The sequence below is a fragment of the Trichosurus vulpecula genome, chromosome 1 (assembly GCF_011100635.1).
Source record: "Trichosurus vulpecula isolate mTriVul1 chromosome 1, mTriVul1.pri, whole genome shotgun sequence".
Lineage (NCBI taxonomy): Eukaryota > Metazoa > Chordata > Mammalia > Diprotodontia > Phalangeridae > Trichosurus > Trichosurus vulpecula.
In genome coordinates this window covers 275619605-275907962 of record NC_050573.1, presented here as the reverse complement: position 1 = coordinate 275907962, position 288358 = coordinate 275619605, and the positions used below count along the sequence as shown (strand labels likewise).

The window sequence follows — 288358 nt, the reverse complement described above, 5'->3', positions numbered from 1 at the left end:
TGTTTCTCCTGTTTGGAGGAGTTAGACCAAACTTATTCATAGAAAGGTCAGTTTCAGCTCTAAGATGGGAAGTCATGAAAGCTTTCATCCTGTTATTCATTCTTACATTTTATGACATTTGTTAGGATTGTTAATTGAAGATATTATTATTCTACAGATACAGAATAATAGATTATATGACCTCAAACATCCCTTCCAACTCACAATCTATGGTTCTGATACTGTGATTCTGTAAACTAAGGATAAAAAAGTAAAATGATAATAATAATCAGTGAATTCATCATTCAGAAGATGCAAAGTCTTTGACAAAGCAAATGCTCAACAAAATTTGTTGGACTGAACTGACCTGAAATGAAGAATAGGTCTTATGAGGGAAACTTCTACATAAGCAATAGTAACAGAATAAAAATCACCAAGCTTGCAGGCTGGAAGGGATCCCATGGACAGGCTGATCTGTAACTGAATAAAAATCCATTCTCCAACATCACTGAGAAGTAGTCATGTAGTCTTTACATGAAAACCTCCAGTAAGGAAGAACTCACTACCTCCAAAGGCAGCCCAATCCAGAATGGGTGCCTTTTAGTTGAACATTTTGGTTTTTTTTTAATTTTCCCTCAAAATGACACTAAATCTGTCTCTCAGTTCCACTTACTGCTCCTAGTTCTGCCTTCTGGTTCCAAACAAAACAAGTCTGGCCCTCCCTTCCACACGAGAGTACTTTAAATACATGAAGGCTGCTATTATATGATCTCCTAATTCTTCTCCAAGCTCAACATTTCCATTACTTCAACCAATCTTTACAATACGGTCCCTTGTCTTCTCACCATCCTGGGTGCCCTCTTTTGGATATGTTCCCCAAAAGTCCATCTTTAAAATGTGGTACCTAAACATAACCCTCAAGATAGGGTCTAAACAGGATAAATAAAATCAGGACTCAACATATGCCTCATTCTGGAATCTGATTTTATTAATATAGTCCAAGGTTACATTAGCTTTTTTTTTGTCTGCCACATTATACTTAGCTTGTAGGTCACTAAAACCCCCATGTCCAGTAACTCATCCCCTATACATATTTGTGCAGCTGATTTATTGAACCCAAGTGTGAGACTTTAAGTTTACTTTTTAATTTTAATTTTAAAAATTTAATTTTAATTTTAAAAATTTAAATTCCCACTTGGAAACTTACTAACCAAGGCTCATTTCCCCCTAAAATGTGGAAACTTTCTTATTTCACAGGATTATTGTAAGGAAAGTGTTTTCTTTGTAAGCCTTAAAATGTTATTATTATAAATTTAAATTAGTATTGTTATTATTCATCGTCTTAGATTCAGTTCACCATTCTAATTTTTTTAGCTTCTCCACCCAATATCCAACACATTAATTATCCCTCCAAGCTTCATGTCATCAGAAAATTTAATAATCAAGCCACATATGCCTTCATCCAAGTCATAGATGTACATGCTTAAAAGCAGAAAGCCAAGGATAAGACAGATTCCTGGGCACTCCTACATAAGGCCTCTCTCCAAGTTGACACTAACCCAATTATGTCAACTTTGGGGAGCCAACTGTTAACTGTACTATTATCTAGCCTACTTCTCTCTATCTTGTCCATAAGGATAACATAAAAGGCTTTGTCAGATGCTTTGTATTAACAACAAGAACAACACTAACTAGCATTTATATAGTGCCTACTATGTGCCAGGCACTCTGCTAAATGTTATACAATATTATCTCATTTGATCCTTGTAACAACCCTGGGAGGGGAGTGCATATATACTCTCTCTACACCATTTCCCTGATTTACCAGACTATTAACACCATTAAAAAGGATATGAAGTTAGTCTGCCATGACCTGTTCTTGATGACACCATGCTGGCTCTCAATGAAGCTTCCCTTTCTAGACGTTTGCAAACCATTCCTTCTACAATATATTCTAGTACTTAGCCAGGAATCAAAGTCACAGAATTTTAAAAGTAGGACATTTGTCCTTCTCTAGTCCTAGAGCACCTCTCCCATTCTCCATGATTTTTCAACTCAGCTTCTCAAAAGCCTACAATTGCTCTCTAATACATTAAAGTACTATGCATTTTTGAAGTTCTTTCATACAATAAGCCCACCTTACATAGTTGACCTTCCCCCTCCTCTGCATTCTCCATCAATCGACTGACAAGCATTTAGTAGGCAACTACTATATCCAGGGGATGTGCTAGGCACTAGAAAGACATAAAGATACAAATGAAACAGCCTCTGCCATCAAGCAGCTTACACTATTGAGATAGACCACAAAGCATGGGATTCACTTTTATGAAACTATATAATAAATTGTGAAGTGCCATGCAAACATATCAGCACATGAGAGGCAGCATGCTGTATGAAAAGCTTGCATTTAAGTCCTGCCTCTGACACAGACTCGTATGCTGTACTACCTGTGGGCAAGCACTTGACCTATTAGTGCCTCAGGCAATTCTCTAAAACTATGTTATAGAAGAACCGTCAATCTGAATTGGTCAAGGAAATTGCCACATCAGGATTAATTTCCCCAAACCAATGAAATCACAGGTCCAGACTCCTTCCTCAAAAAAAAAAAAAGATTTATAAGTACTTAATACAGTGCTTTACATATAGTAAATATCCCTCTACAAATCTACATTGAATTGGATGGCATTTCACGTACACTATATTGAACAAATGCATTATGTTTACCTTTAGAGCTGAAAGACATCTTATAAATTTTGTTACCCAAATAAATGTTGTCCAAACTTCTCATTTTACAAATGAGGAAATCAAAGTCCAGAGAGATGGGAGTGACTTGCCCAAGATCATATGGGCAGTACCTGGCAAAGACAAGATTTGTGCCTGGGTCCTCCTATGCCAAGTCCAGCACTCCTTTCACAATAACATCCTGTACTTGCCTTTCCTTGGACTCTTACCTCTTAGTTTAGTTTGTGCTATGCAAACACTGTGTGCATATACAATCTTTGATTGTGACCACCTATTCTAATCTAATGGTAGGAATGTCCATTGTTCAGAACTGTCCTCAAGTTCTATTTCCTCCAGGAAATATCACTTTTGTCTTTATCAACTCCTCACATTAATCTCTCACTTCTCTATTCCTACTAAATTGAGACTAGTACGCAGTGACATACACCTCATTCTTTATAGTTTCACAAGTGTCAAGTCTTTTCTCCCCAACTGGAATGGAAATTCCAATTAGAGCAGAAAAAGTGTTATGTCATAAAATGTTGGTATCCTTCATAACAGCAAAGTTCTAGGGTTGTTCTATAAAGGACATTTAACAATCTAGAGATGTTTAAGAGTCTGACTCTATTCACCAGACCAAAAAAAACTTGTAAATTCATATCCTTAACTTGTGAGAAAAGGAGGGAGAAAATACGAGGTTTAGTAGTAGGAAGTGAAGTTTAAAAAAATTATCCTTCCAATACATCTTAAGTACATGTTTCCTTAGTTGCTTCCAAAGCATATAAATAATTTACATAGCCTTGAATGAAAAATATTTCTTCTCCAGGAGTATTAAATTAAAAAGAAATCTATTCTTCTCTTTTTAACAGTAATAACCATGTATTGATAACTAGATGTTCCTCTTTAGGATCCTTGTAGGACTTCATTTATATAACCCAGTTCCAAAAAGGCTTTTCATTACAGAAATTTAAATTTTTTGAGGGTCATCCTAAACAATTACATATAGCAATTAGCTTATAAGACAGGTTCATGCTGCCACTACTCCCTCCAAAAACCAGTTATAAAAAGATCTTGATCCTGTAGCCCCCTTCACTCTTTATGTCTTTACAAAGATTCTTCAATTAACCGGTGGATTGCGTCCCAAAATTTTGTAGGTCAGTTGTCTCAAATGTAGAATAACTTTTTGCCACAAAAGAAACGTTTGGGTTCCCAAGCCAGTCTAAAAAAAGCATAGTCTTAATCCATAAAGTACCTTAAAGCATATTATTTCAACTACAACAAACCACCATTGATTAAAATAGTGCTCTGGTGGGGGGCAGGGGGAAGAAGGTAGAAGGTGAGAACCTTCCAAGTTCCTACTAAGGATGCTCAGAATATTCCCCTCTTCCATTCCACCAAGGAGAAAAAAACTCAATGTGAGGGAAGGGAAAATAGGGCAAATATTCCTGGGTACTGCTAATTTAACTACTGGTACATAACTGAGATAGCCAATCACTCCCCAGGTTCTCTGAATTGGGGAACATGAGGCTGGAAGAAAGAACCTGCTTTTATAAGCATGCTAATCACTTACAAGTTAAGTATTCTTAAGTTATGGAATGCCTATATCTTATGCATTACATTCACTCATCTGAGTGCCTCCTATTTGCAAGTACTACACTAGATACTTTGTACAATACAGTGAATAAAATGTAGCCCCTGTCATCACGGAACTTATACTCTAGTATGGGAGGTGATATACAAACAAGTTCAGTATCTACAAACATTTTAGGGCCTACTGTATGTAAAACATTCTGGCAGAGGAAATACAAAGTTTAGATAAGACAAACTCTCACCTCATGGTGAGTCTATAAGGGAGATATGCTATACACACAAATATCTGTAACACAAAAGACATAAGTGCTTAAGAGAGGTACAAATAGAGTTATATGAGGGCCAAGAAGGAAAAGGTCATTACCAACTGGGGGAGGTTTGATGGAAATGGTAGCATTTGGATTGTTCTATAAAGGATACATAGAATCCAACTGACAAAGACGGGGATAAAGAATAATCTAGGCATACAAAAAGCATAAGTAAGATCAAAGAGGTGGGAAAACATTACAATACAAGGCAAAACGTGATGAATATTTTTAAAAGAATACAAAGAAGCAAGAGAAAGATATGACTTCTGGCTAGAAGGCTCACAGAATTCTTCAAGCATTTGAACTGAGTTATAAACGGTGGATAGAATTTCATAGGTCGCTATATAAGTTGTGGAAGAAGACGGAGCTTTACTTTCAAGATTTCAAGGGTCAGTGACAGGAAAAAATGATGGTGCCATTGACAGCAACAGGAAAGTCAGAAAGGCGATGTAGCTGAAGAACAAACAAGATGAATGTGCATTGGAATATGCTGACTTTGTGGTGTTGACAGGACACCTAAGAAGAGCTATCTAGTAATCTGATAGAAATAAGGAACTGGAATTTTAGCAGTTAGTCAAATGCAATAGTTCAAACTGGGCAGCTAAGTAGAGAGCACTAGGCCTGCAGTCAGGAAGACTTGAGTTCAAACCCAGCCCTACTTACTAGCTGTGGGATCTGGGCGAGTCACTTAACCCTGTTTGCCTCAGTTTCCTCATCTGTTAAATGAACTGGAGAGGGAAATGGCAAACCACTCTAATATCTCTGCCAAGAAAATACCAAATGGGGTCACAAAGAGTCAGACACAACTGAATGACAATTGTTAATATTATTGGAATACATGAAATTGGCCCTTTTTTCTTTCCTTTGGCAAATGGAACCTTAAGAGACACCAACATTCTTCCAGCAAGAGGAAGAAAGGCCATCGAGTGAAGAACAAGAGGGAAGAAGGAGGATACAGATCACAGAATATAGGCAAGAATCGCAAAGATCATTTAAAAACTAGAACAATGTGGTGTCATAAAAGCTAAGAAAGGTCAGAGTTTCAAGAGGGAAAACATCGCCAACAGTATTAAATGCTATAAAAATCAATTTAATTAACACTTCTTAAGCATGTGTGTGCAAGGCATCATGTTAGGCGCTGGGAACAGAGACAAAAATACAAATTTCTACTCTCAAGGAGCTTACATTTGACTAGGAGGACAGCATTCTATTTTGTATTATAAGTTCCTTAAGGCAAAAAAAAAAGTTCCTTAAGGGCAGAGAATGCTTTCTTTTATTTTTTCCTTTATATCCTTAACCCTTAGTACAATGTCTGGAACATAGTAATAAGCACTTAACAAAAAGATTGCTGATTGACTGAACTTACATTCAAGGAGTATGAAGAAAGAGAAAAGCCCTTGGTACGGTTTGGATGATCCTAAGGGTCATTCCAATTCTGACATTCACAGATTCTCAGATTCTATACATCCTTCTTTTATAACTTGCACACATATATAAATATACCATTTTAGACAGACTTATTAATGAAGCTAATAGATATTTAAGGGTGAAATTAAAACAACTGAGCCTCAAGATAAATCTTTTGAGACATGTCACTTGTTTTTAAGTGCTCTTGAAAATAAAGTTAGCTATGTAAATTGGAAGTCAGTTGCCTCAACAAAGTAATTACTTTCAAATATTAAATACATTAATTATGGTAATAGCTACTGTGGAAATAGGGAAATAGGAGCTACAAGATAAATGTAATAAGAGTTTTTCTCCTATCATATAGCATAAAACTTCACATACACTCAAAAGAAAATATTTTTACAGTTACTCCAGTAGGGCTGTATTAACATGCAGAAAATCATCAAATCTATTCTATCCCTTCTAAGACCATATGAAAAGTAGACTATGCTGCTTTCAGAGATCAAATTAATTATCCATTTTAACCTACTTGTCATACTCACAGACTACTGTGGATATCAGTTAACAGTTCCAAAGTGTTTTATACTTAACATGCTTATTTAGAGCTTTGCTTTTCAATGTATTATAATAACACTCAAAGAGAATTTTGAGCAAAATTCATAGATGATGTTAAGAATATTTACTATAGAACTTCATGAGAAACAGTTGTTTGGTACTCTCTCCACTTATGCAAATTACAATAATACCCAATGTCTACCTACCCCCACTTAAAAAAGACCAACTTCATGATTTATTCACGATCTGGTGGCCACCCTTTTAATGATGAATCCCTCTATACTTGGTTAGACTAATCCCTAAAAATCAGTGATATAGTTGGTCACCAGACCTGAACTCCAAGCGTTACAGCTTTATAGAACCTCCAAAAACTTTCACATTGCACTCCTCAGGATAAACTTCATGCCATAATGAGCAAAATTAGAACTTTATGTAATATCAAATAGAAATGTTCAAATACAATAATTCTCATTAAAGAAAAATATTATTAGGCTTTCAGAATAAAATCTCAAAAAAGAAAATAATCTATCCCACCTTTCACTACAACTGTTTTTTTATGTAACTTCCTAAAATAATCCTCAAATTTTCATTTTAACACTACGAAAAACTGTGTATTTTTAATGGTACACAAAGAATATTGTCTACCTTTGCCTCAGGTATAATACCTTCATGCCAAAGTAACTTTCCTGACAAAAGATACAGCATCTGAAGATGAATGCTAAAATGTAAAAAGAGACTTGAATTTTAAAGTGTAACTGTAAATCATCATAATTAAAATATTTAGATTTAAAATAGAATATGAAATTGTTTTTAAAAAATTAAGAATTTCCAGTCAATAATTATTACTTCTTCATTTAAACTTTTTAATAACTTCTTTGTGCAAGATGCTGAGAGGACAAGAGAGGGAGAACTTCAAAGAATAAGGTAGTCTTTTCCATCAAGGAATTTAAGTCTAATGTGGGAGATAAAACAAGAACATAAATTAATAATACATAAAATATCACAGGTGCTATAAGAGGAGCTCAGAATAATGAAAAGGTTCGCCAAAGGGAGTTAAGTTTTTGGTTTTTTGTCTTTTGTTTTATTAGGAGATGGAACAAAGGTTTATGGAGGAAAAGGGTCCCTGATCTGGACGTTCCTAAAAAGGACAGGTAGGGTTTATACAGGCAGACAAGGGGAAGGGGAAGGGAGAAGAGGCTAATCAGGTATTTCTGAGTAGAGACAACAAAATTACGAAGACAGAAAAGCCCAGATGTTCGGCATATGGCATGTATTTCAGCTTGACTGTAACATAAGATGTATGAAGGGAGATAGTAGGATATAAGGCCAGGAAGGCAGAGCACTACCAAAGAGCAAATATGCTTAACACCAAGCCAAGAAATTTGGATTTTACTTAGAAGGCAATAGAGAGCTAGTGGAGGTTTTCAATGGCAGGGTGGGGGGGGGGGGAGACGAGGAGATGGAGAAGACAACATGATCAGAGCTGTAAGAAAATTAATCTGTTAGCAGAGGGTAAGATGAAACAAAGAGGGAAGTGGAGACCAGTTGGAAGACTACTTCAGTTAATGAGATCCTAAATTTAGGTGGAACCAGTGGAAATGGAAAAGAGTGGATGGGAGAGGTGTTTTGGTTGTAGAAGCAACCAAATTTAGTAGCTTATTGGGTATAAGGCAAGGGAGAGGGAGAAAGTGAGGAAACATTTTATAGATTGCAAGAACATTGATGGCATACACAGTAATTTATTCATCTTTGCATTTTCCACAACATCCAGTAGTGAGTTCTATTTAATAGGCTTTTGAAAGTTTTTAATATGTGTATTCATATATGTATACATACATTGCTAGGAATTGTTATTATTCAGTATTTTGCTATATCTGTACTATGGTATTTTGGAGTGTGTGTGTATGTGTGGGTGTGCGTCTGTGTGTTTGTGTTGTGTGGAGGGGCTGCATGTATAGAATACTGACCTTGGAGTCAAGAAGACCTGGTTTAAAATCTGACCTTTAACACTGACCAGTCAAAGAGAACTGTCCAAGGTAATCTTTATTTGCTCTAAGAGCCACTCCTAAACAAAAAAAGAGAAAGTCTGGCCTTCATCTCTTCAGCTCCTGAAATTCTGGATAGCCACATGACCCTGGACATGTCACTTAACCTCAGTGTCCCAGGCAATTAAGACTAGAACCAGGTGCTGAATTGCATTAAAAGAAACATTTTTCATGTGGAGAGCTCCCTACATGGATGAGATCACAAGTCTAGATTTAAGTTATTTTTATGCCTTAATAACTATATTGGTTCCTTGAAAATCCCCAAACATCTGTTCTATTTTATACATAGGTCCAGAAGAAAATTGATCCAAAAGTTGGTACAGGTCCAGCTCATTGCTTCTCTCTCCCCTATAGGGTTAGGAGTAGATCATAGCACTGATGATGCATATCTTCAAAGCCTAGGAGAGACTTCGAGAAACAGAGATAAGGAAGGATGATGATACGTGGCTAGGTAGAAAATGAAAACTGACCAGTTTTCTCCCACTCCTTCCAACCTAGTCAGAGGCAAACAGTGGCTTATTTGTTTACACACTGGCAAAGCCAAATCATATGCTAAGCAATTGTTATTTCAAAAGAAAATAGTGGGGGAAGGTGTTAAGAAAAGGCATTAGGTCCTATGCAAGGAACTAATGGTAGCAGCTTGGATGGACTGAGACATTGTAAGCATTCCAATACCTACAGCAACAAACATGAGTTTAAATTCCCATGAGTTTCCATTTTAAAAAGTATGAAAATTTTGGTTAAGAGATGTTCCACTGCTAATAGCCAGTTATTATTAAGCCATATTCAACCTTTTTGATTTCTGTTTATAGAGGATGTAATCTTTTATAGGGATAAGATTTAGAAAGTCTACGTGTAGAAGACTCTTCCATTGTCCTGAATCAGTCAAAGAGAACTGTCCAAGGTAATCTTTATTTGCTCCAAGAGCCACTCCTAAACAAAAAAAGGGAAAGTCTGACCTTCATCTCTTCAGCTCCTGAAATTCTGGATAGCCACAGAATCAGAGGGAAAGTATACCATACCCTTTCTTCTCCAGTAAAAGGGAGGTTTGTTTCTATTTCTACTGACAACTCATCCTCCATTCAAAAAGAATTGATTATTGCTTATTTCCTAGAAGAACTGAAACTTTAACTCATTCAGCAGCAGCCAAACTAAAAAGGAAGGACTAAGCCAAATCTGTGAGATCTAAGACGTATAACCCAGACATGTCAGAGAAACAAACACCCTATGGCTCTTTGGTTCTTTTTTGTTGTTGTTCAGTTGTTCAGTCATGTCAGACTTTTTGTGACCCTATGGGCCACGCTGTCCACGGGGCTTTCTTGACAAAGATGTTGGAGTGATTTGCCATTTCCTTCTTCAATGGGTTAAGTCAAACAGAGATTAAGTGATTCGCTCAGAGTCACACAGGTATATAAGTGTCTGAGGCCAGATTTGAATTCAAATCTTCCTGATTCCAGGCCTAGCTCTCTACCTACTGAGCCACCTAGCTGCCACCTGGTCTCTGGTCTCCAATAGCTTAAAAACACTTTAATGCCAGTCACAGGATCATAGATTTAGAACTAGAGAGGCCCTCAGATGCCAATTAGTCCAACCCCATAATTTTATAGATGAGGAAACTGAGGACCAGAAAAATGAAGGTCACACTTGTAATAAATGTCCCAGACAGAATTTCAACCTCTGTTCTCTGACTTCAAAGCCAGTGAGTGCTTCTTCCACTGCACCGTGACGCCTGCCAGTCTTCCAGACCTGACCCAATTTAATCACTATAGCTGATCATTTGTGTTAACAGTGTTTCAGAAGAATTACAGGTTTGAAAAAAAGGCAAGAAATATAAAACAAATACAGATGTAAGCTTTAATTACAGAAATAAAAGAGCACGAGTTTGGTAACTAGTGAATATTCTAACAGACATATGCCATAAATAAATTACAAAATAGAAGAATTTTAGAATTTGAAGGGAATTCAACAGCCATCTAGCCCAACCCATGCTCCAAAATCAATTCCCACTGAAACATGGTATACCTGACAAATCATAATCCCATCTTTGCTTGTAGTCTACTACATTTATGCAGAGATAGCTCTGTTTGTCAGAAAGTTTTTCCTTTTATCAAGTCTAAATACACCTCTCTGCAGTTTCCACTCAGAACTATAGTGCAGTTCTGCCCTACAAGGCCAAATGTTACAATTAGCATAGTAAGCAAGGCAGAATTAGGAAAATCACGAGACTGAAGTTCTTGTTCAGACTTTGCCACAAATTAGCTATGCAATCTTAGTCAAGTCTCTCTACTTTTCTAAGCATCAGTTTCACTGTTTCTAAAATAAATAAGCTGGACTATATGGCTTCTAAGAACCCTAAACATCTCAGGGTTGATAGTCTATGATTATAAATGGTGACTCCATTTTAAACAGCTATGCTTCTGAATTACCTCTATGTACCCAAGCATATTAGGTAATATCATTATTTTGTAAAGCAACATAACTAGAAATGATTTACTAACATCAAAAGTACACATAAATATAAACTGCCAAGTCAGTACCTAGAGAAGAGTGAAAACAATATTAATCACCTAATCACTACTTCAAGTCATTTGTTCATTTTATGCCATTATGTTACCTTAGTAATATAGTATGCAACAATATCACGTAACATTTTAACACAGAATAGTGTGTGCTGATATGGTATACTATGATAAACTTTTGCTAAAATATTTGACTAAGGTTTTCTCTTTCCTGGATTACACATTTTAAGAACAGGTGATCTTCAAGGTACTTTCCAGCTACCTCTAAAATACTTTGATTTCAATCTAACCCAACAAGCATTTATTTTATTCCTATACAGTTTTATTTTGTTCTATTGAACATATGATAGAGGGAAACAGATATGGAAGAACAAACCATTCAAGCCATTTAAAAATAGTTCTTAACTCAAAAAGATTTTCAAATGATTAAAATATTTCAGTGAGTACTTTTATAAGATCCACAAATCTGAGGTTGGCTAAAGTGAAAATGCAATAACCAGCAAATACATATACATAAGATAGTAAAGTCATCACAATGAGGGACTTTTTAAAAGTTTAGTTACTTTAAGTTAAGGATCCCATTTCAAAGCAAGGCAAGGTATTTACTTTAATGTTATAGTCACTCTTCCATTAAATAGGGTGCAAGACACTTTACCCTTAAAAGATATTTACTTTATCATATACCTATGGTTACCTGAAAGTATATACTACATCAAAGTATGTTAAGAATTCAAAAAAAATCTGCTAGCCTGAATTATTTTCCTAGTTTAATGACAAAATATTTGCTTTGGAAATTTGATGCTACCAAGGCCTTCTAGCCATTATGTGTATATATTCTGATATGTGGGAGTCCTTTGGAGCATTGAAAACATGAATATAAAATTTTTGTTGTGCTTTCAGTGTCCACTGATTAGGTTTTTTCACTCTAATTTTCATAAGTTTTTTTTTAAGTAGTACGGGATTGGGGGTAGAGGAAAGGAAAGGATACGCAAAATTTCTCCCAAATAGCTAAAACTCCTAATAAAAAGCTCATAAACTATCCAACTATCACACATATTATATTATACAAAGATAGCCTAGGAATACACTCACACATTCATATAATGTACAAATACATATACACACCGAATAAGAGGGAGAAACAGATATATTGTTAAATCTACCATGACCATCTAATTTTCTTCATTCTTCTACATAAAACCTCACAGTCAACCCTATTCCCACTCTCCATGCTGTACATTCTCACTGAGTTTGCTAATTAATCCTACAAGAGCAATAGGAAGTATCAAGCATTCTGGCCAATAGCAAAAACATATTGATTACAGAGCCTCAGCAACAGGAGTCTCTTGTCTGATCCACAATATTGAGGAAAACAATGGCAAGAAACTCCAAACAGCCATATTACCTGTTCTACATTCTCTTCAATTACTCCATTGTTTCCCTGAAAGATAGACAACCTGTACCCTACTCAACTGACACGCACATGTATATGCAAACACCTGCACAAATGCACATGCACATACAAACACACACACACCTTCTTTACTCTTCCACTTAAAACCATATCATAGAAGTCATTTTCTACAGGGGGCTTTCCATTTGAGCACCTTTGCTCAGAGATGGAATTCGGTAAATCGCAATAACTATTATTGTGAGGATCAAATGAGACAACAGATTCCAAAGACACTGTATTTATAAATGTACAGAATTCTATTTTTAAAGTACCTTAAATCCAAGCAATCAAATCAAGGCTTTCAATCCTATTCCGCAACAGCTTCATTACTCTTAAGGTCAGTTTAGTCATAGCACTCAACTAATCCAAAAGCAAAAAAGTAACCCTTTCATACAAGGCTTCTCCTCCGAGGAACCAAAAAGGCCCAATCTGGTCCCATAGACGACTAAAATCTCTACTGCTTGGAAAGAGGAAAAAAATAAATAAAACTATTGAATGTGCAGTCAAAACAGGTACCAGAAATAATCTACAAGGAAAATGTAACCAATAACAAAAACATCCTTATAATTACTACTAGTGTAATCAATTCCACTTAAGAAAAATAGTTTTAACCTCTTTATTCATGATATTAACAAAAGTCTGGCTTTGAAAGCAAAAGTGAGTAAATCAAATTTATAAAATGGGAGGGAGTCTACTAAAAAATCACTGCAGATCAGTAATGAGGTCTCCTATGACTTAGTGTCTCGTAGAACATTTAAAATCAGAAAATTTTAGTTTTTTTTAATTAGTTCAACCTAATTTCTCTTATAATTTGCTTATGACCAAAGATAACTATGACTCAGTTTGCTATACTTTAATAATCAGTATCTCCAAGGATAACATATTCAAAAAAGAACTTACTTTCCTCAATGATTAGGATTAGGTAAGATTCTGGACATACACTGTTTTTTTTTCTAGATAATTATTCAATTTATTTCTATCACAAGAGTAATATTGCAACTCTCTCTTACAATTGCATGTAACTCCCTCAAGGAGGGATATATAGCACTGAAAACATAGGGGGCCACAATGGCAATCTACTAGGGGCCCATGGGCCTTATTGCATCATTTACATAACTGGTAACATAACGACAGCCTCTTGATTCCTTTAGTATTATTTCACCAATATAGAAGTACCAAAAAATGGAGTATGGCCAAGCGTAGCAATGGCATGGGGTTGCCGCAATTATCAAACACATTCTATCCACTGCATATGTTTACTGGTGTCATCATACTACTAGGAGAGCAAAGAAGAGTTGGCTAAGAGGAAATTGGTCTTATCATTAGTTGTATGCCCAACCACTTCAACTTCTTAGATTGAGGACCTTCCACAACCTGCCAAGGAGGAAGAAAACAACATGGTTGCAAACAATGGTATGAACTGGCGAGTAGGAACTAGTCTGGAACTGACTACCACCAGGATCATATCTGAATCTATGACAGGAGGCTGCATAACTAACTTATCAGTAAAATCTAACATTATAAGTACTTCAAGAGCCAGTAAAACACAGCATATTCCCCATTCTCTACCAATACAAGCTTTGAAATAAATCTCAATTATTAATTTTGTAGTATTATTATTCTAAAATCTATTTTCCACTTATAAACATTATATAAAAGGTTCACAAGAAAACATTTCAGTTATCACAGAATGTCAGTTAGAAGTGACCACAGAGGCCAACGAGTCCAATCCATGGCTGAATAAGAATATTCTTCTACAACCTACCCTATAAGTAGTCTTCCAGTCTCATTCTAATTTCATCTCTTCTAGTATGTTATAAAGAGGGACCCATTTTTTTTTAAATTTCAAAGGAAGGCTCAAAGTCATCTCTTTCTTTAACAAAGTATGCTAAGAAAAATCAATCACATTTGCATGCACCTTACATTACAATAAAAGAGAAGAATAGAACTAAAACATTTACTGTATGTTTTTCCATTTAAAAGTTATCAAACTTTGGAATAGTCACCAATCTTTTCTATGTGATTAATTATAGGGATTTTTTTTAAATGCCAACAATATTTCACAATGAACATGTCTATTTACAAGCACTTTTAAAAGATCTACATGATGACATATTCTCCTAAGACATTCTAAAAAAGAAGATACCTATTGAGAAGTAATTTCAGTGACAGGAGGCAATGTGGCATAGTGAAAGTCATCGTGGCATGCTCAAAAGGCCTGATTCCTAGAACTGGCTCTATGACTAAGTAGTCTTATTAGGTAGGCAAGTAGACTTACCTCTATGAACTTCAGTTTCCTCATCTGTAGAAAGAGGGGGTTGGGCCCATTCTCTAAGGTCTTTTCCAGTTCTAAAATTGCCAGTAATGCCTGTACCATCCTTCTATTGCTATTTGCTAAAATCCTGATACCCATTAAACCCCAGCTCAAATCTCACTTCCTCCCCTAAAGATTTGGCTGGTCATTCCTATCTGAGATGATCTTTCCCACCACTTAATCTAATATAGTGCTTTCTTTACTTATATACTATAGCTATTAGCAGAGGTTTATTATATCTTTTCAAATATATATTATCACTCCTCATATATTTTATAAATACCAGGAAGCAGGGACAATATCTTATTTATTAAATCTTTGTTTCAGCTCTACCACTTAGCATAGTACTTCACATATAACAGGTGCTTAACACATCTTTGTTGAGTGAATGAAATAATAATACTCAACATTTATGTAACATTTTAAAATTTGCAAAGCACTTGATTTGTTATCTCACTTGAGCTCAATCACAAGGTACAGAAAGGTTTTATAATTACCATTTTACAGATCAGAAAACAGAAGCTCAGAGATTAAATAATTTGTTGATGGTCATATAGCTAGTCAAGTAACAGAGATGTTGATTTGAACCCAGGTCTGCCTGACTCCAGGTCCAGCATTCTATCTACTCACTACTACACACTATAGGGCTTCTATTTGATAACATCATTATAGGTCTTTTTTTCTATTTGAGTACATATTTTGTATGATTTTGGTGAAAAATCTGTGGCTTGATTTAGTATTTTCAGTATCCTATTAAAAATAAAAGAATATTCATAATGGATGATTACCTAATATAATTTTCCCAGTTCATAATCATAATCCTGCCATTATAAGATTTCAAGTAATATTTGAATTAGAATAATGGAATTAAAGGCCAAGTGATCTTCCACATTTTCAGTTTAGCTATAGTATTAATCTCAGATGTCAGCATAGACATTTTATTTAGTGGTAATAGCAAATAGTGTGTTTAATAAAGTACAAGAGAAGGTAATATCTGCTAAACTAATGGAGTGATGGTAGTTTTAACAGACGGGTTGTATTTGTTAACTTTGTATCAAATCTTAGTTTACTTATATGTGTATACACACAAACACACACATACACATACACACACACACATTGCTTCTGTCATCCTAGTACTCTTATTAATCCTTGACCTATCTTATACATTTTTTAAGAATACTAAATCCTACCTTACAGATTTTTATAGCTAACTGATAAATTGAAATATCACCAAAAAAAAGTGATCATATAAAAATTGAGACAAATGCACTCATCTGGAATTACCATGCCAATCCAAAGAGTTAAATTATGTTAGAACATTCCTAGCATGATCTCATACTTAAACAAAATATTCCTTCTCTTTCCTTTTAAACAGATAGACCAATGTAAGATATGTCCTTTTTCTTTATTGTTCTTACATAAAGCTCATTTGATCTAGAGGTTAAGTCATTTCCTGCCTGAACATATCTCAAGTTTGGGGCGGAGGGGGTCATTTTTCTAGTGACACACTTGGTTGTCTTGACTAAGCATGTTTATGCTTGCATCACCTTATTCATTCATATTAACATTTATAACTGAGTGTGGCATCCTCTATCAAACACGAAGACCTACACTGGACTCCTGAGTAACAGGAGAACTATCACTACAAATCATTCATTCTTTTGACGTTTTAAATGAAAGTATTTTAAAGTTAAGCTTTTTAAATAATTAAGTTACAGTTATTTTCTTACAAAATTCTCAATAGAATACAAGAATTAAAAATTACACAGTGCTTTGTAGAAGAGCTACAATAAACTGACATGATGTCATTACTCTAACACATTACATGTGTATGCATCAGAACAATTGAACAGAGTTTTCTTGTAACAAAAACTTTTTAAATATATGTGTTCTTTTCATCTAATAAAATGTACATTATATATACGTGTGTATATATATATATATATATATATAAATGAAGAAAAGTTCTGACATTCTTAACTAGTATATTATAGTATCCCAATGTTACCAAATCAACATTCTTTAACCTGAATTCCACCTTAAAACTTTTTCACATGAATTTGAAAGCATTTAGTTTCATCACAATTACTATAAGAATATGAATATCCTCCTCCTCACTTATTCTCTCCCTTTCCTATTAAAATGAACACCTTTCAAACTTGAGTCTCCCATAATTAAATAATATTCAGCCTAATATATTAAGATTTTCAAACACTTATAGGAAATACTAATTATGGAACTGAATTTTACACTAATTAACAAACAAGAAATTATGGATGGACCTTTGAAAATGTGTTTTTTAAAGTTGAAAAGGAAAAGCTAAGTATATAAAAGTACTATTTTTAAAACTTATCTTTTACATTGTTTGCAAAACTATTTTGAAAGCTACCATTTTCCCTCAAAAGAGGTGTATGTAGCACCCCAAAACTACCTTCCTGTACTAGTTCCTCCTAATTGTCAATAATAGAGTACAGAAAAGAAAGTTAAATGTATTTTAAAATAAATGCATTTAAAATAAATGTATTTAAAATAAATTCTAAACTAGCGTAACTTTACCGTAGATTGCAAACACCATCATAAACTACTTTGCCTTAACTAAAAAGTGTTTAAAAGTGGAAAATGTGGAACTATGATAGAATTCATCATACTCTCATTCTGTATTATAAGAGGAAAAAAATACTTTAAATACTGTGAAGATATAGCTAATTGTGTATATAAAATACACCACAAAACCTCGATAGACTGCTGAATTCTGTGATTAGAATAATCACCTGTTAGAAGCCTAATTCAAATAGGTTATCTCCACCACCACCCCTCTCAGTAGGCCACCTAAAAGGGAACTATTGCAACACTCCCTGTTCCTTAATAAAACAAAATTATTTCCTGATATTTGTCTTATCAAGCTCTCCAATTCCTTTTCTAAAATGTTTTCTGCAAAGTGTCAGTTTTTAATGATTTTCAGGAAAACTTTTAGTGAACAAGCTGGAACGCTCAAAATGTCTTTTCCTTATTATCACCTAGAGATGCAGAGGAGAGTTCTTCTATATGCCCCAAGCATCTAGCTTTCAGCCTTTTTATTATCATTGTCAATGAATGGGCCCCAGTCAAATTAAAGCTGCCATTTTAGGTTAAAGACTGGAGAGCCTCTGTTGTGCAACAGCAAGACAAAAACACTCCAAGCGACAGATGCACTCTTGTGATTGGGGGTTGGGAGGGAATTATGGATTTCAACTTTATAAAAATCACTGAGTTATTTTTAATAGGGATTTTATATATATGTGTATATATATGTATCTATATACACATATATATACACATACTTACACATTACTGCAAACTAACGGGAATTATAACTGGGTTAAATCAGCTACTCATGCTGCTAAGACCATAGTCATTAAGATTTTTTGTCGTCCTTAGAATAGATCTGAGAGGAAATGAACAGAAAGATTTTTTTTCAACTGGATTGTTATGTATGATGTGTGTTTCCCCACTTACTGAGACAGAAAACAGGGCGGCGGGGGAACATCCCTTTTGGGAAGGTATTGCCCACTACAAACATTGTTTAAATCTGATTTTTTGAAAGTAATATCAGAGCATGTATATCTCCATTTAAAAAATAAGCTAATAAGAATGTTTGGTGTGATCCAGAAATCAAGCAAAGTGAAGAATAATTTTTAACGAACTATTAAAAATGTCCTTGTTAAATAATATAAAAAAGAAAACTAAAAAGTACACTTAGTCTGTGGAGAGTTGGATAGTGTACCTAATTCTAGTAATTCAAAAGGAAACTCCCCATGTGGATTGCTACTTTTCTTTTGTCCATTGTCTGTTCAGGGGGAAAAAAAACAACTACTTTAAACCGAGGCGTGAACAGTCTCTAAAAGTGACCTCTGGGAAAAAAAACGTCCGATCTATATGGCATGTGCACTATAAATACCGCTTTCCTATTAGGGAGCACTCACAAAGGCAACAGAGCAATTAGTTTTGGGGGGTATATTCCCACAGTGAGGGTGTCCTCCTCTTATGTAATACTATCAGGATAAATGAATGCAATGTAATGATGGCTGCTCGTTGCCTGCAGCTCCTTCTCCCGGAGACTCACCAACAATCCCCCCCCACACACACACACAGATACACCACCACCACACACATGTACACACACACTGTCCGCTTCTCACTTCCACCCGCCCCGCATTTAGCAGCTTTCACTGCCTCCACCGCACCACGACAAAAACCCACCCCATTCATCCGGTTCTCCCAGTGGGGCAAACACACACGCACACCGAACCTCCGGTAAAGCCCAGCTCCCAGTGTGTATCAAACAAACAACACCATCCCCCTCCCACCCTCGCTGCTTCCCCCTCCTCTTCCTCTCCCCACTGACCGCTTGGCCTCAAACCACCTTTTCCGTTCACCCTCAAAATCGTTATTTTAAAAGAAAAACCCACCCCAACCACCTCTGGGAGTCACCTGGTGACCCCCACCCACTCTCTGCCCCTAACCTCCAAGCACTGTAAGGTGGGGGGAGGAAGGGAAACAGAGTTGGGTTTCGAGGGTTAAGTCTCTATTATGCAGCAGCAGCCGCCACCGCCAACCCCAGTCCAGCTCGGCAAGGTAGTGTTATCTCTTTTCTCCTCCTCCCCTTCGAGTAACCCACCCCCCTCCTCCCCGCCCCTAGTCTCCCTTCCCTCTTTCTTTCTTCTTCGGCTGTTAGGAGCAGCAGAGGAGCCCCGGGATCCCCTGTCTCTAATGCGTGTAACTCTCCGTCGCTCCCATTCAGACCCTCCTCTCCTACACTTTCCTGCTCTCAGGACAAACACCAGCACCTCGTGTTCTCTCCCTTCCCCTCCTCCCCCCCATTTTTCCCTCCACCCCCCCCCTCAGTACTTCCTTGCCTCACAGTTGCCACAAGATTATCCTGGCCACCCACCCCCCCCACCCCCCACCCAGCAAACCTCACAGGTTATTCCTCCGTGAGAAACCTCCGAGAGGAAAATGAAATGCGCGTGGCAATGGGAAGGACTCACTTTGTTTAGCGCTTGTGCTGCCGCGGCGGTGGCGGCGGCGGCGGCTGCTGCTGCTGCTGGGAGCAGTCAGCGTGGTCAGGTCCGGGGAGGGGAGGGGAGAGGAGATGAGAGGAGAGGGAGAGAGAGAGGAGAGAAGAGGAGGGGGGGGGTGATCTCCCCGTCGTGATTCCCGGAGTCCTGTCCGTCCTTCCTCCCTCTCCCTCTCTCTCTCTTTCTCTCTCTCTCTCTCTCTCTCTCTCTCTCATATAGCCACCGCCACTTCTTTTATCTACTCCCTTCTCCTCTTTTCCATTTCTTTCTCACAGTTAGTTTTACTCTCAACTTTTTTTCACCCTCTCTTTCTCTCTATTTAAAATAAAACCCTTAGTAACTCGTGCTCTGAAAAGGAAAGGGACGAGCAGCGGTGCGAGAGGAAACGCTCACACAAACACACACACACACAACACACACTCACTTCTGTCCCCCGTCCTCCTCCCTCCTCCCCCAGCAGCACAACAAAAAGCCATTTACATCCAAGGAAGTGACCCTACACACATACTGTGCAACACTCCGCCTCCCCCCCCCCCAGCACTCCCGTATCGGAACGGACCCGTTGCTGCTCCCCCCAAACCGCGCTGTATACTCCCCCCTTTATCCCAGAGGCAAAAGTTAGAGGGGGGCGCCCGGAGAACGTTATTCTCTCCGCAAGTTAGCCACCCCCCCGAACACCCGGGGACACACGGGGTGTGTGGTGATCGTCAACCCTGGCGGCGGCTGCTGCTGCTGCTGCTGTGTCCAGGCGGCTCCTGCCGCCACCACCGGGTTATAACAGGGTAACCCGGACGAAGGAGTCGCCGTGCGGTTATTCATGAGCACGGCTGCTCCCACCGCCGCTGCCTGCCCCTGCCCTGTCCCCCTGGGGTCCCCTCCCAGCTTCTGCGCCCCCCTCCCCTCTATCGCACAGTCTCAACTGCTCACTCAGACCCAACTCCGCTCCTCTCACTCCTCCATCTCCCCCAAGTAGCAATTTCCTGCCGCCGCTGCCGCCGCTCCTCCTCCTCCTGGGAGGGAGCCCCGAGAAACTCACTCACCCAGTTGGCGGGGAGGGGGGGGGGTCTCTGCCGGTGCCCTCGGCCGGAGGGGAAAACAAAACCCAGAGCGGACCCCGGAGTTGAGCTGGGCTGCCGCTGCCAGGGGGGGTTTAATTCACAGGCAGAGTTGGCCGCGGGTGAACTGGGCTCTGGTGAGTTTCAGGGTCTCCGGGGTCCCCTAGTCCTCCTTTCTCCTCTTCTCTCCTTTGTGTAATTTCACTCGATTCAAGTTTAATCCGATAGTTCCCGAGCACGAGCGCGTCCGTCCGCAACACCAGAGCTCAACCCCCCGCGCCGCCGCCGCCGCTGCCGCCGCCGTCGCCGCCGCCGCCGCGGCTCCAGCACACCAGCGCCTGCGCGCCCCCGCGCCGCGCGCCCCCGCCACGCCACCGCCGCCGCCGCTCAGCTGCCGCCTGTTCTCCCCGGAGGCGCGCCCGCGCCGCCGACACCTGACGTCAGTCATCGCCTGGTATAATTTATGCAAGAATTCGGTCCGAGTGGCTGTGGCTGAAAAGCTGGAGAGACAGAGAATGGGGGGGAAAGGAAGGGGAGGAGGGGGAAAAAAAAGAGAGAGAGAGGTAAAGAGAATGAGAAACAGAAAAGAGAGAATAAGAATGAGAGAAGAGAGAAAAGAAGAGAGATTTAAAGAGGGGAGAATGAGAAAGAATGAAACAGAAGAGAGAGAAGAGAGAATGAGAAAGAACACAGAGTGAAAAACAAGAGAGAATATAAGAGAAAGACTGAGAGAAGAATGAGGAAAGAAGGGAGAGAGTATATGGGGGGTGGGGAATGGAAGGATGGAGAGATGGAGAGAGATGGGGAAGGGGGGAGGGGTTAGTCATTCAGGAGTTCCACTTCCCGTCACAGAACAGGGGGACTGGAGGGAGATCTGGAGAATGTTTCCCAGTACTCTGGGCTGGCCTCACTGGCCTTTCTTCAAATAATAATAAATACTCTGGTGTTTGCCGAAGGTGGTGGTGTGGGGCGGTGGTCGGGTGAAAGTGCTACTGTTGCAGCCCTGGGTAGTGCCACAAAGTTGATGACCTCCTCCTCCAATTGATACAAACTCACAAGTACTAGTTCCGTTCCGCTCCGTAAGCTGCTGAAGGGGGCGGGGGGGAGGGGGCTAAAAGAGGAGGCAGAGAGTGAATATTTTAAATGAGGAGTTGCCACGTTTTCCACCTCACATCACCTTTCCTTGTGTGTCAGGGTGCAGCACCCCCCCGGGGTAGGAAGCTGTTTATTTAGAACCCCTTCCACTCAGCCAAATGTACAAGGAGGTGTTGCCCAACGCAACACAGACAGTCGCAACTCGAGGTGTTTGGAAATCTCTTCTGCAATTATCCTTCAACTTGAAATTAAGAGGCCCTTTTATTTCTTTTCGAATTAAACCTTTTGAAATGACACTTCTTCATAAGTAAATTCGGCGCTACCTCTCAGTGCTGCTTTTCTCCCATAGTTAATACTGAAACGGCTTTCTGATTTCAAATCTAAAATTTAACTGCCTAGGCGTCCTTAGCTTAGTTGAATATGTTACCTTGCCAAAATAAATAAATAAAGCACTTGTTATGAAAGAAAGAAGTAGATTGTGTACCCGTTATTAAACGTGTCAGGGCTAGAATGCTTTAATCATTCTCCCCCCCCCCCAAAAAAAAAACCTACAGTTAAATATTGGAGGCACTTATTCTACTATGCTACTGTTTCCAACATATCTTAAACCTTAAATTTCAAGTTTTCAGCCACTAACAATTTCCCTAGAAAATGAATCAATTTGCTCAAGCTGAAAAATAGATCTAGACATATCCAATGAACTTCTACTATATGTAGGACACTTCCTTGATGAGTTTTGAAGTCCAAATGTCAGTGTTGAAATCAACAGTGGTAAAGATGACTTCAATTAGGAACTAATATAAAGAAAAGAATAGATAACTATTTTATAAAAGTTTTCATGAAGGAAGGTAAATTCTATATCTTCAGAAATTAAGAACAATGCCGGGAACTTTATCATAGGAGTCATTAAAAAGTTAGCAAAAGTATTTAGCAAAAATATCTAGGAACTAAATATTTCAAAATATGAAAACTATGCTAATATTTAGATTTAGAGATTAAGAAAATAGTTCATAGTTACTATGCTAATCATCAGTACCAGTCATAAAGCTTTTAAGTTTTAGTTACTGACAACTAGCATTTAGTTTCAATATTCATATTGTTTCAGTATTGACTAAGGGATGATCAGAATTAATGTTACTAGGTGACTAATACTTACAGTTGTTTAGAAACTAAGTGACTAATGTATTTCTTTTTCTACTATTAATACTGTAATCTTAATGGGGGGGGCTTTTATAATTTTAAGGTTTATAAAAAGTATATCAATGTTGACTTTATTGTACTCTCAATTTCTAAATATTCAATTACCGAGTACGGGTAAAGAGAGTCCATTGATTAGATCATTACTACAATCTCTCCAAACCAATAACAAAGTACCAATTAGTGTTATGGTAAGACCACTAGCCTCTTAATGAACTATAAATTCTATGGAAAGGACAATATGTAATAGGGTGAAGAAAAAGCTGACTGCATAGACAAGAGAAATTTAAACAACATCTTTTTCATCTTTTATCAAAATCATTCTTTAAATACTTAACAGGATAAAGTTTAAAAATTGGAGTTCATTTATTAGAGTAACTTTCAATAAAAACAATTTCATGGAAAAAGTTTAGCTGTGATCTTATTGAATATATATATATGTACACGTATACATACACATTTAAATATGACAGTATTTAGAAAGATAGAATTATGATTAAGACATAGAACCTCAGAGTTGAAAGGAAGAAGGAAACAAGCATTTTATTAAGCACTGTATGAAGGTACCCAGGTCTTCCTCACTCCAGGCCTACCCCTATATCCATTTCATTGCCTAGCTACCTCAGAGATCATCTAGTACAATCCATCTATACCTGAGGAGGAATCCTTTGGACATTATCATTATCAATCTCACTTTCTGAAATTTCTACATGTTGGTATTAGTTCTGGAGTCAAGCAAAACTACTTATCCCTGGCTTTCATCTGACTACCCCTTCAAGTTCTTGGAGACTATTGTATTCTTTGAGGCAGCTAAGTGGTGCCTTGCATAGATTGCCAGACCTAGAGTTCAGAAGAAGACCTAAATTCATAATCCAACCTCAAACCCTTAGTCCTTGTGTGACCCTAGGCAAGCCACTTAACCTCTCTGCCTCAGTTTCCTTGTGCTAAGTAATGTGGAATACAAAAAGAAACAAAAGATTTTCCCTTCCCTCAAGGGTCTAGCTGTCCACTAAAAATCCCAGGTGAAATTTTCTGCTCACATGAATTATTCCTCCATTATACTGTCCCAGCTACCATCTCACCTTCTATAGGAAGGCTTTCCCAATCCCTTTTGATGCTAGTGCCTTCCCTCTGTTGGTTTCTGATTTATCCTGCATATAGTTTGTTTGAGTGTTGTCTACCCCATTAGACTGTGAGCTCCTTGAGAGCTGGGGCTGTCCTTTTCCTTTCTTGTATCCACAGCACTTACAATGTATGGCACATAGTAGGTGCATTAATAAATGTTTATTAACTGACTAATTGTACAGTTAATTTTTTATCCCAATAGGAATTTACATTTATCCCTATTAAAATTCACCAGAATCACATCATAGCTAGTATTAATATAGTGCTTTGAGGTTTATAAAGCACTTTACATATGTTAACACAATTGATCATTGCAACAACTCTTTGAGGTGTTATTATTATCTGCATTTTAAAGATGAAGAAATCAAAGCTCAAAGAGATAAAAATGATTTGTCCAGGGTCGCATAGCTAGTAAATGTCTGAGACAGGATACAAACTCAGGTCTTCCTGATACTAAATCCAGCTTCTACTAGTTTTTCTTCTTCTACTACTAGTACTACTACATTCTACTACTTCTACATTCAGGACTTGCTTTTAACCTGTTAAAACCTCATTGGAGGATCACAGAACCATAGAACTTAGATCTGTACAAGACTGTAGACATTTGATCCAACTCTGTCATTTCATAGCTAAGAAGACTGCAAGTAGTAAATACCAGAGCTGGAATTCCAACCAAAGTCCCCTAACTCCAGATCTAATGTTCTTTCCATTATAACGTGATACCTTCCTTCCGTCATGGGAGAACCATTATCCAACAAGTTAGCTTTCCCTCCAAGCTTTGTGTCATCTGCAATGCAATAAGCATGCCATCTACATGTTGAAGGCAGGAACTGTTAGGTTTTTATCTTTGTATAACTATGACCTAGCACAGCACTTTTCCTATAATTTACTCTCCATCTTCTAAGTTTGCCTTATTTCCTGCCATCCTCATCTAAGTCTATAGGGATGGCATCTACTGTCAGTTCACTCTAACCCAAAAAATCAGAACATTGGTTACTTGCTGAACCACTTGATTAGACTGAACTCCTTGCTACCTCCAATCCCCTTCATGTTCCCTCACATTCTATTCTCCCCATCTCCCCCTGCCCCAGATACCCTGAAGTTGGAATGCATATCCAAGGAAGTAATTCCAGGACCCTATAGAAGGAGGTCCCAGTGAATAGGTGCCTTCCCCTGTGCCATAGCAGACAGATTCCCCAGGTAGTGAAGTAGAAAGAATACTGGATTTGGAATCAAAGGGCCTGCATTTAAATAGCAACTATACCACTTAATATCTGTAGGACTTTGGGAAAGGCACTTAACCTGTCTGGGCCTCAGTTTCCTTATCCAGAAATGATGAGAGAATGAGAATAGATAACCCCCAAGGTAACATCTAACTATAAACCTAGGATCCTATAAGCTTATGTTTACATAACTACAAGAAATCAAGAGAAGTCCAGAGAGAATGGCTTAGATTCCGTAGGGAATTCTATGGCTAGGAAGTAAAAGATGGATGATGATCCAGCAAAGAAACTGAGAAGGAGCAATAAGACAGGTAGGAACAAAATTAAAAGAGAGTTGTGTCGTTGAACCCGAAGAAAACACAGTCTGAGTTTACCCTTCTAGTCAACACCTCTAGTTGTGCTTTTAATCCTATCCCCTCCTCGTTTGTAAAATGGGGATAATAATAGTACCTAGCTCCCAGGTTGTTGTGAGGATCAAATAAGATAATAGTTGTAAAGTGCTTAGCACAATGTCTGGCACACAGTAAGAGCTATATAAATATTAGTTTCTTCATCATCATCATCTTCATCTTCTTCTTCCCCAAGAGTTTGTCCCTTTGATCATTCTCTCTCTTTTCCTTCATCTAGAATATTTCCTACCTGCTAACTCTTTCCCTACCTCCTACAGATAATACTAGGTAATCCTTTTTAAAAAATTGAATATGCTATCCCCTCAAGCTATCATCTTATATCTCCCCTCCCTTTCACAGCCAAACTCCTAGAAAGTATCAAATATGTTTATTTCCTCTGTGACCTCACCACCCATTCATTTTTTCAATCCCTTACAATCTGATTCTAATCCCATTAGTTAACTGAAAATGCATATCCCAATGTTACCAGCAGTCTCTGAATTATTAGATTCAATGACCTTATTCTTCGACCTCATTGTACTTCACCTTTCTTCAGTTTTTGCCACCGTCAACCATCCTCTCCTCATCAGCACTCTCTCCTCACCTGGTATCCATAATGCTGTTCTCTTGGTCCTCCTACCTAACTGACTACTGTTTCCCAATTTCTTTTACTGTATCATTATCCATCTCCCACCCCTCACTTAGATGTCCCCCAAGGCTCTGCATGGTGCCTATCACTTTCAGCTTCTTCCATTATCATTCTACATTCTTCTCTTGATCTCACCAGCTCCCAAGAATTGCTATGGCTATTTCGATGACTCCAAAAATCTATCTATCCAACCCTAGTCTTTCTCCTTAATACTAATGCTAGATACTACTGAGTGATGATGATGGTGATGACATTTAGAATTGTAAGGAGGATGATCAGGGGAGTCACCTACCCATTTGAAGAGTTCCTCAATTAATTTAATGAATGAGTGAAAACTCACCCTAGCTCAGTCCATGCTTCATATCCCACCTAGTCATATACTATAACACCAAGGCCTAGCCAGCAGGGCATTATGCCAAGTATTCAGCTACTATTTTCCTTCTCATCACCAGGAACAATAAACTTTTCACCCCCTGGATCTCTAGTATTGACTCTGCAGGCACTATGCCACCACCCGGGGCAGGGGAGGGGGGGAAGAGAGAGAGAGAGAGAGATAGTGAGAGAGAGAGAGAGAGAGAGAGAGAGAGAGAGAGAGAGAGAGAGAGAGAGAGAGAGATCAAAGAAAACATTTAATATGAAAGACCAAGAGATATATACTAGAGTTAAAGTATAGAGGGAGAAAAAGGAATGGGTTTCTGCTGGGTAAAGAATGGAAGAAAGTTCTCTAGATTTTGACATAAGGATGGGAACCTGGGACTAAGGTTCACACAGTGAGTTTCCAGTGACACAGCTCCTTACTGACAAAGCTAAGGCATGTCTTGCACTATGAAGCTGAATGGCTAAGACAGAGCCAGGTACTTTTAGTACTGCAATATGAAAACACTACAGTCACTGTCATTGTTTTTGCTCTGCCCTGGAGCTAAACTATCTTGATTGGTGAGTGAGTGAGTGAATGAAAACTTTCTTCTATGCTAGAAGTAGTCTAATCTAGATCATGTTTGAAACATGGTATCTGCCATGATACCAGAACCTAACTAGTATAGGCAATTTGCCAATACCCTACCACCTGAGAATTTCCATTCCCCTCCCCCTTTTGACCTCTTACCTTTTTTCTGAGAGCAATAATCAAGTTGATATTGGAAAGGGCATTTCAACCTACCACCCTAAGGCCCCACTCACAATCCCTGAGATAGTCTAGACCAAAAAAAATCCTTTTTTTTTTCAGTACTACCCCCACCTTCATTTGTGTTGTATCAACCTAATAAATGTAAACTTCTCCAAGACTCCCCTAATCTTCCCCTCCAAAACAATCCTCCCTTCCTCCACATGCCACCTTTGGTCTTCCATAGGGCCCTGCCGCAAGACCATCTACAAACACCAGACAGCCTTCAAAGATAAGATGTCTTCTACCACCTCCTGCTCTCCACCTCCCAAGAATTTCTCCAGAGTAGGCAAGGTATTGCTCTCATGCCCTAAACTGGCTCCTCTACCTATTCCTTCCTGTGATGTGGGCTTTCATGGGCCTCACAGAACACATGACCATCTGCTATGATGCTGAACCTCAAGGAAGGTCCTTGAATAGGTTAATAATATGCCTCCCTCAATGGGCCTCTCTTTACCATCTATAAGCTGCCTGAACTCACTCCTCCATGGGAATTAACATAGGTTCATTCTCTTATACTCACCCCATTCCAGTGATTTGGAACACTCAGCTACCAATGTGCACACCACTTTTCCCTTCCCCAACTAACCACTCCCTTATTCCCAACCACCTCACCCTACCTCCCTAATGTCCCACTCTGTTTGCAACTTTCACTATGCTGTTTAGAATACCTGCTCCAGGATTAAGGCAACAAATCAATTCATCAAACATTAGGTGCCTACCATGTGCCAGATACAAAGAATGAAGAAAAAAAAAGAGCTATCCCTGCTCTCAAGGAGCTCATAGTCTAAAGGAGATGACAACATGAACTGAATGAATCCAGGGAAGCCAGGAGGTGGAAATGAGGAAGGAGAACAGTATTGTAAGCATGGGGGTGGGGGTGGGGGTGGGGCAGCCAGTAAAAATGCACAGTTAGGAGATGGAGTATCATATGTGAGAGACAGCAAAGTAGGCAATGTCACTGGATCCCAGAGTATGTGGAGGGGACTAATGTGTAGGAAGACTGGAAAGGTAGAATGTGGCTACGTTATACGAGACAGAGAGAAAAGGAGGAAGGAGGAGGAGGAAGGAGAAGAGACAGAGAGAGATAGAGACACATACAGAGGGACAGAGAGGACACCAGTTTGCTTTCATATGTAGCAACGCTCTAGAGCTCTTCTCCCAACCCCCAGTTACACTGGTAAGCTGGCTCCCAAAAGAGCATCTGCCACTTCTCCCCTCGGCATTCTAGTAGACTATGAGACATTGGGGATGGAGTAAGGTGTATATCTAATGCTATAGTTTGTAAGCACATATTGCTGCTTCTTGCCGATAATTATCAATCCACATAAATTAGTCAGCCAGACATGATTAGGTTTTAGGAAAGAGCATTTTACTAAGATGGTATAGTAAGAAAAGTTGGCACAGAACATCCCCGTAAAAGCCTGTGTCACATTCTCCAACTCCCGCAAGTACATAAAAAATTGAGGGAAAAGTGGATAAAGTCTTAGAGCCTACTGTCCCAGGGAACACTACTAGGACCTCAATAAAAAGTTCAATCCCCCAATCCTCTGAAGTTCACAAAGTCTCATTCTGGTCAAGGTAGGGTGGAAGGGAGGAGACAGTAGTTAGTTCTCTCCTCTTCGCTCACCCTAAAAGATTTCTGCTCATGGACTTGGTTGAAGTTGCTTCCACCACTCACTGGCCAGCCACTGGAATCTTCCTATTCTGAACTGGCTTGCTATATCACAGAAAATATGAAGGGTGTGACTAGGTCTCCTCAGCCAATGCCAACACACCTCCTACTACTGTACATCTTTCAAATTGCCTTCCATGTACTATATACATATGTGTGTATATATGATGTATATATATATATATATATACACATGTATATATATATTGTTTGCACCTAGTTATTTACATGTTGTCTGACTCATTAAAACATGGACAGAAATTGTTTTTGTATCCCCAACACTTAGTATACTGCCTGTCACAAAATAAGCTAACTGACTGACCTATTAAGGCCTTCAAGGACTTCTCTCACCTTTGACTAATACCCTTGGCTGATTGATTAAAGTTGTTTTCACCTGGTTAAGGTACTTCCTTTAAGAGGAAGGTGGAGTGAATGATTAATTTAGTAGACCCAGAGCCTTACATAGAAATTATTAATATTAAAAGCAATTTTTATTTCCTTCGAACAAACTGAAGAGAAGGGAAGCTGACTCTCAGTCAGCCAATTAAAAGGGAATAGTCCTAGATGCCAAAATCCAATCAATATGGTTCTAGTGAGCATGTTCAAATTCCATGAAGAGTTGCCCCCAAATGATATCCCATGACCCAAGGTAACAAGTATTTCTTATGTCTGCTCTGTGACAGGTACTGTGCACAGGGAATACAAATATACATATACATATACATGTATATATACATATATAGAATGCACATATACGCATAGCATGTATACATAGAGTATACACATGTATAGTATACATCTATGCGTAGTGTGTGTATGTGTGTATGTATATGTATGTATATACTGTATACATGTGTGTGCATATACTGTATAGATATACCGTATACATATGTATACATATACTACATACATATATATTATACACCTATGCATACATGCATGTAATATGTATATGTAGACTATGTACATAGGTGTATACATATAGCATGTATACACATACTATATACATATAGCATGTATACATATACTGTATATACTATATGTTGTGTGTATACATGTATATATACATATACTATACGCATATACTATACATACCTATACACTATACGTATATATGTATATACACATATAGTATATATACATATACAATATACGTACGTATACATATAATATGTATATGTAGTATGCATACATATATAGCATACATAATATAGTATGTATACATGTATACATATACTACATACATATAGTATACATATGCATATATATTCAGGGTGTCCATAAAGTCTGTGTGTAATTTAAAATAGTTGTAACTTTGTAACTATATGCGATAGAAAGAATCTGTAACAAAGATTAGAAGGCTTGATGTATCTAGTTTATTTTTGTCTTTAGAAATTTTGTGTTTATTTTATTTTTATTTTTATTTTTAGAAATTCAACTTCAAATTACTTGTTTTTCAGGATTACTATTGGCCCATGGCTTCACTAGAAGAGAAAGTAAACTGTGTTCTTTGGTTGGCTGAACTAAAATCTACCACCGCTGTCCAAAGAAGGTTTAGAACCCAGCACAAGAAAGAAGCACCACACAGGAATTCCGTATCCAAGTGGATGAAAACATGTGATGTGATTGCTGGCATTACTGGAAATCAGCTTGAAAATGTTTTCCACAAACCACAGAATCGTATTACCCTTTGTATTAGTAATGATGGTGGACATGCTGAAAATGAACAAGAACAATAAAAAAAAATGAAGTGCTTCTTCTTTCTTTTGCTTTTTACAGATTCTCTCTATCATATATAGCTACAAAGTTACAACTATTTTAAATTGCACACAGACTTTATGGACACCCTGTATAGTTCATGGAAGACAATTTGAAAGATGTACAGTAGTAGAGGACTGGGAAAGACTTTCTGCAGAAGGTAGGAATTGAGCTGTCTTGAGTGAAGCTAAGAAAAGGAGGTGAGGAGGCAGATCATTCCAGACAGGGCAACAATGAGTGCAAAGGCAAGGAGGTGGGGAATATAGTGTTTGAGCAAGTTACTTAGCCCAAAATAGGCTGAATAATGGGGCTAAGATTATAAAGACTTTTGAATGGCAAACAGAGGAGTTTATATTTGAACCAGTAGGTAACAGGGAACCCCTCGAACTCAATTGTGGGAGGGGGTAGCAGAGGCAGTATGGAGAGATACTTTAGAAAAACCACCTTGGCAGCTGAATGAGTATGTACTGGAGAGGAGAGAAACTTGAGGAAGGAATATTAGTTAGAAGGTTGTTGCCATAGTCCAGGCAAGAGGTGACAACTGTCTCACTAGGGTGGTGGCTTTGTGAGTAGAGACAGTGGGATTCACTAAAGAAATGTTGAGAAAGTGTACATCCTCTATTTTCTCTGTCATTACCACCACCATTATGCAGGCTCTTGTCACCTTACTCCTGGACCCTTGTAATAGTCTGCTGGTTTGTCTCCCTACCTCATGTCTCCCCACTCCAGTCCATTCTCTACTCAGCTGTCAAATTAATCTTCCTAAAAGGCAGGTCAAAATATGGTCAATACTGTCCTCTACCCCATTCAGTGAATACTGTCAGCCCTGCTTAGAATTAGCTGATAATGACTTGTTGCAGAAGCAAATGGCAGTGGCAGGGGTGTGTTTGCACTTTGCTTGTGAGATTAAATCTTTTCCAGGCTTAAAAGACAGTAGCAATAAGGGCACTGAAAGGTTTCCTGCAAAAGCAAATGCAAAAACAAACGTGTGTGTAGCCACTTAGCCCCAAAGGGGAGTTCCATCTATGTGGAAATCATTTGTGAATAACTCCAACTTTGAGAGTTCTAGAGAAACAAGTTTTCCTGAAGTAGCATGCCCCTTGGAGAAAGAAGAGGAAAGTCCACATATTATTGTGCAGTTTTCTACTTAGAGAAGAAATTCTGTGAATTATTCAAATACTGCCAGTCTGACAAAAAAGGTATTACTTGTTCTGTAGTCCCCAAAGTATGTTTACCTTCCAGGGAGAGTCTAAGCCACAGGGTGGCACCATGATTCTGGAACAGATTATATAGGATGCTATGAGAGAGAAGATTTCACTGGAATGTCAGGGTTTTGCCCAGATAGCAACCCTAAGTTAATTTTCTTTCTGGGAATGAGCTAATGGGCTGTTTGAGTGCTATGTGTTTCCATATCTGTTTATAGGCTTCTGTAGACCTTTTATTCCTTTGTATTTTCTCTGGAGTTAAGATAAAGGTTGTCAGAGTTGTTTACATTTAATATCCTATATGCATGTGTGGGAGTTGGGGAGTTACTTACATGTGGGGAAACTTATTACACAAGCCATACCCTGAGTATATTTAGAAATTTTCCTGGAGTACTCTAGGTAAGAGCAATAAGCCAAGAAAGAAATAAACCCTTTCACATCAGGCTACCAGGACTAAACCTGGTCTATGTCAGCCCAAGGTCTTGGGGGCCATGTGTGACATAATATTTACAAATATCTTATGGAATTATACACATTAAAAGCACCTGCATAGGACACAGAATTTTAAACAAAGAAAATTCTGCTTATTAAAAAAGAAATTATGACAATACCATATACAAAAAGATGACAATGATTAATATTAAAGACAATTTGGATTTCCTTAAAGCAATAGTCTCCAACAGAATCCTCTCGAAGATGTACATCAAGGTACACGAAATAGAGAGCCACATATTATATATTTGCATAATGAATCATATTTTGGATATAATATATTATGACTGTCTACATAAAATGTGCATTTGACTCTTGGGAATTGTACTAATTTTACTTATACCACCATAATTCCTTGATCTTACTACCTATTCCCTCTTACTCCAACATTTTCATTAATCTAGCTCCCTTATATTGGAAATATATGGCAAATTAGGTATACAAAAAATCAGGGGAAAATCAAGGCAAGATAATGAGGACCACCATAAATATTTGTAGGGGTCACAATTCAGAGAATAGCATCTTAAAGAAATTCATGTAAACAGAAAAAAATTGTAAATTTTGGTACAAAGAATCTGCCTGGCATTCTTTAAAAGTGTACTATGAATTATCATTAAGAGCAAAATGGGGCTTTATTTTTTTAAGACACAGTCTGCCCATCTCACCTAGGCTGGAAGTGCAGGGGCTACTTCTGAGCCTACAATTATCACAGGAGTTTTGACCTGCTTTATTTCTCACTTGAGCTGGTTTGACCCTTTTTAGGCAACCTGGCAATTCTTCTGCTCTCATACTGAATTTAGTGAAGACCCCCAATCAGCATACGCCACTGCAGCTTAGAAAATTCAATCTCAAGTGATCTGCCAGCCTCAGTCTTCCTGCTAGCTGGTATATTATAGATATGTAAAGTGTAATACTATACTTGACTTTCTATTATTTCTAACTTTTTCTATTTTTTTTTCTATTTCTAATTTTTCTGACCTGGGCTGGGTCACCCCTCCTTAGGTAGCCTGCTGAGCCTCTGTTCCTGAAGGCTCACCACATTGGTGTTGGACTTGAAGTGGATACCCAATTTGCTTCCGCACTACTGGAACTCAAAACTCCCTACCAGACTCAGCCTCCCCCAGTAGCAGGGATTACAGATGTGGGCCACCACTCCCAGCTTCATAACTATGCCTTTGTAAAAGCTAATCCATGTTAAATGGTTAAATGGAACTGAAGTACTAGTCACTGGTCTCTTAACAAATGGGTTGGGTCTTGAGCCAAAGGCTTAAAAAGAAAAAGATACCTCAAACCTCTCATAGTAGCTGAGAATGCTGGGTGTGAGAGGGAAAGATGTAAAAGGCTCAGCCCTGAGAGAGTAGGGCCAGAGAGCCATGTTATAGATGTACTAGAGTAGGGAGAAAGGGGAGACAGAAAGATCTGTAAAGAGTCTATTGCAATATTCCATATGAATGCTAATGAGGGCCTACCAGTAGTGGGAATAGCTGCAGATTTGGGTGTAATCTGTATAGAGGTGGTAGTTTAAGCAGTGGGAGTAATTGAAGTTGCTGATATCATCCCAGACTTCACTGAGAATTATAGTGTCTAGAATTAGGGAGGTGATAATTTTTCTATAATTTCTCCACTCTGGTCAGATAACATCTGCAGTATAGTTTTCAGTTTTGGATGTCATATTTAGGAAGGACATAGATGAACTGAAAGATATACAGAAGAGGGAAGTCAAGATGGTGAGAAGATTGGACATTATACCTTGTGAGAATCAGCTGAAGGAACTGAAAATGTTTAGTCTGAAGCAGTGAAGATTTAGTGTGGATTTGACAGAAATCTTCAAATATTTAAGCAGGTAGGTACAGTGCTTAGAGTACTGGGCCTGATGTCAGGAAGACCTGAGTTCACATCCAACCTTGAATTCAATCAAGACTCGTATGATCCTGGACAAGTCACTTAAAAGAGTTAGTTTTCTCAACTGTACAATGGGGATAATAATAGCACCTACCTCACAGGGTTGTTGTAAGAATAAAATGATATGATATCGGTAGAATTTAGCACAGTGCCTGGAACGCAGTAGATACTTAATAAATGCTAATTCCCTTCCATTTTTTAAAATCTTTCCCTTCTCTATTTGAAAGAATATCTTATAAAAGAAGGTTTAGACTTGTGTTTGAATTTAGAGAGAAGAGTAAAAGCAATAGAGGGAAGTTGGAGAGAGACATGCTTAGTCTTGATGGAAGGAAAGGACTTCCTACCAATCAGGACCATCCAAAAGTGCAATGGGATTCCTCAGGAGGTAATAAGTTTACATAGATGGGCTAGATAAACATGAGTCATTGATATTGTACTAGATTGCACTGATAGGGGCAGTTAGGTGGCACAGTAGATTAAGCAACAGCCCTGGAGTCAGGAGGACCTGAATTCAAATATGGCCTCAGACACTTCCCAGTTGTGTGACCCTGGACAAGTCACTTTTTTGCCTCAATTTCCTCATCTGTAAAATGAGCTGGAGAAGGAAATGGCAAACTGCTCTATTATCTTTGCCAAGAAAACCCCAAATGGGGTCACGGATCGTCAGACATGAATGAAATGACTCAACAACAAGAACAAATTAGTGTATAGGGGTTGGATTAGATGGCCTGTTATATCTCTTCTAATTCTAATTTTGGGATTCTGTGACATTACAAAGTGGGAGAGTATATAGAGAGAAGTGATAGGGTCCAAATACAGAAATGTGGGAAACAGCCACCATACAGGAGGTTGGGAAAGATGAGAAAAGGAAACTTAGAAGAGGTAGAAGGAGCCCCAGGGGAGCATGGTCACTAAAGCCAGAGGGATAGAACATGTCCAGAAGGAGGAGCTCTTCAACAATATCAAATGCCTCAGAAAAGTCAGGAAGAATAAGACTTGGGGGGTAAAAAGGCCACTAGTATTGGCAAATAGGAGGGCATTGCTGAACCTTTAAGAGAACAGTTTTGGTTGAGTGAGGGAAGGGGAGAAAGTCATACTACAAGGGTATTCATACTACAAGGGTATGAGAACAGCATTGGCAGTAAAGAAGTATAGACAATGAGTATTGAAAATATTCTGGAGAAGCTTAGCTCTGACCAGGATGAAAAGCCTAAAGAAAAAGAAAGATATGATAGAAGAGTCAGTGGGAGGCTTTTTTAGGACTGCAGAGACCTAAATATATTCATAGGCAGGAAGAAAGGAATCAGGAAGACTCATCTTCCTGAGTTCAAATATGTCCTCAGATGCTAACTAGCTGTGTGACCCTGGGTAAGTCACTTAATCCTATTTGACTCAGTTTCTTCATCTGTAAAATGAACTGGAGAAGGAAATGGCATGCCACTCCAGTCTCTTTACCAAGAAAACCCCAAAATGGAGTCACTAAGAGTCATACATGACTGAAAAAAATGACTGAACAACAAAGAAAGGAACCAGTGAATTGGGCAAGATTAAAGATGGATGAGAGAAGGATTAACTACTAAAAAACAGAGAATGGGATCAAGGGCATGAGAAGAAGATATAACCTATGTGGAGAAGTTTTGAAATATGGAGGAAGAGAGTTGAGGAGGCTTAATATTTTTTTAATTTGAATTTGAAAAAAAATACATTTGAGCTGAGTCTGAAGGACAGATGAGTATTATTTCAACTGGAAGATAGAGAAGGCATCCTAGGCAACAGGAATAGCATAAGTAAAGGTACAGAATTTCTGTAAGGTATGAATTTCTTTTGGCCATTGATAGGATATGTATAGCAAAGTAGTGGGAGATAAAGCTGAAAAATCTGGTTGGGCCCAAACCCTGGAAGATCTTGAATCCACACTTAATACAGTAGACAACTGGCAGCTATTGAATGTTTTTGATCAGGGAAATAGCATGACCAAAATTGTGCTTTAGAAAAATTAATCTGATAGTGGTATATAGGATGAATTAAAGTGGGGAAAAACCTGAAGATGTTTCAGCCATTTACAGTAGGATGCTTCAATAGTTTAGTTAAGAAGTAATAAGGATGTGGAAAGGAAGTGATGTTGATGAAAATGGAAAAAGATGAAGTAAGGAAAAGTTATTTCAAAGGGAATATTGACAAGACTTGATGACTCATTGGAGAAGAGAGTCAGGAAGTCAAAAAGGAGTCCTAGGTTTTGAGCATGGGTGACTAGAAAAATGGTGGTGATGGTAATAGAAATAAGGAAGTCATGAAGGGGAACTGGCTTTGGGGAAACTGGCTAATGAGTTTGGTTCTGAACATGTTAAATTTGAGGTTCTGACAGGACTAGATGATATCTAGCAGCTGAAAATGGAGAACTGGGAACAATGTAGAAAGGTGGTAACAGGAACATTAACCTGGGAGTCATTTCATAAAAACCTTAACACTTCCTCAGCAAAATATATCTAGTGAACAAAATATAGATCTACTGCGTTCATTTATCTCAACACAAGCAACTTTTCTTCACAAAAAAATATGCTGCCTGAAATACAGTCAACAGCAAAAGAGATACCAATATACTAGAATTTTTAGGCACCTAGCTGGTATAGTGAAGAGAGTTCAAGCCTTGGAGTTCTGAAGACCGGAGTTAAAATCCACCTTCAGACATTTACCGGCAGCATGACTCTGGGCAAGGCATTTAACCTGTCTCACCTTAGTTCTCTGATCTGTAAAGTGGGAATATTTGCACTTACAATGTAGTAGTTGTGATGATTTGCAAACCTTAAAGTGCTAAATAAATTCTAGCTATTTCTATTATTTCATTTTATAGCCTGAACTCAGATAGAAGAACCTGTTATTCCTCTAGAGGTTTTCCTTGGTAATAATTCTCCTAAATAACTGATTGGTCTTGTAAAAGAGAATAAGGGCTTACACATGTAAAGTGGTACCCTCCCCTATGTGCTTCAACTCTTCCTATTAGAAAGTTGTGGGCCTCAAATATTTAGACCACAAAGAGACTCAGAATTAATCAAGGTAGCAGTCTGCTTAATCAACTCAAATTTTCTATTAGGAAGCTACTTTGTGTAGAAACCTAAGGGCAATTCAAAGATAAATAAGACTGCCCTGCCCTGAAGAGCATGCAATCTAGTGAGAGAAGATAAAATGATTAATATTCTTGATGTGCAGGCAAGACCAAAATAGAAATAACTGACATTTATCCAGTGCTCAAAGTCTCAAACAATAATTCCTTTGACCTTCATAGCAACCCACTAAGGAAGACAGTTACCTGACTTTGATTTCTCAGCCAGTGAGTATCGGAGACAGGATTTGAATTCAAGCTTGTGCTGATTCCAAGTCTAGTACTTGATTAAGCAGAATGCTAGATTTATACTATTCTATACTTTGTACTATGGCATATTACTTCCAAAGTAGCATGATCCAAAGGAAAGGTCTGTTCACAGCCCTTCAGGTCTAAGACATGCAAGTTCCTGACTCAGGTTTGGGTCCATTGGTTTGTGTCTAGTTGAGTTTCAGTAAATTGTTGCTTGACTCAGTCACAGCCTCTGTGAGGTTCTGCATGTTCAGAGGGACCAAGCTGTTGGCATTCCTTTGGTTTTCATCTTCTGACCTGGGTTTTCCACTGCAGGTTTATGTCCTGAACTAAAGGTTAGAACTGAGTCACTGCTCAGCTCTTTGGTCAGAGCCACACAGCTAAGCTTCAGGAAATCATTGTGTGTTCAATACTCAGCTAAAGCTTCATGTTTGGTTATAGCCACTCCTCTCTACCATTGATCTGTGACCCAGAACTGGGTAATGGGAGACAGAGCTGCAAGATGGCACCATTCCTGTTCCCAGCGTTCAGGAGTCTCCTAGAATCTCTTGGTTGCTTTATCAATGTTTTGTCCTGTTGCCACTGATGCTGCAGGTGCTACCAATGGGATGTGCTCCTGGCCAGCCTCCACCCACAATGTCTGCAGACTTCTCTGTCTTACTAAGCTTCTTTAAACTAGGAAAATGACTCACTGTGAGTTTTCCCAATTAGAATTCAGGATTTTCTAGGTTTCTATGGAGGAAGTATATTGGGAGAGCTATACAAAAATTCTGACTCTTACTCCACCCTTCTATGATTGCTATTGTAATGCAGAAAAGCTCAATACCATCATTCATCAATGTCCTTAGTTGATATAAATCCCCTTCATGGAAGAGGCTAGAGAGCCTGCTTCTTGGAGAGTCATGGTAATATGTAATAGAAGTATCTTGAGGGATGAGGGTGTATGAGGTATACAGGGAGGACTAGCACCTCTGGTGTGAGGGCTTGCTGAGCCTTTTCCAAGTCTGCTCATCCACCTTTGCTGTCTATCTATCACCCAACTCTCACCTGTAGCTCCAAAAAGATGTAGCACAAGTAGCAGCTACACCCTAGTTAAACCATCTTGGTCCTTATAAGTTCTGAAAGGTTAGGAGAGCAAGTCTCCAGAATTCCAGAGTTCATGAGTCCGAGCCCGTGATGGTTTTGCAGCCTGCCTAGCATCAATGCCCTAAGAAGCAACATATGACAATTTGGATCCAGCCTGATGGTAGCTGAAACAAGGACTCTTCTAGCATAGATGCTGCATCTGGATGGGAACTTGGTCGGACAAATATTATATAGTGACAGAGCTAAATTGGAGGCTACTCTCCTAAGAGATTGAGGCAGCATGAGGAGAATATGCCTCCAAGTTGTTGAAGTGAAAGACCTGAACTTTTGTTCTTGTTATAGCCCATTGTAAAAGCTAATTTATGTTAAGAGGGTTAAATGGACTCAGGGTGCTACTAACTGGCACCCAACAGTCAGGGGAACACAGCCAATGGGGGCTAGAGCTGATAGGATTAGAGAAGAGATACCTCCCCAACCCTCAGGATACACCTAGGATCCTATAAAGGAAGGTGTAGCATACCTGGCACTGACAAGAAAGATTCAGAAAGTACTCACCACACTATAATTGTCTGTGTGTTCTGTCACGTCTGACTCTTCATGACCCTATTTGGGGTTTTCTTGGCAAAGATACTAGAGTGTTTTGCCATTTCCTTCTCCAGCTCATTTTATAGATGAGGACACAGAGACAAACAGGGTTAAGTGACTTGTTCAGGGTCGCTAGGTTAATAAGTGTTTAAGGCCAGATTTTGAACTCAGGTCTTCCTGACTCTAGGCCCAGTACTCTATCCACTGTACTACCTAACTGTATAATTATCTATGCTTCTTGAAATGTTAACCATGTTTCAAGCTCTAACTTAATTTTTACATGATCCATGAAGCCTTCCCTTATTACCTCTAGATGGAAATTTTTTCTTGCCCTGATAACTCTCATAAAATATTTATTTGCATTCCTCTTATGCAGAATCACAAATTTTGAAAATTGGGGGAGATATTAGATTTTTCAATAGGAATTTCCTGTGATATCTCTTGAAAACCTTTACTAGGGCAGAACTTATTAACATGTAAGGCAGCTTGTTCATTTTTGAGATAACTCTGATTAATAGATTTACATATTTCTAATTGTACTTTTCATGGAGCCACAGAATCACAGAACCCTAAATGTAGAAGGGACCTTAGAAGTCATATAACTCAGCTTTTTTCCTGATGAACAAATCCCTGACAAATACTCGAATGCTTCTAGAGAAGAAGACCTTGTTACTATATGAAACAGCCCATTCCATTTTTTGGAAAATTCCAGTTGCTAGAGTAAAATCACAGAACTTCTGCTGGACTTCATGAGGCTGGGGTACTCACCCTCTCCCTAAAAGATAGATTTATAGTTTGATAAAGCATTTGTTGCACTATCACAGTTCCAGGTGCTATGCCAAACAAAAGGGATACATAAACAAGAAAACAAAGCAGTCTTCATTCTCAAGGATCTTACATTTTATTAGAAGATAAACCACAAAGGGAAGAGGAAGGGAGGGTATCCACATAGTGTCAATGCAGTTGCTGGAGAAGTAAAGACTAGAGAGTGAAATGGAAGTGAAGTGAGTAGTGTGCCTTGGGCTCCTTGAGATAGGGTATTCCTGGGGCAGCTAGATAGCATAGTAGATGAAGCACTAGCCCTGGAGTCAGGAGGACCTGAGTTCAAATCTGACCTCAGACACTTGCTAGTTGTGTGACCTTGGGCAAGTCACTTAACCCTGATTGCCTCCAAAAGAAAAAGAATGCTTTTTAAAAAAAAAAAGATGGTACTCTTAGGAAGGGACTCACTAATCAGTGAGCAGATCACAGGGTGAAGTTATCCTTAGGTGGGCAAAGTACCTGGTGGGGAGGGGTAGCACACTGTAGAGTGAGCTAGAAGTGAATGTTTTTCTATTCTCTTTTGGGGAAACCCTAGATATAAGCCAAAACACAACTTGGTTATTGCATTGATCAGAGTTCTTAAGTCTTTCCAAGTTATTTCTCTTAGGTTGTTCTCTTTGTTCTGCTCATTTTTCTCTGAATCTGTTCATACAAGTCTTCCCAGGTTTCTCCGAAACTACCTCTTTTGTCATTTCTTATGACACAATAGTATTCTATTACAGTCATATACCATAATTTGCACAGTCTTTCCCCAATTGATAGGGTAACCCCTTAGTTTCTAGTTTGTAATAGTCACTACAAAAAAACCTAGCTGCTTTTTTCACATGACTATCCTTCAGATACTTTGATTGCTCCCACATCTCCCTCCAGTCCTTCTCTAGATCAGACATTCCTATTTAATTTAATTTATTCTCATATAGCATAATTTCTAGTTCCCTCATAATCCTGGTCACCCTTCTTTGGTTTTCCCCCAATCTGTGAATGTCTTTTCTAAAAGGTGGTACCTAGAACTGAATACAGTAATTTCAGATGTGGGGTCTACAAAGCAGAGTTTATAGGGACTATTGCCTCCCTCTTTCTGGACAGTCTGACTTTAATACAAGGTAAAAATTACCTGGGCTTTAATGCCTTCTGTGTGAGATTGTTGATTCCAGCACTTAACACACAGTAACTGTCACATGATAGGCACTGAATAAATGCTTATTGATGGATATATTGAGGTTGAAGACACACCTCCCCATCCTGTACTTGTGCAGCAAGTTTTTTCATCCTAAATATAAATTTCATCATATCAGATTTGGCCCATCTCTCCAGCCTATCAGGATATTTTTAAATCTTGAATTTTTCATCTAACATGTTTTTTATCCCTCACAACTTTGTATTACCTGCAAATTTGATGAGCATACTTTATGTCTTTATCCACATCATTAATAAAAATGTTGAACAACAGAGGAGCAAGGATAGATCACTGGGGCATTCAATTAGTGAACTCCCTCCATGTTTATATCAATGCATTAATGACTACTCCTTGAGTTCAGTTATTCAAATAGTTCTAAATAAAAATAACTATATTATTATCTGCTCCCACCCCCACACTCTTTCTGTCTTGGTTTTTTTAATTGCATGAGGGGCTTTACAAAATGTTTCCCTCAATTTAGGTTTTCTATGTCAATGCCATTTCCTTGACCTACCTGTCTAATAACCCTGTTAAAAAAAGGAAATGCTATTAGTCCTGAGAAATCTCTGCCATGCTCCATGATTTTCTTCTTTTTTTAATTAAATTTCTTTTTTCCCAATTAACAAAAATCTAGTCTTTCTCCCTCTCCCCTCAGCCCACGGGGGAAAAAAGAAACAAAATCCCTCCAATAAATATGCATAATCAAGCAAAATAAATCCCCACATTGGCCATGTCCAAAAATATATGTTTCATTGTGTATATCTATTCCATCACTGTTCTGTCAGGAGGTGAGCAGCATTCTAAAACACTTTTCAACTAATGATCAACTTAGATCATTGCATTGATCAGAGTTCTTAAGTCTTTCAAAATTGTTCATTTTTGCAATGCTGTTTGCATAAATTGTTTTCAGGTTCCACCCACTTCACTCTATACCAATTCAAAATGAAATTTAAGTGACACCCACTCCTCCCAACCTCTTTCCTTTTACATGTAGCTCCCTGAGTATAGAGACATATGTTCCTTTATCTCCCCCATTACCCTCATTTTCTTCCTAGTGTGCCCTCCTTCCCCCGCTTTCCTTTCTTCTTTTAAGATCATCACAATATAACAAAAATCGCTCCCAGACTCTCCACTGTATTTGACTCCCTCTGTGACAACTGCTTACATTATGGATCTCAGGAGTGCTTGTATCATCTTCTCCTCCTCCTCATTAGGATCAAACACTACATCCTTACAAAAAAAAAAATCTTTTCTGATTGCTCATTTATATTTAATTCTTATGTTTCTCTTTATGCCCATGTTTGAATTTCAAAATTTTTACCCATCTCTTGTCTTTATGTCAGGAATGCTAACATAAAGGTCTATTTCCCCCATTAGGATTATACTCCATTTTGCTGAGTAATGTATTCTCAGTTATGTCTATATCTTTTGGTTTTTGAAATATGCTATCTCATTCCTCTGCTTCTTTATAGTGGTATTTGCTAAATATCATGTGATTCTGACTGCAATTCCTTGACACTTTAAACTCCTTCTTTTTGGCTGCTCACAATATTTTTTTCCTTTGACATTGAAATTCTGGATTTTGGTTATGACATGCCTATGGGTTTTCACTTGGGGATTTCTTTCTGGAGGTGACCAATAGATTTTGTCTATTTTCCCTTTGCTCTCTGATTCTTAGAGATCTAGGCAGTTTTCCTTCCTGATTCCTTGAAATCATGATGTCAATCTCTTTTTTTTTGCTTATGGTTTTCAGGTAGTCCAGTGATTCTTAAATTAGATCTCCTTGATCTGCTTTCCAATCCAATAATGAGAAATTTTTTTTTAATATGAAGTGCCTTACATTTTCTTCTATTTTTCAATATTTTGACTTTCAAAAAAATATTTCTTGTTGTCTCATGGAGTCATTTGATTCTGTTTAGTCAGTCCATTACAATTTTAAGGGAGTCTGTTACTTGGGTAAGGTATTGTACCTCTTATGATGAGCTATTAATTCTTTTTCCAAGTCTCTCCTCCAAAGTTCTCACTTCTTTTCTAATTCTTTCCTCTACCTCTCTCATTTCATTAATAATAACATTATAAACTTTTTTTCCACTTTTGCATTATTTCTTTTAGGAATTCTAATTGATCTTGTGGTCAAGCTATGTGTTTCTTCAATGATTTTTCTTGTGAGTATTTTGGAGTTATTCTCATTAATCATTCTTATACTGATTTTGCCTTTGGCTGCCATCACAAAAGTTTGTTGATTAAGGCATATCCAGGGCTCTTCTGGTGTTTTTGTTGTGGCAACAGATTGACATCAGTTAAACATAATTCCTAAGATTATTATAAGAGGTGTTTGTGTAATTTCTTAGCTATTTTCCATTTTTCTTTTTTTTTGGAATTTCTTTTTCATTTTTTTTATTTTTAATTCATTTAATATTTTTAATTTTCAGCATTGATTTTCACAAGAGTTTGAATTACAAATTTTCTCCCCATTTCCACCTCCCCACCCCACTCCAAGAAGGCATATATTCTGGTTGCCCCGTTCCCCAGTCAGCCCTCCCTTCTGTCACCCCACTCCTCCCCCACCCCCTTTTCCCTTACTTTTTTGTAGGGCAATATAAATTTCTATGCCCCATTGCCTGCATATCTTATTTCCTAGTTGCATGCAAAAACTTTTTTTTGAACATCTGTTTTTAAAAATTTGAGTTCCAAATTCTCTCCCGTCTTCCCTCCCGATCCACCCTCCCTAAGAAGGCAAGCAATTCTACATAGGCCACATGTGTATCATTACGTAAAACCCTTCCACAATACTCATGTTGTGAAAGGCTAACTATATTTTGCTCCTTCTTATCCTATCCCCCTTTATTCAGTTTTCTCCCTTGACCCTGTCCCTTTTCAAAAGTGTTCATTTTTGATTACCTCCTCCCCCTGTCTGCCCTCCCTTCTATTGTCCCCCCCTTTTTTATCTCCTTCCTCCTTCTTTCCTGTGGGGTAAGATACCCAATTGATGGTGTATGTTATTCCCTCCTCAGGTCAAATCTGACGAGAGTAAGAGTCACTCATTCCCCCTCGCCTGCCCCCTCTTCCCTTCCTACAGAACTGCTTTTTCTTGCCAATTTTATGCAAGATAATTTATCCCATTCTATCTCTCCCTTTCTCCCTCTCTCAATATATTCCTCTCTCATCCCTTAATTTGATTTTTTTTCTAGATATCATCACTTCATATTCAACTCACCCTGTGCCCTCTGTCTATATATATATATACACATATATACATGTACGTGTGTGTATATGTATGTATGTATGTATGTATGTATGTATATTCACTTTAGCTACCCTAATACTGAGGTTTCATGAATTATATACATTATCTTTCCATGTAAGAATGTAAACAAAACAGTTCAACTTTAATAAGTCCCTTATGATTTCTCTTTCTTGTTTACCTTTTCATGCTTCTCTTGATTCTTGTGTTTGAAAGTCAAATTTTCTCTTCAGCTCTGGTCTTTTCACTGAGAAAGCTTGAAAGTCCTCTATTTTATTGAAAATCCATATTTCACCTTGGAGAATGATACTCAGTTTTGCTGGGTAGGTGATTTTTGGTTTTAATCCTAGCTCCATTGACCTCTGGAAAATCCTATTCCAAGCCCTTTGATCCCTTAATGTAGAAGCTGCTAGATCTTGCATTATCCTGATTGTGTTTCCACACTATTCAAATTGTTTCTTTCTGGCTGCTTGCAGTATTTTCTCCTTGATCTGGGAGCTCTGGAATTTGGCAACAATATTCCTAGGAGTTTTCCTTTTGGGATCTTTTTCAGGAGACAATCGGTAGATTCTTTCAATTTCTATTTTATCCTCTGGCTCTAGAATATCAGGGCAGTTCTCCTTGATAATTTCTTGAAAGATGATATCTACGCTTTTTTTTCAATCATGGCTTTCAGGTAGTCCTATAATTTTAAAATTATCTCTCCTGGATCTATTTTCCAGGTCAATGGTTTTTCCAATGAGGTATTTCACATTGTCTTCCACTTTTTCATTCCTTTGGTTCTGTTTTATAATATCTTGATTTCTCATAAAGTCACTAGCTTCCACTTGCTCCAGTCTAATTTTTAAAGTAGTATTTTCTTCAGTGGTCTTTTGGACCTCCTTTTCCATTTGGCTAATTCTGCCTTTCAAGGCATTCTTCTCCTCATTGGCTTTTTGGAGCTCTTTTGCCACTTGAGTTAGTCTATTTTTTAAGGTGTTGTTTTCTTCCGTATATTTTTCAGTATTTTTTTGGGTCTCCTTTAGCAAGTCATTGACTTGTTTTTCATAGTTTTCTCACATCCTTCACATTTCTCTTCCCAATTTTTCCTCTACTTCTCTAACTTGTTTTTCCAAATCCTTTTTGAGCTCTTCCATGGCCTGAGACAAGTTCATGTTTTTCTTGGAGGCTTTTGATGTAGGCTCTTTGACTTTGTTGACTTCTTCTGGCTGTACATTTTGGTCTTCTTTGTCACCAAAGAAAGATTCCAAAGTCTGAGTCTGAATCTGATTCCATTTTCGCTGCCTGGCCATGTTCCCAGCCAATTTACTTGACCTTTGAGTTTTTCATTGGGGTATGACTGCTTGTAGAGTATAGAGTGTTTTGTCCCAATCTTGAGGGGTTGTGCTGTTGTTTTCAGAGCTATCTCTACACAGCAAGCTGTGCCACACCAGCACTACTCCTACCCCAAGAACCGCCAACCCAGACTGGACTCAGATCTAAGCTGGCTCTGTGCTCAGATCCGCCACTTAATTCCTCCCACCAGGTGGGCCTGGGGCCAGAAGCAACTGCAGTTGTAGCTCTGTAAGCAGCCTCAGAGCTGCATCACCTCCACTGCACCCGGGGAGGTGGCCGAACCGCGAACTCCTTTCACCCTGTCCCAGCAGCTTTTTCCACTAACCTTCTCTGTTGTCTTTGGTGTTTGTGGGTTGAGAATTCTGGTAAATGCCACAGCTCACTGATTCAGGGCACTAGGGCCTGTTCTGCCCGGCTCCCAGTCTGGTTGGTCCAGGCATGGCTCACGCTGGGCTCTGCTTCGCTCTGCTCCCAGTTCCATAGGATGGACCTTACCCAGTGACCATCCAGGCCATCCTGGGCCGGAGGCCTGCTTCCCTTTGCTATTCTGTGGGTTCTGCAGCTCTAGAATTTGTTCAGAGCCATTTTTATAGGTGTTTGGAGGGACCTGGGGGGGAGCTCACGCAAGTCCCTGCTTTCCAGCCCCATCTTCTATCTTCCATTTTTCATTGCTAATTAATTGTTTAAATAGTTCAGTACTGAGTCACTTGAATTGCACGCCATATATTTTTTCTTATTATTGTCCTTGCTTCTTACTAATTCTGATCTTTGCCTTGACAAGTCAGTGGTCTGACTGTACATAAAGAGTAAGAAAGGGGGAAAGAGCTGTGTTTATATGATATGGAAATTCAACAAAAGAACTGAATTGTGCAAGAAATGAAAAACAAACTCTTTAGTCTGTCAAAATCTATGCACTGTCCCAAATGACTAAGCCTATTGCTTAATTCTTGAAAATTCATGTATCAGCATGAGGAAAGAAAACACTCCATTTTACCTATGGATCTTAGAAGGACATTTCATTCAGCTAAATGGTCTATCAAGTAGCTTGACTTCCACAATACATTAAACTTTATCCAGGTATGAAATTCTTTTTTAAAAACTGGACACGCGATTTCATCAGTGTAGGAAGCTTTCCTTCCCTCTCACTCCTCTACCCACCAATGATGAACTTCTTTTGCAAATGCAGAACAGCAGCTTTTCTGCACGTTATAGTCTAAAATACTTGCTTGGGGATACTGAAGGGTTAAATTACTTGCCCAGGATCATACAATCAATATGTGTCCAAGGCAGAACTCGACTTCAGGTCTTCCTGAACCTAAGGTCAGATATCTTTTTACAATATCATTTTGCCTCTCAATGATATTCATTGTTCACATATAATAAATAACCTATATCATAATACTCAGCAAGGAGGCATACTGCAGGCTAAATATACAAGTCAATGTAATACCTAACACAGAGAGAAAAGTTATCTACTATAGACTAAATGCAGAGGTCACCTAGAATATATAAGATAGAGAATAAAGTTACTTATCATAGACCAAAGGGGCAGTTAGGTGGCACAGTGAATAGAGTACTGGGCCTGGAGTCAGGAACTCAGGAAGACCTCAGTTCAAATCTGGTCTCAGATGCTTACTAACTGGGTGACCCTGGGCAAGTCATTTAACCCAGTTCTCTTCAGTTGCTCATCTGTAAAATGAGCTGGAAAAGGAAATAGCAAACCACTCCAGTATCTTTGCGAAGAAAACCTCTAATGAGGTCACAAAGAGTCAGATGTGATTGAAATGACTGAACAACAACAAATTGCAGACCAAATACAGATGTTACATGCAATATATAATCCATAGTCACATGCAATCTGCAGCAACTTATTACTGTATGTATTGATATTACATACCAAATTACGTACATTCTATCAATGTGAGGCAGTGTGGTATAGTGGATAGAAAGCTGGCCTTATGTCAAGGAGGACTGGGTTAAAGCCTTGTCTCTGACACAAGTGGCTCTATGACTCTAAGCAACTCTGACTTTGCAGAGAAGGTGCTGACCTGCATTTGTGGAGGTACTTTCCTCACCTGGGATTTCCCCATGCCCATGTAAGCACAAGTCCACTAACCCTATTCCTATCCTCCACCAATAAGCATTGTTTTTCTACATGTATTAAATCCCTTGGCTGTTTATTGATAGTTCCAGTCATGCTTCTCAATGCACTATCAGGACTTGTACCTCTCCACCAGCTGCCTTGTCCTTATCAGGATGATTCCACCCTGAGGCCTATTCTCCTGATTGGTGGAAGTCCCTGGGGGGCCCCCACCCCTGCTTCTTATTTTACTCCCAGCTCAATTCATTCTCCAGATGGCTCTAACTCCACCAGCCTTGCCTTCTTTATGTTTTATTTTCTCCTATTATTATATAAGCAATTTGAGTATAGAGACCATCTTGTTTTCTTTTATTGATATCCCCAAAGCTTAACCCAGTGTCTGGCAACACTAAACAATAAGTGTTCTCTCTCTGTACCTGTCTCTCTCTGTCTATCTGCCTCTGTCTGTCTCTCTCTCTCTCCCCCTCTCCCACTCTCTCTCATATTCCTCCTAGAGTATTGTGTGTTGTTCTGATCCTGGATGTTCTTGACACTCCAATGGTGGTCTTCTGTCACTTTTTTCCTCTATGTCCTCAGTCCCACAGGCTGGTAGTCTCAGTCATGAGTTATGCCCAGGCTGGCTATTACTCCCAAGTCAGCCATGTGCTAAATAGATGGTTTCTGTTTCCTTAGGGCCAACACAGAGAATGAAGATGGATTCAACTGTCTTCCTTCCACTCCCAACATAGTCCAGTGTTTCAACCTAGGACAGTCTTTCTTGATCAGTAAGGGGATACCAATGTACATTTTCCTTTTCATACAAATTGTGATCTGCCTTCTCTCCATATGAGCTGTTATCTGGCTCTAATAGTCCACCTGCACCTGGTGGATTAAGCTGTTTCAGTGCCCACCTGGTAAACTCTCTATTGCCTTTCTCCTCCTCCTCATCAAGTACTACTCCCTCCCCTGTCACAAACAGAAGGCTCTCTAGGGCTATTTTGTAAATTCACAAATACCCTAATCTTTTAACTTCTTAGTATGAGTCTCTGATACAGCCTGATATCTTGTGTTTTCCCTGGACACCAAAATTTCTTGGCAGATTTTTATCTAATGAGACTATAGTTTCTGAAAACAAACTTAAGCCTCACATTATGTAAGGGCAATGCTGCTTCCAGCTACTGTGGAGGTATAAGGCCAATAACACCAGCACACAGGAGGGCTGCTAGCGCAGATTCTTTGATCTGCTTTTCTAAGGAAAGCAATTTTAAGGGGTTTACAATCACACTTTAATTAAACATACATATATCATTCACTTAGTTCAGGGAGAAAAGTCAGCATCCTGAACCTCAGAGAAAACACAGACAGAAATTACAAGCAGAAATTATATAAACAGAGCAAATAACACAAATCAGCAGACAGGGCTTCTAACTGTCTGTCCATAGCAATACATACACAGTTACCAGAGAGAGAGAAGCACCAGCATCTATGTTTTCAAAGCTGGGGGGCTCTTTAATGGTTACCCAGAGCCTTATCTGGCCAAATCACTCAAACACTCTTCCAATGAGTAAGCCCCAAAGCAAAATGCTAACCTCTTTCAGCTAATAGGCTCAGGGCCAGAAGGCATCACAACCTAACTCATCACCTAATTAGCTTGTTAACAAAAGGTGTGAAAGCCTTCCTATAAGCAAGCTTCCCTTAATGGGTTCCACATAAAGCCTATTAATGGTCAGGGAAGATCTTACCCTCCCCCATTAACATTACACACTGTCACTTGTTCCTCCATGTGTTCTTCTGGCTGAGGCCATAGGTGGATGGTGGACCTCCTTCAGCTAATTTCTCAATTGAGAAATCTATTGGTTGTAGGTCCATCTGCTTCACTCTTTTAAGACTCCAAAGCATAAATCAATAGGCAAATATGGCTCTGAAATAAATACAAGCAGAAATGGAACAAAACCTGTGACATTTAAATTTTTTTAAAAAATAAACTTGTATTGATAAATTTCAGTTTTGGATTCCCTGCATTTCCCAATATATTTCTCCCAACAAGTCATCTTGGCAAAAAAAAGTGAAAAAAAAATTGAGCAAAACCAAACATACTGAAAAAAATCTGATCAAAAAAATTTGACATGTGATTTCTGATATTTTATGAAATATTCCACACCAATAATCTTCCTACCTGAGCAAAGAAGAAAAAGATCATGTGACATGATTTTGTATAGCAATATGTGTACATACTAGAACATGATAGCTCCACTAACCCTTCTCCCTAAGTGCCAGGGTCCCCATAATGTTTAATAGAAAAAGATCAAAATTCTAAAGCTTCAGATGTCCTTGAAAAGGGTATGGTATAGTTTTAGATTTCTTGATTTCCTGAGTAGCTTGTTTTCTATGTCTTAATGTTCAGCTAAACTGATCATGTTAGGGAAACTATACACAGACAAACATTTATCCTACAACACCTTGGCAAGTGTTCTGGTTGCTGGTTGGGTATGCCTCTGCATGCTATATAAAATCAATCACTTTAAGCATGTCTTAAATGTCTCTGACTATTCTTCCTGTTTCCTTTGTTTATTCTTCTTCTTCACTTAATTATGTGCTTTTTCTAAGATTTAGTCCTTTTTTGCTGTTATTTATATACTCACTTCCTTCTTCATTTACTCACAAGTTCAATCATCACTTCTATATGGATAGCTTCCAAATGTGTGTATGTGTGTGTATATATCCAGCTCTAAACTTGTCTCCTAAACTCTAGACCTATGCCTGTGTTGTATATTTCCATTTGTTTATTCTTCCTATGCCTCAAAATCAACACATATGAAAATAAATTCATTTTACTCTCAAACCAACTCTTTCACCTTTATTTCTGTTCATCATACCAAGAATCTTCTAGTCTTCCAAGCTAGAATTCTTAAAGTTACTTTTGACTCTTCTGTTGATTCTCTGTAATATTTCTAACATACATGCTTTATTTTTCATTCTATTTGCCATCCTAGGTCAAAGTTCTATTACTTCACATCTAGCCTATTGCAATACCTCCCAAGAAAATCTTCTTATCCTGTATTCTTTTATCTATTATATTTGCCTTACATGCTGATACCATATATACATTCGTAAAATAACTTTCATCATGTCACTTCCCCTTCCCCAAAAGTAGCCCTTTGCCTATGAGATGAATTTCAGATTCCAAAGCCTTGCACTCAAGACTCATGATAATGTAGCACTAAAACATTTTCCTGAACTCATCTCTCACCATTTCATAAACCTACAACTCTAGCCAAATCAATCCATTCACAGGCAAAGATTATTCTTGTTCCTGGGGCTCCTGATTTCTATAATATTCTTTTCCTCCCTGCCTATGTAACTTCTACCTAAACTGCAAGGTCTAATTCAAATTCTAGCTTCCCTGACCATCTCAATTAGAAGTGATCTCTCTCCTCTGAGGTTCTATAGTACTTATTGAGTATATTCCTCAGTTAACAATCATTACTTTGTAAAGCAAGCTTTTCAAGTATTTAGGGGGAACAGTGACTAGAATGTAGTTGCAGGATTGCAGTACAAAATTCACCTGTTCCTATGTATTCCTCTAGTGTAGTGAAAGGAAGCTCCAGGGTATCTGCATGGTCCTGGTGCTAATGGCTGTGGACAAGATGCTAGTGAAAAGGAATTTATCTAACTCTAAATACCAAGTGGTTCTGGAAGTTTTTTTTTTTTTCCTGAGGGATAAGTAGAGTACACAAAAAGACAGATTTCACCTAAAGGATTCTCTGCTGTGCTGGCTGCATGCAGCTGTGAGGCCAACTTACAAAAAAGTTAACATAGCCCTGAAGTCAAGGGTTCTCTCTCTCTCTCTCTCTCTCTCTCTCTCTCTCTCTCTCTCTCTCTCTCTCTCTCTCTCTCTCTCTCTCTTTCTCTCTCTCTCTCTGTCACGCGCTCCCGCGCGCGCGCGCACACACACACACACACACACACACACACACACACACACACACACACACCCCTTGTAAACACTGTCTTTCAGGGAAAAAAATAGCTTCTACCAGTTTTTCACAGAAGAAATAGCTATCAATAACATCTCAGCGGAGGTGGCAATTGAAGCTGATAAAGCAGCCCAACAGAGGACATAAGCTACCCTACAAGGAAACAACCAAATGTGTTTTGAGCTTGCAAACTCTTCTAGCAGAGACATGAACTTAAGAGTATGAGTCATCCACTATAAAATATTTGGGAGTTTATCTGCCAAGACAAACTCAGGGCCTATATGAACATAATTATGAAACACTTTCCACGCAAATAAAGTCAGATCTAAATAAATGGAATAATATCAGTTGCTCATGGTTAGGCCAAGCTAATATAATAAAAATGACAATTTTACCTAAATTAATCTATCTATTCAGTGCCATACCAATTGAACTACCAAAAAATTATTTTACAGAGCTGGATAAAATAATAACAAAATTCATCTGGAAGAACAAGAGGTCTAGAATATCTAGGGTATTAATGAAAAGAAATGTTAGGGAAGGTGGCCTAGCCATATATAGCCACCTATAGAGCAGCAGTCATCAAAACTACCTGGTACTGGCTAAGAAACAGAGTTGTGGATCAGTGGAATAGGATAGGTACACAAGATGGAGAAGTCAACGACTATAGCAATCTCCTCTTTGATAAACCCAAAGAGGCCAGCTTCTGGGCTAAGCATTCACTCTTTCACAAAAACTGCTGGGAAAATTGGAAAATGGTAGGGCAGAAACTGGGCATAGACGAATATCTTATACCACATACTAAAATAAAGTCAAAATGGGTTCATGATTTAGGAATAAAGGCTGAAACTATAAGCAATTTGGGAGAGCAAGGAATAGTTTACCTATCAGATTTATGGAAAAGAAAAGAATTCATGACCCAACAAGAGATAGAGAGCATTACAAAATGCAAAATGGATAATTTTGATTATGTTAAATTGAAACGTTTTTGTACAAAAAAAGCCAATGCAACAAAGATTAGAAGGGAGGCAGAAAATTCAGAGAAAATCTTTACAACTAGTGTCACTGATAAATGCCTCATTTCTAAAATATACAGGGAACTGAACCAAATATATAGGAATAAAAGTCATTCCCCAATAGAGAAATGGTCAAAGGATATGAACAGACAGTTTTCAGAGGAAGAAATTAAAGATATCTATAGGCATATGAAAAAATGCTCGAAATCACTACTGATTAGAGAAATGCAAATTAAAACAACTCTTAGATACCATCTCTCTCCTGTCAGATTGACTAAAACAACAAAACAGGAAAATGATAAATCCTGGAGAGGATGTGGGAAAATTGGAACATTGTTACATTGCTGGTGGAGTTGTGACTGATCCAGCCATTTTGGAGAGCAATTTGGAACTATGCCCAAAGGGATATAAAAATGTTCATATCCTTTGACCCAGCAATACCACTTCTAGGGTTGTATCCCAAAGAAATCACACAAGTGGGAAAAGGACCCATATGTACAAAAATATTTATAGCGGCTCTTTTTGTGATAGCTAAGAATTGGAAATCAAATGGATGCCCATCAATTGGGGAATGGCTGAACAAGCTGTGGTATATGAAAGTAATGGAATACTATTGTGCTATAAGAAATGGGGATGATATGGACTTCATAACAACCTGGAAAAACCTACACAACATAATGCTGAGTGAGCAGAGCAGAGCAGAGCCAAGAGAACATTATACACAACCACAGATATATGGATTCTGTGAGGACTAACCCTGACAGACTTTGCTCTTCTCAGCAACACAATGTGCAGAGACAGCTCCAAAGGACTCATGATGGAGAGTGCTATCTACATCAGGAGAAAGAACTATGAAGTGTGAATGTAGATTGAGGCACACTTCATGCTCGCCTTTTTCTCCGCCCCCCCTTTTTTTCTCTCTTTTGTATTTGTTTTTGGGTTGTGGGTTTTTTTTTTTTGGTTCTGTTTCTCCTTTCTCATGATTCATTCCACTGGTCATGGTTCTTCTCCACAACTTGACTAGTGTGTAAATTAATTCAATGCGAAGTTATACATGGAAGTTATATGGGATTCCATGCCGTCTTGGGGAGGGAGGGGGCGAGAGAGGGAAGAAAACCTGGAACTCAAAATTATGTAGAACCATGTGTTGCAAACTAAAAAGAAAAAGAAAAAAGAAAAAGAAAAAAAGAGAATGAATCATCTTCTTACAAATGTTTATTCTTCCATTGGTGACAAGGTTGTCTGGGAAAGTGTGTCTTTTATATATATATTGGGGAGGGAATCTGTCATGTTCTTTACCTTTATTGTATTTTGTTGAAATGTTTTGCTTTGAGTGACTATGTCTAATGAAACAGAAAATCCAGAAGGACATTATAAGAGCTGTAGGTTTCAAATAGATGCTAACTCAAAAGATACCTTGAACTTAAGTATAGTTTTGAAAAGGGCCTGGACTTCGTGTGCATTTGTTTGATCTCCTCAAATAGAATGCATACTCCTTGAGAGCAAAGACTGTGTTTTGTATTCCTAAGAGCACCTTGTACAGTACTTACATATAGTAAATGCTAAAGAGGTATTTTTGATTGATTTATTGGTTCCTTTTACTTGTGGTCTTTGACATAAGTAATATATTTAATGATGTAATATGACTAAAATCTAATTAGTAATAATATACTAATTTTAATACTAATAAACTACAACCCCTAATAGTTGATAATATTACAACATGGTTATTATTTTATAATTATAACTATTTTGTAATATTAATACTAATGATAATTACTAATAGAATAATTAGTAATAATTATTAAAAATCCATATGGTATTATCCTATAGCAAATGTCTATTTCATTACCATGTTTAAAAAAGAGCCTTTGAGAATGGCCAAAAAAAACTGTGACATATGAATGCAACAGAATATCACTGTACCATACCATGGCAAAAGAGAAGATTTCAGAGAATCCTAGGTGGTATGAGCTGATATAAAGTAAGCAGGATCAAAAAAACTATGTATACCAGAACAGCAACATTGTAAAGAAAAATTACTTTGAAAGACTTAAGAACTCTGATCAGCGCAGTGATTAACTATGTCTCCAGGTAGCCTGTGATGAAGCATTTTATCTGCCTGCCTCCTGCTAAGAAATGACGAACACAACAAAGACATACATAATTTTTAATATGTCCATGGTACAGATTCATTTTTTGACTATGCTTATTTATTACAAGATTTTTCTTTCTTTCTTTCTGGTTTTTTTAAATTGAGGAATACATCTGGAGAATGGAAGTTTGACAATAAAGATGCCCCCCAAACAAGGCTATTCTAACATTTTTGTGTGTGTGTGCACAGAAGAGAACAGAAGGATGTTCAAAAGGAAGCACAATCAGGACAGTTTTGAAAATAAAGCGTGAAATTTAATATATATCTTTTGGAAAAAAAGAATGAAATAGAGATCCATGGTTTTTTATAGAATCCTCTTTTTGTGTTCAGTTCTACACATAGAAATGTTCTTTTTCTTGTTTTTGTTAAATTCTGAAAACTCTTTGTAATAGAAGGTCCCCTTCCAAACTCTTTCTATCATATAAATACAATCTTGATACCTAAAATAGGACAAAGCTAAAGCGGAGAAATAAAACTATAGGCCAATATCCCTAATGAACATTGATGCAAAAATATAAAACAAGGTATTAGCAAATAGGCTACAACAATACATTAGAAAGATTATGTGTAATGACCAGGTTGAGTTTAATACTAGAATTCAGGCTTCGTTCATCATAAGGAAAACTATAAATATAGTAAATTATGTGTATGATAATAATATAAAGAATAAAAACCATATGATTGTATCAATAGATGTGGAAAACAATTTTTGACAAAATTCAATATTCATTTTGATTACAAACCGTAGAAGTAATTTTTCTAAATTTTCTTAGAAAACATTTTTTATAAATCCAATATTATATGTAATGGATAAAAGTTAGAGCTTTTCCCAATAAGATCAAGGGTAAAGTGAGATAGCCTATTATCATCACTACCATTTAACATAGTTCCAGACTTCTAGCTATAGAAGTAACATAAGAAAAAGGAATGAAAGGAATAATCATAGGCAAAAATAAAAGAAAATTATTACTTTTTGCAGATATCATGATGTACTTTCAGAACCCTAGAGAGTCTGCCAAAAACTAACTAAAATAAGACCTTCAACAAAGTTATAGATTATAAGATAAATCCACATAAATCATCAGGATTTTTTTTATAAATAACAAATTTATATGGAGCTAGAAAAAGAAACTCCACTAAAAACAATTGTATATGCTATAAAATATTTGGAAGTGTGTCTACCAAGATTGATCCAGGGAATATGGAATACAACTAGAATACAGTCTTTGTAAAAATGTAGACCTAAATAATTGGAGAAACATTAATTGCTCATGGGTAGGTCAAGCCAATATGATAAAAATGACAATACTACCAAATTAATTTATTTATTCAGTACTGTATCAATCAAACTCCCAAAATAATATTTCATACAGCTAGAAACAATAACAATGAAATTCATATTTGGGATCAAAAGGCCAAGATTATTGCGGGTAATAAAAAAAGTGGAAAGGCAGAGGGTCTGTCAGTACCAGACCCCAAACTTTATTACAAAGAAGTTGTCATTAAAAGACTTTGGTACTGATTAAAAGAGATAAATCAATGGAGCTGATTAGATACACAGCATGCAAGAAACAAACAAACAATGTAGCAAGCTGTTTGAGAAACCCCAAAACCCCAATTCCTAAGGAAAGACTCACTATTTGACAAAAACCACTGGGAAAACTGGACTGTAGCTTGTCAGAAATTAGTTTTAGACTAGCACTTCACACTATACTCCAAAATAATCTCCAAATGGATATATGACCTAGATATAAAAGGTCACATCATAAACAAATTAGAAGAGTGAGGAAAAAATTATCTCTCAAATCTCTAGATAAGGGATGAGTTTGTTTTTGTTTTTGTTTTTGTTTTGTTTTTTACTAAACCAGTGACAGGATCACAAAATAAAGTGGACAATTTTGATAATATAAAATTCAAAAATTTTTGCAGCAACAAATCTAATACAGTAAAAATTAGAAGGCAAACATAATGGGGGGGAAACCTTTGCAACAACTTTCTCTGATAAAAGTCTAATTTCCGTGACACAAAAGGAACTAACAAAAATTTATAAGATGTAGCCCTTCCCCACTAGATAAAAGGTAAAATGATATTTAAAGGCAGTTTTCAATAGAAGAAATCTAAATTATCAACAATCATGAAAAAATGCTCTAAATCACTAATTAATGTCAATCAATGCATCTTTGAGGTTCCACTTTACAGCTATCAGATAAGCAAAGATAACAAAAGAGATAAATAACAAATGTAGGATGGGCTACGGGAAAACAGCTACACTAACTCACTGATGGTATAGCTATGGATTGGTTTAGCCATTCCAGAAAACTAGGAACTATGCCCAGCAAGTTACCAAATTGTACATGTCCTTTGACCTAGCTATATCATCACCAGCCCTAATCCTAAAGAAATAAAGAAAAATAAATAAAAGGATTTATATATGCGAAAATATTTGTAGCAATTCTTTCCATGGTAGCCAAAAATTGAAAATTAGGGGACTATCATTCTGTTGGGGAAGGGCTAAGCAAATTGTGGTATAGGAGCGTAATGAAATACTATTATGCCATAAGAAATTATGAAGTGGACAATTTCAGAGGAAACTAGAAAGACTTTTGAACTGATGTTGAATACAGTGAGCAGAACTAAGAGAACAATTTATACAATGATAACATTATAGAGAAAAACAATTTTGAAAGACTTCAGAACTCTGATCAGTACAATGATCAACTATGAGTCTGAAAGAATGATGATGACAGACACCACTTACTTCCTGACAGAGAGGTGATAGATGAACTTAAAACGCAGAAACAGACATACATTTTTAGATATGGTTAGTATGGTAATTTGTTTTGCCAAACTATGGAGATATATATTGAAAGATTTGTTTCGGAGGGTTTTAAAAATTTTGCTCACTGGAAGGTAGTAGGAGGAATGGAGTAAAAAAAATGTTTTTACTAGAAAATAAAAAAATAAGCCAAAAAAATTGCATTAAAAAGTATTTCTAGGGTCAGCTAGGTGGTGTAGTGAATAGAGCACTGGCCTTAGAGTCAGGAGAACCTGAGTTCAAATTCAACTTCAGGCACTTGCTAGCCATGTGACCTTGGGCAAGTCACTTAACTCCAATTGCCTACAAAAAAAAAAAACCAAAACAATAAAAAGTATTTATTGGAAAATAAATCACAAATAAATAGGTACAGTTTTTCAAAAACAAAAAACTATACTTCTCTTAAAGTTTCTACACTATTTTTTTCCTCTTAAATTAACCTTTACTTCAATTACTGCTCCATGTTTAATTCTACAGCACTGATAATTTAATAACAGGTGGCAATTTAATTATCCATTAGCAAAATATCTTACAATATATTATACAATCTTAGTACAGTTTAAAAAGGAGAGAGACTAATGGGAGTGAAATTATTCCTGAGTGATTTGTAATCCTAAAGTGGGACTCAGTATTTGGGGATGGCAACACAAGGGTAGTATTGGGAGAGTTTTTTATTCTCAACCAACAACTCCATATATATTATTCCCTACCCTATAATCCCCTGACACTCTTGATTTTCTTCAGCTCTCACCCTGCAGGAGAACCCCCAGTATTTCATTTCTCCACTGGCAATCCCTGACTATTGAAGGTACCAAAGAAAGTAAGAAAATCCAACTGATTCCCATCCCGCTATGTCAGCTACAAATTTACAATGCAAAACCTTAGCTGTGCCTTTCTTGCTGTTTGTTCTCATTCCTTCCATTTGGCTCTTGTGGATGACTTATTCACACTAGTTCTCTTTAGGAGATGTTAAGTTTGAGACACCTGGAGCATTTCCAGTTGGAGGTAGACAGCTGGTGATAGAAGGGTTGAAGCTCAGGAGAAGAAAGTTGGGCTAGAGATAGATCTCATACTCATTTGCATAGATGTGTGTAGGTGTGATAGTTGAACTCTTGAAAGATGATGAGATTACTAAGAGAGAAGATATTGATGTGAGTACACTCACCCCCACTTTGTATCTTTGGGAAAATGGAAATACAGGTCAATAGTTCAGTCAGTCAATAGGCATTTTAAACACTCAACTTGTGTGCTAGAGCTGGGATTATAAAGAAAGGCAAAAACACAGACCTTGCCCTCAAAGAACTTACATTCAAATGTAAACTACTATATTAAAATAGGGGCAGCTTAGGTGGTACAGAGGAGAAAATACTGGGCTTTGAATCAGGAACACTCATCTTCCTGAGTTCAAATCTGGCCTCAGATATTTACTAGCTGTGTGACCCTGGGCAAATCACTGTTCGCCTCAGTTTCCTCATCTGTAAAAATTAGCTGGAGAAGGAAATGGCAAACCACTCCAGTATCTCTGCTAGGAAAGACCCCCAAAAAGGGATCACAGGGAGTCAGACACCACCGAAATGACCAAACAACAATGTTGAGATAAGACAGCATACTGAGTAGGTGAAGGGCCCTTGGAGAGAGTAAAGCATAAGCATCTGGAGGGACTGGGAAAGACCCCTTTGAGTAGATGGGATTTGAGATGAATTTTGGAGGAAGCCACGGAAGTGAATATTCCAAACATGAAAGACAGCTAGTGTAAAAGCAAAGAGATGAGATTTGGAATGTCCTGTTTAGAAAACTGCAAGTGAGCCAGTGTAGCTGAGTTTGTGAAGGAAAGTCAAGTGTAAGCAGACAGGAAAGGTAGGAAGAGCCTAGTTATGAAGAGTCTTACATGCCAAACAAAGAAACAGAGTTCCTCTTTGATCCTGGAAGTCACAGGATAGAACTGGTTGGAGGGAATCTATGCTTTAGAAAATCACCTTGGTAGCTTAGTGGAGAATGGATCAGAGCAGGGAGAATCTTGAGGCAGGAAGATTAAGTAGAATTGCAGTAGTCCAAGCAAGAGATGATGAGGCTGAAGAACCTTGTAGCTGCATCATTGGAAAGAAGGGGATATACATGAGACATGCTCTGAAGATAGACAGGACAAAATTTCTTAATGGACTGCATATGTATGTTGTGGGAGGGGGAAAGGGGGCACATGTATAGCATGTGAGTGGCATTAAACACATGCATGCAGGCAGGGTAGCCCACATCCAATATAGCATCCACACCTCCCTCCCTTTTCTCTCTCTGGGCTCACTCATTCATGCCCAACCTGCACTCATGTTTTTCCCAAAATGGAGGGGGTGGGGTAGGGGGGGAGAGAAGAGAGGCGCTGGTCATTGCCATGCTCATATTGCTCACACTCCCTTTCAAGGTCCTAGAGGTAGGTCTTGGGGCTGGAGAGTGTCAGAGATGCTCCTGCCTACTGCTGCAGCTCCTGAATATCCCCACTGATGGCCTATCTATTCACACCAGTTACAGTGACACCCACCATTGACTCAAACATAAACATTTACTAAAGGATAAGGCAGAAGCAATAATAATCAAAACATTTAATCAATAGAAGGCAAAAGCAGGAATAATCAAATATGACAGTCCACCTGTAAATCTGGTCATGCTTTCCCACTGATGCATAAATGTCCATGTTGTTCCATGTTCAGTAGTGTCTAACTCTTTGTGACCCCATTTGGGGTTTTCTTGGCAAAGATACTGGAATGGTTTGCCATTTCCTTCTCCAGCTCATTCTACAGATGAGGAAACTGAGGCAAACAGAGTTAAATGACTTGCCCAGGGTCACATGGCTAGTAAGTGTCTGAGGCTGGATTTGAACTAAAATCTTCCTCACTTCAGGCCCAGTGCTCTATCCACTATGCCAGGTAGCTGTCCATGTCCATGAGGGAGAGGGAAACACACTTATAGTTGCTTAGCAAGGAGGTACAATAACCTGAAATCCCATAATTGCAGAACAACTCACAATTCTACAAGCTCTACAAGCCTTGGTGTTCTTGGTCCTTTCAAGAAAAATTTGTACCACAAAAATTCACTTAGAGCAGTTAGCCTCTGGTCCCTTACAGTTCCCATTCTTCTCCTCCTAGGCAAAGCTGCTGTTCTGCTCTTGAAACAATAAAGCAGTGGCAAGCTCCTTTAACTTACAATCACCCTTAACAGGGCTAAAAATGTGTCATACTCTCTTTGGAAAAAAATATACATATAAATGTATGTGTGTATGTGTATATTCATATACATATATAAAGAGACAGATACAGTTATTGATAGATAAACATTGTACTAATGTTAAAAGTTTTCTTAAATCAGAGAACTGCAAAGCTCTCTAGGTTAGCTCTCCAGGCAATGCATAAGCCCAGTCAGCTCAAGACTCAACAGGACCCTGTTTGCTCTAAAGAGTGCTTTGTAATGCAAAGCCTCCTTTCCAGTAAGCACAACTCCAAGCAAAACAGATGTAAGCCTAGCTTTTTCTACCTGTTTCTACCTCTCAAACCACAGAGGGCAGTAATGGGTAATTAGGCAGCCCTGATAGATTTTCTCCTCTCAGGTCACAGATGGCATTCAGACAGCTCTGGACATGGCAGCAGGATTCAACTCACTGCCAATCAGCACAGCAACTTGAGTACTTCCCTTTTTTCAGACAATCAGCATGAAGCAGATGCTGTGGAGTGTTTAGATTTTGGCCAGACATGGAAGACGCCAAGGTCATCTACTTCATCTTAGGCCATGGCCAGTGACCTGACTTTTGTCCTGCCACTGGACTTCGATGACTCAGGAAGAGAGTGAGACAGGCAACTTTGTACAACTCTGCCTCACTTAAATCTAATTCACACAAAAGTCAAGATATTACCTATGATGTCATTGGTCCTCTTTGAAGGATGAGCAACTACAATCACAGCAAAACAACACCTCTTTTCCAGTCAACGGTCTCAGCTGGAAACAGCTTCACTAGCCGCCTTGTATGCCTTCTGTCTTCTGATTCCTCCTTGGCTCAGTTTACTCTGCTTCTTCTATATAGTTCTTCCTGTTGCTTCCTCCCTCTCTTTCTATAGCTTCCATTGTCTCCAATCAGAGCCTCCTGGTGTCAGTGACTCCTCTTTACATTATGAGTTAAAGCTCAAATAATCCACTTTTCCATCAAATATGAAGTGAACAGACCTTATTTAATCTCACAAACCTCAAAGAGTTATTTGACTTAAATTTCTTTAAAACAGCTGTATGTAATTGACTAAAGGACCACAATTCCTTGCAGCTATCATTACTTCAGGCAATGGTGCACCTTCAAACAAATCCTCCCAGAACATTCTTTGAATCCTCAAAATACTCTTTGTCTCTCCTCAGTATCTTATCTGAGAGGTTGTAATTCTTCTGAAAATGATTTTTATCAGTTTTCCTTATACAAATGTTCTTTTTCTGCCCTTTTTCAGCAAATTTTTCACACAGAAAAAGGATATGGATTACCTTAGATATGGATTCCTCCTAGAAATCTCTCTTTGAACATATCCTGTCGGGTAGTCAATAAACATTTACAAAGCACCTGCTACATGCCAGGCTCTATGTTAAGCACTGGGGATACAAAAAAAGAGGCAAAAGTCAGTCCCTGTCCTCAAGGATCTCACAATCTAAGGGGGAAGACAACAAGCACATAAATATGTACAAACAAGTTATATACAAGAAAAATAGGAAATATTTCAGAAAGCACTAGATTAAAAGGGTTGAGAAGAGTTTCCTGTAGAAGATGGAATTTTAATTAGGATTTGAAAGAAGCCAGGGAAGGCAGTGAGTGGAGATGAGGAGGGAGAGCATTCCATGTCTACAGGATGGCCAGGAAAAAAAATGCTTGGAGCAGAGAAATGGAGTATCTTGTTTCCAAAACATTAAGAAGGCCAATGTCACTAGATGGAAGCCTCATAAGAGGCTGGGAGAAAGGTATAAGAAGAAAGCTTATGGGGAGGCTATGAAGGACTTTGAACACCAAATAAAGGATTTTATATTTGATCCTGGGGAGTGATTACTGAGTGGGAGGAGTGACATGGTATGCCTTCTGCTTTAGGAGAATCACTTTGGTGGCTAAGTGGAGAATGGTTTAGAATGCAGAAAGACTTGAGGCAGGGAGATCCAGCAGCAAGTTCTTGTAGTAGTCGAAGTGTGAGTTGATGAGGGCCTGCATTAGGATGGTGGTAGTAGCAGAGGACAGAAGGAAGAAAATGGAAAGATGTTGCAAAGATGAAATCAACAGGCCTTTATCAAGGGTCAGGGAAAATGTGTCAACAGAAAGGGCACAGCTCCAAGGACAACACATGTGGCACTAGAAAGGACCCCTTGAATAAAAGACATGCTCCATTGACTGTACTCTACCCAGAGTCAATCAGGGAAATTCCCCTGATTACACGCATGACATGACTATTGCTACTTGAAGTCTCGTCAGTTGGCTGCCTTACTGATCAGCTCACCATACCCTCTTACTCTCCAAACCAAAACAACCTTCACTCTTCACCATTCCCCTATATGTTATTTTCTCCTATTGAAATATAAGCTCCAGGGGGTGGAGCCAAGATGGCAGCTGGAAAGCAGGGATTTGCTTAAGCTCTCCCCCAAATCCCTCCAAACACTTGTAAAAAATGGCTCTGAACAAATTCTAGAGCTGCAGAACCCACAAAATAGGAGATGGAAACAGGTCTCTAGCCCAGGAGAGCCTGGATGGTCACCGGGAATTGCACGGTGCTAGGAGCAGAGAGCAGCCCATCGTGGAGCACACCAGGACAGACCAGATGGGGAGTCACCCAGCTGGAAAAGGCCTTAGGGCCATGAATCATTGAACTGTGGCAGTTGCCAGACTTGTCAACCCACAAACACCAAAGAGCAGGTTAGTGGGAAACTGTGGGATTGAGTTTATAGAGGTCTGGCTCCATCCCTGGGGGTGGCTGTGGTGGTGCAGCAGTGGTGGTGGCAGCAGAAGGAAGCTCCTGAGGATGCTTCCAGGGCTCCAGCGTCAGCTGCTTCCCAAGTCCCTGGCTCACACAGTGGAAGGGATCTAGCAGCCAGTCAGAGCGGGAGTTCAAGGAGCGTTTTGTGGGCACAAAGGCAAATTCTCTTGCTGTGCCCTGCTTGGATCTGTATTGTGGTCCTGGTTGGCAGTTCTTGGGGTAGGAGGAGCACTGCTGTGACAGAACTTGGGGTGACAGTGGAGTAGAAGTAGCTCTGAAAACAGCAGTGCTTGGACCCTAAAGCTTAGTACAAAGTACTCTCTGCTCTACAAGCAGTCATACACTGACAAAAAGCTCAAGGGTCAAGTAGTTGGCTGGGAAAATGAACAGGCAGTGCAAACGAACTCAGACTCAAACTCAGACTCAAACTCAAACTCTAGATTCCTTTTTTGGTGACAAAGAAGGTCAAAACATACAGTCAGAAGAAGTCAACAAAGTCAAAGAGCCTACATCAAAAGCCTCCAAGAAAAATATGAATTGATCTCAGGCCGTGGAAGAGCTCAAAAAGGATTTGGAAAAGCAAGTTAGAGAAGTAGAGGAAAAATCAGGAAGAGAAATGAGAGTGATGCAAGAAAACCATGAAAAACAAGTCAATGACTTGCTAAAGGAGACCCCCAAAAAAATATTGAAGAAAACAACACCTTAAAAAATAGACTAACCCAAATGGCAAAACAGCTCCAAAAAGCCAGTGGGGAGAGGAATGCCTTGAAAGGAAGAATTAGTCAAATGGAAAAGGAGGTCCAAAAGACCACTGAAGAAAATACCACCTTAAAAATTAGATTGGAGTAAGTGGAAGCTAGTGACTTTATGAGAAATCAAGGTATTATAAAACAGAAACAAAGGAATGAAAAAATGGAAGACAATGTGAAATATCTCTTTGGAAAAAACACCAACCTGGAAAATAGATCCAGGAGAGATAATTTTAAAATTATTGGACTACCTGAAAGCCATGATCAAAAAAAGAGCCTAGCCATCATCTTTTAAGAAATTATCAAGGAAAACTGTCCTGAAATTCTAGAACCCAAGGGTAAAATAGAAATTGAAAGAATCCACTAATTACCTCTTGAAAAAGATCCCCAAAAGAAAATTCCTACAAATTTTGTAGCCAAATTCCAGAGTTCTCAGGTCAAGGAGAAAATACTGCAAGCAGCCAGAAAGAAACAATATGAGTATTGTGGAAACACAATCATGATAATACAAGATCTAGCAGCTTCTACACTAAGGGATCGAAGGGCTTAGAATATGATATTCTGGAGGTCAAAGGAGCTAGGATTAAAACCAAGAATCACCTACCCAGCAAAACTGAGTAAAATGCTCCAAGGCAAAATATGGATTTTCAATAAAATAGAGGACATTCAGGCTTTCTCAATGAAAAGACAAGAGCTGAATAGAAAATTTCACTTTCAAATAGAAGAATCAAGAGAAACATGAAAAGGTAAACAAGAAAGAGAATTCATAAGGGACTTCCTAAAGTTGAACTGTTTTGTTTACATTCCTACACAGAAAGAGGATGTGTGTAATTCATGAGACCTTTCTCAGTATTAGGGGAGTTGAAGGGAATATACATATATATAGACAGAAGGCACAGGGTGAGTTGAATGTGAAAGAATGATATCTAAAAAAATGAAATAAATTTAAGGGGTGAGAGAGGAATATATTGTGAGAGGGAGAAAGGGAGAGACAGAATGGGGTAAATTATCTCAAATAAAAGTGGCAAGGAAAAGCAGCTCCGTTGGAAGGGAAGAGGAGGCAGATGATGGGGAATGAGTGAATCTTACTCTCATCAGATTCAACTTGAGGAGGGAATAACATACACACTCAAATGGGTATCTTACTCCACAGGAAAGTAAGGGGAAGGGGATAAAAAAGGCGGGGATGATAGAAGGGAGGACAGAGGGGGTGGAGGTAATCAAAAGCAAACACTTTTGAAAAGGGACAGGGTTAAGGGGAAAAAATTGAATAAAGGGGGACAGGATAGTATGGAAGGAAATATAGTTAGCCTTTCACAACATGGGCATTGCGGAAGTGTTTTACATAATGATACATGTGTGATCTATGTTGAATTGCTTGCCTTCCTAGGGAGGGTGGGAAGGAAGGGAAGAGGGGAAAGAATTTAGAACTCAACGTTTTAAAAGGAGATGCTCAAAAAAAAGATTTCTTTTTGCATGCAGCTGGGAAATAAGATATATAGGGAATAGGGCATAGAAATCTATCCTGCCCTACAAGAAAGTAAGGAGAAAGGGGATGGGTGGGGGGAGTGGGGTGACAGAAGGGAGGGCTGACTGGGGAATAAGGTAATCAGAATATATGCCATCTTGGAATGGGGTGGAGGGTAGAAATGGGGAGAAAATTTGTAACTCAAAATATTGTGGAAATCAATGTTGAAAACTAAAATATTAAATAAAAATGATAAAAATAAAAAAAAGAAATATAAGCTCCATGAGGATAGAAACTGTCTAAATTTTGCTTTTGTATTCCCGGGACTTAATATCTGTCATAGCAAGTGCTTAATAAATACTTTTTCGTTCATTCACTCACATAAAAAAAAAATGGAACAGTTCCTATTTTTAAGAAGTTTACATTCCACCGAGGGAAACATTTACACAGAAGAAATACAAGTATTGACAAAGTAAAACAAACTATTTTAAGAGGAAGAGTATGCTAACGACTACATGAAGTATGAAAGGCTTCATTCGTATAGGAAATGGCACCTGAGTCTCAGATACTTCCTAGCTGTGTGACCCTGAGCAAGTCACAGTCTCTGCCTCAGCTTCATTATCTGTAAAGTGGGGGTCATAATAGTACCCCCCCCCAGGGTTATTGTGAAAATCAAATAAGATAATAATTATAAAGTGCTTGGCATAGTGCTTAGAACATAGGAGGCACTGTATAAATGCTAGTTATTATTATTATAGGTCAAAATGCTTCAGATCACTAATGATTAAAGAAATTCTAATTAAAAACAATTTTGAGGTTCCCCTCATATCTGTCAGATTGACATAGATGACCCAAACAGGAAAATGGCAAATATTAGAGGAGCTGTAGGAAAACAGACACATTAATACCTTGTAGTTGGGACTGTGAATTGTTCTAGCCATTCTAGAAAGCCATTTGGAACTATGTCCCCAAAGACACTAAACTATGCCTACCCTTTGACCCAGCATTATATCTCATATCCCAAAAAGATAAAGAAAAAGAAAAGGAACATATGTAGAAAAATAATTATAGTCACTTTTTTTAATAGCAAAGACTAAAAACTAAGAAGTGGGGCCCATCACTTGAGAAATGGCTGCACATTATTATATAGGAATGAGCTAAAATACAATTATGCCATTAGAAATGGCAAAAGGAATGGTTTCAGAGAAACATGGGGATAAAGAATGAAGTGGGCAGAACCAGGAGAACAATTTATAACAATTTGACAACATTGTCAAGACAAACCACTTTGAAGACAATGACCAACCACACTTGATTTTCAGGAAGAATGAAGAAACATGCTTCCCTCCTTAGAAAGAGCTAATGGACTCAAGGTGCAGAATGAGATATACAGTACGTTTCTGAATATGGTCAAAATTTGGTTTATTTTATTTGACTATGAATATTTGTTACAAGGATTTGTCCTCTGCCCACCTCTCTTCCCCCTTCTCCCTCCCCTTCCCCTTGCCAGGGAAGAAGTAGGGAAAATGCCTGTAAATTGAAAAAAAAACTTTTTTTTGAGAGATTATGAAGAAAGCTAGAGATTCCAGAAGTGGAGGGGAATGCATGTACTCCAGACATGGAGGACAAATTGTGAAAAGCTATGGAGACAGGAGGTGGAATTCGTGTATGGAGAACAGTTAGCTGTCCTGTTTGATTGGAAGGGAGAATGTGTGAAGGAGTGTAATCATTATTATAAAATAACTGGAAAGGTAGAGGGGAGTGATACCATGAAAAGCTTTAAATGCCAAGCTGATGGTTTTGCACCATCCTAAAGGCAGTAGGGAACCATGGCAGATTTGTGAGCAGGAGAGTAAAATCATCAAATTTATATCTTGGAAATACCAATTTGGTAGCTATGTGGAGAATGGTTTAAAAATGGAAAAAGACAAAAAGCAGGGAGAATAATTAGAAGACAACTGTAGTAGTCCAGGTAATAGGTAGTTTGTATTTGAACCATGGAGTATTTGTATGAATAGAAACAAAGGAAGGAATATGAAAGATTTTGTGGGATTAAAATTTACGAAGTGTGGCAAGAATAACTTTAAGGTTATATAAATCTGGATATCTGGAAAGACAGTGGCGCCCTCAAAAAATAGTCAAGTCCAAGTTTAAGAAGAAGGGAGAGCAGAAAAGAATATAACTGAGAATGCAGTGGCCAAGAGTATCAAAAGCTGCAGAGGCCAAGAGGGATAAGGTCTTAGAAATAATAATTAGATTTGTCACTTAAGAGATTACTTAATCAAATGTAGCTGTCAAAAGCCATATTGCAAGGGACAAGAAGTAAGTTGGGGGTAAGAGAATGGCAGCTGATAAGTTTAAATGATCCTTTCTCAGAGTTTGGCTATGAAAGGGAGGAGAGATGGGAATGATAGCAGTGTCAAGTGAAGATACGTAGAATTATTAATAGAATTGATAGCTGAAGCTGTGGGAATAAATGAAATTGAGAAAGTAGAAAAGTGAATGTCAAGGTCAAACTCTTGGGGAAGGCCCACTTTAAGGGGCCAAAAAGAGGACAAACTTGTCAATGAAGAGGAATTAGAGAAATAGGGAAAACATGAGTGTGCTAACTCTAAAACTATACCTTCCAGTAAGAGGGGATATAAACAGTGTTAAATGCTTTAGAGAGGTCAGAAAGAAGGAGGATTAGAAAAAGATTCATGAGATTTAGCAGTGATGATCTGAAAGAGAGAGCTGTAGTAGAGTGGTAGGGGAAGAAACCTGGTTACAGAGACTTTAGAAGAGAGTTTGTGTTGATAATTAGTCTTCCAGAAACTTCATAGTAAAGGGTGGGGGTAATGAAATGATAACTGGATAGAGTCAAGGGAAGTATCTATTTTAGGACTTGGGGAATTTGTCATGTTTTTAGGCCTATGGGAAGGAGTCAATAGAAAAGACTGAAGATTTGTGCAAGAGAGATGATGAATGCTAGAAAAAAGTTGATGTTGAGAAATTTTGAAAAATGGAGGAGGGGAGTTGAGGCAGTTCACGTCAGATGATCTTAATCTTCTTGATTTAGAATGCAAAATTGTTTCTATAGTGTTTGGGACATGGCTAGGGACTCAAGGAAAGAGGAAAAGGTTTGGAAAGTTACTATGAAGGAATGATCTTAAGAGTTAAGAACAGAAAATAGAAAGATTGTTGAACAACAGCAAGTACATGAGGTCACGTATCAGATGAGGGCAGCTAGATGGTGCAGGGGATAGTCTTCTGGTCCTAGGGTCAGGAAGACTTATCTTCATCCATTCAAATCCAGCCTCAGACACTTATAAGCTGGGTGACCCTAGGCAAATTACTCAACCCTGTTTGCCTCAGTTTCCTCATCTGTAAATTGACCTGGAGGAGGAAATGGCAAACCACTCGAGTGTCTTGCCAAGAAAACCCCAAATGGAATCATGAAGAGTCAGATATGACTGAAAAAGACTGAATAACATCAGATGAGATTAGACTATATACCATGAAATCAGCAAGTTTCTCAGAAGAGCTAAGGAGACTGGAAGAAGCAGTGAAGAAATGTTGCCCGAGTAATATTACCACTACCAAACGATAAGGATTTGCAGCCCAGGAAGTATTATAGAAGGTTAGGAGTGATAGGAATCCTAGGAGAGTAGATACTGAAACATTAAAATAGCAAGTCATAGGGGCAGGGCTAGGTGTGGAGCCAGAGTGTTGGAAATAGGACATGTGACTGGTGGTAAGAATAAAAGGGAATGGGTGGGGGGGAGAGGAGAGAAGTAGCTGTAGTGTGAGTGAGAGTATGGTGGAAGGACAGGAAGTTATGGTGAGAAAATGGTATTTCAAGGTTTTGGATCTTGGAAGTGGTGCAATTCCAAGAGATAGTGAAATGTAACTATATCAGCATGTAGCAGAAGTGGGGGAATAGAAAGTTATTGGAGCGGGCAGCTAGGTGGTGTGGTGAGTAAAGAACTGGCCCTGGAGTCAAGAGGACCTGAGTTCATATCCGGCCTCAGACACTTGACACACTTACTAGCTGTGTGACCCTGGACAAGTCACTTAACCCCAATTGCCTTGCCTTCCCACCTCGAAAAAAAAAGTCATTGGAGTTGAGGAATCACACTTTTAGAACATCATCATGATCTCAGAGTTGGAAGGTACTCTAGAGGCCATTTACTCCAACCCATATCTTAACAAGAATGTCCTCTACAGTATCCCCTACCAGTGGTCATTTAGCCTTTTATGGAAGGTGTTCAGTGAGGGAAAATTCACTGCCTCCTTAAATAGTTCGCTTAATTTTTATGTAGTTCTAATTGTTGGGAAGTTTTTTTCTCACACTGAGCAGAAATTTGCCTTCATATTCATTCTCTCAATAGCTTCTAAATTTGCCCTCTGGACTCAAGCAAAAATCTTCTCTAGGATAAGCATTCCCAGTTCCTTCAACCTGTTCTCCTGTGGAATGCTGTCAAGACTGTCCACCATCTTGGTCACCTTCCTCTGGATCTTCCCTAGTATACCAATCACCAATCCATAAGTATTTATTGTTCACTGTTACACACTGTGCTAAACTCTGGGGGTTCAAAGAAAAACAAAAACAGTGCTTGCCCTTAAGAAGCTTACATTTGCTTTGCTTCTCTTCTTTCAGATTGTCCTTCACTACTGAGTATTTGCATTTCAAGTCTGTTATCCTCTCTTTTATTTCTTTGGTGAGATGCCATCATGAATTCAAAATTTTCTATTTTGTTAATTATTTCTTCTGGGAAGACCAAAAATTCTGCTTTCATAAATCTTATGTCTTTTTCAGGAACATTCTGCTGTCAGTCCATGCTCTCTGGGAAATTTGGCTGCTTGCAAGTATCATTATTATTACCTGAAAGCTCTAGATTTTGGCTATGATGGCCTTAGGGAGATTTCATTTTAGGATTTCTTTAATGGGTGACTGGTGTATTCTTCCTATTTCTACTTTTTCCTCTGATTCTAAAAGATATGGAAAGTTTTTATTATTTCATAAATATGATGTCTAGGCTCTTTTTTTGTCATGAGTTTCAGGTAGTTCAATGATTTTTAATTTTTTTATCCTTAATCTGTTTTCCAGGTAAGTTGTTTTTGTTATGACGTAGTTTAGTTTTCTCTTCTTAAATCTGTTGACTTTGTTTTGATATTTCTTGTGGTTTCATGGAGGCACTGGATTCTTTTTGGTTACTCTCTTCTTCTCCCTCTATACATTTTCACTTGGTCATCTTGTCATTTCCCATGGATTAAGTTATCATCTTTATGATCTCTCAAAAATTACTAATGATATTTTAAATGGAAAATAAGTTGTTTTTTTCTCAGTCCTCATCTTTCTTGACCTCTGCAGGCTTTGACACTGTTGTTCTCCTTGATATGCTTTTCCCTCCAGATTTTTAGGACATTGCTCTCGCATGGTTTTCCTTCTGCATATCTGATTGTTCCTTCTCAGTCTCCTTTGCTGGATCTTCATTTTAAGTCATGACAGCTCACCAAGGGTGTCCCACAAGGCTCTATCCTGGGCTCTCTTTTCTTCTCTCTCTCTCTCTATATATATACTGTGTTGATTGGTGATCCCCTTAGCTCCCATGGATTCAATTATCATCTCAATGGTCCTGACTCTCAAATCTCCTTATCCGGCCCTAACCCCTCTGTAGACTTCCAGTCTCACATATCTAGTTGCCTAGTATACATCTTGAACTGGATGTCCTGCAAATTTGGTGTTCAAAGCCCTTCAAAACCTTGTTCCTTCCAACCATTCTAGCTTTCTTACACCTTACACCCCACCACATACTTTTCAATCCAGTGACCCTGGTCTTGCTGTTCCTTAAACAAGACACTCCATCTCCAACTCCAGACACTTTGTCCCCCACGCCTGGAATGCTCTGCTCTCCCTCCTCAGACCTACCTCCTGGCTTCCTTTTTTATGGGGGGGGTGGGGCTTGAAGGCCCAGCTAAAATCCCACATTCTATAGGAAACCTTTACCAATCTCCCTTAATTCTAGTACTCTCCTCCGTAGATTACTTCCAATTTATCCTGTATATAGTTTGATTATACATAGTCATTTACTTGTCTCTCCTGTGAGATTCCTAAGAGCAGACACTGTCTTTTACCCTTCTTTATATCTCCAGTACTTAGCACAGTTCCTGAAACATAGTAGGTGTTTCATATTTAATGACTAACAATAAACCAATTGGGCAAAGCTTTGTACATCTTCTGCCAAGCTGTTAATCTCCTTTTCATTTCTTTTTTTTTCCAGAGCTACATTTATTTAAAGTTAAAAAAAAAATTAAACTCTTGCTTTATCTCTTCTAAGAATTCTAGTTGAATTTATGCCTAAGCTGTATTTTACTTTGAGGCTTTGCTTGTATATGTTTTAGAGTCATTCTTTCCCTCTGGGTTTGTGTATTAAGTTTCTCTGCCCCCATAATAGCTTTTTGAAATGATGGGATTCTTTGTTTGCTTGTACTTCCCAGCCTACTTTCTGATTTTTCTTGATATTAGGGGCTGTGCCTTAGAGATCAGTGCCGTGGAGATCAGATAGGCACAAGGATGGGGAGATGATTTTACAAATGGATTTCATATACGTCAGAAATGGAAAGGTGATGGGGAGGAGCAATGGCAAATGACAATCTTGAAGCAGCAATGTTTAAGTAGCATGCCCTTCCTCCTTGTTTTGCAAAGCAGAGGACATGGAATGACTGCTTTTCACTGGAAGGGGTCGCAAGGGATGTGCTATTCTCTGGAAAATTTTTGTTTTCTGTTAAAGAAAGGAAGTAGAAGAAATGTTGATAGAAAAGTTTGAGGACATAGAGAATAGATCACTTTATTCGAGCCTTACAACCCATAACCTTGCTCTTCATTCTTCCCATGACTTCCAATCCCTCCACCCTTCAGTTCTTTACCAAGTCATTGCCTTTGTACTAGTTATCTCTTCTTCCCTCTGCATCTTGAACACTTGTCATCAAGCCAGTTCGATTCTTCATTATCTTGTACTCTCCAGTCCCTTGCCCCTTTATCCTTTTGTCAGTCTTGTCCTGCCAAGCCCCTGCCTTGTATCATTCTTAATTTCATCTGCTGCCTTCATTCTTATTCATGTACTGTTGAACAAAGCTGGAGAAAATCACAAAACTGTACTGACTAGGTACACTACAAGTTTTTACATAATTTTAACTGGGCTCTTATTGTTACAAGGCAATCCTTTTTTTTTTTTCTATCTCACTAATTGATTCACTATTCCACTCACCACAGCAGTTTTTCGAAACCTTCTCATTCCTCTTCAACCTTCCCATCACTTCTACTCTCCCCACTCTCAGTTGGGAACTTTGCCTCTTATTTCACTGAAAAAAAAATTGAGGCCATTCACTGAGAGCTCCTTCTTTTCCCCTCTACCTCCTCCCCCATCGATCAGATGTCTTCCCCTATTCTCTCTTCTTTCATCTCTATCTCACGTAAATTATCACATTCCATGTTATCTTTTCCATCAGACTGCGCCCTCTATAATCCTTACTTTCTCACTAATCTTGAATTTCTTCCTGTCTATTGGCTACTTCTCTGCTGCCAACATATTTGCTCTTGTCTCTCCCATTGTTAAAAAATCCTCACTTGATCTGCCCATCCCCAATAGCTATAATCCTACATTTCTCCTCCCTTTCATAGCTAAACTCTTTGAGAAAGCCATCTACAATTAGTGTCTCCACTTTCTTTTCTTTCATTCTTTTCTAAACCCTTTGCAGTTTGATTCCTAACCTCGCCACTCAACTCAAACTGCTGTCTCCGAAATTACGAAAGATCCAATTGCCAGATCTAATGGCTTTTTTCTCAGTCCTCATCCTTCTTGACCTTTCTGTCATTGATTACCTTCTTCTCCAGGATCTACTTTTCTCTCTAGGTTTTTCCAACAATGCTCTCTCCTGTCCTCCTACCTTTCTGACCAGTTTTTTCAGTCTCCTTTGTTGAATTTTCATCCAGGTCACACCCACAGACTATGGGGGACCCCAAGGGTCCATTGCTTTCTTCTCTTCCCTTCTTCCTCTATACTATTTCACTTGATTTCAACAACTTCCATAGATCCTCAACTTTTCCCAGCCCTAACTTCTCTCCTAATCTCCAGTTCCACATTTTTAACTGACTATTGGATATCTTGAACAGGATTTCCCATAGGTATCTTAAATTCATATCTAAAACAGAGCTCATATCTCTCCCCACCCCCACCCCAAACAAAACTTCTCCTCTTCCTAACTTTCCTATTTATGTAATAGGCATTACCATCCATCCATCCAAAGAACTTCAGTGTCATACTACATTCTTTGCTTACACTAACTCCACACCATTTATTGGCAAATCCTGTAGTTTCTATCTTTGCAACATCTGTGCACATCCCTTTCTCTCCTCTGACACTGGTGAAGCACCTTACCATCTAGGCTTCTGGTTGGTCTTCCTGCCTCATCCCTTCCCATTCCAACCTGCCAAAATGATCTTCCCAAAGAGATCTGACCATGTCACCTTCCTACCCAATTAATTCCAGTAGTCCCCTATTGCCTCTAGGTTCAAATTTAAACTCCTTTGTTTTTTTTTGGGGGGGGGGTAGCTTTTAAAGCCCTTCACAACCTGGGCCTTTCATTCCTCTTATACTGACCTCCTTGCTGTTCCCCACACAAGACACTATTTCCTGTGTGACTTTATACTGGCTGTTCCACATGCCTAAAATGCTCTTCTTCCTCATTCATTCCTGTCTCCTAAAATCCTACAAGATGCCTTTCCTGGTATCCCTCCTTCTCACCCCGCCCCCCCCAACTGCTAGTGTTTTCCCTCAGAAATTACTTCCCATTGACACTGTATTTTTTGTATCAATCATTGAATGTTGTTTCTGCTACTAGGATGTGAGTTCCTTGAGGGCAGGAACTGTTTTTCCTTTTTTCGTAACCACAGTGCTTAGCCCAAAACCTAGCACAGGGAAGCACTCAATAAATGCCTGTTTACTGATTATTAAATGAGGGGGGTGGTGTTGGACTTGACCTCTTTTCAAGTCTCTCCTATAGTACTTGTAGATCTATGATCCTGTTAATCAGGGAAGGTTTCCTGCAGTGATCCAATCTGAGGTAGGCATTAACGGGAAGACTTACTGAAGAATTAACTCAAAATACTCATAAGATGTGACTCTTCAAAGGGTCTATTTGTATTCTTATGGAAGATTCCAGAGAACTATAAAACTTTTAAGACCTAAGAGAATAAAGATATAATTGAAGTTAGTCAAAATCAACAGAGCAAATGTACAGGTTGTAACAGGTCTTTCCTTAGAAATAATTCTCAGTTTTATTTCTGCAGACATCATAGTCAACATGGCATTTATAATGATTTTCTAATTTTGACATCTGTGAATATCAAAGGTAGAATATGAACAAGTACCGGAAACTTCTCTATATTTCAATTTGAACAGTGCAGTCCAAAACACAATCCAGTTGGCAGTGAAATTAATAAGCATTCCAATAAAGGGAAAGAGAAGGGGAAGAGAACAAGCACTTATTAAGCCCCTACTGTGTGCCACATAGTCGATAAGCATTTATTTAGCACTTACTACTATGTGTCAGGCATTGTGCTAACAGCTTTACAAATATTATCTCATTTGATCCTCACAAGGTAGATGCTATCATTCTTCCCATTTTACAGCTGAGAAAACAGGGCGGAGGTTAGATGACTTGCCCAGGGTCACACAGCTGAGGCTGCTTGTCACGGCTGAGGCTGGATTTGAACTCAGGTCTTTCTGACCTCAGGCCCAGCATTCTATCCTATGCTAGCCTTCTGTTGCACATTGAATGGAGAACCAGGCCTGGACTCGGGAAGATCTGAGTTTGAATAAGATACTTACTAGCTGTGTGACTCTGTAAAAGTTACTCAACCTTTGTTTGCTTCGGTTCCTGTAAAATGAGGATGACAGCACCTACCTTGAAAGGTTGTTGTAAGGATCAAATGAGATAATCGTAAAGCACCAAGAACAATTTGTGGCACATAGTGCTATATAAATGCTAACTGCTATAATTATTATCCACTGGAATGGCTGCCCCAATAAGTTTTAGGTCCCATCTTAAATTATCCTTGTAAAGGGGTGTTAATCAGAAATAGCATATTCTGACAGGCTAGAGAAAATTTAAGTGTAAATAAACTCTTCATAATTAAACTATCTAGTATTTTGCCATATTTAATACTCATTTTAGCAATATTTTTAAAATATTTGATTGCAGGATTTTAAAAATGCAATCCAATCACTATTTTACTAAATGTTTGCTAAACCCAAACTACTCCCAGCCTACATCGAAAACAGAAGGCATTTCCCCAGCATTTCCTAGCACAATGCCTTGAACACAGTAGGCACTTAAGTGGTTGTTGAATTAATTGTACACTTGTAAGCTGTCTATAATCATTAGTAATTTAACATAGCATAGGCAGATATTACAGTATATATAATTAAGGAATATTTTCTTTTAATTCTGTAAATAATTAGATCACATTTTCCTACTGATGCATCTATTTTACTCATTAAATAATACGAGCACAAATTGGAATTCCGAGAATAATTATTTTATGTAAAGTAGGACTAAACCACATAAATCTAAGTTGAAGCATTTTCCCTTAACTAAAAAATTCTACCACTTATTCTTAAAATTAAGTTTATTGGCTTTGTTAATTTTTCTGATGTTACTGAAGAACAAGCTTGTTCTACCACAACATATCTGAGTAAATTAGAATACCTTCCTCCAGTACAGTCAGTACACTATTTATATTATCATTAATAAATCAATAAAAATCTCCTTTACAGTAAGACTGAAGAATAACAATTTGCTCTAGTTAGGATTTATTCTTCTATCTTCTCCTCTTGCTTAACTTCACTGGAAAGCAGGCTGCAGGGTAATATTAGTTTACAAATTCTGCAGATCCAAATGTGTATACAGTAGAGATTCTAGCTATGAATGAACTGGAAATAAAAATGTCAATTTTCACAAACATTACCTAAAATAGAAGTAAAAGAACCCAAAACATGTACACTTTCTAGAAACAGGAGGGGAAAAAGGAGGTGTTTGAAGGTTTTTTCTGTAAACAATTTTTTTCTGTGTTAACATTCGTCCCTTCTCGCTAAGAGTTACTCATCCAAAAAAATTCAGGGAAAAACAGTCTGACAATTTTCTTTTCCATTTGTATTTCCTCCATTCATTATTTGGGATATTAATTTTGTCCCAGTTTTTAAGTCCCATATTTTGAACTTAAAATGAACCAGATACAAAACTCAATATGGCGACAGGATACTAGTTTTGAATTCAACCTAATACACCAGTGATAGTATACCTGTTGAAAGGAAAATGAACTTGAAAGGTTAATTGTATAAAAACAACAGGTTGGACTGGATAAAACACCAGACATATATTTTATTAAATACAACAAAAATCATAATGGAAATAATAAAATACGGGATGATACAAATCGAGGAAAGACAAAATTCCCAAAGGAAAAAAAAATTGACGGATGCCTCCTAATTATTAGAACAGCACAGCTTTCGTAAATACACATCCTCACAAAGTTTTTACAGCACCTTGAGAAATACATAAATCATTGATTTGCCTAACGTGAAACTGGTCAACTGATTCCTCATCTCTCCACTTCCCCCTTCAAGCTACCTTCTAATTGTTTAATGCACTCGGTCTTTATATCATATTATTCAACCGAAGCCATGCAACAGTTAGAAGCTCGCTGAAAGTCAGTCTGGTCCAGACAACAAAAAGAAAACCCAAACACTTTGCCTTAAGGGCTGCCTAGAATTTTCTGCTTCATTGTTTTCCAGATTGTTTAAAATTTCAAAATAATCTTTCAAAATTTTATTTAGCCTCTTTTTGCACAACGTTCATTTTGTGGTAGAATGGATCATCTCCATGAAAGGGAGTTTTGAAAATGTCTTTTTCTCTTTGCCTCTTTGCACAAGGTAACATGAACCAATTAGTTCTTATTCTATTTTAAGTAAGCTCAGATGCCACTGCAATACAGCTTAAGAAGAAACAAAAATACAAGCAGGGAAGGATAAATAAAAATCACAATACGCCTGCCCACCACTACTTTGCGTTCGAAGGCATACTGATAAAGATACATTACATAAACTTCTATTCATTCTTTCCTCTTGTGCTTTTTTTAAAAAAAGTTTCAGTAGTTTAAGTTCGCATGTTTCTTAGCTCATCCTTTCTTTCCTTACAATCAAGATGGTAGTAGTAAACAGAAGGCGCCGGCGCCTCCTCCTCCTCCGGGCTCAGACCTTTCTCTAATCTCGCGCTTCCCTTTCCCTCCCGCCCCCCTCTTCCTCCGCCCCCGCCCCTCCACACCACCTGCTACTCGACTCTCCCTCCTTTTTCCACGCCCGTCGCTTCCCCGCCTGGGTTCTCACGCCCAACCCCGCTCTTCCCCCACCCTCCTCCTTTCTTCTCCCCCCTCCCCCAAGTCGCCGCCGAGGCTGCCTCTAACCCCTGAGATCCTGGATCTGATCTCCCCAAATCCCAGTTTCTACGTCTCCTTTTCCTCCTATTCTGCTACTCCAGCGCTTCTCCTTCTTTTCTTCGGCCATTCTCTCCTCGGTCTCGTCTCGTCCCGTCCCGTCCCGTCCCGTCCCGTCCCAGCTGGCTTGGGCTCATCTCCTCTCCTCCCCACCCCACACGAAGTTCTCTTTTCTCTCGATTGCTCTCCGGGGGGATTACTTTTAGCAGAGAGTCCCCGGCCGCCGGGTTCTGATTGGATGTTTTACGCAAAGGCTCCGCCCATCCCCATGGCACGCGCATAGAGGGTGGGGAGGGGAAGAAGCTCAAGGAAAGTGTGTGTGCGCGCGCGCGCGCTCCCGCGGCCCCGGAGGCAGAGAGCCGCAGTCGCTTAGGTTTCTGGTTCGGGTGACCGTGGTCCCCGGGGTCCCGGAGGAGGAGGGATGGGGCGGCTACACCGAGCAAGGCTTCTGGGCTGGATAGGTGGCGGGGGCGAAGGTTCCTTTTTCTTTCTTCCCAGGCCCGTTTCTCTCGTGGCTGGTGTCCCAGGTGCCGCGGGGTGGCCCCGAGGAAGGACAGGTTTGATTTACAGCCTCCTCCAGGCGGCCCTGAGGCCAATGCCGTGTGGGCACCCGCCCCCCCCCCCCCCCAACGCGGCCCGCCCGCCCCGGTAGCCCGGATGTCTCTGCCCCCCGTGGCCGGGCTGCGGACTCGATTATCAACCCCAGTGAGGATCCTCTTAAAGAGACAGATGCATTTGCGGGCAACACGGGCCTCGTCCCCCCCTTTAGCTGTCCCGAGCTGAGAGAAACCCGAGCCGCCCCCTGCCCCAGCTGCTCCGCGAGTCCACTGCCGGGCGGGAGTACAGCCAATACGTGCGGGCTCCGGGGCGTCCCCGGTCCTAGTGGACAGCTGGGGCCGACCGAGTTTTCTTCCTTCCCCGGGCGGGCTCCCGGCCAGCGGGAGAAATGGCCAGTGCGGGGCGGGGGGGTGGCGCGGCGGTGGCCTGGGATTGGCCGAGAGTCGCGTGAATGCAGGACATTGTCTCAATTTCAGTGCGGGTCGCTGCCCCGGCTGCGCCGGCTCCGTTCTAACCCAGGAGAAAGATGGGAGAAGAGCAGAGAGCCCGGGGGGAGCCTGGCTGACATGTGTGTGCCTGTGTGTGCACGTGTCTGTGCCCATATGTGGGGGTCATTTGTTGATGACAGGAAAAAACCAGACTGACCACTCCTTGATGATAGGTGGTTAACGGTGTCGGTGTTAAGAAAAAAGTGAATAATTATAATGGTATTTTTAACAAATTAAGCACAGTAAGTTAAGAATATTTCAGCCAGCCTGTGAATATTTATTAAGCGCCTACTGTGTACCAGGCGCTGTGCTAAGGGCCAGGGGCACAAGGAAAAGTGAAAGGCCGTTTCTGCTCTCAAGACGTTTTTCGATTTAAAAGATTCAGGGGTTATGGTGTTTATTTGTTGTGCCTCTATTCAACACCTGGTGGAGGGGCAAGTTTTCGCCCACAAAATACCGGGTTTTTAACTTAAGCTTGGTGTTGGTTCCTCCAGGGGATTTTGCGCCAGATCAAGAAGCTTCTGAGTTAATCCACTTTAATAACAAAACGGATATTCCCAAGAACAGAAGAGACTTAGAAAGTCTAAATTACCCTCGTAGAGGCAAAGCCCCAAGGAATGGCCTTAACTAGAAGCAAAATCTAGTTAGCACATTTGAATGTTTGGAATTGAGAGTGTAAGCCCTTGGAGGGTAGGAACTGTTTTCTTTATTGCCTTTGCAGTGAGAAAGTGTAAGCCCCAGGACAATAGGAACTCTTTCCGTCTAGTCTTTGTTTGCAATTGAAAAAGAGTAAGCCCTCCGATGGTAGGGACTCTTATTTTTGTCTGTATCCTCAGGGCCCTGCACCGAGCCTGGATCCCGGTAGAAGCAAATGCTTGTTGATTAATTTAACAGCCCTTATTTAAATAAAAATAAAGGGAAATTCATTTAAATAGGGTACTACTTTCCATCGTATAATTTGGGAGGCAAAGAAATGGCTGAAATAGAAAAAAAAACAACCTTTTGATATTAAAAGACTATTTTTTCAGAGAGTTGGAGCAGTATGTGATTGGAAAAAACACCAGTCCCACCCAGTTTATTTTTTTCTCCAGTGACAGAGAAGAGGCTATGAACTTAGTAGCAAAGTGATGAAGTTCAGAGAAAGTTTGTATGAAATAAGAGGGAAGGAAATAGCCATGGAGTATGAAGAAAGCAAATTTGGTATGTTCTATTTAAATTTCTGTTCAATTCACCAAATGTTAGGTATCTACTATGTGCAGAATATTGTTCTGGGTACAGGACTGTATGCTTTACATAACACATTCCCTCACTGAACTATAGGTAGGATGTGAACCTGAAAAAAATATGTCTTTTGGGCATTCCAACAGCTTCATTGGCTTCAATGATATTTTTATTTTGGTGTCATGATTTCTTCACTAAAAATGATGGAAAATACAAATCGTCAAAGTTTCATAAAATCTACCAATTGAAATAGGATAAGGAACAGAGGAGGCCTAAAAGAGCTGAAGGATCCAGATAAAAAGGAAAGCAAAGCAAATGATTCATTTAAGGGCATTATCTTCTAGAAAATAATTTGGGAGCAGTGAAAAATGACAGAAAAAATTTTAAAATGACAAAAATAATAAATGACAGAAAAACAAAAAATAACAGGGGTTTCAAATGAAACAAGATTTAATATTCATTTAGGTTTTATTTTGTCCAAAAGAATATTTTTGGAGGGAAGTTGGGAGAAGAGATAGAATGAAATATTAAACATTTCAACTTGTCTTCCCTCAAGGGAATCAGCAATTGTGATTCTAGTTTTCCTTACAAGTGATTCAGGAATAGGTTGTGATGATTTATATGAAAATGCCAAACTAAGTTTTGAAGATTTAAAGGTCATTATGTTCTTTAGTTTAATGACAATTCAATTAGTTTTACCTAGGATAGATTTTTAAAAAGCTATTATAATTTAGTAATTCAGTAGAGCAAAATGAAAACAGCATAAGAAATTATAATGAAAAAAGGTAGCCAGGAAGGTGGCAACGTAGAATTTAAATGATTTGCTGCATCAATTTTGCAAAATTTCTATTGCCTATCAAAAATGGAATCTAAAGAGCTTTACCACCTTAAAGGACAAACTGCACATTCCTTCAGTTGATTACTGATCTCCAGTCATATTTGCTTTACATTGTGTAAAATAGTTATGCAACATATTCATAAACTATAATAGCAAAACTTGTTTTGGACTTTAGAAGTTAATTACCCAGTTGTTCATCAGCTCTACTTAGGCACAGCTTTGTATATAAACATTTCTGCCTTAGCATTGCCACAGATTATTAGTCTGTGTGCTTACTATAATTTACAGTTTCCACTTTAAAAAATTTTAATATCAGAAATAGGTCAAAGATTCTTGTCTTTTACTATGGAAGGGGTAAGTAACCTATGGCAAAGGTGCCATTGAGTGGCACGTGTGGCATTCTGCCACGCTCTACCATATGTATTTTTCCTCTTCTGCCATTTTCCCTCTTTGAGACTTTTTTTTCCCATCCTGTTCAGCTGTATCCTCTCGATGAGTGTCACCCCGCCCCCCGTGTGGATGCCAGTACCCTCAGTCAACCAGTCAGTTAGTATTTGTTAAGTGCCTACTATGTGCCTGCTCTTCCCAGAAGATAGAGAGGATCTGGAAATGCCAGAAGAACCAGACCAATGACATGAACCTAGAGTAAGGAGTATTGAAATGCCTTTGGGACTGTATTGTCTCATTCTTGTTTCCTGCTCCAGGCCTGCAAATGACATTTTTCTGATGGCACTAAAAGATGACCACTGAGTTACCTTAAAATCTTCATGGATGGTTTTAACTCATTTGTGGATATTTATGTTCCTTGTATTTCTTTCTAGTTACCACCCTTGGCCATTTTGCTATTCCATTAGTAACAACCAAAGAGCAGTTAGTAAATCTGTTGCTTTTTAGTAGCTACTGCATAGATTTGGGAAGCAAAAAATTAGAGCCAAAGTGAAATGTTTTGGGTCACTTACAAATTTAATTAATTTCTGATTTGTGGTTCCCATTATCACTGATAACTGAATTAGCTAAATCTATGTGACATTTATGATCAGAGGTCAAGACTGAGCCTTATAAATGAGTGTATAATGGGACCATATTCCTTAGTCTAAGTTTCCACTTAATACCACTTAAGCTAGTAACACCCAGTCACTCTTGGGAATTAGTCTGTGCAGTCCCTACAGACACTGATAGAGATAACCATATTATCTCCCTTGCTACGTAGAATTTGAACTATTAAGGAAAAAAATTTTCCATTCACAGCTTTTACTCAGCACTGCCACTCATATACTTTAAAGTTCTAACGTTAAAACATTTTTAAAAAGGAAATACTATTTCTTTGTGTGTGTGTGTGCGTATTTTTATATTAGTTAAGAGGTAGTTTTGTATGGTGGATAGGAGCTGGCTTTAGAGCCAGGAAGGACCAGAATTTATTATTCTTCATTTTACAGATGAGGAAAACTAGGGCAAACCAAGGTAAAGTGACTTGCTTAGGGTCACAAAGCTAGCAAGTATCTAAGGCTAGATTTGAACTCAGAGTTTCTATTTACTGTGCTAGGTAATGCCCCTAAAATGAAGATGTTTTGGGTAGGAAAATGTAGTCATGCAATGAAAAATAAATCTAGTGAACACAATTAATTATATGTCACACTTAGGTTTTGTATGAATCATATTGGGGAAAAAATATGGCCAATAGCTGGTATCAGTGATTTTGTTACATCTTGTGACTATACTATATGTGTGCATATGCAGATTTGTTTAGTCATTTTTCAGTTGTGTCTGACTCTATATATGACCCCACTTGGAGTTTTCTTTGCAAAGATAATGGAATGGTTTGCCATTTCCTTCTCCAGCTCATTTTACAGATGAGGAAACTGAGGCAAACAGGGTTAAAGTGACTTGCCCAGGGTCACACAGCTAGTTAAGTGTCTGAGGCTGGATTTGAACTCAGGGAGATGAATCTTTCTGACTCTGGAACCATCGCTCTATATGCTTCATTACCTAAATGCCCCTATATATGTAAATACATATCATTATTGACTACATAATTGTGCAGAAATAACTTGAGAAGGCTGATGTCTGAAATGACTTAATGGCCTTACATTAAGGCTCAGAACCATAAACACATACAGGGTTCATATCCTCTCACTCATTCTTTCCCTCATTCACTTCAAAGTGATTTCTTAATCTCACATAGAGCAACTGGACCTCATATAGTATCTTTCTGAAAAGTTACATATGTGTACATATGTTATATAACATATATGAAATTTTTAGAAATCAAATTATTTTATATATAATGGGAACTTGCTACCTAATGAACCCTGTTATAGTGGGATGTTTAATAAAGTAAATAATTATTATGTAAATTATCCTTGGTTTGGTAAATCTAGATTTTTATATATTATATTTGCTTAAAACAGTATAACCATTTGATGCTGTACTATAATAAACTAGATTTAACTGAGTATGGCACAATTTTATTTTCTTGAGTATGTTAAGTTTTGTAATAAAGAAAAGAATATGTTTTTCTCAAGGTTATTCTTCAGCCTTTATGTTTTCAGCAGTTAAAGAATGGGGAAGACAAACTTCTGCTTTGTCCCTCTCTGTGTTACTCTTAACTGTAGTAGGGAAATATGCTGTAATTGGTTTTCCACATTTGCCAAGAGTCTGTTTCCTCTTAACATTCAACATATTTAACAGAAGTCTTGTAATAGCTCCAAAAATAATAAAAATGGTCCCAAGAATAAAAATGATAAATATATAACACACTGGTTTTTGTCATAGCTTTGGTTTTGTTATGTTCCTTTAATAATTTTTAGTGCCATATTGTGTGGTAGAAATAAAAAGGTTTTCCTCACAGCAATAAAACCCAGTGAAGAAATTTAATCAGTTACTTATATAGGGGTGAAGTGTTATCTTCATAGTAGGCAATTACAAGATCCTGTTGATGCACATTAGTACTATATAGTACGGTCATTTGAATACTTAGTAGTCCTTTTTAGCTAAGTATAATGTTATGATTAAATTTCACACTGAAGAAAAAAGATGAAGCTTATTGGGCTTATATGGTATTTCTTGGGCGTGTGGTTCCTCTTACAGCATAGTGCAGTGCAAAGACTCCTGGAACTGATATTAGAGAACCTGGCATTGATTCCCAGCTTTGCTACATATTACCTTTGTAATCTTGGTCAAGTCATTTCTCTAGGCCTCGGTTCACTCATGTGTAAAATGAGTTGGTTTGACTAGACAATCTTTGAGATCCCTTGCTGTTCTAAAATCTTAAGAATCTTAAGCCTTAAGAATGAAAATTTTTGAAAATATATTTTTTTCAAAATCTCTTCCACTGACTTTTGTCAAATAGATTAAAAAAAAAAACCACCTCCATTATTAAGGATCCTAGTTCCTCCCCATTTTTCCCCTAAAAGGATTTTAAAAGCATCCCAAAAAACAAATCTTGGTTTCTGATAATTGGTTATTTGGGCATTTTTAAAAAGGGTTGCTTTAACTAGGGTGGGAAAAATTATTTTACAAAGGTTAGGGGTAATTTGGTTCGAGCAGTGCTTTGGTGCGCTACTCTGTCTAGAGAAAGACCGATGAGCTGAGAAGCAAATTGTAAGCACTCAAGGGCTACAACTTAAAATTCCTAGTTGGTCATTTACGTTCCGTGGCCGGGTCTGCAGATAGAGATTTACCATTTTAGAGAAGAATTTATGGGTTTTTCTCCGTATTATTCAGGTAATAGTACAACCCTTTATGTTAACTGCATCTATCGTACAGCAGTCTTATGCAACCAAAGTAGAAAATCAAAGAAGACTAATTGAAGTTCGTATTGAACGTTTGAGCTAACAAACTGCCCGGCTGAATTGCGGCTCCCTTATCACTGCTTGAACTTACGGATAGGAACACCGGAAATAAAAGTGTCATGTTTCCTTTTGCACACGCACGTTCTATGGAGATTTTCTTCAAGTTTCTATCAAACTAAAAGTCCATTTTCCTTCCTTACATTAGCATTATTTTCCACATTGCATGGCTACAATGGAAATTCAACAAGCATACAGCTCATACAACTGCTACGTCCAACATGAAAACCTATCCATGGGGTGATCCACAAATCCCCACAAGACCGCACTATAGTTATATGGGGATTGGGGGACCCAGCGCCTCCCTTAATCTGGAAAATCTGCGTAAAATGTTTTGGCCTTTCCTTGTACCAGAGAAGTCTGAATCGTGGTATTAAAAGATGAAATATGTTGGTATTATACAATACTATGCATGTATTTTATGCGTTTTTAAGTTTCTAAACTTTTTCTGCATCATCTGCCGGCCTTTGAATGTGGTCTGCAGCTTCTGTAAAACTCCCAGAAAATTCTCATTTAATTTCTTATGCTAATCCATGATATATTGAAACCTTGATGGGGGAAGTTTAGATATGGAAGGGATAACTGTATACCATTTCTGTGAAAGCATAAAAGGAATTCTGACAATTTTGTGGGGCAAGTAGCGTGTCAATGAAGGAGCAGATTATGATCAAGAAATCTGGCCTAAAGTAAGTTATTTTAGATTTTCTGATTTCAAAGTAACAAAAATGTAAAGTAAACTACAGTGCAGATCAGACATTAAAAATAAAAATGTGAAAGTGCTTCATGTCTATAATGTACAATCATTTTATTTGGAGTACTCAGGGCTTCAGGGTAGGTAGGTGGCACAATGAGTTCAAATCTGGCCTCAGGCTAATGATGGGACCTGGGCAAGTCACTTAACCCTGTTTGCCTCAGTTTCCTCATCTTTAAAATTAGCTGGAGAAGAGCTCCCAGATCAAGGAGAAAATACTGCAAGCAGCCCGAAAGAAACAATTTGAGTATTGTGGAAACATAATCAGAATAATCCAAGATCTAGCAGCTTCTACGTTAAGAGATCGAAGGGCTTGGAATACGATATTCCGGAGATCAATGGAGCTAGGATTAAAACAAAGAATCACCTACCCAGCAAAACTGAGTATCATGCTCCAAGGCAAAATATGGATTTTCAATAAAATAGAGGACTTTCAAGCTTTCTCAGTGAAAAGACCAGAACTGAATAGAAAATTTGACTTTCAAACACAAGAATCAAGAGAAGCATGAAAAGGTAATCAAGAAAAAGATCAAGAAAAAGAAATTGCAAGGGACTTACTAAAGTTGAACTGTTTTGTTTACATTCCTACATGGAAAGATGATGTGTATGATTCATGAGACCTCTGTATTAGTGTAGCTGAAGGGAATATGCATATATATATATGTGTGTGTGTTTATGTATATATATGTATATATATAGAGAGAGAGAGAGGGCACAGGGTGAGTTGAAGATGAAGGGAAGATATCTAAAAGAAATAAAATCAAATTAAGGGATGAGAGAGGAATATATTGAGAGAGGGAGATGGGGAGAGATAGAATGGGGTAAATTATCTTGCATAAAAGTGGCAAGAAAAAGCAGTTCTGTAGGAGGGGAAGAGAAGGCCGGTGAGGAGGAATGAGTGAATCTTGCTCTCATCAAATTTGACCTGAGGAAGGAATACCATATGTACTCATTTGGGTATCTTACCCCCAGGAAAAAAGGAGGAAGAAGATAAAAAAGGGGGGGGGGATGATAGAAGGGAGGGCAGATGGGGGTAGAGGTAATCAAAAACACTTTCGAAAGGGGACAAGGCCAAGGGAGAAAATTCAATAAAGGGGGATAGGTTAGGAAGGAGCAAAATATAGTTAGTCTTTCACAACATGAGTATTGTGGAAGGGTTATACATAATGATACACATGTGGCCTATGTTGAATTGCTTGACTTCTTAGGGAGGGTGGGTGGGAAGGGAAGAGGGGAGAGAATTTGGAACTCAAAGTTTTAAAAACAGATGTTCAAAAACAACAAAAAAAAAGTTTTTGCATGCAACTAGAAAATAAGATACACGGGCAATGGGGCGTAGAAATTTATCTTGCCCTACAAGAAAGGAAGGGAAAAGGGGATGGGAGGGGAGTGGGGTGACAGAAGGGAGGGCTGACTGGGGAACAGGGCAACCAGAATATACGCCATCTTGGAGTGGGGGGGAGGGTAGAAATGGGGAGAAAATTTATAATTCAAACTCTTGTGAAAATCAATGTTGAAAACTAAATTAAAAAATTAAAAAAAATTAGCTGGAGAAGGAAAAGGTAAACACCACTTTAGTATCTTTGCCCCCCCCCCAACCCAAATGGGGTCACAAAGAACCAAGTACTACTGAACAACAACAACTGGGGTTTTAGTAGAATAGTTTAAAGGAAATGTAGTTTTATTCCTTTGGAGACCATATACTAACAAAGTATTGCAAGTAGAGGCCTTTAGATAATTTGACTAGGTACTAGATAAAAGATTTCTAATTAGCAAATTGTTAGTATATAAAGTACATCTAAGATGCTAGAAAAAAATTCAGTTCAATTTAAACAAGTTCTCATTTGTACTAAAAGTGTGTAAACGCACAGAAATATATGGTTGATCAAGCTATTAAAAAACTTTAAAAAAAAGTATATTTTCGTGTATAAGCACACCATTATCTGAAGTTCAAATGAGTGTTCCCCCTGCCAAAGCAGATAGAGAGAAAAAACATTAAATAAGTGTTTAAGTGCTACGCACCATGCTAAGCTGCTGGAGATAGAAGATAAAAGTTGTCCTATCATACCATGTAGCGTTCTCATCTGGGATAAACATTGGTCCCTTTCCATTTGAGAATATTCCCTGGAGAGACTGATTTTTGTTGGTTATCTTACTTTTTGGATACACTGTATCTCATTGAGTGTGTTTTCTTTTAAGTTAACCTATGTACCCTAATGAGAGTTACAAAGTCCATTTTTTTAGGATACATTAGAGAAGAATTAACACTTTTTTCTTCTCTTTTATTTTTGGCTGCAATTCAATTTTTTTCCTAGTTTCCTTAAGTACATTTTTAAGGTAACTTTTATTTGTTTAAATACTTATACACTACAGTATAAAGTATTGTAGATTATATAAGAAGTATGGGTTTGTATTCTTAAAATACTAGTGTGTTGCAGTTTCCCTATAGAATACTATGGTAGCTCATAAATGTTATGATTTCCCCTCCCCCCCCCCCCACTTTTAAGCAGACCTACCTAGAATGTCTGCCTTATGGTGACTTAAGTATATACATTTTGTCTGAAATCCTTATTATCACAAAGTCAATGGATAAAATTTGCCTGCTGGCTTAGAAACCCCAAGTAACCAACATAGAGTGTTTAATCCCTTTTGGGACCACCATAGCTCTTTGAGTTTTCTTTAAGTTAACCTACTTGTTCTAGTAAGAGTTCAAAACTCACTTGTATTGCCCTTGTTGTGGCAGAGATACACTGGGAGATGTTTTGGGTGCTCTTTGGCATAGGGACCCAGAAGAAATTTTCTTCCAAGGGGATTGCTTAAGGTATAGAACCCTTAGTGTGCCCTGTGTAGAAAAGGGACACCTAAAATTGTGTCTGGACTCCACTGGGATAGCCTGATGTAATGAGAGATCATGGTGGAGTTTTCACTAAGGATGGTTTGGTTTTTTTCCTAAAGGAAGAGGGAATTGCTTCCAAATGAAGGTCCATAATTCATGGAGGGAGAGTCTTACTTGTTTTATGATTTCTGTAGGGGCTAAGCTTTCCTTCTGATATGAGGAGCTTTATTTTATTTCCCTTTTAAAGCTAGACAATGATAAAACCCGGCCATTCTCCCTTGCTTCCCACCCCCACTTAGCTGTGTTTCTGACTTTTCTATATGCTTCAGCATCATGTCTTGGCTGCAGTCTTACCCGGTACCTTCACTCCACACTTGGGGCCTCTTCATCCAGTAATATCCTTCTGCCCGGTTATCCCACAGATGAGTTCCTACTAGGGCTTCCATTTGGGGAATGTGTTCAGGCCAGCCAACCTTCATATCCCTCTAAGGCAGGATCTTTGTTTTTGTTTGAATTTGCATTCTCAGCATTTAACACAGCACCCAGAACATAGTAAGTGAACAATGCTTATTGTCTACCTACTTGTGTGTGAGTCAAGTGTAGAGGAACCCTTAGCGGGAAAGGGAGAAAGCATAGTAGCGCCGGGCCCCCCTGCCCCCGCCTCCCGCCAATAACCCCAGGACCCAGGACCAGTTTTGTTGTAGCATTTGGTATCCAACAGTAGAGCATAGAGAGGTCCTTTCTGGGAGCAGGTGCAAATCCCAGCTCCCCTGACTCCCTCTGGAAGACACTGTGATACCACTCTTCTGGGAAAATCTCAGTTGAAACCCCAGCCTTGGTACTAACTTTATTACCATTGTCAAGTTGCAACCTTTCTAAGACACAATATTCTCATTTGTAAAATGAGATAATGGGGATAATGTACCTACTAGTACCTACAGGGTTCTTGAAATTCTGATGAGATTGTGTGTGTAAAGTTCTTTTCAAACTTTAAATCACTATTTTCACTAAACCAGTTATGAATTTAAATGGATCCTCACCCGCTACACGTTATTCACTTTATAATTCCTTGATTGACTTCAATACTCCCTCCAGCACCTGTCTTTTTTCTTTAATTTCCTTCTATATCATTCTTTACTTCTTTCTTCTCAGCAGAATTCATTTCAAACTTTTCTGAGAAATTAGAGGCTGTCATATACTCCTCTCCCTTACCCCATGCTTCTGTGCCTCCACATCTCTCAATATTACCCTACTTCTCTCTTTCTTTGCTCTAGTTTCTCAGGTGGCTCTTCTCATTGCCAAAGTCAGCTCCTCTATTGTTACTGATCTTATCTTTTTTTCATTTTCACAGTCAGCTTGGCACCTCCCTCGATCAACTTGAACATTCCCTCTGTCAACTTTGAACTGTCCTCATCTACTGGCTCCTTCTATTCAATTTAAAACACACACCCCATTAACTGTTAAAAATCTTTCATTTGACTCTGCTGGCCTCTCAGGCTCTCTTTCAGTCCTCTCTGTCCCAGCCTAACTTCTAGAAGGAGTTAACTGCTGCATTGGTTGCCAACATTTCCTCACTTCTATTCACTTCTCAGTCCTTTACAATTTGGTGTCCAACCCCATCACTCAACTGTACCTTCTCTAAAGTTATCAATGATTTCTTAGCTGTTACATCTGATGGTGACACATCCTATTAAAACTCAGTGAAGCTTTTGGCACTACTGACTACTCCCTTCTGGTTGTTCTGTTTTCCACTAGCTTCCAAGAAATGACCCCCTAGCTGTCAGTTTCCTCTGATGAATCATTAGTTGCCCGCATTTAAGCCTCTGTTCTGGGTCAGCTTATCTCTATAATTTCCTTTGATGACCTAATTCAGATTTCATGGGCTCAATTATGAGCACCACACAGATGACTTCCAAATTTGTGTATCCAACCCTAATCTTCCCAGAGCTGCAGCCTCTCACATTGAGTTAGTATATGGACTTCAACCAACTACTTGCTGGGTATTTCCACCTGGATGTCCCATTGCCAACTCAAACTCATCAGGTTCAAAATAAAACTCATTATCTTTCTTCCCCTGAAATCACCCTTTCTCCAAAGTACTCGATTTCTGCTGAGGGACCATTATCTTTTTAGTCCCACAGGTTTATGACCTTGGACTCGTCCTTGACTCTTTCTTGTTCCTCAAACCTTCCTTCCTCCTGACCCCATATAGTCAGTTGCCAAATCTTATCAGTTCTCTTGCCACAGTATCTCTCATATCTGTTTCCTTCCTTCCAATTACATGGTCACTAATCTAATTTAGTTACCATGAAGTCATGTCTATTTCTATATAGCACTCTATCCTCTACAATACATAGCCTGTAGTTGGACAGACTTCCTAAATTTGTAGAAAGTTAGGGGGTAAAGAAAATAAAATTGAATGGAATATAATGATGGTAGAATGAGAGACCTTATACAAAAAGAACAGCAGGTGGCAGAACCTGACCCAGTTCTGACTGGTTGTCAAGGCAAAGGCATGGAGCAGGAAGGTAGCAGAGGATGAGAAAACAGAAAGATCCCAAAGTAGTGGAATGAGTGGTTGGGAAAGAACAAAGGAAAATGCAAAAGGTAAGGGAAAATGGAAGCTTCGAAAAGTACCAGAGTACTATTTGCTGATTTTCCTGTTTTGTTAGAGGATATAAGGTCTACAGAAAGAAAAGTCCTCTACAGAATCTGTGAAGGTGAACAGACCTTGGAACCAATCAAAGGACAATTTATCTTTAGGACAAGGTTACAAGAAGTCAACAAGAGGTCTTCTGCTGGGGTAGGGATTAATTTGTGGCAAACAAAGTCACTGTGACTTTAACAAACTATTTTTAAGTGATTGAGTTGACAGGGATGAACAATTAAGTTCAAGAGGTAGGAAATTTAGTGACAAGTCCTTTACCTTCTGTATTCTACTTTAAGGCCAAAATAAGAATGGAGCAAACTGAGGATCTTGTATTAGGTGATGTGGAAAAGAAAGTTAACACGGAGAAGGAAAAACAGGGATAAAATCTGACCAAAGTAAAAGTTAGAACCACAAAGTTTTTCCTAGATTTAAGTAAAGAAAAAAATGGATAAAAAATATTTCCTCTTAAGATACTATTAAAAACTGAATAGAGACAAAAACAATTACATACCTTATCTGTAAGGCTAAAAAGCATGTCAGATCTCCTTAAAAGGTATTCCTGAAACAAATGGCAATACCATTACTTTTTATTCTAATAATTCACTTTTAAAGGTTTTGACAGAAGTTTTAAATATAATTTTGAAGAACAAAGAAAATATCAAGTTTCTGACACAAGGTCTATTATATTTTTTGATTAAGAAAGGTTAATAGGGGAAATACAGAATTAGAGACACTTGACACTAATGAATACAACATAAAATAGTTGCAAGAATTTTATTGCAGAGACCAGTGGTAATATATGGCAAAATGTTATGTGGAGTGCCAAACTATGTTAAAAATGAAGGCAATCTTTTTGAAAATCTCAAGAGAAATAATGAAATGGGCTAGAATATTGAGAGGCATCTTATGAGCCTGAATCAAGGGAAATTTATAAGGATAAAAGAAGAGAAGGGGAATAAGTATTTATATAATGCCCATTACGTACCAGGTATTGTGGTAAGCACTTTATAAATATTATGTCATTTGATCCTTACAACAACCTAGAGAGTTAGGTACTGTTATTATCCTCATAATACAGTTGAAGAAACTGAGGCAGAGGATAAGTGACTTGCCCAGAGCCACACAGCTAAAATCTGAGACTAGATTTGAACTCAGGTCTTCTTGACTCCAGGACTATACACTGTGCCACTTAGCTAATTCTAAGACAGTGGAAAGAGTTCTGAATTTAGAGCCAGACAAGATGGAGGCTTGAATCCTGCTTCAGTAAACTACAGCTATGACAACTGGCAAGTCACTTAATGTTTTTGAGCTTCAGTTTCCTCCTTGGTAAAATGGACGTAATAATAGCCCCAAATTGATAAATACCTATTAACAGGTACCTATCATGAGCAAACCAGATAATACATTTAAACTACTCTGTACACATAAAAACACTGTAGAAATGTAAGCAGGCCAAACTATCCATGTTGTTTTCTGAATTCAACATGGGCAACAGACCTCAAGATAGGAAAATACATTCTGCATTTAAAAATCAGTATTGCTTTTGATTAAGGGATATAATGGATTTGAATGAAAATAAGGTAATAAGAAATATCTTCAGAGACTTTTCAAACTTACATTCAAATTCAATAAGTACCAAAAACAGTCTTGACAGCAGAGATTAAAAAAATGGCCCATTAATTTCCTAAATAGATCTCTTCAAAGAAAATTATTCAAATTAAAAAGAGGTGTTATGAAGAAAGGCAGCAAAAAGGAAAGATTAGAAGAAAAAGTTTCAAGATTTGTTTTTCCCACTTATAATCAAGATTTAGCTTGAGTGGGAAGGCAAAAGGGGTAGTTTTAAAAAGGCAAAAATCCTGGACTACTTTTACATTTTCTCTATCTTATCTTTCCAATTATCTAAGAGAATTATTTAAAAATATATATCTATTATCTAATTATCCTACTTCTATCTCTGACCCTTCTCCAAAGTAATACCGTATTCCTGAAAGGTTCCTTTTTCCAGTACACCAAGCAAATAATCCCTGTCTTCAAGGATCCTACCTTCTGAGCAGGGGGAAAAGGGGTGGATGGGGAGGAACACATAAGATAAATATGTAGTAGGTGGAAGGTAAATTTAGGGAAGATGGTACTTGCAGAGCGGGGCAAGGAGTTGAGGGTAGGGGAGAAACCAGGAAAGGCCTCCTAGAGCAGGCAACACTCCAGGTGAGTCCTAAAGGATGCCAGGAATTGGATTAGATGGCTACCGAGGTTGTTTCTCTCTGACATTCTGGGAATTTATGACGTCTTTCCACTGTCAGTCTGCTGTTCATGGTCTCTATTGCTATGTCTAGTTCCTGCCACTACTAATCTTCAGTGTTTTCTGCTCAGTTTTTTCTTTTCCCATGTCTTCAAAGGCTCCAGTGCCATCCTGATAAATGGCATTTTGGGACCATTACTATGGAGATGTTAGTAGGAATTTAAACTTGAGGAGTCACTGGAGGACATCTAGTCCAACTCCCTCATTTTACAAATGAGCACACTGAGGGCCACGGTGAGTAGTTAAATTGACTAACCCAAGGTCTCACAGGTACTAAATAGCAGAGCTGGGATGCTTCAGCTAACCCAACCCAAATGATTTAAGAAGACTGCTAGAGGATTCAAATTGAAAAGGAAAGAATTCATTAGGTTGTAAGGTGCTTGAGAGCAGGGACTGTTTTTTGCCTTTCTTTGTAACCATGGTGTTTAGCAGTGCCTGACAGATGTGTTCATTCATTTTTTCAGTCATGTCTGACTCTTCATGAACCCATTTGGAGTTTTCTTGGCAGATAATGGAGTAGTTTGCCATTTCCTTCTTTAGCTCATTTTACAGATGAGTAAACTAAGGCAAACAGGGTTCAGTGACTTGCCCAGGGTCACACAGCTATTAAGTTTCTGAGGCCAGATTTGAACTCAGAAAGATGTCTTCCTGACTCCAGGCCTGGCACTCTACTGCACCACCTAGCTGCTTGCCTGATCACATTGTATGCACTTAATAAATGCTAGGTACGACTGACTGATTTGATAGGCTTAGCTTGAGGACTTGTTTTTAATGCTGCAGTTTAAAATAGATAATGGATTGAAGATGAAAAAAAATGGAATTTTCACTTACTTCATGCATATGTTTCACTTTGCTTTCTGTAAGCAAGAGGTAAATGTGACACCTTATAAAATTCTAGGATGATTCAATTATGCTTAGATACCAGATTTTGTTTTATAGGAATCTGCTGCAGTCTGCCATTCTATTTAAAGATAGTAGGATTTAATTCATTGGTACCTGCTACAGTAGTAACTGGCAGGCATTGCTAAAACAGATTGGCTTCATCAGCATTGTTTATAACAGTTTACGAAGTGTTAAGATCTGTGCTAAGATCTAAGATATTAGTTCCATTTCTAAAAAATTCACAAATTCTTCTGTCATCATGATTTGTTTTTCACTATCTCTATAAAGTCATTGAATGCCATGACTAAGTAGGTAAAATGCCAAAGCCATCTTCACAAAAAAAAAATACATAGTTCAACTGTATTTACTCACAAACATCTTTTGTCTTTCTGTAAAAGAGCATTAAGCCAGTGAGCCAGTGGTAAGATGAACTTGGTTTTTTGTTTCAGAATCACTCATCTAGAGTACTATTCAGGGGCTCTCGGTACATCTTAGGGTGCTGTTGCTGCATAGCTTTAGATGTCTAAGCCAGAAGGAATGTAAACAGCTGTTCTTTCTGCACATTGCTATCAGAGGATAGATGGACCCATGTTGCCTTGGTCTACCAACATTGCCCAGGATTGCCATTTTAAAAGCATAGAGATCTACATTGTCTTTGAAGGTTCCAGCCCCTCTCACATTCTTTTATCTTCTGTTCTATGCTTTTCCCTAGAAGTGGACTGAAATTTATAAGATAGCTTCTATAGCACTATAATTTAGTAATATGGTTTAGGTTGAGACTAACTACATAAAGAAAATATAACCTTATTGTGGTACATAAAGGACATGTTTCATGGACATCTTATTGGGCCAGACAGTGGACAAGATATTGGGCTACTGCAGTAAATCACACAAGCATTTATTAAGCAACTGCAATGTGCCAAGAACTGTACTAAGCACTAAAGATACAAAGAAAGGTAAAGACAGTTCTTAGCCTCACAGAGATCAGTCTAATAGAGGAGATAACATGCAAACAAATGTGTACGAACAAGATATACTGGGGACAAATTACAGATAATCAACAGAGGGAAGGCACTAGCTTTAAGGGGGTATCAGAAAAGGCTTCTTGTAGAAGGTGGGATTTTAGTGGAAACCTTAAGAACGCCAGGAGATATATGAGGACAAAGAATACTCCACCTGAAAATGTCTGGAATTGAGAGATGGAGTATGTATCGTAAGGAACAGCAAGGAGGCAACTGTCACTGGATTGTCATTGGATCACAAAATACATGGAGGACAGAGTGAGAAAACTGGAAAGGTAGGAAGAGACCAGGTTATAGAGGGCCTTAAAAGCCAAACAGGATTTTAAAAATATATGAGACTGGAGACAACAGGGAGCTATTGGAGTTGATGGAATAAGAGGGTGATATAGTCAGATTTACTTTTGAAAAATCAATTAGACAGCTAAAAGATGGACTGGAGTGGGAAGAGACTTGGGACAAGACCAGTCAGTAGACTACTGTAATAGCCCAGGAATGAAGTGATGAGGACCTGTATTAGGGTGGCAGTATTAGAGGAGAGAAGGGGGCTATATGAAAGATACCAAGATAGGTAGAATTGATAGGAGTGAACAACAGACTGTATTTGAGAGCAAGAAGTTGAGGATGACATTTAGGTTGTGATAACTTGCTTACGGTAACTGTGATAACTCAGATAACTGGGGGGATGGTGGTACCCTCAAAAGTAATAAGGAAGTTTAGGAAGAGAGGATGGTTTGGGGGAAAATTGAGTTCAATTTTGGACATGATGAGTTTAAGGTGTCCATTAAACATCCACATCATTTGAAATGTGCCATAGGCAGTCAGAGAGGCAAGGCTGGAAGTCTTAGACAAATAAATCTGAAAATCATCCATGTAGAAGAAGAGAATAGGATGCAGGACAGAGTCCTGTTGTTGTCCCACAATAAGCAAGCATGATTTGGACAAAGATCCATAAAGGAGACAGGGCTGGCCAGATAGAACCAGGAAAGGGCAGGGTCATGAAAACTTAGAGAAAAGAGTATCAAGGATTTCTAGTACTGGCAATTAGGAATGATGGGGTCATAAGGCAGTCTAAAAAGTTAAAAAAGTAGAAAAGGAAGCTGAGGCATTGATTGTAAACAGCCTTCTCATAGAATTTAGCTACAAAAAGGAGGTGATATAAAATGAGAGCTAGTGAGAATGGATGGACCAAGTAAGGATTTGTGGGGATGGGAGAAACATGGGCATGTTTGTAGGCAACAGGGAAACTGCCCATTGACAGAAATTTAAGAGAAGTAAAAGAAGGGATAGAAAGGCCACCTCTTCATGTGAGATGGGGTGAAGGAGAAAGTAGAAGACATCCTAGTGATGTAAGGTAAGGAGGTGATTGGCCTCATATTTTTTCAAATATGAGGCAAACATTTTCAGCTGAGAGGCTGTGTATGGGAATGGGAGATAATTTCAGCCATAGGGAGGAACAGAGATGCTGTAAGAGGTTTGAAGAGAGTAAAGCCATCGTGGTGAGTGGGATAGTGAGGCAATTAGGTCAGTGTAAAAGGATTGCATTGTCACAGTCAGGGCCCACTTGACATTACATATATATGTAATGGACCCAGTCAACATGGTTTTGTGGTTAGATAGCTGGATGCCTCCCTATCCCTGTATGCTTCAGATGTCCCATGCCTTCAAAGGGTGAAATATAGTTAGTCGGCTGTTGCTGTCTCCACTACCCCTCTACTGACTCCTCTCCTTCCCCCAGCTCAGACTGCAAAGCAAGTGTTTTCCCTTGAAGAGACAGTGGGAGTAATGAAACATTCTAGTTTGCTAGCAAAATTCTTAAACATGTTACTAAAGAGATGGTTAGTGAACATCTGAAAAAAAAAAAAGGAAGCAGTGATCATAAGAAGCCTGCATAGCTTGATCAGAGACAGGTCGTGCTAGACTAACCTTGGCAGGTGAAGAGTATAGTTTACCACTATTTTAGTAAAGAATTTGAAAATTCTCTGCATGCTATTCATGCAGAGAAGAGAGGGGAGAGATGTGGGACAGATCTTTTTCTATAGAGAAATGTTTCCAGTGGAGAATACCTCAGGGAATTGTGTTTGGGCCTGTGTTAAATTTATTTTGTCATTTACTTGGGCAAAAAAGGCCTAGATGGCATGCATATCAATTTTTTGGATGCCACAAAGCTAGGAGGGAAAGCCAACTACTAGTAGTTAATGTGTAAAAAAGATTGTGACGGGTAAGAACACTGGGCCAAATGTAGTATGATTAAATTATCAAAGTCTCAGTGAAGAAAATTAATCTCACAAGTGCAAGATGCAGTAGGATAGTACTGTTGAACAACAATATCTTGGAATGTCTTGAAAAAGATCTGAGATTTTTGTGGACTTTCAAGCTGAGTATGAATGAATGAATGAATGAATGCTGGGCTTCAAGTCAGGAAGACCTGAGTTCAAATCCAGACTCAAACTTCTTGGCTGTGTGACCTTGGGCTAGTCATTTAATGTTTGCCACTGGAGAAAGAAATGGCAAAACACTCCATTATCTTTGCCAAGAAAACCCCATGGACAGAGGTCCACAGGGTCATGAAGAGCCGGACACAACGGAAATGACTGAACAACAGCAACATGGTGACATGACAGGAGAAAAAAGCTGATGGCACCTTGGGTTGCATTATTTGGTAGTTTCCAGTAATAAGACGATCACAGTGCTGTACCGAGCCTGGGGCAAGCCACTTCCTATCTCTTTTCTTCAGTTCTGGGCACCATACTCTTGGATTAGTTGGAGGGTATTCAGAGGAGGCAACTAGGTCCATGAAGGGCCTCTACTTCAAGGAAATGGTTAACTGTCCTAGAGGAAACTGGAGATGGGGCAGACACGATAGCTGTCTTCACAAATCTGAAGGACTCTTATATGGAAGACAACTCAGATTTGTTCTATTTGGACCCAGAGGGTAGAACTAGGAATCACGGTAGAAATTTTCTGGGTTTTGGTTTTTTTTTGCTTTTTTATTGCTTTTCTTACATTTCTTGCCTCTTTAATAGACCAGATGGCCTCTGAGGTTTCTTTTGGCTCTAAATCTTTGATCTTAAAAATTGTTAGGAAGTTTCTCCTTTTATCAAGTCTAAATCTGCTCCTTTGCACCTTCCCTTCCGTCTCTTTATTCCTAGATTTGGTTTCTGGGGTTGGCAGGATAAGTGTGAACCCTCTTCACGTGCCACACCTTTGAATATTTTTAGTCAAGTACCATATCATATAACTATACAGGTCTTTCTCTACTCCAAATTCAAGACCCCCTAATTCCTCTAACTGATCTTACAGGGCATGGTCTCTTGTTCTGTCACCATCCTGTCCATACTACTCTGGCCACGGTCCAGCTTATCGATGTCTTTACTGATCACATAGCTATTCTTTTTGCCCTTAAAAAGAAATTAGAGTTGCTACACTATTTCTATCAAAGGTAGAAAAACAGTCTATGAATTCTTGGAAGTTACTACAAGGCTGTGCACTTTTTTCTTCTAAATGAATTTCTGCTAAAGATTACAGAAAATGTTAAAAGTTTCTTGTGTGATTTCTAACACTTTAAAAAATAAGACAGGGTATTAAGCTATATTGCTGCTTAGTTTCACATCCATGAAAATACACAAAAGCCTATGAGTACAAGGCCTAAAAAAATGAAAAAAGTCCTACAGTCCTTGAGGAAGGGTATTTAAGTGTATTTATTTTAAGCAAACATTCATATTATTTTAATTATCGAAGACGTTTCAAGGACTATGGTATAAGTAATGGCATTAGTGAAAAAGATCAGACACCATAGTTTAAGTACACTGAAGAGAATTTTGTGGGCCTAATGGCTTTTTTTGTTTCTGAACCTGTTTATGTTTTAAGCATTTTTGGTGGTAGGGAAATATACTGTCACATACCTGATATTATGTCCTTTCCCTCATATTGTAATGAGTATCTGTTCTCTAAGGGACTATTACACACTTTCTGAGGAGACCTTAGAAATTAGCCACATTTAAGCTTTGTTTTAAACATTTACCTGGGGTTACTCTGGGGTGGGGGCAACACACCACAGAAAGACCATGAACCCTCCCATTTAAGGGTCAACCTTCCTCTCAAGTATAAACCTAGTTTATGTTGCTACCAGAGCTTGTGGTAACGGTCACACTTATATCTGTTTTGTATATAAGCATATATGTACTTGTCTCCCTGACAGAATGTAATCTTCTTGAGGGCAGAAACTTCACTTTTGTCTTTGTATCTCTAGTGCCTAAGAATATCATGGACACTTAACAAGTCCTTGTTGATTGATTTGAAACCTAACATACACAGTAATTTAAAAGTCTGTTGAAATTAGTTTTACCAAAACAAATTAATACCTGGTCAAATATGCAATGACACCAGAATAACACTAAATACTCTTCCAAAGGGTTAAACTATTTTTTTTATATAATTTCCATAATCAGGTACAATGTTACACTTTATAGACCCATAGTTCTAGAAAATTGGTAACAGATGATTTGGAGAATCCAGCCCAAGTACATGTAATAAACTTTTTCCATGAGAAATGTGGAAGTAGTGTTCCCTCCTACTCCCACCAGTGTTGAAACATTTGTTTTTATTAATATAATCAACTCTCAATATTAATGGCTTACCTAAGACTTACTTATCTGACACTCCCCTCTCCCCCCAGATCCAAAGCTGCCAAACACACACACAACTGAACTAAAAGTGGGATTGATTCTGGATTATTTGTTTTTGGGTATAATTTTCATCTTTTTTCTTTCATTAGAGCACACAAATAGAAAGACTGCATTCTCCAACTGAACAGTTAATTTCAAAATTATTCTCAAAAGCAACTATGTGTAAAAAGGCCATTTCATATTTTTCCCCTTAGTTTGTAATGCATGGATAGAAGCAGCTGCCCTTATGCAAATTAGCTTTCAGCAGTTCAGGATTTTAAATTCATAAGAACTTCCAAATTTATTAGAATAACATATAGGGAGCCGTAGAGCAAAAATTTGCGATACATCTGGTTAATATAAATTTATCAAATTGCTCTGGAACTGGTTGAGCAATTTTTCAAAAATTTTTGTAACTTTCTACCATATACTGAATAACCTGAATAATTGCACCAGAGTATAGAAGGACTAAGTGACAACTGCCATCATTACTAAAAAGTCTTCATATGAGATTGGCATAAAAGGACCAAAGGTTCTAAAAGGTTAAGAAAATAAGATTTCTTATAAATCAAAACAGTATTTAATTACATCTATTCACTTAGCTAAATAAAGGATGCTAATAATGTGCAGTATGGCTGAGACTATGCATAAAACAAGGCTTTTTGTACTAATAAACTATAAAGAGCTACGTAGCAGCAGTGATGTAGTGGAAAGACTATATGCATAAGACTCTAACACCCTGTTTGGAGTTAACAGAGACCTAGGATCAAATCCTTGTTTTGACAATTACTAGCTATACTGTCATGGGCAAGTGACCATGTTTCTGAACCTGTCATCTCATCTGTAAAATGGGAATACTTGCAGTACCTACTTCATAGGGCAATTGTATGGAAAACAATTTGTAAATGTTAAATTGCAAAATAAATGTGAGCTCTTCTTATTAGGCCTGTATTTCTAGGTACATCAGTTTTGCCACAGAATAATAAGGGAAGACTGAGGTTGACAGAGGCAGAAGATACACCTGGAATAGAATTATGAGCTCTGACTTATAAAGTGTCCCTTTACCTTTCCTTTCTCTCCTCGATTTAGAATAGAGCAAGAGGAAGCACACTGAACTCGATGCATCTAACAGCCCTGAAGCTAACGCTTCCATAGAATCTTCACTGCCTACAACAGAAAGTGGGCAGGTGATGTTCTAAGTCTTAGTGGAATATTTATAGCTATTTCATCAGGGTACTTATTAGAATCATATAATTCTAAAGTTATAAGAGACTTTAGAGATTTGTGATCTGACATCTCCATTACGCAGATGAGGAGACCGAGAGATTTGCCCATGACCACACAGCTTCTTCTCAGACCAGTATTAGGTGTAGTGATGTAGCATCAGCAGGTAATCTAGACATCTACTTTAAGTAAAAGTTCACATTAACCTGGTGACACACGAGTGAAACATATAATGACAATTTACACGAAATCACTATGCTTTGTTCTCTATTTTTAAGAGCTGGTTAATATAAAATTATGACAGATAACTTCAGGCCATTTCCCACAAGAATTATTGCCAAATCTACAATCTTTAGGCCAGATCAGTATGTGTAAGTGTCTGTGAATGCAATCAAAGTAACTTTCAGGTAAAACTACTTTGTGTCACTTTGGAACTAAAAAGCCTATACTTGCAATTAAAAAAACAACCCCATGACGTCTAATTTAAAAAGCTAAACTGTTGATAATTTATAAATGTAAAAGTTGCTCCTCAGCATCCATTCTTAAAATGCTAAAATGGGGAAAGAAGGGGGATATTAATGATTTTAGAGTCAATTTGTTAGCAGAGAACATAAATTCCATTTGGGGTTGATAAGTACTTGGATATTTTTGCATGTCAAAATATTTGTAGAAAATGGTAATGTATCTTCAAAACCACGTGCAATTTTAAAAAGATGTGGTATAATAAAAAAAGAATACTTTTATACATAGGATTTTATTTTGTACTGCTAAAACAATTTCATTATAGGTCAGGGAAAAGAGAAAGAAAAAGATAAAACCACCACATTTAGCAAATTACCAAAGCTTTTCCAGTTTTGCTTTTTTTTTTTTAATCAGGATTTTTCATCTGGTAGATTTATTGTCATATCCCCTTTGAAAACAGACAAGATGCTTACCATATACCAAAGATTACTGGCTGCCACTAAAAGAAAAACTTTACACATTCACTGTACATCTAAGCTGGAAAGCTGTCCTGCATGAAAAATATACTTAGAAATCATGTCAATAAATGAAAAACACACAAAACATTATTATGTTTAAGAAAAAGATTAAAGTCCTCATAATGTGTCACTGAATCTGGATATCAATTCTTTGTGGTGCTATTTTGACACATTAATTCCGCTTGTATTTATGTACTCATACTGTGATTTTATCTACAGTATTCATTAAGGCAAACAACTAATGCATTTCTGAAAGAGGTGTTATGGAAATTGTGTTCAAACAGCAAACATTTGGCATTAAAATAGGTTAACACATATATAGCTTCTAATAATATACATCAAGCATTCTTCTTGGACTTGGATAGTAACAAGAAAAAGATGAACATGCTAACAATGTCAAAAAGATTTAAAATTCAGTGTCCAAGCAATTCCTAACAATGCTTCTGTAGTCATTGTCTTCAAACTCTAAACAGCATAGAATTTATGCAAATGCATTAAAGAATTCTAGCTTGGCAAATATACCCAAGCAGGTTATTAAACTATATATACAGAAAGTAAATGATAAATACAGAATTAAAAGAGACCTGTTTTTCCTTATAGCCTTGAAAATTGACAAACTTTTTGAGGACAGTTCTACAATATCAAACATCAGGTAACCAGAGGTGCTTGGAAAACCTAACTACACAAACTGATTTAAAATACTCCAATGACTTCTGTAGTGTTTAATACAATTCAGTTTGTAGTCAAGGGCACAAGACAACATTTAACAAAAATAATCACATCAAGTAAACTAGAAATCAAATGCAAATATATATGAATACAATCTCCAAAATCTGTCTTTAAGTGAACATTAACCATTTATTCAAAGTTATACAAGAATTTGAAGGATAAAGTCTTCTGCGACATAAAAGCCATTTCACAATAGTTTCATGTCTCAGCTGAGCAGTGGGAGAGAGGGTGAAAGAACAAGTTAGTAGGCCCCATTCAGGCAGCTAGAAAGTAAAAATAGGCTCAACAGCAGCCTCCACCAGCTTGTTGTCCTCCCTGACTGCCAGCGTGTGTTGCATTAGTAGCGGCATGCTGAGGGCCAATTTTAATGCCATTTGCCTGAAATAATTAAAAGGAAAACAGTGAATTTCATCTCGGAAAAAAACAAATCTATAATACTTAAAATAATATTTTTCAAGTCTTTTCTTTAATTCATCTGACTTTCCACATTACAAAGTTTAGCAAGTACTCATATAGCACAGTGCCTAGTCGTAATTAGAAATGTGAAATCGCTAACAAGAACCTTTTCCTCTGAAAAACAAAACACCATGGCATTTTATTAAAAAACACCTGCTAACCAGAACAGGCATGGAGTAAACAGCTCCTCAAGATGGTGGGATGTTTTATGAGGTTCTTGTAATGTAAAATATTTTAAATATAATTTTATTTCAAATAAATTTTCAAAGAGAAAAACACTCTCAGCCCATGCTGCTATAATATAATATAAAACATCTCCTTTCTGTTCCATGTTGAATCAGCTGTACAGGCTAAGGGCATACGAGTGTTCTGTGTCATCAATAATTTCTATGATCCCCAAAGACATGGCAACTGGCCAAAAACCCACACACAGTGGATTTCTTTCATTCATCAAACTCACACTTATATCTTAACCCTCACTCCCTCAAGTGGATTTTACCTAAAAATACAGCACTTTGAGAAAAGTAATACAGTAGCTTCAGAAATTAAGCTCTTAAGGAAACTTTGCGTCACAGTAAATCTCAGATTTATAGTGCTTGGCAGTTGTTCTGCAACACTAGTAGCCTTGGGGTTTCTGGCACTAGCTCAGTATTGACAGCAGCTGATGTGGTTTCTTTTCGCTCTTTTGACTCCTCTTTAATAAAAAGCATGCCCTATGGCTCATTGGTTTTGCCCCCTCTGGGCTGGTAGCAACTTCTTGAGGAATCAAGGAGCCAGACTTGGCATTAAGCCAAATAAATAGCACAGACTGTTGGCTCTTGACAGCATATTGCAATCAAAGCTCCATAAGGCACAGTAAAGCAGTCAGTTACTATATGAAACTAGACAGAAACAATGAAGGGGCCTTTTTAAATACAGGCCCCAATTACTGTTCAATTTATATGGCATCAGTCTCTGATGGCATCTCCTTTAAACTAACAAGTCCTATGGTCACATTAATAAGTAAAAAAGGACATTATTTTTAAAACCATAAAGATTTATGAGCATGAATGCACATATCATAAAATGTAAGGAATTTACTTTGTTCTTTAGAAAAAAAGTATATAACATTATTTTCTACATACAAGTGTTGTTGAAATAATTAAAGCCTTGTTTATGCTTAGGCCAAGGGGAACAAACAGCTACAGTTTTACTCTAACTTCCCTATACAGTGTTTTCCTAACTTTTAAAATTACTGCAAAAATCTCTTTCCTTTTCTTCCTCTAACTATGCAAGCACGAAGACAGTGAACAAAAAGTAAAAAAGTTTCTACAGAACAAAATTTTTATGTAATATGAAACAAGGCCATTCAACAAATAATTAACAGTGATTATTATGTGCAAACACTGTGCTAGGCACTTGAGGGGATACAGAGGTAATTAAACTATCCAGTCCCTCTTACATGGAGCTCATTCTTGTAGGGGCTACATGACAGATCTCTTGTTAAAATTCTAAAGCATATCATATGATCAGTGCACAATGAGACTTATCTCCTTAGGTTAAATAAAACTTCATGCAAAAACTTAATTGTTTGCTTTATAATAGCTACAAATTTTACAACATACAGACTATAATCAGCTCAAGATAATCTTATTTAAACTCACAACAGTGTGCAGTAATTCAGCCCCCCGAAAAACTGATTGTGTTGTACTTGGTGTAATTTTCAAAGTGCACTGGATAGCTCAGAGAGCAGTACATCTGTTATCGTCAGTAACATGCTCTCTCTTCACCTATATACTGGAAAATTATTCCTCAAAGCAGATGACACCATATGGACAAGTGGATGAAAGTGGATTTTCTTTCCTCTTTGGGGGATTTATATTATTTTGTGTTGGTGCATGGATGGATAGGGTCACTTACATTAATCCATTTTCATCACAACTTTTAGTGACAGTCTACTATAGTGGCAAGCATAAAAATGCAAATATCATTAGATATGTCAAGATTTTAGTTTGGTTATGAAAACCTTGTGTAATGTATGTTGTCAATAAAATTTTTATAACATTAAAGACTTTTGTTATGAAATTTGTGCATTCTAGAATTAATGTTTCATACTGTTTGTGTTTTTTATCTTGAAACTAAATATTAGACAATGAAAGAAATTACCTCATTATTAATGTCAAAAACTCCTTCTTGGATTTTTTCATAAATTTCTTTCGCTGTATTAATAAATGCCTAAAAAAAAACCACAGGTAAGATTATTCTTTGAAAAAAATAAACACCTATAGTTCATAAAGATAAAAATAAGTTACAAATACAGAAGCAATACTTGAGCAAAGGGGGTAGACCATTTAACCTATGTAAACAATATCACCTCTTGCAGTATCAACTGTAATTTCTAAACTAGACAACAACTTTACTCAATAAGATGGTTTTTAAAAAAAACAAAACTGCCTTCCACTAGGATTACAGTAGTGATATTCTTTCAGCTTTACACCACAGGCCCAAAACAGGCTCAAGAAAACAAGATAACACTATTCAAATCTTATACTATTCTGAACAGTTTTAACATTTTTCTCCCACAGTATGACTAAGTTATACTTTCAATTAATCTACACTAAATTAAATCCAGAACAAGCACTATACTACCTGACATTTAAATAGAAATTAGTTACAAGTAAAAAAGGAATAAAAATGAAGTATATAAACTCAATAACAGCTAGAGGACATGGTATTTGACGAAGTGACAAACCGTTGTTAATACTATCAATAATGCATATTGAATTCCTTCAACCCAAGTTTATGAAAATTCATGCAAGGATTCTATCCCCTCAGCAGAAGCCCACTACTACTGATACAGACCTAACTCAAATATAAAAAAGTAAACAGGATTCACAGAGAGGAACAAATCATAGCCCTCGTCATTTCTACACTGGAAGCATTTGACTGCTGAACTTGCCACCAGAGCTTTGTTTCCTAATTAACAGGACTGATATGTTTTCACCTTTAAAGGCCTTACAGCTCCCCAGAGTAATCAATCTACTGCAGCTCAATTACTGCACCAAGCACACACCATAGCCAGCGAAGGAGACTTGAACGACTGCGGCAGGAAAAGAGAGATATGAATATGCATAAACTCTAAGTGGGTGATCGAATCATCACAGAGGGTCATGAGAATTTGCGGCAAAATAATGAGAAGAATTAATCATTGCAGATTCACAAGGCACTTAGGAAGTGAGTACCTTTTCAAATGTGCGCTGGAGTTGCAAAGAAAAAATTGGCTTTTATCCAACTTTGAATTGATTCACATTCCTCAAAATTGAAGTTTTCCCATATAAAAGAGGAAAAAAACACCCTTATCTTTGTTTCCAATAACATTTCAATTATTATGATGGTCTTATAAACCTGACTAATTAAAAAACTATAGTCAGAAGCTTTAAAAATTCACAAAGCTAGAATTCCTTGGAGGGAACCAACTTTTTTATATTTAACTAAAACATAAGAACCACAAAGTCCTAGAACTGGTTATAACTTCACATTAAATACAAATTTACACTTTAGCAAACATTGTTAAATGTGTCAAATTATGTAAATAAATTGCCCTCTTGCTAAGTTAGCCGAATCTATTTGAAATTAAAACAGTGCAACTGAATCTGGAGAACTGTGCTATTTAAAATTTCATGAGTCACTAATAAATTTATTATACTTACTTTATAAGATTTCATTTGGTAACAACTTTGAAGTGCCCCTATAACTAATGGACTAAAGACGTGTGTATTTTATAGTCAGAAAATGTATAACACTCATTGTACAGGACTGCTTTCATTACAAATAAAGGTATTCTAGATGCCTTTTTGTAAAGCTCCTATAACCTTAAACAACCTTTAGAAAAAGGAAAATTGACATAGCTTGACAATTATAATGAGAAAGCAAAAGAGCTGTTCCTAATCCCAACCCTAACTTCACAAGAAAATGTTAAATTCATGAAAATGGTGACATTATTCAACCATAAAATTCAACACCTCAAATTTAAAACAGGTATCTGTTTAAAAGATAACATTTATGTAGCACTTTATGTTCTACAAAACACTAAAGCTCATTGAAATGACTTGCTATATCTAGGTCAAGTGGCTATTGAAATGGGAGGAAGGATTCAAACCCAAGTTTGATGATTCAAAATCCAGTGTTCTTTCCACCACACAACAGCTATATTCTCTATATATTGAATAATGGTTTTTCTCTTTGTGATTATTTCATATTCTATGAAGACTCATAAGGAAAAAAGTATTTTTTAGAACTCTAGATGACAGACACTGTACCACTTGGCAGTAGCTTTCAAAACTATCTTTGGATAATTCTTTTAAATTATTTTCTAGAAGCATTATTTATCTATTTGAAGTGAATTATAGCTTCAAACTGAAAAGTGCACGCTTTGAGAACATGGTATTTAACAAACTGTTAATACTAAGCGAAATTAATCTGACTTACATAGTTGAATCATACTTTTAAAAATAATATTTTACTTAGCCTTGAAAAATAATTATTTGTGTCTGAATTTCACAAAACACTGACTTTTATGGGGACAGGGCATATCCTACGAAGCTTATTTACAAAAATAGTTTACTAACCGGGGAATGAGAAATAAACAGGTAATATAACATGTTCCAAAGCGTGAAGATAAATTAATATAATCATGTCAAATTGGAAACACTTCCCACTATTTAAAATAAGCAGGAATCTACATGGAGTATCAATTGTAATTACCTTGTCCCAAAATCTTATTTCCTAACAACTACAGTAACATTTTACTTATCTAGATATCATTTATACAACTTCAACGACTTGGAATATACTGGAGAACCAAAAAACAAAAGCCTTTGGGAAATCAAGGTAGATGTTAAAAGCTCATACACTTAATAGAAGAGACTCTCAGTTAGGAGTCTACTCACAAGCAGAGGCTATATTTTGCCTTTCTTTATATTCCAAGTGCTTGGCACAGTGCCTGGCTTAACCATAGAAGGAACTTAATAAATGTTTATTGACTAATTTTAGACATGACTTTTAAAAATATTGTTTATTTGACTCCCTAAATTACAAAAGATTCAAAACAGAGTGACGGTGATGAAGAAGATCTTCAAAGGGCAAGTTAACTGACACTGACTACAATAATTGGACAACTGAAGACACTGGACAAGAACTCAAAACCAAATCAAAACACAAAAACCCAGCAGTGTGGTACCATTCCTTACTAGCATCATTGTATAAGAACACTCCACAGTGATGGCTCAGCAATCAAAAAAGGTGAAATTAGATTTGGTTAAGAAGTCAGAGTAGTATTTAAGACATAGTTAGAAATATTAAATTATTAAAATGGTTAAATAAAATAAAAATGGCATTGACACCTGCCTCCTACTACTTAGGGTAACCTTGGACAGGTCTCAGTTTTCTTATCTGGTAAATGAAGGGTTGGACTAGCAGATTATTAAGCTCCTTTCCAGTCCTAAATCTATAATCACATAGTCTGTGTGAATTTTTACGTTATTACCAAGTCCAATCCTATAAGAGATTGACAGGTTTAAAATCTTTAATAAAAGCATCATAGAAACCATTAAGAATTACAAGATGGAATATGTGCTTTTATGGGAAGCTAAAACACTTGACATTTCAAACTAACAATTCACTTTTCTTTTTAAAAAAATTAATTTTTAGTTTACAACATTCAGTTCCACAAGCTTTTGAGTTCCAAATTTTCTCTCCCTCCTTCCCCTTCCCCTCCCCAAGACATTCAATCTGATATAGGCTCTACACGTATATTAAAACCAATGGAACGAACTACGAGCAAGAAGAAACGAAAGAGAGAGCAAAGAGTATGTTTTGATCTGCATTCAGACTCCGTAATTCTTACTCTGTATGTGGATAACATTTTCCATCATGAGCCTTTTGGAATTGTCTTAGAACCTTGCACTACTGAGAAGAGCCAAGTCTATCAAAGTTAGTGATCGCACAATGTGGCTGTAACCGTGTACAATGTTCTCCTGGTTGTGCTCACCTCACTCAGCATCAGTTCATATAATTCTTTCCAAGTTTTTCTGAAGTCTGCCTGCTCGTTATTTCTTATAGCACAATAGTATCCCATTACATTCATATACCACAGTGTGTTCACCCACTCCCCAAATGACAGGCATCCCTCAATTTTCAGTTCTTTGCTACCACAAAAAGAGCTGCTATAAATATTTTTGTACATGTGGATCTTTTCCCCATTTGTATGATCTCTTTGGGATACAGCCCTAGAAGTGGTATTGCTGACTCAAAGGGTATGCACATTTTTATAGCCCTTTGGGCACAGTTGCAAATTACTCTCCAAAATGGTTGGTTGAGCTCACAACTCCACCAACAATGCATTAGTTTTCTAATTTTCCCACATCTTCTCCAGCATTTATAATTTTCGCAACAGTTTACTTTTCAAAAAGGCTAATTTTGTCCTAGAAGAGTTGCCTAGTACACTACAAGGTTAAGTGACTTGCCCAGAGTCACACAATCAGTATATGTCAGAAGTGGAACTTCAACCCAGGTGTTTCTGACCTTGAGGCTGGCTCTTATCTTGCTATCTCTTTTCATATCTCTAACTGATTTTAGAGTCAACACTGAAACAACAATATCTCCAAGTATGAGATAAGTCAATGACAATGAAACCTTTGCTTCCACTGATTTTACATCAACATTTCTTCTTCCTCAATATTAAAAACATGAAGGTAAAAAATAATAGCTATCTCCAGGCCACCTTGATTAAATTCCAGGTTCTTTTCCTCTAGCCCATTAATCCTCTTACCTACTTGCTGCTCTTTCAAGTCCTGGGAACAATACCTGGGTGATACCAATAATATAAAAACTTTATCTGACTTTGCCTAGTGTATATAGTATTCTTACTTTCAAATATTTTTTACCATATAGCACAACACTTTTATAGGTATCTAGTGAAGCATTTTTTTTAAAGGGGAAAGAAAACTTGGTACTTACTCTTACTGAACTAAAAATCTGATTAAGGAATACACAGACACACAGAGACACAAGATAACAATAGATTCCGGACTAAACAAGCATAGTAAGTGAACTTTCACTCAAAGACTGCAAGTCAAGGTTGAGGTGCTAACCATAAGAAATCAAGGTAATAAGCTACTTTAAATAATTTTTTAAAAAGAGAAATAAGGTAGAAACACACAAAAACTGTGGGGTGAGATATAGATGCGCATAGTAAAAATAAAAAAGTACAAACATAAGACTTCCCCATTGTAACAGAGTAATATTTGAATTTTTTCTTTATGTAACATACTGCCATCTGGTGGCTATAATGAAGTTGCTAAAGCTCATTTGGAGCTGCCTACTACAGTATTTCACTTAAACATTTCTAAATAAACGTCAACATAGACAAGGACATATATATATTTTTCCCCCCAAGGGTCAGATAAAAGACTGAGAGACAATGGATAGGGTGCAGTTTCATGTTCCTCCCAAATCCTTCTGAACACCAGGATATAACCAAGATATCCATTGACAGATTTCATCTTTCCTGCTATCCTTCCCCTTTCCCTGTCAAGCATCAGGTAGAAATGTTGATGATCAGCTGCTTGACAAGGGGAGGAAAAACTGAACGAAACCTGTCAATTCCAATCATTTTCAGCAGTTCTAATATAAGAAATTAACTACTAGTTAAATAGAGTATATTATAGAACTTAAGATATTTGTAATTGATGAGTATTATGGATGAATACACGTTCAACTAAAACTGTCATAGTCCCAGCTCCACTCTCACAACGTTCCATGCCAACTCCAATTACTGACTTCCATTTTTATAATATGACATTACTATAAAAGAAAAGGTGTCTGAAACAAACTTATCTCACTGATATCATCTGCTTCCCTATATAATATTTTCTCCTTTATTTAATTGTGACTCCTTACTTTTGTTTCTGTAAAGCATTTCCTGTCTCTGATGGAAATATTGCCTTGGTTTCTGCCCCCACAGATTTTAATCATGTTTCCTGGTCTTCTGATTCTTGGATTTCCTCATACAGCCTAAAATTCCTCAGGACAAAGCAAAGAAGGTAAAACTGCTCAACTCTTATTGATGCTTTCTGTTATCTTTGTCAAGAAGTTTCTCTGTTAAGAGTCAAAACAGGCAAATTTGGTGTTTATGGGAAGTCTCATAAAATATGCCATGGGTAAACATGAGGAACATATTAAAAAATTTACAAATTTAGTGGGAGTAGAGGAGAAAGTTCTCCAGGTCATGAGGACCCAAATGCTAGGGAAGCTGCTGCCTGGAAGAAAAAGAAGAACAGAATACGGTAAGGCTGGGTAGGACAAGCTCACCCAGGATGTTGCCACTGGGGGAGGAAGCAATGCTATGGTAGCTTCCTACTTTAATCTTTCTTGCTATTCAAGTGGTAAACTCATTTATTTCTATGCAAGGGTCAGTGCCCTGGTCACAGTCACCATAATACATCACTGATTTCTGGACTTGAAAGGACAGAAGAAAAATTGCTAATGTGGAATCAAAAAAGATAAGAAAGGAGAGGGTAAGAGAATATATTGACTGCCCTCAAAAGTGCCTTGAAAGAGGCTCTGATGAACTGTATCCTAGCGTATGGAAGCAACAGGCACTGTCAGTACAAAAGATTTTGGAGAAAAGGGTACTTCATGATTGGAGAAGGGCAAATGCTGTCCTGGTTTTCAAAAAATGCAAGAATATTAAGTCTGTAAATTAATAGGCCAATGATTTTGACTTTGATTCCCAGCAAAATACTAGAATGTATTAATTGCTGCAGAGATTAGTGAGCAGAAGTGGTAAGAACAAAGATCAATTATGTCATTATTAAAAACAAGTGGTGCCAGACTAACCTCATTTCTGACAGGGTAATTCAAATGGAAGAGAAGAGGAATGTCATGGATGTAGTTTACCAAAATGTCAGCAAAGCAACTCACAAATTTTATTTTTGTGGTTGTTCACTCCTCAAATCTACCTTTCACTGCTGAAGTTCAATGCCTACTTGTAAAGAGGTCTCCAATGCAGTGTCCCAGGAATCTGTGCTTGGCCTAATGCTGTTCAACACTTTAATCAATGACTTGAATAAAGGTATAGATGCCATGTTTGCCAAATTTGCAGATGATAAAAAAATTGGGAGGGACAAATAATATGCTGACAACAACAACAAAAAAACCCCCAAAACATCTACAGGCTAGAGCAGGGGTCAGAAACCTGTGGCCTAGAGGCTTGTAAGTTTGGATTCAGTGAAAGGGCTCCACTTGAGAACCTAGAGGGCCACATATGACCTTGAGGCCACAGGTTCCCCACCCCTGGGCTAGAGTCTTGGGCCAAATCTAAGCAGTATTAAATTTATTAAGAGATCAATGTAAGTATAAGCATGAGTGAATTTGAAAAGGAATGAACTTACAAGTACAAAATAGTGGAAGGATGGCTATAAAGAAGTTTAGATGCAAATGGCCTGGGGATTTTAGTGTAGCTAGGAAGGAGCACTCATTCAGTAGCCAGACTTCAGAGTAGTCATTATTAATTCAACTTTAGCTTCTCAGGAGGTTTCTGTGGTTATGGAAATGCATTAAACAAAGAAAAATACAAGATAGGTTATACATCTAAAGCTGGAAAGGATCTCTGACGTCATCTAGTTCCACCCCTTCATTTTACAGATAAGGAAACTTGAGGCCCAGGAAGTTTAAATGACTAGCCCAAGGTCATATAGACAGTCAGAGATGAACTCAGGTTCTCTTACTCTAGAGCTAAATGCTAGTATTACTATCAACAATATTCCCCCAGTATTAGCAACTCCCTACCATCTCCCTAAGTGATGGTAGTAAAGGAGCAGAGATGGGGGCAGAGTGCTTATCCTTTTCAAACAAAATAGTTTTTTTTTTAAATCATATTCTTAAATACAACATTTAAATATACAAAGAAAAAAGAGAACTGTATAAGGCAAATCTATAAGATTAGTTGTTAACATTAATTCGTCAATTGGCACTCCAAATTTGAATTTTTTGTCCATTAACCAATGAGTTGATTCACTCAGGAAATGAACTATTATCAACAGTGACATTCTTCCCATATAAATGAAACCAACAGACATAAGCAAATTGCAGCTAAATGGAAGGATGACTCACAGGTTCTCATGTTTTCAAAGGTAACAAGATATTTCATGCAATTCTTGGTCATCTTATTATACAGAGCTCATTATGAGCAAAAGCAAGACACCATGAAGATGACTTCAACTTAAGCTATCCAGACCTGTTGCAAAGGATGAAGATGTAGAGAAGTTCTACCAAGAGGAGCTCGCACAAGATCTTTTAAATTTGAGAACTGTGAACTTGGTTTTGTTAAAGCTATCTTGATAACTATTTCAATATAACTGGTTTCCTTTGTAACACTATGTATTTTATTCATTTAAAAACATTATTTTGAGAAGAGGTCCATAAACTTTACCAGACTGCCAAAGGGGTGTGTGATGCCAAAAAGGTTAAGCATCTTTGCTCCAAACCAAGTCAACATACATTTTAATACTTCGTTTCTTTAATCTGAGGGTGAACAGGATAGAAGTGAAAAATGCGTTGAACAATACAGCTTGGAATTAAGAAATAAAAGAGCTGCCTAAGGCTTGTAGACTCTTTAGAGGCATCATGCATATCTCAAAAATAGTTTCTTCAAGCAGTTGGAAGGTGACAGAGCAAGCACTGAACAGTATGATAGAAAAAAAATAAAAAATGATTGATTACGGATGAGGGTGAAGGTTGGTCATATCTCAGCAGTCTGTGCACTCAGATCGTAGGTGTGTCAGAAGTCAAAATAAAAACCAAAAGATGAAGAGAAAATGAGATTGTATAATTATAATTCCAATCTAACCTATTGCACTTGAAGCTGAAAAATGGAAAGGTATAACAGTAAAAACAATGACTCCAATTACCATTTCCCACAAACTCTCAAAGAAGAGTCTGAAGCATTGCATTAACTGCTTCATTCAATCACCATCTGATCGCTTTGATAAATCGTTCCCACAGTAGCCAAAAGCAATGCTGACCAAGAATCTAGAAAGAGGATCCCAAATAAATTGGAAAATGGAACAAATATGCCAGCATTTCTATAGCAACATATTTCTATCCCTAGACAACTAGATCTTAAAATTTCAGTAGCTTATGTGCTAAATGAAATAGCTCTGGTCATAGAAAATATCCAGTGTACAATACAAACAGAAGTGAAATTCTTTACATATAAGTTCCTCTAGATGCTCCAGTTTGCATACAATGGAACACTGTGTAGGTGTCATCAAAGAGATTCACAACCACTCTAAAGAGTGGTCTAAAGAGTTCTGCTTAACCGCTTAAAATTACACAGCATTTGACAACATTAAGATACTTTCTGACAAAATTTTTGTTTAAAAGAAACACCAACAGTCTCCTGGTAATGCTATGTAGTTCTAAGTCTTGGAAATGAAAACTTGGAATACTAATACCTCTGAAATCAAAAGGCAATGTAGTTAATTCATGGTGGGAAAAGTAGGTTTTGGTGAATTACTAATAATAAAGTGCACATCAAAAGTGGCACGAAGTACTTACTGTCCAGGAAATGAAAAAGGAAGCAGGCCAGTTATACAATACAATCAAGGCATAAGATGAATAGCCAAGTGCTATGATGATACTGATGTAATGTTGAAGGAACTAGAGGAAGGCAACCAGAACGTTGGGTAGATCCTTCACGGAAGAATTAGGAGATGGATGTGGGACAGAAATTTTGTAGGAGAAGGTGCTGATGGGCTATAATCTGCAAAAAAAACCACTTTGGAGAAAGTAGTCACATCAATGAGATCAAGGATCCACTATACTACTCAATTTTTTATCTACATATTTTACTTTTTATGAAAAGATAGGATGATTATCTGAATTTGGAGAGATTGGTGTCTATCACAATTCTTGGCACAAAGTAGGTACTTAAATGCTTCTTGAATTAATTTAGGCCCTCCTCAAACTCAGTGGCTTGAAACTAGCTCCTAATGCCATCCTCTGCCCCTCATCTCAAAGCAGATAAATGATTATCCTTTACTATGATCCAGTGATTAAGTTTCTTCATTGGTAAAATAGTGATGATGATAGCACCTACTAAACTCACAGGGTGGTTATGAGAGTCAAAATAAATAATACATGTAAAGTGCTTTGCAAATCTTGGTGTTACATAAATGTTAGCTGCTCTTATTATTAAATTTATTGTACTGAAGCTTGCACCCTGTTCACTGAGAAACTGCTAGAAAGTGTCTGCCTTTCTTACATACAGCCTTCACTTTCTCCATTAGTCAGCCAATTAATTTAAGTGCTTACTATGTGCCAGAGCTTGTACTAAGTGCTGGGGATACAAAAAAGGGCAACAGTCGCTGCCCTCAAGAGGCCCACATTCTAACGGGAAGATAAAATACAAATAATCAGATATTTGAATATGGTAGATGTAATGTAATCTCAGAGAGGAAAGCAGTAACAATTGGTAGACCAGAAAAGGCCTCTTGTGGAAGCTGAGAACAGAGCTGAACCTGGAAGGAAGATAGGGAAACCAAAGGGTAAAATAGGTGAAGGCACATGAGAGAAAGGCAGTGCAGCTGGATTGCAGAATGCATTGAGGGGAGGAGAGTTTCAGAAAACTGGAATGGTAGGAAGGGAACAGGTTATAAAGGCCTTGAAAAGGCAGGCAGGGGATTTAAATTTGAGGCTGGAGGTAATAAGGAGCCACAAGATTTTACTGACTAGGAGAATCACATGGTCAGAGCCCTGCTTTAGGAAGATCACTTTGTTAGCTCAATGGAGATGGATTAGAGTAGGGAGAGACTTGACACAGGCAGATCTGCCAACAAGCTATTATAACAATCCAGGCACAAGGCATGAAGCAGGATGGTGTCTATAAAAGTGAAGGGAAGGTGATGTACATGAGAGATAATGTGAAGGTAAAAACATGATTTAGCAATAGACTGAATATATGGGGTGAAATTGAGGAACTGAAGATGATACGAAAGCTGCCTGTTTGACTGGGAGGACAGTGGTACCTTGAGGAACAGGAAGAATGTAGCAGTAGGGTTTGGAGGAAAAGATAATGAGTTCTATTTTGGGAATATTGAGTATGAGATGACTTCAGGACATCCAATTTGAGATATCTAAGAGGCAACTGGAGAGTACTAGTATAGGAGAGAGACTAGGGCTGGATAAACAGATCCAGGAAACCTCAGCATAAAGATAACTAGAGTCACAGGAGCTAATGAGATGTAGAGAGGCAAACAAAAGAGGGGCTAAGAGAGAGATGGTGCAATTCAAACATCACTACTTGCTTTGACAGCTGGTGTTGGAGGATTCCATGATGATGAAATGGATACTGTTTGACCTCTAGCAGGATGCTGTCGCTCTCTTGCCTTCACAAATTTGCAAAATAGTATGTATGTATGCAGAATGATGTGGTTGGGGTGGGGGTCTAAAGACACAACACTTTCTGTCTGCACAGCCAGCCCCTTCCCCGGGCAGCTCTACAAGTATACAGGGGTGAGGACCTTGGGGGAGGGAAAGTGGAGTAGAGGACTTTATGTGCAGCAGTACGGAAATAGGGAAAAAATGCTCTACTTGAAAGGGTGGCCTGGCTGTGTGGCTTTCTGAGGGGATCATAGGAACACAGACTCAAATGTGGAAGAAACTTCAGTAGCCACTTGGTCTAACACTTCACAGATGGGGAACCTGAGACCCAGGAAAGGTTAAGTGACTTGCCCAGAGTCACAGGTGGCATAGAGCTGAGCTAAGATCTGAATGTAGATTCTCTTGATCCAGGGCTAAAGTTGTAAAGGACCCTCTTGTTTCTGTCTCCTCAGAGCTTTGTTTAGTGCCTAGAACATAGTAAGCACTCAATAAATATTTACTGATAGTCTTGGAAGACAACAAGCTAGTGAGTGTGCCGCGGATGAAGATCCTTCGGAGTATTCAAATAGGAAAACCAGGAGAGAATACTGTCCCTAAGATCCAACGAGAACAGACTACCCAGAAGGTGATGAATAATGTCAAAGGCTGTAGAGGTTAAGAATAAGGAAGGAGAAAAGGCAATTAGATTTCTCAATTATATCACTGATAATTTTGGAGAGAGTAATTTCAATTGAATAGTGAAAGTTTGAAGCTAGACTGCAGAAGATTTAAAAAAGAGAGGAGGAAGCGGAGGTGAGTATATACATGGCTTTTGTAAGAAGTTTAACCATGAAGGGGAGGAGACAGATGACAGCAAGTGGGGACTATAAGATAAAGTGAGGGTTTTAAAGATGGAAGAGACATGGACCTTTTTTTGTATGCAGAAAAGTAGGTCTGTTTCTCCTAGATATCGCCACCTCAATGCTCTGTTGACCTTTCACGCCCAGTCTGTCCAAATCATAACAAAACTGTTCCCCCTAAACATATAACTTTTCCAACAAAAAAAAAAATCCCATTTCTTTTGAGAGTAATATTATCCTCACAGTCACCCAGGTTTGTAACCTTGTGAGTTATCCTAACCTCTACCCTCTGCATTTCAACACATGCCATTATCAGTTGCCAATCTTGTTAACTCTTGCCTTTAAAACATCTTTTGACTCGTTCTCCACTCATACAAGCACTTTTAACTGTTTTCAAGGCCTTATCACCTCTTGCCTAGTCTGATTTAATAATCACTTAATTTGTTTTACTGTCTCCAAAATTCCCATCCCTTCTCCCCACCCAATTCATCCTCCACAAAGCTGCATCTTTAGATGAACTGTAGCAAGATGGGTAACAGATAACATCTGATGACCTTTGTTCAAATCCCAGTTTTTCGACTTCCTGCCTATATGAACTTAGGAAAGTTCTCTCTCTAGGCCTCAATTTTTTCATCTTTACAATGACACCTAAATCTATGATATTATACTTCTCTCTTGCTAAAAATTTTGCAATCAAGCTCCCAAACCTACCACCTAAGTGAAACTATTCTCTCAAAGCTTGACAATGTTCTCGTAACTGCTAAATCTGATGGCATTTTTTTAGTCCCCAGTATGACAGCTCTTTATCTTCCCTGATAATAAAAGGGATTATACTCCCAGAGGTCCTACTACAATCAAGCTTTAGATTTATTTGTTTCTGAGTGAATAGGGATGAAAAATATAATAATATCATAAGAAAAGTATACTGGGAAAGCAGCATGCTATACTGGATACAGTGCTAGGCTTGAAGTTAGGAACCTGGGTTAGAAAGCTGTTTTAGATTATTATGTGTGATCAGTCATTTAACTATATATATCTAAGTTTCCTCACCAGTAAAATGAGAGCACCTACCACTCTCACTTACACAGAGGAGTGTGAAGAAAGCACTCTGAAAACCTTAGAGCACTACAGAAATGTGAATTGCTACTATTATCGACATCCGATTCACATAATGTTTTGTAAAACTGGCTAAAATATTTTATACAGCCAAAAATAGGTTTCAAAGGATACAGTTATGATGCACATAGATAATCAAGAAGTAATGAACAGCACTGAAGGCACTGGAAAACACCAAATGTTTAATGGATACCTATTATGTGCAAGACATTTAATGTCTACGTGCTCAAGTAATGATACTTTACTTTATAGCTTTCAAAATGCTTTTGAATATACTGTCTCATTTTATTTTTGCATCAATCATGGGAGATAGGCAGGAATAAAAAATTATCCCCAATTTACATTTCAGGAGACTTAGTCTAGGAAAGGTTAAATGACAGAAGTCATACTGCTAGTTAGTTCTAGATGTCACCTGCTGTTATTTTTGCCCTGCCACCCCCAATCTCTACCCCCAACTCCACATTCTTTTTTCCAAAAATAAACCAGGAAGTCAGCAATTAGAACAAATGAAACAAACTTTCTTAACTCTACTGCTTCCATTTGTATTTCTTACATATAAAGTGGAGTGTATGTACTATCTTATAAGTAAAAGGACTCCACTAGTCTTCCCTCACTGTCTCACTATGGCATGATTTGATCCTAGGCTCTATGCTAGATTATTCAAGCAAAGCTTAAGTCCTTGTGGTATTAACCCTATAACCCTGACCTTGTGAAATGCTGCCAGGCCACAGAGGTTTTAAACACAGGTCCAGTGATGTATCTGCAAATATGGATCACTCTACCTATGTACAAGGAGACATTCACTACCAGCAGTTTGGCCAGAGGAAATCATTAAAATGTCTATGAAATGTGTGGAGTACTTGTGCTCTATATCACAAGAGGGAGTTAAGATAGATGAAATTACCAAGCTTTTTGAAATACTGAAATTAAAAAAAGGACTTCACTTCTCTATTTCATCTAAAAGAATCATCCTTATCACCTTCAATACCACTCAACTATTAATGTAACATTAAGACTGCCCTTTTATATAGCAATTAATGCTTTATTCCTTGGATCTAACACTTAAGTCCTCTTTATCATTTTATTTCCTAGTAAAAATCTTTGATCAAATTGCTCAATCATACATGAAGAATGTCCCCAATAAAGCCATTGATGGTAATCTCCTCAGCTGACTCTTAACTTAAACTACTCTAAGAAAAGTTAGGAAGGAAATTTATACCATTTGTCCCCTGGCCTTTCCTTTAACCTTATTCTCTATGTGGAAAAATTTCTAACAACCTTTAATATGACTTTTCTATGAGATATAAAATTCTGTATGTTTGACTCAAGTCTTGTTGTATTGAAAGTTGTTTGGCATAACTGAATTGAGTATTCAAAAGATTTTTTTTTTTAAAAAAGTCTAATAAAGTCAACTCAGGCTACACTACACTAATCCCTTCCAAAACTCTGATAGGAGGGAGGGACAGACAGCCCTTAGACTTTTTCCCTTGATACTAAACTGCCTCATTTCATTGTTTACCCTGGGGATTCCCTCTCATTGGTGAGATGTAGATTGCTGATACCTGAAATGACTGAATTCACTTAAATTCTGATTAGGTTCTCACACTAGTATAAAAAAGGGAGATTTTACCCATAATGTAACTAAGCACTATTGGAAACAGAGTATAATAACATAGTAGTAACTATTATAGTTCAGTTACATTAAAAGGTCTTTAGCAAATTTGAGGATCTGACTATAAAAGTTATAATTTACAAAGAACCAACAAGTCACTTCCCAATCACAGACCTTCCACTAGGGTTCCCGACTTGGGTCTTGTCTGATTAGTTTTTCCCCACATTCAGCATCTCCTCTTTCCACCCTCCTGTATACTTCCCTCCCCTCTTTTCATCTCTTTCCTGCTTTCATCATCTCAGGATAACTTCTTTCCCTTCCAAAGTGTCAATTAACTAATATGATAAACTTATCTTACTAATAGGAGGTCTTCCCAATACCTCCGCCACAATTAACAAGTGCCTTCTATAGACAAGTTATTCGGTCTTTCAACTCATAAGGACACATACCTTTTTAAAAAAACTGGTATAAAACATACAAATAAAATTATTGTAAAATATCTCTGGTATTAACTGGAAAAAAAAACCATATGTAAGATAATGAAACTCTTCAAAAAGTTACATTCTATATATGACTTTATTCTATATAATTCTTATCCATGTCTGCAAATCCTATAGAGGATGGATCCACTCAATATACTACTGGCCTTCTTTGGGTACATGAAAGACCTAGCTCCATTTCCCAAATGTTCATGTCTATTCTTGTACTTAAACCTGTTATAGAATATTTACTACTACCACACGTCTTTCTATTGCTCTTCTAACTTCAATTTGGACTCTTCTGAGATTGTTTGGCTACATGATTCAGAGTCATATAGCATCGCCAACAGATTATTGATGTCAAACACATGGGCTCTGAGGAAGTGAGTTGGCTTGGGATCACAATTTTCCAAAGACAATTTAGCCAAGGCTCTTAAAAGGCAGAGAAGTAATCTGGTTTATTAGAAATAGTGCTGGAAACGTAAGGTGCAAGGACAACTCCAGGGGACTCACGATGGAGAATGCTATCTTCATTCAGAGAAAGAACTGTGAAGTTTGAATACAGACTGAGGCGCACTACATGCTCGCCTTTTTTCTTCTCTTTTGTTTTTGGGTTGTTTTTTTTTTTTTTGTTCTGTCTCTTCTTTCTCATGATTCACTCCATTGGGCATAATTCTTCTCCACAACTTGACTAGTGTATAAATTAATTCAATGCGAAGTTATACATGGTAGTTATATGAGATTCCATGCCGTCTTGGGAAGGGAGGGGGGAGGGAGGGGAGAAAATCTGGAACTCAAAATTATGTAGAACCGTGTGTGGTAAACTAAAAATAAAAAAAAAGAAATTAAAAAAAAACTTAAAAAAAAAGAAATAGTGCTGGACACATAGTATGGCCTAGTGATACTTTTTCTAAGGTGTTCTAACTAGTAATAGCTTCCTACTTCGGTCACTACTAAAATTATTATTCTAATTTTAGTCTATGGCCATTGAATTTAGGTCATGTAGAAAAACAAAATTAACAGATGAAGAAGTAAAAAGCCTAAGGTGCTTATCAGCACTGCTGCAGTGTTTTCAAATTTTGACATTTGCAAGGTTTTGAATCAGCTCATTTTTTTTTCAATTAGTTAAAAAAAAAAGATTAACTCTAACACATCAGTTTGAACATTGTATTTCAAAAATTGGGGTAAAATGTGAATTGCTTCTCCAAAATGTTCTCAGTTTTTGGTTTGCTTAAAAACAAAAACAAACACAAACCAAAACCAGTAAACCAAACCGAACGAGATATAGAAGATTATGAAATCCAAAATGGATAATTTAGATTATATTAAATTGAAAAGTTTTTTTTCTTTTAACAAACAAAGCCAATGCAACCAAGATTAGGAGGGAAGCAGAAAACTGGGAAAGAATTTTTACAACTAGTGTCTCTGATAAAGGCTTCATTTCTAAAATACATAGAGAAGTGAGTCAAATTTATATGAATGCAAGTCATTCCCGAATTAATAAATGGTCAAAGGATATGAACAGGCAGTTTTCAGAGGAAGAAATTAAAAGCTATCTATAGTCATATAAATCACTACTGATTAGAGAGATGCAAATCAAAACAACTCTGAGGTACCACCATCATACCTATCAGATTGGCTAACATGACAAAACAAGAAAATGATAAATGTTGGAACACTAATTCATTGCTGGTGGAGTTGTGAACTGATCCAACCATTTTGGAAAGCAATTTGGAACTATGCCCAAAGGGCTATAAAAATGTGCATACCCTTTGACCTAGCAATATATGTCTTCCAGGCCAATATCCCAAAGAGATCATAAAAATGAGAAAAAGACCCACATGTACAAAAATATTTGTAGCAGCTCATTTTGTGGTGGCCAAGAGCTAGAAATTGAGGGGATGCCCATCAATTGGGGAATGGCTGAACAAGTTGTGTCTATCAAACACCTATCGTACTTTCTACATTAATCTCAGGTGTTTATCTGTATAGCCTTGGGCAAGTCACTATTTGGGCCTCAATTTACTCACTGTAAAATGATGGGGGCTATAGTTACATCAGACTACTTGTACATCTCTTTCAGTTCCATAGCTATGGCAAACAGACAGTTGTTTGTGTTTGTAGCAATCTCACTTTTAGCTATTACCTTGTTGTATGACAGTATGATACATGAGAAAGAGCAACTGTATTTTCTGGACAAAGGAGTTTGTGGACTGGCTCATCAACTGCTTTCTAGGCCTTGCTTCCCTCTTCTACAACAAGAGGATAACGACCTTCATACTTGACTCACAGAATTGTGTTGAGGAAAACACTCTATCAACTCTGGAGTGCTACACAGGATATAAGCTTATTATTCTTGTTGCTGTTATTAAGAAAGTTGGAAATTAGAGGATTTATGTCACCACTGTTCCTGTAGGTCTATTTTCTCAGCTAGATCATTCAAAATGAAAAAATAAATTGGTAAAAATAATAGTTCTGATAATAGAGATAACACTTAGATTTGTTCCGGGGAAGTGCTTTGTAAGCTTTAAGGTGATATGTAAAGGTGAGTTGTGTACTCTTTGACAAATCAGCAAATAATAAGTATGGATTAGTAAGGCAAAGCACATTTGACTGAGAGTCTGAAGATCCAAATCAGCTTCACAACTGGGTAGATATATAAATGTGGACAAATCACTCAACCCGCCCCCAGGTTTGCTGTGAGAATCAAATAAAATAATGTTATGTGAAAGCATTCTATAAAGTATAAAATGCCATATATAGTGACATTATTTCACCTTATTTACATCTAGATGGCTTCATTTTTTCCAAAGTAAATTTTGTTTAGTGCATTAATTCATGTCAGCACTTTGTTGGACTGCGCTTTGATATTCTGTTCATGTTTAACCAACTTTTCACATAGTGAAGTACATTCAGGATGGTTGCTCTAGGTTTTTCTGGATCAGGAAACAGTCTTATCTAAATTTGCTGGTCATAGAATAGTTGTCAAGTTACATTGGTAAAGGTTTCATAATAAATTTAAGCTACTCATGCTTTCACTTTACATCTTCCCCAAATTAATCTAAGTACTCAATAGGATATACTTAAAAACTAGTCTTCAATTTGCATTTTGGGCAAAATTATTTCCATATGCTGCTTATTTGTGAAAATTTATAGAATTTATGTGCAAATTTAATTTTTTTAAAATCCTAAGTATTCTGGGAGTTGAAGTTTAAAAAAAAACCAAGCCCAAATATTACCCTCTCATCATTTTATATGATAAATTACTTTGTAGAGTAAATTTTCACAACTGTGTTATGCAAAACAAAATTAAAGAATAAAGAATTACTCTCATGAGTAAAAACACAAACACCAAACTCTAAGTTTAAATGGTCAGTTTAAAATATAATAAAATTTTAGCAGGAACTGGTGTGTTATTCTACTGTGGAAATGATACCAGATTCTCAAAGGCTGTGCTAGAAGAATACAAGTTCCTAGACCAAGCTGGCATAGACAACTTCAAGTAGGGGCCTAGGGAGAGGTTATTGTGTAAGGACTGGCTGAGCTGAGCTAAAAATTCTGAGGCTCATTACTAGAAGGCTGGTAATCAAATGATGAACTCATGAAGCAAGTCATAAACACTTGATACATCTTAAAGGAGATGCTCAAACTACCAAATCAAAGACCATTTAAAAAATTATTCTAACACATTTCTATGACCTCTCTATTATGTGATTGGACCTCTCAGATTTTACTGACAAGAACAGCTACTGTATAGCTAACTGTACTTTTTTTAAAAATGAACTTCTGGCTTAGATTCCAGTTTTTTAAAAAATGAACATGGTGGGCATATTATGTGTCTGACCAATGGAAACAACTCTGGAATGACAATGCAGATTTAGATAACAGTGACTTCATTTATTTAACCTTCATCTGTTCAGATCACTAAGTTACCTGAAACCATTTTTACTACATAATCTAGATAGCTCTTACATACATGCCTTTTTCTCTATCTATTTAATCAAATGAGAGCTTGACATCTCTCAACTGAACTGATATACTATATAGGTCTCAGCATATCAATTTATAGCAGGATGTCTATCATATCAAACCTATTATGTTCCAGTAAAGGGTCACAAGGAAATATATGTGTGTATGTATAGATGTGATATTTATCTATTGATCAATGGATAACTATGTGTATATATTTATATTTCTGAGATGCTCTGCCCAAACTGCAAAGTAATATGCAGGGGAAAAAAGAGGAAAGAAAGTAAAATAACCTCTTGTGTAGAGTATTTTTGTTCAATGTAGTGTTTAATGTTGAAGTCCTCTGACTTGGACCTGTGATTTCACTGCTCTAGGGAAGCTGTGGTATGGAATCTTTCTCCACTGATGCAGTAACTTGTCTGAAACTTCAAGTCTTACTGAGTTGTCTGGGGACACTAACAGACTTGCCCAAAGTCAAGTAGGCATGTGAGGTAGGACTTAAACCAAGGATTTTGTGATTACTAGGACAGCCGTTCTCTGTCCACAAGCCCATCTTGTCTCTCTTGGTGTTTACCTTGATATAATACTATTCTATAAATATGAATAACACCAATATTTTATCATGAGTTTATGCCACATAGAGGAGAGATTAACATTTTTTCCTCACTGAGAAGAAGGACAGAACCTTATAAACACATTAGAAATGCTTTAACAATATATCAGCGTTTTTTAAGTAGAAGTGTAACACCAACTGCAATTCTACCTTGGATTTACTGAACTTAACTTATGCCATGATTATGCAACAAAAAAAGATTTAATGATTACTTTTTTTCCTCAAAAAGGGGAGTTAAAATGCATCTTATCAAAATTCCATTCATTAGTTTCTTTTAATCCATAAAAGTGTAACAGAAAGGAGATTTGCTAAAATTGAATATATAAAAATTACTAGGGCAGTTGCATGAAGTGGTTAGACTAGATTAGTTCTAGGGTCCCTTTCAAATCTAAAAATTACATAATTCTAGATATCTTAAATCATCTTAACATTGCTAGAATCACAGGAACACAAATTTAGAGTTTTGTTCTCAGACTCATTTTATTAAAAAGATTTTTGAAAGTTAAGAGATTCAGGAAATCATACCTAATGTAAAATAGCTAAAGCCCCTGCATTGTGACAAAAATATGAAAGAAGAAATGTCATAGAATATAACTTATATTTCTATTACACAAAAAATTTTAAATATTTAAAAGGACAGCCCACCTACCTCTTCTACATTGGAAGCAGTCTTAGCAGAAGTTTCCATAAAGATAAGTCCATGTTCTCTGGCAAAAGCTTCACCTTCTTCTTTTTTAACTTCTCTTCTAGATTCTAAATCACTAAAGTTAAGGAAAAACAGGGTCATGTTACTAACCATTAGAGTATAAGTAGAAACATTCATGAGAAGTAGCTCATGCGATCTATATTGCTATGAAATGAATATAAAAATGAATACAACAATCAATATTAAGAGCAAGGCAGCTCATTTGGTGCTGTGAGTGACACAAAGATGTACATTCCAACCTTAAAGGAATATATAATCTTATTAATAAATTAAAAAAAAACCAGTCATTCTTTAGAGTTCTAAGGGTTTTGAGATAATTTAGTTCAATTCCTCTCTTTAACACAAGGAAACCCAGTTTCAGAAATACTAAGTGTCCTGCCCAAAGACATTCTTATTGAAGGATTTGAATTTCATCTTTTGACTCCAAATCATTAACCATCAACAAAAATATTATATGTAGCAAAAAAAAGAAAAAAAAAGAGTATTTCCCATATGTAATACAGAAAAAGCACCTATTTATCTGAGAGTGCTGGTATGAGAGATAACCTAGAAGCATCATGGCATACTGGAGAGGACACTGGACTTGGAATCAGGAAATGGATTTAAATTCTACTGTAGATTCTTATTAGTTGTTTGATCCTGGGTAGCTTAACCTTTGTGTACCTCAATTTCCTCATCTGAAAAACAAGGGGGTTAGATCTGACAGCCTCTATGTTCTCTTCAAAATCTAAATCCATGATCCTGTGAGCTTACAATTTGTACTCTCTGTAGCCTATGTTGTGGAAGTGCTAGGCAAGCAGGGCAGGGAGGATAGGATGCATGGGGACATGGGGCAGGGGCGGGGGGGTGGGGTGGTAACTGGTGAAGAAGGAAAAGTAAAGGAAGAGGAGGAAGAAACAAGGGAAAGAAGAGATGTAAGGAAGAAGGAGGGAAAAAGGAAGAGAAGATGGAGGGAAAAAGGAAGGTGAGAAATGGAAGGGGATGAGGGGAAAAGAAAAGGAAAAAAAGGGAAAGGAGGGAAAAAGAAGGGAGAGAAAAGACAGAGAGGGGAAAGAGAGGAAGAAATAACAATGGACTTAATATATAAAGTCAAAAAACTGAGACTTAATACACCTATTACAAACCTCTTAATTTCTCTGCTTCCAATCATTCACCCCTCTAGTCTTACTTTGTACCCCACTACCAGATTAATTTTCTATTTAATATTTAAAAACTTCCCCAATTATATGTAAAAACAAATGTTGGCTTCTAAAAAATTTTGAGTTCCATTATCTCTCCCCTCCTCCTTCCTTGAGAAGGCAAGTAATCTGATATAGGTTATACATGGAAAAAATCATTTCTATATTAGTCAAGTTGTGAAAGAAAACACAAACCAACAAAACAAAGGAAAAAAAATTTAAAAGTATGCTTCACTCTACATCCAGACTCCATCATTTCTTTCTAGAATGGATAGCATTGTTCATAAATCCTTCAGAATTGTCTTGGATCCCTGTAATGCTGAGAATAACTAAGTTATTTACAGATGACCATCATACAATATTGCTGTTATTATATACAAGGTTCTCATGGTTTTGCTCATTTCACTTTGCATCAATTCATGTAAGTCTTCCCAAGTTTTTCTGAGAACATCTTGCTCATCATTTCTTATAGCACAACAGTATTTCACGACAATCATATACCACAACTTCTTTAACCATTCCCCAACTGATGGGCATCCCTTAAATTTCCAATTCTTTGCCAACATTAAAGGAGCCTCATAAATATTTTAGTACATGTAGGTCATTTTCCTTTTTTTTTTTTTTAACCTCTTTGGGATACAGATCTAGTAGTTGTATTGCTGGGCCAAAGGGTATGCAGTTTTATAGCCCCTTGCAAAAATAGTTCAAACTGCTCTCCAGAATTGTTCAATCAGCTCACAATTCCACCAATATGAGTATCTCAGTTTTCCCATATCCCCTCCAACATTTGTGAGGTGGTACCCCATAACTGTTTTAATCTGCATATCCTTGATCAATAGTGATTTAGAGCATTTTTTCATGACTATAGACAGCTTTGATTACTTTGGCTGCAAACTGCCTGTTCACATCCTTTGACCATTTATCAGTTGGGGAATGACTTGAATTCTTTTTCTATATATTTGGGAAATGAGGCCTTTATCAGAGAAACTTGCTGTGAAATTTTTTTAAAGTTGTGATTACAGTGTATTTCTCTCCATCGGATTTTGCCTCATTTATCCTTCTCTCTCCCCTTGCGTTTATCCTCCAAAGTGTTTTGCTTCTGACTACTGTCTCCCCCAGTCTTCTCTCAACTCTACCCACCTCCACCCACCTTCTCCTATCCCTGTTTCCCACCCCCCACCACTTTTCTATAGGGTAAGATGTATTTCTATACCAACTGAGTGTGTATGTTATTCCTTCTTTGAGCCAATTCTGATGAGTAAGGTTCCAAGCCCTCTCACCTCCCTCATCCTCCCCTCCACTATAAAAGCTCATTTTCACCTCTTCTGTCAGATAATTTACCCCATTCTACCTCTTTCCCAACCCCTTCTTCCACTGCATACCTCTCTCACCCCTTCATTTTATTTTTGTAGACGGTATCCCTTCGTATTCAACTCACACTAGTGTCCTCTGTCTATACATACTTCCCTTTGAGAAAGTTCTGAAAGGAGTTAGTTACAAGTATCATCTTACCACATAGGAACATAAACAGTTTACCTTACTGAATCCCTTATGATTTCTCTTTTCTGTTTAGCTTTTTATGCTTCTCTTGAATCCTGTATCAGAAAGTTAAATTTTCTATTCAGCTCTGGTTTTTTCATCAGGAATGCTTAAAAGTCCTCTATTCATTGAATATCCATTTTTTCCCCCTAAAGGATTTTACTTAACTGGGTAGGTGATTCTTAGTTATAATCCTATAATCTGCCCTCTAGAATATCACATTTCAAACCCTCTGATACTTTAATGCAGAAAGTGCTAAATCTTGTGTTATCCTGACTGTAGCGCCATGATATCTGAATTCTAGCTGCTTACATTTTTTTCTCTTTGACCTGGAAGCTATATTATTACTGGGAGTTTTCTTTTTGGGATCTCTTTCAGGAAATGATTGGTGGATTTTTTCGATTTCTATTTTATCTTCTGGTTCTAGAGTATCAGGGCAGTTCCCTTTCTTGAATGATGATAGCTAGTTTTTTTTTTTTTCCTTTTTTGATCATGGCTTTCAGGTAGTCCAGTGATTTCTTAAATGATTTCTCCTTGGACTATTTTCCAGCTGAGTTGTTTTTCCAATGAGATATTCCACATTTTCTTCTATTTTTTTCATTCTTTTGACTTTGTCATCTTCCACTTGCCCAATTCTACTTCTTAAGGAGTTCTTTTCTTCAGTGTTCATCTTTTTCCATTTGGCCAATTATGCTTTTTAAGCAGTTCTTTTCTTCAGTGGATTTTTGTGCCTCTTTTACTATTTGGCCTATTCTATTTTTTAAGGTGTTATTTTCTTTGGCATTTTTTGTGCCCCCTTTACCAAGCTGTTAATTTTTTTTCCCCATGAGTTTCTTCTTGTATCACTCTCATTTCATTTCCCAATTTTTCCTTTATTTCTCTGATTTCTAAAATCCTTTTTGAGCTCTTCCAAAATGTTTTTTTTACGGGGGGCCCAAGACCAATTCATATACATATATACATATGTACACACACACATGCACACATATTTTTTGAGGCTTTTGGGTGTAGCTGTTTTGATTTTTTCTTCTAAATTTGAGTCACCATAGTAACATTCTATGGCTAGGCTTCTTTTCTGTTGTTGTCTGCTTATTTTTCCAGCCTGTTTTTGGACTTTTAACTGTTAAAATCGGGCTATACTTCCAGGACAGAGGGAGCAGTGTCCCAAGCTTCAGGCTTTTTGTGCAGCTGTTTTCAAAGCTATTTATTTCTGGAGAGTTGTTAAGTTTTTAGTTCTTCCAAGGTAGTATATTCTAGAGAGGTGTGTTTATTACTCTTTGGGCCTGTGAATGACCATAAGCACTCTTACTCCCTGCAACTGTATCCATTGTCCCTGCTCCCCTGCAGCTGGCAAGCTCTGGTATGCTAGTGCTCCCCTTTCCCTAGTGCTGCAACCTAGGACTGGGATCTGGTTCCATGTATGGGTGATCCAGAATGCTGCACCCAGTACCAGTCATGGAACCTCTGTAATGTCCTTCTGACCAGTTGTCAGACCCCTTCTCGTCTGTGGGCTGAAAGCTCTGGAGGCCAGCCACTGCTGCTGATTCAGCTGCCCCCAAAGCCTGCTACTGGTATGCCAGGGTGTTGCCTTGTGGTGGATTGCTCTTTACCCTCACCTCAGCGCAACAGACCTTTCCTGCTAACCTTGTGGGTTCTCCAGAACTCATTTTGAGGTGGTATTTTAAAGTTGTTTGGAAGGGAATTTGGGAGAGCAGAGGGGAGTCCTTTTCTCCACCATCTTGACTCAGCAGCCCCTCCCCCACTCCCCCTAATTAATTTTCTTTATCTCATTTGCCTGCTTAAAAACATCTAATGACTCCCAATGCTAGCTTCCATTGATTACAAGATAATGTTCAGTTCCTTAGCTTGACACTCTCAAAGGCTGCCCACAACATGGACCTGGTGATTCTAATTTTATATTCTATTAATCCTGAATACAGACAGTTTTGTTCCAGCAACATTGACTTATTCACTATTCCCCCACCTTCTTATGTATCCATTTTTCAAGATCCAGCTTAAGTTTAACCTTGTCCACGAAGCTTCCTTACCATAATGGCCTTCTCCCCCCACACCCCCCAATCAATTGGTATTATGACACACTATCTTATAGAGCTAGATAATACACGTAGTAGACACTCAATGTCCTATCCTGTTTCCCCTACCCAGTTTACACCTTTCCTATTTTTCTTTTTGCCTAAATATTTTATCACTAGCTCAATCTAAATGTGGTCAACAGGAGGCATTCCTCATTTCTTTTATATTACCAGTTTTTCTTTGTATCCATGATACACATCACCTAATTTTAACAGCTAGAGGATATTAGGACTACTTTCATTCCTCAACTTCAACTTATTGCTGAGTACTTCAATACTTCTTATATAATACCTAAAAACTAATCTATTTCTATAAATTTCTTTTAATATCTTAAAGCAAACTTTTTTAGTTTGTGACAACGTTAAACTTGGGACCATCATATCTTTATTCTTTCTCGGCTCATACTCTAATACCTTTCCTCTACAACTAGGCTAAAATGCTGTAGAATGGGGGAAAAAAAACTTTCTCATCTGTCACTTTGACTAGGTCACTGCTCCCTCTCAAATCCTTCATTGGCTCCCTACTGTTTTCTGTATCTAATTCAAAGTCACTCTATTTCCACACCCACCTCCAATTGACCCTTTCTAATAATCACCTAATTTATCTCCCTGTTCTTTTTCAACCAGCCTCTGCTAGAGTCATATCTCCATTCTCTCAATCCCTATATCTTTTCCATCTTTAAACTTCTTTTGGTGCTTATGCCCTCTGTATAAGTTTTATACCCTAGAGACTGAAATTTCTCATGCACTTCTGCTTACGCTTTTTTATTTCCTCATTTAGACATTAAACTTCTAAGGGGCAAATAGAACTAAGAGTTTTATTATGCAAACAGTTTTATGTACCTGTAATAAGGCAAAACATTCTTTTATGATTATACTTAGAAACAGGTATCTGAATTAAAAAAAATATCCTTTCCCTCACTTTTAACTATATTCTATAATGACTACCTTCTTTAGGGGACACTTTTCAAACTGATGGTGTGAGGGATTTCCATTCATTTTTTGATTTTTTACATATAGCTCTTTGGTTAATGGAGGAGAAAAAGAAAATAATCCAAAGTTTTCCTCCGTTAATGTTAATAACTAAAACAAACGGGGTGACTCAAAGAGTCTCTAAGGAACTCTCTAGTGGCCAACAGAGCAAAATAGCAAATGTCACAGTGACTTTAATTCCTAAGTACAGGGAGATAACTAGGAAATACATTTTATTATCTAAGCAATATCATATTATTTTTGCCTGCCAAAAACCAAACTTTAATGACAACGAAAATACTATTTTCTAAACCCTCTAACATTTATTGCTCATATTACCTATCAGGCAGGAGAAAAAGTACTGTTTACGTTTATTTTGCAATCATTTGCTAGTTGTATAGTCTGTACTACAGTTATTTATATTTGAACAAGAGCATTTTATTCAACTAAGGAAAAATCATCAAATATGGTCTCCTATTTTCAAGTGGTGTGGAAACAATTTCTAGAAATACTGTGGTTTTGTGAAACATTGCTTCAGTAAGCTTCAATTTCCTTATGCCACCCTGAGTAGATCTTCACTAAATAATGTACTATCTTAACACATGAAAATCATACAGCATGGACTTGTGGCAAAAGAAAGACAATAAGAACAAAGGACAGATATAGGTAAAGTGAACTGGGACTTGCAGGTGAAGGGCAAAAATCAACTAGGCCTTAAGAAATTAGACAGACTGAATTCCCAAGGTTTTAAGAAAAAATACCAGTTAAGCTGAACAAAAGATAATAAGACTACTAAATTCAATAAGCATAGATGAGGTTAAAATATACTTCAGAGGAACATTTAAAGCACTGAGCCAGAAAAAAATTATACAAGAAAAAAACTTTAATCCTCACATGAGTTTCCCAAAGGCATATCAATATGAAGTTTTCGAAAAATCTTCATTCATGTTTTGTTATGTTACATTTACATATGAGGAAACTAAGGCAAACAGAATTACTTGCCCAGGGTCAGAGCTACCAAGTGTCTGAGGCCAGATATGCACTCAGAAAGATGAGCCTTCCTGACTCCAGGTCTGGCTACCTAGCTGCCTCTTATAGTAGTTAATAATAAAGAAACTCATCTGAAAGTGCACACACATCCTATTTCACACCTGTAGCATATCCTGCCTCTGAAGAAAAAATGACTAGAAATCTTTTTTCTCCCTCTCACTCCCTACTCCAATAGAAAAAGGAAAAACTAAAACAGAATTTCTTATAACAAATATGTATGGTTAAACAAATTTCCTTGATGGCTATCTACAAAAATTTAAACATCTAACTCTGCATTCCAATTCTGTCATACCTCTGTTAACTGATAGTATATTTCATCATCAGGTCCTTTGGTATCATTAAAAGTCATTGTATTGTTTATAATTCTTACAGATTCCAAAGTTGTGGGTGTTTTTGTTTTTCTTTTACAGTGTTATAATTATATAAACTGTTCTCCTGTTTCTGGCCACTTCATTCTTCACTGGTTTACAGATGTCCTAAGTGTTGTTCATTTTTATCATACTGATGTTATAGTATAACTTGTTCTTCCAGATCTGTTTACTTCATTCTCATCAGTTTATTTAACTCTTTCTAAGACTTTATGGAGTCATATATTTTCTCATTGCACACACCATATTCCTAGATTTTTGGACACCCTCTTAGCCTCTAGGTTTCTGCTACTACAAAAAGATGCCATAAATATTTTTTATACATAAAAGATCTTTTTCTTTGATCTCCTTTGGGCAAAGGCAGTGGTATAGCTGGTTCAAAAGCATTAAAAACTTTTTGTATATAACTACAAATAGTTTTCCATAATGGTTGTACCCATTCACAGGTCTACCAACTGTACATCAATGTGCCTTGTTTTTCCCACAGCTCCTCCAACATCTCTCAGTTTCAACTGCTGTCATCTTTGCTACTCTGATGACTATGAGGCAGAATCTCAGAATTGCTTTAATATGTACTTCTCTAATTAGCAGTGATTTGGAGGGTTGAATTTTTTTCCCCCATGACTACAGAAAGTGTGGATTTCTTCCCTTGAAAACTATCTGTTCATATTCTTAGACCATTTATCAATAAGAGAATGGCTCTTTTTCTTATACATCTGAGTTTAATGAGACGTTTATCAGAGAAACATGATGCAAAGATTTTTTCCCAGTTAACTACTTCCCTTTTAATTTAAAAACTTTTTTAAAATTTTATGTAGCCAAAATTCTTTATTTTATCTTCTGTGATCCTCTATTCCTTTTTTGATCATAAACTTTTCTCCTATGCATACATCTGATAGGTAGTTTTTTCCCCCACATCTCTCTTAATATATTTATGATGCAATATTTTATGTTTAGGTCACGTAATTATTTGGAACTTATCTTTGTATGAGGTGAAAGGTGTTGATCTAAATCAAATTTCTTTCATATGACTATCCAATTTTACCCACAGTTTTTGTCAAATAATTCAGGGCTTACTTAGCACAATACCCAGCACACAGAAGGCAAATAATAAATTTATTAACTGATTTATAACAAATCCTTATTCTACAAGTTGAAGGTAAAGTTTGAAAAGCTATTTTTTGAAGACGTTAGACTAGCAATAAAGAAGTTATTTGCTGACTCTCCTCACTGTTAACAGTAACCTCCCTCAATTATAAGCAATGATTTGGAAATGGATTTTAGCTAAGGTAGCTTGGTAGAGATGCTAAATATAAGCTCTTCAGCAGCAGTTTCCAGTAAGATTTGTACCCACAAAAGCGATATTCAAACTAAGTGAGACAGTGACCAAGAAATTTAGCAACCAGGAGATGGAAAAATGGCCAGCTTGTCTATGGAAAGAAGGTCTGCACTGTGCAGAATGGTTATAGTGAAATGGATAAAAATCTGATGTAGTACCTTGTCATGATCAATGTTTTCAAGACTGCTTCCACCAGCAGTGTCAGAATGTTACTGCTGTTGCTGCCTGTTACTCCTATGCTAAGATAAAAGTCAAGACCCAATCCTAGTCAAGTTTGTGGCAAACACAGCTGTTTATAGCAAAGGCTGATCATTTAATCATTATGGATTTTCATACTTCTCCTTTCAGGACTTTTGGATACCCAAGAACCTAACTTGCTTTATGATCCAGCCTGTTCTTAAGTGGTTAAAGTAGAATTCACTAACTAGAAAGCCTATATTATTCTAGAACCTGATGCTGGTGAAATTGTTGACTGGCTGAATATGGACTTGGACCTGACAATGAGCTTCAATAAAACAGAGAATGGCACTGGTGAGAGATGTCAAGTACCAAAAGGACACTAACATAAACCAATACTTGTCACACTATCATACCATAAGTAGCTGGAGCCACCAAGATTTACTCCATCCTTATCCATGACATGTTTCCTTATTCAGATAGGTCTTCTATTAACAATGCCTGCTTTGAGGCCACAGTCATAGTCAAAATATACCAACTCAGGATGACAACTCAGGAAACTATCTACAAACACAGGTGACTACTATCTTCATGATTCTTTCAGAGACTATCAAGACAGAACATAATGCAGAATCTTTCTCTTATTCATTCACCTATAACAAATATAACTATTTAACATTTTAGGCTTTCTTTTTACCCTAATGTTAAACAAGCTGTGTAAAAGATACAGCTGCCTGTCCTAGAGTATCACTTTTTTTTTTTTTTTTTTGCCCAGTCACATCAGGTTTACTGGAGCTGATCTTATCTTGGATGTGGGCCAAATGTTGGCATTCCCATAAGCCCTTCCACAAAAGCACATTGAGGCTTTTAAAAATTGCTTCGGGCTTTCACTAATTTAAGTGAGCCTTGAAGCACTAATTGCAATTTTGTGGAAAGCAGACCTGGCACAGCAGCAACTGCTATAAGTGGTACAGGGTTTTTGGTTTTTTTTTTGGCAGGGGCATACAAACTGAAAATATGTACAAACTCAAGAACACCATAAAAACTCCAATAATTAACTGTTCCTCCCAAATTATAGAGAGAATCTCAAGTTACTTCAGAAATACTCTTCTTGAGTATGGAGTGCAATGAAAAGCAGGAACAGGGAGCCTTCCAACACAAGGAAGTTGTGTGCGTGTGTGTGTGCGCGCGTGTGTGTGTGTTTGTTTTTTTTAAATCTGTAAGACTATGAAGCCACTGTGCAGTATAAGAGGGTAAGCTCAGAACAAGATGCTGTGGGGGGCCTGAACTACTTTTGTTTAAGAACCATGGCTGTCTGCTTTGGTGTCGGTCTTATTTGGGACTGTGAATTCAAAGCTTTACTATTAATATAGTCACTTCTATATTTTTGGCCTATGGTCTGCCTCTCACATACAACTACTTGACTTTTCCTAATCCTGGTACTTTTCTGAGTCATTACTTAGCTGTTACTTGTACTGGTGTTGCTAAGATGGTAAGTTTGAAGTTATAGCACTGTATCCCTTGGTATGTTTAAAGTCCTTTGCAGTAACAGTCTATGTATGGGTTTAACATAGGAATACATGATAAGAATAATGGCTGATATCTTGTTAGGTTTAGTGATCCCTTGAGGTGTTCATTTAATAAAACCTTCATTTTATTAATTCTGTGGAATAAAACCAGTTGGTCATTGGTTTCAAGTATGTATATGTCCGCCTTTACAGAATGCCTGAGCAGATGCCCTCCTTTACTAAATGTTTGAGCAGATACTACTTATTGGTGGTTCTCAATTCTCTGCTACCAAACTGTCATTCGGCACTGAACAAGTGATGATTATGGCAACATTTATCTTCAACTTTCATGACTTGAATTAAGAAATTAAACTTAATTAGTGTTAAAAAAAAAACCTTTGAACTTTGATTTTTTGGGGGAACAAGTTTGTTTAATTTTAGCAGCTTCTTCTAAAACTATAGTTCATCCATAAAAGATCTGCTACACAAGTGAAGTATAAGCTTTGGAAGGCTCTCCTCAGATGAAAAACTCAAAGATGTACCTGTCGAATTGTATGTCTCTTGATCAAGGATCAGCTTATGTAAGTTTGGAAGTGATCATTAGAAGGTTGGCCATTGGTGATTAAGTATTTTTAGTCACAACTCAATTCAAACATTAGCCACCTAACATCTGCCGTGCATATGGGATACAAAGACAAACAAAACATTGGCCCCAAAAAAGCTTATATTCTACTGGGAGCGTGTAAAATATACAAAAATAAGTGAATTAAAAATAATTTGAACATGTTAAGCAAACACTAAATGAAGGAAATCAAGAATGGTTTCACATGAGTGGGGAGCTGAGTCTTGAAGAAGCTGAGGATTCAAAGAGATGGAGGTTAAGAGAGAATGCATTCTGAGCATGGGAAATGGTGAAAAAGACTTAGAGATGGGAGATGGAATACTGAATAACAAATTGGTTCATGTGGCTGGAACAACAAGTACAAGAAGAGGAGAAACATGGATCATCTGAAAAAGTAGATCAGATTATGAAGGACTTTAAATGATAGGCTGAGAAGTCTATATTTAATCCTAGCAACAGTATGGAGAGCCAATAAATGTTTTTTCAACACAGGAGTGACATGATTAGACTTATGTTTTAACAATAGCAATTTGGCCATCTTTGGAGGATGCATTGAAGAGCAAGAAGAGTAATGTGAAAGTACAGGGTAGAAATGATGAGGACATCTATATTATTGAGTCAAGAGAAGAAAAAAGAGAGATGTGGTGTCTAGAATATTAGGCAACCAATTAGATATGATAGATGATAAAAGAGTCAAGGATGTTATTGGAGACAGGGATGATTTCTACATTGTGAATCTGGATGATTGGTAGGGTAGTAGTATGAAGTCTAGAAGAGAGGACTTAGGGAGATCCGATGAATCTGAGATACTAGATGGGACAACTCAGTAAAGATGTCCAAAAGGAAGTTGTCAATGCAGGAATCTCCCACAAGCTGCTGTGCTTGGTTTAGACTGCATGAATTATGCTTCTCTCAGGACAAAACTCATTACCAAAAATCTCATCATCATGGAGCCTGCTTCAGCTTGCATAGTCCACCCCTCTTTGGGTCCCTTAATTGTCTCTCCCCTCAGCACTAGAGCACAGAACAAGAAACTCCTCCCAAAGCCTCCCTTTATAGAAGGCTTATCTCTTCATTTCTTAGCAAATGCTTAGCTAGGTTTGGACTGCATGAATATCAAGCCACCCCACTCCTCTCTTTCAACTTCCTTTTGTGTACTGTCTTCCCCTTTAGATAGTAACCTCAGCGAGGGCAGGGACTGTCTTTCTTTTTCTTATTTGTATCCTCAGGTACACAGTGCCTGGAACACAGTAGGCACTTTGTTTACCGACTGTTGACTGAAGTCAATACAGAGACTAATCAATACAAATCTGGATACAGATTTTAGCGTTATCTTCAGAGATGATAATTGATTCCATGGGAATTGATGAGATTACCTAGAGGATATGTTGTTGTTGTTCAATGGGCTCAGTCCTGTCTCACTCTTTGTGACCCCATGGACTACAGCACACCAGGGTCTTATCCTCCATTGTATCTCAAAATCTGACCAAGTTCACATTCAATGTTTCCACCTGTCCATCTCTTCCTCTGCCATTGTCTTTTCCTTTTGTCTCCAATCTTTCCCAACTTCAGAGTGTTTTCCAATAAGTGTCATTAAATGGCCAAAATATTTAAACTTCAGTTTCAGTGTTGGACTTTGAAATGAATAGCGTGAATTGAAGGACTCTCAAAAGTCTTTCCGACACCACAATTTGAACGTGTTGATTCTGTGATGCTCCGCTTTCCTTACGAATAGTAATACATTACTATTGGAAAAACCATAGCTTTGACTATAGACACCGTTGTTGGTAAGGTGATGTCTCACTTTTTAGTATGCTGTCCAGATTTAACATAACTGTCCTTCCAAGGAGCAAGTATCTTTCAGTTTCTTGGCTGTAGTCACCCTCTACAATGATTTTTGAGCCCAAAAATGTAAAATCTGACACTGCTTCTACTTCTTCTCCCTCTATTTATGGGACCAGTCACCAAGATCTGTTTGCCTCAATTTCCTCCTCTATAAAATGATCTGGAGAAAGAAATGGCAAATCACTCCAGTATCTTTGCCAAGAAAACCCAAATGAGATCATGAAGAGTTGGACAAGACTGAAAAATGATTGTATAACATGCAGAAGTAGTATTAGATGTATTATTTGGTCCCAGAAGACAAGAATATCAAATAAATGGAAGTTGCAAGGAAGAAAATTTAGGCTTCCTAATAATTAGGGGTGTCCATCGAAGATTTTCAATTAGAGCAAGGGTTTTTAACTTTTTTTTGTTTCGTGGACCCCCTCTGTAGCTCCTGAAATCTATAGATTCCCTTCTCAGAATGCTTTTGAATACATAAAATACATTGGGTTACAAAGGAAACTAATTATGTTGAAATAGTTAAAGTAAGTCCACAGCCCCCAGGTTGAGAATTCCTAAACTAGGGGATGGATGGCCATTCATGAGGTATGCTAGTTATACTTTGGATATGGGTTTGTCTAGGGAGGTCCCTTTGAACTCTAAAACTCTGTGCTTCTGGCCCAGAAGAGAACTTTTGGGGTGATACTTATACTTTACGGTTAAGTGATAGATGAAGCAACAAAAGAGGCTAAAGACAAAGGCAGAGTTGCATGCTGGACTTGGAGTCAGAAAGAAGTAGGTTCATAGTCTATCTCCAACATTTAATAGCATGGTAACTGTGTATAAATTACCAATAAAATTAGAATAATGTGCATATACATATATGTATAAATATGCACATGTATAGGTAGGTGTGTGTTATAACACAGGAGTGTTATAACATCTAAATGAAACCATAATTTTAAAGTGCTATATAAATGTCAGCTATTACTATAATAAGGAGCTGTCAGAGAGGTAGGATAAGAACCAATAAAAGATCAATGTCACCAAAGGTCAGGGAAGAAAGAACTTCTAGGAGAGCACATACAAGAGTGAGTAGCAGAGGGTCAATTAGAATGAAAATTATCTACTACTGCATGAAGAGGTTACAATATGAATTAGAAGCATGAGCTGCAATAAAATCAATTAAGAAGTAATGCAGCACATAAAAATAGTAAATAAAAAACGGTACCTGGCCTACAAGGATCAAATTTTACTTACACACGCACACACACTCCTCCCCCACACCCTGTGGAATATTAGAGATCAATTACTCAGATCTATTTATTGTACAAATGAAGAGACTGAGGTCCTAAGAGATCAAGTGATCCGCCTCATGTCATATAGCTAGTTAATGACAGAGGTAGGGCTAGAGTTCAGGTCTTCCAATCCAGCGTTCTTTCCATCATAGAATGCTGACTCCTTTTTAAAAAGATCCTACGAAAAACCTTCAACAGTACAAACCTCAGTCATTAAAATATTTGCAATTACCAACTGACCATCACCTAAGATTTCAGAAGAATTATCCACATTGAGTCTACTACATATTTATCTTTTTATTTACCTTTTAGCATTCTTAAGCCTAAATATCTTCCAGCTAATTCCTGTCTACCTCCATCATAGTACTTACACAATCTTTTTCAAAATGTGTAACAGAGCAATGGTACCAAATTTTGAGAACTGACTTCCCATAGAAAATGACTATTTAGCTTTCTGCCCCCCCAATAGCATTGTAAATAAAACAAAGATGTTCTAGAATAATAAGGTATAAAGTTGTTTCCCCTGAAATAATCCCTGATAAGTTACTTAAAACACATAACCTATAAAATTAAAATAAAATTTTAAGCTATGTTTTCAGTACCAGAAAAATTGCATTAAGCTAACATTATTGTATGCATATAATTACCAAGGTGTAATCAGGAAAAATAGGAAGACTAATTTTCTCTTTAGGAAAACTGTATATAATTACGTCTTGGTATATCCCCATGTAGGGCATTGAAGGCTTTTCTGAAAGGAATTTTCTTTCTTAATATTAAAAAGGAGATGAATGTGCAATTTTTCCCTTCTTGGAGGCTCCTAGGAATGAAGAAGAGGTCTTTATCACCTCACTTTTCAAAAGCAAATATAATCCCTTAATAGTTTTTGTTACAAAATACAAAAGAGACCAGATGGGTCCCTGGTTCTTGGCTCATATTGTATTCCCCATAGTCAGAAAGCAAAAGGGTATTTAGGAAATCTTTCCCACTGGTTGGGGAAGTGAGAAGTTGCCCAGATGTTTGCCCCTAAAGAAGGGACATTTCCTATAGATGCTAATATGTCTTTCCACTGATGACCATTATTCTTCCACAAACAGCCCAACTACTGTTAAGAGCAATTAATCTAATTGATCAAAGAATTCTAACTGATTTAACAGGGGTCCCAGTTGTAGTCAGTGTATAATGGGAAATATAATCACTCTGCTAGAATATAATAATGTATTATTCTAAATATATAAATTAGAATTTTTAAAAAGAGTTGTAGTTTACTTTGGAAAAATCTAGGTTAAGAGCCATAATCGAAGTACCACTTATTAAAAACTTATGAAGATAACACAAATAGGTCCCAATGTTTAATCTTAAAGGTTCGGTGATTTTATCCATGCAGACAATCACTCTGCTCATTCAGAAAAAAAAAATACCCCCATGAAATGATGGTTTTCCGGGGGTGTGGAGAGGGGATAGAAGAAGAGCATTTGACAGGCAATCATTTAGTGAAGAATCACTCTGAATTTAAACTGGTCAAAGAATAGATATAGTCTGTTAGTATACATTACAGTTTGCTCTCCAAGAGCATAACCTCCTTCCCTTATTCTTCCCAATTTATATCCCAAATCCCTCTGGATTCAATAGAAAAAAACAAAGCAGTCCCTGCCCTCAAGGAGCTCACATTCTATGAGAGGGAAGCAACATATACACAAAGAAGTAAATCAAAATATATATAAAAGTAGTATAAAGTGATATGGAGCAGGAGAGAAAATTAATAGTAGAAGGAGAATCAGGAGAGAACTCTTTTAGAGTTGACACTTAAGTTGATCCTTGAAGGTAGGAGTCCCAAGCTGTATGGAAGAGGTGAGAAATGGGATGATTTTTCGAAGTCAGAGGTGGAGGACAAAATATGTAGAGGATACACCAAGTAGGCCAGTTTCACTAGAACATAGAGTGTATGATAGGGAAAGACAGATTAGAAAATGATAACAACAACAAATGAAAAGGAACCTGAACTTCGAATAAATAAAAAACTAATGAAGATCTAAAAGAAAAGAGAAAAGAAACACAGCTCTCTCCTCATGGCAGAGAAGCAGAATGTTTGTATACAATCAGATACATTCACTCTATTTTAGTTTTTGCCTTTTTGTTTTTGTCATGAGAGGGTTCAATCTGGAAAGGGGGTGGGCAGAGAGTCATCCCATCCCCAGAAATGACTGTACTACCCCACCACCCCCTTAGAGGAGAGAAGGTAGACTGGATTGAGATACTTAAGGGCTTTAACTGACAGAGGAATTTATATTTTATCCTAGAGGCAAAGGTAAACTACTGAAACTTCTTGGGCAAGGGAGTGTTTTAGGATTATCAATTTTGAAGTGTAAAGTAGAGGAGTCAATATGCTGCCCCAAAACATTCCTGAGTGCCACAAGAAACAGATTAAAATGTAACTGAGAATTATTTAACAAAATAAATAAAAATACACTAAAAGAGATTATTTTAACATGTGGTTTTCTAAGTCATTATGTGGCCCTCAGGGATCCTTATACTTCTAGTATAGAGAATGAATTAGAGAAGAGAGAGACCATCTGTGGGTGAAAATAATTAGAAGACTATTTAAAAAGTCCAGATAAAATTAAGCCCATTTTATATTTTCAGGCTGGTCTTTATTATATAATAATATAATACACACACACACACACACACACACACAGCTTATAGGTCTAAAGATCTCCATCTCTATCGCCAACTTTGTTTCATGCCCTCCTGCTTCCTGAAGAATAGTGTGTGAAAAAAAGGAAGAAAATAATTAGGATATTAAATTTTTTAAAAGATGTTACATTACTCTTACTAAAAAAGTATTCTTTAAAAGTTGTATGTAGTTTATTCTATTAAATTATTATTTTTAATAATAGGTGGGAAAATGGCCTCCAGATCATATAAACAAGTCCAAATAAGAATAAATACTTTAAGACAGGGGAGGATGTATCAACACCTGATGAGGCAGACCATCTTGTGGATTCCCAAGAGAGCACAGAACCACAGTAGGATGGATGTTCCTAAATGGTTTGAGAAACAACAATAATAACATATTATTGAAGAGACCATTAAGATATTTCTTTTGAAAGCATTCAAAGGAGACAAGGATGAAGGCAGAAGTCAAATATAAGATATGATGGTGTAGGAACAGGCCCAGAACATCATGAACATTAAATCTCACAGCACCTTTCCTATAAGCGAATCAATGTTTTTTTAGTGGGATTTAGTGGGGATTTAATTACTAAATGGTAGGTCATATAAAAGGGAAGTTGGGAAGAAGATAGAAAAGAATATGTGATGTACTCTAATCAAATTAAAGTTTAACAATAAAGAGAAAAGAAGTCCTCTAGTCCAGTGGGAAGAAAAGGGCCTACAGAAGAATGGGTGAGGAGGCAAAGGGAAAGACTGAAAACAGTAGAAAAGGGGGAAATCTCTTTTCAGTGCTAAGAGGAGGTTCTCACTGAAGAATGTTCCTATGGAGGAAAAGAGCTATTTTATAATGGGATATAAGGATCATACAATGGGTATAAATTGTTATTGGGCTTTGTTGGTAATGAATTTAACCATCTCTTCTCATTTTAACAAAATATTCTTTATTCTTTTGAGAAAGCCTAATCATTTTGTAAAGCAAATACAGTACTACAACAAGTAATACAATAGCACTATATTTATTAGTTGGCCCTTGGCCTCAAAGAACAACATGAAAACAATATAATATAATCGATCTATGGATTTTTAAATGAAGATCTGCTATGCCTCCAGAACCTTCGGTGCATGTTATATTCATAAATGCTATAATATTTGGAGTATTTTAAAGTCCTTTTGCCTTTAAATACCTGGAGTGAGTGTGGGGGGAAAGGGAGGGAAAGAGGAGAGAAGGGTACTCCAAAACATCTATTCTCAAAAGAAGAAAAAAATGACAAGTGCTTTACTGACAAACAAGCTAAAGTTTTGTCAAACAGAAGAACTTCCCATCAAATAAAAACAATCCAATTTAATAATAAGCACTTACATCTATTGGATTCACACTGTCCATTCCATTTCTACAGTTTCTAACAATTTAAAACATGTTTAGTTTCCATGGAATATAAAAAGTTATGGTTAATTCAACTTAATTAAGTCAATGTTAACAGCACTGCCCACCTTAAAAAGTGTCACTAATCTATTACCTTTATGACTGAGTAATCAGATTTTAGGTTTATGGTTAATATAAGCCAATATACAGACTTTCAAAAATACATTTTGCAAAAATATGAGTTTAATAACTATCTTAACAGTGATCATATTTCATATAACCATAAATCTGAAGGCAGAAATTCAGTTTTCTCTTAATTTAGAGAAGACTAAAGATAAATGTCAAATATACTCAGGCAATAAGGGAAGAAACACAACAACTACCCAAAGGTAATTATATCAAGACATATCTCTTACAATTTTATTGCAAGTATGCATACTTTTTTACTGATACATGCTAGCTAATCCACAAAAAAGGATTTTAATTTATGAATTTTTTTTGCCAGATAGTCCTTCAAAAGTCTTAAGGCATACTTAAAACGTAAACTCCACAATGTTCACGTTAGATATGACTGAAATTAAGGAATTAAAAGGGAGCCAATCACAATGCCGCTAATGCTATGTTACCTAAGTAGCATTTGAAATCATACAATATTAATTTGGGCTTAAAATGTATCCCACTTTAGGGTCATTGTGATCTAATTGGGGAGAAAACTGCAACTTGGGGACTTGTAATCAGATACCTATCATTATTTCTTTGTCAATGGAGCAAATCCAAGACAGACTGATAACAACTGAAATTCATTACTATCACCATCTGGATAGTGTTGAGTGTTCTTTAAAAAAGGTTAAAAAAAAGGTTAAGTGGTTTTTGTTCAGTTTCTAGAAATCAGGTATAAAACCATCACTTTTGGCAAATTACAATGAGAGCAGTACAGAATAGGTGAGTAATTTTAAAAATGTGCTGATGTTCATGAGACTTATTTTTTTGTTTGTTTTGTTTTAACTAATTGGAAGGTCAATGAGAGTAAGGGTTCACAGTAGCCCAATTACTGTGCATTTATCTTACTGAAGTAGATGTTACGTATGAGGCATCTTAACAAGTGCTAATTTTACTTTTATCATTAAGGTAATGTTTTGGTGCCATTAATAAAAATTTGGAAAAACATTACTCATAATATACTCAAGAAACTATACTTCTCAAGGTGCTACTATTAAAATTGTGAGCCTATGAATTGGTGAACCAATTTTACCAGAGAAGAGCTCTAATTAAAAGCAAGAAGGTAATTAACAGTATTGAAAGTAAAACTATGATAAAAAGCTGAAAAGTACTTAAATGATACCTTCATCTACAAAAATTAAGATGCTTTGCAATAACTGAGATTTGAGTAAGAAGAGAAATGGTTAATTTTTAAACATTATTTCATACAAAGTAAAAAGTAAATCTTTAAAAGAATCAATATTTTTCTTCGTAATTTTTGCAATAAAGTTCCATATTTGTATTTTTAAAAAGTAAAAATTCAACATAATAGAAATTTTATGTCACTTTCAGAATACGGGTATCATTAGTCAACAACCATAAAATCTGATAGCCATCAAAAAGTTATACAAACTACAAAACAGTTTAATCCTAGTGGCAAAATTATATCCCTTAAAATGTCTTTTATTTTTACCTTTTATTCCCAATAAGCATAATGACCATGTTGGAATTGGAATGCTGGCGAGCATCTTCTAACCAAGTTGTCAAGTGGTTGAATGTATCTCTCCTGAATGCAAAAATGAATGAAGATTAAAATACTTTTAATCTATGTTTCCTGACAAAATACTATACAATGAACAGTCGTATGTTAAATAATTTCCTACTAATAAGGCACTATTGATATTGGTGAGCTTTTGCTTATGGAATTATCACATTTGGCACAGATTTCAATGACCTGTATTTATAGAATGCTATTTATTAAATTTTAATTTGTAAAACGTGTGTGCCGAACTTTAGAAATTCCTGACTGTAACACCTATGATAACTAAAATGACTAATTAGGAGGTCATTACTTGCATTACTCTAAGGGTTCATCACTGTGTGATAGTGTATATATAGAACATCCATACATAAAACAACATTTTAGGAATGTAGCAATTAAAAATGGTTGCCTTTTTTATTGATTGCTGTTTTTAGAATGGATCTAGTGGTATGGTGATTTCATCGGTGCTAGGAATCTACTGATAAGGATCCAGTGATTCCTATACCAATCACAGCTTTACAGAATTGCCTGGAGCACGGAGATTAAAATGACTTGCCTAGGGACACAAAGCTAGGGTCAGTGTCAGATGTAAAACTGAATTCTTCCTGAGTCCAAGGCTGGCCCTCTAATTCACAACTCACGCTGCCTCTCTTTAGTAGTACTTGGGTCATGAACAACATCTACATTTATTAAAAATATGTACATATTTCTACTGATATTAAAACTAAATAAGTAGTACTTGGGTCATGACAAACACCTACATTTATTAAGAATACATATTTCTATTGATATTAAAAACAAAATATTTCTATCCCCCTCCAAGTTCTCACCTTGTAATATCATACACTAGTAAAGCCCCTGCTGCACCTCTGTAATATGACCTTGTGATCGAACGGAAGGACTCCTGCCCTGCCTGTGAGGAAATAAAAAGGTGAGAGCTTTCCTTTAATAAATTGTTCTCTACAGCTTCATAAGAAGAATCGACAAGCATATTATTCACATGTGGAATTTGGGATGCATAGGTAAAGGGTGAATGAAATGACAACTTCCCCAGTGTTTGAAAGGGAAATCACCTAAACCACCACAGCATAAGTCGCCACCCCCCCCCCCCAACCCAGCCCCAACAAGACCTCTAACCCTTTTTTGGCAATCCCTGACAACCCAATTTACTGAATGGTTTCACAATACATGAATCATTATTAGAGCACAGAATGGACTCCTAGCAACTAAGCTCTGAAGACAAATTTGAAAGGAAGCAAATAAGCCAGAGCTTCACATTTGAATTCAATAACCCGCTCCCTGGGGCAGCTGTTGACACTAGAATAAATAAAGCCCATTGTAAATAAATGATGAATGACATCTTTACGCCCACCATCTGCTGGTGTAAAGGTTGTTGGAAGGCCAAGGATGCAGATTTTATCCGTTATATCATAAACTGCAGCCAGCTTTCAACAGTCTTCAGACTAAATTCTTTCAGTAATCATTTTATTATGAAAAACAGAAAATGGTTTTGAATTTAATTTTATATTTTTCAGTTCTTCACTTAATCAGTTTCTTCTATATTTTATAAATAATGATTGTGGACAGGTAAAAGATTGTAAAAGCCATCTTTATATCCATTTGTGAAACAGATACCAAAAATAATGCATAATTAGCTAATTTCTCCCCTTTTGGGGGGGAAGGGGAGTACTAGTATTCTATTAAAACTATGGTGATAGATGTGTCCACTGATACCAAAATTGAAGTCATAATGCTATTTAAATGTGATTTTAAAAAGGAATACTAAATTAAATAATGAATTTTCATTTAATTTTGTCTTCTCCATTTTATAAAATGATTCATAAAATGTTGTCTATGTAACATTTTATTTATAAATTATTTAATCCACTTTAAATGAAGCCAATTTAATAGTTACAGAACTAAATATGGACTAAGCTTCTGAAGAATGCTCACATGCAGAGATGTTCTGAATGACAGTCTTTCAACATCTGGTACACAGGAAGTACTGAATAATTACTTGCTAAATGAATGAATACTTAGGCAACAATTTTATTAGGGGTTCTGCAACTATGCCTTCGAATTTGGTTTAAAGTCAAGGTCATTCATCTTACCATCTTACAGATCAAAGACTATGATCTGACAGGACCACAGACTTAGAGCTGGTTTTACCAAAGAAGAAACTGAGGCCTGGGGGTTAAATGACTTTCCCAAGAAATATAAGTAGTGGAAGGCAGGATTTGAACTTAGGTCCTCTGACTCCAAAGCTTGTGGACATTCTTTCTACTTCAAAGACTCATCTTTGTAGAGTTCTAGAATAGTTCTCAAGAGAGAAAATACTCTTTATACATTGAATCTGACCAAACTATAGCATGTAGGCAGCATCATAACTAGGAACTCTAGTCCCTAGGCCAAAGTTGGGGGAGGCATGTTAGTGCAGAGGATGGTTTACCCTGGCTGTGTCCAGCCAAGCAATTATTGGGTGAAAGTAAAGGCTGAAAAGGGTAGGGGACAGGAAGAGCAGAGGAAAAGTCCCTAGTCTTGCAGGCAAAATGGGGAATTCCCAGGAGGAAACAAAGAGGTTGAGAGCTGACAGTGAGGGACAAGGTGTTGGGCTGAGTACATGGAAAGATGGTACCAAGAGAGGTAAGACCTGTTTTGTGCAGTTGCACCAGAAATCCAATTCACAAGCAAGTCGAGACAGCACCCTCATGCTGTCATCAGTCCTCTTTGAAAACTAAGGACAAACAACAGTTGCACTAGAAAACCCCTCTAGAAGAGGTAAGGAGGAGCAGAATCCTAACCTACAACCCCCTGGAGGAAGTAGCAAGCAGAAAGCAACAGTCAGGCTGTGAGGTGGTGAAGAGGTTTAATCAAAATGAATATGGTAGGGAACCACAGGTTTCTAGGGGTGCTCGAGACCCCAAAATACCGACACGCTGGGTTCTGCCGAAAGAATTCGACTCAAACCTTCTCAGCCAAGGGAAAAGACAAAGTTTATTAGGGATTCACCATAAAGGGTTGTCTTAAGAAATCCCACCCTTTGTGACACCTGTTTCCACAAGCGGGCCAGATTCAACCTACTGAATTAGACTGAATCTGAGCACCTTCATGGAGGCAAGATGGAAATTATATACACAAAGATTGTGGGAGGGATTGAGGGGTGGTCTGGGGTGACTAGAGGAGGGGTTTAGGGAGGGCCTTGAGGAGGAGTCTAAGGAGGAGCTTGATGGGACTGAGATGAGGTCAGACTCCAGGGTGGGAAATAGCTGAAGGCCAAATGGAGACATACAGACAGTAGAGGGCAGGGGTAAAAGAGCTAGGGTATAGATATTTTGATCAAGATTAAGGGTGGGAAACAGCTGGATAGAGGGCTAGGCAAGGTAGGCATTTGGGCCTAATGGTTATAGCCTCAGGCCAGATCAAGTGGGAAGATTCAAGGGGAGTTCAAGAGGTTCCCAGAGACTGTGCCCTCATCATTGGGTCACCAAGAGGGGACCTTCATGGCACCACATTACCCTGGGGAGGAATTTAAGGAAATAAAAGAGGCCTCATAAATAGAACATCATAAGGCAGAGTTGTGCTGGGCAACTGCATGTGGTGAAATGGAAATGCATGACAATGGAAGGGAGCAGGGCCCCTTCTGGCACAAAGCGGTTTCCACTGGTGGACCCTGCTAATGCCTTGAAGCTAAGGGCTCATAGCCTGGATCAAGGAAGGGGAAATTCCAGCCCCTCTCCCCTCAAGTTAGCAACCTGGGACAAAGTTCTGATCACTCCATCCTAGTTATAGCTTTACATGTAGCCTTGCTAAGACTGAATGGGAAAAATAATAACTAAAACAAGAGTTACATTCAACTAACTAGTTTCATGTGAATTCTAAGACTCTGTTAGTTTAGGGTTAAAAACCAACACTATGATCTGGTAATACTGCAATGAATAAGATCATATTTTTTTTTAAAACCCTACTATTCCAATGTGTTTATTTTAGATGCCTCCTTCTGAAAGAAGTAAAAGGTGAGAGACGGCCCATGGTGATGTTTCCTCACTATTATCTCCCTGTTACATCCTTATCTCTTTGTTCAGCTTCATTTCCTTCATGAAAGGAAACCATACTGGCAGTCTTCTGACTGGGCGCCTCCAAATTTGGTAAAAGGAAATGCCTAACGAGGTTTTGTTAAACACAGTCCTCTGATAGGGCACAGATCAGTTATGAATAATTATGGTAATGAAGGATTGAAATTGCTTTGTGCTCATTAGTCAGACATTAGTAAGAAGACTGTGATTTTCCCTCACCAGCCAATGGTGAGGTAGGACAGGAGTTAGAGGTGGGGTTAGGATTAGGACAAAGGAAGCCGGTGTGCTTCCTCATCTTGCACTCCCTGGCTGATGCTGTTTGACCAACAAGGGTTGCGCCCTTTCTCAAGAAAAAGAATAAAAACCTTTTCTGATCTCCGACTCAGACTCTGAACTTTTGATTCTGGTGGTCATCGTCCCATGTAAAAAAAATTTAAAAATAGCCATGGCAGTTTGCTTTTTAGTCACACATTCTGGGAAAGTGAAAAAGATGTTATGCAAGTACTCTTCAAAAAGTAACACTAAAAATAAAATTTCTGCTAAGTCCGAATGGAAATCAAAGGTAGACTGATAGAGAACTAATAGCTAAACAAGTTATAGCATATGAATGAAACAGAATATTACTGTGTTTTAACAATGACTATGATGAATACAGAGATGCATGAAAAGATTTACATGAATTGATAAAGTGAAGTCATATACACAATGACTACAACAATGTAAATTGAAAGAACCACAAAACAATCAAACATGAACGACAAGCACAATCCAAAGAAGAGATATGAGGAGACATCTCTATACCCACTACTTTGCAAAAGTGGAGTGGTAACCCATTTAAGGAGGGAGCTCAGCTCAGACATCTCCTCATGTCTCATGGGGATGAAGTGCTCAAGAACTTCTCTGACTTCTCCAAGTCCCCACACTGGGTTCTTCCCTCCCACTCCCCTTTTAGTCTCTTGAGTGTTGTCTTCATTCTTTACATTGCAAGTTCCTTGAGGTCAGCAGTTCTCACCCTTGATCTCTCAGTGCTTACTTAGCATAGCACCTGGCACTTAGTGAGAACTTAATGTTTATCAAATATTGGTACACTGCACAGACCTTTTCAAAGCATTATTGATCAATTCTGCTGATTTCTTCTCTTCCTTTTCAATTTTTCTTTAACGATATCATTTGTTATAATAAGATGGCTTTCTAGATGGGGTAGGGAGGATACTGGGGAAAATTTTTGTGATGTAAAAACAAAAGATATCAATAAAATTTATTTATAAAAAAATCAATGGCTGAGTATTGCCAAGATATGTTTAAAAACATAATACCAGTAAAACCACTGCAACAGACTTAATGAATGCTCTAAATTAATTTAATGGAGTTCTGTGAAAATGAATACCTTGCTATAAATCCCATTTAAGGTTCTAGAGATGAAACAGCTCTAAGGCTCAATCTCCATTTAGTAAAGAGCAAATGAAAAGATGTGTTTTAAACCCAAAAGGCAAATGAGGAAATATCATATACTCAGAATTTGGTGCACTCCTTCATTGGCTCTTAGATGTTTGGTGAGTAGCTTGGGAATTTAGGTGATTAGTGGGATGTTTGGTGTAAGGAGAGGTGAGGAAGGGTGATCAGCAAGTGATAATGCAAAGGTAGTATAAAGAACTAAGTTATTATGTTCAATTCAATTCTCCCCCAGTCACTTATAATGCAATCACCACAATAAACTGTGACTTCTACAGAAACTAAGAAACATAACTTATCTCTGGTAGAAAACTTACAAGTGAGTTGGGATTCTTTGATGTCTGCTGATGTGGGTGAGAAGTAATGTTGGTATTGTATTATGTATGTTCCTATATTTAAGACTCAGGGTAAAAATGCCAATTCCATGACAGAAAGATTACAGATATTTCTGTTCATTTAACAAATTATTAATAGTAACTTAGTAAATCAGAGTTTCTAAGGCTCAGCATATACTTAATTATTTCAATAGTATTCACTGTAATGAGACTTTGTCCTTATCTTCAAAAGCATCAAGAGAGCCCAGAATTCAGTCAAATGAAAGAGGCAAAAGCAATAAAACCTCAAGAATTCTGCACATATCCCAATAATTAATTTCTAGGCTTTTTTTTAAGACTTCCAGAGTTGAACTTTTTATTGACAAATTCTAGAAGCATCTAGAAGGATTTGCTGAATTTGGAATCAGGAAAACCTGAATTCAAATCTAGTCTTAGATAATACTAGTTGTAAGACTCTGGGCAAGACACGACCTCAGACTCAATTTGTTCACTGTAAAATGGAGATAATAGCACTGAAGTCACAAGAGTTGTTGTGAGAATCAAATCAATGCACTAAAAGCCTTAAAGTAGTGCATGCAGATGGCTATATTGTTATGCTACAGTTCATTAACCTCCTCAGATACTATCATTTGGGCTTTCATTCAATATCAACCACAAGGTAGTGATGAGTTCCTCATTCAAAAGTGCTCCATCTTCTTAATCCACAACTCTGAAATCCATTTTTCTAACCTCCTACCCTTCCAATGTCCTGTGCTTTACCACTTCTAAACCTAGTTTCTATTTTTATCAAAACTTCTAGTCACTTCACCCCTCTCTGCTTACCCCCACTCTGCAGCCTTACTTTCTACTTTTCTTATTTTAACTTTATCAATAACCAGTTCCAATTTACCCATCCTCTGTCCTTTTCCCTTTCATTTCATATTCCCTGTACGATTACAAAAACCCAACCAGGGATTATCCTATCTAAACTCTCCATCCCTTATCTCATTCATGCTACTGAAAGTCACAATTATATTGACTGGGTCCACTATTAATTTATGTTAGTATCAACTGACGCCTTAGTACTACATACCAAATCTTTTCTTCCATGGTTACTGTACTTTGGAAGCTTATATTGTTCTTTCCTCAAGTTACCTAAACAACCCTCTGTTCCCATGCTCTTAGTAAAGCATACTTTTATGGGAAAACTAAAGGTATTTGTTGCAATTTTCCTCTTCTCTCCAATTCTATACCTCAACATCATCTTCCACACTTTCCTCCTTTGCTCTACTCTCAGAGAAGAAATGGCCCTTACAAATGACCTAACGTCTCGACATATGCCTTTTATCCTATTTTGGTCTCCTCTAAAAGCCTTCCCTTCTATTATCATCTCATCCTTCCTAAATTTTAATCTCTTCATTCACTGGCTTTTCCAACTTTTAAAAATTGTCACTTTCCTCTAATGTCCTACATATCTTCTCACTTCCATAGCGAAATTCCCACTCCCTCACCCCCAACTAATTTGTAATTCTTCTAACACCACAGTGCCACGAAACTGCTTGTTCCAAGGTAACTAATAATGATCTCTTAAGTACTAATTCAATAGCCTATTCTCAGTCCTCATTCTACACATCTCTGAAGTAGTGAACCCTGTTGACTACCATCAACTTCTCCTGAATATTTTCTGTATATTCTCTCCTGGTGGTTCTTCTATCTTTCTGTATAAGCCTCAGTCTCCTCTGAAAAATCATATTTGTGTCCTGCCTATACGTGGGCTCTGCCCTGGGCCACCTTCTGCCTGGCTACTTCAGGTCCCATGAGTTCATTGATCTTTCATCAACTTACGCAATTAGCCCTCACATTTCCTTTGAGCTACAATTTACGATTATCAACTATGGCTGGACACACGTTACTTAACCTTTATGAGTCTATTTCTTCACCTCTTACAATGAGCATCACAATAATAATCACCACTTGAATAGGGGCAATTTCAACCTCAACATGCCCAAAACAGAACTGATCTGCTGTTTCCTACTAAATCTCATTTTTCTTCTTAACTGTCTTGAGGACTTAACTGTCTATATTGAGGACTAGCAGTACAAGCTTGGAGTCATCTTTGACTCTTTACTCTGCATCACCTTCATATCTAATCGTTTACCAAGACTTGTGGATTACAACTCCAGTTTGTGCAACAGATTGCCCTTCTATCATTCCCACTCCGAGTTGGGTCACCTACTCCTCCATAAGAGTGAAGGAGAAAATAGCACCTGAAAGATGTGTGAATAATGCAAACTGGAGAGGAAGGGGAGTGGGGGAGTTTGTAGTGAAAAGCATTATTTTTTTTTCAGTGAAGCATGAGAATAAGCTATATACAGGAAAGAACTAAAAGAGGGAAGGCACTAGAATTAAGAGGAGTTGGGAAAGGCTTCCCGTAGAAGGGATTTTAATTGGACTTAAAGGGAGCCAGAGAAGCTAGTTGGTAGAGATGAGGAGGGAAAGCATTCCAGGCATGGGAGAAAGCCAGAGATGGAGTATCTTGTTAGTGCAATAGCAAGGAAGTCAGTGTCACTAGATCAAAGAGAAAAGGTGTAAGAAGACTCTTTCCACTCTAGTCTACTGTCTACACAGCTGCCAAAATGAATTTCCTAAAATGCATGTATAACCAGGGTACTCACATGGGGTCTAACTATGTCACTCTCCTTTCTTAAACTCTAGTGGCTCCTTGTTGTGCATAGGATAAAATACAAACTCCTCTCTTTTGCTTTTAAAATCACTAACAATCTAGCTCGAAAGGATCCTTCCGGACTGACTTCACATTATTCATTTTCACACATGCTGTGTACAGCCATTCTGTACTACTTGTTATTCTCCATACAATGATATCCCTTTCCCCAACTCCTTGTCTTTATATAGGCTGTCCCTATGCTAGGAATGTTCTTCTCTCAGCTCCATGAATCCCTTGCTCCCTTCCAAGTGTGATATTCTACAAAGATCTTTGTGGATCACTCCAGCTGCTGGCAGGGCTCCCCACTCCAACCCAAATTACTTAATACTTACTTTGCATATGATTTTATATTAACTTATATAAGGACATCTTGTTCCCAACAATATAATGTAAGCTCCTTGAGGGTACTTAGAATGTTTTGCTTCTTATCTTTGTATCCCCAAGTGTCTAATGCAGTGCTTAGCACATAGGAGGCGCTACTTGCTGAAATGAACTCAATATGAAGGAAATCAATCCAGGAGGGACAAAAAGCTCTCAAAAATAAATTCTGAATACATAAAGAGAAACAATGCCAAGGAAGAGGAAATGTCTATAAAGAAGTCAATGTGAATACATAGGAACTCAACAACTAAACAAGATTTTTAAGACATGCACAGAAGATTAAATAAAGGGCGGATAACAAAAAATTAATACAAACATGGCATGGTCCTTTAAGACTAGTGTTAAGAAGAAATAATTAAACACAATGAAACTTTGTTAGGAAAGTTGTGAAATAAACAAGTCCACCTGGATATTTTACACATCTTTATAGATATTATGAATGAAATTTCTCTTCCTATTTCTTCTGGCAGAGATGTTGGAAATATATAGTCAGCCAGCCAACAAGCATTTATTAAGCATTTACTGTGTCAGGTACTTTGCCAAACGCTGGAGAAATAGAAAAAGGTTAAAAACACTGTTTATGTCTTCAAAGACCTCTCATTCTAATGGGGAGATATGTAAATAACTAATTATATGTAAAACACATGTGCCAGCACTTAGCAGAGTGTCTGGCACATGGTAAGTACTTAATAAATGCTTGTTGATTTGTTGATGGAAGGTAATAAAGAATATAGAAGAGATGATTGCTGAATCTCATATCTATCTGAAAATAGAGATAACCCTACCTCTTATTTGCCAGCTATACCTCCTCCTGAACTTCTTTTTCTGTTACTATTGCTATTGTTACCTGTTAGTATTACTATTGCTATTGCTGAGAAATTCTATAGCTATACAAAATAGTGATGACAACAGATATACTTACTTTACCCCTGATCATACTGAAAAGACTTCTAGTCCTTCTCCATTAGTAGAATGCAATCTACTAAAGCACTCTGTATAAACAGAAATATAACTACAAAAACTCTTTGAAGAAATCAAGGAAGATTTAAATAATTGGACATAGAAAATATTCACGGTCAGGTCTTGCCAACATAATAAAATGATACCTTCCAAATTAATTTACAGATTAAGTGTTATGCTAATTAAATACATACAGAACTAGACAAATTAATAATTCATCTGGAAAAACAAAAGGTTAAAACAAAATCAAGTGAAGTATGGAAGGGGAAAGCAAGGAATTTTGGGTCCTTAACAAAGTTTCAAATTATACTATTAAGCAGTAACATTCAAAACTATTTGGTACTTGTTTGAGCAATTAAGCAAAATCTAGAAGCAATTGAACATAACATAACATAACCCCAAGAATACCAGCCGTTGGGTTACTGACTCCTTATTGGACAAAAACTTGGAAAAACTGGAAAATTCTTGGTCTAGAGCAACATTCCACACCACATCCACAAAACAGATACGAACAAAATAATGGAGACCACGTGATAAAAAAAAAATAAATTGAGAAGGGAAGGAATTATTTACAACTATTGCAGGAGTTCCTAACTAAAAGGTTAGAGGTAATCACAGAAGACAAAATGATTAATTTTGGTTACATAAAAATATTTTGCTTATTTATCTTCTCAAATAGTCTTTCTCTTTTAATTTACCTTAAACTACCACCATATTACTTTAAGTCTTTATTGAGTGCCATTTCTTTTTTAAACACCTTTCCTCAGCCCTGAATTTCCAATGAAAACTCCTGACTTCAGGCTGAAAGTCTCTGATCTCATTCTGAAGAACTTTTGCTTCATAAATATTCATTTTTGGAATGAGAACTTGGCACTTAGAATCCATTTTTGTTAAATCTCTGGGTTAGGACCTAAGGCCAATCCCACATGCACCACAACCAATATGATCTCAAATACAATAATTTTTTTTTAAAGGTAAGAAGCAACTTGACTGTAGTAACTTTTTCTTTTAACTAATCATTATACATATACATGTACATTACACATGCATAAACACTTTTAAAAGGCTATAATTATGGTAGTTAACATTTATAAAATACTTTTAAGGTCTGCAGAGTGCTCATATATTATTTCATTTGGTCCTCACCACAACCCTATGAGTTTAAGTGCCATTATCCCCATTTTGAAGATAAGGAAACTGAGGCTCAAACAGATTAAATGATTTTCTAGGGCTACACACATAGCTGGTAAGCATCTCAGGCAGAATTCAAAATTGGGTCTTCCTGACTCCAACATGACTCTACTAAATCACGCTGTCTTCCGACCCATAATGCATTCAGAATGCCTGATTCAGAGTTCTAATTAGTATAAATGAACATCAGTTACTCTGGCTGATGCACATTGTCTGGTTCCTAGCATCAAAAACATGATCTGGAATCCAGAAGACTAAAGAAATAGGAATAGGTTTTCAGAGGTGGGTAGAAGTATGTAAGGATTCTTGCAAGGACAGCTACCTTCCTCAATTCAGAGTGCCCTGAGTCAGGGCTGTCCAAAACATAGGCCGTGCACCTCCATGCGGCCTGCCTGTGTCCACCACAAGCACAGAAATCAACACAAATGCTTTAGTTAAAGCATTTCTGTTAATTTCCATGCCCATAAGTAAACACAGACCGCATAATTATGCAGGGGCGCATAAAATTGCACTCAGTATTTTGGACAGCCCTGCTCTAAACCATGTTTTCTATCCCTCTCCTGTTTTCCAAGAGAAGAAAAAAGTCAAATGATTTCCTTCCTTTGGAAAAAACTAAAGCTCCTAGGCTTTTTATCTTGCTAGCTATACTCATGCAAAGGCAGCTCAGTGAGCCTGTCTACTTATAATATATTCTAATCCAGACAAAGCAATAGAGATTATTCGATAGCATCATTTTTTTAAACACTATTAAGGATGAGAAAAATGAATGTACAGAGACACAGGACTAGCATTTCTGAGAAAACAGACTTTTAGTACATAACTATTAATAATAGACATGCACATGATACCTTCATCACAAAGTACACACACACACACACACACACATACCCCTTCACTTGATTTTTGCAACAGCCTTGTGAGTTATGTGCTGTAGATATTAGCTCTGCTTTAAAGATAAGAAAACAGGCTAAGAGAAGAAAAATGCCTTGAGCAGGATAATACATCTAGGATGTGTGTGAGGTGAGTTTCATCACCCTTATCTTCCTGATGTCCATTAGCCATGCGGCCCTTTCTCTAATCATTCAATTTCATCACCTCCTCTTTCAAGGAAAGAAATCTGGAAAGTTTTGAATGATCAAGGACAGGGAAGAGAGATGAGCAAGGGGACAGCAACAGGGATTGCTAACTAACTGCTATCACCAGCACAGGATGTTGGGGGGTGTGTGTGTGTAAAACGGCAAAGAAAAGCAGTGAAAAGCAAAGGGCCTAACAAGATGAAAAGGGCAGTGACTGATAAACCAAGTAATAATAATCAGCTAATTTTTTAAGGTAACTAATTTTAAAGATAATGTGTAAATCTATTATAATTAGAGGCAATAAAAAGGAAAACTTAGATAGTTGCTAAATGTTTCTGTACTTTTGACAAAAGGGTATCAACACAAATCTAGGGCCTCGTCCTCAGCTTTTTAAGTTCAACAACATTATTTTATCATAATACACGAGTTTATTTGGAGTCACAGTGCAACCCTTTATCCTGAAAAAATGCATGCTGATTATATAAATACAAAGAAAGGCCAAATATAATGTATATCAGATTTCCTATTCTTAACTTTTGTAATACTGTCCTTTCTTAGTTTTACTCCTCTACTTGTGTGACAACTTCTTAAACTCCTTTGATGGATTATCATCCTTCTCCGAAACATGTATTGTCCAGTTGTGTCTGACTCTTTGTGACCCCATTGGGGTTTTCTTGGCAAAGATAGTGGAGTGGTTTGCTATTTCTTTCTTCAGCTCATTTTACAGATAAGGAAACAGAAAGAAATGAGGTTAAGTGATTTGCCCAGGGTCACACAGCTAGTATGTGTGTGAAGTCAGACTTGAACTCAGGAAGGAGAGTCTTCCTGACCCCAGACCCAGCACTCTATCCAGTGTCCCACCTAGCTGCCCCTTTCTCCCAAACAAAGGTGTTTTCCAAAGGCCCATCTCATTCTCTCTATACTTTTTCTTTTGCTAGACTCATCACTTCCCATTGATTATATATAGATGATTTATAAATTACATCTAGCATATCTAACTCTAATCTCTCTCCTGAACTCTATTTCTCTTTTACCAACTGCTAGACATTCCTACCTGAATGCCCTAGAGACACCTTAAATTCAATATTTCTAAAATGGAACACATTACATTTTCCCTAAAACCCACCACTCCTGCATACCTCTCCATAGTTGTGGTCAGTCCTATTTCTACTTGACCACACTCACAACATTGGAGTAGTACATGTCTCTTTCCTCTCTCTTATTCCCTATATCTATTAAGTTTTCAAATGTTGTCAATTCCACCTCCATACCCTCTTCCACATCCTTCCCCTTCTTTTGATTCACACATAATCTCCACCTGACTTCAGGCGCTCATCGCCTCTTAGCACGTCCACTGCAACAATGTCCAATCTAATTGGGTCTCCCTGCTTTCAGTCTCTCCCCTCTTCAACCCATCTTCCACATAGCTGATAAATTAATATTCTTAGAATAAAGATCTAACCATGCCAGGGGATCACAGGATCATAAATATGGTGCTGTAAAGGACATTGGAGGTCATCAAATCCAACCCCTTCTTTTTATAGATAAGGAAACTGAGACCCAGAGAGGTTGATCAACTTTCCCAGGGTCATGCAGCTAGCATTTTTGAAGATTCAGCTGCCTACTCAAAAAATTCATGGTATTGAATTTCCTCTAAAATTTGGATCCTAGGTAGGTTTTTAGTCTTTCCCCCCCACGTTGCTCCCCTTTACACTCTGCATTTCAGACAAGCAGGCCTGCCAGCTATACATCATACAAGATATACCTTCTCCCACTTACATGTCTTTCCACAAGTGTTCCCCCATGGCTGGAATAAAGTCCTCACTTCTACCTCAGAGAATGCCTAGCTCCCTTTAAAATATAGTTCACATACCACTTTCTACGTAAGCTGTTTCCTGATTCCTCAATTATTAGCACTTCCTCGTTCCTAAAATTACTTTGTATTAATTACCATATATACTTACTGATGGAGATGCTAGAAACATCTGTAGTAATATGGGTGGGGACTACTCTTGTTTTTGCTTTTGTATCCCTAGCATCTTATATACCACAGATGTTTATGCCTTAATCCTGAAAATTCACAGAATAATATAACTTTCTTGCTTCTTGAACCATTAGTTCCAAGAAGTAGTTTTTTTGAGAGCAGCAACAATATACAAAGAGCCAGTAGTATCATGTAAATATGAGAGTTAACTGTTAAGCAGGAGTGAGGCTGGAAGATGAATAAAGTATACTTGAAATAAAAAGTTTATTTTCTACTTAGTTATATATAAGGAATTTTGTTTCATTATTCTGGACATGGGTCCTTTAAGATGCTCTATATTTGAAACCATTATTAGTAACAAATTATAAAACAAATAAATAATCTATTCAGAGAAAAAAACCCTAGATTTAAGAAACTGATGTGAGAAAACAAGCAGAAATATTTCCTTTGACTAGCAGGCCCTGAGTTTTAGAGCTACAAGGAAAAAAGTAAATAACATTACATATTTTTTCTTTCTCTGATTCTTTTAATATTGTGATATTTGACAGAAGACTGATGAGACATCTGAGAAACAAGAGGCTAAGCAGGCAAATCAAGTAAGGACCATAAAGAGGCTTTTATGGTTGAAAGAAGATAAATTTTTGTGGTCAAGCTAACAGAGATGCCAGGAAGCCACACAAAAATCTCAGGATGGTTTAGATACTAAATAAAAATTCTGAATTATAAAAGTTATCATTTCTAATCAGAGTCTGTATAGAAGATCAGATTAACTACAACTTATAATACTTCAAGAGGTACCACACTATCTTCCAATTACCTTGTGATTAAATACAGTAGCTGTTCAATGTTTACTTTTAATAAGAATTCAGAGGATAAAGATTAGAATTCTAGCTGTTATTTATGAGTTGTGAGACTATGGGCTAACCAAAAGCTCTTTGAGCTTCAATGTCCTTGTCTGTAAAATGAGGGAGTTGGAAAACCTACAAGATTTCTTTCAGTTCTTAGTCTTAATATCTTATGATATACATTTGATTAAAAATGGGGAAGGGGGGAGAGGCAGGAAGAGCATGCTAATCTACTTCAACTAAACATGCCTAAGCATTATTATTTACTTCTTACACTGTAGGGTCACTGCCTACTTCAGTCATCTAATGGCAGCAAATCAGATTTGCAGGTACAACATCTTTAAGTGCCTATTTAGCAAGTTAAAATGATAGCAAATGGCACAGAATATGTGACAAGGTGTTCAATTACTGGAAAGTTTTACATAGAATGCAAGTTAAAATGTTAGCAATTCAAGGGTGACTGACCTAATCCTTTGAATTTCATAAGACCAATATAATATTTCAGACATTTGAAAATGAAAAGTCAAAACTGGGGCTTGGACACTGGTATCTAAGATTAAAAGTCTGATGACCACAGACTAAACTACCTGAATTCATTCATGTTTATCCATTTTGTTCTGCATGTATCTACTCTGATATGTTGTCTTTCTTGAAAATTAAGTTTCATGTTATAAATGATATATTATAGTTTTATATATTAATGTGTATACAAATATACAGAATTCCAGATTCTTCTGATATGGTAATATTTTATACTTCACAGACAGGACAACATGGGATGTATACTGGTGTTAAATATAGGCTTTGTTTTAGAGCTACTTGGGATCACTGGGGATATTGCTTGGCTATTTCACAAATCCACATCAACAAGTATTTATTAAATATCTACCATGCTCCAAGTACTCTGCTAAGCACTGAAATGCAAAGACAAAAATGAAATGTCCCCTCGGGGAGCAAGCAGCCAGCACACTGACAGGAAACACGTACAAATATGAGTAAATACAAAATAAACACAAGGTCATTGGGGTGGGGGATATCCATGTAGGAGGTGGCACTTGAGATGAATTTGGAAGAAGGCTAGGGATTGAAGGTGAGAAAGGGAGGCATTCCAGGAATGAAGGACAATCAGTGCTGACACACTGAGATAGGAGATAGAATGTCCTATTTGAGAAGCTGAAAATAGAACATGTGACTGAAGAGTGCACAAAGGTGACTAACATGTAATAAGCCTAGAAAGAGAGGCTGAAGCCAGGCTGTAAAAAGCTTTATGTGCCAAAGAAGTTTGTGCTTGATCCTGGAAGTAGCCACTTCAGTTTTCTGAGAGGGAAAGTGATGTGATCAGACGTAAGTTTTAGGAACATCAATGCCAACTCTATGGAGGATAGATTGAAGAGGGATAGTAGTAAGTCTTGTAATAGTCCAATGAAGAGGTTGTGAGGGCATGGAATACGGTGTTATGGAAATGGAGAGAAAGGGACAGATGTGAGATGTGGAGGTAGAAATCAACAGGATTTGACAATTAATTATAGAGGATGAAGAGGTGAGGAAAAGTGAGGAATTGAGGATGACTTGAAAGTTGTGAACCTGCATGACTACAGTGATAGTGGGTCCCCTAGAAAGAAATAAGAAAGCAAGGAAGAGGAGTGGGTTTTGGGTAAAAGATACTGAGTTCTGTTTTGAACATTTCGAGTTGGAGATTTAGATGGCTGTTCTGTTGGAAATGTCCAAAAGGCAGTTGGTAATATGGGCTGATTATCAGAAGGTTGGCCATAGTACACTCAAAAAGACTGTTTTCTAATGGCACGGGGAGGCATTTGGATTTACATTAATAGAGGGTGTACCCACACAAAAGAAATCATGGCATCTTCTGAAGCGATCAAGTATACACACAAAACCATACCGACTGACACCACCACTACTTGAATATTCCCAGGATCCATGATTACACTGCCATGGGACATTCTTTCTATAAGTATAGAACATAGTATTAGCCAATACCCAATATTACAGGTAGTAGCTTTTCAAAAACACAGGGTCCCTTCTACAGCATAGAAAACTGTAAAAGTCCCTGATAATTCAATGTGCTCACTAACTGATGGCAATTCAAAATATTTCAATGGGAGAACAAAGAAAAACAAAGGCTTCTCTGGTACCAATTGTAATGCTGGGTCACAGGTGGAGGGTAGTCAGCTGACAAACTATGACAAAAAGTAGAATCAATAAATATTTTTTAAACATGAGGTAGATGCAATGTACTTTTGCTATACTTACTGTATCCCATATCTGAAGCTTTATCTGTTTTCCATCAATAGTTATCATTCGAGCACCAAATTCTACACCTGAATAGAATTAAAAAAAAAAAAAAGATTTTCATTCACAAACTGGTAGGAAAGTATGTGTTTGACATTACAAAAAGTTTTTTAATGTTAATTTATATATTCAAGCAGTATCATGCTACGTGCTTCACAGATCATGTAGTCAAAGAATATATATCATAAGGCAGAAGTGCTGACAAATATAAAGTCAGACAGTCAATAAACATGTATTAAGCGCTTACTATGATCCAGGAACTATGCTAAAACCTAGGGATATAAAGAATAGTAAAAGACTGTCCCTCCTCTCAAGGGCTTCATGGTCTAATGGGGAGACAACATGCAAATAACTCTATATAAGCTACATACAGGATAAATGGGAAATTATCAACAAAAGGAAGGAACTAGAATTAAAGGGAATCAAGAAAGGTATCTTGTAAAAGGTGGGATTTTAGTTGGGACCTGAGGGAAACCAGGAGGTGGAAATAACAGAGTATTCCAGGTATGAGGGACAACCACTCAAAATGCCCAGAGATGGAGTTATTTGGGTGAGAAATAGTAAGGAGGCTGAAGAGTACTTTTCGTGTTTGGGGGCAACTGGGGTTGGGGTGATGGTGGTATAAGAAGACTGGAAGACAGGTAAGATGCAAGACTGGAAATGAAGGAGGTGAGGGATTGGTTATGAAGGACTCTGAACACCAAACATAGTATTTTATATTTGATTCTGGAGGTGACAGGGAGCCTCTGGAGTTGAATGAGTACAAGGGTGACGTGGTTGAACCTCTGCTTTAGGAAGATCACTTTGACAGCTGAATGGAACATGGTCTGGAGGAGAAAAACTTGTGGTAAGACAAACCAGAGGGCTACAGCAATAATTCACACATAAAGAGATAAAGGCCTATACCAGGGTTGTGGCAGTGTCAGATAAGGGGCTTGTGTTCAAGAGAGATGCTATGAAGAGAGAAATGACAGGAATTAGCAAATGATTGTATATGGGGAGCGGAAGAAAGGGAAGAATCTAGGATGACTCAGGTTTTGAGAATGGGTGATTAAGAAAATGGACAGCCAGGTGGCACAGTGGATGGAGTTGTGTGGCCCTGGACAAGTCACTTAATCCTGTCTGCCTCAGTTCTTCATTTGTAAAATGACCTGGAGAAGGAAATGACAAATCACTCCAATATCTTTCTCAAGAAAACCTCAAAGGAGATCATGAAGAGTAGAACACAACTGAAACAAGTGAATAGCAACGACTGAGAGAATGGTGGTACCTTAAGAGTAATAAAAAAGTTAGGAAGAGGGGAGGGTTGGGCAAGGGAAATGCTAAATGCTGGATGGAGATATAAAGAAAGGCAAGAGACAGTCCCTCCATTTGAAGAGCTCACAATCTGATGGGGGAAATGACTTGCAAACTATGTACACACAAGTCATGCATAGGATGAACAGGAAATAATCAACAGAGAGAAGGTACTAGAGTTAAGGATTGGGAAAGGCTTTTAGTAGAAGATGGGATTTTACCTGGGACTTCAGGGAAGCCAGGAGGTAGAGCATTCCAGGCAAGGGAGGCAGCCAGTGAAAATGGCTGTATGAAATGAAGTGTCTTGGGCAAGGAATAGTAAGGAGTCAGTGCTACTGAACTGAAAAGTATGGCAGGGGTGGTGTATAATATGTATAAGAAGAACGGGGGTGGGGGGTGGGGGTGGCGGGAGGGGAGGCTATGTTATAAAGAGCTACTTTACATTTGATCCTGAAAGTGACAGGGAGTCAGTGGAGAGCTTTACATAACTTAGTGGACATAACCTGGATGAAGATCCAGCAATGGAGACTGAGGAGTGATTAGATAAACAGGAATCTCAGAAGAGTGTAGTGTCATGAAAACAATATAGAAAAGTGAGTATCAAGGAGAAGAGGGGTGATCAATAGCATCAAAACGTGCAGAAAAGTCAAGAAGGGCAAGGATACAGAAAAGGCCATTAAGTCTGGCAATCAAGTACTGGTACCCTGGGAAAGAGTAATGTCAACTCAATGATAAGATCGGACATCAGAATTGTTAAAAAGAGTCAAAAGTGGATGTACCTTTTGTAGGTTTTCTTAAAGGGTTTAGCTAATAAAAAGCAAAGAGAGACAGGGGATGATGGTGAGAGGGGATGATAGATGGATCAAGGGAGGATTTTTTTGAGGATGGATGTTTCTAGGCTGTAGCAGCCAGTAGATAGGGAAAGAATAAAAATAAGTGACAGGGTGGGAATGAGAGAGGGAAAGCTGCTGAAGAAAATGGGATAGAATAGGATTACTTGTAAATGTAGAGGGGTTTGCCTTGGCAAGGAAAAGGGCCTCCTTGTTATGCGAAGCAGGGATGAAAGAAGAGATCGTGGGAGAAGGAATAGGAATGACGTGAGAAGAGAAGGAGGAGAGAAGAGGGAGCTCTCAGGAAATGGCCTCATTTTTTTCCCAGTAAGATATGAGGTAATGCTCATAGCTGAAAGGGTAGAGGGAGACAAAGAAATGGAAAATTTGAGGTTTAGAAAAGCAGCTTTGGTGAATGAGCTAGAGAATTAACTGAGCTACAAAAGAATTGCTTTGCAGCAGTGAGGGCTCAGTTGATTTTATACTGCATAAATCTGTAGTGGACCCAGTCAACAAGATTTCATACCTTTATATAGCGCTCCCCCCCTTTTAAATTTTTTTTAAAGCAGCATGTGCGTAAGAAGTGAAGGTAAAGGATTCTGGGAGCAAACTTGCATGGCAAGTTCAGCAATGTGATAAGGGAAGAAGGGACTCAAGAGACAAGGACAGTGTAGAGCTGAAGGGAAAAGAATGTAGCTAATGTAGCGGTTACAGCCTTGGAAAGAACCAAAAGGGTGAAAGACTGAAAATTACAGCGTGGACTAAGAACTGTGTTTGGGGCTGCAAGGCAGAGGTGGATATGAAATGATGATAGACTATGATCAGATGAGAGAAATTCATAGTTCATAAACATGGAAATGGTGCATTTGTAGATGATGGCAAGATCCAGGGTATGATTATCTTTGTTTTGTTTTGGGAGGAGGGAAGGCAGGGCAATTGGGCTTAAGTGACTTGCCCAAGGTCACACAGCTAGTAAGTGTGTCAAGTGTCTGAGGCTGGATTTGAACTCAGGTCTTCCTGATCCCAGGGACGGTGCTCTACTCACTGCACCACCTAGCTGTCCGGGTATGACTATCTTTGTGTGTGGCTGAGCTGAAATAGAGTAACGAGTCATATGAAATGATTAAACTGAGGAACTCTGAGGTTGGGGTGTTTTAGGATCTATAGGTATGTTGAATTTCTTTGGTATGAGGGCAGGCACTGAGGAGAAAGACTGTTAGGCACTAAATTCAATGAGTAATGTACTGGAATGTACTGGAGGGAAGTAAACAGTAGCTACCAGAATTTTAACTGGGTGACACATATGGAGTGAGTGAACCTCAAAAGAGAAGAGATTATTGAGTGATAGTGATAGAGGGAGAACTTGGATGTGGCGGTGAGGAGCAAGGACTATTCCAACTCCCTCACCTTGAACGGTGAGTCAAGGGGAATGAAAGTGAAGTTGGTAAGCCTTAGAGGCTGTGTCATTAGGGAGTCAGTCCTCTGTGGGAGCCTGAAGGTGAAACTAAGTTTGCTGCTTATGTAAGCACTCTAGAAAGCAGTGTGGAAATAATGTGTAGCTTTATGGTGGGACTCTGTGAGGATTGGGTTAAATGCAACGGGAATAATGGAATGGGCATTAATGAAGTCTGAATGATGAACACCAGGAGTTCAGAATCATTGTGATGGGAAGGGTCTGACCAGGGGGAGTTTGATAATCACTGAGGAAGCGTAGGGAAGAAACAGAGAAATTAGGAAATAATTTAAAAGACATATTAGGTAAACCCAATGTATTCTATGGATAAGTGAAGTAAGAATAGTGGTAGTGGTGGTGGTGGTGGTAATATAGTCATTCTAGTAATAATAATAGCTAGCATTTGTATAGTGGTTTTAAGGTTTACAAAATGCTTTTATAGAGAAGCTCTCTATGAAAAATATTGCCTTATTTTATCTCATGACAGCCCTGGGAGATAAATGATCCCCATTTTACAGATGAGGAAACTGAGGCACCCACTGCACCCCTAGTTGCCTATTTAGCAACAAACATTCACAACACAATAAAGGTTTTAAAAATTATTTTAGACATTTCTTTGAAAGTATATGTATTTTTTCTAAATCACTGTTGATCAGTGGAATGCAAATTATAATAACTCTGAGGTACTACTTCACATCTATCAGGATTGGCTAATATGACAAAAAAGGAAAATGATAAATGTCAGAGGGGATGTGGGAAAACTGGGATACTAATGCACTGCAGGTGGAGTTGTGAACTGATCCAACCATTCTGGAGAACAATGTGGAACTATGATCCCAAAGGGCGATAAAACTGTGCGTACCCTTTAACCCAGCAATATCACTACTAGGCCTATATCCCAAAAAGATTTTTAAAGGGAAGGGCTTACCATTTCTGGGAGGGACAAAAGGGAGGAAGAGAATTTGAACTCAAAATTTTAAAAAACAAATGTTAAAAATAGTTTTTACATGCAGCTGAGGAAAACATAAAAAAGAAAGTATATATAAGAAAATATACAAATTATAAGACACTGCATTATTAATTTTCAGGGAAAAGTAACAATTTCAGCAGAACATTAATAAATAGAAATCACAATAATTTGTTAGGGTGAAAATTCTTCCTTTTGAAAACTGAAAGTGTCAGCTGGTTGTCGAGCTATTGACTTCAAATTTACTTCACTTAAAATTTCACTCTTACCTCTATCTATTCCTACAAACACCTCAAAGAATTCTCACCAACAAAGTCAACAAAAATGAGAAGATCTGCAGTTTGATATTGTTATGTATTTATAAAGTTAACATGAGGGTTCTCTTACATACCGTTTTATTGATTCAAGAGTACCTTAAATAAATGAATAAATAAGCATATATTAAACATTTATTTGCCAGGCTTCTGTGCTAGGTACTGGGGACATAAAGACAAAAATGAGTTGGCTGTGTCCTCAAGGAGTTTCTGTAGTAACAGGAGGATACAGCACATTATCTGGGAGTTGTAGCCAGGAAAGGGAAATTTGGTTTGGGAAAAATCAAAGGGAAGGGAAGGTCATAGTAGGAGGTTAGTAAAATCAAGGTGAACAAACGATATTCAGTTCAATAGGTGACAATGACAATAATTTAAAAAAAATTTATGAAGCAAGGAAGATGACAAAGCTTTACATAAAATGATATTTGGGTTATTCTGGGGATGACCATTACCTTCCTCTAACTTTTAAAAGCTTCTAATGTGAAGAACATAAAATGTTAGCAATCCAGGAAGCTGACAAGCAAACTGTTACTTAATCATTTGGGATCTTCTTGGGGTAAGGACAAATTACTGTCCTTAAACTCTGTTAAAACCCGGGAGAAGTATTGAGAAACATGCAAAAATCATTTTGCAGAGTAAGATGTTCTGTGGACTGATACAACTAGTCTAAACAATTTCCTTACTACAGTGGTTTAAATCATAGTTCTTCATTATTACCAACCAAAATTCAGCTATTTTTATCCATGACTGAATACAGGTGGTCAATAAAACTCTACACTATTCTGTAAAAAAAATTATGTTATAGCTTTAAATATTTGCTCCTTATATGTGATAACAGTTAACAGAGACAGTATCTGCTGTCACAGTGAAGAACAGTGCCACCTGGTATGCTGGGAAACAATTACTTTTTTACTTTACTCATCAAAGTTCTAATTCAGTCTCCAAAAGAGAGGAAACAACTAGTGACGGGTAACTTCAAAGAAATGACTATTTATGAAGGTGACTCCCCCCAAAAGGTAATATCACAATTATTACCAAGTCATTAGTATACACAGAATTTAGATTAGAAGAAGAATAAGAAAAGGACACATGAGGCCTTGGGGACCATATGTCATCCATGCAGAGGACTGCTTACAGTTGCTCAGGGAAGGGCAAGCTGCCCAGTGTCAGAATCCCATCTCTCCATTGCTCACACCAGGAAATGGCTCCCAGCACTAATCTCAACTGTGATTTTTGGTGGAAAAAAATAAAGGTCACTTTTTTTCCAGGCTATAAACTGCTGCTGGTTTGTACCTATATTTAACTAATCCTTAATTATTGGGACCTGTTTAATACCAAGATGTTCATAATGCTAATGTCTATCAGAATGAGTAACATAGGAGAAAGCTATAAGAGAAAAGAGAAGATTCAAAGTAAATATGCCACATGTAAAACAATTAAAATGTTTACATACTCTATTTCATGACAGACTGCAAGACAGAAATAAAACTACCATTAATAATATGAAAACAGAATTAAAGAGTAGACTTAGTGGCAAAGTGCAAATTTTCTCCAAAACACTTCATATTTGAAAAAATGAAACTGTATAGCCTAACAACCATTTGGACTTGCTAAAAATTCATGCATACCTGGAACCCTAAACTTTAATTCTCCTCTCTTCATATATACAATCAGTTGCCAAATCCTGTTTGTATAAAATCACTCTCATATGTGTTCTCTCCTTTCCAGTTCAGTGGATGTCTAAACTACTGTAACAGCTTACTAATGGGTCTTGTTTCCATCTATTACAAGCCTGTACAATGTGGCCCACCAAAAGATCTCGGGAAGCCTGAGAAAAATGTAGAGGATGAAAAAGAAAGTAAACATGTGATTAGTGCTTTGTCCATTCCCCTTCAGCCTCAACCACCTTCGACTAGTCACTATTGTACCCATCATGTAACTTGGTGGCTGGGTTGCCAGTGGGCGCTCTTCCCTATTTCTCACATGACCTGTGGCAACCAACCATCACCAATCTGTCTCTAAAAACCTAACTGCGGCCCAAAGAAGTTTAGCCTATTTTAATTTTGGCCCCTACCTACTGACAAGGTATTCAAGTCTGCTCGATTGTCTTCCTATATTAAAATACTCTTTGGTGGTGGTTGTCCTTCGTGCTCCAAGAGGACCAAACTGACTTCATTAGGATCAAGGAACAGCGTGTCCCACTATGGCTGATCAGATCAATGAGCTCAGAAGGCTCTGCCTTGGCACAAATAGTCCACATGAACACTTGAAGTGGAGATGTCTCTAAATTTGTATATCTCATATTTCTTTTGAGCTACTACAATTCTGTATAAAAGTTTTTGTACATTTTTTTGTGTGTGTTTTGACCAAAGGGTAGAATCCCTGCCTGTCACAGTAAGCAGGCCAGGGTTAGTTTAGGTGAAGCAATCTTTAGGGTACTTTTTCTAGCCTCTTCCTCATGCTAGGAGATACGCAGTACAATCCTTTAAAAAGACTACTCAGAGGTAGATTACAAAAAAAATCTGGAAAGCCTTACATGAACTGATGCTGAGTGAAGTGAGGAAAACTAGGAGAACATTGTGCACAGTAACAATAAAACTGTACAACGATCAACTATGACTGTCTTAGCTCTCTCAGCAATACAATGATCCAAGACAATTCCAAAAGACTCATGATAGAAAATGCTATCCACATCCAGAGAAAGCACTGATGCAGTGTGAATGCAGATGGAAGCATACTAATAACATTTTTTTCCATCGCTTTTTCCATTTGTTCTGATTCTTCTTTCACAACATGACTAATGTGGACATATGCTTTATATTATTGCACATGTTAACCTATATCAGATTGCTTAATGTCTTGGGAAGGGGAAAGAGAAAAATTTTGAACTCAAAATCTCTCAAAAATGAATGTTGAAAATTGTTTTTACATGTAATTGGAAAAAAATACTGTTAAAAAAAAAGACTGCTCAGATACCCGGGGGCTGCCGAATCCCACTGCTGCTTTAGTCCGGCGAGAGGACAATTCCATGCCCTATGTACAGGGTTGTGACTACAGCTCCTAGTGTGCCCACACCTGCTGCTTCCTCATTTGCCTGTCGCCACAGAACTTTAAGGTAGGTAAATATGGTTAAGTGGTATGGGTGATGTCTTTTGACTCGCACATAAATATAGTACCTACCCTGCAGGACTGTGAGGATCAAATGAGATATTTGTAAAAATGCACTTGGCACAACCGGAACTCAGGCTGGGTCTATAACTTCCTTTTGACCGAATGCAGAATCTGTGCCAGGTCTTTGTCCTGACCCAGTCCCCAGTGACTGCAGACCTCCCTGCTTGTCTCCCTATATTAAGCTGGGCTGGACAAATGGCTCAATTTAATTTTTTTTTTATGGATTTCCCCATTAGGATTCAGTCCAACCCATTTTCGAGATCTGCTTGCAGGAGATAGGAGACCTAAATGAACAGCTTCCTACTACCTTGGCTCCACCCTCCAAAAGATATAATTTTTCAAGAAATCTTAAAAGGAAAACTGACTAGATCTATTCAAACCAGAAGGCAAAACGAAAATAAAAAGAATCTACTGTTCATCTCTCAGGAGGAAAAATTTTAAACATCCAGCAATGCTATTACCAAAATCCAGAGCTTCTAGAACAAAGGAAAAAGTACTATAAGCAGCCGCAAAAAAAAAAGAAATAATTCAGGTTACCAAGAAACCATAGTCAGGACCACACAAAGTTATGATGTGACTACATATAATGAGATAAAAGCTTGGAATCTTATATTTCAAAAGACTGAAAGATAAGGTTTATAACCAAGAATAACTTAACCTGCTAAACTGAGTAAAATCCTAGGGAGTTAGGGAGGGTACTTTAACAGAAGATTTTCAGGAATTCCAGAAGACTGAGATGAGCAGAAACTATGAAATACAAATCCAGAAGTCCGAAGAAACCTTGGAAGGTAAATACATTGGAGCAAGTGAAAGACACTAAATGATGATCTGCTTCCATTCTGATAGGGAAAAAATAACTGTTCCTTCAGAATCCCATTGTCTTCAAGGGTCACAGATAAAGTAAAAAAAATCCTCTTTTGAGGATATTAGGACAGAAAAGAAAGGGAAGAGAAAAAGGTATACACTAAATACACAAATAGAAAAACAATTTAAAAAACTACCTAATTGATAAATGCGGGTTTTCAGAAAAATAAACTATTAATTAATTTGACTTTTTTGAGGGGAAAATGAAATTACCAATAGGAAGAATGAAGAGGATATAAAGGAAATTAATAAAAAATTATTTTGCCCAATTACATGCCAATAAAACTGATAAATCTTTCTAAAACGGCAAATACTCAGATTATCAAAGCAAGAACTGAAAATTTACATAAATCAAACCCAGAAAAAGAAACTGAATAAGCCATAAATAAACTGCCAGAGAATAATATAAAAGAGTTGCAGATGGATTTATGAGTGAATTCCATTAAACATTCAAGAGACAACTACATCCAATATTACATAAACTCTGAAAAAAATGGTAAAGAAGAAACCCTACCAAATTCCTTCTATAAAACAAAATATGGTCCTGATTCCTAACTTGGGGAGAGATAATTCAGAGAAAAAGTACTACAGACCAGTATCCCCAATTACCAATGTAAAAATACTGAATAAAATATTAGCAAAGGGACTATATTAACATGTTAAAAATATTACACACTATGAACAAGTTGGATTTATACCAGAAGTACACTATTGTTCTATACTAGGAAAACTATAAACAAGATAGTTCCTATGCTTATGAACAACCAAAACAATTAAGAATCACACTGATGGTTTACTAAGATTAAGTAGAAAAGGCAAAATAAAATCATAGGAATGGATGGACCTTTCATTAATATGGCAAATAGAATATCTAGAAGCAAGAACCAGTATTATCTTTAATGGAGAATTACTAGAGGCATTTTCAATAAAATAAGGGTTTCATGAAGCAAGGATGCCCATTATCACAACTATTATTTGATGTAATGATGGAAATGCTAGCTATAGCAGTAAGAAAAGAAAAAGACATTGAGGCAAAGAAGAAACAAAATTATTGTGCAGTGGACAGAGCACAGGACTTAAAACTTCAAGAAGACAATTCAAATCCTGACCTAAGATACTTGCTATGTCTGTGACTTGACTGCTGCTTGCCTCAGTTTCCTTATCTGTAAAGTGGGACAATAATGGCACCTACCTCCTAGGGCTGTTGTGAGGATAAGATGATACTTGTAAAGTGTTTTGCAAACTTTAGGGTTATATAAATGTTAGCTATTATTCTAGCTACATGTGTAGATGATGTGATGATCTACATAGAGAACCCAAGAGAGACAACTAAAAAAATAAAGTGAGGACCCTAACTTCAGCAAAATAGCCATGTATGATATAAACTGATAGTCCAACATAAAAATTGTTTGTATTCATATTGTGTATGTATTCTTATTTGTCTATATACATGTTATCTCCTCCAGTAGAATGTAATCTCAGGGAAAGGGAGTTTCCCTTTCTGTCTATATCTTCAAAGCCTGGAACAGGGGTCAATAAACTATGGCTGTAGAACCAAATCCAAGGAGAGCCAGGAATATTTTTTTTTTGCATTTTTAGAAACAATAAAGCTTTGTTTAAAAATATAAGAGACATTTTTAGCTCACCTGGGTACCAAAACAGGTAAAAGCGTAGCTGGCTGACCTTTGCCCCAGAACAATGCCAAACCACCTAATGCTTACCCATTTTGCACTACTCTTAAAAGTTCAACAAAGGGGGCTCACCCTATCTGATGCATATTTTCAGTAATATTTTTTCACTTACCAACAGACAGCTAGGTGGGACACTGCATAAAACAAGCCTGGAGTCAGGAAGACCTGAGTTCAAATTTAACCTCAAATACTTATTTATCTGTGTGATCCTGGGCAAGTCACTTATTTGTTTCACTTTCTTCATCTGTAAAATGGGGATAGTACTAGCACCTACCTCCCTATGTGTTGTTTTGAGGATCAAATGAGATAATAATTGTAAAGTGCTTAGCACAGTATCTGGCACATAGTAGGTACTATATAAATGTTAGCTATTCTACACAGAGAACCTTAGAATCAACTACAATTTATTTGCAACAATAACTTTATCAAAATGACAGTATATAAAATAAACCCACACAAATACTCACCTTTTCTACATATTACCAATGAAACCCAGCAAGAAAAGACAGTAATTCTATTCAAAATAGCTACTATTTATACAACATTTAGGGGTCTACTAATTCATACACAATCCTATTCTTAAACATATCCAAATCAGTAGAAAAACATTATACCACCTGAGTTAATTTTCTTATTCAGTGATGATATACCAAAAATTTAGATAGGAAAAAAATGACTAAAAAAATTTGTCTGACGGAGTTCTCCCACACTGTGCGCGACCTCATCGACCTCCATCTGCTGCAGCAGGACAGCATCCCCATGTTCCTCAGCTCAGTGACTCTCGACCTCTTCAGCCGCCAGACGATCACCTAAGCCATCCTGCCTTGTTGGAATCCCGGTGCCTTAAGCAACCCAGAGGCCACAGGAGCTTTAGCCTGCTGCCCCTTGCCTCCCCACCCCCTTGTACCCACCCCACAGGTTTAAAATATCCCCCATTTTAAAGTGATTTTAGAGGATGAGGATAGAGCAAGTGGCCTTGCTTTTTCAGATTCCATTTGTCTCACCCCCCACTGATGTCCCAAATATCCTTTCCTGTCCAGCTTGACCTAATCCTGTCACCCTCGTTTTTGACATATATACATCACCATCTGTCGTTTCCCCAGATATGACTGCAGAGCAGTGCATGCAGCTATCTCCAGGGCCGCCTCCTCTTCCTCCGTCCTCTTTCCTAGGTTATTTCTTTGGCCCCAACAGATGGCAGTTGCCCCAGAAGCTAATCGATGGCATCTATGAGCCCATTCCTTAGGGAATACCCCATTAGGGACAATAGAACAAGAGCACCAGCAGCCCTTCAAAGGTTAAGCCACCTTCAGGAACAGATTCACCACCAGGAAGCTAACCTCTGGGGCCTTTGCTTCATGCTCCTTGGTGAGGTGACACCTTAGCCAGCCCCAGTAAGTGATTCCCTTCAATCCAGTAAGTTCCCTTGGCTAGCCAGGTCTCCTCCTCTCATTTCACTGTGCCTTATAGATGAAACTGAGATCTCACTTGAGTTTTTATCTGCCTGGCCTTCAGGCCAGATTCTTGGAGAGAAGAGAGTTAAGGGGTTGACCAACCACCATGGGACCCTGTGGACTTGTCCCCTCTGCCTTTGTGTACCCTCTCCCATGATCCACTCCTCCACCAGCACAGCCCCTTTCCCCACCCCACGCCCAGTGATCTGAAAAACTTCATGCTATGATGAAGCATTTGTTTGTCACTGAATATCAATAAAGTTTCCTTCCACCCTCTAAAAAAAAATAAATAAAAATAAAAATTTGTCTGAAAGAATAAAAGGTCGCTTTTTTTCTTGAAAAAAAATTCAAGGAAAATAATGAAAAAATACAAAGAAAGGGGCTTCTTTTCTGGACTCATTTCATATTACTATTAACTTGATTCACTCTACATTCCAAACCCAAGTATTTGCTACTCCCTTTACATGACAATCCATTTATTGCTTCTATGCCTCTCTATAGGGTGGTTCCCCATAGCTGGAATATAGTCACTCCTCACCTCCAATTCTTAGGATTTCTCTAGTTTTCTTCAAAGCACAGATCAGGTGTGACCTACCTACTGCACAAGGCTTTTCATGATCCACCAGTTGTTAGTGATTTCACCTTTTTCAAAGTACTCTGTGTTTCACAGTCACAGATTTTAGAGTTACGAGAGACATCAGAGGGCACTTAGTCCAATGCATACATGAACAAAAATCATGTCCAGCACTTGTTCATCCAGTCTGTGTGGGTATTTTCAATGAGGAGTGCACTCACTCCAAAGACAGACCCATTCCACTTCTGTATAGCTCTTTTGGGAAGATTTTTTTCTGACTTCAAGCTAAATTTGTCTCTTTGCAACGTTTTTTTCTACCCATCTTGATTTGTCCTAGACTCCAAACTGAACAAGTCAAATCCTTCTTCAAGACAACAGTCATTCATTAAGCACCTATTTTGTGCCAAGCACTGTGCTAAGTGTTGAGGATACAAAGAAAAAGGGAAAAACACTTGCCCTCAAACAGCTTACAATCAAATGGGAGAGACAACATGCAAACAAGTATGTACAAACAAGATAGGCACAGGAAAAATGGAGGTAATCTCAGAGGGAAGGCATTAGCATTAAGGGGCACCAAAAAATGCTTCTTTTTAAGGATTTTAGCTAGAATTTGAAGGAATCTAGAGAAGCCAGGAGGCTAAGACCAGGAAAGAGAGAAGAGAGAATTCCAATCATAGGGAACAGCCAATGAAAATGCATGGAGTTGGAGACAGAGGTCTTATGAGAGGAACAGCAAAGGAGGCTGGTCTCATTGGATCATAAAGTACACGAAGAGGAGTAATGTGTAAGAAGACTAGAAAGGCAGAAGTAGTCCAGGTTAAGAAGGGCTTTAAAACACAAAAAGAAGATATATTTGATGCTGGAGATGAAAGGAAGCCAATTGAATTTACTGAATAATAGGGTGGGAGATCTGGCCAGATTGTGCTTTAGGATCAGGTTGACAGCTGAGTAAAGGGCAGCCTGGGGGGGAGAAAGACATGACACAGGGAGACCAACTAGAAAGCTATTGCTATAATTCTGGCTTAAGGTGATGACGGCCTGTACCAAGGTGACATCAGTGTCAAAAAGATGAAGGTATGTATGAGAGATATAGTTTTGTCCTGAACAGTTAACAGGAAGTTAGGAAGGGGGAAGAAGTCGTCCCAGGAGAAAGAAAATGAATTTCATTTTGGACATGTTGAGTTTAAGATGTCTATGAGATGTCCAGTTCAAGATGTCCAATAGGTACCTGGAAATGGGAAATTCTAAGTCAGGAGAAAGTAAGTGTTAGATAAACAGAGCTGAGAATCATCTGTATAGATGACTGTTGAAACTATTTTAACATAGCTATTGTGTTCCTTCTTCTGCCTTCTCAAGCCTTCTCTGCTCCAGGCTAAATGTTCCCAGTTCCTTCAGTCAGTTAACCAATAATCACTCATTCAATAGTTATGACAAGCCATGTGTTAAGTGCCTACTATGTGCTTTCAACTTTATTTGCTAAGTTTTTATCCTCAAAATGCTTCAGAGGTCAACCACAGATAGCTTGGAGCCCATTGTGGCAGCAGGTGACACCCAGCTTTCCCACTCTCTACCACCAAAACAATCTATTTGGAATATCTCCTGGCCATTAGCCTGATACCCATTCTTCTCTCTCCAAAGATTGAGTTTCAGAATTAAGTGCTGAGGCCAGAACTATGATGAGTTGATCTTTTTCTTTTTCAGATATGTATACAATTGTATCTTTTAAAGTATTCATGCATTTAATTATAGAAAACAAATGGAATTCAAACTAGGGTAGGAACTTTTACATGAACCCCTGATTTATTTCTTTGTAATTAGGCCTACATCTTGGTTTATATCAGAGATTGACCTTATTTCCATGTTTTGAATCCAGGAATGATATAAATAATAGTAGTATCGGAAGAAGATTTGGACTTATGAATGTTTGCCCTAATTTTGAAAGAGTTATGAAAAGTGTAGCCTCCCTCAAAATTCACAGGCCAGGAAACATTTACTATCTGTTAACATGCCAATAGCAAGTTAAGTATTCTTGAAAAAAATGTTTTTCATTTTTACCTTTGTATCCTTAGCCTATCACAATTTGAATTTTTAAAAAATTAAATCTTGTATTACAAACTTGACCCCATATGAACTCACACCATTTAATGAATTATGTCAAGTTCCTTGTGATATGCCAGCCCCTAAGAAGCAAATCTAATCTTATACTGCACAAGATGAGGCACAGTGCCCAGAATTAGGGCACTGACAGTCCCTGTGCTACACTAATCTGATCGTCACATCTTAGGGAGGATTTTGCTGAAAAGAGTCCGGAGGAAGGCAACCAGGAAGTCAGGTGCATCAAGATCAACTCTCTCATTTTACAAATGAGAAACTGAGGCCAAGAGAATGATTTGCTAAAGATCACACAGTTGTTAAGTTGCAAAGCCAGGATTTCAAATCTAGGTCCTAAGGACATTCAGCCTGAAGATGAGCAGATATAGGAAATATGTAACAGCTTTCTTCAAATATTTGAAGAGCTGCCAGAGGAAGCCATAATGCGTTTATTTTGCTTGGCCCCATAATGGAAAAGCATGAGAAATAATTAGTTAGAAGTTGCAGAGAGGAAGATTTTTGGCTTCCCCAAAGTACAGTTTTACAAAAGTAGAATGGGTGGCAAGGTTGAGGGTAGGAGAAGGTGAGAAGGTATCTTTACACAAAGCCAGGTAAAAAATATCTTTCCTTCAATAAACATCTCATCTTGTAAAACATTTAGGGTAACAAATGTTCCATCTTTTAGTACAGGATATTTAATACTTTGTACCTGCAGTGACACTTACAAGCATTTATGATTCAATTTTTTCTATAGAAACCTACCCAATTTCACTCATCTTAGAATTATAATAATATGGATCCTTTAACCTAATGACACTCTTATATATCCTTTAAATGACTACAAACTCCTTCCCATCCCTTCAGTTTTATTTAAAATATGAATTTATGAAACTTACCAATAGTAAGGTCATGAACTGGCTGAAACCTCTTGTCTGTAAACTGTAGCAATAAACATGATTTCCCAACACCTGAAAGAAATGTACACATCTTTTAATTACTGTTGGCATATGGTATTAAAAAACAGAAAAGAAAAAAAGGAAAAGGAAGAATTAAGGTATGCCCCACTAAATAGCATAGGGCCTTAAAAAGCATCATATTTATTTTAAAATTCTTTTAAAAATCTACAGGACTACATATCAAAATATTCACAGCAGTATACTTGTGGTAATAAATAACTGGAAACAAAGTAGTCTTCCATTAACTGGAGAATGGTTTAACAAACTTGGGTATATAAAGCACCATAACAAATAGCAAAAATGAGAAATCATATGAAGCATACCTAGAAGGGAACCAGGAGACCAATATATACAATGACTACAATAATGTTAATGAAAACATTAATGCGGAGTGGAACTCTGATTAAATATAAGTCAGTGCAGTAGCAACTAGATTTGAAGATCTTTCCCACCCACTAATAGGCCACGTGACCTGCTTATGTCACAGGAAGCCTAAGTTACACTGGGAGGGGCTTCCTGACAGGAAAAGGAAGTTATGTCACAGAAATTGCTGAGAGGGAGAGAGAGAAAGCTGTTATGGCTGCTAAGGGCTGCCGTTGTGATTGTTAGAACTGAACAGGCTGACTTAGCTACACTGTGAGTTTGTTTTGGGGATGACCCCAGCAAGGGGTCGGAGATGTTTTGGGACAGTGAGTTTCCAGGCTGTGATATGGTATTTTAAGTTCCTTGCTGTTATGATAAAATGGGCTGACTGGCTGTGGGAACTGAGCATTTGGTTATGGGATATGGTTCTCTGGTATCTGAATAAATGGTTTGCTTCTTCTACCTTCTATGTGGAGAGTCTCCTATACTTTGTGATACAGAACCACATAGGCATTTTGATAATTATCATCTACATTGTTATTATTGCCTTACTGTTTCAGTCAGTCAACTAGTGTTTATTAAGGGTCTACTATGTGCCAGGCACGGGTGATCAATGGATGTGGGGATTATGATTCAATGGGTTTATTTAAATGTTCTTTGTTAAAAGAACAAAGGACAAAAAGAAATTGTGTGTTGGGGGGAGGAAGGGGAAATTACTACAGCACAAAAAAATCCAGTAATACTTTTATTTGTTTGTTTAAGTTAGGAGAGAACCAGGGTGAGGAGGGAGGAAGACCTGAGGGAATGATTACTTAGAATTTTTTGAGTCATGTCCTAGGTACCCCTACACAAAAAAGGATTCTTTTGACAATGGTATACTAATAGCGTTCACACCACAGTGAGATTGAATAGAGAAGAATGAAGCTAAAGGAAATCAAGAAGCTAAGCTTTTATATGCCACTCCCAACACCTTTCAAAAAAAAAAATCCCAAACCAAAAACTCAACCTGTGGTGCTACAAGTGCTGATGATTTTTCTTTTAGATGCTAATTCTACTCCCTCACCTCTTAGTGGTTCCAAAAGATTCTGAAGTATCCCACTGCCATATCCTGCATTTTCTCTTCTTTTTTACTCTTCCATAGCCCTCCAATTCCAAAAATAATGGTAGCCAGAATTGGAACATGGGATAGAACTAAATGAAAATCTCATTTCATTTTCCTCTGCATCAGTATGAACTTTGTATCCTCCACATTTACTCTTCCTGATTTTAAATTATACTGTAAGAAATGGGGGGAGCAGTTTTGTTTCCACAGAGTTGAAAGTATCCCTCTTCCTCACACCCCCTCCCCCCAGCTTTAGCAGAATGTAAGTCAGGTGGCTGATTAGAACTAGTTCTAATCAGAGTTCTGATCCAGCAGAGACCAGGCTTCTGGTGGGGTAAAGGTTAGAGGACTGTACACATGCTTAAATGAGCCATTTCAGGAGGGCATGATGTAGGCAATCAGGGGTTTGCACCTGGCTGAGTAGGATGGTGAAGTCTTCTCATGGAATCTGGATCTTGGTCTTTCTGTGAGTTAAGTGGGATGAATGGGGGTGGGGACCTTTCAGCATGGCTCAGGGCTTCTGACTGACAGCTAGGCCTAAGTCTCGAGTTACAAAGAAAAAAAAAATCACCTGAACCGTGTCCTCACCAAATAAGGATAAAAGTGTTCTTAAGAATTGTTATTGGCTCAATTAGGGTTTCCTTGTCCCTTGTATCTGGGTTAGATTTCTCATGAAATCGTGAGCCTGGACTCTACCAATGAGAGTAAAAGGCCAGTGGTGGTGGGGTGGGGGTTGTTTACGTTGGAGTATAAAGCTAAGTTCTGCCCTCTGTGCCCCGCCTCTACCTACCCACTGTCTATTGGTTCGGAGATCCAATAGACAATGGTCATGGGATCCTTAATAAATAAGTTTTCTGTTTCTAAATTTGAGAGACCTCTGACTTTTTAAATTAATTGCTGGTGGGTCGTCTCACCCCACACGTGGCCAATGAAGAGCCTGGCAGAATATTCAATGTAGGGGTCAATAAAAGGACTGGAATCCACCTGAGTCTTTGTACTCTCCTGTACTCTGTTCAGGGTACGTACCCATTTATTCAGAATTCTGAATAAATGTAAAATAGAATTAAAATGTTCCTGGCTTCCAAACAAGTATTGTTTATTTCTAGACAATTTAAGTATATTTCTAAGAATACATTCATCAATTACTGTAATCCTGGTCTAAGACACAACTATTTTTGGACTTGAATAGGGTGTAACTATCTCTCGATTCATTTATTATTTCTGTGCTTGAGCCAGTCAGGGAGAGTATACTGAGGGATTGAATGGGAGTCCTAAAGATTGAGGGTCAAATCAAGGCTAGCTCTGCTGAGTCCAGGTAAGTCACTAAACCTATACTGTTTCAGAAAACTCCTTTGGACTTATCTACTTAAATCAGGGGTTAGCAAACATTTTCAATAATGAGCCAATAAATATTTTAGGCTCTACAGGACAAAAGGCAAAATTAAGGATATACAGGTACTTACATGGTGAGGAGAAAATATACTTCACAAATTTTTTATTGACAAAATTCAAGACAAAATAACCGAGTAAACACAGATCTATTAGTGAGAAAGATGGACTTCTTTTTTAGAGGGTAACATTTCACTTAACTGGAGTTCAAAGTTAGTGTTCCCTATCATGAAAATCAACTGCAAATGTTCATCTGTTAATGCTAATCTGTAAGAAATTTTAAGTATTTAATCTTTGAAAATGTCTTATCATAGACATAAGTACTATCAAAGATTGTTATCAATCCACAAGTATATGATTTCAATTAAGCATATCAATCATTTGGAAGACATTCATAGAGTTCTATGAGATTCTTCTCCTGATATTTGCCTTTAGTATGTCATTTTGCACCGCAGATTAATCCACTTCCAATTGAAATTTAGTTAGAAGCTTGTCATTTACACAGTTAAATGGATTTTGGAAAATGGTAATTACTTTAGCACTTTCACTGACGCCCAAAAACTGCTGCTGAACAGTAGTTTAAGTTCAAAAGATCTATCTCCTACAAATTTGTGTGGGAATGGAAATCTTGCTTGCCAGTGAATGCAAGGATGATGGCATTCTTAACAGTAAAAGGAAAATAAGAACTAGGTGGCAAAAAGCATAGAGGACTGGGCCTGAAGTCATGAAGAAAGGAGGTTAAGTTATACTGCAGACAATTATGAGCTAAGTGACCCTGAGCAAGTCACTTAACCTCCTGTCTCAGCTTCTATAATACGACAAGGTTGGACTCTACAGTAGCTTCCAGCTCCAAATCTACGATCCTACAAAGTTATATCAAATCGGCAAGGAACTCATACTACCTTCTTTGCTGAGAAAACAAAAGTCATAAGGTGCCTCTTCTCTATACCTCAGTATCCTTTTAAAGTACCCCTTTCTTTTCCTTTGCTACAGTCACTAATGAATAACCATAGCTAGCACTTCATAAGCATTTCATTTTATCCTCATAAGAATCCTACAAGGTGGGTGTTATTATGACCCCCATTTTATAGATGAGGAAAATAATGCTTAGAGAGATTAATCAACTTGCCCAGAGTCACACACCTAAGAAGTATCTAAGGATATATTTGAATTCAGGTCTTCTTCTAGGTCCAGTGTTCTATCCTATAACACCCAACTGATGAAAAAATGATTCTTCTCCTTGGTGACTGAATGCAACATTAAGGAGAAAGACTGGAAATGTGGGGAAAAAGTAAAACAACTGTTAAGGGGAGAAAGATGGATATAAGCAGAAAGGCTCTGTGGATTTTTTGCCCTGACTACTGAATTCTCTACAGCAACTGTTTCAAACCTCTTCTCTTTAAGTTTCCTTTATCAAGTCTGTTCTAACTTCTAATACTCTACTTTGAAGACTAGAGTTATAAGCCCACATATTTGATTTTTTAAAAAAATATCTTAAGGAACATAAGTCACCGAAGAGGTGGACTGGGACTGCCATATGTACATAACCCGAAAAGATGTAGGACAGAAGAAACGATTCTAAAAGGGTGTCAAACTATAAATACTGGGGTAACACTTGATACGAGAATATTCAACTTATTTATAGATGCTAAACAGATTTATTCTTATTTAGATATGCTAAAATTCTTCCAGATGGTGGGGGGAAGGAAACAAGCATTTATTAAGTACCTATTACATGCTATAAACTCATCTTTTCCTCACTACAACTCTGGGAAGTAGTTATAAGCCTCATTTTACAGCTGAAGAAACCAAGGCAAACAGAAGTTAAATGACTTGTCCAGGGACACAGAGGTAGGACATATCTAAGGCAGGATATGAACTCAGTCATTCCTAATTCCAGGCCCAGTGCTCTTATCCACCGAGCCACCTAAGTGCCTAATGGTAAGTGATAAAATATTATTGGAAAATATGCTTTTTAGAGTTAGAAGGGAACTTAAGAGGTCATTGAGATCAGCAGTTTTCAAACTTTTTTGTCTCAGGTCCTGTTTACATTCCTAAGAATTATTGAGGACTGTAATGAGTTTTAAGGTGGGACTGTATCAAGGGATATGCTGGACCAACTCTACCTGGCTTTTTCAGTATGAGCATTTATACCACAGAAATCAGGAACCCTATAAATCGGGGTTTTGTTATTTTGTTAATCTGTCTAGATTTAAGAATGTGGAGATAATGCAGATTGAGTATTCTGAAGAACCAGTTGTTAAACATTTACCAGTATACCACAGTTGTATGGATCAATGTTTACCACATCCTATCTGCTTCTGCATACAAACTTGTGATAAACTGTTTTGGTTGATATGTAAAACGGGGATAGTAATAGCAATCACAAAGGCACATAGTAAATGCTATATAAACATTAGCTATTATTATTATATGAAGAAAATTCAGCCTCATTCTGATATGTAGTTATAAATAGAAGCAATATTTTAATAGACATGGTCTTAGTATTATTATTAAAATAATTCTGACTCATGGACTCCCTAAAAAGGTCTCAGGGACTTGCAAGGGTAACCTGAATATATTTTTTAGAACCTCTGATCTGCTTACACCCAGTCATTTTACAACTAAAAAATTAAGGGCGTGGACTACATCAAAAGTGTCAAACTCTCTACTTTCCATAGGCAGAATGGACTGGTTTAAACTCCAAGGAAATTGATGCTCCTCCCAAAATAAGGTAATTCAACACCTTCCCAACTCCCTCAGCCTCCTCTCCTCCGATTGGAGGGCTGGAGAATGGAGCACTAAACTCCTCCTAAAGATTTCCTTTATAGAGCTGAGTACCTGGACTTTCAAAGTAACTCAATTTTCTATCTGCAGTTCTACTGGTACTGGGGACCCCACTTTCACCTTCCTTTTGTGTCTTCCTCCATTAGACTGTAAGCTCCTTGAGGGCAGGAATTGTCTTTTTATTATTTGTACCTCCAGTGTTAGCTAGTGCCTGGCACATAGAAGGCAAAAAATGGAAGACTCCTTCCCACCCCTGCCCCAAGAGCTGCCCAAATCAGATTAAAATGTAACTAAGAAATGTTTAACAAAATAAAGATATAATACAACATAGATTATGTTAATTTGTGGTGTTCTAAGTCAATATGCAGTGCAGAGATCCATTAGCTATTTGAACTTGAGACCACGGCCTAGATGACTAGTCTGACTAGTTTAAGACTAGTCTTAAGTCTCTTTCTACTTCTCTTTGTCCTTCTGACAGAGACCTCCTCAGAATAAATCAGCAGCAAAAATAATCAGGAAAATTAAAGTATCTATGGTTGCTCTGCACACTCCTGCTTTTCACACAGAAAGCCTTATTCTCAACTTTATCTCTTTTCTCACCTCCAATCAGCTACCAAGAAGTTTATTAATTATATCCTTGAAAGACGCAGGTCTTATAGTAGATTGTCAGTCGCCAGGTAAATAAGACCTCACCTAGGCTTGGTAATCCCTCAGCAAGTCACTCAACCTTTCAATACTTAAGGCTCCCAGACTTTATACTGCAGAGCACACACAGTAGTAACTGATAGAGGGAGTTTCCAATACCAATGAAATCACAGATCCACTCTTCCCAGTCCCACTCCCCCAGCATTTTCTTGTCCCACAATTAAATATCTAGTTTAGGTAATAGTTACCTTGAACCTGGGCTTAGCAACATCTCATTGGCCTCTTTCCTTCTCTCCAGAGAACTACAATATAACCATCTGGCCCTCATCTTCTTTTGTTGAGGGACATGGATTACTTAAAAGTATTCACAAATGTTAATGAGAATGAATATCTTTTAAGATTATTTTAAAAAGTAACCTTGGTCATACATAACAAATGATAAAATACATACTTCTTTCTTCTCAGTAGGGAGGTAGGGAAATGATGAAAGTGGAATTTCTCTACACTGTCAGATAGTTATTTTACTACTTACTTTCCATTTTCCTTTGTTACAAGGGAGAGTTCAGAGGAAACAGGGGACCGTAACAGGAAATAATTGTGGCATAAAAAACAGAACAAAACTTTTTTAAAAAAGTAAAAAGGATGCCAAAGGTATTTTTTTTTGGTGGGGAGGCGGGGTATAGGGGAAGGAAGAAGAAAGGTGGGAATAGCCAGTTATGGTGGATATGATATGATTATTACTATTATTATGAATGATCAACAAACTCACATGTATTATAAACCTTAAAGTGTTTTCCTCATTTGTGATACGAGTAGTACAGAAAGACACATTACAAAAATCGAACCAAGAATGAGTGAGTAGAACTCAATATTCCAAAAAATCTGGAAATTACTACTTTAAACCACTGAGCCTTAAACGACAATACAAGAAATTTTCGTCTATGTCAGAAAGGACTTCAGATGAGCTTATGCCACACCTACATGTGCAGAGGTGTGCACTCATGAACGTGAACATGAATGCTCACTCTCTCATGCTTGCGCGCGCTCTCTCTCTCTCTCTCTTTCTCTCTGGCTCGTTCTCTCAATACTAAATAAAAACATATAGTGAACAATTAAAGCTATTTGATCCCGGCCTATTTAAATAAGCTGCTAATACTGGAAAATGGGAAATGAAGAAAAGAGGTTATCATCACAGGCAGTCACCACTAAGTAAGTTTATCTAAACTTTAGTTTTCTCACCTGTAAAATAACATAAGTCCCTAACAACTTTAAAATTCTATGACCCTTACTGCAAGCCGCCAGAAGGAAACAATTTGAATATTGTGGAAACACAATCAGAATAACACACGATCTAGGCAGCTTCTACATTAAGGGATCAGAGGGCTTGGAATATAATATTCCAGAGGTCAAAGGAGCTAGGATTAAAACCAAGAATCACCTACCCAGCAAAACTGAGTATAATGCTCCAAGGCAAAATATGGACTTTCAATAAAATAGAGGACTTTCAAGCTTTCTCAATGAAAAGACCACAGCTGAATAGAAAATCTGACTTTCAAATACAAGAATTAAGAGAGGCATGAAAAGGTAAACAAGAAAGAGAATTCATAAGGGACTTGCTAAAGTTGAATTGTTACATTTACATTCCTACATGGAAAGATGATGTGTGTAATTCATGAGACCTTTCTCAGTATTAGGGGAGTTGAAGGGAATATATACAGAGGGCACAGGATGAGTTGAATATGAAAGAATAATACCTAAAAAAATGAAATAAATTTAAGGGGTGAGAAAGGAATATATTGAGAGAGGGAGAAAGGGAGAGATAGAATGGGGTAAATTATCTCACATAAAAGTGGCAAGAAAAAGTAATTCTGTTGGAAGAGAAGGGGGGCAGGTGAGGGGGAATGGGTGAATCTCGCTCTCATCAGATTCAACTTGAGAAGGGAATAACATACACGCTCAATTGGGTATATTACCCCACAGGAAAGTAAGGAGAAGGGGATTTTAAAAAGGGGAGAGGGATGATAGAAGGGAGAGCAGATGGGGGGGGAGGAGGTAATCAAAAGCAAACACTTTTGAAAAGGGACAGGGTCAAGGGAGAAAACAGAATAAAGGGGGACAGGATAGGATGGAAGGAAATATAGTTAGCCTTTCACAACATGAGCATGGTGGAAGTGTTTCACATAACGATACATGTCTGATCTATGTTGAATTGCTTGCCTTCCTAGGGAGGGTAGGTGGGAAGGGAAGAGGGGAGAGAATTTGAAACTCAAAGTTTTAAAAGCAGATGCTCAAAAAAAAAGTTGTTTTTTTGCATGCACCTGGGAAGCAAGATATATAGGGAATGGGGCATGGAAATCTATCCTGCCCTACAAGAAAGGAAGGGGAGATGGGATGGGGGGGGCAGTGGGGTGACAGAAGGGAGGGCTGACTGTGAAACAGGGCAATCAGAATATATGCCATCTTAGAATGGGGGGGAGGGTAAGAATGGGGAGAAAATTTGTAACTCAAAATCTTCTGGAAATCAATATTGAAAACTAAAATATTAAATAAAAATGATAAAATTTAATAAAAAATAAAAAAGTAAATCTCATTTCATCCATTTACTCTCCAGGTGAGCATAAATAAGTCATTTTATTTATCTGGGGCAGTTCTCAAATATATGTATATTTAATTATAAATTATATATATATGGCTACTATATGACTATGTCATGTTATACTATTAGTATGTGAATATATCAATACAAAAACATAAATATCAATAAAATGATTAAATAAAACTAATGATATTTAAAAATTTTGCTAATAACGTTAAAAAAAAATTCTATGACCTTGGGAATTTTTTCAGGTGTGATCACTGAACCAGAATTGGAAATCTTGAAAACTTATGGACAATGGAAAAGGTGACAAAGGACTAGATGGGCAAAGATTTCCCTAGTTTTCAAAAAAGAGACAATGGGCAGGCTGATGGACTTGATATCAATTCCTGAACAGTTCTGTGATATTACTGAAGGGAAGATCTGTGAATCAGTCAGTTAAAAAGCATTTATTGAGAGCCTACTATTTGCCAGGCACTATGCTAAGTGCTCAGGATGCAAAGAAAGACAAAAGATAGCCCTTGGTTTCAAAGACCTCATAGTCTAATGGGGGAGAGATAACATGAAAAAATTTATATACAAAAAAGATCTATACAGGATAAATTGGACATAATCATAGAGGGAAGTCACTTGTCTTAAAGAAGGGTTAGGAAAGGCTCCTAGGAGAAGATGGAATTTTAGCTGGAATCTGAAGGAAGCCAGGAGGCAGAGAAGGAAGGATAGTATTTCAGGGATGGGGAACAAGTGGAAAATGCCCACTCTAGAGGAGTATCTTGGGTAAGAAACAGCAGGGAGGCCAGCATCACTGGACTGCTGTAACAACAATGCTGCTAGCAGCTGCTGCGGAGGTGAAAGACCAACAACAAGAGCACACAGCAGGACTGCTAGCATAGGTTCTTTGACCTGCTTTTCTAAGGAAAGCAATTTTAAGGGGTTAACAATCTCACTTTAATATACATTTATATATATGTATGCATGTGTATACACACACACACACACCCCAATCATTCACTTAGTTCAGGGGAAAAAGCACCCTGAACTTCAGAGCAAATACAAACAGATCAAAATAACACAAATCAACAGATAGGCTTTTATCTGTCTGACCACAGACATTACATACATAGTTATCCGAGAGAGAAGCACCAACATCTAGGTTTTCAAAGCAGAGGGGAGAGCTCCAACAGCTACCCAGAGTCTCCTCTGGACAAATCACTAACACTCTTTCAATGAGTGTGCCCCCCAAAGGAAAATGCCAACCTCATATTCTTATATACCCTGTTCAGGACCCTGAGGGCTCAGCATCTACTTAGCAAAAGGGTGTGGGAAAGATCTTTAATCACTAGCATCACTGTTTCCAACCAATGACTCAAACAAAGGCAAGACTCAAAGACACCTCAGTGCCTCAGTGCTAAGAAGTACTCCAAAACAAAAGACAACAAAAGGTCCCACTTTGCTTGCCATTACATTTGAAAGGCAAAAAACTCAGTGCTGAGAAGCACTCTCAAACAAAAGGCAAACAAAGGCAAGACTCATTAAAGGCACCTAATTGCCTTAGCTTTCCAAAAGAGAAAACAGTAAAAAAAAAAAAAAAGTCCCACCCTTCTTACCCTTACAACTGCAAAGTACATGGGGGTGGGGTGGGGGGGACAACAGGAAGGTATAAGACAGGAGGGGGCCAGGTTATGAAGGTCATTGAATGCCTAACAAAGATTTCATATTTGATCCTAAAGATGATAGAGAGCCACTGGAGATTACTGAATGAAGGGGGGGGGGGGGTGTAAGGGGGAGGCGCAGAGTAATATGGCCAAGACCTGTACTTTAGGAAGATTAATTTGACAGCTGAGTGAAGGATGCACTAGAGTGGGAAGAGACTTAAAGCAGGGTAGTAATAGAATCACAAACTTAGATTTGTAAAGGACCTTAAAGGTCATATAATTCAACCCCTTCATTTTACAGATCAGAAAAGTGATGCCCTGAAAAATGAAGTGACTTGCCTAAGATCACATGGGTAGTACACAGCAGAACATGATTCAAATTCAAGCCCAACACTCCAAGTTATACTCTTTTGAAATTTTGAAAGGTTAACCAATTCAGTTAAATGTGAAATTTTTAGAAAAAAAAAAAAGAATGTTGATTAAAATGAGCCAAGTTTGCTAAAGTGGAATCTGATATAATCTATCCTTAACACAAAATGAATTTTATTATGAAAATTCCAAAATTTCCTTGCATATGAGCACAATAGCATGAAAGAGTCATATACATATATATGCCCTAAGGTTTTATATGTCAAACTTAAAGATAACAATGTACTCTGCTAAATGTTAACAGTTTAATAAGCAAGTACAACTGCAAAGAAAAATCCATTATAAATAACGAGAGCTTACAAATCGTTGTGTTCGATGAAATTTCACTAAAAAAAAAAATGGGCAAAATATCACATTCCTGGTATTTAGGCCCCGAAGATGAAAAAAGCTAATGCTACTTTGTTGTGAATGAGTCTACCCAGGAAGGGAAAGAGGAGGCACTAGATACTATCATACAAATTTATTTTTCCCCTAACTTTTTTTATTTTTATGTAAGTGGGGATTTTTCTGGCGAAAGCTGGGGTCAGTGCATTTAAGGGAAGTGGAATATGGGATCTGAAAACTGTCACTTAGAATCATGTAATGTTAGCTGTTTGAAGGCAGTTTAGACATTACCTGAAACAACCTCCTAAAAAAGTAATCCCTTCTACAACATCCCTGACATATAATCGTTAGCTACCATGGCAGAATCAAAGAGATTTCAAAAACTCAGATACCTTAGTTCATTTTGGGGAGAATATAAGGACAGACACCAGAACATATTCTTTATACAAAATTACCTATCGTGGAAATTTATTACGGCTAAGTCAATAAAGTCCTGACATTGTATGCAATCCACTGGGACAGAGAGAGAGAGAGAGAGATGCATTTCTTTTACAATGTAATAAAATGTGTCTATATTAGCAACAACAAATTAGTTTGCTAGTGTCATTAGGTCCATTCATATTTCATAAAATAGCATACCATAGTCTAAAGCCATACAAATTGAATACACATAAGATGATTTAAACTTTCTCCTTTGTGTTCCCTTACATGGCAGGTAAATTAATGTATTTTCACCCTACTACTTCACTCTTTTTTAGAAGTGAGTGGGTTGAGATTATGTGGCTCAGTCTCATCTCTATATAGTTCCTACCATATGCTGAAAAGAAACTTTCAATTCAAGAACAAACATTAAGGGATTAAATAAGGTTAAACTGTTTACATTCCCACACGGGAAAATGGTATTTTTAACTCCTCTAAATTTTCTCATTATTAGGGCAGTTAGAAGGAATATACAACAGACAAGAGGATATGGGTGTGAGTTGTATATGATGAGATACTTAGCTAAAAAAAATTAAAGGGTGAAAAAGAAGAAAGCAATAGGAGAAAGAGAAAGGGAGAGGTAGAATGGGACAAATATTGAGCTGTTACTTATTTTTTAAAGTGCATATATATAAAGTGCATTTCATGCCCAAATCTGCTGTAATATGCTCTAATAAGCTTATCCTTAACTTTCCAACATTACTTACTATATGAAACAAACCCAAATCCTTTTATAGCTAAAAAGTACAAAGAGTTAAAAGCCAAAAGATCTATTTCAAGCATTATTCTGACTACAATAACATTAACCATTAGCTCACTAGTCTGAAGTGCTAATTTCCCAAAGTATCCTGAGTGGCTGATTTGAAGATTGGCTAATTAGGACATAAGACCACACCAAATGTACAAAGACAGAGAATTCAGATTAAGAATATTTTTCAAAAGATATTTTTTAAAATCCCCAAATCACTCCCAAATTATGCTCTTAAAATTATACACCATTTAGAAAAATGGAAAGCTATTTTAAGAAGTATTAAAAACTAATTCTTTTTTACAACATGATTAATGTGAAAATGTTTAATGTGAGCTTATATCAGATGGCATGCTGTCTGGGGGAGGGAAGGGGAGAAAATTTGGAACTCAAAAGCTTGTGGAACTGAATACTGCAAAAAAAAGCAGTATTATAAACTGAAATCAAGAAGGCAAGCTGGTGATAGGCGTTTACCATCCAGTAGCCAACGTACCAAAGACAAAACATAACAAAAGAGTACTTTACACATAATTTATGATATAGTTTGTCGCAAGATTGAACTTTTTGGACAAGTGTGGAAGACCTAACATTTAAGACAACATGTAATGAACGGTGGATTACCATGTATAACTTATAGCTTATATAACTTATGACTATATTCACCGTTATTACTTTATAAACTGTTCATATAAATCCATATAGAAAACTGAAAATGGATAGACTAAAACTTTTTTCTTGCTCTATTGAACAGAAAGAAGTTGGAATGGGGGAAGTAAGTACATAACATGGGTCGGAGAGGGAAATAACATAAATTTAAGACCCTATTTTTCTCAGGCTAGAGATGCAGAAGTAACTCAAAGGCTTGATCCCATTACTGATCGGCATGGAAGCTTTGACCTACTGCTTCTGACCTAGGCCAATTCATCCCTTTTCAAGCAGCCTGGTTCTTGAGCCTGCTCAAGAACTCACCACACTGATGATGACAGATTCAATATAGACATCAGATTACTGACTTTTGCCTTACTTTAAGCTCACAAGTCCCAAGCTTATGTAATTGACTAGCCTCTGCCTCCTGTTAGCATGGACTACAAACACGAGCCACCACACCCAACAATAATGTAGATTCCCAAGGTATAAAATAGAGTATCTTTGAAAATGTTCTAGTTGGTCATTACTATAATTACAAAGAACAGGGGAGAAATCTTAATGGGGAAAAACTTATTTTCCAATGAGTATAGGTTTGACTATATCTTGGAATTCTGTGGATTGAAAAGGCAAAGATAATTACTAAAAAGTAGTTAGTTATTTGACTGACTCAACCCAATAAGTTACTCCATAAATCTTAGAAAAGACAATTTGGGGGCAGCTAGGTGGCTCAGTGAGTAGAGCACTGTCCCAGAAGTCAGGAGAACCTGAGTTCCGATCTGGCCTCAGACACTTGACACACTTACTAGCTGTGTGACCTTGCAAGTCACTTAACCCCAGTTGCCCTGCCTACCATCCTCCAAAAAAAAAAAAAGAAAAAAAAAAAGAGAGAAAAGAGAATTTGTATAATAAGTGAGAAGGATTTGGCTAATTCCAAAAACCTGATTCATTTTTATATATTACAGGAATAGATGCCTTCTGCAAGGATAACAGTTTCACATGTGGCTTCATTGTTTTATCCATCTCTAATCCTGCTCCTCCCCCAACTATCATTACCACAATCAATAAAAATTATTAAGTATCTACTATGTCCCAAACATGGAGCTAATGGGAATACAAAAACAAAAGTGAATAGTCCCTGTCCTCAAGGAGCTTACATTTTAAAGAGATAAAACACACATAAAGCAGACATAGCTAGATTTCCCAAATGAATCCTGTGAGACAGTAGCATTATTAATTTGTACTATTCAATGTTACATGTAAAATATAAGTGGTTCCTGCCCAATGGAAATATGCAATGAAAAAATTTTAAAGTTTTTTTTAGCTATTTATTAATGTAATATAAAAGCAAAGAATAAGAAAAATGTCTATCTGATTCAAATTTATTACAGAGTAATAGAAGAATTATAGACAGCAAAATTTTTAAAATTACTGATTGTACCTGAAGTTAAATCCACACTGACAATATCCACCTACAAATTTGCATGCTTTGATTTAGGGTGAGCATTCATAATTTTTTTCTTCTCAACTTCTACAGCTCAAAAGATATAGTCATATTCTTTTAGAATGAATTCTTTCATTTGCATATTACTATTACATAATGGCTTTTTCAAATACTCCGTGTTGAGCTAAATGATTATCATCAGTTGATTATTCTCATTGCAAATACAGCCATTCCCAGACATTATTTTTTAGTTCACCAAAACCAAGCTTTCTTCCAATGCCTGAAATTCCTTTTTTAACAGTCTGCTTTTGTGAGAAAACCTTCAAAACACTATGTGGCAAAATTCAACTCCAAGCTGTGCTCACGTTGCTTGTTAGTTGTCATGCATGGAGCATATTCTTGAGTAAGTTTTTATGTTGTGATTTTTCCAGAAGTCAGCTAAAGAAATTGCATCTCTGCCTATAGTTTTAGTAACTGTCTATTCAAAAGGTGTTTCTTTTTTTTAAGATAGTAGACCTCACATGTTGCACTGATACCTTAGTCCACGGGCTGCAAAAGAGGTATTTTGTGACCAAAAAAAAATTACTTTATATTCTTATACAACAAACTTTGTATAGGTGGATGGCTTGGGGCATTATCTTAAATCCGTAATGCTTTACATGAAATACTGTTGCACTCACAATATTTTTCAATGAAAATCCATCTTCAAAAATAGCTTTTGGAGCTAGGATAACCTGAGTTCGAGTCCTACCTCTGACACACACTGACTGTGAAACCCTGGGCAAGTCACTTAACCTCGGTGCTCTGGGCAAGTCACCCCTGCTTTTTTATTTGCCTGGAACTGAAGGGATAAGATGGTTTTAGCTTCTCAGAGAACAAGGATTTCAAGACAAATAAATAAGCATTGGTTTTAATTTTAAATTCCCTTTTGCATTACTTCCCAATAAAAGTGTTAGGTGATCCTTAAACATTTAAATCTAGATTGAATTTTTTCTTTCTTTGCAATGTAAATTCTGAAGGCATCTCTTACTGGAATAAGCTAAGCTTGTTTCATCCATGTTAAAAAACTTATAGACCAGTAAATCCAGGCTCTTCGATCATTTTCTGCAAAATATCAGCACATTTAGCTTCCAAGTCCTCATACACACGGGCTACAACTATGCTAATTGTTTTTCCTTTTTTTTCTCCCACTTAATGATTTTTTTCTCCCAATTACATGCAAAAATAGTTTTCAATATACACTTTTACAAGATTTTGAGTTCCAATTTTTTCTCCCTCCCTTCCCTCCCCAAGACAGCATGCAATCTGATATAGGCTATACATATACAACCATATTAAACATATTTCCACATTAGTCATGTTGTGAAAGAAGAATCAGAACAAAAGGTGAAAATCACGAGAAAGAAAAAAAAAGAGAAAATAATATGCTTCAATCTGCATTCAGACTCCATAGTTCTTTCTCTGGATGTGCCCAGCATTTTCCACCATGAGTCCCTTGGAATTGTCTTAGATCACTGCATTGCTAATTTTAATTAAACCTTATGCCAAGTGAGTCCTATTTTTAAAGTGATGGAACCAATATTGGCAGCAATTTTCACTATCCACTTTATTTCAATTTTTTCACTGCCTTAAATAAACTTGAAGCTTCTATCTGAATAGTTGTTCTGCTAAGAGGAATGCAATTTTTGATTGCAATCTCCTGCTAAGAGACATTCCATTTTTATCACTGTAACTCTATTTACTGGACATTTCAAACTGAATATCCGGTAGGCATGTCCAAAATGAAGCTGCCTTTCCCACCAAGCTAATATATAGTGAAAGCACCTAAAAATGCACATCGATTTCAAACTAGAGTATAAAAGTTATATAGGAAGGTCTTCATAGCTGTATGTGTAAGGATCCTGGACTATTTCTGAAATTAGTATTCTTTTTTATGGTCCATCATCCTTCATATATTAGGAGAGAGGAGGGGCCAGTCAGGTAGTTCTTCCAAATAGCTTTTGAAACTCCTGCTCTAAGATTGAGATAGCCTGCATGGTAACAGACTGAGTATTAAGTTACCTAACCTAATAGGTCTGGCCAGTCTACAGCAGAACAGATAACAGACTTCACATCCTGTCCTTAGCAACCTAGGCAATCTTCTCATCTGCCTTGCAGCTGGGAGGACTGTACTCTCCCACATCTTGCTCTGGCCACAGATATCAAAATCAATTAGACCCCTGCTAGGTCAAAGTCAGTTGACTGCTCAAAAGATTAACTCTTCATCACAGTGATTACTCAGATGTAATCCTTCCCTCGCCAACACTGCCCTGTACAGGTTATCTTCCCTTAGCTCCTTAAAGTAAGGTACTATTTCACTTTCATATTCTTAACCTCAGTACTAGAGTACCTGGTTCTGAGTTAGAGATCAATAAATAATGACTTTTGGTTGACTAAATATACCAAAAATAACTCCCCCAAAACAAAACAGAAAAGGTGAGAGGAGGAGGAGGAGAAGGAAGGAGCAGCATATTAAAAACTTCAACTAGAAATATTATGAATAAATATTTCTCTGGGCTAAAATCCTTTTCCAGACTTGTGCTCTGCTGGTGTTGGGGAAAAGGGGGGTGGAGGTGGAAAGGACACACAAAACACCTTTCTTAAAGAAATGGATTAAAGTGTAGGTGATCAAACTTAAAACTTGAGTACTTTGCATCCAGTTAAGTTATTGCCTTTTCCATCTCTTGAAGTGACTGTGATATTGACCCATCTAAGAGCAGTCTCCTCTTTCCCCATATTACATTATGATTCAACATTCTCCATTCTGAAAGGATTTTCTGTATCAATCACAGGAAGGAGATTCTTATCAAACCTTGAGGGGAGGGGTTAAGGAAGGAACAGAATATTGACTATTGACTTCTGAAATGTTCACCCACAGCTCTTGTGTTCTTGTGTTTCTCTCTCTTTTAATCCTTCCCTCCCTCCCTCTTTTTCTCTCGTAGAAGAATGCTTGGATTTAGAATAATGCTAAATTAAATAGTTTCTGGTAGACTTGTGCCTAAAATACAGAGTATAGTAGGAATCAGGGAGGGGAAACGTGGTATGAAATATTTGAGAGGGCATCAATGAAAGTAGAAACAAGAAACGATTTTGTACCACAAAACCCCTGGACAGGAAGAATTGGATGAGTCTCAGCAGCACATGAAAAAAACGAAGCTGGAGCTCCCTCTGGCAAAAACAGAGCCAACTGATAACACTGAGTTGCATTAATTATACTTTCATTCTTCAAAAAGTAGAAGTGAAAACTGAAACTACTATTCTGGACCTGATTCTGACTAACAATGAAGAACTGGCTGATGAAGTAGAAATAATAAGAACTTCAAGTGCATGTGGCCAACCTCTCCAACACAGAGTCCGCAATAAAGAAAGGCAAACAACCTGCCAAGCGCTCTAGTTTAAGGGGAGAACAGATTTCAAAGAGTTTAGAGAAAGGACAGATAGGACCCAATGGCCTGCCTAAAGAGACCACAAATGTGGATACACAGGGAGATTCAATGACAAAGATAAAACTCAGATTTTTTTTTTTTGTAAAAAAGAAGTTCAAGCAATCAATTAAAAAGACATCAATTAACAATATAATGTACAAAACAATCCTGATTTACAAAAGACTTACATTCTGGGAGATAAGACCTCAAAGCACTGAGAGTTGAATGCTAGAAAGACAAACAATTTCTGCCCTCAAAGAACTTACAATCTAATGGATTGTAAATTCAAACAACTATGTGAAAACAAGATACACACAGAACTTACAATTTAATGTAGATGACAACATGGAAATAACTATGTAAAAACAAGACATACACAGAATAAATTGGAGATAAATTCAGAGGGAAGACTTTAGCATTAAGGGGGATCTAGAAGGGCTTCTTATAGAGGATGGCATTTTAGATGAGATTTGAAGAAAGCCAGAGAAGCAAGGAGGTGATGAGGGAGAGAGTTGCAGACATGGAGGACAGCCAGTGAAAATGCGTGAAATGGGAGGGGGAGAGGGTTGTCTGGGGGTGGGGGTGGCACGGAGTCAAGATGGCTGAGTGAGAGCAGTGACTTGCTTGAGGTCTCCCCAAATACCTGCAAAAATGACAAATTCTAGACCTACAGAACCCGCAAGGTGAGAGAGTAAAGCAAATATGTAGCCCAAGATGACCTGGAGGGCTGACAGGAAAAGTCTATCACACCGGGCTGGGGGCAGAACACAGTCCAGCTTGGCCAGCAGGCACAGACCATGGTGGAGCAGGCCTCAGGGGACTGAATCACTGATAGCTGTGGTGGTTCCCAGGCTTCTCAACCCACAAATGCCAAAGACAAAGTAGAAAGTCAGTTGGGAAACCACCACCAGGGTGAAAGAGGAGTGAGGTCTGGCTCCAGTCCTGGTAGTGGTGGAAGTGGTAGGTGGCAGCAGCTGTTGCTTCCTGAGCTCCAGGCCCACAGACAGTGGGGGAATCAAGGAGCTGATCAGAGGGGGATTGCAGGGATGTCTTTGCTGTCACTAAGGCAGGATTCTCTTGCTTTGCCCTGCTTGGATCTGGGTCAAAGTCCTGGGTGGTGGTCCTGGGGTGAGGAGGAGCACTGGTGTGTCAGAGCTTGTGGCAGCTGCGGAGAGGGATTCCTCCTAGCAGTTCCAAGGCAGAAAAGAGTGCTTGTGGTCCCTTCACAGATCACAGCACAGGCCACGAGAGGAGTAAACACCTCTCCTTTGATCATACCACCTTAGAAGAACAGAAAATTTACCAGTGTCTAGAAGTATCTCTGACAACACCTGCACAAAAGCCCTGAAATTTGGGATAGAGCACTCTCTACTCTGGAAGCTGAGACCTACCTTGACAAAGAGCTCAAAAGTCAAGTAATTGGCTGGGAAAACGAGCAAACAGGGCAAAAAAAAAAAATCAGACTACAGAATCTAACTTTGGTGACAAAAAAGATCAAAACATACAGCCAGAAGAAGTCAGCAAAGTCAAAGAGCCTATATCCAAAGCCTCCAAGAAAAATATGAATTGGTCTCAGGCCATGGAAGAGCTCAAAAAGGATTTGGAAAAGCAATAAGAGAAGTAGAGGAAAAATTGGGAAGAGAAATGACAGTGATGCAAGAAAATCATGAAAAAAACAAGTCACTGACTTGCTAAAGGAGACCCCAAAAAATACCGAAGAAAATAACGCCTTAAAAAATAGACTAACCCAAATGGCAAAACAGCTCCAAAAAGCCAATGAGGAGAATGCCTTAAAAGGCAGAATTAGCCTAATGGAAAAGGAGGCCCAAAAGACCACTGAAGAAAATACTACCTTAAAAATTAGAACAGAGCAAGTGATAGCTAGTGACTTTATGAGAAATCAAGAAATTATAAAACAGAACCAAAAGAATGAAAAAATGGAAGACAATGTGAAATATCTCATTGGAAAAACCACTGACCTGGAAAATAGATCCGGGAGAGATAATTTTAAAATTATTGGACTACCTGAAAGCCATGATCAAGAAAGGAGCCTAGACATCATCTTTCAAGAAATTATCAAGGAAAACTGCCCTGATATTCTAGAGCCAGAGGGTAAAATAGATATTGAAAGAATCTACTGACTGCCTCTTGAAAAAGATCCCAAAAAGAAAACTCCTAGGAATATTTTTGCCAAATTCCAGAGTTCCCAGGTCAAGGAGAAAATACTGCAAGCAGCCAGAAAGAAACAATTTGAATATTGTGGAAACACAATCAGAATAACACAAGATCTAGCAGCTTCTACATTAAAGGATCAGAGGGCTTGGAATATGATATTCCAAGAGGTCAAAAGAGCTAGGATTAAAACCAAGAATCACCTACCCAGCAAAACTGAGTATAATATTCCAGGGCAAAATATGGATTTTCAATAAAATAGAGGACTTTCAAGCTTTCTCAATGAGAAGACAAGAGCTGAATAGAAAATGTGACTTTCAAATACAAGATTCAAGAGAAGCATGAAAAGCTAAACAGGAAAGAGAAATCCTAAGGGACTTACTAAAGTTGAACTATTTTGTTTACATTCCTACATGGAAAGATGATATTTGTAACTCATGAGACCTTTCTCAGCATTATGGTAGTTGAAGGGAATATACATATATATAGACAGAGGGCACAGAGTGAGTTGAATACAAAGTGATGATATCTAAAAAATAAAATTAAGGGGTGAGAGAGAGGAATGTACTGGGAGAAGGAGAAATGAAGAGATAGAATGGAGTAAATGATCTCACACAGAAGACACAAGAAAAAGCTTTTACACTGGCGGGGAAGAGCGGGAAAGTGAGGAAACAGCTTAAGAGTAGAAACTCAAGATGAAGGCTGAAATGATCATCTATCCAGGTGCTCTCAATGAATTCAAAACACTACACCTGGATGAATTACATCCTAGGGTGCTAAACAAATCTGGTAGATATGAATTCTGAGCTACTAAGATCTTTGAAAGATGTTGGAAAACAGGAAAGGTGCCACAGTACTAGAAAAAGTAAATGCTAGTCCCAGTCCAATTTAAAAAAAAAAAAAAAAGAGTATAAGCTATGGTCATGTGAGCTTGGCCTATTCCTGGCAAAATTCTAGATTGTAATTATTAAAGGGATGAGTGTTAACACTTAAGTGAACCCATGCAATACCACAACTTTGTCCATAACACCAAAAAGATCACAAAAAGAGGAAAAGGAACCATATGTACAAAAAAAATACTTCTAGCAGCTATTTTTGCATATGCAAAGAGCTGGAAACTAAGGGGGTGCCATCAGTTGCAGAATGGCTGAACAAATTATGACATATGAATAAGATGGAATACTATTTTGCTGTAACATTTGATGAAGGTTGGGGCAGCTAGGTTTTTAGAACTAATTGGGACGGAGACTGTTCTTGACAAAATATAACATGCCATAATCCCTACTCAAGACTAGGTATAGAAAATAGAAGCAAAGACAAATGATGAAACAGGAAGAACACACACACACACACACACACACACACACACACACAAAATCAAGGCTAGAACAGTCCTTTAACTGTAGTGTCAGGAATGTTGAAAGCACAGAATTCATTGAAGTTGGCATGAAGACTAGAGACAACAGAAGTAGGGCAAAGAGAAGTATTGAAAACAGCATGGTAGAGTGGTAAGAATGCTACAATTTTGTCACATGTAGATATCACTTGTGTGACCTTATGCAAGTCACTTCACCCTTCAGACCTATTTCTTGATCTATAACATGAAGGTCTCTTAGGCCCCTTCCAATTTAAATCTATGACCCTAGGATCCAAAGATTAGGAATATAATTTAGGGTGAATGATTCTATCATTGGCACATAGTGATCACCTAGTAATGTTTATTGGATTGGATATTGAACAAAGGCAAGAAGTTAAGGATAAGTAATTTCTGTTTTGCTTCTTTTTTCCCAGACAAGAATAGTGACATTTGTATTGGAAGAGACAGAACAAAAAGGTTAAATAGGGGACTGCTAACCAAGTTGAGAGCACCTAGAAGTTTGATGAGTTCTAGTCATCAGAGGCAGATAAACTACTTCCCAGAGCACTGAAAAAACTGAAATGATTGTTCACTTCTAGTAAGTGGCCTTTGAAAGCTCAAGAATGGAAGAAGTACTGCTGAATTTGGAGAAAGACGGATGTCCCAATTTTCCCCAAAAGTGAAGCAAAAAGAACCTGTGAACTATAGGCTGCTGTGCTTTGCTTTGAAACCTGCAAAATTTCAGAATGTATATAAGTAAAGGGTTGGCTGGCGACTATGAAAAAGAAGTGTTGAAATACAGAGAAGCAGAGAAGGATCTACTGAACTGATACAAAGTAAGCAGTCAAGAAAACAACATACACAGTAACTACAATATCAAGAATGGAAAGAACCACAAACCAAAAAATCAAAAGTTAATGTAACAAAATTGTAAAGAATAAGCAGGGTACTTGAGAAGACATATGAAAAGTCACCCCCAACTCACTCTTCATGGAGGGGGAGATCCCCAGGTGTTACAGGTTGTCCATTTTTTCAGACTTTCTCAATTTTTCTATCAGTTGTACTGATTATTTTTTTTCTTCTCTGAAAAATATTATTTTTCATATGGGATGACCTTCTAAGAGAAGAGAGGGAGAGGGCTAACTGAGATAATTATGGTGATGTAAGAAACAGAAACTATCAATAAAAACTCATTTTTTTAAAAAAAAAAGTGGCAATAACAAAAAAAGAACATGGATTCCTTAAGATCAGGTCTAGTCAGACTAACTTCATTTCCCTTTTTTTTTCCTGGAGTACTAAATTAGAAGAGATCAGAATATTGTAAATAAAATTTGCCTATATTTTAGAAAAAGACATTTGAAAGTCTCTCATGCTATTCCCATAGAAAAATATGGATTAGATGATAATCCATTTAGACACATATGAATGGCTGAACTCAAAGGGTGGAGTGAAATAACAAAATGGAAATCCCCCATGCAATTTTAAATAATGTGGATATAAGTTTGATTTGGTTGAAAGCATAGGCAAAATACTTTTTGTGTCATCTGTAAAAAAAAAAACAAAACCTTTTTATGAAATACTTTGTTTATATCATTTTATCTGATCCTCAAAAAGTAGGGCCAGGCTGTGAGGCAGGAAGAAAGTGCAATTATTCTCTTATAACAGATGGAGAAACCGAAGCTGAGGTGAAATGACTTGTCTAAAAGTCATTGAGATAGTAAATGGAGAGCCTCAACATTAACACAGTTCTCTGGACCCTATGCCCAAATGTTCTTTCCAAGACTGATTCTACCTGGCTAGCATATAAACCCACATTAGAAAAGAAAAAGAAGAAAAAGTAAGCTTTGGTTTGTGCCTTTCCCCGCGCCTTTCTGATTGCTGTGGCAGCAGGGAAATAATTTTAAATATATATAACGTACCATTTTTTAAAAGTAAGAAACAAAACAAAAAGCCCCATGGGGATGACATGGTAGAGTGGCTGTCTGGAGACTCCTCCAGATGTTTAAGCAAACACAGCCTATCCTAAGTTCTGAATGATTTAGACACAATCATTTGCACCAAAACCAAGTGACTTCCAACACTGCTTCTTCCAGCTCTAGGATTCTACAACCTTATCAACATACCTTAAATTAAGATTAAAAATCCACCAACTAGTTGTACCAAGTAATAAATAACAAAGTCTCTTTGAGGCAGCTCTTGGATAAAGGAAAGTTCAACTCACCTTATGAAAGTGTTTTGCTTTCTAGCAACAATTTACATATATAAAAATAAAGACTACTATAACCTAGCATCTGAAGCGAATGTAGCATCTGGTGCTTTAAATCTAAACACTTCTTTTCTACCCTCATGTTTTAAAAGTACCACAAATAATCTTCCAAAGACAAAAATACTTAAGCACTGTGAAACAGCACAGACAATTTTATACAATGAATTCTGGCTAAGATACTGGATAGTGACAGACATGAAAAAAGGGCATCAGTAAAATATTCATTTAAAAAGCACAGAAGAGAGCAAAAAATACATGAGAGGAACACATATTCGTTATTACCTTCTTAAACTTATTATCTTAATGAACTGTAACAAAAAGTCAGTTCCTTATGTAATCTTGTTTTTCTTCACGTGTTAAAATGTTTGCTGATGATTAAATTTACAATTAAAAAAAGAATTTAAAAAAACTGTATAGTCCACTACACTAGTGGACCAATTTAAACTACTCATGATAATTCATAGCAACTGCTTAATTGGCATGACACACGTAGTTTCTGAAAAATGTGTAGTATATTAGAAAAAATTTTGATAGTTCACTAATGACCTAACAGGGCTCACATATAAGCAAAATGTTTTGTAATTCTAAACCCCAGAAGCTAACATTAACATAGCCTTTTTATTACTTCTCAATTTCAGTCCAAGAAGGGACTTAGGAGTGATTATAATAAACCCTTTCCCTGAAAACATGAATTCAAGAAGGTCTGGTAGCATTAAGTATTGAAAGCAAAGGAGAAAATATTATCTTACCCTTGTACAAACAAAACCATGGTACAGTAGCACCAGCAATACAGTACAATTTTGGTCTACACTTGAAATATATTTTGGAAGTGAAGTTAATTAAAATAATCAAGGGAATAAATCAAATCAGTAAATGAATGAAGATTTCTTTAGTACCCACTGTATTCTAGGCGCTAGGCATAATAAAACAAAAATCAAACCATTCCAGTCTCACAGAACTTACATTATTTCAGTAAACATCAACAAAGTAAAAATGGAATAATTTTGGGTGGGTAGGAGAGACAAGCAATAGCAGCTGGGAGGAAAAGGAGAGGATTCTTAGGAGTTGGTGCTTGAGGTAGAGATGAAAAGGCAGTGAACTGTAAGCAAGAGGACAGAAAGAAAGGCAGTAAGATAGAATGTTATGTGAAGAACAGCAATAAAGCTGGGTAAGATAAGATCTTGGCATAAGGCCAGATTAAAACTAGTCTAGAACGGTGAAGGTTGAAAAGAGATATGATTTTTTTTAAAATAATGAATTATATAGAGTAAATGTGGACTTAAGTTACCAAATCTGGGAACAAGAGAATAAAGGAACACCCTTAAAGAGAGAACAAAGTAGAAATTCTCAACAGATTTTGTTTTCAAAGTTCTAAATAAAGGATGTCCCAAAATTCTCACTGAGGTTTTAAGTTCAGTAGCCTTAATAGACTAAGACCTCTGGGACACTGTATTTAAGGAAACACATAACCCAAAGTTCTGTCTCATAGTTAGTGCCTAATTTTGCACACTTAATAAAGTATACTATTCACAGTCATCTCTAACATCCCCCTAAAATGGCTAGGGATATCCTTTATTATTTCACATAGCAGATAGAAAATATGTAGAATTCATTATCCTGAGTTAAGAGGCAGAACATATATTTTTAAACATGGAAATAAATATATGGATGGCAGATTGATAACAAACTGCAAAGGAATGCCATAGCTACTTTAGGTTATATGCCAAACCTCAGAGGTTCACGAGAACACAGAATCTTAGTTTTAAAGTAAAACTCATTGAGCTGAACAAGGGCAATTGGGCCATTTTTACTGTCAGCATTAAAGTCAAATGACTTCTGATTAAAATCACCTATAACTGCCATGTATTTTTAAGAATAAAATCAATAAAGAAAATAGTAGTCAAGGTTTTGTCAAGGGGCAATAAGGAATAAGTCTATTGTAATGCCCCTTAAAATACTCTATAGAGTAATCTACTGATATGGGAATTTATGGAGACTAGTGACAGAAAACCTGGCCTAATTTAATTCAGCCATTTCTCTTCACCTCTGGAGTGTTCCTCATGCTCCTTCCACATAAATTCAAAAATCTGCTGTATTGTTCAGAGGGAAAATAGGGATTGGGGAATTGAAAGATGATGTTGAAAGAAAGATATGGCAGGTACCAGGGCAGATACAGGAGTTCTAAAAGTTTATGTGATGAAAACAATTTAAAAACTCGTGTACTATCTACCAAAATCAACAGCACTCCTGTATAGTGATAACAAAATTCAGGAGACCATAATAGAAACAGAGTTCTATAAAGTGTAAAAAACACCTGGGAATCACTTTACCCAAGTAGACTCTACACCGATCCAATTACAAAATGTTCCTTAGAAGGGGGTGGAGCCAAGATGGCAGCTGGAAAGCAGGGACTTGCTTAAGCTCTCCCCCAAATCCCTCCAAACACCTGTAAAAAATGGCTCTGAACAAATTCTAGAGCTGTGGAACTCACGAAATAGCAGAAGGAAACATGTCTACAGCCCAGGAGAGCCTGGATGGTCCTATCGCATGGTGCTGGGAGCTGAGCACAGCCATGCCAGGACAGACCAGACCTGGAGTCAGCCAGCCAGAACAGGCCTTGGGGCCATGAATCAGTGAGCTGTGGCAGTTACCAGACTTCTTAACCCACAAATGCCAAACAGCAGGTTAGAAGGAAACTGCGGAATCGAGTTCACAGTAGTCCGGCCACCAGCCCTGGGGGTGGAGGAGGTGGTATAGCAGTGGCAGCAGCAGGAAGCTCCTGAGGCTGCCTCTAGAGCTCCAGCATCAGCTGTTTCCCAAGTCCCTGGTGTGGCCAGAATGGCCTTTGTTTTCTTTGAGTAACTCAGCTTACCTCATTGAGCCTCGCTGGGTGCTGGGGCTTCTCTTCCGGGGCAGGAAGCCCAGAAACCATGCCAGGAAGAAGAGAACTTCCTGTGCGATGAGTCATGGGGCTGGCTGAGGGGAGGTGTTAACTCCAGAGCCATGGCCTATTGGGTGTTAACCTAGTCTACGCTAGGGGGAGGGGCCAACTCAAGAACCAATCAGCCCTGGTCATTCAGGTGGCACTTGATGATGTCAAAAACTCTTTAAGAGGGGAGAGGACAGCTTGCTGAGCCCTCTTTCCTTTTCCGGTTGGCATGGGAGCAGTGGGGAGCGTGACTCTGGGCCAGCCCTTGCTCTCGGGCTGAGCCCAGATGTTGGTAACTATGAATTGTATTGGGTCTGTCTGTTGATATTTGTAATTTGTTTGTATTTAGTTCTGAAGTTCAGGGTGGTGCTTTTGTTTTCCCCCAAACTAAATGAATGTTCTGAACTTCAGGGTACTGGATCTTTGTTCCCCTGAACTAGCTGACTGTAATCTGTATTTGGCCTGTCTGTTGATGCTTGTCTCTTTGCTCCCCTGAACTAATTGAATGCCAACTGAATGCTGGCGTTTTCCCCTGAACTAAATGAATGTTGTCTGTGTGCTAACTGAATGCTGGATTAAAGTAAGCTGGTCAACCCCTTCAACGTGCTTTCCTTGTTTAAGCAGATAAAAAGAACCTGTGCTTTCCTGGCTGCTGGCTGTGGGGGGATCTTAGGCCCCCACAGGAGCTGCTAGCTGGGATGTCAAAACACCTGGCTCACACAGTGGGAGGAATCTAGCAGCCAGTTAGAGCGGGAGTGCAAGGAGCTTTTTGTGGGCACAAAGGCAAATTCTCTTGCTGTGCCCTGTTTGGATCTGTATAGAGGTCCTGGTTGGCAGTTCTTGGGGGAGGAGGAGCACTGGGGTGCCAGTGGAGAAGTAGCTCTGAAAACAACAGTGTTTGGACCCTAAAGCTTGGAACAAAGTACTCTCTACTCTACAAGCGGTCATATCCTGACAAAAAAGCTCAAGGGTCAAGCAGTTGGCTGGGAGCAGGAACAGGCAGCAAAAACGAACTCAAACTCAAACTCTAGATTCGTTTTTTGGTGACAAAGAAGATATAAACATACAGTCAGAATAAGTCAGCAAAGTCAAAGAGCCTACATCCAAAGCCTCCAAGAAAAACATGAATTGGTCTCAGGCCATGGAAAAGCTCAAAAAGGATTTGGAAAAGCAATAAGTAGAGGAGAAATTAGAAAGAGAAATGAGAGTGAAGAAAATTATGAAAAACAAGTCACTGACTTGCTAAAGGAGACCCCAAAAAATACTGAAGAAAATAATACCTTAAAAAATACACTAACCCAAATGGCAAAACAGCTCCAAAAAGCCAATGAGGAGAAGAATGCCTTGAAAGGCAGAATTAGCCAAATGGAAAAGGAGGTCCAAAACACCACTGAAGAAAATACCACCTTAAAAATCAGACTGGAACAAGTGGAAGCTAGTGACTTTATGAGAAATCAAGATATTATAAACAGAACCAAAGGAATGAAAAAATGGAAGACAATGTGAAATATCTCACTGGAAAAACCACTGACCTGGAGAACAGATCCAGTAGAGATAATTTAAAAATTATTGGACCACCTGAAAGCCATGATCAAAAAAAGAGCCTAGACATCGTCTTTCAAGAAATTATCAAGGAGAACTGCCTTGATATTCTAGAGCCAGAGGGTAAAGTAGATATTGAAAGAATCCACTGACTGCCTCTTGAAAAAGATCCCAAAAAAGAAAACTCCTAGGAATATTTTTGCCAAATTCCAGAGTTTCCAGGTCAAGGAGAAAATAATGCAAGCAGCCAGAAAGAAACAATTTAAATACTGTGGAAACACAATCAGAATAACACAAAATCTAGCAGCTTCTACATTAAGGGATCAGAGGGCTTGGAATATAATATTCCAAAGGTTAAAGGAGCTAGGATTAAAACCAAGAATCACCTACCCAACAAAACTGAGTACAATGCTCCAGGGCAAAATATGGATTTTCAATAAAATAGAGGACTTTCGAGCTTTGTCAATGAAAAGACCACAGCTGAACAGAAAATCTGACTTTCAAATACAAGAATCAAGAGAAGCATGAAAAGGTAAACAAGAAAGAGAATTCATAAGGGACTTACCAAAGTTGAACTGTTATGTTTACATTCCTACGTGGAAAGATGATGTGTGTAATTCATGAGACCTTTCTCAGTATTAGGGGAGTTGAAGGGAATATAGACAGAGGGCATAGGATGAGTTGAATATGAAGGGATGATATTTTTAAAAAATGAAATAAATTTAAGGGGTGAGAAAGGAATAATTGCAAGGAGAAAGGGAGAGATAGAATGGCGTAAATTATCTCACATAAAAGTGGAAAGAAAAAGCAGTTCTGTTGGAAGGGAAGAGGGGGCAGGTGAGGTGGAATGAGTCAATCTTACTCACGTCGGATTCAACTTGAGGAGGGAATAACATACACACTGAATTAGGTATCTTACTCCACAGGAAATAAGGGGAAGGGGATTAAAAAAAGGGGGGATGATAGAAGGGAGAGCAGATGGGGGAGGAGGTGATCAAAAGCAAACACTTTTGAAAAGGGGCAGGGTCAAGGGAGAAAATTCAATAAAGGGGGACAGGATAGGATGGAAGGAAATATAGTTAGCCTTTCACAACATGAGCGTTATGGAAGTGTTTTACATAACGATACATGTGTGATCTATGTTGAATTGCTTGCCTTCCTAGGGAGGGTGGGTGGCAAGGAAGGGAAGAGGGGAGAGAATTTGAAACTCAAAGTTTTAAAAGCAGATGCTCAAAAAAAAAGTTGTTTTTTGCATACAGCTGGGAAGCAAGATATACAGGGAATGGGGCATAGAAATCTATCCTGCCCAACAAGAAAGGAAGGGGAAAGGGGATGGGCGTGGAGGGAGTGGGGTGACAGAAGGGAGGGCTGACTGTGAAACAGGGCAATGAGAATATATGCCATCTTGGAATGGGGGGGAGGGTAGAAATGGGAAGAAAACCTGTAATTCAAAATCTTGTGGAAATCAATGTTGAAAACTAAAATATTAAATAAAAATGATAAAAAAATATTCAGAATAATAAAAAGGACCATTCATATAAGAATTTAAGATTGGCAAAGAGGTTTACAAATATTATTCTATCCTCAAAATAGTTCTGGGAAACAGGTGCTAATATTATTCCCCATCATCCTAGTGAGGAAAGTGAGCCATTCTTGCTTCAGTGATTTGTCCCAGGTCACATACCTGACAGGTATTGAGACAGGATTTGAACTCAAGTTTTCTTAACTCTAGGATCAGCATTCTATCCATGGCTCAGCTTAGCTACCTTATCATATGGCCATCAGGACTTCTTGCAAAAGACCTTATCTTTCATCCTATATAATAACTATTAAGCTGGACAAAGTTTGGAGAGGAAATCACTGGGTTTCCTTTTAGTTGTTGTAGGTGGTGCTGTGGATATTGTTTTCAGATTTAGGTCTGGCATTTTGAGTAGAGAACTTCCTACTACCAATTTTTTACCCTCTAACCATTTGGACTAAAAGTGCCTGTATTTTTAATTTTCAAATACTCAAATGGATTTGGGAACTTATTAATAAGGATGTTTCCCATTAATGAATACATTTTTATCTTGCGTACAGAAAAGTTTAGTAGAATCTTATGGTTTTAGTAAAATCAACAGTAATACTTCTCATAAAAAATGTACCTTAGAGAAATAAAAAATTAAAATAGATGTAGGAATATATGTGGCTCATGGCTGGGCCCTATCAACATAAAAACAATGACAATATTACCAAAATTAATTTATAGATTTAGTGCTAAGTTAAACCAAAAAAGGGATACTTTAAAGAGCCTGACAAATAGGAACAAAATACACCAGGAGTGAAAAAAAAATCTAGAGTATCAAGGGAAATAATTTTAAAATATAGGATTGAAAGTAGAGTAGCACTTTCAGACCTCAAATGATATTATAAAACAGCAATCATCAAAATTATTTGGAACTGATTAAAAAGATGAGTGGAATATACTAGGTAAGAAAAAAAACAGAAATAACTCAATAATCCAGTGTTAGACAAACATGAAAACATAAAATTACCTAGAACTCTTTGATATGAATGACTGGAAAACCATTAATCAGGCAGTCTGGTAGAAATTAAGACTAGACAACCACCTTACACTATACAATAAATTCAAAATGGATGTGACTGAAATATTAAAGACCATACCTAGAGGTAGAAGTGAGAAGGAAATACATTACAGGTATGGAGGACAGTGCCAAGGCAAGAGATTAGAGAAAGAATGTTATGTGTAAGGAACAGCAAGTATGCCAGTTTGGTTGGAACTAAAGGTGAATGAAAAACAGTACAGTGCAACAAACCTAGAACCATAGGCTGTGAAGCCAGACTATGAAGGGAGTAAACACCTCTTTTGCTTTTTTTAACACAGCGAGAGTTAGTCAGAGTGAGTCTGTTAGTATATGTATCCCAAGACAATACTTTCATGGACAAATGAAGTGTACATTCTACCATTTAAGCTCTTCACAATTTGGTCTTTTCCTGTCTTTCCTATTGCTCACACATGATGTTCCATTTCCTATCTTTGTACCTTTCCACTGGCTGGCTGTTCCCCAATCCCTATCCCTGGAATGGTCTCCCACATAACATACTCCTCTTAGATTTCCTGGCTTCTTTCAAGACTCAGCTCAAAGGCCCATCCTGGAAGAGGCCTTTTCCTAGTTCCCTTCAAGTCTTGCTAGTGACTTTCCCCCTAGGCCCACCCTGTGTCTACTAAGTAGGTATCTTATATATACCTATTTATGTATATGTGGTCTCCCTTCTTAGAATGTAACTCCTTGAGAGCAGGACTGTTCTCAATCTTTTATTGTTATCTCTGGCACTTAGCACAGTGCCTGTCACATAGTAAGAACTAGGAGAAAAGGCTTATAGATCGATTTACCAAAAGCTGAATAAGAGGAAGAATAAACTGAACTGCTTTTGGAAAATTGTGCAGCACTTTAATGACCCCAGGTTATTTCCCGGGAAAACGGACCATCTTTTTAAACTGTAATATTCTTCCAGTGACGTTGTATGAATCTGAGTCATGGGCTGAGTCTCTGAAGAGTCAAAGTTGAGAGTCATCCAAAGAGCATCAGAAAAGTGGGAATAAGCAGGCTGCAACATGTTACAAAGACTTTCCTAGGAAAAGCGGCATAAAGGATGTTAGAGAAATGTATAAAAAGAAAAGGTCAGCTAAGTGGCAATATCTGAATAACCCTTGTGCCTCACTGGTATGTATAGAATATCAAGAGCCCTAGAGGAAGCTGCCAAGGATGTTGATTGGATTCTTTTTGGAAAATTTATGAGAGGACACGGACAAGATGCACAAAGGCATGAATAGGTTGTGCTCTGCATCCTAGGAAAAAAAAGTACTATATCAATGAGATCAAAGATCATGGGTTTAGAGCTAAAAAGTAACTTGAAAATCAGCTAATAAACCACTGATTTTGGAGATTAGGAATCTAAAGGGCAGAAAGGAGAAGTGCAGAGTGGCAGGGCTGCTTCTTGAACTCCGGACTCTCTGATTCCTGATTCCAGATCAAGAGCTGTCCACTGCACCATGATGCTTCCATTTTTTATAGCATATTTAGAAGCCAACAAATTAACAACTCAAAGTTAAACAGCACTATAATGCAATTTTAGCAGATCCAGGGAATGGTGCATTTCAGAAATATAGATATGAGTCATATATAAAAACAATTTTATTTCTATTTGATCGTTTTTCATCTGAATCAATAATTCTGGCTAAGTGCTTCTTTTCTGAACTTTATATTGTTATACACAGCTTTTCTGAGTGTCTAAAAACATACTACAAAAAAAAAATAAAAACATACTACAATCATAAAATATCAAGAGGCGGCAAGAATTAGCTCTAGTCTCTGCTTAGAGAAACTAAAATGCTAGAAAATAAAAGTTTAAGATCAATAAATAATAGAATCAAAGAGTATAACTGAGTCCTAACTTCCTTAAGAATATAAGAAAAAAGCCATTATGCAAAAGTGGTCAAAACATATGAACAAAATAAAAAAAAAAATAAAAATTTAAAAAGCCACATAAAAAGAATGTTTCAAATCACTAATAGTAAGAGAAATGCAAATGAACATAAGCCTAAAGTGTCACCTCACATCCTGCAAATTACAAACAAAGAAAGACCGGTATAATTAGTGTTATAAGGGTTGTAGAAGATAGGCACACTGATGCCCTGTTGGTAAAGCTGTAGTGAATCAATACAACCATTCTGGAAAGTAATTTGGGATCATGCAAAGAAATTTAATAAAATGCCAGTACACTTTTACCCTGAGATTCCATTATTAGGCTATACTCCAAAGAGGCCACTGATAACAAAGAAAGTCCCCAACCACGAAAAAATATTTACAGCAGAACTTTTTGTGACAGTAATGAAATGGAAACAGTAGATGTCCATCAATTGGGGAATGGCTAAACAAACTGTGGTACATGAAAATAATGGAACATTACTACTATGCTTTAAGAAATAATGAATGTGTGGGATAGCTAGGTGGCCCAGTGAGTAGAGTACCTCCCTGGAGGAAGGAGGATCTGAGTTCAAATCTGGCCTCAGACACTTGACACACTTACTAGCTGTGTGACCTTGGGCAAGTCACTTAACCCCAACTGCCCTGACTTCCCCCCTTCAAAAAAAACCCCACCAAAAAAAAAAAAAAAGGAAAAAAACCCCCAAAAGAAATAATGTGACAAATATAGAGAAGCATGAACTGATAGAGTGAAGTAAGCATTCAAGTAAACAAAATATAAAGACTACAAAAATGTAAATGAAAAACATACACACACACACACATACATACACACACAAAATCAAAAGTGAATGTTGCAAAATTATAAAGAACAAGTATGGTTAAAAAGAAGCAATAAGAGGAGATACTCCTAAACCCACCCCCTTTGCAGATATGGGAAATTCACAAGTATAGCACATTGCATATATTTTTAGATTTTTTCTACAGGGTGTCCCTAAAGTCTGGACTCATAGGAAAACTGACAGCAATCTGGAGTCATTGCATTGAGTTCACGTGAACCCTGCAAAGGGCATCAACCTTTGCATCACAAATAATGGAAATCATATTGAAGATATTATTTGTTAATACTCCAATTAAATAAAATGTTGTTAAAAATTTCATTCATTCTTGAAAATACGCATTTTTTCCTATGTGTCCAGACTTTAGGAACACCCTGCATATACCAATCAGTTATGCTAATTTTTCCCTTTTTTGTTTTAAATACTACCTGTTATATGGGACAGCTTTCTAGGAGGGGGAAAGATATGGGGAAAAACTATGGCAATGTTAAAAAAAAAGACCAATAAAAACTTAAAAAAAAAAAAGAATACAACACATCAGATTTGCCTTCTTTACATCAAGGAGGACAAATCCTAGGTTTCCACAAGTTTTTCTATTTCTCTGTACCTGATAGCCTAAGTTTCAAAGGATAAAAATTTCAATTCTGCATACATACAACTTATTTAATGGGTTAAGGGAATTCTTGCTTTGAAAGCTCCCATTACGTTGCCAGGGGCACATTAAGAAGTTAAGTGACTTGATAATGGCCTAAGTCAAATTTAACCCAGGTTCTCCTGATGAAAGTCTATCCACTTCTGTTTTCCTAAAATGTTTTTCAGGAGAAATAATGATAGCCAAAACTGGAGGCGCTGCATTGTTAATATAGTCCAAGAATGCTTCATAATCAAAACTACCACAAATAGTTCAATTCTAATACCTCATCAACTATTCTGATTAAAAATATTTGGTATACTCTAAATTATTTCATCTTTTACCTTCTGGAGGAAGGTTAATAATTACATGATGCTTAAGAAAAGTATGAAGTAGTCACACATTTTAAAATTTAAATTCACTATTCCTGTGAAAGGAAAAATGGGCAGAGGAAATCTACTTTATGGGCGAGGAAACAGAGGCATTAAGAAATCAGTGAATATAGACAGACAGCATTAAGTCAGAAGCAGAACTGGAACTGTTCTACAATGTTTTTTGAATAGTACTACCAAAGAACCCCGGGGGGGGGGGGAATATATATATATATATGTGTGTGTGTGTGTGTGTGTGTGTGTGTGTGTGTGTGTGTGTGTGTGTGTGTTGGCAAGCTCAACTTCTCTGAAACTAGCTTTATCTTCACTTTTCACAGATTGCTACCATATGTACGTCTGTATTCTCTGCTCCTATTATATTCAAAAAAGTATTTGGCGAGCATGTATGTGAGCAGCATTGTGCTAGTCACAGAATGGGGTACAAAGCTGTATAAAACAGTCCTTTTCATCAGGGAGTTTACAATACAGAAGGAGGCGGGGGAAACACCTCCACAAATGCTAACAATATAAGGCAGTATGTGAAGGAAGTATTCATTCCTTTCCAGGCTGCACCCAGGGCTTTCTCTACCACAACCAAGGTTCTTCATCTAGAAACCTCCCTCCAGCACTGGAATCCTAACATTGGAAATATCTCTGTCCCTGCAGCAATCCTTGATTGGATGACTCCTCCAGAACCTCCAGTAGGTTAGCTGTGCCTCATTCCTCTCAAATCCTCACTCAGGGATTTGCTATACCTTGCCCTAAAAAGGGGAGGAGTTCTCTCTACTTGTATTTGGATTCTTGGCACTTCAGAGAGCTTGGCACATAGTAGGAACTTAAAAAAGGCTAGCCGACTGACTGAGAATGGTGCAAAGAAACAGATTTGGAATCAATCTGAGTTCTAATTCTGGCTTTGCTACTTACTACTTGTGTGACCTTGGGCAAGTCATTTAATCTCTATGAGCCTCTTTCCTTATCTGTAAAAAGATTTAGACTAGATCCGTAAGGTCCCTTCAAGCTCTAAATTTCTGTTCTTATGAAATACCATGAGTGGTGCAAGCTAAGTGGTATGAGAGTGTGGAGGAAAAGTTCACGGACAACATCTGACTTATCATTTACAATAGTGATTCTAAGCAGTAGGAAGATTTTTGAAGGAGAGAAAAACACATAGGACAAGAAAGTACAATCTGTGTTCAAGGAGTGGCAAATAGATCAGACTGTCTAAAATACAGTGTTTCGCCAGTAAGACATAAATAAGGCTGGAAAGGTTCAGGCTAGTTGGTGGAAACTAAGAATGAACCAAGCTAAGGAGTTTTTTTTACTTTTTATTCAATAAGCAAGACCTACAAGACTAAGGTGGATTGCAACTTCCCAGTGCCCTAGCATAGCAGTCTACACACAGGACCCTAAATGCTGAAGCCTTTGTATAGCCAACACCTAGGACAATGCCTGGCTTTTATATTAAGCACTAAATGCTTGCTAACTGCAACACCAGTTGTAGTCTGGGCATGCATAATCAGTAAGTATTAAGGGTCTATCTTTTGCCAGACATTGTGCTTATCCTCAAGGAGTTTATATTCTATCAGAGAAGAGAGCATATATACATATAAGGGATGGGGGGCTGGACCTTTGATTCCACTGGTAAAAGGAATCTGCAGGTGAGAAAACTCCCTTGATCAAGGAAGACTGACATCTAGGCACTTAGTCTTAGAGAGTTACCCACGAAACTGAGAGGTTAAGTGACTTTTTCAGAGTCACAGAGAAAGTATATCAAGTGAAATCTGAACCAGTTTTTTAATCACCATACCATGCTATATATACACAAAATAATGATAGGGAAAAGGGGAAGCACTAAAGCAAGTAGGGAAAGGTCTCATGCAGAAAAGGTGGCAATTAGTGGAAGTTAATTCTAAGAGGTTAAGGTAGGGAGAGTTCAATCCACGATGAGGCACAGCCCATGCAAAGGCAGAGAGGTAAAATTGCAGAATCTTGGCTGAATTGCAGGGTACTCAAAAGGGAATAATGCACAAACAAGGTTCAAAAGGTATGCAAGGCCAGGGTTGTGAAAGGCTTTAAAAACCAGAGTTTAAAATGATCCTGAAGGTAACAACAACCACTGAAGTTGATCGATTCAAAGAGTGACACAATGAGACCTGCCTTTATGAAAATCACATGACTTTAGTAACTAAATGACCAGGGAAAAGGAAAAGATTTGGGTGAGAATAAACAGGGTGCTTTGGGACTGCTTTGGATAAATTCAACCCACAACATCTAATGATAGATCCCTTTCTCCAATGGCAACCACATGTCTATCTCTCATTATTACTATCTAACATCTGATATCTTCAAAGACTTCTCACCTTCCTAGTTCCTATCCCTGTCCACTAGGACAGACTATTTTTGGCTGACTGCCTAAGTTCCCCACCGCCCCTCATGCTCCGGTGTGCCACAGCAAATGTAGAAATTTGTATGAGTTACCAAATAAAAAGTCCAGGAAACTGAATTATCTAGCATACTATCATGAAAACAATTTATTTCCCATACCCCTTAAAAACTTGAGGATTCTCCAAGTGTTTTAATGCCTCTTGTTGTTCAATTAAGGGATTTTTGTGAATTTACTATTAAGTACTGACACATCATCAGAGGCCATTGCAAGAATATATCCAAAGTTGTGCAAGAGTCACCACTGAAATCAGACTCTCGTATATTAATAGTTGAAGTTGTGACGCCAAGTTAAGTAACACCTGAACAAGGCTGTTTTCTTATTAGATTCAAAGCAATACCAAAACAAAAAGTATTAAGTGAACTGATTTCAGATACAATAAATCTAACAAATCCTGGGGTATAATTTTAAGAACACTTTTTAAGTTTCCAGCTGCTTCAAAAGGAAGTTTGGTCTCCCATAAATTACCTCCTGATCAGCCCAAGAGAACCTAAGTTCCTTAAGGGCAGGAGTTTTTTTCTTTGGTAGTATAGCAACAACACCTAACACATAGTAGGGACTTAATAGTCAACTAGTACTAAGGATACTAAGGAAGGCAAAAAAAAAAAAATCTAGTCTCTGCTCTCCAGGAGCTCAGTCTAATGAGGAAGGCAACAAGCAAATAATTAAGTACAAACAAAATCTATACAGAATGAATTGGGGCTTCTTAATGCAATAGCATTAAGATGAATCAGAAAAGGCTTCCTATGGGTGGGATTTTAAATGGAACTTGAAGCCAACGGACAAAGATAAGAAGGGAGAGAATTCAAGCCAAGAGAGAGCCAGTGAAAATACCTAGAGTCGGGAAATGGAATGTTTTGTTCAAGGAACAGCAAGAACGCCAATGTCACTAGACAGCAGAGTGTGGGGGTGGGGGAACAGAGAGTAAGGTTTAAGAAAACTAGAAAGTCAGGTGGTCAGCCAGGTTATGAAGGGCTCTGAACAACACAGGGAGGATTTTCTATTTGATCCTAGAGGTGAGAGACACTCATTGGAATTTTGCGTGGCTGAGTTAGAACTGGATATGGTATGTTTCCCAAATCTTAGTATTCTAGTGTTACACATTAATAGGATTATGTAAAAACTTTTGAAAAACCGTATTTCCTAAATCCTAGTATGTCTGTTACACATTAATAGGATCGATATACACAAAAAGTAAAAACAAAAAACCACGACTGGCAGTAGCAACTGTTTTCAGTAACTTGCCAGCAGTTAGGAAAGATCTTCAGGACCCAGTCTGACACTCTGCTGACCTCAAAAGGTTTTTCCAGGGTCCTAAGATCAAAAACACTGTTGGCCTTAAGAGGAGTAAAAGGCTATTCCACTCCCTTTTCGGAGAGGCAGCCCTAAAGCATTCCCGGCCTAGGAACGGCAGTGGCAGGAGTGGACATAACCATTAAAGTCACGGAAAATGATTCTCTAGTGAAAAATGCACTAGCAGCCAACAGCCTCGGGACCCCGCCGGTCTCGGGCCCTCTACCTGCCCGGAGGCCGGGGGAGGGGCCGCAGGAGGGAGGGATGGGTGCTCGGGGGCTCCAGGCCAGGCCCACCCCTCCGCGGCAGCTGCCTCCGGGGGTCACACGTGGCCTCCCCGGCCTCCTCCCGGAGCCCGGTGCGGGGAGTGGCCGGGCCTGGGCTGCGCGGGGGCCCGGCGGGCCAGGCCGCAGCGGCCGCTCGCATTGCCCACGTCACCGGCCCCAGCACTGCGGAAATGGAGCCGCGGCGGGAGGAGGGGAAAGGGCGGAGGAGAAGCAGGAGGCGGGGGAGGGAGGCACCCGCCGCCAATCGCGCTCGGCCCCGCGGCCCGGGGAGCTCCGGGGGCCGCGGCCCACCCGCCCCCTCCCCGCTCCCTGCCCACCCGTAGCCGGGAGACTCACCTGTGTCGCCGATGATGATGTACTTGAAGAGATAGGCGTACGCCATGGCCGCGGCCGCTCCGTGCCCTCGGCACACGGCTCCTCCTCCGCCTCCTCCCACGAGCCGCGGCTCCTCACCTCGGCCCTGCTCAAGATCCCAGACGCCGGTGCGCCAGCCCAAAAGGAGAGCCCGGCGGTGGCGACAACACGGAGTCCGCAGACCGAGGGAACGGGGGAAACGCCGACACGACGCCGGCGGAGGCAAGATGAACCTCCCTGCCCAACCCAGCCCCCCCGCCGACCTCGACCCGGAAGAGCAGCCGCAGAGCCGGCTGCCGGAGGAACTGAGGAGGAGCGCCCTCCCCCGCCCCCTGCCACGGAGGGCGGGGCTCTGAGCCGAGCTCGAGGGAGGGAGAAAGAACCGGAGCCAGCAGCCGCGGGCGTGGGTGCGGCAGAGCCCAGATTGGGAAGAACCGTGGGCGGAGGGGGCGGGGGCTGGAGGAGGAGAGCCTCTCGCGCACGCGTGCACCGGACATGCGCTGGCGGAACGCACTCTGGGGTGGGCGTTCCCTGCGCTGGTGGAAACGAATTTCTGAGACATTTTCAAGTGATAGTTGGAGGAAAGGAATTTGGAGGATATATGAAAATGTAAAAAAAAAAAAAAATTATCCTAATTTCGCCTGAGCACCAGCTCCATATCACTAACTGCCGGTTGGCAGTCATCTTCATCTGGATATCCCTGAAGGCATCTCTCAAACTGTACTTTTCCATCAGCCAGTCAATCGACAAGCATTTATTATATTATATTGCTATATATTACTATATGCCCGGTCAGATGCCAAGGCTGGGAATATTCAAACACAAAGCGTAGAGGAAAAACCAGCCTTTTCCCTCAGGGAGCTTACGTTCGAATGGGGGCAAGACAAATAAAAGGAAGCGGAAAGAGGGAGGACTAGATGAGGGGCCAGGAGGGGAGGAGGCAGCCGGAGGAGAAAGGAATGCCAACTGTCCTAGGTGCTCTTCTTAAATGACAAGTGCTGGGAGAAGCTATCCAACCAGAGGGAAAGGCCAGAGGTAGAGGATATTTCCACTATGGGAATTCTGGGGTTGCCATGATCTTCCAGGAAAAGAGATTTCTGGAAGATAATAGTTTCTGGAGTAAGTATTCTGGTAAGATAAGTAAGATTCTGGTAAGAAATTAAGATGTGTAAGATGTTTTGCAAACCTTAAAGCACCTAGAAATGCTGGCTATTATCCTCTGAAATGGAATTCTTTTTTTAAATTTTTTTTATTTTTTATTTTTCATATATATAATTTTTATTTATAATTAAGATTTTTTTATTTTTAGTTTACAATGCTCAGTTCCACATAATTTTGAGTTCCAGATTTTCTTACCCCCTCCCCCCTCCTCCCCAAGACAGCATGGAATCCAATATATCTTCTACATATAACTTCGCATTGAACTTATTTACACAATAGTCAAGTTGTAAAGAAGAATTATGACCAATGATATGAATCAGGAGAAAGAAGAAACAAAACCAAAAACACAAAAACAAAAACTAACAAAAGAAAAAAAAAGGCAAAAAAAAAGGAGAGCATTCTTCTTCTGCATCTGCATCTGCATTCATACTTCATAGTTCATTCTCTGGATGTAGATAACTCTCTCCATCATGAGTCCTTTGGAGTTGTCTTTGCACCTTGTATTGCTGAGAAGAGCAAAGTCTATCAGGGTTAGTCATCACAGAATCCATATATCTGTGGTTGTGTATAATGTTCTCCTGGTTCTGCTCCGCTCACTCAGCATTATATCATGTACGTTTTTCCAGGTTGTTATGAAGTCCGTATCATCCCCATTTCTTATCGCACAATAATATCCCATTACATTCATATACCACAACTTGTTCTGCTATTCCTGAATTGATGAGCATCCCGTTGATTTCCAATTCTTTATTACTACAAAAAGAGCCATTATAAATATTTTTGTACATATGGGTCCTTTTCCCACTTGTGTGATCTCTTTGGGATACAACCCTAGAAGTGGTATTGCTGGGTCAAAGGGTATGAACATTTTTATAGCCCTTTGGGCATAGTTCCAAATTGCTCTCCAGAATGGCTGGATCAGTTCACAACTCCACCAGCAATGTAACAGTGTTCCAATTTTCCCACATCCTCTCCAGCATTTATCATTTTCCTGTTTTGTCATTTTAGCCAATCTGGCAGGATAGATGTGGTACCTAAGAGTTGTTTTGATTGGCATTTCTCTAATCAGCAGTGATTTCAAGCATTTTTTCATATGCCTATAGATATCTTTTCTTCCTCTGAAAACTGTTCATATTCTTTGACCATTTCTCTATTGGAGAATGACTTGTATTCCTATAAATTTGACTCGGTTCTCCATATATTTTAAAGATGAGGCCTTTATCAGAGACACTGTAAAGATTTTCTCCCAATTTTCTGCTTCTCTCCTAATCTTTGTTGCATTGGCTTTTTTTATACAAAAACTTTTCAATTTGACATAATCAAAATTATCCATTTTGCGTTTGTAATGTTCTCTATCTTTTGTTGTGTCATGAATTCTTTGCTTTTCCATATATGATAGGTAAACTATTCCTTGCTTTCCCAAATTGATATAGTATCAGCCTTTATTCCTAACTCATGAACCCATTTTGACTTTATTTTGGTATGTGGTGTAAGATATTGGTCCATGCCCAGTTTCTGCCTTACCATTTTCCAATTTTCCCAGCAGTTTTTGTGAAATAGTGAATTCTTAGCCCAGAAGCTGGCCTCTTTGGGTTTATCAAAGAGTAGATTGCTATAGTTGTTGACTACTGCGTCTTGTGTACCTAACCTATTCCACTAATCCATGTCTCTGTTTCTTAGCCAGTACCAGGTAGTTTTGATGACTGCTGCTTTACAGTACAGATTAATATCTGGTATGGCTAGGCCACCTTCCCTAGCATTTCTTTTCATTAATACCCTAGATATTCTAGACCTCTTGTTCTTCCAGATGAATTTTGTTATTACTTTATACAGCTCTGTAAAATAATTTTTTGGTAGTCTGATTAGTATGGCACTGAATAGATAAATTAATTTAGGTACAATTGTCATTTTTATTATATTAGCTCGGCCTAACCATGAGGAACTGATATTTTTCCATTTATTTAGATCTGACTTTATTCACATGAAAAGTGTTTCATAATTATGTTCATATAAGTCCTGGGTTCGTCTTGGCAGATAGACTCCCAAATATTTTATAGTGTCTACAGTAACTTTGAATGGAATTTCTCTTTCTATCTGTTGCTGTTGGGCTTTGTTAGTAATGTATAGGAATGCCAAGGATTTATGTGGGTTTGTTTTATATCCTAGAGCTTTGCTAAAGTTGTTTATTATTTCAAGTAGTTTTTTACTTGATTCTCTAGGATTCTCTAAGTAAATCATCATATCATCTGTGAAAAGTGATAATTTAGTTTCTTCTTTGCCTATTCTAATTCCTTCAATTTCTTTTTCTTATTGCTACAGCTAACGTTTCTAGTACCAAATTGAATAGTGGGGGTGATGATGGACGTCCTTGTTTCACCCCTGATATTATTGAGAATGCATCTAGCTTATCCCCATTACAAATAATGCTTGTTGATGGTTTTAGGTAGATACTATTTATAACTTTAAGGAAGGCTCCATTTATTCCTATGCTTTCTAGCGTTTTTAATAGGAATGGGTGTTGTATTTTGTCAAAGACTTTTTCTGCATCGATTGAGATGATCATATGGTTTCTGCTAGTTTTGTTGTTGATATGGCCAATTATGCTGATAGTTTTCCTAATATTGAACCAGCCTTGCATTCCTGGAATAAATCCTATCTGGTTGTAGTGTATCTCGTGATAAGTTGCTACAATCTTTTTGCTAATATTTTATTTAAAATTTTTACATCAATATTCATTTGGGAAAATGGTCTATAATTTTCTTTCTCTGTTTTGACTCTACCTGGTTTGGGTATTAGTACCATATTTGGTAGAACTCCTTCTTCACCTATTTTCCCAAATAGTCTACCAAGTATAGGAATTAATTGTTCTTTAAATATTTGATAAAATTCACATGTAAAACCATCTGGCCCTGGAGATTTTTTCCTAAGGAGTTCATTGATGGCTTGCTCAATTGCTTTTTCTGAGATGGGGTTATTTAGGAATTTTGCTTTCCTTTTCTGTTAACCTAGGCAATTTATATTTTTGTAGATATTCATCCATATCCCTAAGGTTGTCAAATTTATGGGCATACAGTTGAGCAAAATAATTCCTAATTATTGTTTTAATTTCCTCTTCACTGGTGGTGAATTCACCCTTTTCATTTTTGATACTGGTAATATGATTTTCTTCTTTCTTTTTTTTTAATCAAATTGACCAAAGGTTTATCAATTTTATTGGTTTTTTCATAAAACCAGTTCTTGGTTTTATTTATTAATTCAATAGCTTTCTTGATTTCAATTTTATTAATCTCTCCTTTGATTTTCAGTATTTCTAATTTGGTATTCAATTGGGGATTTTCAATTTGTTCTTTTTCAGGCTTTTTCAGTTGCATATCCAATTCATTGATCTCCTTTTTCTCTATTTTATTCATGTAAGCATTTAGAGATATAAAACTTCCCCTAAGAACTGCTTTTGCTGTATCCCATAAGTTTTGGTATGTTGTCTCATTATTGTTATTCTCTTGAATGAAGTTATTAATTGTTTCTATGATTTGTTCTTTGGCCCACTCATTCTTTAAAATTAGATTATTTAGTTTCCAATTAATTTTTAGCTTATTTTTCCCTGGTTCTTTATTACAAATAATTTTTACTGCATCATGATCTGAAAAGGATGCTTTGATGATTTCTGCCTTTCTGCACCATATTGTGAGGTTTTTATGCCCTAGTACATGGTCAATTTTTGAGTATATGCCATTTACCACTGAGAAAAAAATATATTCCTTTTATCCCCATTCAGTTTTCTCCAAAGGTCTATCATATCTTCCTTTTCTAAAATTCTGTTCACCTCCTTAACTTCTTTCTTGTTTATTTTGAGGTTAGATTTATCAGGTTCAGAGAGGGGGAGGTTGAGGTGTCCCATTATTATGGTTTTGCTGTCTATTTCTTCCTGTAACTCCCTTAACCTCTGCTCTAAGAATTTGCATGCCATACCACTTGGTGCATCTATGTTAAACAATGATATTGCTTCATTGTTTATGGTGACTTTAGTAGGATGTAGTATCCTTCCTTATCTCTTTTAATTAGATGCATCTTTGCTTTTGCTTTGTCTGAGATTAGCATTGCTACCCCTGCTATTTTTACTTTAGCTGAAGCACAATATATTCTACTCCAGCCTTTTACCTTTACCCTGTTTGTATCCCCCTGTTTCAAATGTGTTTCTTGTAAACAGCATATCATAGTATTATGGTTTTTAATTCATTCTGCTATCCATTTCCGTTTTATGGGAGAATTCATCCCATTCACATTCACAGTTATGATTACTATCTGTGCTTTCTTCTCTATCCTATTTCCCCCCCGTTTATGCTTTTATTTCTCCCTTTCCCCTTCCACTCAACGAAGTTTTGCTTTTGAGCACCACCTTCCTCAGTTTACCCTCCCTCTTGATTCCCCTCCCTTATCTTCCCATTTTCCACTTGCTACTTCTTCCCTCCCTTCTGACCACCCCCCTCCCTTTTTTCCCCCTTTCCCCTCCTACTGCCTGTAGGACAAGTTAGATTTCTATAGTTATCAGGGTATGTTATTCCCTTCTTGAGCCAAATCTGGTGAGAGTAAAGCTCAGATACTGCTCTTCTCTCTCCCTTCTTTCCCTCTACTACAATATGTTTTTGTGCTCTTCATATGATGTAATTTACCCTTTTCTACTACCTCTGTACCTCTTCTCCCAGAACCATCCCTTTATATCTCTATAATATTTTTTATCATTATATCGGTTATTTTATGCTGACATCCATAGTCTATGAATATCCTTTTCAATTGTCATAATAAGTATACTATTCTCAAGATTGACATATATATATATATATGTCAAACATATATGAAACAAAATAATCCTATATAAGGATGTAATTAATTAGCCTTATTGATTAACTAGGGTTTTTTCCCCCCATTTACCTTTTTATGTCTCTCTTGAGTTTTGTATTTGGAGATCATATTTTTCATTGAGCTCTGGCCTTTTCATCAGGAAGGTCTGGAATTCCCTTATTTCATTGAATGTCCATCTCCTTGCCTGGAAAATTATGCTCAATTTTGCTGGGTAGTTGATCCTTGGTTGTAATCCAAGCTCTTTTGCCTTTCGGAATATCATATTTCAATTTCTCCTGTCATTTAATGTAGAAGCTGAAAGATCCTGTGTGATCCTGACTGTATTTCCGTGATATTTGAGTTGTTTCTTTCTAGCTGCTTGCAATATTTTCTCCTTGAGCTGGTAGTTCTGGAACTTGGCTATAATATTTCTTGGAGTTTTCAATTTGGGATCTTTTTCCGGGGGTGATCAATGGATTCTTTCGATGACAGTTTTACCCCCCTGGTTCTAGGACCTCCGGGCAATTTTCTTTAAGGATTTCATGGAAGATACTGTCCAGGCTCTTTTTTTCATCATAGCTTTCAGGTAGACTAATAATTCTTAGATTATCTCTCCTGGATCTATTTTCCAGGTTGTGACCAGAATGGCCTTTGTTTTCTTTGAGTGACTCAGCTTACCTCATTGAGCCTCGCTGGGTGCTGGGGCTTCTCTTCCGGGGCAGGAAGCCCAGAGAGCATGTCAGGAAGCAGAGAACTTCCTGTGTGATAGTCATGGGGCTGACTGAGGGGAGGTGTTAACTCCAGACCCATGCCCTATTGGGTGTTAACCTAGTCTACGCTAGGGGGAGGGGCCAACTCAAGATCCAATTGGCCCTGGTCATTCAGGCGGTGCTTGATGATGTCAAAAACTCTATAAGAGGGGAGAGGACAGCTTGAAGAGCTCTCTTTCCTTTTCCGGTTGGAGCCAGAGACGCCTCTACAGCCGAAGCTGATGCAGGAGCTGCCCCATGTGCAGAGCGAGGAGTGCTGAGCAAGGACTTGTGACCAGTGGGTAATCTTCTTACCGTAGAGGGGAAGCATGTACACGATTTTGCTTTATACCATCATGCTTCTCTGTGGCCTGGTTACTCTTGTGAGGTGGACTTATTGGGCCTGGAAGCTTTTGATCAAAATATCAAAATGGGGAAGCTGGTTTGTGGGACTGTTGCTGTGGAGTTTAAATACATGCTTTAGTTCTTCTGCCTTCTACCTAGAGAATTCCTTATATCCTGTGGTTCCGAACCTTTCAGACATATATGAGATTCTCTTTGAAATCATAAATTCTGCCTTCATAATACACAGGTCAGTTGTATTGCCAATCAGATATTTCACATTTTCTTCTATTTTTTCATTTTTTAGATTTTGTTTGACTGATTCTTGATGTCTCATAGTGTCATTAGCTTCTACTTGCCCAATTCTAATTTTTAATGTTTTGTTTTCTTCCTTTGTCTTCTCTATCTCCTTTTCCATTTGGTTGATTTTACTTTTCAATGAGACATTTTCTCCATTTATATTCTGATTTTCCTTAACCAATTTCTCGATTTTACCTTTTAAAGATTTGTTTTCCTCAATGAATTTTTTTCCATTTTTTCTTTTACCTCCCTAATTTACTTTTTAAAGTCCTCCTTGAGTTTTTCCAGGAATGCTTTTTGGTCTGGAGACCAGTTCACTTTCCATTCTGAGGTTTCAGATGTGGGTATAGTGTCCATGCCGTCCTCTTCTAAATTGGTATTTTGATTTTCCCTGTCACCATAATATGAGTCAATCATCTTTGAAACATTCTTAAAATTCTTTTTCATGGTGTTTTTTTTTTTCCCCTCCTGGCTTCTGAGGTGGATATCTGTTTCTGAGGCTCAGATGGCTCTGTCCCAAGTTTCTTGTGTTGGGATCTAGCTTTATGTGCTATGGCCTCTGGTTTCCTGAGGTATGGGGGTGGGATGGTCTGCTTGCTGGGAGTCTCCTCTTCCCCAGGACTGCTCTACAGCAGGAGTGGTCTCAGCTCTTGTCTGTGTTGATGTCTGCCACTTCCCCTGGCTGTGCAAAGCCAAGTCTGGGGTCCTAGCATTGACGTTAGTTAGCTCCACCTGCTGGGGGCTCAGTTACTCTCGTTGTTCTGCTAAAGTGACGGCTGGTGGGACTCCTCTCTTCCTGCACTAGTCTCCTTCCACCACCACAGGAAGGGCCCTCTCCCCCACTTCTCTCACTACTGAAGCCCCTCTTCTGGCTTCTCTGTTTCCCCTGAGGTTTTATTCTCTGGGTTTATTCAAGGAAGGGATATGAGTCATTTTACCTGCACAGCCTGGCTACCAGGAGCCCAATAAGGGAGTTTCAAACCTTTAGACTGTGGGTTGGAGGCCTCTTGGCTAGCTGCTCCCGTGGCTGCAGGCTCTGCACTCTGACAGACTCCCATCCTGGGCTGAGAGGCTTGGGGCTCTATCATGGCTGTAGCCGGTACTTTGTCCCTAGGCCTGTTCCTGGTCTGGTGTTTTGCTCACCCAGCGCTCTCCCAGACCCGCGGGCTGGCTGTATTCCTCTGCTGTTCCTGGTTGCTTTGGTCTGGTGCCCTTGTGTTTGCCTGGGGTTGGAGGCCTCTGGGCTATCTGCTCCCATGGCCGCAGGCTCTGCCCTCTAACACACTCCCCTGAAATGGAATTCTTTATCTTGCCAATCTTGTTCCTTTTTTCAATTTGTATTTTTCTCCAAGTTCCTAACCTCAGTGATGAGGTCAGGGAACCATATGTTTTAGCAGTGCTTGAGACCCCAAAATACGAACACACTGGGTGCTGCTCGAATGAATTTGACTCAACGCTTCTCAGACAAAAAGAAAAAGTTTAATACAGATTTGCCATAATTGGTAGTTTTAAGAAATCTCACCATTTGTGATGTTGGTTTTCACAGGTGGGCCATATTCAATCTGAGGGAGATTGAATCTGAGCACCTTCATGGAGGCAAGATGAGACTTATATACAGAAAGATTGTGGGAGGGATCTAGGGTGGTCCTGGGGTGATGGGAGGAGGAGTTTCGGGAGAGTCTTGAGGAGGAGTCTAAGGAGGAGCTTGATGGGCCTGGGATGAGGTCAGACTCCAGGAACCAAGAGAATGGGATTAAGGGTGGGAAGTAGCTGAAGGCTGCCTGGAAATAACAGACAATGTAGGGCTAGGCTAATTTAAGGGTAACAGTTTTGGGCATAGACACTTTGATAGGATCCAGGGTGGAAACTAGCCAGACAGTGGAGGGCTAGGCTAGATTAAAAGTAACCTAGGGATTTGGGCCTTTCAATAATGAAAGGCTTATGGCCTCAGGCAAAAGCCTCTAGTGGGAAGATTCAAGGAGAATTCAAGGGGGCTCCCAGATCCTGTACCCCATCATCAAAAGTATCCCTAATTGTGCCCATTCCCTCACCCTCCACATTTCATCAGTTGCTAGGTCTTATTCCTTCCACCTCTCCCATTTGTACCTTTCTTTCCACTGGTACAGCTCCCACACAACTCCCATTCCCAGGTCCTTGTTACTTCACAAATTGATTTCTGGAAAAGCACCCTAAAGATTCTCTCTTCTTCTATATATAAAATCTCTCTGCCCAATTAAAGCCCAACATAATCTGGGTCCTATTTGCCTTTCCAGACATTTCATCCCACTTCCTTTCGTGTAGTCTTCATTCCTAATATCTGTTCTCCAACCAGATCTGCACATTCCATCTTTGGTCTACCTTCTTATAGGTTGCTCTCCATACTTGGAATGGATTCACTTCATAACTCTATCTCTTAGATTTCTTGGCTCCTTTCAAGACTAAGTTTAGGTACCACCTTATATGTGAGCAAAATTTTACTCATACCTTGTATGTTCAAATAATCTCTCCTTCCTATTATATCTGTACATATTGTAATCTAATTGAATAGAAATTCCTTAAGGCCACCAACTGTTGGGTTTTTTTTTAATCCTCAGTGGCTTGCATGTTTATCAAACTGAGTGGAGAGTCTTTTATAGTAGCCAGGATGTGCAGGTAAAATGACTCATATCCCTCCCTTGAATAAATAAAATAAGTTGATACTGCCTTACACGCAATTAGGGGGCATTGAATAAAAATAAGGGGGCAGTAGGAGCATAAGGAAAGAAGAAAAGAGAAGAAAATTTTGAAAAACCATCTATACATGTTTCATTTGTTGTGTAACAGTTAAAGTCATAGTGATTACATTATTTTCCAAATAAACATACAAAATACCAAGTTATAACCCATCAAGTTCACCAACAGGTCTTAACAAGCAAGTGTTGGCAGGCAAATATGTTGTGAGTTGGGAACTCCAGCACACATTGGCAGGAACACGGGCATGTAATGATTTGTTTACAATTCAATACTATACATATGATGCAATATTGTGTCATCAAAATTTCAATTAAGGAAAAACCCCACAAATTTACAATATAAATTATTAAATTTATTTGTATCATTTAAATGATACAAATTTTTTTAAAACCATTAAAGGGTTAAAGAAAGTAGATTTTTCAGGGGGTGCTGAGTAATTTTTTTTTTGAAAAGGAGATGGTAAGCCAAATAAGTTTAGGAGCCTCTGCTCTCTTAGGACTTTAGCAACCTGATTTTCATTTATTTCATGGGTAAACACCAATTAAGCACCTACTATGTAAAAGAGATTTTTCTACTGTATAAAAGGTTCAACTAGTATTATATGACTTTCAGCTAATTTAAGGATTAAATAATGAGGAAAAGAATAAGATCCTAGTGTCCGTTTTCATTCTTTTGCCCTTTACCAAACCATGTCCCTAGTTTTTTCTTGTTTGTAGGGAATGAGTTGGAAGATGCTGTTTTTTTCCAGCATTAATCAATATCAATCCTACTTCATCCCATTTGTCGGTAATGGTTGCTCTGTCTCAGAAATCAACAGTGACATTAAGGTATAATGGGAAAAGCACTCGATGTAGAATCAAAAGACCTGGGTTCAATGAACATTTTGTGAAAGTCACGTGACTTGGGGGAAGCTAGGCGGAACAGTGAGTAGAGCACTGGCCCTGGAGTCAGGAGGACCTGAGTTCATATCCAACCTCAGCTATTCCTTCTTTCTCATGATTCATTTCATTGATCACAGTTCTTCTCCACAACTTGACTAGTGTGTAAATTAATTCAACGCGAAGTTATACGTGGAAGTTTTATGGGATTCCATGCTGTCTTGGGGAGGGAGGGAGGGAGGGAGGGAGGGGAGAAAATCTGGAACTCAAAATTATGTAGAACCAAGTGTTGTAAAGTAAAACTAAAAAAAAAAAACCAACAAATCCAACCTCAGACACTTGACATATTTAACTAGCTGTGTGACCTTGGGCAAGTCACGTAACCCCAATTGCCCTGCCTTCCCCCCCTTCCAAAAAAAGAAAGTCATGTGACTGCCAAGGTGGAGACCTAGACATTTGCTCCAGTCTCTTAAAAAAAAAAAGATGCTACTATGCTGTACTGGAGGCAAAACAATTACATTTGCTCTAGGAAAGTAAAACAAGAAGTTCTACAAGGTAGTAGCCATATAAATTAATTGTGGAGAACACCAAACCTCAAGGTATTCACTTAGCACCCTTCCCTACTAATTTCCATGTACTGGGGGCCACAAAACAAGCTCATTAGCTTATGCTTTGGGAATCACTCAAGGATTTCCCTGCTATTGTATGCCAAAATGACATCACAATGTCAGGGTCAACGAACAGCGTGTGTGACTGAGTCTGATCAGACCAAAATGAGCTCGAAAGGTTTTACCAAAGGTTGAGCACAAATAGTCTAGCACACACCATTTCTGCTCTTCTCCTCCCACCCCATAATCATGTTGCAATAAGCATCTGACCTCAGTTCTGCTCAGTCATGCATGGAAGGGAGAAAATAATTAAAATGTCCTTTTGTCTAGAGTGGCCCCCTTAGGTTAGGTAATTCCAAAGTTTCAGAGGATTTGCCAGGAACATACAGACAACCTTCTCCCAATCCTACAAAAAGTTGCAAATATTGATTGAAAACAGCTAGAGAACTAATTAGAGGAAAATGGAAAAAGGTGAGTCAAATAGAGGAGGAGGGTAAAACCGCTTTGAAATTTAGTTCCTGGGGTAAAACCACCACCAAAGATGGAGAAGTCAGAAAGTGAGCAACAGTAAAATGAAAAAAAAAAAAGGCCAAAAGCACCAAAGATCTCAAAAAGGAAACAAGTTAGTTAAAAACCTAGAAAAAGCAGATAAAACAACCAAGAAGATACTAAAATTAGAAGGCAATATGAATATCAAAACAACTCAAAGATTACAAACTTCTTTTTTAAAAAAAAGTATTGGAAGATAAAGGAAATTGAACCAACATAATGGGATTTTCCAGAATAGTTCAAAGAAAAAATCAGAATTTTGAAAGACATTAGAAGGGAGCAAATGGTAGAAATGATGGTGTGTACAGAAAAAATAATATCCATATTAGAAAAACTTGAATACATGGTGGCAAGTCTCTCCAAATAAGCAAAAGAGAGAATAAATTAGGAATAAAAATACACAAAAGTGAAAGACAGCCTGGAAGAAAGGAAGCAAAAAAAGGAATGACATTTAAAAAAAATATCGTTTCTATAAAACAAAACTTGTTGATCTCAAAGAAGTAGAGATAACTTAAGCATACAGAATACAAATCACCAATTCAAAGAATACACACATAACCTCCAGAAACAAAACAAACAAAAATAAAAAGAGGAAAAACAAAAAACTTATGTTTCTAACTCTAAGACACATAGTGGTTAGATTTAACCATTCTAATGACAAAGAACAAATTCTGCAAGTGATCAGAATAATAGAAGAATATTCTTCACCCACCAAAAATTGCAAAATGGAATAAAGTAAAATATTTTGAAAAGCAAAAAAAAAAAAAAAGCTCAAGATGCAAATGAAATTGCATATCTTGCAAACCTAATCAGAAAAATGGTGAATATTCAATAAAATAGAGCCATTTGAAGCATTCCTGTAAATCTTATTTTTGCTTCTAACTACCTAGATGATCTTAGGCAAGTCACTTAAGCTCTTTGAGCCTCAATTTCTTCATCTGCAAAATTAAGAGTTTGGACAAGATACTCTCTTGGATTTCTTCCAGCTCTAAATCCTATGATTGATCCCGAGTTGTCTATGTGGTCCATAGCTAACACTGTACAATATATCTTTACTGAGGCTTTTTCTTCACTGATAATGAGAGTAATATAGTAGTATAAGTGGAACTTAACCATATGACTCTAAATTTTTGCTTTGAGTAGATCTGAAAACTTTGTATTAGTTATTCATTTTGCATTCTTTGAATTAAAACATTTTGAATCTTATAATTTCTAAATATGCTAATTTTTCAGCTGAAGTGCTGCTCAATTCCCAACTCTCACAGCTTCATTGCCCATATGCTCTACCTCCTACCAGGTGCACTATTACAGTTTTCTTATGATTAATGACCTTCCCTAACTGCCAGTTTCTGTGGATCATGGGTGGTGATAAGCCTGGGAGAGATTGTGTGGAGGGATACTTTCTTATCTCTGCCTTATTCTAGCTAATGTTAAGAACCCTTCCCTCCCTAACATACCATAGGATATCTTTCTATTTAGTGTTTATGCTATTAAAAAAAAAAACTGGATGGAAGTTGGAAAGACCAAGATCATTCCTCTAGATAAATACAAATCAAGAGAAAAACAATTAAATCAAAAAGACTTTCTCTTTACTGTCTAAAAATGTACCCTAAATGTTAATGAATTGACATTTCGTGACCCATGTATTACATTTTAATTAGTTCTTCACTTTAAGAGTTAGTGGAATCCTAAAAGTAATGCCACCGTATATCTTATTGTTGCAGCACCCAATGTCTTTTTCTCCCTATGGTTTTAGTTTACCATTTTTAAATTTTTTTATAGAATCTGAAGAGAAACCAGAGTACCATAATTTAGATCCATTTCCCAATTTGCTGGGTATGAGGTAAACTTCAGGGTTGTTTTGATTTTCATTTTTCTCATTATTAGTGATTTAGAGGATTCTTTCATTTGGTTGCTGGTAGTTTTTATTTCTTCTTTTGGAAACTGCCTTTTCATATCCACAAACCATTTGCCTTTTGGAGAATGTCATGTTTTATGTGTGTAAGAGCAGCTGGGTGGTCCCATGGATACAGTACTGGGCCTGGAGTCAAGAAGATTCATCTTCCTGAGTTCAAATCTGGCCTCAGACACTTACTAGCTGTGGGACCTCAGGCAAGTTATTTAATCCTGTTTGCCCCAGTTTCTTCACCTGTAAAATTAGCTAGAGAAGGAAATGGCAAACCACTCTGATGAGGTCAGGGAACCATATGTCTTTAGGGGTGCTTGAGACCCCAAAATACTGACATGCTGAGTCCTGCCAAATGAATTCTACTCAACCCTTCTCAGCCAAAGAAAAAATTTATTAAAGGTTCAGACTCAAGCCTTCTCAGACAAAAAGAAAAACAAAGTTTAATACAGATTCGCCATAATTGGTAGTTTCAAGAAATCTCACCATTTGTGATGTTGGTTTTCACAGGTGGGCCATATTCAATCTGAGGGAGATTGAATCTGAGCACCTTCATGGAGTCAAGATGAGACTTAGATACGGAAAGATTGTGGGAGGGATCTAGGGTGGTCCTGGGGTGATGGGAGGAGGAGTTTAGGGAGAGTCTTGAGGAGGAGTCTAAGGAGGAGCTTGATGGGTCTGGGATGAGGTCAGACTCCAGGAACCAAGAGAATGGGATTAAGGGTGGGAAGTAGCTGAAGGTTACCAGGAGATAATAGACAATGTAGGGCTAGGCTAATTTAAGGGTAACAGATTTGGGCATAGACTCTTTGATAGGATCCAAGGTGGAAACTAGCCAGACAGTGGAGGGCTAGGCTAGATTAAAAGTAACCTAGGAATTTGGGCCTAGCAATAATGAAAGGCTTATGGCTTCAGGCAAAAACCTCATCTAGTGGGAAGATTCAAGGACAATTCAAAGGGGCTCCCATCAACTCCAGTATTTTTGCCAAGAAAACCCAAATGGGGTCATGAAGAGTCAGCCATGACTAAAAATGGCTGAACAACAACAAATGTGTGTATTAATTCTCTCTATATATTGAATATGGAACTTTGATCAGAGATAGTTTCTCAAAAGGTTTATTCTCAGCAAATAGCTTTTCATTTTAGCTATATTAATTTTGTCCATGTGAAAACTTTTTACTTTACTATTTGTGATCTCTTATAATCTTTGATATTTTTCCCCCTCTAGCCACAATAATACAAGCTACCTTATCGCAATTTCCTTCATTTTTTAAAAATGGTGGTCTTTTATAGTTAAATCATGTATCCATTTGAAGCTAATCATATACTACTTTTTGAGGACATCAGCAACAAATAAGTTGGAGAAAGATAGGAATATAATTTGAGGGGGTAGCAGTATGAAGGAAAGGTGTGTGCTTTTCTAAAAATAGGCAATGCCTGTTTGGGTGTAGTCAGAGAAGAGAAAAGGGAAGAAGGTAAGGGGGGAGAGAGAGAGAGAGAGAGAGAGAGAGAGAATGTTAGTTTAGGAGGCTATGAAAAGGAATGGCAGCAAAGGAATAATATGATGGTTAGCCACTTTGTCATTATTCTCTAGAGAGAAGGAAAATATCATGGTGGGTGAGGAAGTATCCTCAACTGAGTCATTACTGGTGCTCAACAGTTCTACTCTACCCACATTGACTCCCTGAGTCATTCTCCTCAATGGCTATTTCAAATCTTTTCTTCTTTTTTCTTTTCCTCAATCCTACCCCAATTCCTATAGTTCTAGCATGTGAACTAAACTGCTTCACCAAGAAAAATGAAAACATTGAACATGAGCTTCCTTAACTGTCCTTATCCTTTAAAACTTCTTAATATTAACAATCATGTAATACTCTTCTTCATATAGCATTCAGCCACTAAAGTGATTTTCCTAAAGCACAGGCCTTATCGTGTTATACCCTACCTCTCCATTACTTTCTATAATTTCTGATACTCTCTTCTCCCTTGGGTCTATGATGTTGCATTCTAATTGTTCTGACTACTCTTCAATATCTTTCCTTAACTCTTTATCTTCTTTCTGACTCATCATGAATGTGGAGAGAGGTGCTGCTCTTCTTCCATGCTCTACTCTCTTTCCTTGCAATCTTATTCATTCAGGTGGCTTCAACTATCTACTTCTAGGTAGATGACTGCAAAAACAAAACAAAACAACAACAGCAAAAAAAAAAAAACCCAAACCCCTTGTTTCCGAGCTTCAGACTCACACCTTCAACTGCCTCCAGAACATCTTCACTGAACTCGCAAACTCTACATGTCTAAAACTGAACTTCTCTCTCCATGCTAAATATCTTACCCCTTTTGACTTCCTTTTTACTCAGCCTCAGTGGCACTCGGCCTCCCATGTTAAAAACCTTAGTATTTTCTGTGAGTCTTCCTTCTTCCTTACCTGCCATAGTCAAATCAAGTGCCAAGTCCTTTTGATTCCACAATATTTCATAAATTTGTCTTCCCTATTCTCACTGCCACTAGCCTGATTCAGACTTCCTTTTGACTCACTTTGACAATAATCTTCCCACCTCTAATGCCTCTTCAACTCAATTCATCCTTTATATTATGGCCACTTTTGCATAGATCTTTTCATATTACTACTTATACAAAAGTCTCCAATGCTTCCCTATTGACTACTGAGTAAAAAAATGAAGGCATAATTATTGTTATTAATAATTCCAGCTAGTATTTATTTGCTGTTTTAAGGTTTGCAAAATGCTTTACATATATTAAGTCATTTGACAGAATAGATTGATGCTCATTGAATTTACAGATGACAAAAATCTGGGAGGATAGCTAACAAGTTGATTGATGGCGGGAGGATCCAAGATAATCTTAACAACGCAGATCAATGGACTAGAATCAAATAAGATAAATATGCGTAATCTCTATAGTGATACAAATTGTTGTCCATCCATGTCTTCTTATCCTGGGCAACTGTTGTCCATTGGTATAAGGAAGACAGCATGGTACCATGAATGCATAATGGTTTTGGAGAGGGCTCCAAATTTACCAGTTGTTTAATTTGGGCTAAGTCTCAGCCTTTCTAGGCCTCAATTCCTCATCTATAAAATAAGAAAATTGGATTAGATGATATCTAGGGCCCCTTGTGATTCTAAATCTTTGATCCTATACACCTTTCTCCCAATGATTCCCCCCCTGCACCCAACACATCACTCAACATGCCAAGGCCCTTCACTGAGCCCTCATTACATTCTTACAAATAGAATATATGGACTGTTTTTTTTTAAACTACACATGTGATCCACTACCTTAAGGTGTCAGAGTCCATTTCTAGGACTAAAGTGAATTCACTGAAGAATTGTATGAAAAATAGTTCTCTGTTTTGGGCATGTAGGGAAGGTCACATGGCTTAGCTGAAGACACCCAAGGAAGCAATCAAGAGAAGGTGGGGATAACAAGAGATAGGTACCAGGGTACTCTACTGACTACCTTACATTGGAGCTGAGATTGACATTTCCAACATATCGTTTAAAACCGAAATCAAATGTTAACTTTTTCAGGAAGCCTTCTCTTGTCTGTTCTGGTCAGCCTCCCCCCTCCATCCCTAATACATGCTGCTTTGTAACTCTAAAGCATTTATCATGAAATATCATGTATTATCATTTTTAGGGTTTGTCTCTCCTCCTCTTGGTAAACTACAAATTCCTATAAATAAGCAGGAAGCTTATTTTATTTAGTCTATCCTACCCAACATGTAGTATATTATTTTGCACAGAGTAGATGTTTAGTACATTTCTATCGAATGAATGAAGATTTAGACAGTTAAAAAATGGAAGAGGGAAGATGAAGGAATTCACAAAAGATGGCCTCAGAAATGTAGGAGGCAAGGTCATCAGAGAGAGTGTCTTGTCTGAGGAGAAAGGAGGTTTAGAACAGTAACTATGTGAAGTATGAAAAAAAATCATTCAAACTAACTGTACTTGCAACACTGTTTCACTTAAAGTCATGTTTTCTTCTGACCAATTAACAACCTTAGGTAGATTGTGCATATACGTGTTACTTGGTTGCCCAGAAAGAGGCCACTAATTCCAAGCAATAGCCAAAATGTAAAATGAATAAGAAAATTACATACAGTAAGAAATTATATATGTTAAAGTGGTTTGATACAGATGAAGTATATCCAAATTACTAAAAATAAGTTTTAAAGATTATAACAAATACATGAATGGTAAAACATTAAGATCTTACTACATACCAGGCTCTGTGGCAAGTACCGAAGATACAATTAGAAGAAAGGGTATCAATAGTTCTATCATCAAGGAGCTTACATTCTAACTAGGGAAAACAACACATAAGGGAGAGCTGGAAAGGAAGGGGGTGTAGTTTAGGTTTGGTGCCCAAAAGTCATGTGGAATTCTCATTATGGAAAAGATGAAATGAAAACTCACCTATCAGAGCCCAGGATGGTTCCAAGGGTAGAGGTAAGGTTCCAGTGGGAGAGATATGAAGATAAATTACTTAATTAAGGATCTGAGTGCTTAAGTTAGTTGTTACTAGGCATTAGTAATACAAGTAGAAATATAAGACTGTTCTCGTTCACATTCTAATGGAGGAAATGAAGTATAAAGAAGATTTTAGTTGCAAGTTAAATGGAAAAGTCCCATAGTCCTTAGGGTACAGCAGCAAAGTAGATGTTAATGCCTATTTTTTGGATGTAATTTCTACTGATAAAAATATATGAGGGTTTTTTGGGCCTGTTTGATAGTGCCAAAGACTTTGGTATTAAGGACTTTCTTTTCTGAGTTGTGGATATGGCTGTAGCACCTGCAGGGGCAGTTGCCAGGTAGAATCTCCACAGAGTTTGTTTCCTGGGATGATGGCTGAGGGCATTGGACCTGAAACTCAGTTATTCCCAAGGTTCTTGGGTTCAGGACCTTGGTCTGTCTCCATCAGAGTGCTAGTGGAAATGCTGGTTAAGATAGTGGTTGTAGTGATGGGTCTAACTTACTTGATATGTGCTACTTTCCAGCTCTCCCTCAGGGTATCTTGCTCCAGCTAGGATAGATTGCCTTCTCTATGGATTGCAGTTGGTAGGAATGACTGGCTCCTTCTCCACAAGAGTTGCTTCTGTGGATGATGACTGTGAAGACTGAGCTAGAAGTAGGACCAAAGGTCTGGAAGGTGCTCACTCTCTTAGGGTTCCTGTGCCTATCTGACTATTGGTAGCAGTTGGTCAGTGGTTGTTACTCATAGTGATGAGGAAGGTGGACCTGCTTTTCACAATGATTTCTCCCCCTCAATGATGGCTGTAGGGGTTGAGTTGGAAGCAGATTTAATTGTTCGGAGGGGACTGCTATCCCCAAGGTTCTTGGGCTCAGGGCCTGGGCTGTCTTCTTCAAGGTCTAAGGGGAAATGGTAGTCAAAGTGGTGGTGGGGTGGTAGTGGTTTATTTGCCTGGTACATGCTACCTTATGTTTCTCCTTCAGAGAGCCTTGCTACTTTAGCTAGGCTGACTTGCCTGCCCTGTGTGTGGCTGGTGGTGAACAGTTGCTGGGAATGATTGGCTCCTTCTCCATAGCAGTTATTTTCTCTATTGATGAGTTGATGATGAATACAGTAGATGGTGTGCAGATAACATGGCTTGAAAATTATGTGAAAATAAAGACATATAGTCATATGCTGAGTTCTCCCAGCATTTTGCTATGTTTTTGCTTTTGTCATTTTCATTTTGTGACTTTTTATTATAGTTTAAATTGCTAATATTTGATTATTATTAATATTTGAGGGAATAATTCATTTTTACCATAAAACCATTTTTCTAAATATGAGCTTTAAAATAATATATCAATTTCTTAAATATGTTTTTACTATATTTTATTACATTTCCAGTTCATAATAGAAGTCAACAGAAATTCATTTACAGCAAGCTTTGCTGAAATGCATCTGTTCTATTAATAAAAAGCAAGCCATTCCTTCCTTTATCCCACCTCATAAAGCTGCTCAAAACATCCCTGATATGATTCATAGCCAGAAAAGAAGAAAGACGCCAAGGGGATAGTCATTCCTCATTACATATCTAAGTCACTGGTTTTTCTAGCCATAGAGCCAATAAAAGTCAAATCTTCATTATCTCAAAGGACAAATCCTTTAACCCTGAGTTATACATGGCCAGAAGCATTCCACGAAGCTTCCACATAGTTAATGGGAACTAAGAATGGTAATTCCATGGGTTTGTCCTGTAAGCCAATTGAACCTTGCTACATGAGAATCAGAGTTTTAAAACTGTCTATAAATACTTATTTAGGAGTTTGTGCTCATATGTGAGGTCCTTCTTCAATGAGCACTTAGTGAACATGCTATTGATATCGAATCCTATCAATCTTGATATTCTTACTATAAACAAACCAGAGGATGAAAGAAAGTTGCAGTTAATGTAAGGATGGTTCATAGGTTCTTTTTGGAGAACAAATATGGAAGCTGACGGAATTGGTTTTATGTCCAAATGAAACAAGAAACATTTAATGGGATGCATTCATATTCAAAGTAATACTGGTGAGTATTTGGAGGAGGAAGAAAGACCATTGTGGGGGAAAATTGTATCTTATACACTAACATCTCTTAGAAACAATGTTCCCTACTCAGTGGGCATATGTCAGGATAGTGAAAAATATGTTAGGAAATATAGTTCAGGAGTAAGGAATGAAAGAAGCCAAGGATTTGTAGACTTTATAGAATCTATATGCTTACATGAATACTTTCTTTGAAAAAAAAAAGATTAAAAAGTGCTGGGCATGGTGAGCTCAGAAAAACACCATCCCTGAACCCCCTTCAAAAAGAAAAAACAGAGAGAAAGAAATTGCCTATATTTAAACAGATAGGTAGTGACTCATTACTGATGTCAGTCATTTCTAAATAAGTTCTCTATGTAGAGCAGGCCACCAGCTCATTAGAGCAAAGATCAAAATTCATATAAAACTAAATGAAAGAAAAAAATGAGAAAAAGATGTGGCATACAATTAAAACAACTCCAACTTGTCCAAGTTAAACAAATAATTGATGCCAGAAAATGAGAGATGGATGGGGGAAGGAACATCAACAATGATTACAATATTTTCATACAGAATTATAATGTAAATAAGTTATCTTAGAGAGGAGATGAAAAACTTAAAAGCAACCTTAAATAGCTAACACTCAATATACTTGGCAAGAGGAGAAATAGTAACAAAGAACACTATTAGTTTAAAATATAAATTTGTTTGCAAAATTTTATGGAAAAATGTGGTGGTAGATTATAAGCAGTATGATTAATAAAATGGTAAGGAGCAATGGAGGGGGAAAAGTTTAAAGACAACTTGGCAAGAGATCCATTGAGCAAAGTTACCCCAAGAACATTTAAGGTCAAAGCTGGAATCAAGAAAACAAACAGGTAAAAGATGAAAAATGAGGGAGTTGGATAGGATGACCTCTGATGTCCCTTCTACCTCTAAACCTATGATCTTATGACTGGAGCCATATTCTCATGAAGGGTCTAGCTGGGAAACAATTATTATGTAGCTAATTTTTCTTCAGCGAATAAAAGGGTAAAAGAAAATAGGGTCCTACACTGGATTATGGTTCATTTTGATTCATTTATCCTTTGTAAAACCATATACCTGGACTTATTCCTGTTTGTAGGGAACAAGTTGGAAGAAACTGTTTCTTTCTACAACAATATTAACCACATTTTGTCCCATGTATCAGTAATGATCATTCGGTTGGTCTCTATCTCTCCCTCTCTTGCCTTTCCTTCTTTCCTCTTCCTTTCTCTCACAGAAACTGACTATAATAAAGAATAAGGAGAAAAGTAATTAGATTTGGAGTCAGGGAGCATGGGTTTAAATCCCACCTTCACTGCTTACTACCTACATGACCTTGGGCAAGTCACTTAATTTCAATGAATCTATTTTCTTATCTGTAAAATTAGAGGATTGGACTAGTTGGTCTCTAAGTTATCTTCCAACTCTAAGTCATATTATTTACCCCAGGCTGAGTTTACTTGAGCCTCTCCTACCCTGTTGGTGAGAGTAATATAGTAAGGTGAATCCTAAAAATGTGACTAAATTTCTGCCTTGAATAGGCTGAAAAACCTGTATTAATTATTTCATTTTGCTTTCTTTGAATTTATAACAATTTGTAAACACAAATTAGTTTTTCTGATAAAAAACCCTTATAACTTCATATTACAAATCTTGATTCTAAACAAAATACCCTCTAAATACTAGTGAATTCATGTATTTCTAAAACAATGGACTAAATTGTGAATTAGTTCTTCACATAAGGCTTAGTGCAAAGACCCCACAGAATCCTAAAAATAACATCACTGTATGTTTTACTGGTATGGCAGCCAAATATCTTTTCCTGCCTATGGCTTTCGTTCCATGGTTTCAGAATATGCTAAAATTTCAGTAAACTTGCTATTTGTTTCCAACTCTTACAGCTTCATTGCCCATATGCTCTGCCTCCTACTAGGTGCACTATTACATGTTCCTTATGATTAATGATCTCCTTTAACTGCCAGCTTCTGAGGATCATGGGTAGTGATAAGTCTGGAAGGGATTGTGGATGAGGGATACTTTCCTATCTTTGCATTAGGAAATCTGCACTATAGTGGCTGCTGTTAGGACCACTTCCACACCACAGAATATCCTAGTATTTAATGTTTATACTAGAAGAACCAGAAACTATGGAAATTGGAAAGATCAAAGTTATTCTGCTAGCTAAATACAAATCAAGGGAAAAACAACTAAGTCACAAAGAATTGTTTCTCATTACTCTCAATGTGAAAGAAAATCCACAAAAAGCAATATGTAGGAGAGAATCAAATCAAGTATGACATCCTCTAAAATGGCAAAAGCCATCATTTAGGATAGAATACCTATATCTTAGAATGTGATGTAGTAGAAACCATGGCAGAATATGCTACTTTTTAAAATGCACAATACAGTCCCTTTAGAAACTGCCATTTTGGGGTGATGGTGGAGTATTTGGAAATTTAGTCTGGAGATAAGAACTTTCAATAAGATAAATAATAAATTATATTATATCCATAATTTCTGAGCTTAATATTTATTGTTTGCCAGTTAAGATGAGAAAAATTTAGGAAATATAGGTTCTTTGCCCCATGAGTTTATAAGTCAGACAAGTTTTCAATTATAAAACAAAGTCCATTAGTAATGTTGCTATTAACATTACTATTAACATTTTGATGCATCTTATCTAGTCTCTTTTCAGACTTGTTTGATATATATTCCAGATTCCTTCTCTAATGACATAGTTAATCTGTCAAGACTTGGGATAATAATAATAGCTAGCATGCATATAGCATTCTAAGACTTACAAAGCATTTTATATGTATTATCTCATTTGATCCATACAACAACCCTGTGAAGTAGGTGCTATTATCTTGATTTTACAAATGAGGAAACTGAGGCTGATAGAAGTTAAGTGATTTGCCTAGGGTCACATCACTGAGGAAGGATTTGAATTCAGGTCTTTTTGACTCCAAGTCTAGCAGTCTATCCACTAAAGAATATTAGAGGCCATCTAGTCTAATCCTTTTCTTTTTAAAGATGAGGAAATGAGGCCTACAGAGGCTAAATAATTTGTCCAAAGAAACACAGATAGTAAGTGGCCACAGTAGATTTTGAATCTATATCCTCTGGCTCCAAATCTAGTATTTTTGCCTTTATTCCCAAATCTAATACTCTTTCCACACCTACCTCAATTTCTACTGTTTTTTTGCTCTTCATAATCAGGTAAATTTAACCTTTTACAATCTCTGTGTGTCTCCTTCATACACACACATACACACACACATATCTAATTTATTACTTTTCTTCTTTCATTTCTGGATTCAAACTCTTGCCTAAGAAAATCTTCTTACCCCTTTCTTTATTATCTATAAAATTTAAAAAAAAACCCAGTTGAACAATTAAGTATATATAAGCTTTATATTTTTCTTATCTTCTATATAAAGAAATCATTTCCACAGCATTTTGGAAAATGAGATTATTTTGAACATTAGTGTAATTCTTCATATTGTGAATTTTTCTAGTCTTTATGTATAAGCTATTTATCTGCATGCATACACATACACACACGTACTCACTTATAAATTTTGTGTTCACAATTATGTTATAGGCTCTTCTCTCTGAGTGTTTTTAGATTGTAAATTCTTTGTGGACAGAGCTATTTTCTAACACAAATTATGTAAACACCATAACATCTGGTATTATTCAAAGCACTCAGTGGAAACTCCAAAAAATGATGATTTTTCCCCCCTCATAACTCCAAGCAAATAGTCACCTACCATGGAAACCAGAGGCTGATGAAGCATTACTTGGACCTCATGCTCTCTCTGTGTGCCATCCTGTCCTATCCAACAGAATCCTAGCTTCTCTATAGAGTCAGGTCCCCAACCCTAGTCAATGCTTTGTCCAAAGACTCAACAAGATCTACTTTCTCCTTGGAAACTACATCTATTCATGCTGCAACATCAATTTTCAATGGGCCAATTACTATTGAGTTTAATTTTATAAAAATCAAATTTTAAAATATAAAGAAGTGACAAAACTATCCCTATTTCCTAAGGGCATGATGATTTACTTAGAAAATTCTAGGGAATCAGCAAAGACACTAAGTTAGTAACTTCAGTAAAGCGGTTGTTGTTCAGTCATGTCCAACTTTTCATGACCCTGTGAACTACAGCAAGTCAATGCTGGCCATGGGGTTTTCTTGGCAAAGATACTAGAATAGTTTCCATTTCCTTTTCCAGTGGATTAAAGCAAACAGTGGTCAAGTGATTTCTCCAGGGTTAGATAGCTAGTAAGTATCTAAGACTGGGTTTAAACTTAGGTCTTCCTGATTCCAGGTCCTGTGCTCTGTCCACTGAACCACCTAACTGCCTCAGTATATTTGCAAGCTACTAGATAGGCCCACAAAAATCTACAGGGCTTCTAGATAGCAATAATAAAACCCAAGCGGCCAAAATAGAAAGGAAAGTCTCATTCAAAATAATTGCAAAATGCATGAAATATCTGGAAGTCAAAAAACCATACTTAATACCTGTAGAGATATAATTATGAAACAATCCTTAAAGAAATAAAGAACAACTTAAGTAACTGGAGGAATATTTGGTGCTTATGGCTGGGCTATGTCTCTATAATAAAAATAGCAACACTGCCACAGTGTTGGATTATAGATTTAGCTCTCTACCAATAAAGCTACTAAAGAGATACTTTACCACAGGGTAAACACATAATTTCTCTATGGCATGTAGATATAGTATATAGTCTATCTATTATCTATTGTTCATTTGGAGGAATAAAAGATCTAGCATATCCAGGGAAATAATGAGGGGGCAAGGAGAAGGTAGGAGTAAAAGGAGAATAGCCTTTCCAGACTAAACTACATTATAAATCTGTAATTATGAAAACTAGTGCTGGCTGAAAAAATGAAAAAGTAGATCAACAGAACAGAATAAATGAGAAAAAATCAGAAGCGATTGTACTCTATGGATATACATTAATGCATTTTAGTAGTTTGTTGGAAAAGTTGGTCTCACCACTTCAAACCAAAAGATTATAAGAAAGGGATAGAAAATTAGACGATGCCATAGAAGGTGATGATTTCTTACATATTAAAGTGTATTTGTGAATTAGTTTGGTTAACCTTTTTTTTTTTAGATACTTCCTTTAAGAATGGATGGAACTATTAGGAAAGCTTTATTATTTGTTTAAATATAGAAGACATTTATTTTAAGAAATTAGGTTTAACAGTGGTTTAAAATATTAATTACAACTTAGTACTTTTAAAAATTTCTGAAGGACCACATGCACAAAAATATTTATAGAATCTCTTTTTATGGTGTCAAGGAATTGGAAATTGAGGAGATGCCCATCAATTGGAGAATGGCTGAACAAGGTGTGGAATATGAATGTAATTGAATACTATTGTTCCATAAGAAATGATGAGCAGGCAGATTTCAGAAAAACTGGGAAAGACTTATATGAACTGATGCTGAGTGAAGTGAGCAGAACCAGGACAATATTGTACACAGTAACAGCAACATTGTGCTATGATCAGCTATGATAGACTTAGATCTTCTTAGCAGTATGATGATCCAGGACAATTCCAGAAGACTCATAATGGAAAATGCTAACCACATTCAGAGAAAGAACTATGGAGTCTGAATGCAGAATGAAGCAAACTATTTTCACTTTTTTCCCTTTCTTGTGGTTTTTCCCTTTTGTTATGATTCTTCTTTCACAACATGACTAATGGGGAAATATATTTAACGTGACTATACATGTATAATCTATATCAGATTGCTTGCTATCTTGAGGAGTGGGGAGGGAAAAGAAAGAGGGGGAAAAATTTGGAACTCAGAATCTTACAAAAATGAATGTTGAAAACTATCTTTACATGTAATTGGAAAAAAAATACTGTCAAAAGGAAAAAAAAACAGTTTCTGGTATGTTTTCTTCATTATCCTAAACATGGCCCTTTCAGGTAAACCATTTTATTCTGTCCACTTTAGAAGATTCCAGTGTCAAAAAAATTTCCTTTAGTTACTTTTGATTTTAAAAGCACATCATATCTAAGATATTTAATTAGCATTTGGATTAAGATGGAAAAAATTTACATAGAGCCTTACATATAGTAGATAGTAAATCTTTGAATTTATTTGATTTAAATAAGTAAGCTTGTGTAATATATGTTAAATAATATTTTATGGTTTATTTTGTACCTAAACAAATGAGGAATTAGTTACAGAGATAAACTGTAGAATGTTGGAAATGGAACGGTATTTGAGACACCTTATTCTAGCCCCTGTAGCCCATTATGAAGACAAACTATTTTTTATCTCTTCAAAGCTTTGATACTAAGGAATTGATTAGTCAGTCAACAAGTATTTTTTAAGCACCTACTATATATGCCAGGTGCTAGGAAGAATGAAACAACTTCTACTCACAAGAAAAAGAGTGTTGTCAGTCAAGCTGAGAACAGAGAAGAGAGGCACACTCCTGCTGGCTATGCTCTTCTCCCTGTTTGGCAGAATATCCCATGCCTGGAAGATAACTGCAGACAACAGTTTGGAAGTGGCAACCCAACCTGGAGATCTACTAGATAAAGCTTTAAGACCTTGATTTATTGGGCAGAGATCCCCAATATTCCCTACATCTAATACACTTAATTTGCACATAATAATAGTAATAATAGTTCACATTTATATTAGCATTTAGGTTTTACAAAGTACTCTTCATGATTTAGCCCTGTTGAGATAGCATCAGTGGTGGAAAAAAGCACTGGATCTGGAAATGAATGACTTTTGTTTGAAACTGAGCTCTGCCATTTAACTTTAGGCAAGTCACTCTCTGGGCTTTAGTTTCCTTGTATATAAAATGAAAAGGTTGGTAAGGTTACTTCTGTCTTGGAATCCGCCCCATCACTAAATCCTTAAAACTTATGGGCCTCTCTATCTACCCTGCAGTTAAGGTCGTTTACATGTGTTGTCATCTATAATTAGAGTGTGAACTCCTTGACAGCAGTGACCCTCATTTTTTCCATTTATATCCCCAGTACTTAGCATAGTGTTTGGCACAGAGTAAGTGCTTAATAAATGCATTTTGAAAAATTAGTTCTTTTGAATAACCCTAGTGTTTGATAAAATTCTAAACATAAATGAATAAGCAAAGAATTCCCCATCTAACAAGAATTGGTGTGATAACTGGAAAACAATCTGGCAGATGTTTCTAACAGCTTACATTATATCAAGCAATAAATTAAAAATAGACACATGACCTGAATATCAAAGATAATAATATGAAAAAACTAAAAGAGAAACATATTTTTCACCATTATGGGTAGGGAGTAAATTCTTAATTTAAAAAAAAGGATGGAAACAATTACAAAATATGCAATTGAATATTTTGATTACATATAGTTCAAAAAGTTTGCACATAAACAAAATTAATGCAACTACAGGGTGTCCCTAAAGTCTGGACACATAGGAAATCTCATTAACATCTCATTAACTGTTTCACTGAAGACTCTGTGTTGTTCAGTGACTTCTTTTTCTGGGGTATGCTAAAGGAGGTACTCAATGAAAATCACAGATGCAACACACTTGATTGAACACATAAATGCATGAAGAATGAATTGCTAAAATTGACAGCAATGTGGAGATATTGAGTTATTGCATCAAGTTCATGTGAATCTTGCAAAGTGCATCAACCTTTGCATCACAAATGATATAAATCACATTGAAGATGTTACTTGTTAATATTCCAATTAAATAAAATGTTGTTGAAAATTTCATTCATTTCATTTCTTGAAAATATGCATTTTTGCCTATGTGTCCAAACTTTAGGAACACCCTGTAGAATAGGAAAGGAAGTGGTCAAATAGTCAGAATCTGTGTACCAAGTATCTTTCATACAGGTCTAATATCCAAGACATATAGACAACTACAAAAATATGTGACAAAAAGACACTGGCTTATAGAGATGTGGTCAAAGGATATGAAAAGACATTCCTTGGAAAAAAAAAACCCAAACAAACCCTACAAACTATTAACAACCAAGTGAAAGAATACTCCAAATCACTAATAATAAGATAGATGCTGTAATAGGATCACTATTGACCAGAGTTCCTCTCCATTCCATTCCCCCATGGGTTAGGTTAGTAGTTTTTCCTTGAAAGATGATGGCACTTTTCCCAGGACTTGATTGCCTCAGTGGGCTAAGGCTTAAGCTGGGTTGGGTAACTCAGCTTGTCCTCTCCCTCTCCTCCTTTCCAAAGGAAAGTAAATTTTGATGGCCACAAGCTGCCCGCTTAAGTCAGGGTTTACTGGCTAGATTTCTTTTGTTCTTTCTCTTTCTTTCCTTCCTTCCTTCCTTCCTTCCTTCCTTCCTTCCTTCCTTCCTTCCTTCCTTCCTTCCTTCTTTCCTTCCTTCCTTCCTTCCTTCCTTCTTTCCTCTCTCCCTCCCTCCCTTCTTTCTCTTTCTTTCTTTCTTTCTTTCTTTCTTTCTTTCTTTCTTTCTTTCTTTCTTTCTTTCTTTCTTTCTTTCTTTCTCAGTACCTTAAACCCAGTTCAATCTGAAGTTCATAGATAGGACCACAATAGGTACCTGCCCAAGCTCCACTTAATGGCTGCATTGGGCCCTCCTCGCTTAGAGTGAATGTCAATGGTAGCTGTTTCTCTTTGGAACAGCAACCCTGAGGGTCTTTCCCTCCCAGCTTGACTTTTTTCTTTTTCATTTTTTCTAATTAAAGGGGCCATCCCTTGACTCACTTCTTAAAGAGGCCTATTTACTGAATGGATGTTACCTCCCTCTAAGTGAGTACATAAAAAAGCCTTGCCCTAAAAGGGCCAGGTGTCCCAATGCATCCTGGTGATTATCAGGCCACTGGGCTCAGATGGCTCTGGAGAAGAAAGTGAGTCTGGTGACCTTGCACAGTCCTCTCTTACTCAAATCAAAGTCAACTGCAAGTTATATCATCATTTCTCTGATGTCATGGTCCTCTTTGAAAACAAAGGACAAACACAACACAAGCTGGGCCTCACTTGATGTAACTTCTTGGTAGGCTCAGGCCATCTTAACCTGGTTTCTTTCTTACTTCTTGTTGTTCTTACTTTGTTTTCAAAGAGGATCAATGACATCACAGTTTGATATCTTGACTTGTGCATGAATTGGATTTAAGTGATATAAGTTATATAAATCCATCAGCCTCATTCTCTCTTCTAGAGTCATCAAAGTCCAGTAGTAAGCCATAGCTTAGGATAACTGGTGATGTCCCAGGATACAGTGGATGAACTTGGTGTTTTCCAATATCTGACCAAACTCTAAGCGTTCCATAGCACCTTTGTCAGCTGCCTTCATAGCCATTGGAACGAATTGTTTTTATCTGCCCATTCCACCAGGGGAAGTCTTCACAAGCTTGGGGCAGACATCCCTCTAACTCACCAAAGGGTTTAAGGCATGTCAGTTAATCTCAACCCGGTTTTGCCTATCTGCCCAAAGTGGTTGTTATGTGGCTGCTGTCCATGCTACAGCTTCTTAGAGCCACTGGTGAGAGTTGGGTGAGAGGTGGACACCAAAGGTGGAAAGCAGCCCTGAAGAGGGCTCAGCAAGCCCTCATGCCAGAGGTGCTAGTTATTCCCGAATACTCTTACTTAATTGGGAAAAAAGGCCCACCTACATGGAATCAGAGCCCATCAGACTTAGTGGATATCCCAAGGCCTTGAGAATCACCACGTACTGCCCTGTTCACCAAAGACGCTTCTATATGGAGATGAGGGGGATTGCATTTACCTAATTGAAGTGCTGGATTATTCATGTTAAGTATCCTTTCTATGCCATGGCATAAATCAATCTTTTCGTTAACTGCTGAATTACCAACAAGTGTCTCAATTAGTTCCAACACTGAACTTGAGGTAACAGTGTATTGGCCTGATTAACCACACCCCTCTCTCAATAAAATACAAATCAAAACAAGGCTGAAGTTCTACCTCACTCCCAGGGAATTAGTTAAAAATAACAAATAATGGCAAGAGTCAATTTTGAAGGTATTATGGAAAGGTGGTACACTGATGGAGCTGTGAGCTGATCCAATTATTCTGCAAAGCAATTTGAAATTATTAATGACTAAAATGATTATATCCTTTGACCTAGAGAATCCACCTTGAGACATGTAATCAAGGATACACTAGTAAATGTTTAACCATTGACTGTCTGGAAAAAATATACACATGACATACTCTTAAGTTTAATCTTCATTATTAACATTTTCTTTATCAATTTCTTAAGTCTAGACAATCAACAAAATAATAAATCAAGCCATGATTTATAGCAATAACTAATTGCCATGATGTAAATGCTCACACTGAAAATTTAATAATTGGGAATCAGCTCAAGCTGGCTCCAGCCCACCTCTGCTATATGGTCAAAGAGATCAATGATAAAAAGAAAGTCCTCATATACTACAAAATATTTATATCAGCACTTCTTGTAGTAGCAAAGAACTGGCAATAAAGTAGATGCCCATTGATTGGGGAAAGGCTAACCATATTGTGGCACATGAAAATGACATTTATTTGTGCTATAAACATGATAATAGCTCACATTTATAAAGCTCTTTAAGGTTTACAAAGTGCTTTATATTATCTTAACTCATTTGATCTTCACAACAACCTTGTGAGGTAAATGTTATTATCATCTCTATTTTACATATGATGAAACTGAGACACAGAGAGGATAAGTGCTTTGCCCAAGATAACATAACTAATAAATGTCTAACATAGGGTTTGAAAGCAATTCTTCCTGATTCCAAAAGTCCCACGCTCTAACCATTGGGCTATCTAGCTGCCTCCAGTGCTATGATGAATGAAATGATGAATACAGAGGAACATGGTGGGTCTTTCATGAACTACTGAAAACCAAAATAAACAAAACCAAGAAAATAATATACACAATGACTATAACAACACAAATGACAAAAAAATGACACCACCAAAACATTTGAAACTGAATACTGTTAAACTTATATGTCTCAAATTTGGTTCCAACATGAGACATAAGAACGTACAATACCCTGCCCTCCCTCTCCATTTCTTTGTAGAAGTGAAAAACTGTGAGTATTGCATATGATGTCTTACATTTGAAATATGTTGGCTAGTTTTGCTGAACTTTCTTCCTCCCCACCCCCACCCATCATTATATGCTAATCAACAAAGATTTGCTAGGGCAGGAAAGTCCAGTGTTATTAAGAGGAAAAAGTCTGTAGGTATTGTGTGGTGATATTCTCCCCCTCTCCACCCAAAGTAACTGGTAGACTTTCACACATGATATTCTATAGCAGGCCATATCTTTACAGATACAAAATTGACTGAAAGATGAGAAAATATGAAATCCTGCTGTGCTGATTATTTGTTGACTATTTTTAAAAAGCACTTGAAAGGAGACAAGATGGTGGAGTGAGTCATTACTTTTAAATCTACTCTCCCCCTCACTACCTTAAAATAATTCTTTAAGTGCCATGCAAAGAAGAGAAAGGAGAAAACAAATACCCTTAAGGTAATAGAAAAAACAACAGAAGACCAAGCCATCCAGAATTACTATAATCCTGTACTACTTTCTTCCCTCAGGTCTGGTCAGCTCCAGGCCCCATTAGGACTAAGTAGACTAAGCCACTGCATCTCTCCTTCCCAGTATTATTGCAGGTTTATCAAACCACTAATTCTTCTCTTCTGTACTCTGCCCCACCTTGGGAAAAAAATAAAAACAGGGCCAATCCTAGGAGCCTGAGCCCATACTTCCACTATATACCCCCTATAACAGCTCTGTCCAGGATATAACTTCGGTGCCACATGTTTTCATGGTAAGGTCAGGCCCCACTTTATTCACCAGTAGAAAGAATAGAGTAGTGAAAGATATTAGTTATGTCTCCCTGCCCTTGTGGAAATAAAGGGTGCAAGGGGGTAGAGAATAAATAGACTTCCATAAGGGAATTATGTATGTAGTCCCCTTCTAGGTCTTATGGAGAGCAGAAGCAGGAGCAAGAGACAGTCTTTGTCCATCTGTATGTAGTTAAGTCTAATCTTCATGTTCATCAAATGAGATAATATTTTTAAAGCACTAAGCATAGTACCTGGCACATAGTAGGCACTTAATAAATACTTGTTCCTCTCATCTCCCCTTGTTCTTGAAAAACATGCTCATAAATCAGTTCATTTTAGGTGATAAGTTTTGTCTCTCATTAGTAGACTTTGAAAGTTGTTATGAAATTAGCACAAATGACTTTTAAAAAAACAGATGCTGTTCTACATCAAAGTGAAACCTTTAAATTAAAAAAATTCTTAACTTAAACTAAAAAAAAAAAGCTGATCTCTATCCATGCACAAAACAAAAAAAAAATTGAGATTTTACATCGAAGAATGAATCTCCATTTCACTTTTTTTTTTTAATTGTATCAACTGGACTGAACTGGCCTTGAACTTGTGGGTGGCTGGAGCTGAACAGAGTAGGCTAAAGACAGGAGAGTCAGGACACAAATAGAAGTTTAATTTTGAAGCGAGGAAAATGCTTGCAAGTGGAAGTTCTCCAGAGTAGGAGGGCTTAACATACTGGGACAAAGGCAGTACTTTATATACATAAAAAACCACAAGTGGGATGGACCATGACATAATTATTCTTAGGTTTTCAGTAGCAGTTCATATGGCAGGCTCATGTATGGGCAATGCAGGCATTCCTGGGTCTTATGGGGACAGTCTCCAAGTTGATTGTCTCACAGTGGGGTACACAACCAGAGTTAGTGTGGTAGGAACAGGAGTGTAGTACCTGGTTCGGTTCACTTAACTGAAACAGGGATTGTGAGCATGTCAAGAAGTATGATGGATGGCTCCCAGGTCCCTGGGAAATAGCAGGGGAGGGGGACCTCCAACAAATCTAAACAGTTACTGATTAATATGAAACATAAACCCCTTAGTAAACAACTGGTACTGGTCAAAGCAATACACTTTGCTAGAGGGTGAGATCATCTAGAATGCAAAGGACTGTTGTTATGCCATGCCAAGCTCAGGCCACAGCCTGCTTGTTGGGCCTTAGCTCTGGGAAACAGGGTGTCTCCAAAATATTTTGATAACTGTAACAAATAACTTTTTAACAAGTATGTAATAAATCTTACACATTACTTTAAAAGCTGTCTTGTGTGTCTATGCTTCCTTTTGAACTTGTGTTTTCTTCTGTGTACTTAACAAAAAATGTCACAATGGCCTTCTTTTTTTGGCATCACCACTGCTGTCCCTCCTCAGGAAAGAGCCCCTCCCCCAACTAGCTGGGAGAAAGGGGGAAAAACCCTTGTAACAAATAAGCACAGTCAAACAGAATGAATCCACATAGTGACCATGTCTAAAAATATATGTGTATCACGTCTCAGAAAGTGGGTAATATACTTCATCATAGGGCCTTTCAAGACATGGTTAGTTCTTGCTTTGATCAGAGTTAAGTCTTTCAAAATTGTTTTTCTTGATAATGTTTGTTTTCCTTACTTTTTTTTTTTTTGGTAAATTGTTCCCCTATATCAGATCTTTTCACTTCATTCTCTGTTGTATTACTCAGGATTATCTGAAATCATCTCCTTTATAATTTCTATGGTGCAATAATATTCTATTACATTTATAAACCACAATTTGTTCAAGCATTCCCTGATTGCCTAAGAGGCCATATGAAGTACTCCCACTTTGATTCTGATTCCTTGATTTTTTTTTCTCTTTTTTTTTTAAGGCCAGTATTCCTTGTTTATTTTTCACTTACCAAAAAAATGGGGACATTTTGAACAAATGATACAAAATGATGTGTCATATCAAAATGGACAAGTTGTCTCATATGTACTTTTATATAGTAATATCGTGGTGAATTGGTTATGAAGTATTCAGAAACATACTTACCCTTCCAACTGGAGCCCTCCCCAAAATGTAATCCATTACTTTTATTCCCTACAATAGGGCTGTCCAACCTTAGGTTTTTATTGAAACAATAGACAATATATTTTGATTTGGCATTTTAGTGAGAGCTCTGCAGTAGCTCCACTTCGTTTATTAAAGCATTTATGTAAATTTCTATGCTCGTAGGCAGGCTACATAAATCAAACTGTGGCTCATGCGGCTGGTAGGCCGCATTTTTAACAGCCCTGCCCTATAATATTAGACACTCAAAGTAGGAAATAAGGGACTGGACTTAACACCAATACATCCACAAAGGAAAAAAGGCGGGAGATGGTACAGGTTAGACATCCCAACTGATGTACAGTCCTTTTCAGTTGTTATAGTCTAATATTTTGCAACTTGTTTGGATAGGGAGTCTTTTCTATTCAAAACAACATGGCAGACAAAATTGTTTTAATCAGGTAGTCACATATGGTATACACACTTTCCTACCTAAAAAGAAAGCATACATTTTCATGCAGGAATAGATGGACATCCAGTAAACATGCAATGCATTCTCTCAGAGCAGATTAAATTCTGTTTTTGTACATCTGCCTTGAGGTGATACATAAAAGGTAGATGATTTCCTTAACAGTTTATGATTAAATTCATCTAATAAGGTTCACTTTCTGGATGGTTCACAACAGCACCATTCTGTGAAACAATAGGTAAACTGAGAATGAGACTTAAGGGGTCCTGGTCCTTCTGGTTTAACTACGCTTTCTTAGGTAGGACTGGGACCCTTTGGCAGATTCTTTGAGCCAAGATCTTCACAGATAAACTTCACACCCTACCACCCCTAAAGCTTCCTCATAGAGTGAAGGCACAAGAGCTGTGTATTATTTTTTAAAATGTTAATAAGACCATTTAGTGATCTTACCTTCAGGGGAACATAAGGATGAAACAGCTCCTTCTGACCAAAACAAAAAGTTATTTCCTTTTAAAAAATGGCAACAAAAATCCACTTGCTTTAATGAATCTCTTACCCAATGCTACAATAATTCTTTTCTGCTTTTTATGCACTATGTAAACAGGTAAAAAAAAAACCCTATAAAATGTTTAAAAGACTTTATATATTTACTTATTTTTTTCACTTCACTGTAAAGCTATCCAGTCTTTTTTCCATGGGTCCTAAGTTTATCCCTTTTTAAGTCCCCTCCCCTGTCATATTAGAAACCTGAAAATTTAAATATAAAAACTAAGTTTTATTTTAAAAATATTTTCTCCTCATTTTCTTACCCCTTCCCATGCTGACCCCCAATATTTTGTGAAAAAAACCAAACACATCCAATGCAGGGCCATCTCCAGTCATCCTGATCTATATATTGCCACTGGACCCAGATGGCTCCAGAGGAGAAAGTGAGGCTGGTGACTTTGCATAACCTCTTTCACTTAAATCCAATTCATTTGCAAATCGTGGAATCACCTTCCTGATTTCATGGTACTCTTCAAGAATGAAGGACAAACGACAACAGCAACAGCAACAACCAGATCCAATAGATATATACCTAACACTTCTCAGTACTGATACCAACTTCAGCATATTTATTCACATTAAGGTGTTATGTAAGGTAGAAGTACAAAAACATCAGTACAATAGAACCAAAAATAAGGTACCTGCCTTTAAAAGATGTTGGCCAAAAACTAGTGATACCAGCATACCTGTCAGTGAGGGGCCATAGCTGAGGGATATGCACTATTAATCACTGTTTTAATGGATGAACTAGCATGAAAGTCTGGAAATAAATATTTTAGTTCTAATTAAGAACATTTTGCCTTAAAATCCCATTTAACATAATGTTTTTCACAGCAAAATTTAAACTTACTCTGTGAATATGAAATGTGAGATTAACTTTTGAACTGAAGTCACTTCTTTCCAGCAGTGTCTTTTATTCAGTATTGTCCTGCAAAGCTAAAACTGAAAAACTATCAGAATGCATGATCTTTCATTTTCCAGGAATCCTATGAAAGTTATAAAAGAACTACTAGATTTGGTTTGTTTAATTAATCTCTTCATGCAAAACAGTATTTGTGCTAATTACATGCCCACTACCTCTCATTGCTCTTTAGGAGATATAATTATCTACTGCTGAGGTCCCATTCTATAACAACTGAAAATCTTGGTTCAATTTAGTGTCCCATTAATTTTAGATATGGATAGATATGGACAGGTGGAATGAACAGCAGGTTGTACAGAACCTGCCTACATCAAGCTTTCGTTTTCTTTCCTTTAAGGCTACAGAAAATCCAGACATAAGGCAGCTGACTGTCTCTTAGAAGGCCCTCCCCGACCCCCACCCACCCAAAAAAAAGCAGTCATCTCCAGTGAGGGTTCCACAGAGAGCTCATATTGTATGACATTTCATTTAGATTCCATACATGTATTTTCCTATGTTGCCCCAAGGTTGAGATCCATTCTTTCTGGAAATTCCAGCTTCTCACAGACTGCCTCCTTTACAGGTAGGTATTGTGATATTTCGTTAGGCTCTGTAAAGAGGGCTGGTGGAATATGCATTGCATTTGCTATTTTGCTCTCTCTTGAAGTGTATTCTCTTAACATAAAATTCTTGTCAGCCTCATGGTAAAGCCTTGTGTCATTCATCCTGATGAACCCACCATCAATCTTAAGAAAAATCTCAATACCAGGAAGAAGCTGGAAGGCATCACTCTAATTTTCACTCTTAAACTCCATGATCATGAAGTTCATCTTCAAACAACAGAACTTCCTCAAAAATTTTAATCTGTTCCCTAGCTTTCAGTTTCTCTGTACCTATATGATCTGTTGTAGGCACAACCTTTAACTTAAGTGCTTCACCAAGTAATGTTCCTTTGTAACCTGTTGAATATGTCCAATCATATGGTTTAATAATCTCTTTGGAGTGTTCACCCTCCGTCCTGCTCTCTTGCCACTCTTCATCACATGCTGCTTTAAGCACTCCCTGGTAGTTGTTTACACATTTCAAAGCATCAGTCGCATTAAGCTCAATTCCAAAGCCAGAAATATGTTGGATACTTAAAACGTTGTCTCCAAACATCATTTCAGGAAGAGATGGCATGTGTAGTTCATCAGCTAATTTCTCCACATCGGCCGACTTCACGATGTGAGTGTTGTTCGCCGTCAGCTTCCATGGCCCGAAGGGGAAGTCTTGGTGATTGGTCTGGAAGCTGCCGATCATCATGGCCACAGTGGCGAAACCACCGCGAGTGGAGGCGGCTTCCCTTCTCTCCGCCCCTGCTCCCGCCTTGGTTTTCTCAAACCTGCTGTCTGCCCCGGTTAATGCTCCCTTCAGGATCAGGAAATTGTTTTGCTTGTATTTCCTTACTGGTATTATGTTAGGGTCTTGACCAGCAAGTTGCCCTATCTCAGTACGCAATGATGAGGCGGGAGCAAAGATGGTTATAACTCCGATTTATTGGCAGACATTATCCAGTTTTATAGGGTTTTGCACTACATAAGCAGAAGCAGGTGTTCAAGGGGTAAGGGGATGAGAGCATGGGAAGATCGATATCTGGTGGGAAGAATCTGGATTGTTGTAAACTATGTTTCCTACAAGCGTATGGGAAAAACTAGGGTTGTGGTAAGGTAGTTTCCATAGGAGTATGGGAACAAAGTGGGGTGCTGTCCTACAGTATCTACGGAGGCATGGGAAGGCTCAGGCATGTAGCCAGCTGATAATCAGAGCTGTATGAGCTATGTGAGGCATGGGGCAGGATGCCCCTATAAAGTATCAAAGAAGTTCCCATTAATTAAAGCATGTTTGTGTTAGGCACTGGTTCAAGAGCATTAGGTGGTGGCCAGCTGTGTTCCTCCTACTGGACTTGTGAGTCCTTGGTAGATGGACTCTGCCTGCATGAGAAAGGATGGCTATCAGAGCAAGAGTGGGGTGCTGTTAGGGGGGCTGCTAGGGATGGAAGTCTTTCCTCCAGGGGCCTACCGTTCCAACTCCTACTAAGCCTGTCTGGTACTACCCAGGAAACAGGCCAAGTGCTAGGGTCCAAGCAGCCCCAGGGTCGGCACTAACTCCCTGCAGTATTATTATTCTTATCTCCCCCTCCCCCAATAACTGCTTATTTCCCTGTTGAATCTGATATAGTTCTACGTGTTCAACCTTCCTTTGTTTCAGCTAAGAGTGAGGTTCATTAATGCCGGCTCCTCTTCCACCCTTTCCTCCATGTTTGTATAGTCTTATACATCCCAATTATATGAAATAGCAATTTCTACCCCTTTCAACTTTTAACACCCGCAATGTCTCATAGGGGCATTCCTTTTTTTTTTTTTTGACTTTCCTTTCTCTTCCCTTCTAAACCCCTCAGAATAGAACTAAAGCCACCACTCCCTGTCCCTGCCCAACACATCTGTTTTGCCTTATTTAACTCCCCTTTGAAGACATCAAGCTTCAGAAGGGACACTTTTCTTCTCTCCAGAGAGTTACAGCATTATATCATCATATAGTTCCTTCTAATTGATAAAATAAACTTACCTTTCTAGGTTTCTCTGAATTCTTAAATTTGTATTTCAAAACTTCTCAGCTCTGGTCTTCTTAAGAGAAATTACGGAAAGGTCTCTACTTTATTAAAAGCCTGTTTCCCCCCAGCGGGATTATATGAACCGTAAAAGAACATTAATTTTAGTTGTAAGCCTATATCCTTTGCCTTTTGGAATATTGTATTCTAAAACCTCCTATGGTTTTTAGTAGAAGCTACCAAGTCTTACCTAGTCCTGACTGTGGTGTCTTGATACCTGAAATGTTTCTTTCTGGGTGTTCGCAGTATTTTTCCTTTCACATCAGAGGTTTGGATTTTGGCTATGACTTTCCTGGGATCTTTTCTTGGGGAGTTTCTTTCAGGATGTGACTAGCGGATGTTTTTTCTTCTGTTTTTCTCCTCTGGTTCTAATAGACCTGGACAGTTTTAATTTATAATTCCTTGAAATAGTGTCCAGGCCTTTTTTTGGGGGGGGGAGGAGGGAGATTGTAATGAGCAATCATGGTTTTCAGGAAGTGCAATGTTTCTTAATTTACATCTCAACCTTTTTTTCCCCTCTAGGTCAGTTGTTTTAATGAAATATCTTATATTTTCTTTCTTTTTTTTGAGTCTTTTGATTTTGTTCTAATATTTCTTACTGTCTCACAGGGTCATTGATTTTTGTTTTGTCTGTTCTAATTTTTAAAGATTCCATTTATCAGGACCCCCACACCAAGACCGTTCCTCTCTTTTCATTCTATCAGGGAGACATCTCATTTTCCAGAGCAAAGGCCTAGCAAGCAAGCTGTACTCTGAGCTGGCATAACAACTGTCCTTTGCAGTCACCCTCTGGATGAACTTTGCTGCAGCTAAATCACAGTATTGACTCAAACCGACCCTTGAGCTCAGACAAGCACCTGCAGGAACCACATTCTGGTCATGAAGCCCTAGTGCTATGGATAGACTTTTTATTACTAGTCCAACTTGCCTCATTGTTGCTGTTACACCTTACTGCTGTGGTTACACCTCACTGCTTGGTTCTTTGTATAGCCACAACTATATGTATCAAGGCTTAGCCTCTCTGTCTTGGGTCTCCTTGGTCCTAGAGGAGATTCCAGCATGCCAATCTAGTTTCCCTCCTCCAGTTGAATCAAGAAAGCTTTTTGACTATAACCTCTGTGAGCTCTTTGGTATTTTCAGAGTTAACAGTTGTTGCATAACCTCTGTGGCTCTTGGTAATTTATTTTCAGGGTTGACACATTTATTATGCAAATTTATCACTTTCTCTTCTAAGCTACTTAGTCTTGCAATTCTTTCCCCAAGAAGTTTTATTTCATTTTGTATCTTTTGCTTCATTTCTTTTAGATAGTCATGTAGTAGGTTTAAAATGAATCATTTTTCCCTTTGAGTCTCTACTTGAATGGTTATGAAGTTAGATTGAAATGATTTTTTAAAAAATTCTTGTAGATATTTTCTTTGATTAACTCATTTTTTCAGCTTTAGCTCCTGAACTGGGACTTTGTGCCAGGGCCAGGCTTCTGTCCCTGATGCACATTTTTGGAGGTGGGGTCAGTCCTGCTAGTTTTACCCTGGGTTCTTGTAAAGGCAATCGGTAAATGGGAAGATCTTTCCTGCCTATTTGAATAGGCTTGGGGTGGGGGTGGGGCTCTCAGGGTCATAGGGGGAGTGGCTAAGACCAGAGCCAATGGTAGGCACCTGAGTTCTGATCGGTCAGATGATGTTCTAGTCGATGGGATGATGTCTGGCGACTATATAAAAGGAGAGAACACAGCTTGGTGATTGAGATGTAGTGGAGGCAGGAGAAGGAGAAGTGGTGGCAGTGGCGGCGGCGGCGGCAGCAGCAGAAGTGGCGGCGGCGGTGGTGGCAGCAGGTGCTACTGAAAGCAGGGCTAACCCTCGTGCAGACCGGAGAGTGCTGAGCAAGGGCTTGAGGTCAGTGAGTAATCTTACTGGAGGACCCTAGCATTGGGGGGAAGCACTAGTATGGCTTGGCTTGCTGCCATAATATTTTTCTGTAACCTCCTGGTCACTATGGTGAGATGGGCATATTGGTTTTGGAAGGCTCTTGCCAGGATATTGAATTGGGGACACTGGTCCATGGGTCTGCTATTTTGGAGCTTGAATAAATGCTTTAACTCCTTTGTCTTCTACTTAGAGAATTCCTTATATCCTGTGATTCTGGACCATTCAGGCATATTCATGATTTTCTTTGAAATCATAAATTCTGCCTCAATGATATAGTTCTCTAGGCTTTTGCACTTACTTTCATCTCCTGGGGCTCATTCTGAAGTTCAGAGTGAAGGAACCTCAGAGTCCTCTATGACATCTCTGGACAGAGTGTTAGGGTTCTCAGAGTCCCTAGTAACTGCCTGTTGCCATTCTCAAGAGAGTCTAAGAGCTCTATGTTGTAACTTTTTGACCACTTGAGGGCTTTTTCAGGGGAGCCTTCTGTTATTGCTGCCTCCAGACACAGAGCCCTTTTAGTACTTTGGTTCTTGCTTTGTTTCAGGGGACCCCTTTCCTATTGTCCTCAGGCTTCTGGATGATGTTTTTGAAGTCTTAGAGTAGATGAAGATATTGTATTTTCTGATTGGATTTCTTGATCATTATTTGGTCTTCTGCAAGTTTCATGATTTTTTTTGCAGTGAATGTGGGGGAACTGACTCCTATTCAGGGGGCCATCTTGGCAGGAAGTCCATGATCAGAGCTACCAATTGGACAGCAATCAAACCATGAAGAGCTCCATGCCTCTCACATAGTTCTATGGCCATGGTCCTACTCTTTCTCCTCCTCCTCTTTTTTTTTTTTATCACACCAGGGATCAACTTTGCCATCTGAATCCTTTTTCTTCTTTCTTTTTACCTTGAAGCACTTCTGTTTTTCCAAGGCCCACTCCATTCTTCCTGACAATTTGGACAATGAGAGGCATTCTTTCATCCCCTTAAACTCCTTCTCTAGGAGGGAGCACCACCTGCACTTGCACATACTTAAAAATTACATGGCTATGACAGTAACATAAACATATCATACCTTCTGTAGGTCATTGCAAAATTGCCCTTGCCTTCCATACTTTCTCGAAGGCAGATCCTCTATCCTGTTAAATCATTTCTAATTTTCATCTATCTTGCTTTAGGGTGATAAGATATAGGTTCTACTCCATGTTTCACTGTTTGTTATTGTTCCTTCTAGACTCTACCTTCCTGTGCAAGTGCACTATCTATGCATGGCCTAATGTATATAGCTAAGCCTGAAATGATGGAGGTCTAGTACCAGTCAGAGAATCTAAAGTTAAGGATTCTGCCAAAATCCAGGGTTGTCAAGATACAGTTAATATCACTTATTTGAAACAACTCAAGTTACTTTCCAAAAGCTAGGATCTTTTTTCTTCTTCCTCTGGAGACTTATGGACCCTGCTTTGGCTTTCTTGACTGAATGCCTCATATGGTCCTAATGAACCTGCTACTTCCTGCTCACTCTATTACTCCCACCTAGTTGCAGGCCTAGTCATAGAGGGTAAAAAGAGTATAATATATATTTTATCATTGTAATTAAGTTTAAATGTGTAGTGTTTGCTCAACAATTCATTGAATTGGATTATCTCAACTGGATCTATTACACATGGTGACATTTTCACCACAAATGAATTCAGAAGTATTAAAGAAGTCACACCATAATTGAAGGGTCACTTACCGATTCTCCTCATAGAGGTGAATAAAAGAGATGGCCTTTATCCTGGGGCCAAAGGTAAAAACTATTAGTGCTTTCCCTCTGAGACTGTCTCTAATTTACCTTGTATATGTCTTCTATGCTCACAGTCATTTGCATCACACCTCCTCCACTATACACAGTGAGATTTTTGAGGGCAGGTTAGGTCTTTTTGTCTTTCTTTGTATCCCCATCATATGACATGGTGCCTGATACACAGGAAGCACTTAATAAATGTTTGTTGTTGATGATGACATGATTACTACAAAGTAGAAAAATCATTCCATGGGACAAGTGGCACATGTTTATCTCACCTTTCAGTGTCCCCAGTAAACATGAGTGACCAGATTAAAATTAAGATGATTGTATCTTCTATACCCACACATTCCTGAGGATAAAGAAATTATATTAAGAACTTGACAAATTCCTCCCAACTAAGTGGATATATACTTTGGTATTATGTTATTTAATGTGGAAGCAGGCAAATGGGAGGATGTTGAAAAGTGTGTTGGAGAATGTGGTTCAGGATAAAGAAAGAGAAGAGGCAAAAGACTTGTCGATTTCTCAGAGAAGAGAATTGAAAGGTGGTGGATATGGCAACCACTGAACAACACAACTGCTGGGATTTACATTATCTTAACAGACAGGAAATGACTAGTTATAGATATAGCAGTCATTTGAGAATAGGCTCTCTGTTCACAGTCAGACCATCTACTCTTTAGAGTAAAGTTCGAGGCTGGGTCAAATACCAAATTAGAAGGAAGAATAAGAATGAGAAGACACTGTTAATGTTGGATAGATAAGCCATTCCTATAGCAAAATTATGGAATGCAACACCAAATAAGACAAGGTCTTATTTATACTGCATATACTTATTTATATTACATAAAGCTAGAGGGGTACCCACTCAGCAATAATTTAAAGTACATTAGCAGAGAATTAATTTTGACTGTGGAATCTAGTAATGACAGTACTTCTTTCTTCCCTGAATATCATTCATTAGGAGTGGCCTAAGAACTATATTATCAGATAAGAGCTGAGCTCCCTTGTACTGGGGTCACCCCTTTCTCCGTTACCCCAGTATGACCCGCTCAGGCTAGCTCCCTGGTTCTTTCCTGTTACCAAAAAAAAAAAAAGACTCAGAGTGTCTGGAATCTTACAAACCTCACACCCATGAAAATACATAACATTGGGCCAGTCCCCATGAAGCAGATCTTGATAGTGGCACTCAAAGTCACATATGGTAGAATCATAAAACGCTATAGGTAAAATTCCCAGAGCCTTGTAGTCTTGTTTCTACTTGGTGCCTGTAGAACTTCATTTAGGGCTGAGATGTAGGGCCAGATTTATGCAGTTCACCAGCGTTAGTGCATCCTTGGCACCAATCAATCCAGTAACAAGTACTTATGAAGGGTGTACTATATTCCAGGCACTTTTCTAAGTGCTGAGAATATTTTACAAAGAAAGAATGGAGGGAAGAAAGAAAGAAAGGACCAAAACAGTCTTTTCAATAGGGAGCTGGAGTATGGGGATGGAAGGAGGTGATCATCTGGTAAGAACACATGAGAAGTGTTTGACCTTAACTAATGCTTAGTTTCTATTATATCCTTGTGCATTTGTAATTTTCCAATTCCAGAGTCAATCAACCCCTGGCTACTGAGCATACTTAGGTGGTAGGCATGACTTTCATTGTGTATACACACACACACACACACACACATATGTGTGTGTATATATATATATACGTACTCTTACCTGTCAAATGTCTCTATAACAAGGCAAGAGGTTGTTTTCCTATTGTTAGCCTAGACATTTTGGCTACATTAATAGCATTTCTGTACTTGCATTGAACAGAAGTGGGTCTGATGCTCTTGGAATTCATATAGCTTTTAAGCTGTAATGTGATAATTATAAAACAAAATACCTTTGATTCAGGCAATACCTGAGAGCAAACCTGTACCATAGACCTCTAGCTTTGACCAAGGTAATGAGGTTGCAAACAGAGTTTGATCTCTGGGCCTCAGAGGTCAGTTTCTAGTCATTCTCCCCTGACTACACTTTAAGCTTAGGCTAATGAAGAGTTACAGAGTGGTCCAGCTTACTTACTATGTTTAATTCCTCCCCTCTCTTCATCGTACATTGGATATATAACACAGTCATCTGTCAAAGGGAGCTGATTTTTCTTTCTTTTTAAACTTGCTTCATATCTGGGCCACATTTTGGAGGGGTTTGGGAAGGGAGATGGGGAAAATTGAAATATCCTTCTTGTCTATTTTTAGTTGGGTTATAATTTGAAACTGGAGGAAACAAAGAGCAGTATAGCTCAATGATATTTGAGAGGCATCATGACAGAGTGGAAAGAACATTGGATTAGTGTCAGAGAACCTGGGTCTGTTACTTGCTACCTGTGTGACCTTCAGCAAGTCACTTAAGGCTTTTGGGTCTTAGTTTCTCCTTGTATGGAAAAAGGACTGGAATTATTATTCAGGGACCCATTCTTCTCTAAGGCCAGATTTAAAGTGTCAACTAGACTGGAACCAGCCTCTAACCTATGGGTAGCTAGAGTTGAAACAGAGCAGGCTAGAGGCAGGTGTGTCAGGACACAAACAGAAGTTTAATTAATTTCAGAGTGAGGGAGACAATGCTTGTAGATAGAAGCCCCCCTCCTAACAAGGAGAGTTTAACGTGCTGGACCAAACACAGGTCTCATATACATAAAAACCACAAGTGGGCTGGAGCATGACATAAACATTTTGGGGTCTTGAGTTACTATTCTCATGGTTGTCATTTCTTGGGACAACACAGGTGTTCTCTGGTCCCATGGGAACAGTCATTGTCTCAAGTCCTGGGGGTTGTGACCACCTTGCAAAGTACAGAACAAGAGTTCTGTGCAGGCAACAGGAGTACAATACATGGAACAGGGACTGGGAACATGTGATAGATGGCACTGGGAAATGAGGGGAGCTAAATCCCTCAGTGAACACCTGGTGCTGGTCCAAGCAATACACTTTGCCAGAGAATGAGATCATTCCAAAGTGCAAAGGATTAATGTTATGTCAAATTCAGGGCTTGTTGTTCCAAGCTCCAACTGTTTGCTGGGCCTTAGCTCTGGGAAACAGGGCATGTCCAAAATATTTTGATAAAACAAAAATATAAAAATGGGCTAGGGGGAAGAAATTTACCCTTTCTTTCTTTTTCTTCCCCCCTCCATTTCAATTTATTTATTTATTTTAGTTTTCAACATTCGCTTCTGCAAGATTTTGAGTTCCAAATTTTCTCCCCATCTCTCCCCTCCCCCCACCCCATGACTTCATGCCTTCTGATTACCCTTCCCCCAGTCTGTCCTCCCTTCTATCACCCCCAGCCCTTCTCTTATCCCCTTCCCCTTCTATTTTCTTGTAGCGTAAGATAGATTTTTATGCCCCATTGCCCGTGTGTCTTGTTTCCCAGTTGTATGTAAAAATAATTTTTAGCATTTTTTTTTTAAAAATTTTGAGTTCCAAATTCTCTCCCTCACCCCTTCCCCACCCATCCTCATTGAGAGGGAAAGAAATTCAAGATAGGTTATACATATGTAGTCATGCAAAACACTTCCATAATAGTCATGTTGTGAAAGACTAACTATATTTCCCTCCATCCTATCCTGGCCCCTGTTTATTCTTTTCTCTCCTTTGACCCAGTCCCTCCTCAAAAATGTTTGCTTCTGATTATCCCTTCCCTCAATCTGCCCTCCCTTCTATCATCCCCTGTCTTTTATCCCCTCCCCCCATTTTCCTGTAGGGTAAGATAGATTTCCATACCTAATTGAGTGTGTATGTTATTCCCTCCTTAAGCCAAATCAGATGAGAGTAAGGTTCACTAACTCCCCTTCACCTTCCCACTTTTTCTTTCCTCTTTTATGTGAGATAATTTACCCCATTCTATCTCTCTCTTTCTCCTTCTCCCAGTACATTCCTCTCTCACCCCTTAATTTTATTTTTTAGATATCATCCCATCATATTCTACTCACCCTGTGCCCTCTGTCTATATATACTCCTTCTAACTACCCTAATACTGCGAAAGGTCTCATGAGTTACAAATATCATCTTTCCATGTAGGAATGTAAACAGTTCAACTTTGATAAGTCCTTTATGATTTCTTTTTCCTGTTTAGCTTTTCATGCTTCTCTTGGGTCTTGCATTTGAAAGTCGATTTTTCTATTTAGCTCTGGCTTCTCAAGAATACATTAAATTCCTCTGCATCACTGAATATCAATTTCCCCCCTCATTGATTACACTCAGTTTTGCTGGGCATGTGATTCTTAGTTTTAATCCCAACTCCTTTGACCTCTGGAATATTATATTCCAAGCTGTCTGATCACTTATTGTAGAAGCTGCTAGATCTTGTGTTATCCTGATTGTGTTCCCATGATACTTAAATTGTTTCTTTTTGGCTGCTTGCAATATTTTCTCCTTGACCTGGGAACTCTGAAATTTGGCTATAGTATTCTTGGCAGTTTTCTCTTTTAGGCAGTGATTGGTGAATTCTTTCAATTTCTATTTTACCCTTTGGTTCTAGAACATCAGGGCGGTATTCCTTGATAATTTCATGAAAGATGAGGACTAGGCTTTTTTTTTGATCATGACTTTGAGGTAGTCCAATAATTTTTAAATGATCTCTCCTGGATCTATTTTCCAGGTCAGCTGTTTTTCCAATGAGATATTTCAATTGTCTTCTATTTTTTCATTCTTTTGGTTTTGTTTTTATAATATTTTGGTTCCTCCTAGAGTCATTCACTTCCATTTGCTTCATTCTAATTTTTAAGAAGTTATTTTCTTCAGTGAGCTTTTGGACCTCCTTTTCCATTTGGCCAATTCTGCTTTTTAAGGCATTCTTCTCCTCTTTGCCTTTTTGGAGCTCTTTCACCATTTGGAATAGTCTATTTTTATGGTGTTATTTTATTAAGTATTTTTTGGGGTTTCCTTTACCAAGCTGTTGACTTGTTTTTCATGCTTTTCTTCCATCACTCTCATTTCTCTTCTCAATTTTTTCTCTACTTCTCTTACTTGATTTTTAAAAGTCCTTTTTGAGTTCTTTTATGGTCTGAGACCAAATTCATATTTTTCTTGGAGCTTTGGATGTAGGAGCTTTGACTTTGTTGTCTTCTGATTGTATGTTTTGTTCTTCTTTGTCACCAAAGTAAGATACTATAGTCTAAGTTTCCACCCCCACCCCCACCCCCCAGCTATTTGCTCATTTCCCCAGCCAATTCCTTGACTTTTAAAATTTTTTGTTAAGGTAGGGCTCTGCTTCCAGTATGGAGGGCACACTGTCCCAAGCTGTAGGGGTTTTGTGCAGCTCTTTTCAAAGATACTTCGAAGGATCTGTAAGTTTTCAGTTCTTCCAAGGTGATATGATCTAAAGAGAGGTGTTTACTCCTCTCTTGGCCTGTGCTGTAGTCATGGAGTGACTACAAGCACTCTTTTCTGCTCTGGAACTGTGAGGAGGGTTCCCGCTCCACTGCTGCCACAAGCTCTGCTATGTCAGTGCTCCTCCTTGCCCCAGGACCACCACCCAATGCCACCCAGATCCAAGTATGTGCAGAGCAACAGAATCCTGCCTCAGTGCCAGCAAAGAAATCTCTGTAATCTTCTTCTGATCAGTTGTTCAATCCTCTTACTGTCTGTGGGCTGAGAACTCTGGAAGCAGCTGCCACCACCACTGCTGCCATTGCTGCCGCCACCACTACCCTGCCACTGCCACCATGGCTACCCAGGGCTGCGATGGGGCTGATCTGCACTCCTCTCTCACCCATGTCCAACAGATCTTTACCACTGACGTTCTAAGTTGTTTTTGGTGTTTGTGGGTTGAAAAATCTGGAAACCACCTCCGCTGCTAGTGATTCAGTCCTCTGAGGCCTGCTCCAGGTTTGCTGGGGCCCAGTTTGGGCCCTGGACTGCGCTCCTTTCCCAGCCTGGCACAACAGACCTTTCCTCAACCATTCAGGTTGTCTTGGGCTGGAAATTTGTTTTGCTCTGTCTTTTTGTGGGTTCTGCTGCTTCAGTATTTGCTTAGAGTCATTTTTTAATAGACATTTAGAGGGGTTTGAGGGAGAGCTTAAGCAAGTCCCTGCTTTGACTCTGCCATCTTGACTCTGCCCGAGAAAGTTCAAGGCCTTTCGAGGCCAAGAAGAATATTATTAGTATTCTTCCAGATACAGAATAAGCATTTCTTTGAAAAAAAATTGATAAAAATTTTTTAACATCACATTCATTTTGAAATATATTCCCCCTCCTCCATCTTCTACTCAGTGAGCCATCTCTTGTAATAAAGATTAAAAAAGAAAGAAAACAAAGTTCAGCAAAATTGAAACATTATGTCTGACAGAGAATGAACATTTCTCATTGGTAACTTGTACTTTTGCTAAGTAAATATGGCAGATATCTCAAAACACTGTTGCATTTTCCAAAAGTTCTGTTAACAAACCCATTAAACAAAGCTATTGTCACAAATAAGTTATCAAAAAGTGGATTACTTTCATTGAAGTTCTAACACAGTAACAAAGAATTTAAAAGCAACTTGCCAAGAATAACCTACAATAAGGATTGTAGCTCATGAACTTGTAGTCCTTGTGTTCTTTATCAATACAAAAAGCATCCTCTTTGAAGGTCACTGCTTAATTCATACTTGAGGGAATTGCTATCCTCAGTTCTCTGTTCTAACAGCTGTAGCAACTTGACTATTTATTGTACCATATTCTGTGTTACTGAGTCCTGAAAGAGCCTTTATACCTGGGTTTCTGGACTTTTTCTGTGACTTTCCTCGCTTTTTTTCTGGAGCACACTCAACTAGTTTGATTCATATTTAGCAAACTCCTACCACAGGAATTATGTTATGTAAACAGTAACTGCCTTCAGTTGTTTTTGGCAATTTCTCACATAACAACAATAACTTTCAGGTATATTAAATTTTGTAAAACACTGTAGGCTCAGTTGAACCTCACAATAACTCCATGACCTACAAGGTGGGAAAGTGTAGGAAATAAGCATTTATATAATGCCTACTGTGTGAGAGGCACTGTGCTAATGTTTCTGTTTGTTTGTAAATAAATATCTCATTTTATCCTCACAACAACTGAGGGAGATAGATGCTATTATTATCCCCATTTTCAGTTGGGGAAACTTAGGCAAACAGAAGTTAAGTGACTTGTCCAGGATCACACAAGCTAGTAAGTGCTTGAAGTCACTCCTGATTCCAGGTCTAGCATTCTATATACTGTGTCACCAGTTGCTTCTGTACTAAAAGTACTGACCACTAGTACCTTCTCTTTTTTCTGTTTCTGTTCCTGTTTCCACAGTTCAATGAGTAAGTCTTTTTCAATCTCACTTATGGGAAATTTAAAATTAACAGCTATATTAATTTATATTTTTAATGTATTATTTATATGTATCACTGAAACCTTTTAATATATGTAAATGGAATGACTGAAAAATTCATTGAGGCACTTTTTTTTGCTCTGCTCCCTGAACCAGAGTGTTTTTGAAAACTCATTGTAGACAAGATTAAGAGACATGGCATGGATGATAATAGTTAGGAGGATTTGAACTTTGTAGTATGATCAGACTCAAAGAATAATCATTAATGGTTTAATATCAACTTAGAAGGAGAATTCCAGTGGATTCTCTCATAAGGCTACACTTAGCCTTATGCTATTCATCATTTTAATTAACTAATTGGATGAAATTGTAGAAGGTATGTCTTTTAAAGATCTTATTTGATATTTTATTTTTACCCCATTCCATGTGAAAATAATTTTAACATTCTTTTTTTCTTCAAATTTTGAGTTCCGAATACTCTCCCTCCCTCTCTTTCCCCTTCATTGAGAAGGCAATGCTTGCCTAATTTGTAGATGACATGAAGCTTCAAGGGATAGCTGATGTATTGGATGATGGAGTCAGGATCTAGGAAGATCCTGACTAGAACTAGAAAGGCTAGAACATATAGCTGAATCAAATAAGCTAACATCCCAAACTGAGCTCATTACTTTCCCTTTAAACCCTCTCCCTTTCTAAACTTTTCTTTTAGTGTTGAAGGTACCACCAGGCTTGCAACCTAGTCGTTATCCTCAGCTCCTCGATATCTCTACCTCCCACTCCCCCCACCTCCAACCCATATCCAGTCTGTTGCCAAGGCCTTTACCTTCCACCTTTGCAACATATTGGAAATATGCTCCTTTCTTTCATCAGATACTGCTACCATACTGTTACAGACCCTCATCATCTCATGCTTAGACTATTGCAATAGCCTGCTGGTGGTTCTGCCTGACACAAGTCTCTTCCCACTCCAATCTATCCTCCATTCAGCTGCCACATCAAATGAGATAATATTTGTAAAATGTGCTTAGCACAGTGCCTGGCATATAGTAGGCACTACGTAAATGTTTATTACCCCCAAACATAAGTATCTCCTGATCATCTTCAAAATAAAATAGATAATCCTGTTTGGTGTTCAAAGCCAACAAGTTTTGTGCTCCCCCTCAGCACCCCTTCACCCCATACTTTGGTCCAGTGATACTAGCCTCCTTGTGGTTCCTTCAATAAGACACTGCATCTTTGGAAGTATTTTCACTGGCTGTCCCCCATGCCTGGAATGCTCTTTTTCCTCATCTCTGCCTCCTGGCTTCTTTCAAGTCCCAAACAAAACCCCAGCTTTTCCTAACACCTGCTTGATTTCAGTGTCTTTCCTCTGTTGACTATTTCCTATTTATCCTATATGTAGTTAGTTTGTTTTTATTTGTTTGTTTTCTGCCCCATTATATTGTGAGTTCCTTGAAGACAGGGACTGTCCTTTGCCTTTCTTTGTGTCCCCAGTACTGTACTTGGCATATAATAAATACTTAATAAATGCTTAATAAATGGACTGGATACATGCAAAGTCTAACACCTGGGTTCAAGGAATTGAGTTCATAATTAAAGAATGGGATAGTCTTGACCTTCCAAAAATTTATAGGAAAAAGTCTTGGGGCCTTTTTTGTAAGGTCAACGAGTCAATAGCATGACACATACAGCAGCCCCAAGGACTGATACAGTCTTACGTTAGCAAAGTGTCTTGAATGAAGGAGGTTATACTGTGCTCTGGTCGGACCACAGCTAGAGTAATATATGTTAGAGAGGTCATAAACAGGCTAGAGCATTACCAGAAAAGGGTGCCCAGGATGGTGAGAACTCAAGAATATGCCATCTCCTACATGGGCACTTATCTGATTGCCCCAACTTCTAGGACCTCCCCCTGCTCCCAAAATTTCCTAGTATATACTTTGTATACATTTTGAATTTACTTATATATATATAGATATATATATTCACTTTGTATAGATTTCTAATTTACTTCTATACTTTGCATGCATTTTGAATTTATTTATGTGGGTTTACCTTCTATATATTTTGTTTATATTGTATATATTTTACTTACATGTATACATATAAGTTGTACATTTAACATATTATTTTCCTAAATAGAAGAATGTAAGCTCGTTGAAGGCAGAGACTACTTCATAATTGTATTTGTAGTGTCTAGCATAGTGTATGGCACATAGTAGGTGCTTGTTGTTGTTGTTGACTTGTTTCTATACAAAGTGAATATATATATATATATATATATATATATATATATATGTAAATTCAAAACCAAAATGAACCAATTCAGTCTTGTCCAACTCTTTGTGATCCCATTTGGGGTTTTCTTGGCAAAGATACTGGGGTGGTTTGCCATTTCATTATCCATCTCATTTAACAGATGAGGAAACTGAGGCAAACAGGGTTTAGTGACTTGCCCATGGTCACCTAGCTAGTAAGTATCTGAGGCCAGATTTGAACTCAGGTCTTCCTGTCTTCAGGTCTAGTGTTATCTACTCTATCCACCATAGCAGTCAATAATAATAGGAAGATACAACACATATACAAATATAAGGCTGAATACGACAAATGCAGAGATGAGATCCAAAGTGTTATATGACATAGAGGATATGTAATATGTAGTATATTAGCTGTAGTGTAATAATTTATTATACGTGGTATCCTTAAGGTCAGGAAATTTCTGTCTTCCTCAATGCCTAGCACAGTTCATTGCACATAGTAGGTACATAAGAAATATTTGTTTAATTAATGGATGAATAAATATACTCATATACTCATGAAGGAGGAGAATTTGGATCAGGTTCACATTCCTTTCTTGACTTGGCAGTAATGGAAGTTCAATTGCTTTGGCCAGGCCCTTTGTTTTTTCTTCTCAAGAGATCTTGTTTTCTTTTGAGTCAAGAACAAAAAACAAAAAACCAAAACCCAAAAAACCAAACCTTACTGCTTTTCTGCTTAAAGGTTTACAACAGAAATTATCTTTTAATAGTCATTGGTGGTGGAGAATGGTGGAAAGATGCTGATTGGGTGGCTTCCAACAGTTTCAAAGTGATCTCAACATGAAAGGTAACTTATTGCCTTGTTTACTTTGGCCTACTTATCTCTTTAAAGTTTTGCAATATAAATTACTTCAGTTGTGAAAAGTGGTGGGTAAAAGGCTGGCTCTGTGGCTCCTTATCAGTGTCTTAAATGCTATAATTACAATATTATCAAGTTCATACCTCCCCCAGTAGGCCTGAGCCTGTTCTTATGGTTTTTCCAATTACCTGGCTGTGGCAAGAATGGTGGGACAACCATGTGGCCAGTTGATGCTAGTGAAATGACACGTGTCTTAACCTATCGACAACATTTACTATAAAGTCTAGCAGGTGGCTTCCACTGACTGCTGGTTGTATATCAAGCCATCTCAGTTTAAAGAGGTTATATAATGGATTGACCTCTGTATATACTTTGTTTTCTTTTTTAAAATTATTTTTATTTCCTTAAATATTTCCTAATTACATGTAAAAAAATTAACAATCATTTTTTACAAATTTGAATGCCAAATTTTCTCCCTCCTTTCTGCCCCTTCCCTCTCCTTGAAAAGGTGAGTAGTTTGATATGGATTGTAATATCTAGTCATGCAAAGTATATTTCCTTATTAGCCATGTTGCAAAAGAAAACACAAACAAAATAAAGAAAAATTTAAAAACTATGCTTCAGTCTGCATCCAGAGTTCATCATTTCTTACTCTGGAGGTAGATAGCATTTTTCATCATGGGTAATCTTTGGAACTGTCTTGGCTCGTTGTTTTGATCAGAGTAGCTAAGTCTTTCACAGTTGATCATCCTTACAATATTGCTCTTACTGTGTACAGTGTTCTTCTGTTTCTGCTCACTTCACTTTGTATGAGTTCATATAAGTATTCCCAGATTTTTCTGAAACCATCCCATTCATCCTTTCTTATAGCACAATAGTATTCCATCACAATCATATATCACAACTCGTTTAGCCATTTCCCAATTCATGGGCATCCATCCCCTCAGTTTCCAACTCTTTGCCACCACAAAAAGAGCTGCTATAAATATTTTTGCACAAATAGGTCCTTTTCCCTTTTCTTTGATCTCTTTAGGATACAGATCTAGTAGTGGTATTGCTGAGTCAAAGGGTATGCACAAATTTATAGCCCTTAGGACATAGTTCCAAATTTTTTTTCCTCCAGAATGCTTGGACTAGTTCACAACTTCACCAACAATATATTAGTGTTCCAATTTTTCTGCCCTCTCTCCAGCATTTGTCATTTCTGTTTTCTGTTTTGTTAGCCAATATGACAGATGTAAGGTAGTATTTTGGAGTTTTTTAGTTTTTATTTCTCTAATCAATATTGATTTAGAGAATTTTTCATGTGACTATTGATAACTTTGATTTTTTTTCCCTCTGAAACTGCCTGTTCATATCCTTTGACCATTTATCAACTGCGGGATTGTTCTTTTTTTTTTTTTTTTTAATAAATTTGGTCCAGTTCCTTATATATTTGAGAAATGAGTTCTTTATCAGAGAAACTTACTGTAAAAAAATTTCCCACCACTTTCCTATTTTCCTTCTAATTAGTTTTGTTTGGGCAAAAGTTTTCTAATTTCATGTAATTGTGTCGGTAGGCAGAATGGCCTTTGTTTTCTTTGAGTGACTCAGTTTGTGTCATCGAGCCTTGCTGGGTGCTGGGCCCCAGGCCCAGAGCCCTGTTAGGTGTGGAACCTTGGTGGGGTCATCTTTGGGGAAGCTCTTCACCTTTCCCCAGTGCCTGCTGCTTCTCTTCCAGGGCAGGAAGCCCAGAGACCCATGCCTGGGAGCAGAGAACTTCCTGTGTGACGATTCATGGGGTTGGCTGAGGGGAGGTGTTGACTCCACCTATTGGGTGTTAACCTAGTCTACATGGATGTGAACCTCCCAGGGTCCTGGGAGAGGGGCCAACTCAAGAACCAATTGGCCCTGGTCATTCAGGTGGCGCTTGATGATGTCAAAAACTCTATAAGAGGAGAGAAGACAGCTTGAAGAGCCCAGTTTTTTTTCTTTCCGTTGGAGCCAGAGACGCCTACAGCCGAAGCTGAAGCAGGAGCTGCCGGTAGCAGAGATGACCCACGTGTGGACCGAGGAGTGCTGAGCAAGGACTTCAGGCCAGTGGGTAATCTTCTTACCGTAGAGGGGAAGCATGTATATGATTTTGCTTTATACTATCATGCTTCTCTGTGGCCTCCTGGTTACTCTTGTGAGGCGGACTTATTGGGCCTGGTAGCTTTTGATCAAAATATCAAAATGGGGACGCTGGTTCGTGGGTCTGTTACTGTGGAGCTTAAATACATGCTTTAATTCTTCTGCAAAAAAAAAGGGGGGGCTCTTCAAGCTGTCTTCTCTCCTCTTATAGAGTTTTTGACATCATCAAGCGCCACCTGAATGACCAGGGCCAATTGGTTCTTGAGTTGGCCCCTCTCCCAGGACCCTGGGAGGTTCACATCCACGTAGACTAGGTTAACACCCAATAGGTGGAGTCAACACCTCCCCTCAGCCAGCCCCATGAATCGTCACACAGGAAGTTCTCTGCTCCCAGGCATGGGTCTCTGGGCTTCCTGCCCTGGAAGAGAAGCAGCAGGCACTGGGGAAAGGTGAAGAGCTTCCCCAAAGATGACCCCACCAAGGTTCCACACCTAACAGGGCTCTGGGCCTGGGTCCCAGCACCCAGCAAGGCTCGATGACATAAACTGAGTCACTCAAAGAAAACAAAGGCCATTCTGCCTACTGACACAGTAATCAAAATGATTTTTTGCTTCATATAATCCTATCTCTTGTTTGGTCATGAACTCTTCCCTTATCCATAAATCTGACAGATACATTTTTTCCATGCTCCCCTATGTCACCCCTTTATGTCTAAATCATTTATCCATTTTGACATTATCTTCTTATATGGCATGAGATGTTGGTCTTTGCCTAGTTTCTGCCAAACTGCTTTCCAGTTTACCTAGCAATTTTTTTGTTAGATGTTGAGTTCTTATCCCCAAAGCTTGCATCTTTGGGTTCATCAAACACTAGATAACTATGGTCATTTACTACTGTGTATACCTAATCTATTCCACTGATCTACCAGTTTATTTCTTAGTTAGTACCAGATGTTTTTGGTGATTACTGCTTTGTAATATAGTTTGAAATCTGGCACTGCTAGTCCACCTTAACATTTTTTAAAAATTTGATTTCCTTAATATTCTTGACATTTTGTTCTTCCCAATGAATTTTGCTACTATTTTTATAGCCTTATAAAATAATTATTTGGTAGTTTGATTGGTATGACACTGAATAAGTAAATTAGCAGGTAGAATTGTTATTTTTATCATGTTGGCTTAGCACATTCATGAGCAATTAATATTTCTCAGATTGTTTAGATCTGTATTTGTGTGAAAAGGATTTTGTAGTTGTGTCTATATAATCCTTGGGTTTGTCTGTGGCAGGTAGACTCTCAAGTATTTAGTACTGTCTACAGTTGTTTTAAATGGAATTTCTCTATCTCTTCCTGTTGGGTTTTGTTTCTAGTATATAGAAATGTTGATGACTTATTTGAGTTTATTTTAAATCCTACAGCTTTGCTTAAGGTATTAATTATTTCAATTAGTTATTTAGTTGATTCTCTAGGGTTCTTTAAGTATACCACCATATCTGAAAAAAAAAAGATAGTTTTGCTTTTTCATTGTCTATTTTTTATTCCTTCAATTTCTTTTTTTTTAATCTTACTGATATACTTGCTATATATTTGTTTTCAGTATTATCTGTCAGCATCAAAGAAACTTAGCAGCTATGGGTAAGTCCTCTTTGTGTGTGAATTTGCTGTGTCCTATCAAGAGTCAAAAACTTTAGTTGATCAGTCAACAAGCATTTATTAAGTACTTATGTTTCAGTCACAGTGCTAAGCACTGAGAATGTTGTTCATCCTTTGTTCTTGAAGAGGACAGTGACATCATGAGGGTAATGTCTTGATTTGAAAGTGGATTGGATTTAAGTGAGGCAGAGTTGTGTAAAGTTATCAGCCTCTCTCCTCCAGAGTCATCAGAGTCCAGTGGCAAGACATAAGTCAAAATGACTGGTGATGGCCCTTAAGTTGGACTAGCTTCTTTCTAAGGTGCTTGCCATCCCTGAGATTTTTGTGGTTCTGAAACTTTATCATTATTTCAAAACAGAAGATGATGTCTTCTATTTCTCTTATCTCCACATTATGCCTAATACTGTCTAATCCATTGACTCTTCTTTAATTTGACTTTGAATATTCCTATTTAGGCTTATCAACCCATCCTGTGTACAAGTTATTTACATTCTGAGACATAAGTTATATGGAAACAGAACAAATCTGCTTATTGTGTAAAAACAGTGAGGTTAATTTCTTACAATAAAAGTAGATGAAACATCTGATTCTGCTGGGGTTGAAGAGATATCGATTATAGTAAGATTCATCTAGCAGGACAGTCCTATGGAACATCTATTGGCCTTGCACATGCTTAATTGTTGGATTGCTGATTCAATAAGTGATACCTGCTCAATGTTTTGCCAGAGTCTGGTTTTAGCTCTTCTGAAACCATTGCTTAGTGCCTACACTGTGTAAGTATGATATCAGGAAAATCATGATATGTGAAAATAAACTCAGGCCCCCAAATGGGAAAAAACATGCCCTAGGTCCATTGTTGCCAACATAAACAGCATCTGGTTCAAAGTGCATTGTGTCAGAGATTTTTTTTAAGGTAGTAATCACCAGATAATTCCCCCAGAAAGCATTTTGTTATTCAGATATATTCTAGGTGCATTCCTGAATAACTTTTTAGTTCAAAGATGGATAGGGTAGGCCTCATATCAGCTACTACTGCTATATTGGGCAATTTAAATAAAAGAGTTGGCTGTTTTGAAATATTTTGTTGAGCAAACCTGAAACGATACCACAGAAGGACCACTAGATTTAAAATTGAGTCAGACTCACCAAAGACACAATGTGTAAACACCAGCTCCCTGTGCATAGCTCTTTTAATTAAAAAAAAGGATCCAATGTTCCAGCATTTTTATTTGTTTACTTTTTTGCCTTAGGCTATTTGGTGATTCTGGGCAACGAGATGCATTTGCTGTGTGTAGCTGCTGAAACCTCCAATATTTGTATGCATACTTTGGAAGACCACAGAGGAGTCAGAGAGAATCAGAGAAGAATTATGAGAAAAGGTAAGCCAACTATGCTAAGACAAAGATGGTTGACTTAAGGTGGCTGAGAAAAAGGAAAATGAAGGGAAGGATATATAGTTGGAGTTGTCACATCTACAGCTGATATCTGCGCAACCACAGAAATGGCTCATGTCTGGGAATAGCAGTGGAGCTTGGGAAAGGCAATCTGTGCAGCAGCTACATTGTAAGGGAGATATCCCACTGATCTAGAAGCAAGTCTGCAATGGCTTCTATAAAACCTAGTACGAAATGCTCTATTTGTAGAATATGGTCATTAGTCAGCATACTGGAGTTTTTTTTAGAGATGTCTCTCTATGGGAGATGTTTTAGGGAGTTAGTGGTTAATACTGAGCAAAGGTACAATGTTTGGTGGCTAGGCTTTCTTTCTTCTTGAATTATGACTTTGTGTGTTTTCTTCTAGGCTAACATGCTAGGAAACATCTTGTTATAAGTCCCAAGAACAGCATTGTCCATCATTTTCAAGCTTCATTACTGCTTCCAATCACAACATCCTGTCTTGAAGCTTTCCCTATGAAAAGATGGGAGAAGTTTTATGTTCATAGAATAGTCTCTCATGGGCATCTGCTTGTCTATGTGTCAATGTGGGGCTAAAAGTATTCAAAGATAGGTCCTGAATAGGTTAAATTTCTGGGAGCAAATGGTCCCTGTTAATTTGATTAGCACTCATTTGAGGTGAGCTTCTGAACACAGAATCAGGCTAACCTAGGCAGGACAGGGGTTTTAACTTCTATGTGCTCAACAATTTACTATATCTGCTGAAATAGCCTTCCCCCCTCCCCTTATTATGGGAGAACCAATATCCAGATGGTGTGTCCAAGGGAAGAGAGGGACTGGGGTGGAGTCATATCTTTTTTTTAAAGGTCCACTGAGTTATCAGGTCCTCTTGCTCAAGTGATCATGAAGGGGATTGTCTTGTCATCCAAAGTACTGAGTCCCACACATGGACTGAGAGAAACAAGCAGAATTTAAATAATCTTCAAAGTGTCCAAGCTGGAAGCTAGTGTTTGTGGTCCACTGGAAGCTGGCAGTTTCTGAAATTGTGCTTTGGTGGTCACACTGTGTCTAGCAGTAGAGGGAGCAACCATGGAATATGGTACCCTCCAAATGAAGTTGAGAGCTCTTTGAGAGCATTCATTCCATACATCCCAAGCATGTTTTTTTTCCAAAGGGAATTTGGAGATTCTCTGTGCACAGCTTTGCAGTGGGGGTAGGTTGGCATGTACCCTTCATAGGAGGATGCCAAACTAAGATTAGTGCTCCCAACACAAGCTTGTTTCCCTAGTTACTGATGCTGCCATCCTCTTTATTCTGACCTTGATTGAACTTCTCAGTTTCCTTTAGTTATCTCTGTTGGTGTGACAACTCCCACTCTCCATTCTACCAGTTGCACCCTTAACTTAGCACTTGGATCACAGCTTTATTATCTCTCTTGATTTTGGCATCAGTTTTTCCCCTCCTTCTTTCCCACTCCCAACTCCCTACATCTCCATCTCACTGCCCAGTGACTCAGATATTTAACCTTTAGCACCTAGCACTTACTGACAAGGGATGGGATGTGTCAAGTCTTCCTTAGAAAGTTATTTTTATTTTATTTTTTTAAATAATGCACATGACTACTCCATTTTAGGGTAGGAAGCTTGCTTTTCCAATGCCAGTTAGATATTTCTATTTGCCCTAGATGCACTGTTTCCATGTTCAGATTTGTTTTTGAATAAGAGAAAAAGTTGTGCCTCTTAAATTGTTTAGTTAAGGGTGAAGTTGCTTTTGGGCAGGAAACCCCAGTTGTATAAATGTATGTTTTTTTTCACCAAATAGTGCTTTATTAATCCAGGAGACAAGTTTTCACAATGCCCTCAATGTGTGGTCCCCCTATAGATATGCTTTCTCTAACATCTTCAAAATGCTGCTTTATTATGGTCATCCTAAGAAATACGCATAAAATTTCCCACCTTTCCTAGCTTGGACACTTTGGGCGTGATGAAAACCCTGGTTACTTTTGTCAGTTCATGTGTGAGACTCGGTGCTTGAGGGGGTTTGGTGCTTTGATATAATATCACTAAGCAAAAGGAGCTGATGACTCAACAAACCTTTGAAAAAGGGTGTGATTCCATTTCCTTGGACTCTCCATGTGGGTATTGATAGTGGGGACAAGGGCTACCTCAGCAGAAATGGCAAAATGCTGAGCACACAGCAGCTAAAACCCATCCTGCCTAATTCTGTATTTGGGGTTGTCTCTATGTTTGTTCTTTCCTGACCTTAGGTAGATGAATTATCAATCCTGAGGTAGATGTGTGCAGGCTTAGAAGTTAACTTTTGATATTGAGAGGTTCAGTGGTTCTGGGTCTTTTGGTTGGACCAGAATGGTAGTAGGGAGGAATTCCAAGAAACTATTCCACTGCTTTTGGGGCAGATATTTACTCACAATAAGATCAGCTCAAGGCCTGACTCAGCTTGCCAGAAGATAGCTATTGTGAAGGAGACAGTGCAAAGCCAAGGTTAATTGTAAAATATCAACTCAGCCTTTCCACAATATGCCTTTTATTTATATGAGATGTAAGTGTTAACTTTCTGAGAGTGTTATGTAAGTTATTATTGCCTATTAAGTTTGTTTCATCATATGAATGCTTATGAGCATGCTGTGTTTATAACTGATTCATATTGTACATTCAGTATCTTTATACTCTTTACTTTGAGGGAGACCCTAGACATGAGCCTAAACCTAAACTTTAAGTCCACTTTCCTCAGAGACACCACATTGGGGTGTAAGGAATGTAATCCTTCTCACTACAGGCTAGTCTTCCCCTAGGACTGAACTTGGTTCACTGCTCTATTTTTATTTTATCAAGTTCTTTATCTCTTTAATAGTTAATAAATATTTATTAAGCTAGGCAATAATCATGGATTGCTGAGACTCAGAGCAGTAGTGAATCTGAGGTAGACCGGCAGAATCCCTTTATTGAAAGGGAAGGGCTCACCAAATCAACTTTCTGTCTCCTTTAAACACATCTTACCTACTCCTTCATTTCACCTCCACCACATTAATGTTTTCAGTGTGTCTTTGAATTCAGAATGTTAAACAGTATTGGAATTTCTCCTCGGTAGCTTTTGAGAACTTTATTTTTCATTTAATTCAAGAATTATTTTTTTTTAGCAGTTTAGGAAAGCCTCCGTTTCCAGATAGTAAGTAAATCTTTTCATTTATATTGAGATAGGAATTGGATTCTGGGCAGGTAACAAATGTTGGGGAACATTGTTTTTCATTAAATCAATAGTTCCCTGAACACTAGGAAGATAGGTTATCTTATGTTCAGTTGCTATAAGGGAAGGCTAATGGGATGGGAGTCAAGGAACCAGGTGACACTTGATACCCATCAAAAATATGCTTTTATTCTAGAATTAGGACAATCATAATGAGAACATTACAATCCTTGTATCTTGCTGAGATTCAAGTTAAACTAACCTAGTTCAACCTCACAGTTGATTCCTGGCTAACCCCTTCAACAAACTGACAAATTCAGGACTCCTGGGAAAGAAATACACACCAAGCAAAAAGGAAGAGGACTGCTTGACTATGCCATGTGCATAGTTCTCCAGGAACGTCAGACTTGAAAGAGTTTTCACCAACAAAGTCATGTAGCTTTGTTTCTCTGCTACAAACACTTGTCTAGACCAGCCACAGCAATAAATTTACTACATCAGATGGCTTTTATAGGCTGACAAACATTCAACTGCGAGTCATCAGCTGGGGTGGGTGTGCCCTTTTCTTTGTTGGCACAGCTGCTACTTCTTAGCCTTTTTTGGGCAGGTGTGGGTTTTGAGGCAAGTCTGCCATCCCTGTGTTTAATGGTTATTGTTGTAACTGCCTGTAATGTTTGTACTTCCAAGGCAGGTGTGACTTCTACTACATTTACTCTCCATCACGTATCTTGTCTGCAGGGGGTGGGGAATTCCTTTTTCTTGGCCAAGTACAGTCAAAAACTGTTGTCTAAGACAGACTATGACCATGTGTTAGAAGACTGGGACAATTTAATGCTAGGATGTATAGAGGCATGCAGGTCCTGCCATTCTGGAGAAAAAGTTCCTTTCGTAGTTCTTCCTATGGCTGGAATAGCTGAGAGGGGAAGTGATTCTGCAGGGGTATTTAGGTGTATTTATGATGCATGGAAAGTAAGTTGGATGATTGAGTCTGACAATGGTGCACAGAGAGGTGGTCAGTGTTAGAGAATCATAGGAAAGTCAATAAACATGTTCACAGTGTCTTACTTTGTGTCAGATGATCATATGAGGAGTGAAAGGGGCACTTAGTGGAGTAGGATTGGAAGAAATTTAGCTTTGGACTCTCATTTTGAGTGTCTATTTTGGTGGGTGTTTCATGGTGGGGTATTGAGTCATGCATCTTGTAATAATGAACCCACAAATACAGGGTATACCAGTGTGGGAACAAATGATACTGCTACTGTGATATCAGATCCAAGTTTGTATGACTCATCTGGATTGTATCAGCTGAGTTTTTCCTCCATGTCCAATCCCAGGGAAGTAAAACGAACTAGTGTGAAATAATGCACATCTGTGGTACTGTGACATGGGTCTATCAGTATATATAAAGAGCTATTTCCCAAGTGGGAAATACAAATTAAGTCAAGTCATCAGTCATCTACTAAGCACCTACTATGAGCCAGATACTATGCTGGGGATATAAAGAAAAAGGGAAAAAAATTCCTCTGCTCTGAGGGAGCTGACGGTCAATGGTGGAAGATAACATGCATACAACTATGAGCAAATAAGGATAATTTGAATATAGGATAATGGTGATAATCAACCAAGAGTAGGTGCCAACATTAAAGGAGGTTGGGAAAGGAGGTTGCAGGAGATAAAGACTTGAAGGAAGCCAGGAAGTTCAGAAGGCAGAGATGAGGGCAGCAAGAATTTCAGGTATGGGGAATAGGAAGTGAAAATTCATGGTGTCAGGAGATGGAGCATGTCATGAAAGGAACCACAACCAAGGAACCTGGAGTTCAGGTTCACTGGATCATAGAATACATAGAGGAGAGTAAGGTATAAGAAAACTGGAAACCTAGGAAGGGAGCAGGTTATGAAGGGCTTTAAAAGTCAAACTGAGGATTTTATATTTGATCTTGGAGATGACAGGGAGCCACTGGAGTTTATTTAGTAGGGGGTGACATACACTTCCCAACTGATAAATGGTCAAAGGATATGAACAGGCAGTTTTTAGATGAAGAAATCAAAGCTATCTATAGTCATATGAAAAAGTGCTCTAAATCACTATTGATGAGAGAAATACAAATTAAAACAATTTTGAGGTACCACCTCACACCTATCAGGTTGGCTAATATGAAAGAAAAGGAAAATAATAAATGTTGGAGAGGATGTGGGAAAATTGGGATGCTAATGTACTGTTGGTGGAATTGAGAACTGACCTAACCATTCTGGAGAACAATTTGGAACTATGCCCAAAGAGCTATAAAAATTTGCATACCCCTTGACCCAGGAATATCACTACTAGGTCCATATCCCAAAGAGATTAAAAAAGGGAGGGAGGACCTATTTGTACAGAAGTATTTATAGCAGCTCTTTTCATGGTGGCTAAGAATTGGAAATCAAAGGGATGCCCATCAATTGGGGAATGGCTAAACAAGCTGTGGTATATGATTGTAATGGAATATTATTATGCCATAAGAAATGACAAGCAGGATAATTTCAGGAAAATCTGGACTTACATGAATTGATGCATAGTGAAGTAAACAGAACTAGGAGAATGTTGTATGCTGGAACAGCAGTATTTTTCGATGAAGAATTATAAATAATTTAGCTATTCTCAGCAATACAACAATCCAAGACAATACTGAACGACTAATGATGAAACATACCACCCCCCTCCAGAGAAAGACCTGATATTGATTGAAAACAGACTGAAGCATGCTATTTTCACTTTTGTTTTTTCTTTCATTCAAGTCTTCTTGTACACAATGACTGATATTGAAATGTTTTATATAATTGCACATGTATAACCTATATCTGGTTGCTCAACATCTCAGGGAGTGGGGAGGGAGGAGAGGGAGGAAGGAATAGAATTTGGAGCTCAAAACTTTAAAAAAGAATGTTAAAAACTGGAAAAAATACAAAAAGATTTATAGCAGCAGTTTTTGTAGTGGCAAAGAATTGGAAATTGAGGGGATGCCCATCATTTGGGGAATGACAGAACAAGCTCCTGGTATATGATTGTAATAGAATTTTACTGTGCTATAAGAAATGATGAGCATGCTGATTTCAGAAAAACCTGGAAAGACTTACATGAATCAATGCAAAGTGAAGTGAGTAAAACTGGGAGAACATTGTACACAGTAATAGCAATACTGTATGTTGATCAACTATGAATGATAGCTATTCTCAGTAATACAATGATCCAAGACAGTTCCAAAGGACTCACGATGAAAAATGCTATCCATATCCAGAGAAAAAACTGATGGAATCTGAATGCACACCAAAGCATACTATTTTTTACTTTCTGTTTTATTTGCCTGTTTTTCTCCTCACTTTGGGTCTGAGTCTTTTTTTTACAACATGACTAATATAGTAATATGTTTGTATGATTGAACATGTATAACCTATATCAAATTGCTTACCACCTCAGGGTCAGGGGAAGTAAGGGAGGGAGAGAGAAAATTTGTAATGAAAAATTTAAAAAAAAGAATGTTAAAAATTGTCTTCACATGTAATTGGGGAAAAATAAAATATTTAAAAAAAGAAAAAATAGAGGGTGACACGGTCAGACCTATACTTTAGGAAGATCACTTTGCTAAGCGAAAGTGGACTGAAGTAGAGTGGTACTCAGGTGAGGCTGCATAGCATTGTGTATGATGTACATGTAATAGGCAAGAGATTTCAGGCTGGTGTGTGTGTGTGTGTGTGTGTGTGAGAGAGCCATGGCTTAACTCCAGAGGATCTGCCTAATACTGTAGAGACTTCTCTTTGGTTCTTTTATTCTTTTATGTGTAATAGCTTAACACTCAGATTATTTGTCAGTTGTCCCTTGCTTATGTTATATGACCAGTTTTTCCCCAGTTAAATATTTTTAATGATATTATTAACAATGCTTCTTGTATTTGTGTCCTCATTGGCAACAGGCTGCTATTTACTTATGCCTAAATCATAACACTGTCCATCGGCCTTTTTAAAAAAATCAACTTGCAATTATGATTCTTCTAAAATCATAGTGGTACACAATTTAGTTTTTTTTTTAACTTTACCAGGAGAATATTGTTGTGGGTTTTATAGTGAGCAATGTGGAATTATTGGAAAGTCTGTCTACTTTCCCAAATGTAATACAGACTGATCTCTTAGACACAGGATTACAGAATCTAAGAGTTTGAAGAGACCTCAAAAACCATCTAATTGAATTCATACCTGATTTTTAAAAATCCTCCATATAATGTCACTGACAAGTAGTTTTCTAGACTTTGCTTGAAGATCTCTACTAAGGGCAACCTACTAATTCCAAAGTCCACCTATGGACTTCCCGAAACTTCAATCAATTGCAATCTAGCCTTGCCTACTCTAAGTATCAGAACAAAACAGTTCCCCCTTATATGTAATACTCTTTCAAATATGTGTTCCCCTTAAAGTGTTTCTACTCCAAGTTGAATATCCCCAAGATGCTTTGTGACTCTCTTATAAGCTTGATAATATTATAATAATACTTTTAAAGCATCATCTCCAGTCCTCTTCTCATCCTGGACACCCTCTTTTGTTTGCATTCCAGCTTATCAATGTCATCTTGCTATCTTCCTACTACCACTGCCATGATTTTTCCTACCTAGATCAGGGGTGACTTTGTATCAGACCTTCAGAATCCATGGATCCAGGCCCAGTGTGAATTGATTCACTCATCTTTGAAATTTCTATCTTTGAAACTAGTCATCTTGACTGGGACAGAGTGAACACAACCTTATCGAGCATATGATATCTAACTGGCCTTAGACTCCAGACCAAACTTCACTTTCATGGCCGGTCTACAGATCTAGCCAGACTTCTCCCTATTTCCAGGGTTTGCATTCTCTCCACACCTTCCTTTCTTCTCCCCTATCTGCTTCAATACATACTGCATACAGTAATCAAATCAAAAGTTCCTTTGCTTCTGGAAAGCTTGCATTAATTGACTGCCCTTGGGATCCACTCACCATCCATGTGTCCCAGACATTCTCTTTCCTAGCCTCTATTCTTCTGTAGGAATAGACTGTAGGCTCCTGGTAGGCAAGAAGTGTCTCACTTTTTGTGCGTATATCTCCAGCACTTATCACAATGCCTGGCACATAGTAAACTCTTAATAAATGCTTTCCCTTCCCATTCATCTGTCTATATTTTTCCTAAAATGTGGTGTCAAGAATTAAACAGAACATTTCAGATGTGGTCTGACAGAGGTTGTGTCTTTAAATTCTAAACACTTTCTTACTGTCTAGATGTCTTATTGATGTTTAGGGTAGAAACAAATTTTAAAAAAATTGCTGTGTCACATTGTTGACTCACACTGAACTTGTAATATACTGAAACCCCTGATTCTTGCTAATAAAGACTGTTGTCTAGTCATACTGCCATATCTTAGGCCTATGAAATTGATTTTTTAAGCAACTGCAAATGTGTAACTATATTTTTTCTTATTAGGGATCTTATTTGAGTTGGATCATTTGAATCTGTCAAAATCTTTTTGGATGCTGAATCTGAGATCTTGCATGTTAGCTATCCTTCCCAACTTTGTGTCATTTGAAAATGGGATATGCATGCCCTCATTCAAGTGATTGATGAAAATATTGAATAACACAGGGCTAAGTTGTGTGTGCGGAGGTACTCTACCAGAGTTCTCTTTCCAAGTTGACCCCAAGCCGTTATTGACTGTGAATCTTGGCATTTAACCAGTTCTAAATCTATCCTCCCCCACTTTTTTTTTTGAGAAATCTTTTATTGTCACAAGCGTTCTGGGTTCCATTCAGTCACTAAAACCAACATTGACATTACATTGCTTGACTGGGTAAAGAACAGCAGAAGCCTGTTTCTCCTGTGCACAGCAGCACCAACTGTCCTTTTTCATCCTCCACCTTCCCCCAAGGACATCAGCAGAGGGAATATTGCTCTTGGGGAATAATCACCCACCTTTCCTTTTAAGATCACAGACTCAGGCTTTTATAATCTAGTATACAGTGCTATAATCAAGTACATAGCACATCTCTTCATCTAAACCGTAAGGATAGCACAAGATTTTGTCTGATGCTTTGCTGACATTTAAGTGAAGATGGTTCAAGGGAGGTGTTAAGGAGTTTTTCCTGCAATCTGACAAGGGACAAAAAAGTGTTTTTAAACAGCCAGATCAGATTATAGGAGGGTAGTGGTTATATGAAAGCAATTGACACCACATAGAAATTTCAAGCTAATGATTAGCAGAGATTAATCATTAATAGTAATTAATAAATGATTAGCCCTTTGGGTTTTATATATAAAAAACTGGGTTATTTCTGAGGGGCAGCTCTAAAAGTTGAGAAGAGAGCTGGCTATGGTAGAAAGATACAGATTTTGTGGAAACTGAATAGAACACATACTTTAGAATTAGCAGACACTTGGCTGTGTAGTCTCCTCTATCTCCAACTCTGCCCCACTGATTGGCTCTAGCTTCTACCACCTCCAGCTCTAAGTTCAGCTGAAATCCTGGCCTAAAGTACTGTTGTACACATTATAATAGAACTAGAACTTATCCCAATATCAGCAGACGACCTCCTGTCATCCCAGTTCTATTTCCTTGGTTTCTACCTTCCTTTTCCCAAGCAGCAGCATCCCAACATCAGGTTCTAGGATCTCTCTGTTCTTTATGCCTACTGCTTAATTCTGAAGCTAGATCCTATATTTACTCAATGCTGCCATCTTATATTCTACATGCATGCTTTTGCTGCAAGACATCATTGCTGATGGGGAGAGAGGAAAGAGAATTTCTCCTCCTTCCCTTCGTACACTTAAAAAATTAAAAAAAAATTTTAAGTGTAGAGAAAAAAGCATTTAAGTACCATGTGCCAGGCACTGTGCTAAGTACTGGGAATACAAAAACAAGTATAAGTCAATGGAATAGTCCCTGCCCTCAGGGAGCTCACACTCTAATAAGGTACAACACACATAGAAGAGTCATATAGAAGAGTTAGAGTTGAAAAGGCAGTGTGGTTGAAGGTATACTAGCTGAGTGAAATGGCCTTTAAGTAGTATGGTGGCTGGCAGCTAGGTGGCGCAGTGGATGGAGCACTGGGCTTGGAATGAGTTTGAATTCAGTCTCAGACCCTGTGTGACCCTGGACAAGTCACTTAATCCTGTTTGACTCAGTTTTCCCTTCTGTAAAATGAGCTGGAGAAGTAAATGACAAACCACTACAATGTTTTTGCCAAGAAAACCCCAAATGAGGTCATGAAGAGTTGAATGTGACTGAAACAACTCAACAACAACAGTATAGTATCTGGGAAAGATAAAGTGGACTGACCAGAGCCCAGGGACCTAATCTTGATAAAGCCAAACTGGTTCTTTATGGCAACCATTTCATTTCCTAGATGCTATCAACCATATCTTTAATGATCCATTCTAGAATTTTCACAGGAATTGAAGTCAAGCTTACTGATCTAAAATTTGCATAATTTTATTCTCTTCACTTTTTAAAAAATAGGACAACTTTTGCCCCTCTTGAATGTTGTGGTG

General features: G+C 37.9%; 1 protein-coding gene and 1 pseudogene across 1 annotated transcript; both read right to left on the bottom strand.

The window, feature by feature from the left end:
* Positions 1 to 103265: 103265 nt before the first annotated feature.
* RAB2A (RAB2A, member RAS oncogene family) lies at positions 103266 to 219699 on the bottom strand. Its single transcript, XM_036755046.1, has 8 exons — positions 219193 to 219699; positions 180109 to 180180; positions 164469 to 164536; positions 148027 to 148109; positions 147128 to 147220; positions 127395 to 127506; positions 106841 to 106909; positions 103266 to 104617 (listed from the first exon to the last, which is right to left on the bottom strand). Exons 1-8 carry the CDS (start codon positions 219236 to 219238, stop codon positions 104522 to 104524), a joined length of 639 nt encoding a protein of 212 aa, XP_036610941.1. The 5' UTR covers positions 219239 to 219699; the 3' UTR covers positions 103266 to 104521.
* Positions 219700 to 256155: 36456 nt separating this feature from the next.
* LOC118834649 lies at positions 256156 to 256972 on the bottom strand (annotated as a pseudogene).
* Positions 256973 to 288358: the final 31386 nt, after the last annotated feature.

Excerpts from the sequence above, each read along its gene's own strand:
- RAB2A (XM_036755046.1), bottom strand. The coding sequence starts at position 219,238 with ATGGCGTACGCCTATCTCTTCAAGTACATCATCATCGGCGACACAG. Across the intron at positions 180,181-219,192 it reads CATCATCATCGGCGACACAG|GTGTTGGGAAATCATGTTTA; the intron begins GTGAGTCTCCCG and ends CATTTCTTTCAG. Across the intron at positions 148,110-164,468 it reads AGCTTCAGATATGGGATACA|GCAGGGCAGGAGTCCTTCCG; the intron begins GTAAGTATAGCA and ends ATTTCCTCACAG.